This window comes from Phoxinus phoxinus (assembly GCF_949152265.1).
Source record: "Phoxinus phoxinus genome assembly, chromosome: 18".
Lineage (NCBI taxonomy): Eukaryota > Metazoa > Chordata > Actinopteri > Cypriniformes > Leuciscidae > Phoxinus > Phoxinus phoxinus.
Genome location: NC_136893.1, coordinates 17,276,571 through 17,564,928, shown reverse-complemented (window position 1 = coordinate 17,564,928; position 288,358 = coordinate 17,276,571). Strand labels below are relative to the sequence as shown.

General features: G+C 37.8%; 18 protein-coding genes across 39 annotated transcripts in view; 12 read left to right on the top strand and 6 right to left on the bottom strand.

Moving 5' to 3' along the window:
- The window catches only part of gid8b (GID complex subunit 8 homolog b), a 7,656-nt gene extending 2,789 nt beyond the window's left edge, over positions 1-4,867 (top strand). The window contains exon 5 of one of the 2 annotated variants that reach the window (XM_079587776.1): positions 3,334-4,867. In XM_079587776.1, coding sequence (XP_079443902.1) covers positions 3,334-3,507 — 174 coding nt within the window. In that variant the 3' untranslated portion in view covers positions 3,508-4,867. The remainder of the gene's footprint in view (positions 1-3,333) is intronic. The other variant, XM_079587775.1, reaches the window with a different exon arrangement.
- Positions 4,868-5,105: 238 nt separating this feature from the next.
- On the top strand, positions 5,106-17,810 carry slc17a9b (solute carrier family 17 member 9b). Its single transcript, XM_079587774.1, has 13 exons — positions 5,106-5,828; positions 6,870-7,067; positions 8,802-8,941; positions 10,176-10,275; positions 10,356-10,486; positions 11,340-11,436; positions 12,879-12,975; positions 13,270-13,357; positions 13,652-13,686; positions 14,028-14,143; positions 14,318-14,373; positions 15,614-15,643; positions 15,768-17,810. Exons 1-13 carry the CDS (start codon positions 5,698-5,700, stop codon positions 15,944-15,946), a joined length of 1,398 nt encoding a protein of 465 aa, XP_079443900.1. The 5' UTR covers positions 5,106-5,697; the 3' UTR covers positions 15,947-17,810.
- Positions 17,811-62,491: 44,681 nt separating this feature from the next.
- Positions 62,492-145,308, bottom strand: bhlhe23 (basic helix-loop-helix family, member e23). Of its 2 annotated transcripts, none has more exons than XM_079587961.1 (5): positions 144,980-145,303; positions 144,280-144,419; positions 96,366-96,541; positions 74,751-74,949; positions 62,492-66,447 (listed from the first exon to the last, which is right to left on the bottom strand). In XM_079587961.1, exon 5 carries the CDS (start codon positions 65,055-65,057, stop codon positions 64,374-64,376), a length of 684 nt encoding a protein of 227 aa, XP_079444087.1. In that variant the 5' UTR covers positions 65,058-66,447; positions 74,751-74,949; positions 96,366-96,541; positions 144,280-144,419; positions 144,980-145,303; the 3' UTR covers positions 62,492-64,373. The 2 variants fall into 2 exon arrangements, 1 of the variants encoding a protein (XP_079444087.1); XR_013794824.1 differs by lacking the exon at positions 62,492-66,447 and adding an exon at positions 73,231-73,747 and having other exon boundaries at positions 144,980-145,308.
- On the top strand, positions 127,870-137,340 carry rnd1a (Rho family GTPase 1a). Its single transcript, XM_079588486.1, has 6 exons — positions 127,870-128,219; positions 128,571-128,658; positions 133,139-133,248; positions 133,612-133,746; positions 133,830-135,504; positions 135,961-137,340. Exons 1-5 carry the CDS (start codon positions 128,100-128,102, stop codon positions 134,073-134,075), a joined length of 699 nt encoding a protein of 232 aa, XP_079444612.1. The 5' UTR covers positions 127,870-128,099; the 3' UTR covers positions 134,076-135,504; positions 135,961-137,340.
- prim1 (DNA primase subunit 1) lies at positions 145,306-149,584 on the top strand. 2 transcript variants are annotated; one of them, XM_079587960.1, is made up of 13 exons: positions 145,306-145,578; positions 145,810-145,967; positions 146,441-146,547; positions 146,658-146,731; positions 146,837-146,973; positions 147,116-147,174; positions 147,260-147,369; positions 147,469-147,560; positions 147,669-147,804; positions 148,358-148,427; positions 148,511-148,617; positions 148,705-148,803; positions 149,165-149,584. In XM_079587960.1, the coding sequence occupies exons 1-13, from the start codon at positions 145,470-145,472 to the stop codon at positions 149,182-149,184; spliced, it is 1,278 nt and encodes a 425-aa protein (XP_079444086.1). In that variant the 5' UTR covers positions 145,306-145,469; the 3' UTR covers positions 149,185-149,584. The 2 variants fall into 2 exon arrangements, with proteins under 2 accessions (XP_079444086.1, XP_079444085.1); XM_079587959.1 differs by having other exon boundaries at positions 145,381-145,578; positions 147,260-147,374; positions 147,474-147,560; positions 149,165-149,373.
- Positions 149,585-150,153: 569 nt separating this feature from the next.
- tfip11 (tuftelin interacting protein 11) lies at positions 150,154-158,830 on the bottom strand. 3 transcript variants are annotated; one of them, XM_079587956.1, is made up of 14 exons: positions 158,449-158,830; positions 157,580-157,789; positions 157,289-157,454; positions 156,678-156,831; positions 156,409-156,536; positions 155,224-155,379; positions 154,943-155,134; positions 153,545-153,859; positions 152,500-152,606; positions 152,257-152,425; positions 151,907-152,150; positions 151,682-151,824; positions 150,751-150,916; positions 150,154-150,639 (listed from the first exon to the last, which is right to left on the bottom strand). In XM_079587956.1, exons 2-14 carry the CDS (start codon positions 157,783-157,785, stop codon positions 150,278-150,280), a joined length of 2,508 nt encoding a protein of 835 aa, XP_079444082.1. In that variant the 5' UTR covers positions 157,786-157,789; positions 158,449-158,830; the 3' UTR covers positions 150,154-150,277. The 3 variants fall into 3 exon arrangements, with proteins under 3 accessions (XP_079444082.1, XP_079444084.1, XP_079444083.1); XM_079587958.1 differs by having other exon boundaries at positions 158,028-158,501; XM_079587957.1 differs by having other exon boundaries at positions 158,032-158,488.
- naca (nascent polypeptide associated complex subunit alpha) lies at positions 158,467-167,139 on the top strand. Of its 4 annotated transcripts, none has more exons than XM_079587949.1 (9): positions 158,515-158,592; positions 159,473-159,548; positions 161,967-164,318; positions 164,688-164,773; positions 165,818-165,895; positions 165,994-166,140; positions 166,417-166,545; positions 166,677-166,799; positions 167,019-167,139. In XM_079587949.1, the coding sequence occupies exons 2-9, from the start codon at positions 159,479-159,481 to the stop codon at positions 167,031-167,033; spliced, it is 3,000 nt and encodes a 999-aa protein (XP_079444075.1). In that variant the 5' UTR covers positions 158,515-158,592; positions 159,473-159,478; the 3' UTR covers positions 167,034-167,139. The 4 variants fall into 4 exon arrangements, with proteins under 4 accessions (XP_079444077.1, XP_079444075.1, XP_079444076.1 ...); XM_079587950.1 differs by having other exon boundaries at positions 158,587-158,698; XM_079587951.1 differs by lacking the exon at positions 161,967-164,318 and having other exon boundaries at positions 158,467-158,592.
- Positions 167,140-168,482: 1,343 nt separating this feature from the next.
- LOC306985414 (uncharacterized protein) lies at positions 168,483-170,254 on the top strand. The gene is made up of 3 exons (XM_079587650.1): positions 168,483-168,953; positions 169,146-169,331; positions 169,521-170,254. Exons 1-3 carry the CDS (start codon positions 168,831-168,833, stop codon positions 169,710-169,712), a joined length of 501 nt encoding a protein of 166 aa, XP_079443776.1. The 5' UTR covers positions 168,483-168,830; the 3' UTR covers positions 169,713-170,254.
- On the top strand, positions 170,120-178,213 carry LOC306985413 (calcium-independent phospholipase A2-gamma-like). Its single transcript, XM_079587649.1, has 10 exons — positions 170,120-170,254; positions 172,905-174,353; positions 175,095-175,244; positions 175,345-175,502; positions 175,726-175,820; positions 176,179-176,350; positions 176,431-176,488; positions 176,577-176,771; positions 176,849-177,044; positions 177,605-178,213. Exons 2-10 carry the CDS (start codon positions 173,058-173,060, stop codon positions 177,865-177,867), a joined length of 2,583 nt encoding a protein of 860 aa, XP_079443775.1. The 5' UTR covers positions 170,120-170,254; positions 172,905-173,057; the 3' UTR covers positions 177,868-178,213.
- Positions 178,214-178,559: 346 nt separating this feature from the next.
- On the top strand, positions 178,560-194,241 carry nfascb (neurofascin homolog (chicken) b). 5 transcript variants are annotated; one of them, XM_079587644.1, is made up of 28 exons: positions 181,023-181,144; positions 181,241-181,292; positions 181,999-182,108; positions 182,238-182,343; positions 182,531-182,721; positions 182,800-182,922; positions 184,016-184,186; positions 184,462-184,573; positions 184,691-184,875; positions 185,931-186,062; positions 186,144-186,287; positions 186,376-186,487; positions 186,681-186,844; positions 187,063-187,210; positions 187,302-187,426; positions 187,506-187,607; positions 187,692-187,904; positions 188,688-188,764; positions 188,877-189,102; positions 189,197-189,312; positions 189,388-189,598; positions 189,685-189,807; positions 190,563-190,736; positions 190,828-190,959; positions 191,058-191,124; positions 191,446-191,457; positions 193,252-193,287; positions 193,377-194,235. In XM_079587644.1, the coding sequence occupies exons 3-28, from the start codon at positions 182,003-182,005 to the stop codon at positions 193,606-193,608; spliced, it is 3,540 nt and encodes a 1,179-aa protein (XP_079443770.1). In that variant the 5' UTR covers positions 181,023-181,144; positions 181,241-181,292; positions 181,999-182,002; the 3' UTR covers positions 193,609-194,235. The 5 variants fall into 5 exon arrangements, with proteins under 5 accessions (XP_079443772.1, XP_079443771.1, XP_079443770.1 ...); XM_079587646.1 differs by lacking the exons at positions 181,023-181,144; positions 191,446-191,457 and adding an exon at positions 178,560-178,818 and having other exon boundaries at positions 191,058-191,130; positions 193,377-194,241; XM_079587645.1 differs by lacking the exon at positions 191,446-191,457 and having other exon boundaries at positions 180,922-181,144; positions 191,058-191,130; positions 193,377-194,241.
- A 301-nt stretch (positions 194,242-194,542) lies between these two features.
- LOC306986253 (acidic mammalian chitinase-like) lies at positions 194,543-202,114 on the top strand. 2 transcript variants are annotated; one of them, XM_079589302.1, is made up of 11 exons: positions 194,543-194,652; positions 197,644-197,670; positions 197,868-198,072; positions 198,197-198,253; positions 198,337-198,502; positions 199,295-199,419; positions 199,554-199,677; positions 200,210-200,389; positions 200,490-200,606; positions 200,690-200,822; positions 201,643-202,114. In XM_079589302.1, the coding sequence occupies exons 5-11, from the start codon at positions 198,347-198,349 to the stop codon at positions 201,918-201,920; spliced, it is 1,113 nt and encodes a 370-aa protein (XP_079445428.1). In that variant the 5' UTR covers positions 194,543-194,652; positions 197,644-197,670; positions 197,868-198,072; positions 198,197-198,253; positions 198,337-198,346; the 3' UTR covers positions 201,921-202,114. The 2 variants fall into 2 exon arrangements, with proteins under 2 accessions (XP_079445428.1, XP_079445427.1); XM_079589301.1 differs by lacking the exon at positions 194,543-194,652 and adding an exon at positions 197,422-197,552.
- An 800-nt stretch (positions 202,115-202,914) lies between these two features.
- Positions 202,915-207,967, bottom strand: pm20d1.2 (peptidase M20 domain containing 1, tandem duplicate 2). Its single transcript, XM_079589296.1, has 13 exons — positions 207,631-207,967; positions 207,357-207,443; positions 206,612-206,847; positions 206,430-206,516; positions 206,228-206,361; positions 206,020-206,139; positions 205,751-205,826; positions 205,596-205,657; positions 205,041-205,119; positions 204,886-204,957; positions 204,439-204,604; positions 204,269-204,368; positions 202,915-204,193 (listed from the first exon to the last, which is right to left on the bottom strand). The coding sequence occupies exons 1-13, from the start codon at positions 207,848-207,850 to the stop codon at positions 204,064-204,066; spliced, it is 1,569 nt and encodes a 522-aa protein (XP_079445422.1). The 5' UTR covers positions 207,851-207,967; the 3' UTR covers positions 202,915-204,063.
- Positions 207,968-209,763: 1,796 nt separating this feature from the next.
- pm20d1.1 (peptidase M20 domain containing 1, tandem duplicate 1) lies at positions 209,764-215,825 on the bottom strand. Its single transcript, XM_079589297.1, has 13 exons — positions 215,561-215,825; positions 214,883-214,969; positions 213,201-213,436; positions 213,021-213,107; positions 212,801-212,934; positions 212,599-212,718; positions 211,780-211,855; positions 211,634-211,695; positions 211,480-211,558; positions 211,309-211,380; positions 210,273-210,438; positions 210,081-210,180; positions 209,764-210,003 (listed from the first exon to the last, which is right to left on the bottom strand). The coding sequence occupies exons 1-13, from the start codon at positions 215,811-215,813 to the stop codon at positions 209,889-209,891; spliced, it is 1,587 nt and encodes a 528-aa protein (XP_079445423.1). The 5' UTR covers positions 215,814-215,825; the 3' UTR covers positions 209,764-209,888.
- Positions 215,826-216,549: 724 nt separating this feature from the next.
- Positions 216,550-224,470, bottom strand: lemd1 (LEM domain containing 1). 2 transcript variants are annotated; one of them, XM_079589298.1, is made up of 10 exons: positions 224,132-224,470; positions 222,032-222,137; positions 221,803-221,940; positions 220,888-220,949; positions 219,519-219,587; positions 219,134-219,233; positions 218,906-219,003; positions 218,748-218,831; positions 217,478-217,542; positions 216,550-217,350 (listed from the first exon to the last, which is right to left on the bottom strand). In XM_079589298.1, exons 1-10 carry the CDS (start codon positions 224,324-224,326, stop codon positions 217,068-217,070), a joined length of 1,200 nt encoding a protein of 399 aa, XP_079445424.1. In that variant the 5' UTR covers positions 224,327-224,470; the 3' UTR covers positions 216,550-217,067. The 2 variants fall into 2 exon arrangements, with proteins under 2 accessions (XP_079445424.1, XP_079445425.1); XM_079589299.1 differs by lacking the exon at positions 219,519-219,587.
- Positions 224,471-229,028: 4,558 nt separating this feature from the next.
- On the top strand, positions 229,029-252,385 carry mfsd4ab (major facilitator superfamily domain containing 4Ab). Of its 6 annotated transcripts, XM_079589294.1 has the most exons (13): positions 229,113-229,250; positions 233,263-233,320; positions 233,502-233,576; positions 245,904-246,053; positions 246,997-247,195; positions 247,918-248,151; positions 248,224-248,377; positions 248,877-249,007; positions 249,102-249,275; positions 249,492-249,639; positions 251,284-251,354; positions 251,432-251,549; positions 251,654-252,385. In XM_079589294.1, exons 5-13 carry the CDS (start codon positions 247,100-247,102, stop codon positions 251,779-251,781), a joined length of 1,254 nt encoding a protein of 417 aa, XP_079445420.1. In that variant the 5' UTR covers positions 229,113-229,250; positions 233,263-233,320; positions 233,502-233,576; positions 245,904-246,053; positions 246,997-247,099; the 3' UTR covers positions 251,782-252,385. The 6 variants fall into 6 exon arrangements, with proteins under 6 accessions (XP_079445419.1, XP_079445420.1, XP_079445417.1 ...); XM_079589295.1 differs by lacking the exon at positions 233,502-233,576 and having other exon boundaries at positions 229,121-229,250; XM_079589293.1 differs by lacking the exons at positions 233,263-233,320; positions 233,502-233,576 and having other exon boundaries at positions 229,029-229,250.
- On the bottom strand, positions 252,372-260,748 carry nucks1b (nuclear casein kinase and cyclin-dependent kinase substrate 1b). The gene is made up of 8 exons (XM_079589300.1): positions 260,261-260,748; positions 258,439-258,488; positions 258,122-258,176; positions 257,809-257,837; positions 257,542-257,679; positions 255,327-255,494; positions 255,078-255,218; positions 252,372-254,919 (listed from the first exon to the last, which is right to left on the bottom strand). The coding sequence occupies exons 1-8, from the start codon at positions 260,275-260,277 to the stop codon at positions 254,600-254,602; spliced, it is 918 nt and encodes a 305-aa protein (XP_079445426.1). The 5' UTR covers positions 260,278-260,748; the 3' UTR covers positions 252,372-254,599.
- Positions 260,749-267,304: 6,556 nt separating this feature from the next.
- Positions 267,305-268,218, top strand: LOC306986025 (protein FAM13A-like; the record flags this gene model as incomplete). Its single annotated transcript, XM_079588857.1, has 4 exons — positions 267,305-267,315; positions 267,361-267,560; positions 267,664-267,841; positions 268,074-268,218. 4 exons carry the CDS (start codon positions 267,305-267,307, stop codon positions 268,216-268,218), a joined length of 534 nt encoding a protein of 177 aa, XP_079444983.1.
- Positions 268,219-270,857: 2,639 nt separating this feature from the next.
- Positions 270,858-280,169, top strand: LOC306985407 (chemokine-like protein TAFA-4). Of its 3 annotated transcripts, none has more exons than XM_079587636.1 (6): positions 270,858-271,097; positions 271,914-272,065; positions 272,381-272,537; positions 274,008-274,163; positions 277,505-277,629; positions 277,850-280,169. In XM_079587636.1, the coding sequence occupies exons 3-6, from the start codon at positions 272,393-272,395 to the stop codon at positions 277,859-277,861; spliced, it is 438 nt and encodes a 145-aa protein (XP_079443762.1). In that variant the 5' UTR covers positions 270,858-271,097; positions 271,914-272,065; positions 272,381-272,392; the 3' UTR covers positions 277,862-280,169. The 3 variants fall into 3 exon arrangements, with proteins under 3 accessions (XP_079443762.1, XP_079443761.1, XP_079443760.1); XM_079587635.1 differs by having other exon boundaries at positions 271,914-271,955; positions 279,599-280,062; XM_079587634.1 differs by having other exon boundaries at positions 271,914-271,955; positions 277,850-279,141.
- Positions 280,170-288,358: the final 8,189 nt, after the last annotated feature.

Genomic DNA, 288,358 nt, shown 5'->3' with positions numbered 1-288,358 from the left:
AGACTTGATTGCTTTAAATAATGAACAGATTTAATTTAGGCTTTTATTCACATATCAACTTTGACCTGTAAACATAAACAGAAGCTTTTCCGAATTTGCTTGACACACAAGAACATACCTCTTGCTGAAGCTCAAACGTGCTGCGTAACATGAGAATGAACCTCATTGGTTCTTGAAAAGCTTAAACGTGCTGCGTAACATGAGAATGAACCTCATTGGTTCTTGAAAAGCTCAAAAGTGCTGCGTAACACGAGAATGAACCTCATTGGTTCTTGCAGAAGCTCAAAAGTGCTGCGTAACATGAGAATGAAACTCATTGGTTCTTGAGAAGCTCAAACGTGCTGCGTAACACGAGAATGAACCTCATTGGTTCTTGCAGAAGCTCAAAAGTGCTGCGTAACATGAGAATGAACCTCATTGGTTCTTGAGAAGCTCAAACGTGCTGCGTAACACGAGAATTAATCTCATTGGTTCTTGAGAAGCTCAAACGTGCTGCGTAACACGAGAATTAATCTCATTGGTTCTTGAGAAGCTCAAACGTGCTGCGTAACACGAGAATGAACCTCATTGGTTCTTGAGAAGCTCAAACGTGCTGCGTAACACGAGAATTAACCTCATTGGTTCTTGAGAAGCTCAATCGTGCTGCGTAACACGAGAATTAATCTCATTGGTTCTTGAGAAGCTCAAACGTGCTGCGTAACACGAGAATGAACCTCATTGGTTCTTGAGAAGCTCAAACGTGCTGCGTAACACGAGAATGAACCTCATTGGTTCTTGAGAAGCTCAAACGTGCTGCGTAACACGAGAATGAACCTCATTGGTTCTTGAGAAGCACAAACGTGCTGCGTAACACGAGAATAAACCTCATTGGTTCTTGAGAAGCTCAAACGTGCTGTGTAACACGAGAATGAACCTCATTGGTTCTTGCAGAAGCTCAAACGTGCTGCGTAACACGAGAATTAATCTCATTGGTTCTTGAGAAGCTCAAACGTGCTGCGTAACACGAGAATTAATCTCATTGGTTCTTGCAGAAGCTCAAACGTGCTGCGTAACACGAGAATGAACCTCATTGGTTCTTGAGAAGCTCAAACGTGCTGCGTAACACGAGAATGAACCTCATTGGTTCTTGAGAAGCTCAAACGTGCTGCGTAACACGAGAATGAACCTCATTGGTTCTTGCAGAAGCTCAAACGCACTTCAAGCGAACATGCTTGAGCTTCTGTTTACCACAACTGATGTGCGAGTTGGTGAATAAAAATCAATCTGTTCACCATAAAAAGTGATCGTGTCTCTTCAGAAAATTTGGACTAAACCGCTCTATTCATATGCATTCGTTTTACAATCTCTTTATGAACTTTTTGAAGGAGGGACAGAAATCTCTCAGATTTCATCAGAAAGATGAACGAAATTCAGATTTCGTTCCGAAAATGAATGAAAGTCTTTCGGGTTTGGAACGCCATGAGGACGAGTAATTAATGAGAGAATTTTGTATTTTTTGGTGAACTATCCCTTTAAGTATGGCATAAAATAAACATCTGTCACCAACAAGTTGCGGGTACCTTTTACACATTGGCAGATAAAGATAGTTTATATATTTGAATTGAAAAATTAAACCAATAATATTGTAACATATTATTACAAATTAAATTAACTATTTTCTATTTCAATATAATTTATTCCTGCACGTCTCGCTTAATATTTTTGTGGAAACCGTAATGCATTTTTGCAGGATTCTTTTGAGGAATAAAAAGTTCCAAAGAAAAGCATTTATTTGAAATCTATGTATATATATATATATATATATATATATATATATATATATTTATTTATTTAACAATGTTAAAGTCTTTGTTGTCATATTTGATTAATTATATTCATGTTCGATACAATTTCTTGCTGGTATTAATTTATAAAATATATATATATATATTTTAAATCTTACTGCCCCCACACTTTTGAAAGGTGGTGTACTTTGGCCAGTAGGCAAAAAGGTCAGTTATTATGTCAATATGAAACTTATCCTATGTACTTAACGTACATTCCCAGTTTTACTGTAAATTATATGTCAGCGCTTCTTATTAAAAAATATATATATATATAGTTTGTCTTTTGTAATCTGTGTCAAAATGTAATAACTCTGAAATGACTTTCCTTTTCTGCTGATGTCTCTTGATGTGATATTTGTAGACCATAATGAAAGGCATCATTTATTTAAAGCCTAGTTCACACTACAGGATTTTAAGCCCGATTTAAGCCCGATTTGCAAATCGTTGAGCTCGCCGACAGGTCGGGTTGTTATCGCGTGCAAATCGCGGGGGATTAGCGGCCGATGAACGCTCGCCAATCTGTTAGTATGAAAGAGCCAACAACGCATCAAAGACGCTCGTAGACGCCTCGCGGACGCGTCGCCGAGCCCAGAAAAATATCTAGCATGCTAGATATCTGGAGCTGTCGCACGACTCAACCACATGTGATGCCATGAGCTACAGCCAATCAGAGCAAGGCATGGGTTGAGGTCACTGGGAAAATACCGTTTATACTGTCTATGGGAATTTTATTATTTTTTTTCCAGAGCAAATCATCGCGCAAACAGTTTGCAGCACTAATTTCTGTCTGACGTCCATATTCAAACAAAGACTCGCGTGTTGTGTACTTGTGTTCTTCTTCGCTGGGTAGTGGCGCGCGTGCTGTATTGCGTCATTTCCGGTTCGTTTTATCGCGTGATTTCTTCGTGATAAAACGTGGTTTGTAGACAAGATAGAATCGTTGGCTGACAGAGTTGTTGTCACCTCGTGTAGTGAGTTACCTCCTGTTGCGGATCAATCACGTTGTGTCGTGTGGTGTGAACAGCTCAACAACTTGAACACTCCTGATTTCACAGAGAGCAAGTCATGTAGTGTGAACTGCACAGTTCAGCCCGACGTTTTAAAATCCTGTAGTGTGCACTTGCCTTAAAGGGGCTCAATGTAGAATTCAGAAAACTTGTTATTAGCGACATTGGTGGCCGGTATGTGAATTGCAGCCAGTAACTTACTGCTTGTCCACACATAACATACTAGATACTGAATGTGATTCAATGCCTGATATACTCACAGCGAAGTTCTTTTTGGTGAGAAAACAGCAATTAAGAAAGCATCTGATCATATGCTATGGATATGCAATTATGCATTATGTTGACAGATGAGGTCATTAAAATTACACTGTTATGGTAGTTTGATTATAAAGTATATTTGAGATTACAATTGCAATAAAAAGCGATTAATGCATGAAAATTCTTACATTTAGCCCCTTTTAATCTGCCAGTGATTGACAGCATGTGGTCCTCTATAACAGGTGTGGAGCGAGGTAAACCAGGCAGTGCTGGACTATGAAAACAGGGAGTCGACACCGAAACTTGCCAAACTCCTCAAACTGCTGCTGTGGGCTCAGAACGAGTTGGACCAGAAGAAAGTCAAGTACCCCAAAATGACAGATCTTAGCAAAGGCACCATCGAGGACCCCAAGTGAAAACCAACCGGCATCTCTATGCTTGCGTTCTGCGGGGGGAAAAAACGGACGCTTTCCCTCTCTTTAACTATTTATACTCAGTGACTGACACTCAAACATCCTTTTATCAACCTTTTGTTTTGTTTACTCGTCGCTTATCAGAGACTTTGCATTAAATGGGCCGTGGAAATGAGATTAAGATTTAAGGATGACCTCTAGCCAAAATGGAAACACTTTTCATCGCAGATGGATGTCTGTGATTTTTGTTACCACAATGTTTGACTTGCTGAGCTGAATTGATAGCATTTTAGCCATTTTGTTTTTGCAGAGGATTATTATCTTTCTATTTTGTCAGTGAATGTTCAGAAAGTCTACAAATACAGTTGAGGACTGAACCACACTATTTAGATTTACCTTCTTGTTTGACTGTGTCCTCTGATGTGAGGTACCTAAGGCACAATAGTGGTGTCATCAAGGACAGTGAATTGATTGTACCAATACGATGAACGAGTTCTGTGTGCTTTCACAACTTTTATTTGCAGTGCACGGGTATACATTTTGTATTCGTGTAAAAGGGCCCTGTCAAAGAAAATCTGCCCTTTTGAGTACTAATGTTATTGCATTATAATGTTATAAAGTCATGTGACATTGTTTTCTACTGTACATTGTCATAGTATTCCTGCTTACATTGACATTCAATTGTGATTTATAGATATTGCAGAGATCAATTTTTAAGCTTCTGAAATCAGATGCTTTACATAGGTATTAAATATTCTTTTTTTAATCCCCAAACTCTATTTGAATATCAAAATTGCTGCTGTTGATGAATGTTATGGCCAAATACTTATGCTGTGATGCCTAATTAAAGGTTGCAGAAGGGTGTTTTTATAACGAATTAATATGTGGTGAATGAAAGCCACCCACATCGGCTGTCTCATGACTGATTATGATAATTGCTTGCTGGTGGATGGTAAAGACGCAACCTCAGGAATTACTCTTCACATGAGTCAGACGAACAAGATTACTATGACAACTTGGATTCTGACTTGTAAAAGTTTATTTCTTTAGCAATGTAATCTTGTCCAGGTAATGGACAAGATTATTACCATAGGGCCGACGATTCTTTCTTTATATAGCGATTTCCGATTTTTTTTGGAGTCGGATCTTTTTAACGAATCAGATGAACTGGTTCACAAAGCGAGTCCAAAGGAGTCGTTAATTTAATGGACTGATTCGGTCCTCAGCTGTAATTGACTGTACTGAACCTACAATAATAATCTATCACACGATGTCGAATTCATAATAAAGCGATGCATAATAAATATTTCACTGATAGGCTGAAAAGTAAGTTACTTTAATATAATAATCGTAGAAATGTTACGAAAAAAAACATGATTTTATTTATAACGTTTATCAACATTTATATGGAACGATAAACAGTCTTTAAAGAAGAGTGAAAACTTTTTTCAATGAGGAGATAAGTGTTTAATGTAAAAGCTAATTATGTGAAAAACTTTTTATGAGCTGAACTATGACTGCAACAAACCAAACTGGGATGCTTGAATTTACATTAAGCACCCTAAAAACCGCATTAAACCTTATTTGAACATAACACATACAGGAATGGCGTAAAAGAATAGGCGATTCATTTTTTGAGTCGTTTTGTTAATGTATCGATTCGCACACATGAGTCGGACCTGGTGTATAATGAATGACTGAGTCATGTTACGTCTACGGTCTACTAAACCTGTCCGCTTGCAGTTTGCATGAAAAAAAGCCGTCTTTAAGGTTTTCAATTTCATATTCAGGTAACGTTATGTTGCCTAGGACAGAGACGAAATCATGACTGAATGTGGAAGGGGCTGAGTCACGTTACTTCCTGGTTTGAGGCGCCAGTGGTTGGAGGAACTGCGTGGCTGAAAAAAGAAACTGACACGTGGATCATCATCGTCAACACTTCAGGAATCAGGAAAAAGCTGAAATTCGTCCCGCTGCGTTATAGCAGCTGTGAAAGTCGAGAGTCCGCTGGTTTCTGCTGGTCGCTGGAGCGAAGTTGCGGCAGGGATGTTATAAGGAGATGCTTCCGCGAAGAAACTGGGATAGGAACATATTGTTTTCATTGCTTTTTGCTCGTTTGTCTATCACGTTTGCAAAGACTGACCCGAGAGGACATCAGAGCAGATAGTCACAAACGAATATATTTGTCGTTGAATGGCAATTTTACAAAAACATGGAAAGAACTCTTGTCCAGATTTGGCCAGTATTAAGGAGAATCCCGCAGAAAAAATCGCACAAGCTGGATCACAGAAGAAGTGGGCAGAGTCGAGTCAGACCTGGACAAGGTGAGACCACCACCTCACCAAACTTTCCTCTGAATAATGCTTATTAGTCTGATGCAAACAAATAATTAATATAAGTTAATATAATAATTAATATATCTATGATAATAAAGTATAGTAGCATAAATAAAGTATGAATACATTATAGCAAAAGTATATTAATGCTATGTCCACTTTATTCTAAGACACCAATTACCATTTTAGATTTAAATTTATTTAAGCAACAAATTATGAGTAGTTAAAAGTATTATTTTAATGTCAGTTTTTCAAACATTTCAAAAGTTTCAATCAGAATGGGAAAATGCATTATAAACAAGCACTAGTGATAAATTACATTTAAAGTGAATAAAAATACAGCTTTTAATTTCTAGTTTATGTTAGCTCAGGTCAATTAAAGAATATTACCTGATACAACTTTTCATTTTAATTATGTATGAATAACAATAATGAAATTAATCGATTTGACATCCCTAGTCTAAAGCATTTATCACATCTAACATTAAAAGTTTTTCTTTACATAATATATGCGTGTGTGTGTGTATATATATATATATATATATATATATATATATATATATATATACTATAGTATGTGTGTGTGTGTGTATACACGTATTCTATGCACAAATAAACATTATATAAACAAACTTTTGTTAGAAGTGATTAATCACAATTAATCGATTTGACACGACTTTTGACGTATTCATTCATGCATTGTTAGTTCATGTTAACTAATATAGTTAACAAATGCAAACTTATTGTTACCATAATAATAGTAATAATTATTATTATTATGAAGTGCTTAGTCTTAGTCACAGTTCTTTTCTAAATCAGAGGATTAAAATAACCTTTGTTAAACTTGGGATTTAGGTCATCTTTTGAGTAAAAAGGTTGATGAACTAAGTTTTGCTGCGTTAGTGCATCTGAAGCAAATCAACCTAGATGGGCACTTGCCAGTTTGTGTGCTTTGGCCTGTAACAACTTTTCATATGAATCTTTTTTGATGTAAACTTTAAAGATACGGTTTTATCTCCCTGTATCTAGGCCAGTAGCGAGGATATGGACGGTGGTGCTGTTGCTGGGCACATGTTTGCTGTACTGTGCCCGTGTGGCCATGCCTATCTGTGCAGTGAGCATGGCAGAGCGCTTCAGCTGGTCCAAGAGAGAGACGGGCATGGTGTTGGGCAGCTTCTTCTGGGGCTACTGCTTCACTCAGGTCCTTGGAGGCTACGTCAGTGACAGGTCCTCTGACTCCATTGTTTCTGTTGCTGAAACCTGAAAATAAATGTCTTTATTTGTGTACTTTACATACATATTTATTTAAGTTAGTAATATTGGATCTACCATTTAAAGTGACCCTTACATTTATAAGTTAATAAAATGTAAATATTTGTAACTTTAATTGGGCAACAGTCAGTAGGTCACATAAGTTGAATAAATGAATGAATCACTATCCCGTTATTAAAAGTAACGCAGCATTTAAAGGGCAAGTGCACAGTGAATTCATTGTAAGAAATGACGTGAATGTGATGGCAGTCTCTGGTTTAAGGGTGTAGCTCTATTTTATAACGACATCCTTTGCCATCAGTTGAAACTGCTTTTAATATTTGTTAAACAGGTTGTGGCTAGTATGCAAACAGTACTGAGGGCTCATTTCCATGCCGTCTGCTTAATCGCACCGGTTTAGTCCAGCAGTAATTTCCATTCCCTTACATTCATAATATTAAAGGGGTCATGACATGTTTTTTTTTTATTTTATTATTATGTTCCCTTAGGTGCAATTATAGTATTACTATAGTTTTTTTTACAAAAAACTTTTAAAATGTAGTGATTTATGACCTTTTCCCACCCTGTTTCTCATCCTCTGATTCAAACAGTCTGTTTTGGGGGTGTTTCCCCTTTAAGAGTTCAGTGTTAACGCCCACTGTTATGATTGGCTAACGTCAGTGCCTATGCATCAATTATTAACGCCCCCAGCCAGAACCTGTGCGGATTCAGCGTATTTAAAAAGTAGTTTAAAGTTTTAAATACATTACTTACAGTTTGCGTCGTCGTTGTTGAGCCCAGAATAGTCGGCACGGACTTATCTTTGAGCAACAGTTTTCTGGCAAAACCAGCATCATTTTGGGATTTGTTCTCAATACAGTCATCCTTCAAATGGACTGGGACGTCGGCAAACAAATAAAGTGCATCCATTTTCCCCTGACGACTGGATCTTTCGCAGCGTATTCAAAGATGTTGTTTGTCCACAGCCAGGAACAGCACATCTGCGTGGCATCGTAATTTCCCTGTACACAGACCCACTCGGCTCGCTGTCCGTCGACTGAACACTTGTGAGGCGCGCGGGCGCGGTCGTGACAATGATACGAAATGAGCGTAGTTGTCTTGCGCTTTAAGCGTAGTTGTCTTGTGCCGGAGGCGGTCTATATGTAAACGCGGGTACGTCACTTCGTACCGTGACGTCACTTCTTATCATGGATCCAGAACGAGCTGTATTTCGAGCTTGATTAAATAAATGATTCGTTTATAATGGGGAGGACGGCTTAAGCTATGAAACTTGCAGGACGTTTTAATGGTACAAAGACCTCTTATATACCAAAAGATCAAGGCAAATTTGGTTTCTCATGTCATGACCCCTTTAAAGAAATTAATAACATAGTACACTTTTAACTGTGAGTTAAAATGCAGTCATTTTACAAGTCTATTGGCCACCAGAGAGCCACAACCTGCTCAGAAATAGGACTGAACACAACAAAGTATGTGATTCAAATGAAGCTTGCCATGAATCGCTGGTCTACATTGGTCCCATGATGCAGATCTAAAGACTGAAACAGCACTACAACGTTTTTAAAATGTGGAATGGAATGTCTGTTTTGCTGGAGAAATACTAAAGATATTTAAATGCAAGAACTCCTATTTGATGTCATGTTCATAAATGCGTGTGTATGTGTTTTTGTTGGTTTGTTTGGTGTTTAGGGTGGGAGGAGAGAAAGTGATGCTGTTGTCAGCGGCAGCATGGGGAGCAATGACCGCCTTCACACCAATCTTAGCCCATTTCTGCTCCCAGCCCATCGTCTCCATGACGGTCTCCCGCTTCCTCATGGGCCTGCTGCAGGGTGAGAGACCGTCCCGCAGCGCACACAACTTCCCATAACTGAGCTTATGTGCTTTCATGCTGTGCGGATTGTGTACTTTCGAGGATCTAAGGATATTGATGTACAATAATAGTTTAAGCTTTGAGGAAGTTGCAAAACGATATCCAGCTGTTTTCAGTGTTGTTCTAAGTGGGGCTGTAGTTCGCTGTTATTAGGGGAAAATTTGCTTGCTTAGTAAATCATTGCTAATTGCTAAATGTTCCCTCCTGCTTTTGACCCCTTTTTATAAGCAGAGGACATTTGCTGTGGAGCATAATTGTGCTTTGGTTGTGAGTTATTTATGCTGTATGTCATTGTACTGCTGTTGTATTCTACTAGTGAACTAGTGAACGGGGTCTGTAAAACAGTCACTGGACTGCTATAAAATATGCCACTTTGATTCCTTTGTCAGCATAGAGGGAGCTGCAGTTTTGCTTTTTGTTGCAAAAATGTTAACGTTTGCTCAAATTTATTAATGGCATCATCTTGTCCAGGCTTCTGTTACAAATCACGATGTCATCTCGTAATTACAACATGGCGTGAATGCAGCAAAACAGCTGTAACGAGGTTTATTGTTATGGGAAGGAGGAGGCGGGAACCGGCGAATATTTTAATTAATAAATAAACCAATACAAAAATGAAAGTATAAGCCAGCAGCCCCTCGCGGACGACTGCTGGCCACACAAAACAGAAACAAAACACAACATAAGATCAGGCCGGTTCCTCTCTCGATCTCCACTGTCGTCGCTCCTCTTATGCTTCCGCTCCTCCGTGCGAGATACGAGACCGGTGCAGGTGTCGCTCATCATCAGTAATCACGCCACCGGTCTCGCGCCGTCCCTCGACCTCGTCCTGCTCTTCACAACAGCTTTACATTATTATTCAGAATTATGAGATGGGTACAAAACATATTACGATACAATACTACTTGCACATTACAACACAGAATCTACAATACAGGATCAAATACAAAGTGAATATTTTTAAAGTGAGGATGCCCAATATAATATTTATCAGTAAACAATAAATCAATCAATCATGAAAAAATTATATTTGTTTTATAATTAATTATTTATTTATTAGTACCATAGTGTGTTTGTTTTTAGTATAAGGTGGGCATAAGGTGGTATATTTGTTGGTTTGTTGTTAGTCATAAACAATAATAATTCATTTATGGCTGTCCAAAAATGAGTGTGTGTGTTTTGTTGGCGCTCAGGTGTTCACTACCCGTCTCTGGCCAGTCTGTGCTCTCAGAAGGTGCTGGAGAGTGAGAGGGGTTTCCTCATGAGCACAGTAGGAAGCGGCTCATACCTGGGGTTAGTGTCTGATCGCTGTCGGTGGAAATGTAACCGATGTCTTTCAGATTGAATTTGTGTAACTGTGTGTGTGTGTGTAGGACTCTGGTGATTGGAGGACTCGGCTCTCTCATGCTGGACTTATACGGATGGGAGAGTGTGTTCTACGTCTCTGGGCTTCTGTCTGTGCTGTGGGCGTACTGCATGTGGAAGTATCTGCTCAAAGGAGAGGGTATGTACAGAAACATGCACTAGTCGGGGAATCTCTAGGTTCCTCACAAATTGATTTTGATTGGGGTCAGTATGATTTTAATGTTTTTGAAAGAAGTGTATGGTATAGGCTGTGAAATGTTTTTGTAGTTTCAAACATCTGTTTTCTATTTGATTATATTTTTTAAATGTAATTTATTCCTTTGATGTCAAAAATTATTATTTTTAAAATTATTTTTTAGCATAATTACTACATTCTTCAGTGCCACGTGATCCTTTAGAAATCATTCTAATATTGCTGCTCAAGAAACATTACTGTGTAAACTATATATAAGAATCCTGAAAAAGAAAAAATATGTATTAAAAAAATAGTTTTCAGAATTCTTTGATGAATAGAAAGTTCAAAAGAACAGCATTTATTTGAAATAGAAATCTTTTGTAACATTATTAAATGTCTTTACTTTCACTCATGATTAATTTGCTGTGTCCTTTCTGAATAAAAATGTAATTTATTTCCACAAAAAAAAAAACTTTGATGTTAATGTACTTTGTAACGATTCCATATTTGCCATTGCAGTACAAAAATATCTTAAATATTCCACTGCCATTATTGGCCAATCAGAATCAATAATTCTAGAGAACTGTGTAGCAAGGAAATGTGGTAATTGATGTGTTTCCTATTATGCTGTGTAAGCCATTTTTGGTAGTTTGGCTGATACATAGGTAAATATAATAATAAAAAATTCAGTGTTAATTAACAAGTACTTTAAGTGTCTCTATTTATACACTCCATTCAGATCAGACACTGTAGCCGTGCTGTTATTCTTTTCCTTAACAACTGTTAACAACTGTTTGTTTGTGCTTGTGTTTGTCAGGTCCCATCATCACACTGGAGTCTCTGGGCAGCGCTGGAACCCAGTCCAAACTGTCCAAGAGAAACTGGCTGCGTCTCTTCAGACAGCCAGCTGTGTGGTGAGATTAGCACCTGAATACTGTGCGTGTGTGTGTGGGTGCTGAACAAAGGGTCTTTACTAAGCTCCCATAAAGGCCTGATTCACATCCACTCCATGTCTGTCTATATATAGAGCACTCAGAAACACAGTAACACAGTACTCTGTCCCGTCAGCCAAACATGGCTGAGTGTTTCTGACTGCACACATGACGTGGATGTTTTTTGTGATATTTTAAAAATTATATTAATGCATAAGGAAAAGTAGATGGTAATTATAAAAGAATTAAAAAATGCTGCTGTCACTGCCCAACTGTACTTTACCGTGTTGACTGAGAGTGAGTTAGTTGTTATTGTTGTAGCAATAGAGGACTGCAGTGATGACGTGTGTTTGTAGGCCAGCCTCACCACTCAGTTTGCATCACCACGGTTTCCTTGACAAAAAAACTGGATATTTTTTCATTGGCTTTTGTATTATTGCAGAAAATAAGCTGTGACCTACAAAAGTTTATGATTCTTACACGTTTTGAAGCCTGAGAAAAAAAAGCTAAAGTGAACTTCAACATCAAGCTAAAGCCAAACGTCACCACCACTAATCTTCCGACAACTTTTTCAGAAAAAAAAAAAGTTGAAAGTTTATTAAATAGCTTGCAAGAGCACAAATATAAACGCAATGAGTCTGTGAAAGTGGACTAGTGAGGAGAGGATTTTACCTGTTCAGCTGTAACTCATGTAGTCCCATTTAATCACTTGTTAGAAATCGATTTTTTAAAGACATGTAAAAGCTTTTTTTTAAAAATCACTAGAAGGCTAATGTCTTTTATGCCATAGGGTAAAATGTGAAAATGTCTGAATTTTGTGTTAACCACAGACCTTTTTTCAGGCATTTAACCAAAAACCACTCAAAAAACCCATTGACTTCAGGACAATGGAACCGGAAGTGCTAAAATGCGCATTTCCGGGTTTTGGCCTATAAAAAGATGTCCTCCCTGCAGCACTCGATTAACACTTAAGTTTTCTTGCATTTTTAAATGACCCACATTAATTAAAAATATTATAATATAAGATTAAAGGTGCTCTCAATAAATGTTTAATTCTCTGTAACCTTTGTTAATATTGCGTTATCATAAACCTATTGATGTGGATGCAGTATCACGCAAATACTGATCACTAATGCCATTGTAGAAATGCACTATTTGCGGTTAGCCATGATTCATTTATTCCATGAGTGAAAGTCTCCAGATATAAGGGTTTACCAAGGTAAATGTTAGTATTCGGCTGTTCATGTGATCGCAACTTAGTGGTATGTCTTAATAATCTTGTGTATATAGTTCTAAACATATTTGTCGAAACTTATTTATCTTTCAAAACCTTTTTTTAATGAGGAAAAAAAATGACTGGGTGCACCTTCGGTGTCTTTTGTCTGCCAGCTGCGTTGGTGTCATTCATTCGGTCTGTTTTTCAGTGCCGTCATTATTACACACTTGTGCACCGCCAGCACCTTCTTCACACTGCTGTCATGGCTGCCAACGTATTTCAAGGACACCTTCCCTGATGCCAAGGTAAACTGAACTGCGCTCTTTCAGACAGCGTGTGAGAACACGATCTGTGTCAAAGCAAATAATATCAGTTTGCATACTGAGATTTCTCTCCTTCTATGCGAGACATGAATTACTGGAGATTGTTTATGATGTTAGTATGATGCTGTTCTGGTTGAACTCCAGCAGGGGGCTCCACATAACAACAGCACATCAGAGTACCGGTATGCAGAACTGTATATCCACATGCGTTGTGCTGACCTATTGTGTGTTCCTGTTCGTGTTTGATTTTATGTCTGCATGTGTGTGTTTCTTCAGGGTTGGGTGTTTAACGTGATCCCATGGTTTGTGGCCATCCCCTCTTCCCTGTTTAGTGGATGCCTTTCAGACCATCTAATCAGTCAGGGTACGAAACCACACGTACTACACATAAGCTCACATTTGTTCCTCATATCAATGTCTTATTGTTTGACAATAGAAAGGCAATTAAATAGTCCCTGTTCCTTTCTTTATTGTCAACGGCTCTGTAATCATTGTTGTGTCGTGACTTTGCTCTTCCCTGCCAATGTTACCCGTCTGTTTGAGTTTTACGGTGTTGTAAATGTCAAGTCTACACGACTGTAATTGTCTTATAAAATCTGTTAAATGTTCCTCAGCTGGCACACTCATACTCTCGCCCCTTTCTCTCTGACTCTTAAAGGTTTTGATACTGCGTCAGTGAGGAAACTCATGCAGGTACTATTGAAGTATACACTCTCTCACGAGGATGCATTAACAGCAAAATACTATTACAAATAAAATAAATGTTGTCTATTTTAATGTATTAATATATTTAGTGATGACAAAGAATCATTACCACAGTCCTCAGTGTCACATGATCCTTCAGAAACAATATGCTGATTTGCTGCTCAAGAAATATTTCTTATTATTATCAACAAACAGTTATGCTCCTTAAAATATGAAAATATTTTTGATGAAAAGAAAGTTCATTCATTTATTTGAAATCTAAATCTTTTGTAAAATAAATGTTTTATTGTCACCTTTGAACGGTAAGTGTTGATCTGTGTGTTTTTCAGTTCTTCTCTATGGGTGTGTCCAGTGTGTTTACTCTGTTACTGTGCGGGACCAACACGTTCCCCACAGCTGTGGCTTTCGTGTCTGCTACGATGGGCCTCACCACATTCAGCCACAGGTAATGCCACACACTGCTTACACATGCATTGAAACAAACAAACAGTAGAGCTCGGCAACCGCTAGGTCATGGGTTTGATTCCCGGGTAATGCAAGCACTGATCAAATATATGTAAAAGAATCTGCCAAATGCATGAATGTGAATGTAAACGTATTATTCTCTCTGTCTTTGTAGTGGGGTTTCAGTGAATGTTCAAGATCTCGCTCCATCCTGTGCTGGGGCTCTGTTTGGTAAGTGTCATTCTCTCTGCTCTAACCAAAACTATGATTGCACACTTAAGGCTCATTCACACTAAGAATGATAACTTTAATGATAACCATAATGCTATATGTATTGGCATATACACTGATGGACAATACCTTTGTTTGTTCTAAGCGCACGCTTCCGTTATGCTCTGTGTTTTTTTCTTCAGTGTATGCTTTAATGTAGGAAGGATTTTGATTGGCTGTCAATCTTGTTGTTAGTTCATCAGCTGATTATTGCACATATTATTTTGGTATCATTAATACTTATAGTTTTTATTAATATTTTGAATTTATTTTTATTTTTAGATTATTCATTTTCATTTCAAGATTAGTTAGTGTTAGTCATTTTTTGTCTTTTTGTTGTCTATATAATTTTTTATTAATGTTTTAGTTACTGACGGCGTGCTGTGCATGGAGATGCATTCCCTGTCAAACATCATTCATCCTTATTTTTGTCAAATCTTTTTTCTTGATTACACATCGTTTTTTGATTTCTTATATATTATTTTACAAGTTAACATTGCAATAAAAAAATTTTAACACTGCAATTAAAATTCATTTTGTTCTGCAGAAGAAAAAAAGACGAAACTGTAAAAATTCTGAATAAGCAGCGACTTCTCTCATTTTTAAAATAATATGAAGTATTATTTTGTTTCGATCTGCAGTTTAATAAAAGTTAATATTGTCTAACAAAAAAAAATCATATTTAGGCTACACTTTAATCCTATCTAATTGAGAAAATATGATGAGGAAATAGTGTCTTGATATCTCTGTCATGCTTTCTGTGTTTCCAATGTTGACAGTCCAGGTAAATAGAAAATTGTGAGCGGTGTACATTTACTGTAGACTGATCAATTGGAAATTAAAATATACTGTACAAATAACATTTTAAATGACTTCTGTTTCAAAATAAATAAAGCAGTATTTTATTTTGTTCTAACCGGTAACTTTTTTGCTCAGAACGAACTCATTTGTTTTTAATTCCTGATTTGAGAATAACAAATAGCCTACATTATTGCTTGATTATAGGTAATAAAAAAACACCACTAGAAATGTTGTAATTAATTAAATTAATCTGGAAAGACGTAATGAAATAATAAAAAAGAAATTGAGCAGCAGGATTACCTGCCATTTTAAACAAAGTACAGTGAATATTATAAGTCAGTCTCATTATTTCCTTTGTCTTTTCTGTATCTGTAATGTGTGTTTTTTCAATGTCTTATAGGGGTGATGAATACCTGTGGAGCTTTTACAGGTAAGGACATGAATTTTTACATTTAAAATGTAATGTTAATCACTTCAATTCAAATTATATAGTAGGGACAGATTTTTTTTACAGGTAGATTGTTAGTATTAATGCTGTTGTGTGTCCTTGTTAGGGGTCATCATGGTGTATCTCTCAGGGTATCTGATCGAGGCCAGTGGTTCCTGGGCGTCAGTTTTCGGCCTCATCACAGTAGTGAATCTGCTGGGTTTAGCCACGTTCTTAAGCTTCGCAGAAGCTCGCAGAGTGGACATAGATCTAGCGAAGGGCCGTCACCACAACATCCACATCTGAGAGCACAGAGCAACACCATCAGGATGTGGAGCTTATGGATCAGATGAGTTTTGTGTATGATGGGTGGGGAAGGACACAGAGAAATGACTGGCTCTGAGAAGAAGGGGGACGTCCTCAACAGTCACTGGTTTCTTCACTATGGAAACTATTTTGCTCTCTTTGGCTGAAGAGAGTATTGGAAAAGCTGTAGGACATACTTAATAGATTACTATGAGCCGCAGGATGAAGAGTGTTACTGAGTGTTTTGTTAAGGTCCATACGTTCATTCATTTCTATTGTATCCTGTAGCACTTGTGCTAGTGTGACCAATTCAGAAACCTGCATGCAGTACACCGTCCGTTTAATCAGATGAAGACCAAAAGCTAGAGTTTGACAGTCTGTTTATTAAACTATTAATACCCTGTTATTTGAATATACCTCATCTCAGATGACCCTTTTTTTCACAGGGCTTCCACAGCTATTGATAGAGATTAATGTTTTTTTTGTTTGTTTTTTAACTGCAAAATTTGAGTTTGTCCCAGTTAGTTAAACATGTGCTCTTTTGCATCTTTTCGCTGTCTGATTCCTCAAAGCATTCCTCCACTGTCTGCTGTTGAATATAGTTTCTGATCTTTAAAGGAAGTTTCTGTTTCAGCCTTTGAGACAAACTGCTAGTTTCCTTTTGTCTTTGTGTTTTTTTTTTTCTGTGGGTCATTTGTTTGGACCAAGAAGTTGCACAATGAAATGAATGTATTATGGTGATGAGCTTTATTATGTAGAGACAAGATCCTGAACGTTATGGGAATGATTTGACCAAAACCTATTTTGAATATGTAGCCTGTAAGTGCATATTTTTAAGTTCAATAATGCTGAAAGGGTCACAAAAAGTATATTATCTCATAAATTGTGCTGTAGATCTCCCATTCCCCAGTTACTGCTTTGAGAAGTAATGTAAATGTTACTGTTAGTTACATAAAGAATTGAAGGAAAACGAGTTGCTAGGAAGGCTTAGCTTTGCTTTAATGGGTCTTATTTCAATGTGCATTTAAACATGAAATACATTTCTGCTGTTATTGCAGGCCTACTGCTAGGGAAGATCATGGCAGGTTTGCAAAGAAACAGGGGGAAAAAAACTTGAACTATTATATAACTCTCTTTTGAGCAAGGGACTCAAATAAAAAATTTTTCCAGTACATAAAATCATAAGAAATATGTTCACAAAGATTATTTGTGATTAAAATCTTATTTTATACATAGATTAGATACCACTGTGTGTAATATATACAGTAGACAATATTTCAGAAAACATTTATATTTATTGATTTATATTTGATTTAGAGAATAGATTGAAAATGCTTATATGATTATTGTCTACCATATATATATATTGTATGTTTTCTCTGGTTTCTGTCATGTGTTCTTGTTCTGGCTGATGCAGCTTTATAGAAATGCCATCTTGCATAATATATATATATATATATATATATATATATATATGTTCCATTTCATTTGTGTTATTGTTCTACAATAGACTGCTCTGCATAACTGGATAATGATTGTGGGGCTTGTTTCACCATCACAGCTGACAATTACTTGCATTTGAGTAGCGATGAAGAAACTGCATATTTATTACGCTTGCGTCATTCCTTATGAAACTTGTCTCACTCAACACGAGGAAATACAATAGATGAGCTGTGAATTAATGCAATGTCATACTGTCCTGAGTTGTGGATGAAAGATAGGTTTAGCAGAAAACTGAATTAATCAATATTGCATTCTTTTAGAGACACATATCACATGAAAAAAGATGTAAACCCATGTAAATGCAGTATTCTGTATTTGTAAGCATATTTTGCTGAAATATAAAACTATATTTTATCAAGGGAAATATGTTGTGTGTATTCATTTACTCTAAACACTGATCCAAGACGTATTAGAGTTGTGTTTGGAACCACACCACCAGGAGGCAGCAGAGTCCAGAAAATAGCGTCGTGTAGCGGCCTTGCCTTGCTTACAGGTTTACAGTCAGCTAACTGTCTGGCACAAACATTTAAATGCTGAAAAAGAGGCCTTTATGCGTGCAACTGAAAGTGCGAGGGCGGGTATGTGTGTGTTTAACGGGAGTGTCATGGCTAACACCTCCTGACTGTTTGTAGCATCATTACACCTCAAATTCCAGTCAAACTTCGCCAACTGCGTCCAACCAACTTCCACGCAGGCTCTTTGGTAGGCTAGTATACTTCAGTTCAGTAGTCAGACACTCGTGGAGCTCAACATTCTGAGTAGCCTAAATATATGCCTGCAAGAAGTCTAGTTACTGGAAATGCTAGCGTGCTAATTACTCGTATAGAGCCTGAGCCATACAATAGTTGTTCACACTGTTGTCGTAATTCCAGAGCTGTATCAGCATGGATGGACATGCAGGTCTTCCTCTGCTTCTGTCGCTAGATATATGGGGTGGCACCATATGGCAGGTCGCTGCGTGCCATGCTGGTGAGTTGGCAATGTGTGCGTGTGCCAGGCATCCGTCACCCCTCTCACGGGACTCTCTCAGGTTACCATAGAGACAGATGGCGATTGCGGTGGGAAGGGGGGTGAGATCAGGCCTGGGGCAAAGTGGGCGACACTGTGTCACACCTGAAGATGAGAGGTGCTTCATGTACTGAAGGAGGTTCAAGAGACCAGATATATGTTGGGCTCGTTTTGTTTGGTAATAGTTTATCTAAAATATCTAATAGTTTTCAGTACAAAATACTGTGTTCGTGGAATGTGTGATTCAGTCATTCAGATCGCCTGACTGTTTATTAGTATCTGAAAGGATATTTAGTCACACCTATGTTCACTTGGCCTTTACTGATTTTGATATTTGTAAAATTTGTGAAAGACTAAAGATTATTGATGATTTCACTTTAAAAAGTAAGTTACCTGGTTGCCTTAATTTTGAGTTCATTGAAATTAAAAATGTTAGTTAATTCAACGGAGATTGGTATAATACATAGACACTCAAAATATTATTTTTTCTGAACCACATTAGTTGATTTGACCAAAGTTGTGATAACAATTCATGAAAATAATGTTTTACAGTGTGAGGACTATGGAGAATATGCTAACATCCCCAGGCTCTCAGAGTCTGATCCGGTTTATGTCCAGACCGTTCGAGTGACAGGTGACAATATCCAGATCTGTGCTGATGTGCGAATGCATTGTCTGTGTGTGTACATGTAGACAACCGTACTCTTGGTATTTTAGATGCAGTTTTATTGTTTTACCATGGTACCAAACTGGGACGATGTTTTTAAATATAAATATCTACAGTAAAAATGATCAATTAAGTTTTTTTTTTTTTAAATAGAATAATTAAAACAAAGCATGATTGAAATAAATTGCAATAGGCCTATTTGTCTTAAATTGCTTTTAGGTAGCCTAAATTTGTTACATAAATTATGTTATCTAATTGTGCCATCATTTAAAAATTATTGACTAAGAAAATTGTATCACAAGATAAGCTTGTTTACCAACAGTTTCAGTGAAGAACTTGAGATGAAATCTGAGACGGATGTATGAAAAATTAAAGCAAAATCAAGATAAATATATGGAAGATTTTTCCGCCACATAAGACCAAAATCATGCATTATTATGACATTAAAAAGCTAAATTATGTGACACTAGTCATAATTAGGCTATGAGATAAAAAGTCAAAATTGACATACTAAGAGATAAAAAGTTTAAATTATGATATAGGCCTAAGTTATAATTATGAGAAAAGGTCAAAATTGTGACAAAAACAACTCAAAACATTGAAATATGAGATCAAATGAAGACTCTTTAGTTCATAATTATGACTTTTCATCTCAATTATAATTTACCAAAGCACAAGTTTTTTTTTCTTATGTGGCATACATAGGCAGACTATGTTTATTGTGCATCATTGCCATTCCAGCTACATTTGTATCAAATTGTGAAAAAAAGTCTGAAAATATTATTTAATTGTGTGTATTTCACATACATAAAATACTAGAAATCAGCTAACTGAAAACAGGATTCAGACATTTTGATCCAAAAATTTTCTTTACATAATTTCCGCCACAGAATGCTTGAGATGTGTCGGAAGTGATCATGAGGTTCAGAAAAAAATGAAACAATTCTCCAGTGCACTGGCTGTTCTGGTTTATTTTGCACGTGTTTATGTGAGCTTTCAATCCATGCCACAACAGTCCATTCTACTAACTGATACCATTACCAATACTAATAATACGTATGAATAAACAAGCTTTGTTATGATGGTGTTACATTTAACACAGACCTTTAAAAGTAATTGATTTAAAATCTATTGTCAATCTAATCTTAAACCCCTAAATAGCCTTCAATCTTGATTTGTTCCATTACTAATCTTTTTAATTAAACAACATCAAAACTGAGGTAGGGCACTGTATGTTTTCTGGATATTATTGAATTTAACACAGCTGGTTGTGACATGCCATAATATCACAGCTTTTAACATATCTTAAGGATCGTGGCAAAGCTCTTAATTAACTCACACGGGAAGTGACAGAGGAACAGCCCATCGCGCATTATTGGTTTTCGTCGCAATGGAGGAGTAAAGAGCCTGTCAGAGGACCGAGAAATGCGCCTGAGTGAAATAGTGCCGTTAATTACTAATTAACTTCAAGCTAATGACAATGTCACTGTGTCGTCGTCTCAACGAATGCCCTCTCCTTATAAAGCCCCCACTTAGACCTGATCTGCATGCTAATTACTCCAACTACTACAATACTCCTAGACTCCACAATAAAACAATATATTTATTATACACTTCAAATCCATAAGAATACATTTTACTGCATCTTCAAATGGGACTACTTTAAATAATTTAATGGAGTATTTGGTGAACACATTTTTTTTTTTTTTGAGGCTGCTTGGAAATGAATGAATAAATAAACAAAAACAAAGATATTCAATGACCACAAGAAAGCTCCAAGCTTCCTCTCTGTCTTTCTCGTCTGTTAAAAGCTGAGCCCTGTGGCTATAAACTCTCCCTCTACTAACTAAATTACCCCTCACTTTGTTTAGCGTTCCCTGTGGAGCGACTCTAGTATTGCTGATCGCCAATCATTTCCGCCGGCTCACATCTCACACAAACACACGCGCGTGTCCAGATATGTTGATTTCTGTCAATTAACTCAGTCAGCTGTTGGCTTCCTGGTAAGCATATGGCCAGCGTTACACACACTGTCCTGTAGTTCTGAGCAGCGAGGGACAGTGTTTTAATGGAGCCCTCCGGGACAGGACCTCACACCTGCGCTCATGCCACGCTGAGGAAGTGTCCGCGAAGCACCCATATAAAATGATATATCAAGAGGCGGTTGCAAGAACTTCTCTGTCATCTCACTGAAATCAATGAGGATTGTCCAAGACACTGTCATTTCATGAATGTCGTCTCTGATACGCTATAGTGTTGTTTGGTGACACAATGAAATTAGGCAATGAAACACTTATTTTCATGCTTAAAACAGCTGAAGAAGCAGAAAACTTTTAAGATTTAAGCTAATTCTGAGTTGTGACGCCCAGGTTGTTTCTTTTTTCTTTATTTTGGAAACGTAAGGGAATCGTGTTGACCACTCTCTAAAACTCACTAGCCTATAAGTGTAACTTTACATAAAACTCAAAAGACAATCATACTGAACCTTGTCGATAGAGGGTATTTGTATTTGAAGTATACACTCCTGGGCAAAAAAAAAAAGAAAAAAGGAAGAGACCAAAATGGCTAAACACTGAGCTTTTAATTGTATTATTTGGCAGGATTCAGAAAATCTGCTAAATGTAAGGAAATGTACTTAAAAAGAAATTGCTGTCACAGAAAAACATCAAGGACAGAATTAAGTTTTTGGGAAGTTGCGTGTGGAGTGGTGAATCACAATGAAACACGAGTTGCATGGTGATGCTCTAGTGTCTTTAAAAATCTGCTGAGAAATATAATAATATACAAATCTCTACCACAGTGAAGCATGGAGTCTTTTAGCTGCTGTATTGGTGAACTACTTCACGGTGAAAAGTCATTTAATGCTTTGGAGTACAGGAGAATTTTGCAGAATGGCTTGCTTCCCACAAATGAAAAGTTGTTATCTAAAGAAGAATGATCAGATGTTATTTTTCAATAAGACAATGCTCCTGTCCAGATTACAAAGACAACCAAGAAGTAGCTTGAGAACAAGTCCATCCGGCTCATGTTTGGCCTGGTCAGTCCAGATTTAAACCCTACAGTGATATTTGGTCTTATATTAAAATCAAACGAACTAGGAGACATTTTTCTACTACTACTCATGAACTGTTTGAAGCCATTAACATCGAGTGGAACAACACTGACACTGTAAAACAGCTGTCTGCAAGTCGGGGAAGGCTATTCTGTGCTAAGTTACTTTATCTACCGTATTTTTGCAATTCGTGCTAATTTCCTGACCAGTGATTTGTGATTAAAGTGGTTAAGACCATTAAAGGACCACTAAATAATTGGCCATTGCCTTTCTTTTCTTTTTTTGCCCAGGAGTGTACAAAGAATAGACATGCTCTATGCTAGCTAAATAACTACTAAACGTACTTTAAAATTGGATGCAACCACACCATTTAAAACTAGTCCATATACAGCTCAATATAAGTCATATAATAGCTTTCAGTGAGAAATAGACCAAAATTAAAATCACTGTTTGCTGATCATTTTCTCCTGCAGTGAGCTATTATGACCAAATTACTGGATCAATGAGATTAAATTAATCAGTTAAATTTGTGAACAAATCATTCTGACCACTGTGATTCATTAAATTGATCCAACCCAGAAAAAAATATTTGTTCACTTTGACGTAGCAACTTCTCTCATGAACGTATCAAAGTGTAATTAAACTAACTACTAAACTACTTAAATTTCAGTCTGTTCCTCAAATAAAAGCTATAATGACTTTAGATGAAATATAGTGCACAAGTCATACAGACCAACTTTTATGGAATAGCGTTATGCTGCTTTATTTGCTTCTTCAAGAATCTTCAAAACATCCTTTTTTTTTCACCACAAGAAATTTAGTCATGAACTTGTAACAAAATAATGGTGAGAAAATAGACAAAATTTCATTTTCAGTTGAACTGTCGCTTTAAATGTATTCAATCAAGTTGATGTTGTTGAGGACAGCTGCTGTTAATTCGGATTGTCTTACTTTTTCTTACTTTTGAATGTCCTGATATCATTGACATAAACAAACAGAAAAACACAGAAATATGCTTCCCGTTCATCTTTCTGCTTCTGACAGTTAGTTCTATATCCTGCTTTCTTAAACCGACACACAGACAGCAACAAATGCCAAATGTATGTTTACAGAACAATATGATGCATTGCTCTGGCAGGGAGTCGTCGTATGCTGGCCGCTTCAGAAATAACTCCAACCCCCTCCATCTTTTTCTCCCTGACAGAAGGTCTCAAATGATCAGACACAACAATGTGCTTAATACTCACTTAGTTTTCGCTGTGCTCATCGATGAGTGCGTTTTATAATTGCAGGAGTGATAGCGCTATATGTCCTTAAGAATTGGACAAGAAGGCTTCTTCCTAACAAAGGATCTTTATTAGCTCAGAGCTTTGGTGGACCACTTCAATCCTCTGGCATCCTCCTCTTTGTTGATTATCAGCTCATCACGCAAGGAAATTTCATTCTCTTGTTTCAAACTGAGCAGCCTCTGTAAGTCATTAGCTCAAAACGTGCCATTGCTTATCAGTGAAGCTTAGCAGCGCTTCACTGTAAAAAAAAAAAAAAGAAAAAAAAAAAAAAACCTGCACTCTTCTGGTAAAGTTGAACTGGATTTTTCAGACAAAAATTAAACTGGTCATCATATACTCACCCTCATGTTGTTCCAAACCCATTTTATTTGGTGGAAAACAAAAGGAGATATTTTGTAAGAATGTCCAAGTGGCTGCTTTGCCATTAAATAAAATGATCAAGTAACCTGACTTATGTGCTGCATTTCATGTTTTATTAAGTTAACACGAGACAGTTTTAATGCAAACTCTAAAAAAAATTTTGCTCATCAATAACAACAACAACAACAACAAAAACAACGCAAGAGTTTGCATTCATTTCACAAAAGTTGAAAAATTCTATGAAATTATGTTCAAACAACAATCTACATTGAGGCAGAAGAACTAACTTGTAGAGTGAACACACATTTTTATGATGATTACTCAAAAGAATTAAGTTGTTCCAACAAATGTCAACATTGTGGCGGTCCTGGAACCAATCAAACGTATCTATTTCAGCTGTTACAGCTACAGCATTTCACATGCTAAATGGATTGAATTTAACATGTAAAGATATTAATATTTGTATCAGCACAATTGTAGCTCATACAATCATTGTAACCTAATATATAACATATGTTGGTCACCCACTGCCTAACCATGAACACTCATTAGCTCAAACTTCAATAACAGGAACTCTTTCAAATGTCAAACATAACAACATTAAACACCAACAGCTCTTTACTAAAAAAATTACTATCAAATTTTCACTTTAAAGAGCATGGATGTAAAGGGTTCTTCATGGAACCATACCAGTAAAAAAACTTTATTTTTTAGTGAATCGTGAGGTCAGGGGTAGTCTCGTGTAGCCAGACCTTCAGACTGACGGCAGAAAGTCTGGACTCTATCTTTCATTAGCCAAGGACCGCCCAGAGTAACGCAACCAATCACCGTTCGTTTTGTGCAGCGTCATGTTTAGGGGTGTGGAAATGTCCCTACAATAACAGACCGGCATGCATCTGTACATTTTTCATTTCATTCGTTGTGTAAATTTACTGCAACAATGGAGCCGGGAACTTCACATACTTTTGAAAATTCAGCGTTTAGTTGATCCTAAGCACTCATTGTCACAGTTGTAAACATGACATTGTTCTTCTTCCGCGAAGGGGTTTGGCGTCATGGAATTTGTTTCCAGACGGACCGTTAAAGAACACAACACAAATCTCCCGGACATCCTGTAGAATTCAACCAATCAGATCGTGACTTTGAAACTCCTGAAGTGAGTTGAAGTGTGCCATATGAATAAAAATGATGTGTGAGCATTAAGCTGATGTCCTTTTGTGTTCAAAAGAATAATTAATGTCATATAGGACAAGATGAGGATGAGTAAATAGGCCTTATGAACTGTTATATTTCGTTCTCGTTAGTTAAACAGTGTTGCGGTAACATGTTGTCCAGGTACCAGTTTGTTTTGCATTCAAAACAGCGCCTTGCTTTACGCTTCATATCTTGTGTCCCAAACACAAGCGCACCACTAAATCTGTCTCTCTCTGCTTCTGTCCATGCCCTGTGTCTCTTCCCCCCTCCACCAGCTCTCTCTGTCTGTCACTAAAGTTCGGCTGTCAATCAGATCTACCCTCCGGCTATGTGCACTGATTAAAAACCCCCAGAGATAAGGAGACCTAAATTAGATTTCAATAAGGCCACTGAATATTCATAACAGGAAAACATCTAAAGGTAAATGCTTTTTGATCTCGGCTTACAAATACCACTTGTGTGCATTCCCAGGTCTTTTTACTCTGGCTCCAAGTGTTGCTGTGCCGAGGCGAGCCGGTCCGGCTCACGCTCCTCCGGGGGATGCGGATGAATACTGATGACAGCCTCCATAAAAGAGGCCGGGCATTAATTATGTTTATACTAAAGGGACTCAAAAGAAAGGGCACCCACACTAAGCATTCATTAATTAGTACAGCGGGAGAAGTTGACTGGGTGAAAAAGAGGGAAAAGAAACTGACTGACTCACACACATACGGAGGACACCATTAAAGCTGCGATATACTGTTATTATTGAAGAAGTTTAGAGGGTGAGCACGAGCTCCAGCCGGACCATAAACCATTCTCCAGACAGCTTATTTATGTCGTTTTCTACAACTTCTGGTTTTACGTCTTTAATGAAAATGCCAGCAGAGTGTGTGGTGTGAGTAGCTAATATCCATGTTTCTAATGATGTCGTAGCCATAAACCTAAAGGCTAATTAGACTTCTTTATTTGTAATATGTGCTTTTTGTATCTCGTCGTTTTTAATTAATTTACTTTTAATCAATGTACTAGGTGAAACTACGGTCAAGGACAGATTTGTGCATTCTTCAATCATTTGACTGCAGCAGTGACTTATATACTCAGTATTATTCTGTATTAGTAAGCTATACAAATCCCTACATTTACTTCTGCTGAAAGTCTGAAATGTGCATAAGAAACAAGTGACGTGGTCTGAAAAAACAAACCCAAAATAAGCAACCCGGTCAGAAAAAAAAAAAAATATATATATATATATATATATATATATTTAAGTACAATCAACTTGGATGTTTAAGTCATTTTAACTTAAATCACATTTAACTGAAAAAAATTAGTTGAAGGCATTTTGTTTAAGTTTTCTATTAAAGTTTTCTATTTTTCTATTACTGTTCTACCAAAAATGCTGTTCGCTATCTTTCCTTGAAACATTTCCCTTTCAAAAAAAAATTCACAGCACATTATTGACCATCTCATCATGGCATAACCATTAATAAATTATGATTTTTATTGTCCCCAAAACTCATAAGACATGTAAACTCTATCTAATTTAAATATTTTAAAATTTAATATCAGTGCCTTGATGGCTATAAACTTTATTATTTAAGAATTTTCTTACTGTTGTAATGGTATAAAGATGCTGAAGTCAACCTGTGTCAGTTTGTGGTTTCAGTAATATATCTTCAAACACATGCAGCACTGGGACGAATAACAGACCGTTTCGGTGGAAGAGAAGAGAGCGCTTCTTGCCTCTGACCTTGACTCATAGCGCTCATTCAAACCGACAGAAATAGGCCCAAAAAAACGCAACCTGTGACTGCCAAATCTATAAGCGACTTATTGGAAAAACAAGCCCAAGTCGCTTATAATAAGCAGACTTGACAACACTGGGTGGATGTAGTATGTCCAGATTAGTTTGGGGTCAGAAATATATTTTTTTAAAGAAATTAATAATTGTATTCAGTAAGGATGCATTTAATTGATCGAAGGTGACAGTAAAGGCTTTTACATTGTTACAAAAAAAAACCTGATTTCAAATAAATCCCATTCTTTTGAACTTTTCCACAAGCATTCCACAAAAATATTAAGCAACACAACTGTTTTCAATAACTTCTTGAGCAGCAAATCAGCATATTAGAAGTGATTTCTGAAGGATCATGTGACAATAAAGACTGGAGTAATGATGCTGAAAATTCAGCTTTTCATCCAATAAAGTAAATGCTCTAACCGTATGTGATTTTGGACACAGTTATATCTGGGACACCTGAATTAGCAACATGGTTATATTCAGAATGCAACATTAGCCTATAATGCATACTGTAGTGTTGTATACAGCCTACTATATTTTAACATGAAGTACAGTAGTAACAGTGGTGATCTCATAATGTTGCATATTTGTTGTGCATTTTAATCAAATATTGAGTTCGACACCGTTTTCAACTAAACAATGGAAAAGTTTTATGCATTTTGGCCGTTCATTTACACAACAACAGTGTTTTGGGGGCCTGAAAACACAAACTTGAAAACGGGTTTTGAAGAGCAAGTTTTTGAAAACAATACCATTATTGTTGTGTTAACTATTTTTGAAAACGATGACATCATGCACGTCCATATTACCCGTTCAGTCTATAGGTTTCTTTACAAAGTGACATCGCCAACTACTGGCCAGCCATGAATAATCCAGCGTTTTGCATTGCTTTGACAACGTTGTCGACTCTTCCGTTTTTTTGTACATTGTTTTCATGTAAATGTGCCCTAAAATGGTTGTAAAATAATGAGCGACGAAAGAACTTCTAAAAATCATTGGTTGATATTACTTCCAGGAAGTAACTGGAATGAAAGTTCAAATTGAGGGCGCTGCTTTGTGGGATACAGTGTGCTTCATTTTATACTAAAATATTAAAAATAAAATATAGATTAAGAATACGAAACATAATTTGGCACAGTCTAGGTTGATGTCCCCCTCCTCCAGCGTGTTTCGAGCGAGTGTGAGCTGTGTGTGAAGAGTGGGGACTGGTGTAGTTTGTGCCTGAGGCTGTGCTGTGACAGTCAGCCCAGAACGTTTGGCTAAAAGTCTCAACCAGACATCAGGAAACCAAAATGTCATTCACTGATGGGGCCAGTGGGAATCTCTGTAATAATACCCCCTCGTTAAATGAAGATTTGACCCTTGACACTGCTCGTACAGTGTCCTGTTCACACAGAGGAGAAGTTTTCAGCTTCAGCATCGTTATCATTGCTAAGGGTTCTGATACATGTAATTACGATTAACACAACTGACTCTCAAATGTAAAACGCACATTTGAAGATAATTAATTCAGTCAAAATGATCATTTGGTATTGGCATAGTGGAAACTATAACTGCCACCATATTTTCTCTTTTTTATGTTCAATCCCTTTCTTTTTCTCTCTCACTCTTTTTCTTGCACCAGATGATGGTCATTCTGTTGCCAGGCAATCTGGTCTGTCAGATTCACACTTGCTTTTACCCCCAGATTTCTCTTTCTTTACTCGCTCTTTCTCCAACTATCTCTCTCTCTCTCTCTTTATTTTTGTCTTTTTTAAGTCAGGACCATAATCTCTCATATAAAATAAAAACAAACAAACAAACAAAAAACACCTTGTTATCTATAGATGTGTGTGTGTGTGTGTCAGGTTTTACAAACATCAAATGTATCACTGTAAAAAATATTTTCATTATTTGTTATCACAACTTTTTATCTTTTGTCAAATCAACTTCGATAACTAATGTGTGAATATAACTATTTTGAGTGTCTGTTTATTACACCATTCTTCTTCATTGTATTAACTCAAATTTTTAATTACAACAAACTGAAAATTTGAAGGCAACAAGGTAACTTGCTTTTTTAAGTTAAACCAACATTTTTTTTACAGTGTAGTGAAACTGAAATCACCTACATTTTGAGGACCAGATGATAGTCAAGAGAAAAAAACATACGAAATAAGATCTAAAACTGCAAAAAGGTTTATTTGGGTGTTCAATTTAGGTGAAGAAGATTGAGAAATCTCTGTATAAAAAAAAACGAATGAAACCATGCGAAAGACAAATATGTGTGTGTGTTTCCATGTATCTGTGTTGCACCTGAAGGAATGAGTGAACTCAGTGAGGGTCACTGGGACCGTACAGGGTCATAGCCTGGCCTGCAGCGTGCAACGAGGCCCTTAGGCACTGATCATGTATATAATCGTACAGAAATCATACAAATATTCATATTTGTGTATGCATGTAGACTAACGTGAGCATAGGAAGGTAATGCGGGTATGCCAGTTGAAGTTTATAAAAAGAAAAACGCAGGAAGAGAGACAATCTTGTGTTTTTGTGTGCAGACGAGTACATGGAGGCAGGTGGTGGTCTGGAGGGCTGGAGCAGCGGTGTGTGTGTGTGTGTGTGTGTGTGTTTATCTTTCCAGTCCTCAGGCCCTGTTCAGAGATGTGAGGTGTCATGCTAGCTGGGCTCCTGCAGTCTGAGAGGCAGCTGTGAAAGAGACAGGTACGTCTGCCACACACACACACACACACACAGAGAGAGAGATAGGGGATGTTTTTTGCTTACCTTCCGTCTCACATTAGAGCCAGAGGTGAATTTTTTCTACATTTGTTAGGGAAAAACAAAGAGAGGGTGTAGATTGATAAGATGTATATAATATATACAATTAATTGAACACACCTTCTATTGATGAATATGTTTTTAGTTTCTAAATTAAAAATCATTTTAATATATATTTTGGGGATAAAGTAAAAAATTTGCAAAAAAATGAAGAAAAAAGGCTAAAAGAGTGACAATATGGAATTGGTTTGTTTTCTTCATTTAACATTTTTATATATAATTAAATATTTTAAACACTTCACTGCAAAAATAAATGTTGTGATGCAACTGAATTGAAAGACATTGAACTGATTTGAGCTTAATGGTGACACTTGTCTTCTGTAGAGCTGCTTATAGCTGAATTGAACTTGATAATTAAAGAACTTTGTAACATTGACACAGTTATTGACCATAATATAATTTACTGAATATTTGTATATTATTTTGTGGAGCTGTCTGAAACTTTTTGTATAATGTGATATAAGATAAAACAGGAAATTATATAATAGAGAGGGAGAGACCTCAATACTGTGGGTTAAAATCAATAAGTCTTTTAAAATATTTGATAATCTGAACTTTTAATGACACCGCAAAGTCATGTCATGTGGTGTGAGATCCAAACCTAAAAAGTAAAATTTACCTCAGATTTCTTCAAAGGATGCGACATTAAGATGAATACACTGACTAATGTATTTTAAAACCATATGAAATGAACATGAATGCAAAAAGTACATTTCTAATAACTTTAGAACACAAAAAAAGGTTTAATGGTGTGTTATATACCTACATTTTTGACTCAAGAACCCTTTATGCCAAAAACATTTTATATAAGGAGAAATGTCTTAACATAATATTTCCATGTTTAACAGGTTATTTAATTGTTTCCCGTAAGATAAAGTGTGTTTACAAGCTGTTTAATTCATAAAATGTAATAAAAAATACCCATGATGGCAACCCCTAAAAGATTATATAGCGCCTAACAGAACTCTTTTCTTTTAAGAGTGTAGATTTCCCCTTTCCTTTATAGTGAACATCATATATATCATTGGCCTAGATATTAGTAGACTCCGCTGAATACTCGCATATCTGATTAGACAAACCATCTATCAAATATCCACTCAGACATCAGTCGGCTCCAGTTAACCGGCTGGTTTATCAGTTCATCAGTTAGCGGGTGTTGTAACATGGAAATGTGAAGTTTTCACGCACCATCGGTTGGATGTTTTAATTGAGCCAGTAATTGAATAAGGAGTGTCCTGTGCGCATGCCCGTGTGATGGTGCGCTCGCTCGCCGCCGGGGTGCCAGGTGTCTCCAGGTGTCTGGCTGCTCTCTGCTTCATTTGTCACATCAGAAAGCAATCATTCAAACCCGACAGCCCCCAGCATCACTCATTTCCTTTGAAAACGCAAAAGAAAGCGGCAGGGAAAGAAGAAGTGGTGGAGAAACGAGAGAGAGAGAGCGTCTCGGCAACATGTTTACCTCCAAGGCAAACGTAAGCCTCCCAGGCCCGAATCTCCACAGAGGCGGCAGAGTGAAGTAAGAGGGTTAGAGAGCTTTTATTCAGAAGCTCCAATACAATCCCACACAGTCCTTTACTCATCTCTCCGAGTCTTTCCATATCCCATACCCATCTCCAAATGTTTCAGGCCAGCCAGATCCTCTCTCCCACACTCGCTCGCCTGTCTTGCTCTCCCTCTGGTTTGGTGGTGGGGCCAGATGTCCAGGTTGACACAGCGCTTACGGCGTTTGACTTGATAAAAAACCAGGCTGGCTGTGGGTAAAGGGGGATTAAAACAGGGCCTGAGGCGCTGGTGTTAGATTGAAAACATCCTGGGCTGCTTTGTATGGAGATTTGCATACATCCAACCCGTGCGGGGCCTGTCCATCTGCTAGAGTGCATTGTCCCCGCACAACAAAGTGTGTTTAAATATTTCACATCTCCATTTACCACAAGGGAGAGAGAGGGTGAGGGTGAGAGGCACAGACACGGGCGCACAAAGCGACGGAGGGGGAACGAAGAAGAAAGAGAGAATGATTTGGCATGTCTTTGAATTTGAACAGATCCCAAATGTGCTCCCATCACTGAGTAAACAGCTCTGGCCGGGTTTTGGCAGAGCGTGGGCCATTCAAATATCTCATTTTGAATTCCACTGTGACACCAGGTGAGAGCAAAGCTGGAAACAGGTAGCAAAAAAAAAAGAGAGTCCTTCATAAAAAAACACTCGAAAACAAACCTGATTGGGGAGAGACAACAAACTTAATTGAACCCCCTGTGCCTAAACTCATGATTTTTGGTTAGTCAAGTCACATCTATTGCTATAGCACATTTTAAAAACAACAAATGGTGACCAAAGAGCAGCACAATTAGATGAATTAAATAAAGAGATTTAAAGGGATCATACACCCCCCCCCCTTTTTTTTGTTTTGTCATATAACATAAAAAGTTATTTAAAAGAATGTAGTAAAAAAAAACTCACATTTTCAATAATAAAATAAAAATGAACTAACTAAATACAAAATAAGTTCATTAATTTAACAAATGTTAATTTACACCACAAGCACATTTTAGGTTACCTAACAAAACATTTTGTTTTTAGGTTCTCAATTAAAATTACATGTTTTTTTTGGTGATACAACTGTCCCATTATAATGAAGGAAAAAATAATGACATTTTGAAGAAAAAATATTTCATATTTGAATATAATATTTTCATTCAATATTTTAAAGACTTAAACACTGCATATTAATATTAAAAACATTCCGTCTGACAGTCCCTGACTGAATGAACCCTGAACTAATTTGAGCTGAATAATGACAGTATTGTCTTCTGTAGAGCAGCTTATAGCTGAATTGAACTTGAACTGAGCATCTACAGTGGGAGAGAATCTAAAGTGAAGTCAAAACTATGCCAAAGCCACGTGACCACAAACGAGAACGATCACCCTTAAACTTTAAACGAGACGTGGGAACAGACAGATGTAGGCCATTTAATACCTTTGAGTCTGATACTGAGAGAAATGTAATGTGATGTCAAGCCATGTTGGCCCTTAAAAACAACGAATAAACCTTAAACTGAATCCTAAAGTGAACTGTGAACGGGAAGCTATAGAGAAACATCATAACTAGCCAAATACTCTCTTCCTGGTTACACAACGGAACAAGAACCCGAGGACCTTATTACGTGTTATCACCTCATAAATGAGTGTTTAATGCTAATGCATGTATATAGATGTTCCAGAAGTGGACATTTAAAATGGCCCAAACACATGAGTCATAATTAAATAAATAACTGAACTGCGGGCAGCTGACAATTCTGGGTTTGTGATTCATCCTCACAGCTCCACTTGTCTGTTACTTATATCTGGATTGTTAAAATACTGCTTTAAAGTCTCATTCATTTACAAATGAATACATTTAACCATCTGATCCAAAGTTTAATCATTTATATATATTTTGTATATATGTTTCTATAAACACACACACGTCTGGTTTGCTATCTTTGTGGGGACTCTCCGTAATGGTTTTTATACTGTATAAACGGTATATTTTCTGTCCCCTTACAATAACGCTAACCCTAAACACATCACATAAAACTGTCTGCATTAATACATTTTCAACAAAAACAAAAACTCATTCTGTATGATTTCTAAGCTTGTTTCCTCACAGTGACACGAGTCCCCATGAGTCTGTGTGAATTCAAGTTTACGTCCCCACTGGGATAAAAAAACACACACACACACACACACACACACACACGCACACACACACGCACGCGCACAAAGGTTAAATATGTAGAAACAGGCACAAAATAAATGTAGATTGGCTTCACTGAAATTTTTATTTTATTAAGCCATCCTTGTGCCTCAACCCTCTTTGTAATATTAAGTCCATAACTCTGACTACATTGGACATTTAAAGTTGGCTATAAAGTTAGATAATTATAGCAATATATCTGTAATAATCTGCAATCTGAGAGCTGGAAAGAGTGTGTGTGTGAGAGAGAGAAAGAGAGACTGAGAGAGAGAAGTAAACATTCACTAAGTGTGGTTTGAAATATCCTGTATGCATGTAATCCATTTAAGGTAACAGAGGAGTGTGACAGTGTACCTACAGTATCACATTGCTCTATACAACTTTAATTAATTTATTTTTATTTATTTATAGATATTTATATTTTGGGAAGAAAATGTGAATGTTTGAAATGCAAACAAAAACTCACTACCATGATGCTTGGATGTTGTGCGCGGTTGCCCGGGTGTTGCTATGAAGTTGCTAAAGTGTTTTAAGTGTTTTTTTTAGCACAGTATAAGGTGTTTGCTACTAGACCAAGTCATAAGAGCCTCCTTAGAGGGATAGTCCAACCAAAAATCTTAGCCTTGTGTTTTTCCAAACCTTAAATTTCTTTCTTCTGCTGAACACAAAAGAATATACTTTGAAGAATGTTCAATTGACGGTAGCCACTGACTTCCAAATAGGAAACAAAAAAATACTATGGAAGTCAATAGGGCCCATCAACTGTTTGGTTTTCGAAATTCTTCAAAATATCTTCTTTTGTGTTCAGCAGAAGAAAGAAACTCATACAGGTAAGTAAATGATGACAGAATTTCCATTTTTGGGTGACCTATCCCTTTAAGTCTCTATGGCATCTTGGTCTCTAAATTTGTGACCATTTCAATGTATAGATTGAGCACGTTTTATGTTCCACCAGGTGAAAAGTCTGTTTCGCACAAATAGTTCGGGATGAGTTACACACCAGAGTAATACTTAGTGTCACAGTGTCTGGTTGTGTTTCCCTGGGTTATCACTAGAGGTCCTCGTTCTCACGGTGTCTTTCACATTAGACTACAATTCCCAGCATTCTGTTCTGTCACTTATCTGATTATTGCACTCAGCTGTTTCCCGTCACCTTGTTAGTTCTGTGTGTATATATGCCCTGTCTGTGTTAGTGTTTGTTACGGAGTCCTTGTTTATAGTCACCACACTTCGGTTGTTCTCGTTCTGTCTACCTTGTGTTTTGTTTCTTGTTTTGGACTGCTTGCCTGGATTTTGACCTCTGCCTGAACTAGTTTGTGAGTACGGATAACCCTTAAATAAAGTCATTGCATTTGGATCTCTCTCTCCAGTGTGTGTTCCGTGACAGAAGGACTCCGTCACCTAAGAGATCCAGCATGATGGGGTTCCGTATCCTCCCTCCTACCACGGAGAAAGAGAGGATGGGGCTTGTCCAAAATTTGATGAGCTTTCGTCAGCAGGGCCTGCCGGTGGGTTGCATAGCTCAGTCATTTTGGACGCTCTCGAGGGGAATGGGATACAATGAGGCAGCATTAAAATTAATTTGATGACCCATTGCCGGGGTGGGAAATGAAGGGTCTGGAAGTCTTGGACTTTTGGGGTTTTACCAGATACCTTGAGCATCGGAGTCAGTGGGATACAGCAGTCACGTCTGGGTCTCCTGAGAAGATGACCGACACACCTGAGCCGGTGAGTGGAACTTCACCTGAGGCGGTGGGCTCGATGCTACCGCCTTGCCATCGTAGGCGGAGAAGGAGGAAGAAGGTCACGTCTGCCGATCCAGAGACTGTTCACGTCACGTCTGCCGATCCAGAGACTGTTCACGTCACGTCTGCCGATCCAGAGACTGTTCACGTCACGTCTGCCGATCCAGAGACTGTTCACGTCACGTCTGCCGATCCAGAGACTGTTCACGTCACGTCTGCCGATCCAGAGACTGTTCACGTCACGTCTGCCGATCCAGAGACTGTTCACGTCACGTCTGCCGATCCAGAGACCGTTCACGTCACGTCTGCCGATCCAGAGACCGTTCACGTCACGTCTGCCGATCCAGAGACCGTTCACGTCACGTCTGCCGATCCAGAGACCGTTCACGTCACGTCTGCCGATCCAGAGATCGTTCACGTCCCGTCTGCCGATCCAGAGACTGTTGCTTGTCCCTAAGCAACCTGATCTGCCAGCCCCGCCCGAGCTGCTCGCCCTGCCGGCCCCGCCCAAGCTTCTCGCCCTGGTTCCTGAGCCGGAGCCAGTGTCTGTGCTTGAGCCAGAGCCTGTGCCGGAGCCGGAACCAGTTCCTGTTTCTGAGTCTGTTCCAGTGTCCCTAGACAAGATGGCCGCCGCTGGGTCGGTGTCTGTTTCTGTGCCTGAGTCGGTGTCTGTTCCTGTTCCTGAGCTGGTGTATGTTCCTGAGCCAGCAGGATCAGTGTCTGTGCCTGTTCCGGTTCCGGACTCGGTTCCGGTTCCTGAGCCAGGGTCTGTTCCCGTTCCGCCTTGGTTTTCACCGCCATGGCCGCCCGAAGGGTCGTCACCGCCGTGGTCACCCGAGGAGTCCTCTCCACCATGGCCACTTGAACTATCTGGTCCGCCCTGGCCGCCCGATGGATTGTCGTCTCCACCCTGGCCGCCCGATGGATTGTCGTCTCCGCCCTGGCCGCCCGAGGGGTCGTCGTCTCCGCCCTGGCCGCCAGCTAAGCCATCACCCCCTGTCCCTGTTCCCCTGCATGGTCCTGGCCCTCCCATCTCTCCCTCGGATTTTCCACGTTCCACCTTCCTCTTGGACTCTTCTGTTGTCTTGTTTTCTGTCATGGAGCGTCTGGTAGCCGCTCCTTAGAGGGGAGGTTCTGTCACAGTGTCTGGTTGTGTTTCCCTGGGTTATCACTAGAGGTCCTCGTTCTCACGGTGTCTTTCACATTAGACTACAATTCCCAGCATTCTGTTCTGTCACTTATCTGATTATTGCACTCAGCTGTTTCCCGTCACCTTGTTAGTTCTGTGTGTATATATGCCCTGTCTGTGTTAGTGTTTGTTACGGAGTCCTTGTTTATAGTCACCACACTTCGGTTGTTCTCGTTCTGTCTACCTTGTGTTTTGTTTCTTGTTTTGGACTGCTTGCCTGGATTTTGACCTCTGCCTGAACTAATTACCCTTAAATAAAGTCATTGCATTTGGATCTCTCTCTCCAGTGTGTGTTCCGTGACACTTAGGGTTTTGTTTTGTTCAAATCAAAGTATCAAAACATGAGCAACAGTAGTAGTGACGATTGCCTTAAAAAGAAGAAGAAAATATCTGATAAAATCAGCCTAAGCTCATTAGGAAAACATGCAAAAGACGTTGCTTCTTGCACCTTTCACGGCACTTTCAAAGTGAGTTGCACTAAAAGTGTTCAGTTATCTGAATCCAACGAACGTGAATGTGGCAATTATAATTTGTGTTAATAAGTTGTTGGTGTTTTATTGCCACTAGTATTCAGTATACCAGGAAACTACAGTGAATTTTATGTAGCCTATACAGTAGGACAGTGCATTTCTGGTTGAGTGGGACAGCTGAGTGGGCTTCCATTGTAAGGTTCTCAGACCTTATTGAAGTACCTATAAGAGAGAGGGGAAAGAAGAGGATGATGGTTAGGCCACCCAGCTACCACCTAACAAGCCAGGAACACTTCAACTTTGTCCAGGCCAAAGCAGACAAAAAGAAACCAAAAACAACCAAAGTGCGTAAGCCTGCTGGTGTCCGCCCCCAAAAAGCTGCCGTTCCTCGCCTGCAAACAGTTCAGGGAACTGGTTGCAAGGGGGTCTATGGGGATGCAAGTGACCCAAAGGCCAATGAGGAATGGGTGGCTTGCTGCCACTGCCGACGGTGGTATCATGAGTCCTGTGGAGAGCTCAACGGACTAATGGATGACGATGACTTCATCTGTCTTGGATGTGTTCACTGAAGTTGATAAAAGGTGGTAAAAGGATGTAGGCTTAATGAAAGTTCCATTCATTGAATGTAGTGAAGTTTAGAATGTTACAATTTTTGCATTAGTTCCAGAAATGCATTTTTAAAAAATCCTTCCACGTATTAATTAATTGAAGGTCTCCGTTGTTGTATTGCGCTTCATAACGCGTCAAACATTTTCAATTCATGTATTCTGTTTTTATTTACCTTTTACACAACATCCCAACTTCATTGGAATTGGGTTTGTATTTCTCATGTTCATTTTAACCATAAAATAGTGTCCCACTTTCCCTAATGGCGCTTTTCCACTGCATGGTACGGCTCGGTTCGACTCGGCGCGGAGCGGTTCGGCTCGCTTTAGCTCGGTTGCTTTTCCACTGCAGTTAGTACCGCTTCAAAGTGGGTGGGACTGATCGTTAATCGTTGTAGGTCCGGTGGTGGCTGTGTGCGGCTAAGAGCTGTGCTACTTCCGCTCCTCGGCAACCAACGAGAGGAATGTCTGCACCTCGTCCACTGACCACGATTCAGCCATTTCTTGTTTGATTTTTTGTTTACTTTTTTTGTCAAGTAAATACTCTAAAAACAGGTGCTACCGCGTTGGCTGTTGTCTGGCTATTTAAATCTAGCGGGTTTAGTGTCTCGTCTCGCAAATACAATGACGCTGAAGTGACGATTCTGTCTGACCAATCAGTGATCTGCAGTGTTTTCACGTCACATTTAGTATCGGTACGGTACGCTTGGAACCTCAACAGAGGTGGTACCATTTAAAGCGAGCCGAAGCGAGCCGTACCGTACCATGCAGTGGAAATGCGCCATAAGTGAGCCGTACCGAACCGAGCCGTACCGTACCATGCAGTGGAAAAGCGCCAAAGCGTGCCGTGCCGTACCGTACCGTACCATGCAGTGGAAAAGCGCCATAACAAAGTGTCCCACTCAACATGATTGCTTCCAGTTTGCTGAAGAGGGTGTCAGATGTTTAAAGATGAACAGTTTGTTAATAAATACATAAATTGGGAAAATGTCACCATAGTGGCCTTCATTACAATCTATTTAAACAAAACACATACAATTTGAATACATTCTAACTGATTTAGGTTGTTTAAAATGGAATTTACCAAAAAGTGTCCCACTTTACCTGACTTCACCCTATTAGAATCTGCCTGGAAGAGAACGTGTGTCTATATTGCCTTAATGGACTGAGGATGAAAGTTTGAGTGGCCAAAGAGTCTTCAAGGATCACAGATGGAGAATTGCAGAGGTTAGTTGAGTCTTGGGGTCAGAAAGCTTATTTAAAAAAAAAATCAAACAACCCCTACATCACATGTTGTTTGGGAGGGTTTCAAGAAAAATCCTCCTCGCTCATCCAAAAACAAACTCCAGCAAATTCAGTTGTCGGGCACGACTGGAACTTCAAACGGCACAGGGATCTGTGGTCAGATGAAACTAAAAAAAGAGCTTTTTGGCAGCAAACACGCTAGATGGGTTTGGTGCACACAAGGATAAAAAGTACCCCATGTGTACAAGTTAATATGCCGTTGGATCTTTAATGTTGTGGGCATATTTTCTACTGGAGGTTCTGGACTTCTTGTTCAGGTGCATGGCATTGTGGATTCTATCAAATATCAACAGGTAAAAAATCTAAACCTGACGCCTTCTGCTAGAAATCGTATAATGGGCCGTGGTTGGATCTTCCATCAGGACAACGATCCAAAACAAACATCAAAATCAACACAAAAATTTGTTACGGAGCACAAAATGAAGCTTCTGCCATGACCGTCCCAGTTCCCTGACCTGACGAGTGGAGTGAACTTAAGAGAAGAAGCACCAACATGGATCTGGGAATCTGAAGGATCTGGAGAGATTCTGTATGTATAGAGGTCTCTGATCTCTGGTCAGTTGTTCTCCAAACTCATGAGGCATTACAGGAGAATACTCAGAGCTGTTATCTTGTCAAAAGGAGATTGCAAAAAGTATTTAATAAAAGGGTGCCAATAATTGTGGCCAACGTGTTTTGGAGAAAAACATTTATTTCATAATGTGATTTCCCCCCCCCCCCACTCTCAATTCTTTTACTTAAATGAAAGGTTAGAATTTTGCCAATTTTTTGAATGAAAGATCAAATAATAAGGATAAACAAGGCAGATTTTGTTTTTTTTTACAGCCAGTTTTGATCATATTTACCAGGGGTGCCATTAATTCTGACCATGACTGTATGTGTGCACAAACTGTCCATGAAAGTCAGTTGGGTCCAATGTTGTTTTCACCCCATTGATTATTATTGTATGGACAGAAACATTCTTCAAAATATTTCTTCTTGTGTTCAGAAGAAGAAAGTAAGTCATACAGGTTTGGAGTGACATGAGAGTGAGTTAATGATGAAAGAAATGCCATTTTTTTTAAGTGAAGTTTTGAATAACAGACTGGATCAGAGAGACAGTATTTAAGGTAAAAGTCAATGGCCAACAAGTGGGCCGAGCCACCTGGCAGCACATCCACGCCGATCTCACACCTCTAACACCACCACGCCAAACACACACACACATCAGAGATGGACGTGAGGGAAGTGTGGACTGCACGGGGGAGGATTTTGGAACACGGTGCCTGGTCAAGCTGTCTTCTCACTCACATGTCCAAGAACACTGTAAAATACATTCCATCAAATATTCAACGAGATGTCCAGGCCTGCAATTAGGTGTGTGTCCTGTCACTGACGTCCCAACAACACACACAAAAGTTTAATTAATGAATATCAGTGCAGGTTGGGAGAACAGCTGTATCGCAGTTACTATGGGATTTGGATCATAAATGAAATTTGTGCCAAAAAGTCAGTAGACAGATTCATTCTTAACCACATAACGGAGACAGCGTATCCTCCGTTAATCTGGATTAACTGCAACAATGAACCATTATTTAAAAGCCATTACACCCCGTCTCTCCTGAGAGAGAGAGAGAGAGAGCGAGAGGTGCACGGCTCGTAGCAGAGTACAAGACAACATAATCAGACTAATGGTTCGCATTAGTTATGTGCCAAACGCTTGGCTTTTTACTTTAGATCCTACTAAATAAATACGGCGCACAGATCACAGTAATTAAAGCAATCCCTTTAAATCACTGCAGATTCTCTATTAGGCGCCGTCCTCAGTGGTAAACGTCGCTTAACAGATTAAGTCATCTGGGGCAGTGGGCAGCTCACAGTGTGGGTGAAAAGCGCTCGTAATTTCCTTGGGACAAGGACGCCTCTTGAAAGTTTTCTGACCGGCAGGAATCCATGGGTTATGCTCGAACGCTAATAGATGCAGAATTCTGCACGAGTGTACACACACAAACACACGGACCACTGCGGCGCTGTCAGCAGGAGGCCGGAGCTGATGGACATTCTGGTTACGCAACTCAGCAGATCACAGCCATTAGAGACAGGTGGCCCACCACGCTGTGTGTAGGTGTGTGTGTGTGTGAGAGAGAGGGAGAGTGGGGGGTGATAGAGACGTGGATGGATGGATGGATGGATGGAGTACAGTATGACCATACGAACACTATGACAACATAACATTTCAAATCATACAGTGGCCGTCAAATATCTCCATTTCACTCAAAGATGACTTCCAGGTCATAAGTAAATGGCAAACAAATACATTTGACATTGTTCTGGTGTTGAACTGCCAATATCTTTCTGTGAATTATGTGCTCTGAAACATCTGGTACAGAGTTACCACGCATGTCTTTTGCGACAGTCTTTTGCTTTCTATTGAGAAATAAGAGATTTCAACAGGTTTTTTTTTTTTTACCTTGACAGTGGTCTATCAATTATTATTGGATATCAAACTGATAGTTGTGGATTTAAAAAAAGAATAATAATAATTCAACTTCACAGCTGTTCACAGCTTCATTGTTCCTCCCACATTAAAATGTCACAATTAAATGTAATGTACAAGTATTGCATATGACTTGTTCCATCAACAATGATTCATTGAATGGATTACAATGTGAGCATTTAATATTGTAGTGTATGCATGTTTTATAGAGCAGGCTTAATATGCAAAACACAGTCCCTACTTCATCTCTCCATTCTCTCTATAAAGTTTGACATCCCTTGCTTTAGACATCTCAAGATTCTCATCAAATTCTTCCAAGACCAAATGGTATAGGTGTATCCATATTAATTGTATACCTCTATATCTACAATTGTCAGCAGTTGTCTCTTATATTTTTCCTAAGGAATTTTACTGAGCAATGAAAGAGCAAACTCTTGAGAAATAAACTGTTTCTCTGGATATTCATTATTTTGTCAATTTATGGAATATTCTACATCCTCTTAAAACAGAAAAGAGAGGCTTAGAGAAACAACATCATATTAGGCGCGTCAAATCACTCCAAAGTTACTCTAAATTAAAGGATATATAGGCCTATATATATATATATATATATATATAGGCTATATATATATAAAGGTGATATTGAGCTCAATACACTCTGCTCAATGCATGAGCAAAAGCGTGGTCAGCCAAAATACACTCTGTCTTCTTAATCGGGCTTTTGCCAGATGGTGTCCTATCGCACAGATGATTCATACAAAAATCAGACCCAGCACTGATCTGGTCTAGCGCCTTGGGAGACCTAGAGATGAAATAAAGACCATTTAATGCCCATGCACCATGCATATACAGTCAATGTCTGTATAAATAGTTTTTGGTTAACTTACAACTAACTGAATCACAGTGCAAATGCAGTTAGCGTGGTATTAGCAGAAGTTTCTTCCATAAGTGTCTTGTTTTCCCTCTTTCAGCCTTTATTATGTGATCATCAACACCTACACAATGGCATGCCAGTGCCTTTAAGCTTTGACCTCGCTGAGTAATCTTGAGTAATGCATAAGCTAAATCATTCATAGCTGCATATTTATGTCTTGACCATAAGCTCAATTTGTCCAAAAAAGCTCTGTGCATTGCAAATGTGAAAAAAAAACTTTATACAACATGCACTCCATTACATACACATATAGTTTATATATATTCTTCTCTCTCATACATATGACTGATTGTATACATGGCATGTGAAGGACAGTATGAAATATAAGTGGTAAACATTTTGTATGGACAGATGTGGATTAGTGTTCATCTTTGCCTCATGAAGGAGATTAGAGCTTATTCACTGCTAACAGGGTTTATCTTTCTCTGTAATTCTGATTACAGCGAGAGAGAGAGAGAGAGAGAGAGAGAGAGAGAGAGAGAGAGAGAGAGAGAGAGAGAGAGAGAGAGAGAGAGAGAGGCAAAAGAGATGAGATGATGTTAAAAGACGTGCATTCTGCACATAAGAGGAGCAATTGACTTGTTGAATTTAATTAATGTGCCAATTTAAACTATAAGGAGATTTTGTCAAGACAAGAGTGGTGCAGGAATGACATCAAAACTCAGAAGACTAATTCGTCACTGGTTCCCTCAAGATTTTCCTATGGTTTCAATTTATGAGTAAAATAAGGCCTGTGGTAAACATAACTTGATGATACTTGAACATTTTGCTCTACAACGTAAATTACACACACATACCGAAAACGTGAATTTTAAAGCTGTTATTTTTGACTTTTTTTTAAAGGTATGTTTCTAATAAGTAAGACAGTTTGGGGTGTAAATGTGTGCAGTTTACGTTGTAGAACAAAACCTATCGTCAAGTTATGTTTACCACAGGCTTATTTTACTCATAAATTGAAAAACCCGAAACACTGACAAAGTGAACAGTTGACTTAACTTAAAAAAGTGAGGAAACCTGTTGCCTTAAAATTATTAAGTAAATAAACTTATGTGGAATTGAAAAAAATAAGTTACATGTATGTAAACTTGACAATTCCAATTTCAAGTTGACCAAGTAAACAAGTAAAAGTTTAAACAAAATAAATGTTTTGTGATAACTTTTAATTTGAAGTTGGATTAACTTAATCTTATTAAATTGCAATTACTCAAAAACTTAAAACGAACAAGTTTTTCTGAGTTCTGTCTACTTAAATTAAGGAAACCCTTTGCCTTGAAAAAAGTAAAGTAACCACAACTTATTGTATATGCATAATTCACTTCTGACTGATTTGATGTATTCTTTTATTAATTTATTTTAAAGTCTTCACAAAAATTGTAGGCTACTAATAAAAATTCAAAAAAAAAATTGTTCAAAACATTTTATTCCTCCATAAACTTAAAAAAAAAAAAAAAAAAATTATCTGAGAATAGGAATGTCTTGAGGGAACCAGTGGCCAATTAGTCTTCTGGATTTTATCGCCACACCTGCAGCCCTCGACATATTAATTTGACAAAGTCTTGCCTGGAACTTGGTAAAAGTTGAAAAAGCCTTTATGTGTTTTTAAGCTAACGCATTTGGTAGCTTAAAAAATTCGAGGTGTTTTTTATTAGAAATTTTTAGTAGAAGTTTTCAGGATTTTGGGGATCTTTGATCATCCAATATGGGAAAACTAAGATTGGAGGAAGACTGAGATTGGAGAACTGGAGGACCATGACAAGCTTGGTGGATACAGCTTGAAAGCTCTGATTTATAGACACAAATAGATTTTTTAAAATAAATAAATGAGTTACTAAATAAATAAATACTTCAGATAAATAAATATCATTAAAAAAGGTTTAAAGTTTATAAAAGCACGCAAAATGCTTCTACAGTAATGAAGTCAATAGGATGATCCTGAGTTAAATATAGAAATGTGAAGCTTGTTTTTGTTAAAGCACTTACTAAAATTATTCAGTAAAAATAGTTAATTATCTGATGTGCAGTTCTTATTTTACTGATGTAATTCCTGTAAGTGGAGTTGCTACATTTAAAACTGTTGCTTTATATCAGAATATCCAACACGATCTCATGCAATGTATCTAGCACGAATTGTATTTATCGTGCAATTTATACACAAAAAAGAGTTTTTACGTGCATATGATACGCAGTTTTCGCGTACATACGCACTTTATGGCCTGTAATACACACCTACTCCACTAATCCTACCCAAGGGGTTTACATCATATGCGTATATACGTATCATATGCACGTAAAAACTTTTTCTTGTGTATAAATTGCACGATAAAAAAAATCATGCTATAGATACGATTGGACATGATACTCATAGACAGAGCTTTACTTTTACTTATCCCCACTTCAAACATTTTTTACAACAAACAAGTATTACTCAGCATGCAACATGGAGATTAACACTGCGTTTCTGGACAGTACGCAATTTGTCTGTCCACAAAGTGACAATTCTCCAGCACAATGACAGACAATCCGATATAATGATAATCAAAAGATTGTGACCAGTAAGGTTTGGAAAAATTAAAAGCTTTTACTCTGCAAGGATCCAATAAAATTATCAAAAGTGGCAGTAAATACATTTATAATGTTTCAAAAGATTTCTATTTAAAAAAAACTGCTGTTCCTTTTAACTTTCTATTCGAGGAATCCTGAAAAAATGCATCACGGTTTCCACAAAAATGTTACGCAGCACAACAGTTTTCAACATTGATAATGAAAAATGAGAATTATTTATTGAGCAGCAAATCAGCATAGTATGATTTCTGAAGGATCACGTGACACTGAAGACTAGAGTGATGCTGCTGAAAACACAGCTTTGCATTCACAGGCATAAATTACATTGTAAAATATATTAAAAAAGAAAACAGTTATTTCAATTTGTAATAATATTTCACAATATTACTTGGTTTACTGTATTTTTTTTAACAAGTAAATGCAGTTTTGTTGTATAATAATATTTTATATGATAGAAAAAGTACCAAGAGATAATGGATCTACAAGCAACTTGTTCTATGACAAGACAAAGAGAGAGAATGTGTGTGTGTGTGTGTGTGTGTGTGTGTGTGGAGGGGGTAAGTTTATGGTGGTTGAGGGGGTGCTGGTGGTGGAAGAAGAGCTTGGCTGCATTTGTGGTCGATAACGAACGTTTAATGCAAGTCTGGAAAACTGAATACGGTCACCATCTGCTCTATACACGACTGTGTTCTGAGAACGAATCAACAGCCAAGCACACTTACTGAAGACAGACAGAGATGGAAAGACAGTGTGTGTGTGTGTGTGTGTGTGTGTGTGTGTGTGTGTGTGTGTGTGTGTGTGTGTGTGAACGAGATATAGAGAGCAAGCCAGGAGCACACACATACAGAGAGAGAGAGAGAGAGAGAGAGAGAGAGAGAGAGAGAGAGAGAGAGAGAGAGAGAGAGAGAGAGAGAGAGAGAGAGAGAGAGAGAGAGAGAGAGAGAGAGAGAGAGAGAGAGAGAGAGAGAGAGAGAGAGAGAGAGAGAGAGAGAGAGAGAGATTTGCTCAGAGGCGAGTGATCCATCACGTGTGTTTAGGGAAAGAACAGACACAGATGAAGGTGAGCACAAGTAGGACGGTCAGACATGAGTCTCACACTCAGAGGTGTCACAGCAAAGCACACACACACACACACGCACACGCACACACACAGCCCTGGGGTAGAAAACACAACACATGTGACTCACAGATGTAAAGTAAAGTTACCGCTCAGATCAAGAGAAAGTGTGTGAATTCTTGCAAGAAAATACCTTTTAAAAAAAAAATGTTCATTAAGAATGTGCTGTAAAACTACATGGTGAATAACAGCATCTGAGGTTGCCAGAACTTTACTGTAAAAATATACAGTAAAAAAAACATACATTTCATTAACTGATAATGTTAATATACCACCATAAAAACACAGGTGGTAATGAGAAAGCCACATGTAGAGTCAAAGCTCACCAAAAAGCCTTTCCACAACTTGAGGTAATTATAATATATTGAAGGTGCACGAAACAATACAAAATGGTGACAAACACAACACTAAAATAATGCAATAAACATTTAACCATCAAATATAAAGGAATTATGGGAATATCAATTTACAATTTTTCACAGTAAATTATAAGGCAGCGTGGCGTGTTCTTTTTCATGTCCAAGAACAGTAAATTTAACAATATTTTACTGTAAACTTACGCCTTAGATTCATTACACTTATTCACTGTATAAAGCAATGAAATGTTCTGTTGCTATAATCCCATTTTTTACAGTGTACATTAACAGTAAATAAATACAGTAATCCTGGTTCACAATGCTGGTACATTACACACACTCACTTCACCACCAGCAGGTTGTGATTAAATTCACCACTGCTCATGATCCCTGGCTAAATCTTTGCAATTTTCATTTTAGAGAGATTTAATATGGATCATCGTTTGGTTGAGCACAAAACCCCCATTCACCGCCACACCCCCTCCTAATCTAGAACAATCTCTAGGACAGGAGAGTGAGTGATTTTAACCAGAGACAGAGAGAGACTCCAGTAAGAGACTAAACAGCTGGTCGCCATTACAGTTATTGGTGTTAATCTGAGCCTCTGTGACCTGATATCAGTTATAATCACTTACAAACACACATTAAATATGAACACACAAATCAGCAGCTATGATACTTCGCAGGGGAGGGAAGAGGCCCACCCATGACCCAGAGAGGAGATCTCTTTCTTGGGGAGGAGAGACAGAGGCAGATGGGGGTCTGTCTCTCCTGTCTGGAAGAGATCGTCTGATCCAAATGGCACATGTGGCACATGATGATAACAGATGTACTTTGAGAGCTGATGCACCTTAATGTGTGTAGTTATGATATTAACAGAATGTTACTGGTATTAACATCAATGACTGGAGAACCTGTTAATATGCATTGCTGATTTATGATCTAGGATCATTTTGTTATAACAGTTTGTTATAACTGGATAATGTTTCACTAACAAAACTATCAAAATAATACCATGGTATTAGCCTACTGTGGTGTTCTTTGAAGCACCATTCTAATACCAGGAAACATAATAATGGCAATCATTTGGTGTGCTGGAGAGTTACACACTATATAATAGAACTATTTAAAAATGATTTAAAAACATTATACATGTAATTCTATTAAAGGGTAACTAAACACTAAACCAACTTTTTTTAGTTAATGATCTGTAAGAATGGAGCTTCATAAATGCTGTTCATTGATTCGAGTACTTTTTTTAACATTTGAGTATAAAGTGTTTTAATTTTCAAATATATGGTGTAAAAACGTCTGAGTGCTGCCTTCTTCAGGATTAACGGAATCTCTTGAGGTAGGGGTACTCTGTGACGTAGGGTACTCTGTGACGTAGGGTACTCTGTGACGTAGGGGTACTCTGTGACGTAGGGGTACTCTGTATCGCTACTCTGTCACGCCCCTCGCAGCCCCTGGTATAAAAGCATCTGCTTCCGTCAAAACCACTGTAGCGAGTCAGGAGTTGGAAATTGGAATTACGAGTATTGAAAACGATCAGGATAGCGTATTTTAGCATCTAGTTAGCATAGCATTTATATAGTTATTTAGATTATTTTGTGTAGCCTAGCTAGTTATTTAGCATAGTTGTTAGTGTTGTTAGACTCATAGTTAGTTAGTAGCATAGTATTGCATCAGTTAGAATAGTGTAGATTTTTAGCATTAGCTTTATCTGTATTTAGTACAGTGTTTAGGATGGTACGTAGGTGTAGTGTTGCCGGTTGCAACAGCACTGCTGGACTGCATAACTTTCCACCAGACTTGGAAATTAGGCGCCAGTGTTTACATGCACTTGTGTGTCAAACGCTGCTCTTCCTGCATGGACTCCACAACCGCCGGCGCGTTTTGCTGGATATTTTTTTCACATGCGGAAAAATATGTTTAACGTAGGTCAATAGTAATAATAAGACTAGTGGTGCTTTATTTTAAAATTCTCAAAACATTATACCGGTTGTTAGGTTTAAATTAGATTTTTTTTTTTATTCCCAATGGGGCCTCAGTCTTTTGGATCCCACTATAAATACAAAGGTTGGGAAGAGCTACATGAGATGAAGGAAACAGAATGTTTCTGTATTGGTGTGTGAGGGTTGTGAGGGAGATTGTTCCTCAGTCTGAGACAGGCTCGAGCTCTCAGCTGGATTACAGCAGAGCATTAGAGCAGAGACCACAGAAAACCCTTCAGCTCTAATGTAAATAATGACTGATAGCACAGATCCATACACAAATACACACTAACACTTCACAATAAACATCCAGTCATATAGATTATACACAAGTAATCACTGGATCTGGCACTGTCAGATGGTCACTTCTGAATTAAGACGGTAACTGACAGTAAATGTACATGCACACACAGACACGATGCACAAACAGAAATGTTGTCATTGTAAACCAGACTCAAACAGTCTGCCGGTCTACAGAAATAAAGCAACGCCATTCAGACATGCTAAAATGTCATGCATTTGTGTATGTGTGTGTGTGTGTGTGTGAGCAGACTCTTTCTCCTGCTACTGAGGGGATTAATAGACGGGGTGAGTATATCTCCCCCTAATCCCCACACACTCCATGCTGCCCTGTGTGTGTGTGTGTGTGTGTGTGTGTGTGTGTGTGTGTGTGTGTGTGTGTGTGTGTGTGTGTGTGTGTGTGTGTGTGTGTGTGTGTGTCGCACTGCCTTTCACTCTCTCATCTAGACTGAAACTCTCACTGATGGAGATAGAAAGAATAAATATAACTGCAAGAAAATATTTAATATTCTTATTCTTATCTTAATATTTAATATTATACTCCCACATGTAAACCACAACAAATATATGCTGGTAAATATATAAGCAATTAAACCAATTGATCTGCACAAGGTGTGTGTGCCCTGGGCAATGCTGCTTGAATGTGCATGCGGTTAAAATGAAGAGCCACATAATTTAGTGTAATTTTTAAGGGCCACTTCTGGTGGAAAAAGTTCCTTAAGGTAATAACTGCACATATTCATGTTTGCAGTGTAGGGGAGTTTTAGCTTCAAATATCCGTCTGAAACATATAAACCGGCGATCAAACCATTGAGAATTAAACAAAACCCTTCACTGCCTCAAACTACTGCCATGTTCTGTTTTAACCCCCTCCACGCATGTAAGTGCTGCTTTACCTCTGCAAACATGATTAAATCAGACAATCTACTGTGTTAAATCCTCTTACAACTCCATATTACATATCTGCCCAACAAAAGAGACTCAATCAGAACAATCAAAACCCACTCTCTGGCCTGGATTATCTGATCCCATTGTCATGATTAAAATGAAAAGAGAGCCAAGAACATGATGGAAAATCCCATGTTCTGAATATAAGAGAGGAACGCAAATTTATCTGTCGTAAGTCTCTGATACGGATCAGCCATTGTTTGCTGTTATGTGATAACAATACACGGGCCAGAGATGATTGGTTGACAGGGACAGAGTGTCAACCATTGGCCCAAAAAGCTTCAGGTGGAGAATGTAAAGGTTTTTGGCTGTTCATATGAAAAGGGCAGTGAAACAATTTAAGACTGTTTTCCTATGTGTATTTTTGTCTTGGTTTACAATAATGAAATCTAAACATCCTTATAACAAGATACATTTGCAGATAAATAATGTATCTTAAATTAAGTTCCAAATATTTGTTATTTTTTTTAGTTTAAACCTCAGTAAATAATTGTTTTATACTTAAAACCCAAATATTTCATATTGTAACAAATAGATTTAACGTAGTAGGGATTTCCGTAAATATGAAAGTTGTAATAAAAGATTATTGGAGTAAGAAAATGCTATTTCTGCTTCATTCTTCAAAATTTCACATTTGATTCAACGTGTTACTTGCAATTTCCTTGTAATTATTAATGAAATTTACTAGCAATTTTCTAGCAATTGTTTTGGAGTAAATCCTTTTTTTTTCCAGTGTAAGCTTGCTGTGAAGAGAGCAAAATGCTTAATTTTCCAATAATGGCTCAAAAACATCCTATAGAGTTGATTTACAGCTTGAAGTGGTTTGTGCAGATCGTAAGCGTTTGTGTGTGTGTGTGTGTTTCTGCCAGTTTTCCTGTAGTCTCTGCAGGGTGTGGGGATTATCTGAGGAAGTGCAGGGGAGTGGCAGTAATGAAGAGACCTCCTCGAAAGCTTACGAACACACACACACACACACACACACACACACACACACACACACACACACACGCTATGCACTTATGCACTCTATAACACTCTATGGCTGTTTAAGAAGCTTTTGAGGGCCATATATGTTTCTTCATACTGAATGTGAGAGTGATTCCAGTATCAGTTTTGCTGTTGTGTTCTGTCTTGATCCTCCTCAAAGTCATCTGGGCCATTATCCTTCCAGAGTAATTAAGAGGGAGAATATTACCTCAGATACACCCCCTCACCCTCTCATGGATCGGCCCCTCTCAGCATGATGGATGGAGGGCTGTCACATCAACCTGAGCAGCAGAGGGGTGCAGGACCGGCCATAACACACCTCTAATCACATAAAACCAAACACTTGTCATTACACACTCTAATTGTCAAAATGCAGATGGCAGGGCTGAGTAATAACAGCGTCTTGAATGAGGTTTACTTAGATTTGCAAAGCCATGACATCTAGGCATAATTCATGCATTTCATCTTATAGCATGCTCATTTCAATCGCGTTTTCCTCATTTGAAACATATTTCTGATTCAATTTGATTCTGCTTTATAAACTAAGCTCTCAACTCATTTAGATTTCCACTGAGATTCAATTCCAATTCAGTTTCATATGAATTCATTACGAAATTTTCTCTCAGTTTAGTTTATACAGGGAAGTTTCTAACTTTTTAAAAGAAATTGATACTTTTATTAAGACAATATCCATTAAATTGATCAAAAGTGACAGCAAAGATGTTTATAATGTTACAAATGATTTCTATTTCAAATAAAAGTTGCTCTTTTTAACTTTCTATTCATCAAAGAATCCTGAAAAATGTATCAGTTTCTACAAAAATGCTATGCACAACCATTTTTCAATATTGATAATAATTAGAAATGTCCTGCATTAGAAATAAATCTGTATAAGGATCATATGCCACTGAAGACTGGAGTAATGATGCTAAAAATTCAGATTTGTATCACAGGAATAAATTACATAATTGGATTTAAAATATTTGAAAATAGAAAAAGAGTATAAGAGAGAGATTGACCCTAAACTTTTGAACGGTGGGGTAAATAAATGTTTGAGTGTTTTATTCCACCAGTGAAATTATAATAACATGTTGTTTCAGTATTCACTCGGATGCATTCAGTGAGTCTTTTTGAATGATTAATTTAAGGATTTGTTGATAAATTGAATCTTGTGTGCAGCCTGTGAAGACGGCTCAATAGAAAGGCGTGTTTTCTTGCAATTATTTTGTGGCCTTTTGTCTTTTTTAATTTAATTTGAACTGGAAACTGGAAAAAATATGGCTTCTTTTGGCAAAGATCAATCAATCAATATCGAGATCATTCAAACCACTGTTTACGCAAACTGGAAAATGTTACGACTCTTTAGAGAAACAGTATCTGCTAAACGAATAAACGCAAATGTAATTTGGCTTTATAGTGGATTGAGGTGATAAATTGTCCCTCTACAGTAAACATGATAAAGCCATGAGCCTGCAGATTCAAAACAAGTGAGCAGTTGTGCTACAAAGGAACAAAACAAACATGAAACAATGAAGATAAATATATATATAAAAAAACACTATACATCATTGACTTTCAGTGGTATTGCGTGTGCGATAACAAGTTATTTGTGAAAGGGCTTATCTTGAATATTAGTATTAGTTGAGGAGGCTTTAGGGAACATCTCTTCTCTCACTATCCTACTCTAAAGCTTCCATCTCAGGGGCAGAAGAACTGAAAAACAATTGGATCCCTTTAATGTCAAAGCATGTTAAGAAGCCCTTCTGCCACCCCCCATATCCTGGAGAAAACTAAGTCAGAAAGAAATTACATAAATCAAATCCATTTTCATTATTACAATATTTCAGAGGCATTATCCCTCAGACAAAACGCCATAAAACCCCATTTATTCTTTTTAATCCTTCAAAGAGTGGCTGATATTACCTGATACTGATTGGGTTTGCATGGGGTAAGAGTGTGAATGACATCAACAAGTCTAAAAGCCTGGAATCATGTCTGTGGATCCCATTGAGATGATTAAAATGAGCCGTTGTGTGTGCGTGTATGTGTGTGTGTGTGTGTGTGTGTGTGTGTGCTCCTGCTCACTGCATGGGCGTGCCTCTATCCACTCTGCAGAATTAGAAACCATTATAACCCATTCAAATCGGTTGTAATGTTTTGGTAGAAATTAAAATTGGAGAGAAAGTAAACAACAAAAACAAAAAAGAGAGAAGCAAGCAGTGTCTGAAAGAAAGAAAGAAAGAAAGAAAGAAAGAAAGAAAGAAAGAAAGAAAGAAAGAAAGAAAGAAAGAAAGAAAGAAAGAAAGAAAGTAAGAAAGAAAGAAAGAATGAATGAATATGTATAGAAAGATGTATAGATGTGTTTAGTCAGAGACGATGGCCTCGTGGGCAGCCCTCTTAAATGTGTTTCGGGCGACCGAGTTCGAGTACTGGTTTGTGGCGATCCTGTCTCCCACTCTCCCCCACTTTGATTCCTGTCATCTCTACAACTGTATTATCAGAATAAAGGAAAAAAACACCAAAAATAAATCTGTATATGTTTATAGATTGAGTGTATATATATATATAGCTATATATATATATATATATATATATATATCACTCTAAAAAAGTGATCAGTTGACCTAACTTAAAAAAAGTGTGGAAACCCGATGCCTTAAAATGATTAAGTAATAAACTTCATGCGTAATTGAAAAAAATTTGTTATGAGAACTTGACAATTCCTCATATCTTAATGTTTTCAATTATGCATAAGGGAACGGGTTTCCTCACTTTTTTAAGTTAAGGCAACTGATCGCTTTTAACATTGATTACGTTTATACATGTTAAAGACCCCCTGTAGTCATTTTATCCCTTAGAACTCATCTTTGATCACCAAACTGACATATTTAAAGTTTTTTCCTTGAAAATAATTTATTCATGCCTTAAAATAGCTTGAATGTAACTCTACACTCTTGACTCATTTAGTATACGTGGTTCTATAAATGTGTAAATGAGCCCCGCCTCCACCCACTCGCACCAGCTCAGAGATCCACTCGTTGACGATCGCACGTTGACGTGATTCGTTACAAGGTTTGTGACGTCACAAACCTTGTGATTTCAAACCGCGTTTTTGAGACGGTCTTTGGTTCACTGCAGTTTTAAGGAGAAAAATACTCAGCAATGGTGTTGACTTATGAATTCACACATGGTTTGTCTTAAAGCATATTAAAAACTAGCCTGGCTCCGCCCTCTTACGTACTTGCGCTCAATTTTAATTTTCCTTCAGTATGTCGTCTGAGTTTACGGTATATTTGTGACTTTCATTAAAAAAATTTACCGGTCCAATCAGCGAACAGAGGGAGTGGCTAAGAACGATGACGTTGAGGTCGTGCGCTAGTTTGAGATGAAGTTTCGTCATGACCAAACGTTAGCGATTGGTTATGGCAGATCCAGAGTGGCTCTTGGCCGATCCAATAGTTTTAAACTTCAACAGAGTCGCCTTCAAGGAAGTTAACGCTTGTCAATGGAGAGTGGACAGACTCTCTGTACAAATGAAATGTACGAGAGTCTGGTAGGACCAGTTTAATTAAAAACACCACATAGACATTAAAAGCTTGGTTTTCACCACAGGGGGACTTTAATATTAACTATTCTGTGTGTTAGTATAAATGTGTTTATAAACGGTGTACATATTAACCATATTGTGTTTGCATGCGTTTATAGATTCTGAATATCATAGATGTTTATATACTGCATTTGTATACAGGTTAATATTATGTATCAATCAATCAATCAATCTATAAAAAGCGATCATAAATCAAAGTTCAGACTTCTTCAAAAGTGAGGTGTAATTAGCAGAACATAAAAGCAGTTTAAAAAGAGAAAAGTGGTACAGGCACACGAGTGTTAGTGATTGACTGGGCTTTAAGTGGGAATCCCTGGAGTGAAGCACTTTCCCGTGATAAAGATCTTGAACTGTAGAATCATCCATAAGCAGATTAGTACAATGGGATGAGGAGGCTTTGAGAGTCTTTAGCCCAATTCACTGCAGAAGAGATCGACTGCGACTGGTCTAGATAAATCTCAACGCCCCCCTCCTTCCCTGCCTGCCTGCACTCAGCCCTTCAGGCCAAACATCCCTCTCGAACCCCGCATGCCTCATCTGGACCTGATGCAGCGTGGGCCATGTCCAGAAACCAATGACTCGCTGAGAACGAGTACATGACTTACCAGCGCTCACGCTGAGTTCGCCTGCTCCCCTAACAACACTAATCTTGTGCTACAAATGCTTTGTCCCGTTGTCCTATCACCCGTTGATGTAGATAACAAGGGTGTGTGGTGAATTGTAAACTCTGAATGGGACATTAAAGGGGGGCGGGGGGGTCATTAGGGCCTGTTAGTATGTCTGACTCTACACAGCTCTTCTCTCATGTCAAGACTTGTCGAGTGACAGTACATCACCTCCCAGTCTGCACTGTACAGCGCAAGCGCCAGGAATTCAAATGACACAAAGAGTTATTCAGTTCGTAATGAAGCCGCTTAATGAAACCATTGCCCTTGAAAGTTCTTCATCAATTTCAACCCTCCCTTCCTCTCTCTCTCCCTGTCTTGTCAGCACAGCCACGTGGCAGCTCTATATTAATTAAAGCCACCGTTTCCTGAAGTACTTAAGTGAGGTGTCCTCATTGATAATGAGCAGGTTCAAAAGAGTGCCATCCCTCCAAAATGACTTTTTAAACCAGCCTTATTAAGCAGAAAATTATGCCCAAATCAGCCTACAAGCTCCTCATTAAAAGCCACTGATCCTTGGCCGTGCGCTTGTTCGTCCGATTTTAATTAGGAACGCACGAGTCTCACCGCCGTGCTAAACGCCATTAATCTTTCCTTTCATTCCATCTCAGACGCCCAGGAAAGCGGAGAGCCAGCCCTGCTCGCGCTCACAGCCTCCGCCTCCTGTCTGCCAGCCAGCCTGAGGGAATGTGTGCGCCGGCTTGAGCTGGGGGCGGCGGACGAGTATGTCCAAGTTAGGAGGAGTTTATTTCATCAGTGTGAAAACCGAAAGGCATTTCACAACACTTAATGAATTCAATATTCAAGTGAAAGCATGTCAAACTGTATAGAAAAAAAGAAACGATCCATTCACATGAGGATACCATAGGAATCAGTGAAAAACATGTGCCATTGTTGGATTAAAGGTTTAATCCAAGGAATATACTAATTAATAGTTTTGTTGACATTGCATTTGTGGCATAATGTTGACTACAATACAATTAATTTAAAGTAATTCCTTGGGGGTGACTGTAAAAATCAAGGCTATGGATCACTTTCTATGGTCATTTCTGAGTTAGCATTGAGCAAATTGTTGGAAAAGTTAATTCCAGTTACAGTAACATTGGATATTGGATAATACACAGAAAAGGTAAGCAATTCAGTTGTTGTTTTTTACACTAAAAAATGATGTCCGCACAATATTGTTTACATCTTCTGGCTATACTTTTGAAAAAGTGAATATTTTAACACATTTTCATTTGTAGTGCCTCATTCAGATTTTTGTTGAAAGTTGAACTGAAGCCAACATGTTCTTTTATAAAAGGTAAAAACTAAGATTTTCCTCCTGAAAAACACATGCACACACACACTTGCGTGATGCGTTACGATTTAATCTTCTGCGTGTGTTTATCAGTCTCTGCAGTGGAGCACACCTCTGCCTGCCTGTCAGAATTCTGCGTGCATGGAAGATTATGGATGGCCAATTACATAGTTTCTGGCATTAATTAATGATGTTAACCATCTCCCCCTGCTCCTTACAAAACAGTTTCTACTAAGCTGCCTGAAGGAGGCCAGACCGGGTGAATGTGTGTGTGTAGGCGTATTGTCTGTAGGGTGGCATCTAAATAAATTAATGTACAACACAATGTCCATATGTTAGTTAATGTACTACAATTGCACATTACATATTTAAAAATCAATTTATGTTTTTTTTTTTTTCAACGAGACTTTGTTAGCGTGCATGTCGTGTGCTACCACAAAACGTAAAGGCCTTGACAGTGGAGAGGGAATGTGGTTGAACTGGTGCGTGTCTCTTTTTTCAGTGTTTCTATTCTCCTGCGTCTCCCCAAATTTCCCCCCACCAGTTTGGCGTCTGAGGGCCATTACAGAGATTAAGCTGAGGAAGTGGACTGGCTGCCCTGTGTGTCAGCTCACATACACTGACAAACTGGGAGACAACCACTTAATCTCTCATCCTCCCTCTCTTGTTCTTTTACACAGCTTTTAAAGACTTGGCTAGCCCACCTGCCTCAAGGCCTAAAGCAAAACTTTCTCTGTATTTTTATTTTGCGTCAATATGAGTCAGGCTAAATTTTAAACATTTGTGGCATAATATTAATGGTAGCCCTTTACAATAAGGTTCCATTTGTTAAAATGTGTTAATCTGAGCTAACAATGAAAAACACTTCTAAAGCAATTATTAAGCGTAGGTTAATCATCCATTTGTATCTGTTAATATTGCTTAATGGACCTGAGCTCATATGAACTACATGAACAGTTATCAATGTTAACAAAGATTAATATACTGTAACAAATGTATTGCTCATGTTAGTTAATTAACTAACATTAACTAATAGACCTTATTGTAAATTGTTACCATATAGAATAACTTAATTGAAACTGGATTGTTCCTTTATCTGTGCAATTAAAAAGACAGAAAATAAAGATGCTGATTCTGAATATTGCAGCTTCTGCTAGACTACACTAATATATCTTTATAAAATATCTGAATGGACCTTGGTATTCCTCCTTAGGATCATTAACCTTCTTTTCTTCTTCTCTCTGCCCCTCGGCCTCATCCAGCAGTAATTCTATAGTTTAAATGCATGGTGTCAGGTGCCTTGTGGCGATGGGTGAGGGTTCTGGCCTGCGTGCCATGTTAAGAGAGTTAGCGGGCATATAGACGGGCAGCGCCGCCCTCCCGCATCCATGTCTGATTAGAGTAACGAACAGAGGGCTGGTCCGTCATGCCGCATTGTCCCTCACGTCGGCCTGAATCACATGGCTCCTCGGAACCAAATGACTTAGTCGGTCATCGTATACGACAAACTGGGCCGCAAGCAGGGGGGCTGCGATGATGTCACAGACCCACCGAAGGGGATCCCCAGCACCTGAATACATGGACAGTATATGGAGAAACGAGCAAAAACAGCACTAAAGGGACATAAAAATAAGCTAATTATCTCGTACGGACCATCTGTACCCTCTAAATCAGCATTTCAACCCGCGCTCACGCACACGCAGGTCTATTGAGGGTCATCACATACAGATATACACTTTTGTATTTCCTTCCAAACTACCTCTTCTGATTCCAGGGGCCTCTGACACTAAGCCTGAGTGCCTTCCAGTGTCTGTTGTGCATAAACAAGCATAAACCTGAGTGAGGTTTCCAGCAGTCCGCCCCCATCTCCCCTTTGTTGCTCTCGGCCTGTTTGCATCGCCGAAACTCACAGTCCCAAACATGTGTGTGCAGCTATATGCGAATGTACATGAGCGAGGCCAGAGCTGTGATGTGCTTCCTCAAGAGCTTAATGTCTCTCAGCAGTGCTGTCAGAAACACTCGGCAGAGTCCGGCACTTAAGGGCATATGTTTTTCCCTCTCCTCAGCCGCCTGCAAAGAGCGACAAACACACACAAACAGAAGCTCCCAGCTACGGTAATGAAATCATTCTGCAGTGAACCCACGGAAAAAAAGGGCAAATACTGTAAGACGTGAGAAATAACTGTAACCCTATTATAAACAACTTGTGTTAGGAGGCTGATACAGAAGGTGCACTTATCAGCAACGATATATGCCATAAAACATCAATTAATGGGTTTGCATGTTGTTAGTCTGATTACATGTGTGAATTAAAGAAAGTGCACATTATATTTTCTCGTCAGAATACAGTTTTGCAATACATAACATAAATGCTCAGATTACAAATAATAAGAGCTTTTCATATAGTGCCTATCTTTTTCTATTCCGCTCACAAACAAATAAGCCTTTAAATAGTTCAGCTGATCAGGTGCAGGAAAATGAATGAAACATTTAGGTTTCAGCTAATTATTTAATTAGTTGACAAATTAGATTCACTCAATAAAAATGGTTGTTTAGAAGTGCTTCAGCTCTCATTGAGTGCATTGCTAATGAATCCTAAAGTAGGCCTATACATCACAGTTCCTGTTTCATTTCGATTCAGACCGAAAAATGTATTGCAGTTCAGTGAGGGAGTCAGATGTAAACGACTCTGAACGATTTACAGAGTCAAGTCAAGTCAAGTCAAGAATATTTGTATAGCGCGCGGCTTTTCACAATACAGATTGTATCAAAGCAGCTTCACAGTATTAAATTAAAATAATAATAAAACGTCCATGTTTGGTAATGCTAATCAATAGTATTATTGATTGATTCATTAAATTGAACATCCCCAACTGAGCAAGCCAAAGGCAACAGTGGCAAGGAAACGAAAAGGGAGTGAGGGAGTGAGTCTTAATCAAATTGCCATTTATGCCAGATACACACTGCTCAATTTTAGCCCTGAATTTCACTTGCCAACAGTTCCCAAAAAGGAAGCAAATTGGTGCTTGTTCACGTGAGTGACAATCGCTTTGTGTGTATTATCAAAGACGCAAAGCGATTGTCACTCATGTGAACAAGCACCGAACTGTCTCTTATTTGGGGGATTTTGTGACTATTTTTTGGAAAGATTTTTTGCAGATGCCCATGAGATATTTAGCATACTAAATATCTGGACCTGTCTGCAACTCAGTCATGCAGCGTGATATGTGTTTTGACTGGAAATTACATCGGCGATGACCTACAGCCAATAAGAGAGCAAGATACAGGGCAAGGGAAAGTTTAGGGGAAGGGGTCATTGCCTGTGTCCCAATTCAGAGGCTGCATCCTTCGAAGGCCACGAAGGTTGGACTGAGCATTGTTAAATGGGACAATAAACTCTATATTAAACTGTCTAAAAACAAAACAGGGTTCACAAACTGTCTAAATATGTTCACCATGGTCCATTTCTGTATATCAGAATATATAATCCAATCTTAGTAAAATATGTCAACATTTGAACCGCTTTAAAGTTTTTCTTTTTACATTTGTATCAATTGAGTAAGCTGAAACCCAATAGTTATGTTTAAAAGTGTAATTTGTCAATTTCTCTCAAAAAAATCCTGTTGTCACTGGTGCGCAATAAATTCTTAGGCAGGCAAGGCCACGAAGGATCTATCTGTTGTATCCTTCATTTCAAGGGAAACGATGGCCACATTTGAAGACCGCATTTGAAGGAGCCTTTGAATTGGGACAGCCTTCTTCGTGCTTCAGTGACGCCGCAATCGGCCTTCGAAGTGATGCAGCCTCTGAATTGGGACGCTGCAAAAGTCTAGTGTGACTGTGGCTTCATACGCAAAGGTTTGGTTGTGAAACGTAGAGTCAGTGATTCTTCCTATTGAAATGTTGTGTAATGTGTGACCCCCTATCACCGATTCGTCGTGTAACGTTACACCAGTCATGTAGTGTGAGAAGAACAGCGATTTGACGACTTTGTGTAGTGTTCCCCGGCAAATCATGTAGTGTGTTCCTGTCATTACATGGAAATTCAAGGCTGTTTCGTGATTCTTTTGACAGACTCATTAAAAAGAACCAGTGCATTAGTGTCATTTGTTCGCATATCAGACATCTGACTGCAGGAAAGACTGAAGTGCATCTAATGGCATATTCTGACAAATATGTTTGAAGAATAGGCGGTATAGTTTTACATAACTTACAGATCGTCTTGTCAGCAAGTGTTGTTTCCATACTTCAAATAAAAGTCAGTGTTGTCTGGCAGTATCAGTGTTAGACACAGCATTCTCAATATCTGTGTTCTGCAGCCATTTTCTATTGTGCCCGATAAAGCACAGGTTTGGTTGACTAGTTTGTTGTGGCCACCAGTGTTGGGTAAAGTTACTTTTAAAAGTAATGGGTTTCAATATTGTGTTAAAAAGTAACTGATTACATTACTTAGTAACATTTTATGGAAAGTATGCGTTACACAATGCACTAGACACTTTTACAATTGCTGCTATCTCTTATGCATCGTTGCATGGCTTAGTTTTTTCGGTGTGTACTTTAGTCATAAAAAACTTTAACACAAATGTTATGTTTAACTACTTTTTTTTCTTATTTGCATGTTGAGATGAATCATCAATGGTCAACAGCAAAGAAATTGGTTAATAAAGTGAGATTAAATACATAAAGTACCGGTACATTTGTATTATTTCATATATTTAATTATTGCAGATTTGCGAAAATATTCTGAGTTTGCATTTCACTGTTTTTATTCATTTTGAGGAATCCCGAATATGTTTTTGTGAAAGTAAGATAAATAAAGGCTCACATTAGTCTAGTACTATAATATCCATCATGTTTACTGCACTTACTCCTGATTTTCCTCAACATGGGGACAGGAGAGGTGTCAGACAATAAATGAGAAAACAGTAACTTGCATTACTTATTTGAAAAAGTAACTCAGATATTTTGTTGTAAATTACTGTAAAAAGTGATCAGACTTGGCTTAAAAAAAATCGAGAAAACCCGTTGCCTTAAAATGATTAAGTAAATAAACTTTATGCTTAATCTAAAAAATTAAGTAATGTGGAATTGTCAAGTATATAATTGTCAAAAAAATGTAAGGCAACGGGTTTACGATTTTTTTTTTTAAGTAAGTGAACAACACTTTTTTACAGTGTTTGTTAATTTACTACAGGGTAGGCTAATATATTGATATGTATTGTTATAGCCTATATTTATTTTACTTTCCCCTACATATCGCCTCACATATAACGTTCTGTATTATTTAATTTAATATTTTAATTTTTAAATGCCATAGATAGGGTAGGCTATATAGCCTATGTTTTGTAGCCTAACGTATGTCCGAAAATAATCGACTCTGTGAATCTCGCGATTCTCGCCAGTAGGTGGCGATAAACGAGCGTCTTTTAATGAGCTATTTGCGAGTCATCATTATATCTTTGAACTGATTCGTTAAAAACATCGATCGTTTACAAAACAATGGACCAGAACGAAACGGTTCACTTATAGCCTACAAATCATTCGCAATGGTAAAATAATAAATTTTCTAGAAAGCTGATGTCTAAAGTCTTGCGAGTATGCTAGGCTCTATACTTTTTTGTGCAAAACCTTTTTTTATACGCTAGCTATTGTAATTTATACGCGAAAATGAGTTTACGTGCATAGGATACGCATGGGTTGGTTAGGTTTGGTAGTGGTGTGTGTGTGTGTGTGGGGGGGGGGGGGGGGGGCGTGTGTATTATACGTTTAGAATTAGTGGTGTGGGGTGCGTGTGTATTATGTGCAATGATGTGCGTATCAAATGCAAGCGAAAACTGCGTATCATATGCACGTAAAAACTCATTTTCGCGTATAAATTGCACGATAAACACACTGCGTGCTATAGAGACGCATTTACGTGAGAACAGGCTGATTTATAAGTTCTTTAAAACCAGCAGTCAAGTAAGAATCCTCAACAATTATCAGAAACAGATCTTTAAAAAAACTTAAAAGAGCAATAAATAAATAATCTCCATACAGCGGTCAAATGTTTAGATCTCATCCACACCAATTAGATTAAATCAAGAGTGATTAGGAAAACTGAAACAGCAGCTCGCTTGTCACTCTAAATCGCCGCTTTCTTCCTTGTCAGAAGTGTTCAGTGGTAAGTCTTGTGTCAGGACAGCGCCGGTTCGACATGCCAGGGGTGTACGCTGGTGACGCCCCACTGGGAGTGATGATGACTGTTCATTTAACGCAGCGCGAGCTCAAGATCACTTTCTCCCGAGTGCACGCTTAGTGGACAGGTAGCCTACAAAGACTGAAGCTCGTTATAAGTGATGGGCCTGGCATAATGCGACGGGAATCCTATCTTTAAATAACACTTTTCATTGTAATAACCATAAAACACAAACTTTGAGAACTGTAGGCTAGTAAATAGGCCTACACGTTAAACTAACTAAATATCTTCGTGCATATTTTCCTGATGTTACGAAATATTAGGTAGCTCATTGCACGAAATGGGAGCGTTTTCCACTGATTTTGCGTTTTTTTATTTTTTTTTATCCTATTTTAAACATTCCCTCAGACAAATAATATGCAAATAAGTTCATTAAATTTCATTATGCAATTTAAGAAGTGTGAATAACTTGTATTGTGCCATATCGAGCTAGCCTACGTAAACATTTGAATGCATTTAAAAGGTAGGCTAACGGGATTGAGGATTTGAACCGTTATAGCCAGTTCATTAGCCATTGCCTTGGGCCACGGTGTTTTTCTACAAAATGTGAACATTTGCAAATAGAGAAGGTGGAAAGACAGCGGAAAGACAGCGTGGAGATAGACCAAAAAAATTAAAAAATCATAAAGAAAAGATCAAATAAATGTAAGTTGGGCTACTAGATTGTTTAGTCATAAATAATGCCTATATACCAAAGCCCATAAGTAAAAGTTGGTGTCATATTGTCTTTGTTAGCGGCACTGTTCCTATGTTTATTGGGGAAATAAAAGGCACATTTTTCGTGCCATGACCCAGGAGTGTATTATAATTTTTTCTATTACATAAATTCTTATTGAAAATCAGAAGTCGAAAAAACAGTAGGCTGCTACATTAAATTAACAAGTACAAATATATTATCCTTTAAATGTATTAAGAATATAATTTAATTCTTACAATTATTTGAACGCGTAATGCTTTTGCCTCCTCTCTGGTATAGGCTGTGCAAAACGATTAAAAACGATATTCTCTGAGGCTAAACAAACATCAAGAAGAACCGTCCAAAACGAGGTGATATATCGATTCAACGTTAGATCAGTGACAAAGGTCTGGTTTGGTTAAAGAGCAGTATGTGTGAAACTGTCTTTGCTGCGCTCATGCATTATCAGGCTGTGGACGACAGGCGCTGAAATCGTGTTAATAAGTAGAAGGGCTATAGGTTACAGAACACTGCCGATTCACGATCACACAAATACTCAAGGACAGGACCCTTCGGCCCCGGGGCGCTTCCGCCAGCAGGCCCCGTCTTACCAGTGAAGACCAGAGACCGGTCTCATTTATTACAACTTCAATACACATTAGAATCGTGACACAAACCTTCAATAGGCCTACATAAATTGAACTTAAGTGTGGCAGACTTTTGTGTTGGCACGTACACGTGCTAGGCCCTGTTTACTAACAGCAGTAACAATCACTGAAGCTTTCATTTAGGACCATCATAGGTGACTTTTTAAACCATTTATTGGTTATGAAAAGAAACAAAAGCAGTATCAAAAAAATAATAAGTGTGTTTGGGAGAAAAAAAACAGAGATGGTCATAGATATATGTTTTAATTATAAAGACATATAAACAATAGGCTATACAGTATGAAACTCATGTCGCAACGAGACCAGATGCTTTGTAGGCTTGATCAAGTAGTTCTTCACAGTTGTACAATACAATCAAGTGAATTGTGCAATAACAAAAACAAAATCTTTTTAGGCCAAACATTTGAGAATGTTACACCGTTTTAATACACTGATGGATGTGAGACTTCATCTTCCGTTTATTAATATTCTGACAAGCAGGTTAAGAAATTATTGTAGTGTGGGCAATTGCAGTAAATTGCATAGTTCACCAACAACGGAAGAGAAAAGGTTTGAATTAAGAATTAAATCCTCCGCAAGCTGCGAGCAAGTAACACAGAATTTCTTTATGTTTGTTTGTTTTTCACACAAATAATAATTTTTAATCCTTGGGGGAAAGCAGAAAGGCTTTAGAAATTGAGGGGTTTAAAAGCTTATTCCAGTAATGTGCCACAGTTAGTTAACATTTTTTGTATTATCTAATAAATCAGGATGACACATCGTAGTTATTTAGACACGTAGGGCTTTTGAATCAGACCTAAGCTCATTCCCAACAAAACCATTCCAATTCAGACCAACATAAGGATGAAGCAGGAAGAGTTCAGCCCGTGGAAGTCAAGGCTTGTCGTTGCAGTGTTTGAACAGATTGGACGGGGTCCCGGAGAACGAGCTGCATTTCTCCGCGCAGGTGGCCAGTGCCGTGCTCGAAAACGGATAAACGGCCGCCTGTCCGAAAGGCGCGAGCGAGGTGGGAATCGGCGAAGTTATAGTCTGTCCTTGGTTTAGATAAGCCACCAACCGGCGCATTTCCTCCAGCGCCTGCGCCTGCATTAGGATGTAGTTTTTTGCAAGAAGCAAAGTTGCGATTTTAGAGAGTTTTCTCACGGACGGACTGTGCGCGTAGGGAATCACAGACCTCAGGCCGTCCAGCGCGTCATTGAGGTCGTGCATGCGTCTGCGCTCGCGCGCGTTGATGCTCAGCCGGAGAGATCTCTGCTCCTTCGGCTTCTTGGCGAGAGAGCCTGGGTGCTTATCGTCGTCGAAGCCCGCGCCTCTCTTTCGAGACTCGAGGTGGTCGAAGCCGTCGTCTTCGTCGCTTGTCTGCTCTCCGCCACTTTCGTTTGACTTTCCCGTTTGACCGGAGAGGAAATCCGCGGCAGGTGTGAGGGAGAAGCGAGCAGGACTCCCAGCACCGTGGCCAGCGCCGAAGCCGAAGGCGGACTGTCCGTAGCGCTGCGTCAGGTCCAGCAGGGTGTCGTTGCTGATCGATTTCAGCAAGTTTTCTTCGCCGGCATTCATTTTGGAGAAAATAAATAAAACGAAAACAAAAAACGGACCGGATGAAAAACTTCCGAGCGCGCTCTTGAAAGCTTCCTCGCGCTGTCTTCTTTCTTTTCTTTCGTGGGTGTCCTCCAAAGGGCTGTTGTTGAAAATGAAGTCACTTTTTGATAGAGATCTTTCTTCCCCTATCACGTCGAGCACTCGCGTAACGCTCTTCCGCGCAGACAGTGATGTTGTGTGCACTTTAGACGCCTCGTCTGAACTTGCGCGCGTTCTTGCAGTGCGTCTTGCCCTCGCCCTGGGCAGATTGAGACTGGCGCGCAGTTCTACACGCCAGTGAGTAAGAGCGCGAGGCCTCGTGGGATTATCACTCTGTCCAATCAGGAGGGCGTTTTAATTAAGAAGATTAGAAACTGGCATGCTCCTAAATTCAACTATAGCAATGATAACTGCTGAACAAATGATGGTATAATGTAATACAGGGCAGGCGCATTGTAGTGAACATCCATTGTATTATTCTGTAATCTACTGTATCAGTTATACACCAAATTAACGCAGTATTGCCATAACGAAATATCTTAACTAAGGATCAAAACAACTTGTTTTATAGTGTAAAACATTTTTCTGCCACGTTCAACCTTTTTGGTGACCCTAATTGCGTGACAAATTTAGGCTATCTTTTAAAGAATGGGCCTATTATATCACTGAATATTTTTATTGTACCGTGGATACAAAACGTTTTCCAATACAAATTTTAGAGAGGTTCAGTTAGAAGTCAACTGTCTGGAACAACATTAGCCTTTTTCCAGCATTTGGGTTTCCTCAGAAATGTTCTGTTTTACAAAAAAAAAAAAGTTTTGGTCTTCATAGTAAAAATAAAATAAAATAAAATATATGTGGTTAACATTGCTAGAAGAGACACATTTACACACAGTAAAAACCTCAAGCACGAATTGTAAAGAAACTAACAAGTCGCAACATAAAGACTACAACTCTATAAGGACCTGCTTGAGATTTCAAGGTTTACTGTAGTATTTAACTGTACTATTGAACAGATCTTTAAGTCTCTTTAAGTAATTTTAACCACATACTTTATTTTACTCATATACAGCCAAAACCCATAACAAATACCTGAGGGAACCAATAGAAGTTCAGCCAAAAATGGACGCGATGTTAATTTGAATATATGGCAACAAATTTTAAGCAATGCAAATGGAAACGTTTTCTCTAGCTCAAAAATCTTCACAACAATAGTTTTCTTTTTACCGGGCAGGCTAAATTATGTTCATAATAATAATTAATTAATTCATTGCATCTGACCTGACTCTTGTTGAACACGGAGCTAGTGAATGAGAGAGAACACGTGCTGTGAGGGATTCATCTCATCGCCAAAATTCAGCTTCAGCACCTATAGCCAAAATCAAAGGATGGGTTACTTACAACAAATGTGAAGATGGCAAAAAATCTTTGCAGGTTGGTAAAATCTCAACTTTGATTCTTTAACGATGAGGTGGCCTTTCTGGTCGTTTATAACACAGTTCTTGGGATTCAGTGCCACAGAAACAAAAATAGAGCCTAATTATTATTCAACCGTTGTTTTAATTTAAACTCTCTCTAGGGGAAAAAAAACATTCAAAGAGCCAATCAAAGGAAGAAATTTATCTCTTTATTAAACAGTCTTAATGCAAAGATGATGCACCGCCATCTTGTGTTCATTTCAGAGAAGTACAATTCCAAAACAAGAAAACATCAATGAGTTAATAGAGTAATTAATACACAATTAAAATCAATAAAACACTAATGTTGATAATCCATTCAAATGTTATTAAAGACCCCTTGGTGAAAATCAAGGTTTTAATGTTGTTTGTATTTCTATGTGGTGTTTTTAATATGCTTAAAGACAAACCATATGCAAATTCATCAGTCAACACTATTCTCCTTAAAACTGCAGTTTACCAAAGACGGTCTCAAAAACGCAGTTTGAAATCGCCCCTGTTCTCCAAGTCACAAACATGTTGTAACCAATCCTGTCAACTTGCGGGCGGCCTTTAACCTATCATTATACTAATACACTGCCCGGTTACTAGGTTACCAATACCACCATCATCCGCTGAACAACTTGAAGGAATCGCACCTCATTCGCATTTGTTTTTTTGCAAACTTTGAAAAGATTTGCTTCATGTTTGGATGTAAACCCAGCCATTGTCATTCTGGAATATGGCCATGATATGTCTTCCTACACATCTATCAATTAGGGTTAGAAGAACTGTTGTCAAACATACAGTATAACATAACATGCTTAAAACATAATAATCACTGCAATAATGATCCAATCATAGACTTTTATTAAGCATTTGTCCATTTAAATGCAAAACGGCGACTTTTTTTGGTTGGGCAGTGTATAACATTAACTATGCATGCAGGGTGTCTCAAGAGAAGCCAGGTTATCCAGGTATATTTTTATGTTGATATAAAAAAATTAGTTAGATTTAGCAATATAGCAGGTGAATGTATATGATGTATATTACGATGTTATGATGAACTACGCCTTTCTCCACTGACATTCTGAGTTGTTCAAATGTTTCCGATGACTGAAGGCTGTCTGACTCCGGAACATGGTTTGTGTAACATTAGCAACACATTATTAGCCGTTTGATAATATAGTCAAGAAAAAGGCTGATCATATTATTTACCATTATGTGTCTGACGTTGTAGAGCGATACATAAAATACGTTACCATTCTGATACATGGACGATTGTAGACGAGCCTGTATAATTCACTCTTCCACTTCTTCTGAATCGGTTTCTGGTTCAAACATGCACTATATTGCCAAAAGTATTAGGACACCCCTCCAAATCATTGAATTCAGGTGTTCCAATCACTTCCATGGCCACAGTTGTATAAAATGAAGCACCTAGGCATGCAGAGTCTTCTACAAACATCTGTGAAAGAATGGGTCGCTCTCAGGAGCTCAGAGAATTCAAGCATGGTACCGTGCGTGATAGGTTGCCAGACTTGCCACCTGTGTAATAAGTCAATTCGTGAAATTTCCTCACTAAATATTTCACGGTCAACTGTTAGTGGTATTATAACAAAGTGGAAGCAATTGGGAACAACAGCAACTCATCCAGTAAGTAAAAGTAAAATCACAGAGCGGGGTCAGCGTATGCTCAGTGCGCAGAACTTTCTGCAGAGTCAATAGCTACAGACCTCCAAACTTCGTGTGGCCTTCAGATTAGCTCAAGAACAGTGCATAGAGAGCTTCATGGAATGGGTTTCCATGGCCGAGCAGCTGCATCCAAACCTTACATCAACAAATGCGATGCAATGCGTCGGATGCAGTAAAGCACGCCGCCACTAGACTCAGTGGAGACGTGTCCTCTGGAGTGCCAAGTGTAAAGTTTGGTGGAGGGGGGATTATGGTGTGGGGTTGTTTTTCAGGCTTGGCCCCTTAGTTCCAGTGAAAGGAACTCTTGATGCTTCAGCATACCAAGAAATGTTGGACAATTTCATGATCCCAACTTTGCGGGAACAGTTTGGGGACGGCCCCTTCCTGTTCCAACATGACTGCGCACCAGTGCACAAAGCAAGATCCATAAAGACATGGATGAGCGAGTTTGGTGTGGAGGAACTTGACTGGCCTGCACAGAGTCCTGACCTCAACCCGATAGAACACCTTCGGGATGAATTAGAGCGGAGACTGTGAGCCAGGCCTTCTCGTCCAACATCAGTGCCTGACCTCACAAATGCGCTTCTAGAAGAATGGAAACAAATTCCCATAAACACACTCCTAAACCTTGTGGAAAGCATTCCCAGAGTTGAAGCTGTTATAGCTGCAAAGGGTGGGCCAACTCCATATTAAACCCTAAGGATTAAGAATGGGATGTCATTAAGGTTCATGTGGTTGTAAAGGGAGATGCCCCCAAAACATTTGGCAATATAGTGTATATGGCTGAATTAAACCATTATTTACACTTGTCATTGTGCAGTTAAAGTCCGCGTGAACCGGAAGTTGCAACCGACTTTATCTCAGTGTTGTGACGTATTTCCAAGAGAAACGGAATACTAAATGAGGAAAAATAGTGGGCGTGGTTTTTTTTCCAACTAGCACCTGATTGGATCTAGAAAAGTAAGCGTTTCATTACGCCCGTCTATGATTACGCCTGTCTACTGTCAGTTGAAGGGGCGTGGTTACGGATGTTAAGCAGACACCAAAACCGTCAAACCTACGTCATCAGGGAAGGTCCTCCAATGCAGAGTGGAGGGGCATTTTCAGATTTTGATAAAGATTACGAAGCCAAAAAATTTTTTTGTGTGGATTGACTTGCATGGATGAATTGTTCACCACAAAACGATCAATTTAGGCAAACAAAGTAAATATGGTCAATTTAGATATCATGTGGACTTAGATATCGTGTTGACAGAGTGGATCAGGTATTCTGAGCTGATGTGAGTGAGTCGAGGCGGGGCTGATTTGCATATTCATGGGCCCTTGTATACTAAATTAATCAAGGGTGTTACAGTCAAGCTATTTTAAGGCATTAAGAAATCTTTTTCACAGCTTAAATATGTTATTTTGGTGATCAAAGATGATTTTAAGGGATACAATTATTGACAACAGGGGGACTATAAAGCTTCAAACCTTAAATTCTGAGAATAATTTAACAGAATCCGTCTGGAAACTTTGCTGCCGTTTTTTTTACGGGATTTTTTATTTTTTTTACAGTTATAGATTCTATTATAATATAGATAGTTATATTAAATATATTATATATATATATATATATATATATATATATATATATATATAATTTAGATTTTATTATAATGTTATATTACTATATATTTTTTTAAAGATTACTATATAGTTTAATTTTTATTTCAGTTTTAGTTATTTAGTACATCAGGTGAAACATCGAACAACAATATATCCATAGAGAGGACAATCTGTGCTTTCTCATATAATACACAAGGGGGCGCTGCTGTAAAACAATTCTGGATTGTGTTGTGAAAACACTAGAGCTATTCAAAATGCATCCTCACACTACAAAGAGCTCAATCATTAAAATATAATAATATTAATTGCAACAAAACCACTATGCACAGACAGTCTACATCTGCACTGGGGATGCGGAATATCCAAAAATACAAAACTATACCTACCTGGGGGGTAAATGTGTAAATAAATATGATTTTATATAAAAAAAATAAGATTGTTTGATGTTTCTTCATAGCACACACAGCAGTTGTGCTTAGTGCTTTGAAAAGACAGATAAACAGATGGATGGATGTGTGGACAAACAAAGAGACTGACCTCTTTTATCTCTCTTGTTCCAGGCTATTCCCTTTGCCGAGGCGGCAGCAGCGTGTGATCAGCAGGAGATTTTTTTTTGGAGCAGAGGCGAGCATTTCTCTGAGAGTTATCATTCGGCGTGTGATATCAGGCCCCGGGGCCCTCCAGCCAAACACCCGCCAGAGACGTCTCCTGCCTCTGCCCTAACACGCCGTGAAATTATAGGGCTCCCTGGCTATTGTGAAAGAGGTGGCACATTTCAGAGCATTCCCATTTTTGCCTGTGTCTTCAAACCATTTTCCACATCAGAAAGTAGTCATCATGTGTAGTCATTTCGGGTATGATGTTATATCTAAGTGTGTGCATGATTCCAACGGAGCGAAAGAGATAGGCTAACAAAAGCTGCACAAACCCACTGGCTTTGAACATCACAACCACAGAGCATGGGAAAAAATAGGCCTGAGAGTAAAAAGCAAATGGAATATAATCTCTCGGCCATATAATAGACCTTCCGTCCACATTTCCATAATGATGGCAAACACAGGTTCATGAGCGTGAGGGGATGTCTCGGCTCAGTAATGCAAGAAACCACGAACGGCACAAGCAACAGAATGCTCGCGCTTTTATTTGGTTGTTGCTAGGTGACTACTGGTGCACGGACCAAGAAGTCTGACAAAAGGATCTTATAAGCATTAATTCATCGTTCATACATGACAAATGCCAGCATAAACAACAAAAGCAAGAAAGCAAAAACACTCGGTTAAGAAGTAGCATTAGGATGATGATTTAGAAGACAACATAATTCATCTAAATGGACATTCTCAAAGTGTAGGTCACATGATCACAGTTAGTGGAGAATGGTAAACAACATTTTCTGCTCTTCCACCACGAACACAGAGATAAATAAGACAGTTGGTCTTGAAAATGAGTGGTTGAAGGCTTGAAGCTAAAGTACACTCTAAAAAAAGGTTATTTAAAGGTTATTTTCACGTAGGCCTAGGCCTAGTAACAGTTCTATTTAGAACCATATCATCCTGAAGAACCCTTTATCTTTGTGTTGGAGTTTAGGGTTCTTAACTCCCGCCTTTTTGTTTTTCAAACAAAACTGTCAAAGCCACCTCATTACTGATTTTCTGGAGCTCAGCTACAACTGCACAGACAGTCGACACACTCTGAACGGGTAAATGATTTCTTTCTTAAAATGTCTATATATTTTAACTTAACAAAATTACTGATTTTACTTTAACTGGTTTCCTACCAATCATGTATTTTATTTTTTTTTAGTTAAAAAAAAAGGCAACAAGATATAAGATCAGGCAGATAGAGGACAAAAAAAAACAATATTAATAAAATAATATTAATAATATGAAGATACTAATATAATATTAATGAAAATACATATTTTTGAAAAGGTTATTTATAACACCATTAAGGTCCTATATAGCACTTTCAAGGCATGGTTTCTTATAGAACCTTTGGAAAAGGGTTCTACTTAGCACCAAAAAGGGTTCTGCTATTGTTACAAGCCGAAGAACCCTAATTTGGAACTATTTAGAACCATTTTTTTCTAAAAACGATTTTCATGGAGCTTGTAAAGACAACGTTAACAATACGACCTCCGTAGAGGAAAATATATTTATCAGTACAAAACAAAGCATGACTCGGTTGTGTACTGGCACGCTCGCGGTGCAATTGATCCGCTGCTCCCTGTTGCCACAGCAACCGCAGGCTAGACTCCTCCAAGGTGACATGCCACTCGAGGAGGACTGTGAATCCCACTGAAGATCCCTCAGTGCTGTCCAGGGACCTCAAGGGGGCAGCAGCTGCCAAGAGCTGCATTAACTCCCAGAAAATGAGTGTCAAATGATCTTTGTGACACTGTACTGAGACTGTTTAATCGTTTTCGGTGTGAATTATCAAGTTTTTAGTGTGTTTAGGCAGGTGTAGACTGAAGGAAGCGAGAGATGCGTAAGAATTAAAGTGAGGGAATGCTTCATCAAATTCACTTGAGGTTGTCACTCATCTCTCTTTGAACCTCTTGGCAAGCTTCCATTAGCAGCACAATCTCCCTCATGTGAATTCTCATTGGAATTTGAATTTTGGTCATTAGAGCAAAGCTTCTAACTGCGGTTTGCTATTTCACAAACACAAAAATACAATAAGCTGCATAAATGTGATTGTTTCTCTAATGTGGGACTGCGAGGGTCAGAAATGAACCCGGGCTCAGGGACAAAAACACCCTAAATATTAAAAAGAGAGGGTGCAAATATGCCATCGTAGTGAATTCCTCGGTTGTTTTTATGTTAACTAACATATAGTTTTTCATGATATTCTATTCTATTCAGTGACCTGTAGATGTCAAATATCTGTCTCAGAGGCAAGCAGAATGCTTTTGAATGTGTTGCTTATATGAAGTGAATCCCTGCAACATCAGAATCTGACACGGTCGGTAGATCGTAGGCTACATGGAGATCAACCATTTATTCGAAATATATTCTAACTAAGCATCTGTCTTGTGCGTTATATACAGCTTTTCTTTTTCATAACAGTCCTCATTTCAGATTCAGATATTTTTCAGTTGATTGAATATTTTGAGTTTATTTTGTTTTATTTTAGCGTCCTGTGCATTAATGAAAAATTCATCAGTTACATTAAAAAAAGCTGCGTTAAAAATAGTTTTTTTTAAAAAGGGGGGGGGGGGGGCTGGGCCCACTAGAGGGCCTCAGGATGACATCAAATTATTAATCTAATATAATAAATATTATTAATATATCAAAAGTACCTAAAATTAAATGTTTTTCTCAAACCCTATTGTTTTATTGAAGAACATTAGGTTAAACTATTTTTATGTGTTATGGTTAAAGTGTAATATTTAAGTACTGCTCTTGACACTTCTGGAACAACAAAACGAAAGTGATTTATTAATACATTTATAAATGTGGTTAATAAATTTACCTATATCAACATTCCCAGTTTCTCTTAATAATATATACTATATGTGTAATATATACGCAACCTTCAAAGGCCCACTATATAATAGAATAAATAGTAGAGGACAAGTTTCTCTTTACTGAAGGAGGTACAAAATAATTAAATGGCTGGAATCATAACAAAAAGAAACCAAGTAATTAATGAATTCCAGAGAATAAAATCTGTGCAAGAATGAACATGAACACACACACACACATACACGTGATCAAAAAGAAACTCTCTCACCTCTCAGAAACACACTCATGAGATTTCACTCATTTCCATACCAGCACACCATCCCATCTCATCCCTTCTCTCTGGCTCTCACGTACTCACACATACACACAGGAGAGGGAGGAGGAAGTTCAAAGCCTTCCTCTCGATGAGGATGGCGAGGGCTGCTTTGATCTCTCTCTGACTAATTTGAAGATGTTCAGTTTAAACCTACAGGGAGCAGAGAGACAGACTCACATATGCTGCAGTGCTGTACCATTCACTCCGGCACTAATCACATGCTTAGCCGCTGTTGAACGCACAGCCCCGCGCCGACTGAGCATGCTCGACGCCGTCCACCTGAACGTGGCAGAAACAAGGTACACAATTGGCCGAGGGGCACGTCATTTGGGTTATATCTCAAAGCTGTGGCCAGTGTGGACAGAACACACTATTACAGTCTCAGCATCAAAACAGTGGATGGTAAAAACAACAACTGCTAGCACAGAAGGCGGGATGTGGGCAAGATGGTAAATCGCAGGATGAGTGCAGACGTTTACTGCAAAAGAAACAGTTTGTTACACCAACATTTCATCAGATCCGCCTGTGACAAAACAAAAGAGTCATCTCTCCAGCTTCTCAACTCCAGCACTGCAGCACCATGCAGATTTTAAAGAGGAGTCGAGGAGGTATAGAAAAAGAGGGAGGGCTGCATGAATAATTGTTGAAGATATTTTTACTGTGACCCACTTTAAAGTCAAATTCAAACCTCTTAAAGGAGCAGCGCCCCGCTCCTCTCCCAACCGGAGACTGCGGAAAACCGCATCAGGTCAGGATAAGCTGGGAGATTCCTGGTGAAATTCACAATTTGTTCGAAAACTGTGACCTTCTCTTGAAACGCTCCCTTTTTATTTCCCTTTTTTTTGTAGATAATAAACAAAGCAGAAGTCAAATGGTTTTCTGACTGATGTCAGAGCTGTAATTTAAATGTTTATAAAATTTGAGGGTTTCATTCAAAGCAGGCTGCTGTGCAATTTCTGCCCATTTAAATTGTAGGTGTGCAGTTTGCCATCTACTGCTAAACCATAATCAGAGAGCCTCCATGGCATTTGTGATTGAAATACACAAATAATCTGAATATGGAATATGGAACTAAAACCATAATAATTTGTCTTGCATTGAGCCCTTGAACACTATTACGACCGTGTCAACTCCTATTCCTGAACGTACGTACCATTGATCGGAGGAGCCATTTCTCCTGACGCACGAACATCTGGCTGTAGGCCCTGGTGAGTGCGCTGCCAGGGACAGATGAGCTGTCACTGCGTCTGATTGATGAGGTGCTCGCTACAGGACGGTCACCATGGTGACAACAGGTCAAAGAGGCCAGAGAGGTCACACTGAATTCATCCCAAAATCAACCAGTACTGGAGCTATAAAAAAAATAAAACACAAATTCGGAGAGTGAACAAGCACTTCAGGTAATAGTGAGGAAATGGTAAACAAAATTGTTTTACAACTGTGTAGTCAAGCATTTTTTCATCGCATATCTGAGATATAAAATATTATGGATATTAAAATAAATGTACTATTGGTTTTAAATAAACAATGATAAGACACGGTAGAGCCAACAGGTTTTAAACTAGCAACATTTGATCAGATTATCATTAATGTGCTTAACATGGATGTATCTTTTCATTAATTTTTTCTTTGTTTTACCAAAATTATCACTCACAACAAAACCAACATAATACTTTTTGTAGATAAAATGTATTAATAAAAAAAATGATATGAGACACAAACATCAATATCTTTAAATAAATATTACTTCCATGTCAGGATATTCCTTAATATTACTTTGTGTGTTCTGATGTTTTGTTAACACCATCTCATATTTATAAAAACATGCAAAATCAAAGTCTTCATCCTGACCTTTCCAAATTTCCCCTATGAAACCTAATACATGTCAATATCCAAAATATGGTAGCTGTGACAAGATTTGTCAGGAATTGTGGTGGCAACTCAATACAATAAATAATAATGAACATTAAATAAAAATATAAAATAAAAGAGTTTGAAACCATCCTATAGTCTCAATTCATTCATCGATAGACTACTAGTCAATAGGCTATATATGTTGATGTTACTCATTTTCTGTAAATTTAACATATACTGTATTATACTATAGAAAGATACTTTCTAGAACTATACTAAAACTCATTCAAACAGTTTCAAAGTACTTAGACTGATTTTAAACAGGCTAGCTTCATTATTTTACATTTATATAGTGCTTTTCTCCACAGTCCACCCAAAAATAAAATTTCTGTCATTAATTACTCATTCTCATGTCGTTCCAAACCTGTAAGACCTTCGTTCATCTTCAGAATACAAATCAAGTGTAATACAGTCTACTCCCCATTGACTGCAATGTAATTGCCACTTTCAAAACACGATAAATAATACTTTGTGTGTGCAAAAAACACATAAATAATGACTTTATCAACAATTTCTTCTTCTCGGTGTTATTCTCCGACATGGTTCACATTGTAAATTGGCCGGTACTCAGTATTGGCCGGCTCCTGCGTCAGCATCACACACACGCGTCATGGTGCACACGTGAACAAAAAGTATTCTCGTCACTTCATAAAATTAAGGCTGCACCTAATGGACTCATTGAAACTGGTAATAACGTTGCAATCTATCGGGGGTCAGAAAGCTTTCGGATTTCATCAAAAATAAAAGCGCTGAATATATTGAAGGGGGGAATCTCTTCAACCCCCGCCAATGTGCAGGATCAACCTGAATGATGCAACGGCAGCCATATTGCGCCAGAACTCCCACCGCACACCAGCTTACAGGTGGAGAGGAGATCAGCACATCAGTAGGCCTATCAGTATATATTGGCATGAGGTCATGATGATGCATAGAGGCGCATGGGCAAATAATAAAAACAATAATAATAATAAAAGTCTTAATATTATATTATTATTATTGTTGCAGTATTAATAGTAATAGCTTTAGTAAAAAGTAAATATCTGCCGTACAGACACCTGCACTACCCCACATGTGCCTCATCGTATGACACGCATACGAAGAGAATGATTGACTGTGAGTGTGTCTTCATATGATGACTGACTTTCATCCTGACTACCATTTGTCTGTTTCTAACTCTGGTTCACTCTATACTTTCTTTTACTTTCCTTATCTCTCTCTCTCTCTCTCTCTCTCTCTGTCTTCTAGTCATCGTGAGGCATCACAGTGTTCCTGCAGAGAGTTTTTAGACAGGAGGTCAATATTTAATGAAGTGACCCTCTTGTTAAAAAGCGTAAAGTGCTCCTGTTCGGCACTAGAGGTTGGTTATGGCTTTTATTTATTCATTTAGGACCCCCACTCTCTTTCTCTCACTCTTTTCATATTCTCTAGCCCGTTCTCTCAGGTCTGAAAGAAAAGCCTTGTTGTTTCCCCCAAGGAACGCCGCTGCATCATTTCATCAAACACACTCTCTCTCCTTTGGAAACACACACATCAAAAGACACCTGAACACACACTTCTTGCTTTATATGATTTGGTGTATTATTAAATAGTTTCACTATTATGAACATGCCAGCACACACTAATCGACATCTCAACCTGGAAAACAGTGGGATGACAAATGTTGTGTGTTGGAAGTTGCCATGATTAATATTCTACAACAGACGGGTTGTGTATGTGCGCACACGAGTCTGTGCGGGAGATCGGACAGCATATTTAAAGAAGTCATGCTCATCAGCAAAGTCTCTATAACACCCAGCACATCAATATTATCAGAAACTAAAAAGCTAAGAGCCAACTCTAGGAGACGTTCAAAAAGCTCTGTTTTGCCAATAACTATTAATTAAACATCATCACTTACATCTTAAGGGTTTTCATCAAACATTAATGCTGGGAATGTTGAAACATGCAGAAAAGTATGTGTTAAATATGCCATAAACCCATGAGAAACCGGCTTGTGAGCACACACACACACATATATGCGAGTTAACATAAGAGTGTAATTTGAAAGGACAGTTTCTCTCCTGCGTGTGCATGTGTGTCTATGCCTGTGTGTGTATCTGATCTGAATATGTAGGTCAAACAACCATATATGGAAAGCCTGAAAATTGCCAACTAGTACGCTTGAGTAGACACACTCACACACAGCAGCGCTAAACCCATTCAACTAACAGATCAGATCTTTAAGTGTGGAAGTGTGTACCATTTTTGTCCTGCATTAAAACTTTGGCTGTTAGACTCCACAATGTTTTTGCACTTGAAGAAAGCTTTGAAACAATCTTCAAATCTTCAAGACAGTAAGAAGCAGGGCTGATGTTGTCAACTGCTTCTTCACTTTAAAAAAAATCTTCCCCCGTGTTTCTCTCCCTCAGTTATCACTGAAATATTTAAATGAAATTCCTTTTTTTGCTGCTGGTTTTTGGAACATCAAATGAAGTTTTAATTGGATTTTTTTTCCCGCCATGGTTCGTGTTTAGAGATTTTATTCATCAGTTTTTTCATTTGTTAAATCTCAACCTCTGCTGATGAACCGCACACATTTGTCCTCACAAGTCAGCCTTATCAGACAGAGGAAGAGAGGGAGGGATATGGAGACGGAGAAAAAGGAACAGATTGAGCCAAAACAGAACATGTCAAATAGAACATCTTGGAATAGTGTATCGAAGACTAAATTGTTTGAGCTGTTTGACACACACATAAACACTTGAGACGAGTCCTGCATGCTCAAATCTAACTGTAAATGATGGGGGGGGGGGGGGATGCTCATTAGCATAGAGACAGGTTTAATCAAATCAGTTGTGGGTACAAATTAGTCAGTGAGAGCATAATGAGTTAGGAATTAATTAGAAACATAATGAGAATACGAAAAATATGGGAATCCTGGCATCTGCACATTATCTTCTGGTCACTAGATTCCCAAAAGACCCTCTGCCTCAACCCTTTCTTTCTTTCTTTCTCCAGTGAGAACAGGAGTTGGATCAGCGTATTGGAGCAGAATGAAGTGAATGAAACGGTTGGAATGTGAATATGACTCACAATATTTTAGTAAAAGATCCTCAAATGTTCCTATTAATCCCTTACTAATGTTATAATTAAGTCTCCAAAAAAAAAAAAAAAGTAATTAACATGGCATAATATCCATTATATAGTGTAAGGTCATGACACAGGTTTTGCATTTTACACTGTGACAGAACATTCTTGCCAGAAACTTCAGCATGTGTCGACACCTCTTTCTCTCACCCATCACAAAACGCCTCATTTGAGGTGTAACCATGCAGGCGCTTACTTCTACCGAAAATAATAATGTAGCTATAGTCTTATGTCTCCTCATCACAATCGCATTAATCCTGACATTTTTTCACAGTACTCATCACATCATCACAGTGCTCATCACATGATTACATTACTCCTCACATCTGATCAAAATCTCTTTACATCTCATCACAACTTTCCTTACAACTCGTCACATTACTCCCTTTTTTCATAATACTCATCACATCAATATTTTACTCCTTATATATTATTACAGTACTCATCACATTCCTTCTCACATACCTCAGTACTTATGTACTGGAAGAACTGACTCATCACATCCTATCACAATACACATCATATCACAATGCTCTTTACATCTCATCACTATTTTCTTCATGTTACGATACTCTTCTGATCACTGTATTTCACATAACCACAATGTTATTTATATTCGTTCCACAATACTCTTGACAGTTCATCTTGCTCCTCGCATCACATTACTTCGTACATCTCCTCATATAGTAGGGATAAAACCAGACACCAAACGAGATCAATTAATTAAATCTCAATTGTAAATGCAAAATGAGCCGTGCTGAATAATAGGCCGTGATTGTTACCGAGCTGGTCCCTCAAACAGGAGCGGGTGATCAGGCAGGTGGCTCAGCTGTGGCACTAACGAGCCACTAACGCCTTAACGAGGCTGCTGCCCTCATTTGTTTATGCTAATGAGTTAAAATAATATTTGTTCTTTTCTCAGCGATAGTGAACCAATGTGCCAGTTTCCCTCCTTCCCCTTGTGTTTGGAATCATGGCACAACAAAAGAACCAGGGGTTCAGAGGGGATGCTTTTGTTTTCTAATTGAGCCAATTAGTTTAATAAGGTCAACTGGTTTGATATCAAGTTGTAGAGGAATCTGTAGCCTTTTGATATATTTAGATTAGCCGCGATTGTTCTTGGATCGGTGCAGTGTTCTAAAAGAAAAACCTCTGGCTGTGTGAATTGGCCAACTAAGATGAGGCACCTTCACAATGAGAAGAGCGTTTTAGAAATCCTTTAAATTGGAATTCCTACCGGTTATAAGAAATAATCACCCTTCTGTGTTTAAGGCAGCACGTGTGTGTGTGTGTGTGTGTGTGTGTGTGTGTGTGTGTGTGTGTGTGTGTGTGTGTGTGTGTGTGAGACTTCACCCTCATACAGGAGGTTATTTCTTTATTCAGACAGAGTGGTCCTGGCTATGGTGTATGTTCACCATTGAGTGAGCATTCAGCGATGTGAAACCAGCTTGCGCCTGCTCCGCGCTGATAACTTCACAGCAAAGAGATGGCAGCCGACTCAGACTTCTTCTTTTCACCACTGCTATTATTAATAAAGGAGGGGGGGGGGGGGGGGAGACGCACTTTAATTGGACGCACTGTCCCTCAAAGAAAAATCCGTAAGAATAATTTCCTGCAATATTCCACAGCAGGCAGAATTAATAATAATACAATTATACAGAGAGACACAAGCCAGATTGGCATACACACAAACACACGCAGCACTCAGTGATGGGCTACACTGGACACTAAACACTGAGTAAAGCAGCTTAATATGCCTCCTTTTTGAAATAGAGAGAATGCGTCTCATAGGCTTTGGAGAGAGCTTCAGGAGAGTTTAGGTGGACTGAGTAAAAACTACTTATCTAAAAGGAACAAAATGAAGGCCCGCATATGCTGCACTGTAAAATAAATGAAATTTAAAAAATTGAAACTCAAATGTAATTTAATAAAATCAGACAAGTCAAAGTGGTGCCAAAGTGCCAGAGGAGCAACTTGTACTGAAAAGAAATTTGAGTTCTCATAACATAGCAGAAAAATCACAGAAATGATTATATGTAAAGTGGATGTAAATAATGGAAATTGATGAAACCTTTTTACAGTGTGTATTTTTACTTACTCCAGTAATGCAACATTACCTCATAGTTCTTATGTTATTTTTTTAACCATATTTTCTTTTCTACAAAACTAGAAAGGTCCATGATTGTCCCATGACGTTTTCTAAATAAAAACCTTACATATAAAAATAAATTAATTACAATGAGAAGATAATACTGGCTAATGATTGGCTGATCATCTATTTACCATGTTCACAACATGTCACAAACATTACATCAAACCAACAAAAATGATTCAAACTACTGGAAATGTACAGACTATTTACAAATTGGGGGTAACACTTTTTTATATATATATATCCCTGTTACAGTGTTATTACATTTGGGTAATATTGACTAACTACATGTACTATAGGGTTAGGGTTTGGTTTAGTTGCATGTAATTATGGATAAATTATAGTTATTACTACATGTAACTTGTAATAAGGACACAATGTAAAGTGTTACCCAAACTTGTTTTTCATTCTTAGTCTCACCTAAATCATAAAAAAAAACTTGACTGAATGGTCACTGGATTTTAGTGACCATTCAGCTTTTTTATTAAGGCATACCTCCGTTCCTGACACCATATTTAACTTTACTGTGTTTACAGTTTTCCTATCAGTAAAAATAGGATCCATTGTACTGTTAATATGCTGAAATTTTCCGTATTGATTTTTCACAGGTGTTTTCCACATATTTTGAATATGTATTGTGTTGAATTTTAGGATGAAAGGAAAATGTCCAGGCAGAAAAATTACCAGTTCCCTTTTTTGTTTTTCCTACAGATTTTTTTTCTTACAGCAGTGTGAGCATTTGATATTTTGTTTCACAAATAGGGTGACAATTAAAAAGCAGTTGAACAGTAGATACACCGTTATTGCAGTTAAATTAAAGCAATGTTAAAAAATGTGAGATTTTGATGCAACTTGGTTTTAATAATGATAATATAAAAAATATGTATTAATATATATATATATACATGAATTTTGTCTTAGCCTTCTCTTTTAACTGTCATGCAGAGCCTGAAGAGACAAAGCACATCTCCAGCACAGAGTACATCACCTACATGCATGATAGCTCTGTCTCTTACAGTCATCAGTGCTGACGAGCTGTATTTGACAGCAGTCCCACCTCTCTCTTCTGGGCCGTGTAGATTTAATGTGTGCCTGAGCTAGTGTGTGATGTTTGGGTGAGAATGTTAATATATGTATGTGTGTGAGTGGTGGGTAATCTGCAGGGTGGGGTGGCGGGGGGTTGTTGTCACACTTGTCCTGCGTGAAGAGGCGCTGTAGCGTGCAGTACTGCAGCGATAGGCCGAGCTCATTAAAATACAGACAGAAACAAAAGCATGGATACACTCACTGTGGCGTGTTCCTGTGTGATAAACGGCATAGTTCCTCATCTGAATTAGCCAGCCTTTGTAGTCTCTCTCTCACACACACACACACACACACACACACATTTAAACAAGCAAAATTATATAAAATGCTACCACCCTTTTTTACACTAGGCCTATATATAAAACAGGGCAAAATATGTTATAGAAAAAAATCATAGTGTGAGCATTCAATGAGTTCAATAACATCACTTACTAAGAATATAAAAAAATATATATACATTTTTTAAAATATTTTTATTTTTTACATATTTTAAGCCTAAACCTCACCTACTGTATATATTGTTAGATTTAAAGGGGTCATGACATGAGAAACCAAATTTGCCTTGATCTTTTGGTATATAAGAGGTCTTTGTACCATTAAAACGTCCTGCAAGTTTCATAGCTTAAGACATCCTCCCCATTATAAACGAATCATTTATTTAATCAAGCTCTAAATACAGCTCGTTCTGGACAGAGCCATAGAGAGAAAGAGTTGCGACACTCTTTGATGTCGCCGCTATGGCTGTCACGTGGTTCATGTAAGCCCCAATAGTTCCAAAACATACGTTGGCTGTCATGTTATTCTATGGGACAGACAGCAGCGATTGCATTATTGAACGGAAAATATAAAATAAAACACACACCCAAGTACTTTTTCAGCTGTTATTGCATTTTGTTAATGTCAGTTTTGCATTTGGAGAGGCAACGAGGTAGCCTACTGTATATTACTTATATTAAGTTTTAGGCGGAAAAAGCTTAGGCCGGTGACACACTGGATGCGTGGCGTGAGCGTCTCAGCTGCGTGGCGTGTCCGTTTTTATTTCGGCTCCCATGTTAACAGGTTAGAGCTTGCAGACTGCCTGCGTGAGACGCGCGTCTCAGGCGCGGCATGAGCCGCGCGGAAAACGCGTGCATGCTAGAAATAGAACCGACGCCTATTTTTCACGCGACACGCAAGCGTGTTGGAAGCGTTTCCAGGCAAAATTGAATAGGAAAACATGTTTATATGTCATTTTGTACACAATTACATATTAATTAATGACATTTTAATGTTTGAAAGTCTATAGGTTGACATAAATTCAGATATAAATGTAATAAAAAAAAATAAAAAATAAAAATCGATTTTCAAATATTGCACCTGTCAAACATAGTCTATTTTTGAAAATCTGATTTTGGAAGGTGAAGGTGTGTGAAAAAAGTTGAAACTGTTGTCGTGAAGACAAGAGCCTGTCGGCGGCCTCCCTCTGTCACCTACAGCAGCAGCAGCGCGCCAGCGCCGCGTCAGGCACGTTTCTGGTGTGTAAAGACACAGAAAACGCGACGCATCCGCCACGCAGCTGACACGCAACAGAAACGCCACGCTCACGCCACGCATCCAGTGTGTCACCGGCCTTGTGTTCATGTTCGCATGGGTAGTAGCACTGGCTTTAGCGGCTCTAACTTAACTTTTCCATATAATTTATCTGATGATGATGGACGTCTTATATTTATTTTAGCACAACTGGGCTGTATTAGGCTATTGATTCCCGTGATTTTGCTTATAAATTCCGATTCAGCCATTAGCCTAACGTTACCTTCGTGATCACGCAGAGGTCTGCCGTGGCGGTCCGTTCAGTATTCGCTTAGAAGCTAGCTCACTTCTTCTGATGAAAGTGTCCAACCCCAGGACCACAACGTGAAACATGATCATGTTAAGACTATATAATTTTAAGATTAAGCCATACACATTATCAAAACAGATTAAAAACGAATTCCACTGATACAAATGAAGGTTTTCAAATAAACTATTTTTTATTAAACAATGACAGACAACAAAAATGTGTGCTTGTGTTAATGTGTGTGTGAACAAGAAAACCAAAAACCAGGGACAGGTGATCCATGAAACAGACAGGACTGGTGATGGCCATAACAATCCTAGAGGTCCAGCATTGTTCTCACAAGCCGCTTCACTCAAGACAACAAATGAAAAGTTAGTAGGCTATATCCCAAAAATTCAATTAAATAAAAGTTGCTATAAAGATTCATTACCGAACTAATTAGATGCTACCTTCACAGCTGGAGAAGTCGCGCTAGCAAGCAGCCAGGCAATGCTAGAAAATCGGTTGATACAACCAAGATAAAATATAAATAATTACGCTGTGCATGTACAAATGAAGACCAGTATAAGCATCGCAAAGGGCCTCTAAAACAATATAGACAGTTGACAATTCAAAAGAGGTTGATATTTCATCAAGTTACCTCTGGAACAACTCGACGCGCTGCAATGTAAGTGAATGGGGTTCAACGCCCAAATGACAGTGTTTGGAACTAATCCGATCTCCACATGCCGGAAGTAGGCGGTTAAAAGCGCCGCCATTTTTTACAACGGAGGTCTATGGGAGTGTCGCAACTCTTTCTCTCTATGGCTCTGGTTCTGGATCCATGGTAAGAAGTGACGTCACGGTACGAAGTGACGTACCAGCGTTTGCATAATGACCGCCTCCAGCAGAAGACAGTTACGCTTAAAGCGCAAGACAACTACGCTCATTTCGTATATCGTTGTCGCGCCCGCGCGCCGCGCGCCTCACAAGTGTTCAGTGGACGGACAGCGAGTGGGTCTGTGTACAGGGAGATTACGACGCCGCAGATGTGCTGTTCCTGGCTGTGGACAAACAACATCTTTGAATACGCTGCGAAAGATCCAGTCGTCAGGGAAAAATGGATGCACTTTATTTTTTGCGGACGTGTCAGTCACGGCAGTGTTAGTTTAAGCGTTTGTTCTGAAGGATGACTGTTTTGAGCTTTGCCAGAAAACTGTTGCTCAAAGATAAGTCCGTGCCGTCTATTCTGGGCTCAACAACGACGACGCAAACTGTAAGTAATGTATTTAAAACTTTAAACTACTTTTTAAATACGCTGAAAGATCCAGTCGTCAGGGAAAAATGGATGCACTTTATTTTTTGCGGACGTCCCAGTCACGGCAGTGTTAGTTTAAGCGTTTGTTCTATACATTTAAGGATGACTGTTTTGAGGAAAAAATCCCAATATGATGCTTGGCTTTGCCAGAAAACGGTTGCTCAAAGATAAGTCCGTGCCGACTATGGGCTCAATAACGACGACGCAAACTTACTTTTTACCATGGCTAATATAAACACATTTGTATAAGAGAATCTTGCAAATATGTCGCCTTTCTAGTAGGCCTACATGTGATAGAAAATTAAAAATGTTGCCTTTATCAATGCTGCATCTTCTAAGATGGCCTGTCTGTGCATGCATTTTTGTCCGTGGTACACCCTATCATTTCATTGGAATTAGTTAAATAATGTTAAACTGTTAGCAAATGAAGCTATTGGATAATTATGCAACAATAATCCGTTTTCAAGTGTCTCGGGTTAATTTTTTTTTATTAATTCAAAATAGTTTCACTTTCCATGTGGACACGGGCTGATCCAGTCTTCGTTGTTGTGGTGATCGTTCATTTTCCTCTGATTCTGGCTCAAACATAATAAGGTTTTATCATTGCCAGAGCCATCGCTTCGCATGCATCACCCGCTATTAAACAGTTACGCCGAATCCGCAAACGTTCTGGCTGGGGGCGTTAATATTGATGCATAGGCACTGACGTTAGCCAATCATAACAGTGGGCGTTAACACTGAACTCTTAAAGGGGAAACACCCCCAAAACAGACTGTTTGAATCAGAGGATGAGAAACAGGGTGGGAAAAGGTCATAAATCACTAAATTTTAAAAGTTTTTGGTAAAAAAAACTATAGTAATACTATAATTGCACCTAAGGGAACATAATAATAAAATAAAAAAAACCATGTCATGACCCCTTTAAAACATAGTCTTAAATTCTAATAAAACTCATCTTCTCCAATAAAATTATATATTGTATAAATTAATATTGAAAATAGTTCATATAACTAGTAAATATACAATATAAATACATTCATTACTGAAAATCTTTTAATAAGTGTAAATGTATAAAATAAATATTTTTACTGTAAAAAGTATATTTTTAGTTCTGGCCATCCCAATCATATAAAACCTTTCAACACTAGCTTTCTAGTGTGTTTTTATGCTGTAATTGACCTTAAATGGGTGTCAAGAGCAACTAAGCAGACAAACATTTGGAATATAAAGAAATATAATTTGAGGAAAAAATAACGTCAGCTAAATAAATGAATGATATGAACATACAAAGCTTCTGGAGCTTGCAACTGACTCAAGCTTTCTCACTTGCACCCACATATGGCAAACTCAAGCTCCACCACAGTCTGTATATGTGCCATGTATTATTAGACAACAGAATAAAGCAAGCACCTTTGCCTCTTCTCATTAATGTGCCAGCAAAATATGGCCAGGGTACATTTCTTCCAGTCTTTTACTAGCAGGTTAACACAGAAACCAATACAATCCTTAATGAATGCACAACAGCTTTACAGCACAGTGACAAAAAGCCTTTCCTGTCCTCTGTTCATACTGTGTGGCCAGTATATCTTATATGAGAGAGAGAAAGAGAGAAAGAGAGAGAGAGCACAATAAATATAGGAGGGTGAGGGGGTGGGGGGAACCTGAGCCCCCACCCCCCACCGGCCCCCTACCCAAGGCTGGCCCCCCAAGGACACCGCTGTGTGATTGGCCACCATTGGGACAGGAAATCGAAGAAGAGCGGAGAGAAAGAAAAGGTGTGATTTCACTAGCTAAATTACCCACGGGACTGATGAGAGAAACAAATCAGCGAGTGAGAGTCCAGCATCAAGAAGCCAATATCACAGCACATCTCTTAGACTGAAATACGAGGCTACCCTGGAACAAAATACAGCGTTTCTGTACATTGTCATAACTTACACGGCCAAAAAATAAAGCATCATTGAGCAGGCATAAAATAACTATCTGGAAGGGCTTTTTTCCACCCTGTCGCTTTGAGCAAATCACGAGTGCTCAGGCTATCAGAGATAAACACTGGTGCGCCCTGAAACATGCCCCAATGTCAAACAACCAACCGGGATTTGAAGCAAGGTCACTCCAGCTCTCCTTTCACCTCCCTCTCTCGCTCTCTCTCTCTCGTTCACACCCTCCTTCACTGTGTCACTTAAATGCTTTGCAGTAATTTCACTGTATCAGAGCATCTCTCTGTAAACAGATAAATGATAACCTATCTGGCTCTGTTCAGAGAGATAAGACTGTCATCTGTCTCCTCTCTCTTCAACTCTAACCTAAACCTTGCCTTTTTTGTGTGTGTGGACAGATTCAGATGTTAAAGGAATGGTTTCCTCAAAACTGAAATTTCTGTCATCTCATCGTTGTCTAGTCTCCTAACAATGTCCACATGCATCAATTGAGTATTATTTGACTTTACTGAAAGTCATGAAAATTCCCACTGCAGATTCATTTCCACCACATCTCAAATTATGATATTCTGTGGTGGAAATGGCAGTGATTTTTTAAAAACATTTTTGGAAAGAAATGGCATACTGTCTTGCTGAGGCTACTTTCATACTATTGGTGTACCTTAAATATTCACAATTAAATAATATTTGCACACTTATCAGCTCGACTGAAAAAGATTAACAAAAACATTCTGTTTAAATGGTATCACCTTGATATTCCTTTATAATATTCACACTTCACAACTCATTTCATCTCAAGCTCTTACTTACACGGTTGTTTCATTGGTAAACTAATTTTGAAGAAAAAAATATATTATGTGGTGAAAATTATGGCATAACTGACACCCATAATAAAATAATTATAGAAATTATTTTAACAATAGATATTAAAGTTTTTTTATTTCACTATTTGTTTAGATCAGTTCATGTAAAATATCTACATGATTTAAGACATTTGCATGTTCACGGTTCTCTGATGTTTGTTTATTGGTCACATGACATGTAGATGAACAATCAAAATATTTCAGCTTTTTTTAGTATAGGCTAAGCGTTTTAATTTGATTTGATTTATATTAATATTCATTTAATTTTTTTTATGGTTTAATGATTAGCTTTTCACAAACCCTTTGAAGTTCCCGCACAAATCTTGGAAAACCCTGGTTAGATAATTATTATTTTCATATTTTAAAATTCGAAGCCTGGGATAAGAGGAAAACAATACAATCTATACAACAATGGAATTTGAAATGAGCAAATATAAATAATGAAAGCATGAGAGAAATCAACCATTGGGACATTAAAGTCTCCAAGAGATTAAGCAGCACCCTTAGAGGGGTCTGAAACGACACAAGTGTGAGAGAATCATCCCAGAATTTCTATTTGAGTGTACTATCCCTTTAAGAGTGGCTTTTCAAAAAAATATGAAGGCAATCGCGCTCTCCACAAAGCTGCTTTTCTTAGAAAAGCAGCTTTGCAGGGTTGTCAATAGAAGCAGTGCGCATCTGCAGTGCAACCCAGTTAAAATCTGATGCTTCAAACCAGCAAAGGTCTCAATATAGTTTGCAACGATGAGACAATACAGCACGATTTTCACTCAACATCCCACTGTTCTTCTCTATTGTTCTTAACGAATGCTCTCCAACTTGATATCGGTTTCTCTATGTTCACCCCACTCTCTTTTCCCTTCTCCCTATCACAGACACACACAATCACACACATGCTTTTCATATGTAAATCTCCTCGTGAAGCATCCAGTCTGAGCGCTGGTGCTAGCGTGCTAAATCATTAGCTCCACAGTGACAGAGAGTGCCTCGTATCATTACATCTAATTAGAGCCTTTCTGTTTCCTATCAATTAACAGAGCAATTAAAACCACTGTGGCGTGATTACCAACTAACTGCTGACTCAGGGGCAGATATGCAAAACAATAGAATCTGTGGATACACGTGCAAAACAAACAAACAAACACACACAGTGTTGATGTTAGCATGATAAACAACTTAGCGTACCTACTCAAATGCAGCAGCACATTAAGGAAGCCATTTGTATTATTAATAAACTCTGATTCCACAGTGTGAGTGGATAATGTGCAGGGTGACCGTTTGCGAGCTCAGTCTGAAGTAAAGATGGAAAAGTGGAGTTAACACATTTGGAGAGAATCCTCTTCGCTTGTTCACATCAATAACGAGAACGATATATTTTTACTCTAATAACATTATAAAGTTATTATTCTAAAAACGGCCTTATATAAAATGGTGTACAAATCAGTTGTTAATACTGAGAGGCCTCTCTCATAGTCTCATATATCAAAGTGAATCCATATTCAAATCAAAATGATGATTGTAATTTTACAATTGATGATCATAAAATATAAGTACAAAAAGACCAATTCTTATATCGATAGTAATTAAGATTACATTTGAATTATGAAAAATATATAGTAATTTATATAAATGCATGTAAATATAACTAAAAATGTGCTTTATCATTTTAATGATATGTGTGTGTGTGTGTGTGTGTGTGTGTGTGTGTGTGTGTGTGTGTGTGTGTGTGTGTGTGTGTGTGTGTGTGTGTGTGTGTGTGTGTGTGTGTGTGTGTGTGTGTGTGTGTGTGTGTGTGTGATTAAAAAATGTATCTTGACAAATATTAATTACAAATAAAAATGTTCTCTATATTAAACAATGTATATTGACAAATATTAATTATAAATAAAAATGTCCTATATAAAAATATATATTAAAATATAATTACAATTGTGTTCATGTGTGTGTATTGCAATATTTTATAGATGTGTAAATATATACTATTGTATTTAATTGTGTATTTTAATATGAATATTATACATTTCAAACACCAATATTGCGTAATAAGAATGTCAATTTTTATGATTGACAGGGATATATAGTATTATCAAGTATTAAAAAGACATTTTCCATGAGGAACCAAACCTACATATCTAGTTTCCATGACTACTGGCTATACTGCTTGTGGACCATGATACTGTGCAACACCATATTGACAGGAGTGTGCTGATTTTCTTTCCTCATTTATTTATTTTCAAAGAGAGTTTCTGTAAATCCAGGCCATATTTATACAATTCAAACAGTCCAAAACCTCCTAATATGAACTGCACTGAACTGTCTACATTGGACACTACAACATACAAACATTACAGAATTGTTAAAACACTGTTAAATGTACAGAGCTGTGAATGTGTGAGTGTCTTAGTATAGTTTCACAGCATACCCAGTTATTAACACTGAGTGTGTGTGCTCATGCGAATGTGTGTGTGTCAGTGTTGTGTGTAAATTCGATGTGGCCTCGGGGTAGGGGGGGTATGATTCAGCACCAGACACTTGGCACGTGCCTTTCTCCCTCACACACACGCACACACTAGTGCGCGCACAATAAATCCTCTTCCCCCTGAGGAGTCGTCCGAGGGAGTGATGTGGAGGAGGGTTGAGTCAGGTGGGGATGAACATCCCTCCCCCACCTCTCCCCTCCATCACCACATGACCCACAAAATGAGACAAATAGAGCCGCTTCCCTCGCTCACTCTCTCTAATTATGTTGGGGAGGTCAGAGTTCACGTGTGGGGGGTTGAATCTGAATTTTCGGGTGTCTGGGGTGAGATTTGGGGTGGTATTGCATTTGGTATGCAGATCAACATAAGCGTGGCAGTTCTGTGTGCATCTGCGTGTGCTTTCTGCAGGGGTCACCGGCTGTAACGTCTACGTGCGCCAGCCGGCCTGGGCAGGGACTAAAGGTTAAAAAGGTCAAGCTCCTCATGGGACTAAGACTGCACCTCATTATGCAAACATATATATATATATATATATATACAAACTAATACAGACGAATGCGTCTCTGCTATTGACCTTCGCCCTTAACCAACCTTGAACCCAACAGAAGGAAGGCAATCATCCGAGTTTTCAGGGTGGACGGTTGGACTCCATTTGGTCCGTTCTGATCTGTGCATTAGGAGGTGGTTTCGATCTCGTCATGGACGCCGGGCTCTACGCTGGAGTACACTGTCACCAGCAATAACACACTCAGTGGTGCTGCGGTAGAGCTTCACAGGTTCATCTGCTCGTGACACACTTCCACAGAAGCACCGCAGAGAGGAGGCGCTGCCGAGCCTCTTTCAGGACAGACCCAGAGTCAGATCGTCTCAAATCTGCAGTGTGTGTGTGTGTGTGTGGGGTATATAGATGTTAGGACTTCCTACTGTTAATCACATGAACCTGATCGGGCTGTGAACATGTTTTTGTGTAGGTCCATTAAGAATTCTTTATCCATTAGAATAATCTTATGGATGTGGCAGATCAGTTGATGCACATCTCAAATCAAAATGATTTTTTTTTTCATTGTAACATAAGCTGGTTAGAGTGCTGCCACAATGCTAGGGTATTTAAGGGAGCTGCCAGGGTGTCACTAAGTGGTTTTAGTGGGTTGCTATGTGGTTGTTTAACGCAAAAGTCAAAAGAGATCACCTCCAAGTCCTAGATATTGCTTCAATTGCCCAATGAATATACACGTATGGGATTTTTTCCCACTTGTTTCGTTAAGTCATTTTACAACATGTGTTATTATACACTCTAAAAAATGCTGGGTTGTTTCAATCCAATTTTGGGTCAAATATGGACAAACCCAAACGTTGGGTTAAAAATGTAATTTAAAAATGTAACCCAACAGCTGGGTATGTCCATATTTGACCCAAAATTGGGTTGAAACAACCCAGCATTTTTTAGAATGTGTATATATATATATATATATATATATATATATATATATATATGTACTCATTGTACTGTATATAAAACACACGCAATGTTCTGTATGTCAATAACAAATTGGCATCAGATTTTGAAACACTTATGAGAGATATCACAACCTTCACCTCACAGCAATAGGCTGCCGCATCACATTTGTCACTTTTCATTTCCATAAAGTTCAGCATTTTCATCAACTTTCACCACGTACTCCGCACTGTTGTCTATCCCCCAATCCATTGCACAAGCTAGTCACCCAGATCCCACAGACCATGAAAAGAAAATGTCCAACTCCACTCACCCCACGCCAGTGGACACACACGGTTGGGTTAGGGGTTTGATCTAATCCTTAATTTAGAGTATGAGTAATAGTACTGATGCTTAACATATTAAGGAATACTAATTAAAGTAAAACCAATCAGTGGAGAACTAAATTAAACTCAGGTCACGGAATTGGCATGCCTGTGCTAATTTAAAGTAATCAAGAGATTTGTGCTGCTCAAGCTGGAGCGAGTCCAGGGAGTCAGCAAGAATATAACTGATGACATACATCTCTCTACAGCAAGCTGAGAATATCCTTGATTTGGTGTTTAAGGGAGTGTAGTATACACAGAGTGAGAGAAGATGAGAGTGTGACAGATGGCCACAGCTTTTGGCAGTACAGCGAAGCGAGTGTGCGAGTACGTACCAGCACAGCAACCACCAAAAGTATCTTTATGCTGAAATTCCCCTTATCTGCTCATAATCAAATTATACGCATCAATGCTTGCTCCTCTGTAAAATAAATATAGCCTACAGTTCCGTTCCATTCCTCTGATTTGATTGGTGGCGAATTACACAGTATAACAGCACTGGGATGTTTAACTGTTTTTAATACACAGTTTCGGTTTATTATACATCTAAAAACCTGTTTCGCCCCATACTGTTGTGACTTTGACTTGGAAAAAATCCGGTCTGCACTATACCAGCAACATGTGAGAAGTGCAAGAAAAAGTGAAGGAACGCTAAAAAATGTAAATGCATACCGGCCCACTTTGAGCACTGATAACATATATATTAACTTTGTCTGTTTCTAAATCTGCACTAGATTAGATTAAGAGAAAGAAACATTGTGAATACACAAAACATTTGAAATTCATGAGCTTTCTCTTAAAAACCACACAGATCATTTACATCATAAAAAGAGAAAAAATAGGAATCCATCCCACTCCCGGTCTCCTGGATTGACACATTGACATACAATTGTAGAATACACTGGCACAATTACAACAGGACTAAAAACCAAAGAAACCCCCGAAGACTGGTGCATACCACAGCTGCTAGAGAACAGCCAGAGGATTTCCCTACAGTGTCAATAGAAGAACACATTTCTGTGCATTTCCAACTATAGTTGCAATTCCTCAGCAGCATTTCTGGGATATTTCTCAAAACCTGCATGGAGTCTCTTTAGATTGTGTTGAACCTATAGTATTTTGAAGGGTCAGCTCATCACAGGTTCCTTGAGATTCTATTTAGTAACATTAGTGATTTATAGACACAAAATTGCTACATCAGTCACTTGAAGCAGTGCCACTAAAATCAGCAGTAGCTTATAAAACATGCAGCCTTGAACTGTGCTGACAGAAAGAAGGGCAGAAGACTTTCACATCACTCGCGAGTTAAATTATTAGTGCTGACAGAAATACAGGTTGATCTCTCATCTTGACCTGCTCCTCTGTTTATTTACTTTCAAACCATCCACCATTTTTTCCTCTCACCCTCTCTCATTGTATTAATGAGTGTGTTGTGGGTGCATGTGAGATGCAGATATAGTCTACCAGACAGTGTAGTTGTCAGCTAAGAGTAAGACACACTGGGGGACATTGACTTTTTTTTCAACATTGGGAAATACACAAGTCTTTTCCTTTTTCCTGAAAATAAAATCAGCAAGGATGCATTCAATTGATCAAAGTGACAGTAAAAACACGTTATTAAGGATTTCTGTTTAAAACTTGATACGTCACACGTTTTTTGACACAAATGTTAAGCAGCACAACAGTTTTCAACATTGATAATATAAAAAAAATGATTATCAAGCCCCAAATCTGCATATAAGAATGATTTCTGAAGGATCATGTGACACTTAAGATTGGAGTAATGATGCTGAAAATTCAGCTATGCATCACAGAAATAAAGTACATTTTAAAATAGATTCAAATAGAAAACAGTTATTTTAAACTGTAATAATATTTCAGAATATTACTGTTTATACTGTATTTTTGATCAAATAAATGCATGTCAGCTCCCATTGACTGTTAGTATAGGGAAAAAAGTTTCAATTTAAAGTCACTTTCAACAGCAGAAGAAAAAAAAGCACAAGAAAACTAAATCAATAAAAAGAAAATAAATGAAAGAAAACAGTACATTTTAAAATATAAATAAAACACAGATCAGCAGATTGACTGCCTCCGGTTTCCTCCACGCTCTCGCCTTAAAGAGGCCAGCTCACTCACATCTATCAATGAACATTAACATATGCACACATTATGCTTCTCTGCTTCTGTCCATCAGGTAAACCTGAACAAATCAGTAGTAACTGAGAAAATGCCCTTCTGCATGTGATCTATTAGGAGGTGTACTGTAGATCTCCAAGCGAACGTTAAAGCAAATTGGAAGCGTTTCAGGGCTCTCTGGCAGTCGTATATTAAGGGGGGAACAGGGGGCGGGGTGTGCGGCCCTGGGTTCTCCCTAACAACATTACAATGAAAAGAACAGGCGGCGAGGAACGACATTGTCATTAACCTCTGCCGCGAATGTAAATCAACGCCCGTTCACGCAAATTACCCCAATTCCACACAACCCTTCTCCAAAGACCCAGCCAGAAATCTCCCGGATAAATGACAAGGGGCCGTGGAGGGAGAGAACGTGCTGGCCTGAAAATGTCTCCATTGCTAATACGCGTTTATTATTCTCTTGTTTCTTTTTAGATTTGTCCTCCAGCACTGTTTTACGCTTGAAATTACGCTTGAAATGCATCACTATGCAGTGCGCCTTATCAAAATCGAGGCTGAAACAATCGCATAAGGCAATTTTATATCATTACCTTCATCATCATCACCCAGAACACAAACATTATATCATCAGATTCATTATGCTCAGAGTGTCTCAAGCCACATTAGCGGCGAGAGAAGCGTTTATTCCGCATTGACAGTCGTGATGGATGGACAGCTGCTGTCTCTGCGCGCGCTCGGTCGGGACGTCGACATATTGCACGTCATACGGAAAGGTAACAAATTCGCCAGGACGGCTTGAACCATCTGTCTGTGTGTCCTCGCCTGAACAAAGGGGGTCACCATGAGTCAGGACGCTCTGCACCCTCCTATTGTCCTAAATACAGCTGAAAACAATATTAAAGCTACATTTTTACAACAGTTGTACATTAGTTCTGACAATACGCAAATTCAAAAGCAGAAAGTTTGCAAACGCTGTATGAAAAATTGGTCATTTGGGGATGTAGACAGAACACAAGCACACTTTGAAACACTGTGAGCTATATAATTGGACAACACGCGTAGAAAATGGAGGCAGTTGTGTGGGCCCGTGCGCACAAAAGCAAATCAAAATTTTCCAGCGAGCACGATAATCCCTGCACTGTCCTGAGGGAAAATGTCTCTCTCTCTCCTTCTCTGTCTTTTGAATTCATGTGAGACTCATAACCATCTGGCTGCCGAACAGATTAATTTTTGTTTGAATTAAATATGATCGTTTTTGAATCATTTTGTAGCACGAAGAAGGCTATACCTCCTGAGAACGAAAGCGTACAGAGCCAAAATGATGACAGGATTTAATTCTGTATTCTCTTTTAGTGGATAAATGTCACTGAATTGGAGCACTGGACATTTACAGTAAGTCCTCAGTGGGGAGGACATACATTGAACTGGTTTATTTAAATATAGGACACAAAATATCCAATGCTTTTAAAAATGTCAGTCCAATAATTTGAATATGAAGCTTGATAAAGGAACACACACAAATATAGGCCTAGTGTAAAATACATGAAAAACCACCTTTGTTATTGGCAATATTTTGGAGGCACGCCTTCAAGTCTAAAATACTGGAGCCATGGGTCGATATTCAATTATGGTTTCCGATAATAAAGATAAACCAGCAGTCAAAGCTCGGCTTAAAGCAGCCAAACTCGCTCTCCCACCACCCCACTGTTCCCAAAATACAGCCTTAAAACAGCTCTCCTGTAGTTAAGCTTTCTATCTCTCTATTCATTTCTTTTGCAGTGAAAACCAAAAAAAAGAAAGAAGAGGAAGGTCAAATACCTGACAGAGAGGAATAGAGAGGAATAGAGAGAGAGAGAGAGAGAGAGAGAGAGAGAGAGAGAGAGAGAGAGAGAGAGAGAGAGAGAGAGAGAGAGTCGATCAATAGTGAATTTGGTGATGTTTTTCTTCCTGTAATAGCAGCTAACGGTCGGCTGCAAGAACGCTGTTATTCTTATACTATACAGTACGTTGTGTGAGGGTTAATTTGTGTAGGATAAATCACAGGTGTGTGTGTGTGTACTTATGTGTGTTGATGGTATTTTCCATACTTAGATTGTGGGATATGAGTGTTTGGAATGGATGTATGTGTACTCACTTCTCTTTTTTTTTCTCTCGGTCTCTTGGTTTTTCCACCATTTTAGAGCCGAGCGCTGCTCTCTGCATACAGTATCACTGCTTCCTTATTCAGGACCAATCAGAGTGTGTGTCAGATTAGGATGTTTAATCCTGGTGTAATCCCTCGTCTGGTCCACCGGGTGCAGATAGCAGTGACTGTACAGACACACAGATGATCACAAAATGTGAAGAAAAAAAATTACTAAATCATTCAGTCCAGTCAAATAAATGTTAGTGCATTTTAACTTGCACTTAAAACAACATACAACTGTGTCATGCCACATTAAACTAAATGTTGTATTTTATAGGGTTAGAGGATGGGGTTAAGGGTTAGCAGCATAAGCAGCACAAATTTTCAACATTGATAATAAGAAAATGTTTTTTGAGCAGCGAATCAGCATATTAGATTGATTTCTAAAGGATCATGTGACACTGAAGACTGTGTGAAATTTGACATTTAAAAAAATATTACCAACATAAATAAAAGTAGTAAAATACAAATACAATATCATTATATTTATAAATAAATATATAAACATGAACATAAATAAAGGTGCAGTGAGCATGGAAAATCAAAAATTTGATAAAAAAAAATAGAAAACAATGTGCCTTAGCTGGCATATTGAGCCTTGGTGGAACTCATAAACGCTTATAAAAAGTGTTGAAAATGCTAAAAGAAAAAAACCTTCCAGTCCTCTTCATACCATAATATTGTCTTTTTTTTTTTTTTTTTTTTTTTTTTTTGAAGAAAATGTTATTGCTTTAATTCCCTGCTCTTTTAAAGACTCAGGGTCACAATAAATATATGGCTTTTTACAAATTTATCATTGCAAACAAAGAGACTTAATGACCGCCTGCACCACAGAATAGACCCTCTGCAGGGGGGGCAGGTGTCTCTTCACTGGGGTGAAATGTGACATTTGGAAACTTAAGGGGGGAGGCGAGAACAGGGAAACGCAGATGGCAGTTGTGCCCTGACCTCTGACCTCTATGTCCAGCCGAGGCTTCGACAAACGCATGTGCGTGTGTGTGTGTGTGAGTGGATAATTAAGTCTGAGTTTTCCGATCAGCAAGATTACGTCTCGCGCTGAGGAGGCATTGAGGGACACAGGAGATCATGGCACCTCAGCATTTATATGGTGAAGGACGTCACTAGCGTTTATACTGAGTGACACGCACATATGCTACTTCTATAAAACAGGAAGAGTCTTTTTGTTCATAAAGAAATTGCCTTTTTGTGTCTCTGGGTGTGTTTCAGGGACACTTAATGTGTTTTATTCACAGCTCATATGCTAGTGTATAAATACACATGAACCAATCAATGAGTAACTGTTCTGTGACCTGCTTACTCACACAGACATCATGAGTGGAGTTTGGAGAACAGAAAAAAACATGAATTGAGAGAGACAGACATCAATAAGATTTAAAATTACAACCGTGTGAAGGCATATAGATGAACAGCAGAGTAAAGATGAGAAAAATGAGCAGGCGCACACAATCACCGCATATAGCAACAGCATATCCTGCATTTATCACTTACTTTTACATTTAACTGTTCACTAAACTGGAGTTCACTGGAGATCTGCTTAGTGGTGTTTGGCAAAGCAAGGAACACTTTAGCTCTTGCCTATACTTAGGATTAGGGATTTTAACAAATAAGTAATGACCTAGCTACACCCTAGTAACCGTCCAGTGCATTTCTTTGAACACAGCAACCACATAAGAACATACTTTCAACTACTCCGAATACATTAGCTAGCACAAAACAACTCGCTAACCACCCAGAACACATTACCAACCCATCAGAACACCTAGCAATGCCATGGCAAGCACCCAAAACAGTAGCGAGTTTTAGACAGGCCAGCAGCACTTGTACAAATTTAAAAGAGTTGACTATTTTGGGCAGCCATGTTCTGGACTCTGGAGGGACATCTGACTCACTCACTCCCCCACAGGTGGATGTATTTATAACACACCGGTGCAGAGAGCACAATAAAGCTGCAGAAAGCAAACAGACAGAACTGACGCCCCACTTTGAACGGCCGAGGCCAAACCCTGTACTCTAATCTTCCCAAGACGGCTTGAAACCAGTCAGGAGTATGTGTTTTACCTGGCTTTAATATGGCGGATGGGGCCGGAGCAAGAGAAGACGAGAGGGGGAATGAGATTGAGCCGGTGGAAGGAGAAACACACACCTCTCTTCAGCGCTCTCAGAACAGATCCTATTATAGAAGGCCAGGAGGATTTCCCCCCTTCTGCAGAGAGAAGTGAGGATGAGCTCAGGAGATTACCCTAACATTGACCTAAACAGACACACAGACACACACACACACGCGCGCGCTATTAAACACACACACACATTTACACTAGAGCAGCAGGTTTCAAACTTTTTGTATGTCGTTACGGTGACTATGGCAGAATCATTTCATCACAACCTCTCCACACAATTCAGAGAGAAAGTGAAGTGAGAGAGAGGAGTCATCTATTATGTCAGCGTGGCAATAAAATAAGCACAGAGTTTTCCAGTGAGACTGACCTCTACGCTTAAAGAGAGACACATACTGAACAGGTAAGTAGGTAGTCATTTCCATATGAATGTGTTTCTAAAGTAAAGAAGGAAAAAACACAGGAAAACTGGCCCGTTCAGCTAAATCAAACAGGAGTGCTCTTAAAGACATGAATATACATGAGCTCTTCAGCCCAACAGAGAGAGCCGAAAGCACATCGCACCTTAAAGTGAAAAGCTGCCAGTTATTAGGACTTAATGTGGCAAAGTGAGTGGCCATTTCAGACACTGCATTGAAACACACACACACACACACACACACACACACGAAAACTAATAACTGCTGCTATAATCAAAATAATAATAATAAAAACAACAACAAATTCTAAATGAAAAAAATACAATAAAATTATTTTAAATATAATTACATTATTATTACTATTAATGCATGCCATTGTTAATTAATTTTTTGTTATTATTGTAAACTGAAATGAAATGAAATGAAATAAAATATGAAAAAACATTTAATTAGAAGTTGAAGCACTAAAATTATTAACTGGAAATATATAAAAATTTTAAACTAAAATAAAATGAATTCAACCTAAAAAGCAATATTAAAAAAAACTAATAAAATTACAAAAGCACAAAGAAATTACTTTTTAAACTAAAATGAACATGAAAACAACAAAATATAAACTAGTTCAAAATATTACTAAAACTACAGTAAAAGTACAATAAAAACAAAAAATAGCATGCGCACACACACACATATACAGTTGTAACAATTCAGTTATTTTGAGACTGCAGAAGTCATTCAGTCATTTCCAGTTGATTTTGGGGAAACCACTTGAAACATTTTTTGTGTTGAGCTACTTCAATTACTTTTGTTTGATTTTTTCATTGCAAACAGCTTAAAGTCTGTATACAGGCTTACTTGTGAGTTTTGTCAGTTTCTTTTGTCAGGTATATCCTTACATACATCTGCCTTACTACTTCATAATGACTACTAGGCCAGGCATCTAAACACCAAACAGGCATTGCTTCATATAAATATGATGATGTATTCATCTCATCTGTCTATGTTTTTACAGCTTTTGCACATACAGTATATTCTCTACTTGTACTGGGGAAGGAATTATGAAAGTTAGAGTAAGTGTGAATTACAACTGTATATACACACACACACACACACACACTTATTCTTAATGTTTATTATTATTAATATTATTATTAATAAATGCAAATAACAATATTATTCATAATGAATTAACTAATAATGATAAATATTATTATTGCCGAGCAACAGTATTAGCAGAATGCAATATTGGATTTGTTTCTTTCAGTCTGGTGATTTCATTATGAAATCACCAGACTGAAAGAAACCAATCCAATATTTTTATCATCATCATCATCAATAATGATACTATGATAATCATAGTATCATTATTAATGATGATGATGATAACAATAGTATTATCTGGGTTTATTAAAGGGGTGGTATAATGCCCTTTTCCCAAGATGCAAAATAAATCCCTGATGTCCCCAGAGTGTGTAAAAAGTTTTAGCTCAAAATACCCCACAGATATTTTTAGATAGCATGTTAAATTTGTCCCTTTTGGGGGGTGAGCAAAAACGCACCGTTTTTGTGTCTGTAAAATGCACTGCAACATGCACTGAAAATATCAAAAATTTTAGCATTATATGTTCAAACCGCAGTCGGAAAGATGGAGACTCAAGAAGAAGTGACAACATTTCTGAATGGTTAGTTGATGAATTTGTATAGCTTATGTGTAGTTATCTTCTAGTTATTGATTAGCGTATTCTGTCTCGATAATCTATAAATCGTGTTCCGGGGGCGGGGTTTATGTAAATTTTAGGGTTGGTTGGGATGTCACTAACCAGGGAAGAAGCTTGTGTAGTCCCTACCAGCCATTTGTTGTAGTCCTTAAAAAGCAATTTCTTTAAAAGAAAATATCTCTCTTTGCTTTGAACTTTGAGCGTCGTAACTTTGCAGGTGTTGTTTATGCTCAAACAGCAACATTACACACTAAATAAAGTTAGAAAAGTGAAATCATAGTCAACCACCCCATGAAGTATTGAGTGGCACTTGGCAGCTTCTGGAAAGAGTATCCTCAGATTATACACACACAACATCGAAACAAATGTGCTAAAAATATCAGAGCTAACTTTCAGCACCTCAGAGATGTTCTTATGCACCTGTCAGGAATGGACTGGGATCAGGTGAGCGAGGTGAGACTCAGGTGAGATCTGAGGGAAAGACCATTAGCACTAAGCAGCGCGTAAGCCGCTCCACTTTAACATGTTAGATAATACACAGCTCAAGAGGATCCTCAGCTCAGAATAGCACTAAAACAGAGAGAGATCAGTGTAACACGAGCACTACATGGATGCCACTGGAAAGTTGTCACTATGCCACAATATTTGTGTGGTACATTTGCTTTGCAGTTATTATATGATAATGATATACTCTGATTGCAGCAAAATGCAATGTTATAATTTTTTCCTTTCAGATCGGTGGTTTAATGGCATCATCTTGCCCATGAAGAAGAACTTTAAATAGCTTAAGATCTCAAAATACATACACAAAAACCCAAGATGTCCCACTTTACCTATTGTCCTTTTTTTTGGACAATGAAACATCATGATCCAGATATAAATACAGTAGCCTCACCACGAATACTGTTAAAACAATATATATACACGCAAATATATCAAAATAAATCCAAAGGAATTTTCACATCCCCCTCCCTCCCTCCCCTCTTTCTCTCTCTCCCTCTCTCTGCCTGTGGAGAGCTCGAGAGATGGGTATGGTTGCTAGGTGACCGGTTGTGGTTGCCATGGCAACTTTAAGTGGAACAGCTGGTCCAATCAGCATAAATTGCGGGCAAGCAAAGGGAGAGAGAGAGAGAGAGAGAGAGAGAGAGAGAGAGAGAGAGAGAGAGAGAGAGAGAGAGAGAGAGAGAGAGAGAGAGAGAGAGAGAGAGAGAGAGAGAGAGAGAGACTGCTGAAGCATGCAGGATAGAGCGAAAGAGAGAAGAGAAATAGAGAAATAAGGATGAGTGAGAGGGATGAGAGAGGAGAAGAGTAGAAAAGGAGAGGCGGGAAGAGGATGTGAGATAGAGAAAAGAAGCTGAAGATGAATAAAAAGCCAGCTTGAAGAAATGGATAAGCGAGAGAAGAGGACAGAATATGAGGAGACCAGCGTGAAATTCAGGAAAGGATAGAGAAGGAAGTCAAACTTCAAGCAACCATCTTCATACCAAAGAATATTAATCTAACAAAAGAAAAGTTTCAATAACCTAATTTTACTTGCCATTCTTAAAGAGACAGTCCACTCCAAAATGAAAATTCTGTCATTATTTACTCACCCTCATGTGGCTCCAAACCTGTATGAGTTTTCTTCTGAAAATGTTTCAACTGTTTTCATCCGTACATTGAAAGTCAGTGGGGTCTAGAACAACATCAGACTCCATTGACTTTTTCAGAAAAGACCTGTGCCTTTAAGATTATGAAGAAGAGATCTCAGATACTAAATCACACAAGAGTTTTATCAAACAAGCTCCATCCAAAATCATTCCATGTCCACTTCACACTATTCACACACGACACACCTATTTTTGCGAGTGTGTGTTCATACACCATGAAGAGTCACTGGAGTGTGTCCTCTCCCTCTCTCGGCCAACTTGTGATTCTGAGGATTGACATATGATTCATATTTTAGGAAACAAGAATATATAAACATACCTTCATGACAGAAGATGATGTTTTCAGATTTTGAATGCAACCGTGAACCATATGTACCCACATAACTGTGTTAAAAACACTTTTATAGAAAATTATATTATAACTATAATCTAGTCATTAGAATTGAGCAAGTCAGACTGAAAGATATTACTCCTGATCTGACCGTATCAGTACATCTTGGGCAATCAAGGTTTCCACGGAGACAAACGAGCAGCTCTCCATGACAACAGAGTTGGGTAATGGGTTCAGCCATTAGAGTGACGGGGAAGTGGAGGCTATATGAACTGTTTTAAGTTTACATTACTCTCTAGCCAGGACTTTAATAGGCCTGAAGTGGGAGAATGGACCATTTAAACACTACAACTAGGATTTGCTCCAAAACTAACAAAGCTGACGGATTCGTAGAGACCCCGGTGCCAGAGGGCCACAGCCAAAACCTGCCCCTAACATCTTCCACTAATTCTTTTCCTCTTCGCACCCCCCGCCAACCCCCTGACCGGGTTCCTGCCAGTAAGACCGCCTGTATTGGAGCTCATTGTGTTTGGTTACTCAAGCACACGCGGTAGCAGTTCATAGCACAATAAAACGGCACAACAGCACTCACAAGCTTTAATTGGATATAATAGCCGTAAATAATTCTGATCATTTCACACCTTCTCCCAGATACAGTGGAAATGATCTATCAGCCTGTTTTGCCAACTATCACTATTCCCGTCCACACGCTCATGAACACGTGCACATTATATCTCGCTGTCGACGGAGCTCTTGTCTTATTCTGTTCCTTGCGTGAGTAGTGAACGAGCGAGAGTGAGAATAGAGGTGACTGAGAGCGGTGTTTTACAGAAGCACGCGTGGCCCGCTGTCACCACTACAACATTTCATGCGGTGCGGACCAAAGAGCTCCATCAAACACAGAATTTAATGCCAGGTCAGCTGACACAAGACTGATTTATTTTCTGAGAGGCATGTAAGGCGAGCGACTCGCCTCTTCATATTTTATTCATTGTACAACAAAAAACCAGGACAGACTCTTCGAGATGGGAGAAACACTACTATTCAAAAGTTTGGAGTTGGTAAGATTTTATCAAATGTTTTTGAAAGTCGTCTCTTATGCTCACCAAGGCTGCATGTATTTACAGTAACATTGTGAAATATTATTTCAATTTACTGTTACGATAACATTTTTCTATTTAAAATACTTTAAAATATCATGTATTCCTTTGATGGCAAAGCTGAATTTAGTTCTAATATGATCTGTTGCTCAAGAAACATTTCTTATTGTTATTAATGTTGAAAACAGGTGTGCTGCTTAATATTTTTGTGGAAATCGTTTTTTCAGGAATAGAACGTTCAAAATAACAGGTAATATTTTGTAACATTATCCTTTTGATCGGTTTAATGCATTTAATGCAAAAAAATAATCTAACTGATACAATGAAATTTAAGTACAGCTCTACATAAATTACACATTTTGACATTTAAGAGGAAATGTCAGGTTTTTGTACATATAAAAAATAGACCAAATGAATATAATAAATGTAATAGACCAGATCAGCGCCATGGCAGGTGAAAGCGAGGCTGAGGGATAGACTTGCAGTGTTTTCAATGGAATCCGCTGTAAAAAGCTGCATAAAGCTCCTAGATCACTTATTTTCCACAGCTCATGTTGTCTGGAGTTTTTTGTCTACTGAAATTTCTTGAAGAGATATTATTTTTGTAGTGTTTCATAAGCAGAACAATCCAAAAACACCAACAGTACAGCCCACTGAAGAGATGCATTAAAAATCAAAGATGGCGCTGCTGTAAATAAGGTCTACAAGCCAGTATACTCGTGGCAAAGTTCTTTTTCATTCTTCGTATTAGATGCTTAGATGAATGTAAATATGTGCTGCATGCTTTCCTCTCAATAAAAAAACAAACAAACACACACAAACAATGGTTAAGAAAGCATCTGATCATAGTGACGTGGATATGTTTGCACCAGCTCTGCAATTCAGCTCTCCAGTCAAGTCACATCACTTTATTTAAATAACACTTTATACAATATTGCTAAAAAGCAATCAAGCAGATTTACAGTATTAAACATGAAAAACAAATGTCTCTTTCAAGTAGAATCACAACCTCTATTTCTACTATAAAGCAGCTCTCTAGTGCGTTCATGTTTGATCTTGACGGACTGAACAAAAGAAATAAACCAGAGATGATTTCCACGTTAAAGAAAGAAAGCGGAGCCACAGACCAAAGGTAGGAGTGAACTTTTACAGAAAAAATGCTTTGTCAAGCCGTTTAGAACTCCCGAAACGAACGTTTTGGTCTGATTTTGTTCGAAATGATGCCACGCCAGTTCTTTGATTTCTCTTGAATTATATCGGGGCGTAATATTTGGATCTCGCCGGGTGCATGAGGTGAATTTTAGTTTAACGTATGTCTGGGGCCAATCAGGTTCAGATTACCTATACTAAAAACGATTAAGTTCTTTCTGATAAGACCATGTTGGAATTAAAGGGATAGTTCAAACAAAAATATAAATGATCATAAATTACTCACCCTCATGTTGTCCCAAACTTGTACAACTTTTTCTTCTGTGAATGAAACATTCCGTGAAAAAAAAACAATTCCATCAAAGTCAATTGTAATGAAAACGGTTTGGTTATTAAAGTCATACAGGTTTTGGAATGACATGAGTGTGAGTGAACAACAACAGATTTTTTTTCATTATTTGGTGAACTATCCCTTCAAGAGTGAAAAGATAAACGTTGTATTGAATGACATGCCTTTGCAAATGTAAAACGATAGATTAGAAAAGACTTAAGTCTTAATTCCTCTGTAAATAACAGCAGCAGGGGGATGTGGAAGCAGGTTATACATCGTGTTGTCAGGTGACCTGTTAAAGAGGCATTCAGAAGTCATTCATATACATCACAAAGAGGATGCTGTATTTACATATATAAATGTTCATTGTCTGATGGGAGCTCCATGTTTAACAATAACTGTGCTCTGAATGGGAAGAAGAAAATCATTCTCTTTATCTCATCCTTCCTTCTTCCTCTCCCAGGTGAAAGGAAGCAGATATTCTACTCGCTGTACATAATTGCCCTTTTATTGTCACATCAGATTCATATCGGCCCTCCGTTACACCGTGTAGAGTGCATGGAGAGGGCCCATAAATACTGGAGAGACAGTCAGTGAAACCAATAAAATCACTAAGACCAATCACATCCAATAAAGACAGCCACTCTTAATGTGCTCAGAGTGTCCAACTGGGCCCGCAGACCCCCTCCCCAGGCCTGTGCTGTAACAGTGGCCAACAGGCCAGTAATGTGGGGTGACGTCCAAGGCACTGCTGAGATAGACTTTGACGTGTTAAAAACCAAAACCAAATTATATGATCCTATGCTTTTACTATTACGAATCATTTAACTAATGATTATATACTTTTGATTTAAATCCAAGTAAATAATTTTTGTGGTCAGAGATGAGAATATAATTTTTTTGTTTGGTGTGTGATTTAATTCGCCATTGTTTTATATAAGTGATGATTTAGTCTTATTTAATCTATACATTTATTTGAGCATGGAAATCAAGGCATTAATTAATCACACAATTAAAGCTAAATTCTATATCACAATAATATGCTGATTTGGTGCTCAAGAAACATTTCTTAGGATTACCAAAAGATGAGAGCAGTTGTGGTGCGCAATATATATATAATACATTTTTCATTTTATTTGTGTGTATGTATATGGAATATATATTTCCAGGATTGTTTTAATGAATAGAAAATTCAAAAGAACAGCATTTATTTGAAATATAAATCTGTCCCTGCATCCTTTAATGTGTCCTTGCAGAATAAAATTATTTTTTTATTTCATAAAAACTACACAGGGTGTATATAGCATAATTAAGGCAATGATATACCAAGTAATGTAAACAAAAAATAAGACATTTTTCTTTTTAAAATAATGTATATTTAAAACAATTAAAAAAAAAAAGTTTGGATAAACTGAGATTTTGATTGATTTGATTCAGATGATTATACATCATCTGAAAGCTGAATAAATAAGCTTTGCATTGATGTATGGTTTATTAGGATAGGACAATATTTGGCCGAGATACAACTACGGTATTTGAGAATCTGGAATCTGAGGGTGCAAAAAAATCAAAACATTGAAAAATCGGCTTTAAAGTTGTCCATTTATGCTCGCAATTATGCTGCATTCACTCACAAAAAAATAAATGTTTAACACATTTACGGTAGGAAATTTACTAAATATCTTCATGGAACATGATCTTTACTTAATATCCTAATGATTTTTGGCATAAAAGAAAAATCGATAATTTTAACCCATACAATTTATTTTTGGCTATTGCCACAAATATACCTGTGCTACTTGTGACTGGTTTTGTGATCCCGGGTCACGCATATATGGATAGTACTAGTAGATGCTAATGCAAATACATCAAAGTACAATGCACATCAATTTTTTTAAGAATTGCATTGTGTTGCTGTGACAACAGAGACACAGAGATGCAATGACATGCATTTAATATATTATGATGTACATCAGCAATTTTACAGTAAATTTTAAAGGCCGATGACAGATATTTTTTCCGATATCAGTCATTTCTGTGATGGGTATCTGCTTGAATATGTCTGTCACACAGGGCAGGACTAAAGGAGCTGACCTGGAAAAAAGATCACGGCAAAACCTGACCTTTCGGAAGATGTCTGTTTTCATCACCTCATCGCCCCCACCCCCACCCCCACCCCCACCCTGAGACCTTGGGAATAAAACAGACAGAGAGAGAGATGACAACACTGCTATTTGAAAGCCTGCAACATTTTAGCTTCAGATGGATGGGGAGCTTACGCTGGGATTTCTACCTGTCAGATAATGAGTGTGAGGAGAAAGGTTAGGAATTTAAAAAATGAGATAATCCTTCGGATCTTCGATTTCCTTATGGGACAACCGGGAAAGATTAAGACGGTGAGCATGATATGATATAATTGGGTGAGTGAACTAGATGGCAAAATGTATGTGTTTGTAATAGACATGGTACATGAGCACTCCTCCTCTCCCTGCCTTACTTTATCATATTCATAATTTATCACTCCACAAACAGAAAGGTGACCTTTCTTAACCGATTCACAGAAGTGTAACACTCTTCAATGTTTGGAACCGCACATGATAAAACTATAACAAGCACTACACGTCTGAAATGCAGGTGACCGGCCGGCAAACAGTGTGTCCTTAATGAGCCCGTAGGGCGGATGTGGGATGGATGGCGTGCAGCGTGATTCAAGACGACAGACCTTAAAGCGGAGAGGAGAGGAGAGGCGAAGCTCAAACAGCTGTATGCTAAACCCTCTCACACACACACGGCAAAGACTAGCAGCGACGGGGGTCGCGGAAAATGTATCTGTTTTGTGAGCATCTGCTGGCTCATTTCACTTCATATGAGTTATGAATTGAGAAAATGGCTAATAAAAACAATACTTTACAAATCAGCACATAATTGTCACATTTAATAATAACCATTGCAACAAATACAGATTTCTTAAAATGTTATAATTTAGCACAAAAAAAAAATGCCCTTAACCTTAATAAATCCATTACAGTATTTAAAGAGGCTGTTTTTGAACAAATTAATAATGGTATAAAATGTAAAAAAAAAAAAATTTAAATCAAAATTATAATAATAAAAAAAGCTATAAAATAAATGTTTCAAAATATACACAATATTTTAAAACACTTGTTGTTTCGCTTTTTATTATTATTTCCTTAGCCTCTTATTGTTATAGACTAGATCTCTTTATACAGTATAGCCTATATATATATATATATATATATATATATATATATATATATAGGCTATACTGTATAAAGAGATATAGCCTATATATATAGCCTCATCTCTTTAATTTTATACCATTACATTTATATAGAAGATATGTTGAAGATATATATGAAGGTGTATACATCATACACAAATATATATTTCTTACACTAAATATTATTAATATAATAGTATAAGTGATAAATGAAAAACATCAAGCAAAATACAAATAAATAGGCTACAAATACATAACACAAACAAACACACACACACACACACACACACACACACACACACACACACACACACACACACACACACACACATACAAATACGTAAGCTTGCTTTTAACTTTTATGGAAAAAAAAGTCAGTTATTTCAGTCTGTACCACAACATGGTTTCTTATAAGGTTTCCAAATCCAGGCCTGTGGTGGTGTTGACTTTCCCTCTACTGCTGGTTTTGTGGATGGACTCAATGAGAACATGAAAGAAGAGTCAAGAACGCTGGCGAATTATTCCAGTCATCTCTGGACACTATAACCGAATGGCTGTAGTTGGGAATGGATCAGTAAATCTAGAATTATTGTGCATCTTCATCTTGTTGAAGATGCACAAAGACTTTAATACGAGACCTGACATTATTCAGACTGATTTTCCCAATAAATCACATACAGCTTCCTGATGGGAGGGCTTTTAAAATGTGTGTAGTTGGTATACCAATTCATTGTGGCCTGGCAGGGTTACATGTGCAGAATTTATAATAAATAAACAGTGGGCTCTGGCAACATTATTAGAACAGAATTGTCCATGTAAACATAAGAATGATCAGACCATTCGATTATAGCGCATCCTCAGCCTCAACACCGACACATGCTATTAAAATATCCTGCAAGACAGCATAGGTGCCGTGAATACCAGATTAGACCGCAAAGACTTCCATACCATCCCAACTGTGGTGCAAACGGATCAATGCTGCTGATGTTGACATTTATTAGACTATACTGAAGTTCCTGCATTGATATCGACACTCAGATGCATCACCCAAGTACCTCAAGAGGCAAGGTGTCAATAATTCTGAAGAGCATCATGACTGAATGCATGCAGCACACTGGATCACACGTCTCATGTCGGTTTTTTTTCGGTTTATTTTCTTTGCACACTTACTAACTCACTGGGATTCTGTTTCATCACGAAACGCATGCAGAGTTTAAATCATCCAGCTTTTGATTCCAGACGGTATCGGTTGTTATAAAAGGCCTTTAACACTTTCCTTTGAGACATGGTTATGGTCCCTTTCTCGTGTCATATTCTATGTCATGGAGTCGGCTCTGGTCAGAGGCATGTTATAACAAAAGAGCCAGAGGGGAAGCAGGGAAGGGAAGTGCCTGTAATATGTTTTGTGTTTTTATGGAGATGATAAAACGGCTGTTGAACAATGTTTAGGCTGAAAGGTCAGCCAAATATTTGTACTAAAATGCTTATAATGCTCAAACTGAGGATGTTTCTTTGGATTGTCTAGTTCTGAACCTGTGTGGGATTTAATGGCCAGTAGTGGTTAATTAATATAGATGTTTGTGTGCATAACACTCCTCTGTAAAGGGACAATAAGCAACAATGTCTGGTTATGCATTAAAGAAAATAGGTCAACATAAGATTTTATATAAAATCGAATAAACAATACATGAACAGGCTAATGCATCAAAAATAAATTCCTGTTTAAAAAGATAATCTAAATGGACTCTAAATTGTTTATAGCTATTAAAATATATTTTTTTAAATGTACAACTGTTGAGACTCACTCTATCAATATGCATATTTGGAATATTATTGCAATGTTTTTGCTGTTTTATTTATTCGCTGCTGTGACGTTACCTGACCTAATTCTTGGCAGCAAGCGGCAACTAAACTCATTTGAGACAAATTCGTCGAAACTCTATCAGGAATAAATTTGTGCAAACTATTTTTTTTTTTTTTTTTTTACATTTATCTCACAAAATCCGTTTTGTTTTTGATGGTTGTGTGTTTGTGCCAACATCGCTAGTACAGCGCACTCTCTTTCTCCTTAACCTGTGAATTTACCGCATTGCCACTCAGGACAGTTTTAAGGTGAGTAAATATAGCCAATGCTCCAGAAGCAATAGCCTACATTTCTCTTTTGACTTTTTAAACTCGACTTTTTCGAGTTCCATATACTGACATTATCTGAAATTGCCAACAACGCAGCGGACACTTCGCGGGTGAGCGTTTGGCCGAATGGTTATCCTCTCGGCGAATATCATTCGGTAGATACGAAAGTGCAGGCCCCTCTCGCATTCAAATCATTGCCCACCATCTTGATTGTGGAGGACAGCTTATGAGGCCCCGCAGATTGTTCGGGCTTGACAATGGATTCTTTTGTGAGGGTGTTTCTCTTTATTTCTTCAGACAATGCTTGAGGGTCCTTCTGGTTCTGCTCTCAGGAACTGTTTGCAAAGTTACACCTTACTATACCTCTCTAAACAAGTAGGCAGAATTAAACTTCTTTTCCACTCGCAAGTGGCCACTAAATGGGAGCATTTTTATATGACTTTACCGTAATGGTAGAAGCGCACTGGATATTTAGTTAGTTGTAGACAATGTCTTCATAGCTATATGACATTCAAGTGTAGTCTATAACCATCACTGAGAAAAATCGCACAAAATGACACCAGATGTGCATAAGGGTATTTCTCTTTAAATCACTCATAAGCGTGCGCATCAGAACAGCGCAAATGAGTATGTGTGTGTGTGTGTGTGTGTGTGTGTGTGTGTGTGTGTGTGTGTGTGTGTGTAGGTTAGAATTGAGCGGCCATACAGGCGCCATGTTTAGCGGGTTCCCAGGCGCACCGGGCCGTAGAGATGACCTTTCCGTCCTCTGCTTGAATGGCCGCATAAGTAAAGCGCCCAGCTGGGCCTGTCTAAGCCTTCAACGTCATTTCGAAAATCGGTATGATTTCCCTGGGAAAAATCTCAAAAAATCTTGAAATGTTCACGAGTGTTTGTGCTATGGTCTACAAAAGAAGGACACTAATAATGCAACAGAGTATGCAATAATAATAATAATAATAATAACTAAATGTATTATTATTATTATATTGACAATATTAATAAAACAAATATAGGCCCTACCTTAATTTTATTATTGCATTATATATAAATAAGAAGTATGCCAGTCCTAACATTTTATTATTTTACTACGAGAGAAAATAGTCATTTTTTTAGATAAAACATTGCGTCACCCATCAGTTCAGCGTCAACTATTTTGAACACATTTTTTGCTGTCTTTTATGTTGCATTAAAAGCTAGCAAACACACAAAACAAAAAAATATATAAACTGCAATAATAAATAATGCACGGGTGGTAATTTTTCTTACGCTTACAAAAATAGAAAATGAATTCGATTTATAGTTGTCAACCATGCCAACGTGGTTAAAACTGTCAAGAAAAGTCACAAAGAGATTCATGTTCAGTTATTGTGATTTTAATAAGCATGTATAGCTAGTATAACCTATAAGTATAACTTACCAAGCAACCAGTATAGTACTTTTGGTAAGTAAGTATGGTACTTTGGCGGAAACCAAATAATATTTCTTTCCTGATTTATTGAAAGGCGTCTTTATGGTTTATTATTAAATTAGATGTACTCTGAGCTGCATTCGGTTTCAGGGAAAGTGAAATGCATTCAGCTCGAACCTGGCCTTGACCCCTCAAGAGTCTTATGAGTTTGTGGTGACACGTCTATTCGCGCGCATTATTATGCTCCAAGGCACATGCGCCATCACCACAATACCATCACGAACAACGAGTCCAACTCAGCCATATCCCCTGTGTCTGTAAAACCCCACTGTAAACTGGTGGATGCTTTAATCCCATCCATACAGTCAATATGTCACATACAAACATGTGTAGAAGCACAACGCGTAACTATAACCAAAGGCTGTCCGTCCAATAGCTGTTCACCTTTAATGCCCTTTATAAAATTAACGCGTGAGACGTCTCTTTTTTTCACCAAACCGTTTGAGAACGGACCCTCCTAAATAACAAAACACTTTAACACGTTGCTCGCAACACCAACACTGAAGAGCATTTTTCTCACTGGAGCGCAGAGTTCAGCGCCCGGGCTGCGCAGCGCTGAGGCCCACTCCCCTGGCTCTTTGTTGGGTCTATTGTAGTGAGTGTGTGTTGGGATTGGGGGCGTAATGAGAGGGCTGCGACCCCCCGATGGGGTGGATTTGCTATCCAAAGACCGTTAGACAGCGCCTGAATGAATTGGGACTGAATGTCATTGTAATGCAACTGAACAGCTCCTCCTTCACGCAGTTTAAGACGAGGAGGCCGCTCAACTGAGTCGGGAGGAATTGCCAACTGACGGCGTTCAGCGCTCTATTTCGGTCCTTTTCTCTGCCCTCCGGTTCTCATCTTCTCCAGCTATGGACAAGAGGCCGTCGTTATCCTTCGGATTCAGGAAGGTGTTTCCCCCACTGATAAAATCCTCTAAGGGCCTTCCCTTCAGTCAGAGCCGGGATTTGCGTGGCAAGAGATCTAACCCCACTGAACAAGAAACGAGGCGAATATGCGTTCAAAATTATCCCAAGTACTTCGACTGAAGAAAGCAGGTCTTGCTTTTTGAAGCAGTGATCATTCTGACCGGACCGCATTTCTGTTCTGGAATCTCAGTTTTCGTTTCGATTAGGCCTATGCATAGGCGCGTTATACAAACTGAAATTTAGCAATAAGATAGCATTGCTTAAACGTGGACGACAACAAGAGAAAACGAGGTAGGGTAATATATAAATAAAAAAAACTATTGTCTTAAAGTAAAACGCATCTTTGGGAATGAAAAAAAAAATCGGATATACCTGGAAAATTTGGGACTGTTATCGATACCCTTTGTTCCATCCACACATCCACAGGGGAGGTGTGGGGAAGATCCAGATGCCAACTATGCTCATGATACAACACAACCGTGATATAGGCCATCAACAAATATTTAAGAGAAATATAATTTATGCAATCTGAAAAATGACATAATAATTTAGCGTCAATGTCACCGAGGTCAAAGAGAGCATCATTAAAGGAGTCATTAATCGTGCGTTGTTTAGGAAACATTATTTACGGGGGAAATACACATTTTAGTAATTAATCTCATACATCTCGATACGAAAACCATTCATTGAGCTACAAAATTGTGCTAATGTTTAACCCATGCTCCACATAACATGGACGAAACAAAGTTACGCGTCATCGGTTAATGCAGTGTTCAATGCATTGATGAGAAGAGTAGAAAATGAATAGAATTGTAATCAAAAGCCACACACACACACGTGACAATAATAAACACGACCGGTGTCTATGCAGTAATGCAATATAATAAGTTTCTAACATCGTGTAATTCAATTTGTCCACCTTCATTTTGGAACTGTAACCTTTCTACTATAATAAGCTTAAAGACGAAAATATAAAACCATAAAAAACTCGAATTAAAATAATATAAACGGAATCATGAATAGGCTATAGTACGAAATGAATGAAAGAAAGAAAGAAAGAATATAGTTGTAGCCTACTTATAAACTCATGACAAATAAAAAATATTAATGTCAATTATTACTTATTTTTTTCAAATGTATAAACAAAAAATATCTGCATCAGTGAACCACGTTTGCTACAATGGCGGAGCAGTGATGTCCATGGTGCAATCTAAACATGATTTCTCAGGAGACATTGGTTCAAATAAACTCTAAAATCCCCAATTCTGTTGGTCAAAAACAAACATTTTCGAAAGTAATGCTACAGCATTGAACACCTTAGCATTAAACACCTTCTTGACAAATTGAAACAAACGAATACATTCTCATCCAATGGTATTCTCAGAATAGTGTATCCAAATGAAAAAAAAAATGTTCCCCTGAGAGATTAGTATGATTTGTTCTGTTTCCCATTGCATAACAGTTAGACTTTGCATGCAAAAATTTGGAGGATTTGATTCTCTGATGATAATTACGATTTTCTACCGCTTTTAAAACGAAGAAAACTAATCATTGACATATAAATATGATTTCGCATTTTTCATGCTAAGAAACCTTTGTGCATGTGTGCTTGACCACTTTATACAGTTTAGGACATTCCATCAAGGGGACTGTATGCCTAAAAAAAATTAAGTCGATTATATACATGGATGCAAAAAAAACTTTGCACGAGTCAAGCAATATAACTATTTCTGTCCATAATGCACGTCGGGATGGCCGCTTCTCTTTGCAGAATGTCAGGCGCGCGCTATTTCAAGGGCATCTCGCTGATGAGGCTTTGGCTAATGGGGGAGAACTTGGGCCCGGGCCATGACGTCATTATGTCCCAATGTAATCCGCTTGCGTTGAGCCCAATCAGCAGAAGGCTGCGCGTGTCTGGGACGGGAAGAGAGGACCTCTAATCCGCGAGACTGGATCAGAGAGGCTGAAAAAACACTCAGGGCAGGACCAAAAAACCGCTGCCCGAGGACAATCGAGATTTAAAGGGATAGATCGGGAAGGACTGGCCCCAGTGCCTGCTCGTCTTAGGATGCATTTACCGAAGGATGCTGCGGAGATTGTTGTAAATGGAGGGAAAAAGCAAGTCATCCTCAAGAACGGACTTCGAGCGCCATAGCTTCCGCAAAGTCATTGGACAGAAACGAAAACTAAAAGAGCGCTCGAGAATAGGGATATCGTTGAATTATACGTTTCGTTCCGATGCCTTCCCTCGCTGTGTTAACGTGTCTTCGCGATCCAGAAGAGGAACGCTATTGTGCATCGGTGTTAAGCCGCGAAGGAGGGCGTATTTGCATAGACAAGAGGAGTCGCAGCATCTGAGCTGTGGAAACATTCCTGTTCTCACACCAGGATAGTCCATTTTTTAAGTACAGCCGTACTGCGAGGGTTTTGTCCTTTTTTCGATATGTGACCAGTAGCATTTATGATGCTTCCATTGCTCATTTCTTCAAATACATCAAGGACAAAGGAACCAGAGCCCCGGTTTAAAGATTGAATGAAGAAACCAGGGGACGCAAACCAAGATATTTTGCTGCTTTCATTTAATTTTTACCCCGAAGGAAAACGGTATTGAGCGCAAGAGTAAAAGCGCTGTATATCGATTGACTTATTTTTCCATTGTGTAAGCTTAGACATGGTGCATGTTTTTAAACTTCAATAACAACCGTGTCAGATATTTGCAAACCACTGAAGACTAAATTGGTGGATGGAAATGTGTTTAGGTAGCCTCGTAGCGCAGATTTGTTTAGCTCGCGTGCACAAGTCTACTGATACCGATTAATTTGCTAAAACAGTGTTGTAGTAAAAGTGTTCAATGTTATAGCCTACCACTCTCGCAGAAGCTCATGGTTAGTGTTACATGTGCAAGTCAAGGCGCGGAATTTGAGTGTGAAATGAGGCTGGAGGGGCTGCTGTGCGTTCTTCTCAGAGTTCTCGCTCTGCGTGTTCACAGCGGACCTTGATTTAATGTCCATACAATTAAGGCACGCGGTGAATGCCAAGAGAAGAATCTCTCCAGCAACGAGCTTTCTTAAGTAGCCTACAGTTACCAACTGTTCAGCGCAGAAATCAAGGCATTGAAGAGGGAAATGTGCAGTATGGCTACCGCAAGCATTCGCGTTCAAGCAATGTAGGCTATTGCGTTTTACTAATGGTGGATTCAGAATAAGCACCTACTGTACAACGTTTAGAAAAGTGGCTGCTTGGTTAACCAGCTTTTTTGTGTTTCTGAAATGACAATGGAATTTCCGACTAAATAAAGTAATAGAGATTCAAGGCCTCGTCGCGACTGCGTAGATTAATTGGAAAATGGATCCTAATGCTGAGGTTTTAAAAGGGGCGGAAAAAGCTCTAATGAAAAGAAATGTTGCATCGTTCTTTACTTTCAGAGCAGTTTATTTGATTAACTCTTTCTGCGTAATCACTGTCACTTTGTGTGGACAGTTTAACCCTGCTGACGATAATGTTGGACGCTGAAAGAAAACGCACATGGTTTCACAACCGTAGATAATCTGAACCATTTATGCTCTCATCCAAACGGACCTGCTTCAGATGCAAAGTGACGCGAATTTAGCTAGATGTTACTGGACAAGGGCGCCATCTATTGGGAACATTATCGATGTCTTGCCAATCGTCACAAGTGAGGAATAATATGCTGTGCTGATAAATCAAATCACAGTTTCCACAGTGTATTTTGTTTCTTTACTTAAAATAATAGATTGTACCGTTCTTATTCATAAGAAGAATACACCGGTGAAACTAAACTGTAGAAATAGGCTGTGTAAATGCTATACCGTAGGCTATGGTATTGTATAAAATATATCTTTGGATGCTTTGGAGATGGTTTATTTGCTTCAACACAATTTTAACTCAATTTTCAATTTATACTCCACAGCTCAAAAACTATTGTCTAACGTATAAGGTGGTAAAAATATATGAACAAAAATGGCGCTGCATTCACCTTCAAGAAAACCTTTGCGTGGAAACGTACACCTGTCAACGCAACATCTGGTATGATCAGCTACTAAACAGTTAAATTCAAAATCTGAAGATAGTCAATATAAGTCTATCAAAGTAAAATGTCAAAAAAAAGATTAGGCTATCTGTTGTTTTACAGTAGGCTATCTTACATATCCTAACGATCAAACGTCATCACCTCATTTTATATTTAGGAACGATGAAATGCAGAACCATCTATTATTCTTATTATCCAAGCATCACCACCGAATTTCACATCAATACTTCACAAAATAATTTTCGAAATTACATTCATTTTACGACTGGACTGATAATGGATAAAAAAATGCAAAACACCCTAAATGGCAATTCCTAACAATTGTACATTTTGGCGAATTAGTAGCCTATTCATACGATCTTATTAGGTTTTCACCATTGAGAGTTAGGTTTAGGATTAGACCATTTTTTCGTTTTTTCTTCTTCTAAAAATCGTAGGAATTCATACGAAATCACCATCTCGTAAAATAGTCACTTTTCCTCATGAGATCTGGGTAAAATGTGTTCGTAGGATTAATTAACACAGTTTCCAATGATTTCACACAGCCGCAGGGTTAGGCCTACAAAGCATTTGAGGACAAGTAAAATGACATAATTTTGTCTTGTAGATATGCAACTAACCAACTAACTAGACATTTTGCACAGACCTCTACATCGTCAGAAATATGACTATTGTACATGTACAGAAGATACCTGAATTTCTACACACGTAAGTAACAGCTTTCAGATAAAATAGATCATTTGTTGATGTTCTTGGCTCATTAATTGTGTTGCAACTTCTATAAATAAATATGCATAATCACGTTTTGTTCGTTTGTCTGCTTCTTATCTTCTCAAACTGCATTCATGTGGTTACGTCAGGTCTGGGGCATAAATGCCTAAATAAACAGATCCATTAATACAAAGTGATTTGATAATTATTATTATTATTAGTTTTTAATATAAATAGCTCATTAAATCTGATGGTTAAAAACGGAGGGGAAACACTGCAGCAAAAAGGCTATAAAACACAAACTCCGACACAGGAAGAGCTTAACGACCTGATAAAAGAAGTTATGGCCATGCAGCATTAAATAGGCTAAAGGTATTTTATGCTCATATGTCCTTTTTTTATTGGTCTAATTTTACTGATGTGATTCTTAAAATTTGAAGTGTATCAAAGGTGAAGTGCGCCACTAACTTCACAAAACGGAATTGCCAAAATATTGACCGTTTCAAACAGGTGTTTTTTAACACTGCGATATGACATCAGTAGCCCCGCCCCAAACTCACACCATTAGTTGAGATTTGTCTGATATGGGCCGTGTTTCAATGTACAAACTATCGAAGCATCTTATGGGCCGAGTATTTGACTAAAGTGTGTATAGGCCTATAAAGTGTAATGGTATACTTAGCCTACTGTAAAAAAATTTAGCTGCATACATTTTTAAGTACAATCACCTTGGCTGTTTAAGCCATTTCACCTTAAATCGCATTAAACTGGCTTAAAAACTCTTGTATAAAAAAGAAATTGCTTAACTTATTTTGAGAAGTTAAAGCAATGTAAAATATGTTTTATGTTGTCAAAGTAACTTATTGATCATATAATTCTTACAGTGCTGTTATTTAAATTGTATTTAATTTCATTCAATAATATAAAAATGTAAAAATCATAAAATAAATTATGCATGATCCAATAAATAAATAAACGAAACATTATTCAATGTTCTTTCTCTATATTACTCAATTTTCTTTTTATTGGCAAAATAAAAGGCCTCGGTGGCCTTAGGTCTTAAGTATTGAGTTAAAAAATCAGGCTGAATAATTAAGAACATACATAAAACAATCCCCAAAGTAAGCATTACAACGTAATAAAAAAAAGTATTTACAATGTTAGGCAAAGAGATAATGTTAAAGATAAGTTAAAGAGCAAAGAGATCATGTTAAAGATAAGTTACAGAGAGAACCGCGCGGCACATGGCTTAAAAAAAATATATTTTAAACTTTCGAAGAGAAACCGGTTAAGCTTTTATAGAAACTATTTTTAAACAAAAATACACGCATCACCTTTAAGAAAATGTGACAAGCTGCCAAATATATGCGGCGATATTTGGGGCATAAAATCAGGACCATGGAGAGCTCCGGGTGTGCGCGCTCGCTCGCGCTCGAACAACCCCTTCAAATGACAGCCAATGACGAAATCCATGCATGCATTCATGTTGACGTTTTATTATAGTTACATACCGTCACAAATTCATGCCATGGAGAAAGAAACAAAGGCGCATTTTAGTGCAAAAAAGGCTTAGGCTTCATGTAACATTGCCGCCTAGCGGGGTAGAGCTATAGGCTATTATTGGGGCGAAATACGATCCTGCTGCTCAAAGGAGACACTCCACCGATTGACCACAGAGGTGTGAAATCCTCTCAAACACCAGTTACAAGTTAACAGCCCGTGAGCTTTACAGCTGACACGTATAAACTAAGCACTTTCTAAATAGCTTACATATCAGTTCAACTAATCGCCTTTGGATAAAAACGCTCTGCTTAAGAACACGTTGACAAGTGTTTGACGCAATCTGAGGATGTTCTCTTTCTGAAACTGCACTGTGCATCTCGCTGCACACAAACCCTTGCATTTTCATCTCTCGTTTCCTGTTAAATGAAATTTTCAATTTTTCTATCCACAAACTAACTTTCTTGATATGGCCTATGAAAAATACAGACAGGGAAACTATTTGTACATGCATAATAGCCTAACAAAAACGTGAATTTTCTTTCTTTAACATTGTTTTTGGCAGAGGCTTCATTTTTAAAATCAAAAGGTTCTGACCAGTAAAATATTTTCATATTTTTAGGGATGTTTTTTCTTACTGAATAAATATAGTAACAGACCGGCAAAAAAAATCCATAAAACTTATACACCAAAAACTGAAAAGGTTTGTAAAGGGAAAACGCTTTGGTGCGTGAGCTCAAACAAAGATTGGCCTGAATAAAATATAAATTAGTAGGCTATTTAACATTCTATGCCTTTGTTTAATGCTATGGAAATTAATTGAGATGTGTGCAATTTACGGTGTCCCTCACATGTGGTATTAATTTATTTATCGTTTATTTGTGTGCGGTCCTGGTAAACCCACGTTGTGGGGACAAACTTTCCTTACAAAGATGGTAAAGAAAGATTTGACCTTTGGAGACATTTTTAAAAAAATTTAGTCCCCATGAGGAAAACAGCATATGAATCATAGTATCATACAGAATTCTGTTTTTTGAAAATATAAAAATGCAGAAAGTTTTCTGTGATGGGTAGGTTTAGGGGTGGTTAGGGGGTATATGTTTGAACTGCATAAAATTATTATGCCTATGGAAAGTCCCAATACAACATGGAAACCCAATGTGCGTGCGTGCGTGTGTGTTGTCCCGTGCTGTTTTTTTTTATTATTATAGTTACCAGCATCAGCCACCTGAGGTCAGCATTACCCTGGAAACTCATGCTATTACTCCTGACTGGAAAAAACTCCAGTGCGACAGATGACAAATATATTTAACCCTCCTAATGCATTAAAACTGTTTTTGCATTAGGAGCAACAGCTTTTGCATGCCACAGTCTGTTTGGACCTGTGGATCACAAGCTTCAGTCATATCTTAATATTATAAGTCATACTAAAACCATATCAGTAATTTCTCATTAATGTGAAATGCACAAAAGTTTTGAATGTCGCCATGTTTTTACCATGTCACTACTTCATTTACCACTTTTTTAATCAATTAAAACAAATGCTGTATGGTATTTGGTAAACGTATAAACTCCAATTCTTTTAAAACATAACTTATGACTGCTCATAAAGTCTAAATGTATGAAACTTTCAAACAAAACACAAAAGCGACGTCAATATTACTCTGAAATGTTTTCAAACTAAATAAATTCATAAACTTTTACTTTCATATGAAAAAATGATGATAAACTTAAAGGGATAGTTCACTTTAAAATTAAAATTCTGTCATCATTTACTCACCCTCAAGTTGTTTCAAACCTGTATTAATTTATTTCTTCTGCTGAACACAAAGAAAGATATTTTGAAGAATGTCAGTAACCAAACAGTAGTCTGTACCCATTGACTTCCATAGTATTTTTTTTTCCTACTATGGAAGTCAATGGGTACAGACTACTGTTTGGTTACTGACATTCTTCAAAATATCTTTCTTTGTGTTCAGCAGAAGAAATAAATTAATACAGGTTTGAAACAACTTGAGGGTGAGTAAATGATGACAGAATTTTAATTTCAAAGTGAACTATCCCTTTAAATCTCCTTTTCATGCTGCAATGTTTCGTCAATAGGTGGCAGCAAAGTGCAATGTGGACTTTTTCTTTTGCAAAACCTCTTTCCTTCTTCAAATTTCAACTCTTTGGTCTATGAACTTTTGCTCTAAAAATACATTTGTTTGTTTTTGTCATTTTATTTTGGGAAGGAAAAAATATGTGCATGAATGTAGGAAAGAGGCTAAATGTATTTTAGAGAAGTAATTTTAAACAAATCTAACTAATAGATAAAAAAAGAAAAAAACAGCACAATTTCATGTGTAAATAACGAAGCATAATATTGTGTAAAGCCACAGTTCACTTTCGGGTCAAAACGGATCCGACCACAAAAGGTATAGGCCTACAAATTTAGTTTAAGTAATTATATCTCTTAATTTGTTTTGTTTAAAAAAATCTGAAAAAAATAAATGTATAAAAATAGTGTATTTCATCTTCGTACTAAAAACTATGGATACAAAAAGAAAAGAAAGATTTACCTGTTCTGGGTCAAAATGGACCCGAATGAATAGGAGGGTTCACTCCAAATATTAGGCTACCGTTTTCACCAGCACAGTTGGGGTTGAAATAATTCATAAATGTCTATTTTTATATCTGTGGTCTTATTTACATTTGCTTTATGAATAATTAAAGGTGTTTTCAACTTTTTAAAACAGATACTGTAACAATGGCAATTAGAACTTTAATGAAAATATAGCAATTATAAAAATATGGTTGAAAAAAAATTATGGTGCTACTGAAATTGGTGGTGGGACAAGAAAGAAAAAAAATCTAAACTGGTCCACCTTTGCCAGTAGAAGAAGAAAATATACTTTGTTCAGATCTGAAATATACGAGTGAGTAAAAAAAAAAAAAAAAGTATATATATATATATATACACACAGTGGGGGAAATAATTATTTGATCCTTTGCTGATATTGTAAGTTCACCCACTTACAAAGAAACGAAGGGGGTCTATAATTTTTATGCTAGGTTTATTTTAACGGATAGAGATAGAATATCAACCAAAAAATCTAGAAAAACACATTATATAAAGGTTGTAAATTGATTAGCATTTGATCGAGTGAAATAAGTATTTGATCCCCTACCAAACAGCAAGAATTCTGCCTCCCACAGATTGGTTGTGTGCCCATGTGGAACACAGATTAGTCCTGTAACTTTAAGAAAGTATTCCTAATGTCAGCTCGTAATGTGTATAAAAGAATCTGTATCTTCCATTCCAACCTCTCCACCACTATGGGCAAGACCAACGAGCTTTTAAAGGATATCAGGGACCAGATTGTAGACCTGCACAAGTCTGGAATGGGCTACAAGACCATCAGCAAGAAGCTTGGTGAGGAGGAGACAACTGTTGGTGCCATTATTCGGAAATGGAAGAAAATCTGTCCTCATGAGGTAAGGATGATCATTAGAAATGTGAGGGATCAGAGTCACTAAGCAAACCGTTGGTAACACACAATGCCACAATGGATTGAAACCCTGCTGCAGCACCCGCAAGGTCCCCCTGCTCAAGAAGGCACATGTTCAAGCCCGTCTGAAGTTTGCCAATAAACATCTAATGATTCAGAGAAGGCTTGGGAGGAAGTGCTGTGGTCAGATGAGACAAAAATTGAGCTCTTTGGCATCAACTCAACTCTTCGTGTTTGGAGGAAGAGAAATGCTGAGAACACCATCCCTACAGTCAAGCACGGAGGGGGAAACATTATGCTCTGGGGCTGTTTCTCTGCTAAGGGTACAGGACGCCTTCACCGTATTGAGGGGCTGATGGAAGAGGCCACGTGCCGTACAATCTTGGACGAGAACCTCCTTCCCTCAGCCAGAACACTGAAGATTGGTCGCGGCTGGGTCTTCCAGCATGCCAATGACCCAAAACACACAGCCAATGCAACAAAGGAGTGGCTCAAGAAGAAGCACATTAAGGTCTTGGAGAGGCCTACTCAGTCTCCAGACCGTAATACTATAGAAAATCTGTGGAGGGAGTTGAAACTTCAAGTTACAAAGCGACAGCCAAGAAACCTTAAAGGGATACTTCACCGATTAGCATTAAGCTTTGTATCAGTAGAAACCAGGTAGTATTTTCGAATTACCATATTCCTCTTTTTTCCGGACATGACCGGCCGGGACTGCCCTGGCTCTTCCTCCTGACGACCTGACCGCCAAGCAAGTCTCGCTCCTCCGCTGCAGCAGCTGCTCCGGGCGCCTACCGCTCCCCCCACCATCCGCAACTGCTTCCCGCTGCACTGGGGTCCGCACAGGCAGCCACGAGCATCGGACCCGCGCACCAGACCTCGAGATCGCCCAAAATGTCCGGGACTCGGCTCCTGCTTTCCACAGTCGCCATTCACTACGCCTACATTATTACATTATTTGACCCTGACATGATCGTGCCAGCTTTGCAGGTCATGCATTCTGCTTCACTCGGATCCCGACCGAGACGAAAACAAAGGAATTTTCTTAGCAATGCTAAAACGCACATCAACCGATCACTTTAGCATTCATGTAAACACTACATTCAGATTCACCATTCGGAATGAATTCAATCCGACTGAAACAAAAGGCGTGCATGTAAACATAATGAATGGCGACGCAGAAACCAAAAGCCAAATCCCAGACATCCCAAAATCCGGCGCGCAAATCCGACGCTCGTGGCCAGCCGCACGAGCCGCAACACAGCGAGGAACAGCCGCGGACGATGGAGGAACCAGAGGCGGCCGGAGCAGCCGCTGCAGCAGAGGAGCGAGACCCGCCCGGCGGTCAGGAGGAAGAGCCCGGGCAGACTAACTCTCGTCACAGAGATTTACGATAAAACTGCGTTTTTTCAGTTTCGAGTCAAATAGTAACCTATTTATACCAATTCTTCCAATACTGGCCTCAGTAACCAGCAGGTGTGGCCTCGTAGGGCAGCGAAGCAAGTGCATTCTGGGAGTTGTTGTCTTTCATCCACATGAGCCAAAAATCAAGCGTAGTGTTAGTTCTGGCAGGTTACATTAGTCAAGCTGACTCTCAACTGATTCACATCTACCTATAGGAATACGACGCCTATCACCGTATACATATATAAGCTCCTGCGGTATTATCAGCAGCTATCGCGTTTCTCAGGAGCTCATTACCCTCCTCCATCCCCAGCTCCTCCTCGCCCAGTCAGGATTTGGCATTATGATTCCCCTGAATCAGAATAAATTCTCGAATTATTTTGTACTTTAAAATCTTGAATTAAATATATTTGAATACATTCATGTTGGTTCGGTTCTGTTTACCCTAAGGGGGGTTATTGTTGCTCTCCCTGCTCTTATCCATGCTAGGCTGCATGGATGCGTAGGGAATTCTCGCCCAGAACGGAACCATACCGCCAATCCAAACTGTATGCTAATTGTCAATCATATTTGACGATAGTGGTCCTGCCAGAAATACATTTTCTGGCTTTTCTTAGTCTTGAAGGCACCAACTTCTAAAATAATTTCAAATTTCTACTACATACTTGACCCAATTTAAATACACATTCATCTTTCCAGCGGTGAAGTATCCCTTTAAGTATTTTGAGAGTAAATCTGTAAAGAGGAATGGACCATAATCCCTCCTGAGACCCCTCATTTCTTTATAAGTGGGCGAACTTACAAAATCAAATAATTATTTCCCCCACTGTAAGAGTAAAAGTAATCTGTCTGGATTCAGAATATTGCATGATTACAGATCTCTATTTTTAATATCACTTTAAAGAGGCTATATGCGTTTTTCTGACATTTAAACTCGCGACTGACACCTGTGGCCAAAAAACAGAACTGCTCTTCCTTTCTGCTCGCTCTCGCAGCGCGCGTTCGTACGTGCACACTTCACAAGTCATCTGCTCCAAGGAGATCAACATTATGTTTACAGAGGTAAGAACAGTCAAATACATATATTGTTTGAGATAAGTGTTCTGAGTGATCTGAAACGTTTAACATGAACGCGCTTGACGTCACATCCGCAGACAGCGCGGGAAAAATCCGACCCGACAGAAAATAGGAAAAATAGGATACAGGCTTATAGGTGCACCCACTGTGAGCAGACAAGGTGTCAGTATGCTCATCAGGAGATGTTTGAGTCATAAATGGTAAAATAAAAAGGCTATTGTTACGTTTATTTTCTGGAAAAAGTTCCATATAGCCCCTTTAATATGACAATATTAATAATTAAAATGATTCTTGAAATATTCAACATTAAAAATGTATTCACCGTACGACATCTTGTTTGTCCCTTCACAGCTCTTTCAGAGATGTATACACATCATTGTATGAGTACATACAGTATACTTTACTCCTACACAAACATAGTAATTTCAAATGCAGTGCATCAGAAGCAGAGCAGTGGGTCAGTGAAGCAGGTGATGATGATATCATGGCCTTTGTTATCTAACCAAAGTATCCTTTTACTAGACTGATGCTACTACAAAATTTCAATAATCAATCTGAGCACAAAACTCTTGTATCACACGCTTGTCAAAAAACGTATTCTACTTTCTCTCCTCACCCAATTTTTTTCTTAATAGCCCTGGTGGTTCGGTGAGCTAGAAATACAATTTTCAGTATGAAACGACAGCATTTTCTTCTGTGACAATGTACCTCTCCCAGGGCGAGAGAATTTGCCCACATTTAAAGCCCTGGGAATATTATGCAACACATTACAATTCAAACTGACTGCCAAAGAGAGTAAGAGATGGGGAGAGAAACAGAGAGAAAAAGAAAAAAAATGTGCACAGGCATTACGTTAGAAGAGTGACAATAAAGTGAAACCGGAACTTGAATTACTGACTACGGCCTTTTAATGACCTTATTTACAGACTTGTCTGTAAATTTGAGACGGTCTAATAACAGTCATTTTCCTCCAGCTTACAGGAAATGCTCGATGCTTCTCCCCAGCTGAGATGTCATTGCTGTGTTTCCTGTCTCAGTTTGGGGAAGACCAGACCATCTGTCTCTGTCTGGCCCGGGCCACCACACTCTCCTGTAAACATACACACGCTGCCATACTGTGCTTTTGCAGAGTGGAACACATTCAGAAATCACATTAATAGAAAAATCATGATGGGAAAATAAAGTGCAAGTCTGTACTTTTACACTAGAACACTATACTATTTCCGAAAGGTCAATGTCAAAACATAACTCCCCTTGGCCTAGGTTTGTTTCCTGTATTAGCTTTTATGACTGTACCCTTGTCTGTTAGTCTAAATATATGATTTGTTTTATAAGCAGAGACAGACCAAGAGAGCGAGAGAGTTTAGCTAACAAAGGAACCATAGATAGTTACATAATCATTTCAGTCCTAGGGGCTTTAGCACAAAGGGTATCAAAATAAATGGAACAATCTGTTTGAACATTTTCTCTGAAACGCTGCCCTGAGTGAACCAAATATAGCATTATAGCGGGTTACAATCTCCGCATCATGTAATTAGCATCTATGTGCAGGGGGCAGGCTTTAATTACAGTCAGACGCATCCACAACACACAGACAATGCGATCGGTTTATAGATTTATTGCGTGAGCGGACTTGCACTCGTTCGATTACGCTCTCATTTGTCAGAACCAAACAAACAAATGAGGAAATACCAGGAAAGAGTCAAATGGTTACTCAACACAGTCAATAATGCCTCAGAGGTTATCGGACATTTACACAACTCGGGGTCAATAAACTTGACAGAAGAGTGGTAGTTTATCCACCTGTTTCTGTCATTGAGTTGAATATGGGCCCTTCACAGTTCACACTAAGGAGTGTGGGGTCAGTTGTAACATTGCCATGGTGATCCAATCAGCAACAAGCTACAGTGATGTCACTCACTTTGAATTCTTTCTCTGCGAAACAGCTGTGCAATTTGAATTATCGTAAATACGAGTTTCCTAGTAGGAAATTGGACATGAACGCCCTCTCAAGTCGTATTTACTACTGGGAATCTCTGAGATCATTTTGATACCCGTGTTTCAGCGTTGGGCGGGCCATAAACTTTAAACATGACAGAGAATAGAACATTTGCTACTGTCACTGCTATTCTTTATTATCTTTATTTAACATTGCCTTGATGTTAAAGTTGTGCACATATAGCCTACATATATGAATAACCACTTGAAGCATATTGTATGTTTTATAGACAGCTAAAATAGTCTGTATTTGACAAACTCCCGAATTGTCAGCAAGCTGACTAACTAGACGAACTGAAAAAAATGGGATTTTTATGACATAAAATGGTGATTTAGCTTTTTTTGTTCATGAGATTTACTACATAAGGTGAAACAAGTTACTAACTGACCCAATCCCCTAACCCAAAAGTGCAACATCCAAAGGCTTAAGGCTAAAATGTACTTGTGTTGCCTATGCTGCATGTACAACACGTAAAGAGTTTGAGATTATTTTACCACTATCTTTTAGAGATATTTTAGAGAATTTCTCAACTTTTATTTTTATCTCACGTCTATTATGTCGTTTCCCCGTAAACTTTCTTAAAACCCTCCCTTTCCATATGTTGTTACCTTACCGTTGCTAGAAGTAAGTATCTCGGCTAAATCAATGTGCAGACCCCAGCTGGGTGGGCGCCTTTCGGGGGCAGTGGAACTCGAGCGCGAGCAGGAGAGCGCGTCGCTGATTGGATAACAGAGCTGTATAAATTGCCGCAGTGCCGTATTTCTCTCTTTCGTGGTGATTTAGTCTAAACCCCAATGCGGTCTGAACAAACTGCCCAGGGCCGTCATACGAGAGAGCCAACGCGCACAGGACCGTTTTATTTACAATGAAGGAGAGAAGAATCAGTCAGCCTTTGGTAATGCGTTGTAAACTGGTTTTAGTAGGAGACGTGCAGTGCGGGAAAACTGCAATGTTGCAAGTCTTGGCCAAAGACTGTTATCCTGAGGTATGTCCTAACGTTACTCTTTCTCATGTATTCCTTTAGCGGATAATGATAGGCTATTTTCTATAGTAATGCAATTGGATGCTTGCTTATGACATTATGCAACAATATACTTCGAAATATATTACACTTATCCTGGATGTTCATTCATCAAGGTGATAACGTTACTCCATCTTTCTCATGTGAGTTGTGTGTGCCGTGCACGTGTTGACGCTGGGGGGGGAATCAACACATTTGCAAAAAAACATAACCTAGGATATATGGCGTTTTATGCGACATGAACGAATTGTTTTTAAACAAACGTTAAATTATTAAGCCGTTATGTAACGTTTTATTTCGTTCCCAACCACACAGACTTACGTCCCAACAGTGTTTGAGAACTACACAGCTGGACTGGATTTAGACGAGCAGCGCGTGGAGCTCAGTTTATGGGACACGTCAGGTGAGAGAGAAAGACCGACTATAGCAACTGTACAGCGGTGATGCTGGTGTGCATAACAGAGCATTTAAGCTGATGAACACATTTGCACTCAATCATTTTAGCTAATTAATAAAGTTTTACAAATGAGACAGTACTTTTGAGAAATATCATTAAATGGACCCTAAATCGAAAACTTGTAAGAAACCTTCTGTGGAATGTTATTCTGAATAATGGATACAAGAAATACAAGAAAAAAAAATGTCAGTGTTGTTTTGGATCCCATTTACGTTCACTGCCTGGACAAGATTAAAATGAATAAAACAATCATAAACCGCTTCACTGCGAAATGGAAGAAAATAGTGTAACCCGAGTCCCTGATTGACTACATTTACATTTATTCATTTAGTAGACGCTTTTATCCAAAGCGACTTACAAATGAGAACTATAAATGAGACTATAAATTGAACTTGTTTTGTTCAGAGATATATTAATTCAAGGCATCATATGTTGCATTATTAACTTCTTTATCCTGTTAATGACTTTCAGTTAGACAAAATGCTTGTTTATATTTTAAAGTAGATTTAGAATAGATTTGATTTTACTGTTTTGCTGGATAGCATTACAATAACAAACTTTCACTTTACAAAATTACTTTCAGTAAATCATCCACATGTGTTTGTTTGTGTGCATTCTCGGCTGTTGTGTTGACTGTTATTGGGCTAGTAGGTCAGTCAGACGTTACAGGAAAGACACCATCAGCACCTGAGCCCTGAGTCAGGGAATGTAAGCAGAGTAGCTGTAGCAGACATATGTGAAGCTGCAGTAAGTGCGCGCGAGGATCTGGCATCCGCAACACCTGAGACCTGTCCTCAGGCGTCAGACGCTGCAGTGTGATGTCTTCACCTTCTGTCTGCCTCTGGATCAGACAACATCTCTGATTGGATATTAAAATAATCAGGGCTGTGTATAGGACTGCACAGGGTTTTGTCATGTTTTGGAATGTCTCACTGTGACATGCGAAGCCTTTTTGATGACGTAGGTGGCTTTTTAGAGTTACGGGCTCTCTGAAGTGGATTACAGAGATCAGCTACTGTTTCAGTGCCTGTGATTCAATATAGTATCAAGGTATTTGGTTAGGGAATGTTTAGTCTGTGTGTTTGCCTGTGTATCTGATTAAGTGTAATCTGTGCCTGTGAGTGTGTATCTTATTAAGATTAGGCTAGTAGTAGAAAACTGTGGTTCAATGACTGATAACTATAGCTATTATCTAGGAAAAAGACATGGAATGCTCTTCTAAGTCTAATTTCTTTAGTTTATGTTTGGATTCACAGAGCTTTCAGTGACAAAAGACCTCTCTTAAAGAGATAGTTCCCCTTAAAAAAGAAAACTGTCATCATTTACTCACCGTCATATTGTTTCAAACCTGTATGACGTACTTTCTTCTGCAGAAAATAAATAAATAATAATAATAATATATATTTATTTATTCTGAAGAACCTATAAACTAAAACAGTTGAAACAATGAAAGTCAATGGGGTACAAAACAACATTGAATTAGTTGAATTAGGGCATGAATTAGTTCACTAGTACCCCCCCAAAAAACACTCTCTCTTTAAATAGGATTTAGGTTTCTTCCCTCAAAATTAATATTACTGTTATTATACCAATTATGTACCCAACTGTCTATCTGGCTCTAAAGTTCTCTTTTAGTCCCATCTTTACTTCATATATCATTATCTTTCTATTCTAGTATCTGCTCGAGTATTACTGGATATTATTTTGGATGGGTGTGTCATCCTCCCCAAATGTCCTTATTTTATAACTGATATTTCAACTGAGATTAATCTTTACAAGTGTATAGGTTTAATATTTTTAAATCCCATGCTGTCAAGCCGAGTGAAAAGCCGAGTTCTTTAGGGTCATGTTGAGTGGCACGTTGTGTAACGTATCAGTCAGTGATGCCTGATGGATCTGAATCTGTTAATTGTCATGCTTGACTGCTTGACTGAGTGCCTACTTTTAGGATGAGTGGATGGGATATTGCTTTTCTATAATAGGTGCCTGATTAGGGAGATTATTTGTTGTTGTTTTTCTCCCTAATTTTGTTGTTTGCTATACAGAACCTCGCAATGTGAGAGAACTAAGTTTTTTTTTCATTGGTACGAATTGTTTAATTTGTTCACATTAGAAATAGACGGACTAAAATACAAATTATGAGAGAGAGAGAGAGAGAGCGAGAGAGAGAGAGAGAGAGAGAGATCCTGTCTCAAGGTATTTCCTGCTATACATTTCGTCTCATTATGGAATGTTAAAAACACTCAGATGGAATTTCCCAGTCATATTGACCTGGAACTGTAAAACAATAGTGGAAAAACTGTTGATATATAAAAATATATATTTTTTGCTGCTTGTTCAAATTACTTCATTAAAATGAGCTAAAGCAACACAGTTGCTATACATTTTGTCTTCACTTAATTTCATTGTGGTCAATCTAGTACTTACATTTCTTTTCTACTACAAAAAAATATGCTTTTGTTGGGATTACATGAATGATTTTTGTTGCATTTACTCAAAATGGGTAGAGAATTTTTAGTTCCCAGCATGCTTTGCATATGGCTGGATCAGGAGTGTAAATGTTGAAATTAAGTGTTATTTTATGCGTTTTCTCAAAAAGGGAAAGGTATGTGAGTGTTTAATGTTTAGTTATGTTTCACATTTAAAAGAGGTTTTATGGTTACCATTGTGCTGAAGAGTAGAGCCTCTGGTTAGGTTGTGGATGGCTGCTTGTACAAAGACTATGATGGATGATGCGATGTCCAATTAATAATTAACAAGCAGTAACAATTATCTTTCTACTTGTGCTGTGCTAGTTACAGACAGTCTTTCAATTGTACAATATAACTGAATGTCAAATACAAACAAGTATTTACCATTTACTCAATCGCAGACTGAATATATTGGAAACTACTCAATATAATATATATATATATATATATATATATATATATACATAACTGAAATAACTAAAAAACATTGATTTAAGTTCAACTAAAAATGTTTAAAATTAAGAAATTAATTTGGTGTAAAAAAGCCATTTTTGAATCTGAATCCAGATCAGAAGAAAAAAGAGTAACTGTGGAGGAACATACATTTTATCATGCACAACAACTGACTCAGAATCTTGCATATAAGATCAGAGCTTGAGAAGACAATCAAACAGCCCCCATCTATTCCCTCATTACGGCAGTTAGGCTTTGTTAATTGTGCACAGCCTCGTTAGGTGGCGACACACAGGAGGAACATTGGCAGAGCGGTAGATGCTCGTGCACCCACACGCAAACACTCATCAGCATACATGCACAAACACACTCTAATCACGACTAATTACAGAAGCTTTAATTGAATTTGCTCATCTGGCTCTCGTTGCTTCGGGCATCTCTTCACACACACTCCAGATCAAAGAGGTGACGGGCATGAGAGGCTGTTCTCTGGTCTGGTGTGGGCCACTTCTGTAGCTCTTATCATTGGAAATTTGATTCAAGAGGAATATACAGTGTTTTAATTTGTTTTTTAAACAGTCAGAGCAATTGCCTCCTAGAACGGATACAGGAAGATGCCCTACCATTGAGGTTTATGTCTGAATAGATCCATGACCCCTCATAGAGAAGATCTGCAACCCAAATAAACTATTTTTTTGTCAGAATAAAATATATTTATACATTTTTTTTTAAAGTATTTACAAAAAGATATGTATATATTTAAAACCAATTATATGCGTTATACGTGATACTTCAGATGAAACAAACCTCATCTCTGTTTGCAAACTAATTCAATTGACCATGGTGACATTTAAAGCAGTTAAACTGGAATTAATTCGCTACAACGACCTTACTGTTAAGAGCTGTATAGTCTAGTTGAGTGCATAGATCGTGATATCAGGATTGCATGTGGATTCATTGTTTTGTCTAGTCATATATCTCTTATCTTTCTGCTGGTAAGCCATATACTTTGTCTAAATCTAGTAGGCTGAGTCACTGTCGTCTACATAATACAGCAATAGTACGTGACCCAGAGAGGCTCACACTACACCCAACATCTGAGCTGAGAGTCCATTCTCTAACAAGCACAAATACATACATATTGGGTGAAATGTGTATTTAATGGACCTGCTTTATTTGCTATCGATAGAGCTATGGCAGTGTTTTGTGTGCATCCTTCAATTCCGTTGCCGTAGTTACGAAACGAGATGAGGTTTGCTGTGTGTGGGGGACAAGACCTCCTCGGCAACTCATTCTGTCAATAAAGGAATCTCCGAGATTCGCCCACACACACCTATTACAAGACCTCCCATATGATTGCTATTTACATTATTATGACCGCCAGATCCCCTCCATAGCATTTGATGTTCCATATTTAGTCGCATTTGCTTCTTTCTCACCAGTATAATGTTATTTAAAGCTAAGTTTCCATTAGTGACGTTTGTGTGTGGTTGCTCCTGCAGGTTCACCATATTATGATAATGTCAGGCCTCTCTGCTACAGTGAGGCAGATGCGGTTCTGCTCTGCTTCGATATAAGTCGCCCTGACACCGTCGAAAGCTCTCTGAAAAAGGTGAAGTACATTTTATGACTTCTTAAATTCAAAATGTTCTATTTTGTTACTTTTTTTAGTTAAAATGTCAAAAAATCCTTAAAATAAGATTTGTTTATTTAAGAAGAAACATTGCATAAAATATTAAGACTTTTCAGAATATTTGTGTATTTTGTCTCATTGCACTGGCAGATTCACCTTTTTAAGTATAAACATGTTTAACAAAAGGTGAAGAAAATCCGTAAAACAAAATGCTCTTATTTTAAAGATCAAATCGATCAAAACACAATTTAATGGGACCGCTCAAATGAGATTTTTGGGTGAACTACTTTGTACAGTGTTGCTAAAAAAAATTGCAGTATATTAACAGTTCTCTCCCTCCAGTGGAAAGCCGAAATCATGGATTTCTGCCCCAGTACTCGAATAATCCTAGTCGGCTGCAAGACAGACCTGCGTACAGATGTTTGCACACTGATGGAGCTGTCCAATCAGAGACTGACACCCATCTCCCATGAGCAGGTCAGTCAATTGAACCCGCCCTGTGTAAACTAGACTCCTCGCCTCTCTTTTTCCATCTCTGACTGCATTCTGTCTGTATGTAGGGCACCCTGTTGGCGAAGCAGGTAGGAGCGGAGGTGTACCTGGAGTGCTCTGCGTTCACATCGGAGAAGAGCATCCACAGCGTGTTCCGCTCAGCGGCGCTCACGTGCCTCAACAAACTGCAGCCCCCCATAAAGCAAAGCCCCACCCGCCGGCTCTCCAAACGCCTCCTTCACCTGCCCAGCAAGGCAGAGCTCCTGACCTCCTCCTTCAGCAAGGAGAGAACCAAGAGCTGTTCCATCATGTGAGCCCCACGCGCACCACCCCAGCTCCAGAAAAAGAAACGCATTTTTGCTCTTCGCGAGGGTTGATTGGGGGGGTTTGAGAGAAGGGGAGGTCATGACCTTTCATGACCCCTCCCTCTCTCTACACTTATGTTGTTCTTCTTCTATTCTGACACCCCACCTGCAAACACACTCATCCCTACGACAAAGAGCTGCTGCCATTGTTCAAGGTTTTTGCCTGTTACACACCCAAATGCTAAAGTATCGATTGATTTCCCTTTACATGAACTGCATTTTGTAATAATGATCGATCAATCAATCAGACGAAGAAGGAAATGCAAAGTATATTGCACACTGTTAAATATTTTTGTGGGTAGTCTTATTTGTTAGTGTGCATACATGTATGGGAATGAAGGTTGAGCTGTGAACGTAATTTAATATTTAAGGGAAGAGGATGAGTTTCTCTTACACAGTACGCACTTTAGTGAATATGGATGTGATTGTTGATTGGAAAGTGAGAGTATGATTTAATACAGGTTGGCATTAGTTGCTGTTTCAAAACAGAATTATGCATGGCTTGTACTTGCTGAAGTCTCTGGCACTGATCTACAAAGAATCAAAATATCAAGCTATCCTGTTAAAAGTCACGCAAACGTGGGAGGAGCCAAACAAGATTTGATGTCCTCCTGAAAAAGGAGGACAGTGTTATAAATCTGCTAGATGAAGCATCCAATCCAGATGTAGTGGACATGCATTCCTACTGTAGTCCTTCATGCTCTTTCTGCCCCTAGAGAATGGGTCATAAATCTCAGTCAATGAGGAGAAACCCAGCATTGCCCAGGCCATTTCTATGTATAGAGCAGGAGTTATTTCCACAAAGATCCCTTCCAGATGTTCCAGGCATTCTTTTCTAGAAAACAAAATCTTTCGCTGAAGTAATTTTTAGAGATGGACTGCCAGGAAAGGTCATGGGGGATTAACTAAGGGACTTTGCTGTCCATCAAAACTAATCAATGTTGCATAATCAAGAAGACAACTTGAATGCGCCAGTTAACTTTTCTTCTGAAGTAATCTTAAAATTGCCCCAACACCTAATTCTCAATAACAGGCCTGTAAAGAGTTATGTGGTGAAGCTACTGGTTATTCTCTGGGTTGGGCATTAGATTACATTGTAATTTCAGCGATTCTAATGTATTCGGTTAGATCAGTCACAGAGGACTCTCCTCTCATCGTAAACCTCATTCTGGTAATCTCTGACTTAAATCCCACAACCCCTGGTTGTGTAATGCTTAATCGTAAAACAACTAAATCCTCACTTTGGGCTTATAAATGGCCAAATAGTAATGAACTGAGAGGTCAGAAAAGACAGTATTACAAAAAATCTGACCTCAGAATCAGTGGTCCTACTGAAGTAGTTCATCAAATTTAAAATGATCAAAGAAATGGTTTAAAGGTAGGGTAGGTAGGATTTATATAAAAACTTTTTACCAAATTTGATTAAACTTTCTATATATATCAATGCATAATTAAAATGTAAGTACTCTGATAAAAAGAGTATAAAAATCGAGTGACTCTAGACCGTTTAATCTTCATTAAACACAGCTCATTATTTCCATTCGGGACGAATCACAGGATTGGCTTGCGCGACTGTCACTCGACGTCGCCATGACTACCGCCGTTATTACTGGCTCTGCCCACGTGCGCGCAGTCGCGCACCCGTTTTTAGGTGGGAGTGAATGGAATTAATGAGCTGTGTTTAATGAAGATTAAACGGTCTAGAGTCACTCGATTTTTATACTCTTTTTATCAGAGTACTTACATTTTAATTATGCATTGGTATATAAAGACAGTTTAAACAAATTTGAATAAAAGTTTTTTTTAGACAATTCTGACCTACCCTACCTTTAAGGGAATAACATACACTACCGTTTAAAAATTTGGGCTCAGTAAAGGCCAAATATGTCACTATGTAACACTTATCGACAAAACCTGACTGTCAGCATCAGTGTGAATTGACCTTGAGAGTTTTTATTTTTTAAGAAATCAATATTTTTATTCAGCAAGGATGTATTGAATTGATCAAAAATGACAGTGAAGACAGTAAAGTTACAAAAGATTTCTATTTCAAATAAACGCTGTTTATAATCATCAAAGAATCCTGGAAAACCGTATCATAGTTTCAGCATTGATAATAACAATAAATGTTTCTAAAGCATCAAATCAGCATATTAGGATCATGTGACGCTGAAGACTGGATTTTTAATTGTAATAATATTTTTGATCAAATAAATGCAGCCTTGGTGAGCATAAGAGACCAAAATTTGACAGAACCCAAACTTGTGTATGTTTGGTGACTTAGTTTTCCTCATTCATTGAACTCAGCTGATTTCCTTGGTGGTTTGTCTAGTTATTATCAGTTGATATTGCCTGAAACATTTCGTGATCTCGATGAAAGCTCTCGCTGGCCATGAAAATCGAAACATCACATCAAAATCACACGTCACATTGTTGACCTATTAGACCCGTAAAGCAAAATGCTCATTAAGCAGAAATTTGGTCTCAAAAATGACGTTTTATTTTATTAATGTCAACCCAAAATGTTGTGAAAACTCAGTCACTAGCCTATCTGAAGAATGAGTGAAAATACTGTACATAAAAAAATGGTCTTGCCTTAACTGCACCTCAGAACTACATTAATATCATTCTCATCTGAAGGGAACTTTAGGAGTCAAACATTGACCTGCATCACTTCATGCTACATACCGATCGCCGTTGCTTAGGAACAGGCAAGTCCGATAAGATGGACTACATGTCCAGAGAAAGCGGGTGTAAACAAAGTGAAAATAAGGGCAAGTTTTCTCATTGTAGCATAACAAATGGCTTTTTCATGGCTATAGTTTACGAGTCAGTCAATATACAGACCATCATCTTGATATGAATTTATTACTGTTGTCTGGTTTAGTAGCACTCTTATATGTTATATGTTTGAAGTGGTGAAACTCCACAATCTTCCTTTTGTTACTTAAGTCTCTGGACGTACATATGTTGTGCATAATCAGTTTTGTACAGCCCTTTAAATGATGTCTGTTAAGCGAACTATTTCAAAACAGACATGATTGTTTGTGCTATGTAATGTGTAATTTATTAATGGTTGATTATTGCTGGTTCTGTTTCATTCTTTAGTTTCAGACAATCTATTTTATATTGAATATGTTTGTTGGTTATTTTCCCTTGTCTTTGGTGTCATGTGTCACTCTTAAATTAATTAAAACCTGGATTTGGTCAGTAAGTTGCACGCATGTTCCCTTCTTTTCAACATTCATTATTAAGAAAAATCCTTCTAAAGATATTTTGCATCTTCCTGACCTTTTTACATAGGTTAAGACTTGCAGATCCAGTGGCATTACAAAATTTGAGAGGTATAACATGTATTTAGCATGCAAATAAAAATGTTTGGCATGCAGCAGCAGTCTCTTATTAAATTAATTTAGCAAAACTGGAAGTCATGGCAACTCATTCAAAAAAGCGTGGAAACCCTATGTTCTTAATATTAGGAGAGATTTCAAAACAGACAACCATCCTTATATGACAGACTCTTAAATTAGCTATTTATTCACACAACACTCAAAACTAGGCCAACAGGTCTAAGAAAAACCAGGAACAACTTCTGCAGGAATAGCAATGAAACGGCGTAACACTAAATAATGAAGAGGCAGAAACAATAAAAAGATTTCCTGTGTGCATCTTCACATCTAACAGAACTTCAGTGAATGCTGCACAATCAACAAGCAGACAAGGCTCTGTCTGGAATTTATGCTGATATAGTGAGGTAAAAATAGCTTTAGCTAAGTAAACCATATTCCTCAGTCAGTGACATACACTAACATTTAATGTTTTTGAGAGTCTCGTGCTCACCAAGGCTGCATTTATTTGATCAAAATTTCAGTAAAAACAGTAATATTGTGAAATAATTTAGGAAACGGTTTTCTATTTTTCATATATTTTAAACAGTGACATGCAGTGGTGTTCTGACATTTTCCAGGTTAAATAATACATAAATAAACATTACTTTAATAAATAAATAAAAACCTACCCTCAAACCCACAGCTCGAATTAGGGGGTCTATTGACGTCATCATATTTCGTAAATATTCGGTTTATTTTTGTGCTAAAGATTTTTTTTATACAATTTTCTGAGGAGACACTACCTCCTGGAAGGAAACATTTTAAAATGTAATTTATTCGATGACAAAGCTGAACTATTGATGGACAAACTGAGTGCTAGTATAACACACCATGTTCAGCTCTATAATTTAATACATTAGATCCAGACAACCTTGACCAGCCACAGTTTAAAGGCATGACTTTCAAAGGCAATTTCATTCATCATATAGAATATATAACCTGAATAAAACAGCAGAGTCTGATAAGCATGATTTTAGAAAGAAAGCTATAAAAGGAAAAATACAGCATCGGGGAGGGAATGCTTATGGAAAGAGCTGTCGCTTCCAGCTGCTTGAAGTCTTCTACACCCCAGAGCTTTAGAGAGAAGAGAGAAGGGAGAGACTGGGGCTGTTTGGGTGGAAAGTAAGGGAATGACAGAATGCCGGCTCATTACCAATGACTCACATCTATCAGGCAGAGACCTAGCGAGAGGAACTGGGGAGAAATCAGTAAAGGAGGGAATGAAATGATGGGGGGAGACTTATTTTCTCCAATTACTGATGAGCCGCAGTCTACCACATAGAGACATGCACACACACACACACAAACACACACACACACACACACACACACACACACACACACACACACACACACACACGCGCGCGCGCGCGCGCGCGCGCGCAGCCATCAAACCAGCCACCGTGACTCCAGCGCTAACAATGCCATATATTGTCTAGAACCACTGCAACAATGTGGGATCATAATGACAGGAGAATATGTTCGGTATGCATCTAGACCTTCAAATGTGCCGTCGTTGTGTTATTTGCCTTCTCAGTCATATTATCAGAGGAACATTGTTTTAAGGTTCATAAGGGACTTTTAGAGCTGTTTAAATGCAACAAGCTCAGTCAACCCTTGTTGAATCAGTCAGGGTGACTGTCTGTTCACTGGAGCAGAAAGCATGTCTCAGACAGACACACACACACACAACTGCAGGCCTTGTGGTCTCAGGACTCAGGAGAAATGAATGTACATAATCAGCATATTAAATTTATTCAGATATTAGCATAAACAATGTGAATCCTCTCAACTCACATCATCATAGATTTCTGATTTATATTACTAGCATGCCCTTTTAGAGATGCATTATATATGGGGAGCATATTGGTCATTGGACAATATTGGATATCTATTTATATATTGAATAATTAATGGTACATGCTCATTTTTACGTTTGGATTACCACTACCATCACCTAATGCTCAAAGCAGCAATTCATACTTTTTTGTAAGTCAAACACATTTGATGTAAAATACTTAAAATATAAGAACTCTGGCAATGGTTAATGGTCACATCACATGCAGGCAAACATTCATCTTTTTAGTGACTTTTTTTTATTTATTTTTTAAACTTTTATTTAATGTTTCATCAACTCACAAACCCCCCTTATAAACCTCAGTTTGGAAAACCCTGCTTAAACTTATATTTTAAAAAAAGACCTGTTTTTGATACCATTGCACGTTTTTCAAAATATCTTTCTTTGTGTTCCACCAAAGGAAATAAGTCATACAGATTTGCAACAACATGAGTGTGAGTAAATTAGAGATTTTAATACTGTAGTGTTGCAAGTCTCTTGCACAGCTGATTTCTGCTGTGTTGGCAACAGAACAAAATAACAGCACACACACACACACACACACACACGTTCCCTCATACAACCATCCCTCTTGCACTGCCATAGGCCTTTTCTTCCCAAGGGAGTCCCCAAGGCTGCCCTAAAACCCACGAGGTATGCCCAACCCCCACTATCACTCACTCTTACACATATGTACAGTTTGTCACGGTGAACCCCTAAGGTATGTTGATAATGGATGAGCATGTTTGGCTGTTTAATTAGCCAGCCGTGCTTTTATGGCATCTGGGTCTCGGGTCCATAGAGAAGGAAGAAGGTGTGTGTTGTGTTTGGACAGGCCAGGATGGCCATGCGTGTCTGGTTTAAAACAGCACAGGATTTTTGCTGGTCACAGCTAACAATATAGGCAGAAATACATGTTTTAGTGTAAAAAAAATCTGACCTATTTTAAGGGCTACAAACTGCCCATATGTCCTAGGCTCAGGTGCTTGATTTCGATTGACCTGTGCCTCTGCAAACAAACAATATACATTTACAAGTTAACTGATATGATATGGTATTATAAAGCTGTTTTATGAACATAACGTTGCATGTACTGTACGTTTTAGTCTAGATATGGTACTAAAAAATAGATTTATGTTTATTAAGGAAAAACTTGAACATACGGAGTCCAGTTATGCGTGAAACTGTAAATAACTAATTAGGTCAGGGTGCATTACACATGCAGTAGTGCCCACAATCACAGCAGAGTGGGGCAACTTCCCCAAATGCCTGAATATGCTGCATTATCATGAAAATATTGGTAACTTTTTTTTCTTACATAAAGAAAAAAGAAAAAGCGTCTTTATTTGTACTTCCATGAATGATACAATATTTTTCTTGTAATAACAGGAAACAAACAATCATATACAACAATGAAGCCTGATTGCTACTACATGTGTATAAATTTAGTAATCAAGTATCACAGCAACACACAACATGCCAGACAATGAACCGATGAATGAAGATACAGTATATTTTAAGAAAACTGCTTTTATAGCTTATCATTATCAGCATGATCACTAAAGACTTCAAAGTTAAAGATTATAGAGAACTGAGTTGCTTCAGACTAAAGCAGGGGTCTACAACAGGGGGTCCGAGGTGGTACTGTAGGGGGTCTGCCAATTACTGTTTGCAAAACTCATTCTATCAAAATAAAATGCAAAAAACAAAAATGTTTAACATATTTACTATAATATTATAGGCCAAATTAATTCATTTAATAATTGCTGTTAAAATTATTTAAATTATTATTACAAATTATTTTAATATTTTATTTTAATATAATATATTAAAATAAAACACTATTTTAATATATTTAATGAGACATTAAGAAACGAATTGAAATCAGCATAAATATACACTTAATTTAAATATGTATATATATTTTTTTTTCAAAGCCAAGTTAATTGTCTCTCCCACATTTAAATGTATTTAGCAAAAATAAATAAAATAAAAATAACATCAAGTATAAGACTGTACAAAAACAAACAAAATGTAATAGCTTTGCAACCTTAGCATCATAAAGTATGTACATACATTAACATGGCATTTCTATCTACTAAGATATCCAAAAGGTTGAAGACCCATGGAATAAAGTAAATTCAAATAAATATATTTACAATTCATCAAGATATTCAAAGCATTACTGCTAGTTATGTGTAGAGTAGACTGTTCACACCACACACACACACATCCAGAAAGATCGGTATTGTGGGGCGCTCTTTAAGAGTCTTGAGACTCTCAAGGTCACACAAAGCCGTAACCAAAATTACCCACAACCTTGAGAGGAGCAAGTATGTGAGAGAAAGAAAAGACCGGAGTAGATATGAAAACATGAGTATTCTCTTTGACTTTACAGTGTCAGACAACACATTTCCCGCAGAAAGAATGTAGTCATAGCAACAGCAGTGAAGTCTTAGTGCATGAGTGTCTGTGTGTAGGTGCGTATGTGTGCACACACAGATTTACTTTCCAACGGGCTGAAAGAGAAAAAACGCACAAAATGAAAAATTTAACAGATTCAGGTCTCTTTTGAGCACGCGTATATTCTGTGTGAAGATGAAAGCGCAAACAGGTGCTTATCAGGCCGACTAAAACGCTAAATTTTAATTAACACCTGTGCCCTGCGTTTATCAGTAATCGAAAGCGTATCCACCCAACCCTTTTCGTGCGATGACCACGTTGGTAATTCATTTGAATTGAATAAAGACAAACAATGATCAAGACTGTGTATTATAATACTCCTAGATAGCTTTAGCTGGGTGATGTACCATTAGTAATTGATGTTACGTGTAACTAAAAACTCAAACGGCAGGCATCCTCCTTAGATCATAAGTGTGTCAGAGCACCATCAACAGTCTGCACCTGTTTTGAAGGAAGTTCTCTTTCTTCCTCAGAAGCAAGGGCTCATAAAGGGAAGCCCAGCTTTGAGATTTTCCACTGAGGGAAAAGTCTTTCCACCCACACACGGAGAACACCACTGCAGGAGGAGGAGGAGGAGGATGTGAACTGAACAATAGAGACTCGCATGTCCGTAGTTGAAGCCCTTCACCCTGTCGCCCAGATAACCCTCTCTCTCCCCTCGCATGCTTCACCACCAGCCCCTCATCCTGCCCCGCTGCAACAGCTATTGTTGTAGGACAAACATTACAGTCTATTTCTGTCAAAGCTGATCAAGTAAACAAGGTGGTGCCAACCTCATTCTCTTTATCTCTGTGCCAAACAAACACTGAAAAGAGTTGGGGCTAGTTGTCTCAAGGACTATGTGTCAGTAACTATGAGGTTTTGAGTCAAAATCCCAATGCTCAAATGTGTGTTTTCTCTAGTAGAATTTGATGTGGTTGTGTTTCAAGCACTGTGCTCCATACTTTCTTAAATTAAAATTATTTTGTGAATTATGTGCTCCAAACTTCAAAAATCACTATATCTGTGTTATAGATAAACCTGTGAGCATTATAAAACCACATTAGCATATAATGAGGTGAGAGTCAACCATAAAATGAAGGGAGATTTTAACTGAAATCTTGAACTCTCGGTACAAGCATTTATATATATATATTATTTTATATATATATATATATAAATTTAATGTCAGGGCAAGTTGTTACATTTTATAAATTATTATACAAGTTATTAATTACATGGTTAATTTTTACACTACTGTTCAAAAATGTGGGTCAGTATAATTTTGTTAATTTTTGAAAGTCTCTTATGCTCACCAAAGCTGCTTTTATTTTATAAAAAAAAAAACTGTAATATTGTAAAATATTATTACAATTTAAAAGAACTGTTTTCTATCTGAATATATTTTAAAATGTAATTTATTCCTATGATGCAAAGTAAACCAGCAGCTGAATTTTCAGCATCATTACTCCAGTCTTCAGTTCAGTGTCACATGATCCTTCAGAAATCATTCTAATATGCTGATTTGCTGCTCAAGAAACATGTATTATTGTTATCAATGTTGAAAACAGTTGTGCTGCTTATTATTGATATATATTTTCAGGATTCTCTGATGAATGGAACGTTAAAAAGAACAGCATTGATTTGAAATTAAAATCTTTAGTCACTTTTTGATCAATTTAATGTGTCCTTGCTTAAAAGTATTAATTTCTTTCAAATAATAATAATCTTACTGACCCAAACTTTTGAATAGTAGTGTATATTCTACTATTTATGTTGTTTCATAAATTGCTTTACTGTTTTAATTTTGTGACAGCTTAACGCATTCAGTATGACAACCTGCTCTGCTATTAGGAGATTCTTCAAGAAACGGAAGACATTTTTTCAAAGTGCTGAAAATAGATCCGCGAAGGACTACGGGAAAGGCATTTGTTCAGAGAAGAGTATTATGCCTAAAATAGCTTTGACCAGTTGCTACATGAGGATGTCTCTGTTGAGCCACTCGGGAAGCTGTTAGTAATTAATATAGAGACTTGCTGACGGAAGTCAAATCCTCTAACACGCATAAGGAACACATAGGCCTTGCTCTACGTGAATGTACTCAATTCAACACTGAATAAAAAGACGGGCAGTGAGAGGTGGAAATGAGACTGGTACACTCAGACACAAGTGCTCTCAGTCAGACACTCTCCCTGTGAGAGCTCTTACTTGTACATGAGTTCCTGTGAGCCGCACTCCATTAGGATTTACCTTCAGTTAGTCACATGATAAAATACAACATTTCTTTAGAGGTTTTTGAGAGATTAACAAGACACCCCATCCTCCAACCTATATCAATACATGAGGCCTGAGACAGTGTTTTTTTCTTTCCGTCACAGAACGCCTTAATTTACTGGCACCAGAAAAGGGCCTGGGATAATATTCCTGGTGACGGCACAGTGAAGAATCATACCCACATATGTACACATTTATATTTACACTTCACCTGTTTACTGCGATGACTGTGGACTCAGCAGATCGGATCAAGCTCTAGCTGCAGAATTATCAATATGCATGCAGTCACATGACTGTGTGTCGCAGTCTGTCCAGCACTCAGGGAATTTCTGTCCTTGAAAGATAGAGATTCTGAAATGAAAAGTTGGGGGAAAGCATTTTAGTGTTTCATGCCGAATGGAGATATAAAAAAGGTAGACTGATTTTTTTTTTTTTTTTTTTTAACTGAGCCATTGTATTACAATACATAATAAATAATATAAATAGCTGTTTCTTCTTACGTTTATTTAAACACAACAATTCACACTCTTACTATTGTATTTATTTTGTCTGCTAACAATGTCCAGCAGTACACATGGATTACGTGAAAATTCTGCCATATATATACACATATAATAAATAATAATTATATATTATTCATTTCGACCACATTCAATAGCATTCTGTGGCAAAAATGACACTTTACTCTTTTTTTGGGGCGGGCGGTAACGTTAACGTTAGTTAACTCTACTGTTTAGCTAAGGCTAATAATTTCACATATAGCATTTCATTACCCTTAATACACACAATGAAATAAAATATTCACCCTACTTCCATAATGTAAGTTAATCAATAATAAGGACTTGAAATTAATGTCTGGAAATGTAGCACAATAAAAAGTAGCCTATGTTCTGTTAATCCCTGATATTTACCTTGTTTTTTCTCTGTGTTCTCCACAAATCACACGTCTCATTTTTATCAAGCTCTTCGTTGTCAGTTTGCTCCCTGGTAACTAGTTAACTAACTTTTTTCCACAAAAAACTTTACTCTCAAAACTGTTAAGCTCGAGTCTTCGTTTGATTTGAATCCTACATACATTCATCCACACGTGTATCCTACTGGAGTTTATCCCAGCCTAAAGGCAAGACACACCGTAGGCTACAGGTGGCCTCTACAAGCCAGTGCCAGACTGCCAGTCCATCAGTGATTTGAACCATGATTGAACAACATATAATCATAATAAAACACTGTTATCCGAGCCTTGAGGTGGCAGCAAAGCAAGTAGAAAACAGTAGCTGTGCGCGAGACCAACGAATAAGGACACAGTGCGTCATTTCCTATTTACGTTAATTTTCCCGCGCTGGTTGGTTGTAGGATCAACTCAGCTGTCATTGAGAATAAACAACACTGTTCAATTTAAACATGGCAAACGAAGATTATAATCCAGCTTGTTTGCCTGACTTGTTACCGCTGTATTATCGCAGACTCTTCCCGTTTCCACAGTACTATCGCTGGTTAAGTTATGGCGGTGGTAAGTAAATATGCGAGGCACTAACTCAATCTCTTATCACACAACGATCCATTCACTGTTTTGTTTTTGTTTTCAATTTTCAATGCTTTTTTTTGTGTGTGTGTGTACAACATCGATCAATAAATATTTCAGTTCAAACAATATGGCTCCTGCATGGGTGCATTTATATTAAATAATATTATTTCTCTTCATGCTTTAAATTCATATTGTACTTAATTTGGCCTCTTGCAGTGTCTAAAAACTACTTCCAGAACCGTGAATTTTGCTTCACGTTAAAAGATGACATTTATGTCAGATATCAGTCCTTCAGCACTCAGAATGAGCTGGAGAAAGAGATGCAGAAAATGGTTCCCTACAAGATTGATATTGGAGCAGTCTACAGCCACAGGGTAATATATAACTCATCATGTTTCTATATTATATACTGTATTGTATTGTATGGAAAGTTGGCATGTCACAGCATTTTGCTAATTATTTTATCCTGTTATTTATGCAAAGCTTTTATGGATATTATTTGAAAGACATAATGGGATATTCATACTTCTAAAAAAATTTTTATCACGTCACTGGATTTGGAATAAAATACAGTGGTTCAAATAAAATTTTGATATATAATAGTACTATAGCTATATAGAGAATATGATTGTACTATTATATAGTGATATAATAGTCATTACATTCGTATGAATAATTTCATATTTGAATTAATAGATTGAATGAATATTGAGTCTTGGATTATTTGCTGTGTGATTACATTTTATAAATTCTCACGTTTTTGACTCTTTAAACTGCTTCATATTTCTTGTGGAAAATGAAATCCCTTATCAAAGAGATCCTAATTCTCTGTTTCTGTGATTGACAGCCCAGTCAACACAACACTGTGAAGTCTGGAACCTTCCAGGCCCTGGAGAAGGAGCTGGTGTTTGACATTGACATGACAGACTATGATGATGTCAGGCGTTGCTGCAGGTATACAGATGCCTTCTCACCTTTCATCCTAATATGCGTGACGATGCTTATAGAGTAGTGTTTTAAATGCAGTTATGTTGTGCATTTTTTGTCATATTTTTGTTCTTCAGTGCTGCTGATATCTGCTCAAAGTGCTGGACTCTAATGACAATCGCTATCCATATTCTGGACCGGGCACTTCGGGGTAAAGGGGGACCTCTCATCAACAGAACATTTACAATTTAAGTAACGACAACAGATATATAGATAGAACAAAGTTAACCTGCATTGTGCTGTATGTGTGGTTCAGAGGACTTTGGATTCCACCATCTGCTGTGGGTGTATTCGGGCAGGAGAGGTGTGCATTGCTGGGTTTGTGATGATGCTGCTAGGAAGCTCTCAGTGGCGGCGCGCTCTGCCGTGGCAGAGTATCTCAGTTTAGTCAAGGTATTCAAATATCAGATAGTTCATCATTCTAGAAGTTGTATCCTTGGTTTGTTTACCATGTACACATACCGTATCTAGTCCAAAAGCTTGACTTTTTACCCTGTGTTTTAAATAATTGTGTGTCCTGCGCATGTTTCTTTAGGGTGGTGAGGACACCGTGAGAAAAGTTGTGCTGTCAGATCCAATCCATCCGTTCATCAAGTAAGGGGAAAAAATGGCCCACCTTCTTAAGTATATATTGTGTCAAAGTATTGGTGTGACTGTAGTGTCTCTCTCTTTCTTTGAGGTGTTCTCTGTCTGTGGTGGAGCGCTATTTCCCACAGTACGCCATTGTGGAACAGGACATTTTAGGCAGTAAGGAGAGTGTAGACAAAGTGCTCGCTCCGCTACCTGAAGATATCCTTTCATCCTCAGTAGTGTTGCTTGTCACCTTAACAAAATTTCAGTAGTCTGTACCAATACCAGTACTGTTTATTTCTTTAAGTCCGACTGCACATATCAAAAAGGACCTGACAACCTTTTTTCAGAAGGTGAAAAACCCAATGGAGCGATGGGAAGAACTCTGCACTCTGGTTGAACATAAAAAGGTAAACGCAAATTGGCCGGAAAGCAACACTGAGAGCACCTAATCTCAGGCAAATAAATCTTTCAGCATAAAATCCGTAGTCTCATTATTGTTATTTGTTTGTGTTAAGTCGAGTAGTAAGAAGGGTGGTCAGTACTTCGATAAGGAGATCATGTTGCAGTACTGTTACCCTCGCCTGGATGTCAACGTCAGTAAAGGAGTCAACCACTTACTGAAGAGCCCCTTCAGCGTACACCCCAAGACAGGTGACATCAAACTTTACCCTTGTAACTTCATTCATACAGTACCATTCAAAAGTTCTCGGGTCAGTAATTATTATCCAGCAAGAATGTCTTAAATTGATCAAAACTCAGAGTAAAGACATTTATGTTGCAATAAAATTAATAATAGAATTATTTCTGACGGATCATGTGACACTGAAGACTGGAGGAATGATGCTGAAAATTCAGCTTTGACATCACAGGAATGAATTACATTTAAATATATATAAAATATTAAATGTATATTTAAATAGAAAAGTTTTAAATTGTATAAATATTTCACAATTACAGTTTTTTTTGCATATGACGGATATCATATATTTGCTCAAATGTATGGTGAGCATAAGAGGCTTCTTTCAAAAACATTATAAAATCTTACCGACCTAAAACTTTAGAATGGTAGTGTATATGTTCCTAGTCTTATTTTGCATGAATCATTTTTGTATGTTTTACATTCAAATTAAAATGGGTTGCAAATGTCGTTACGTGTTGATTTTAAACATCTTAATTATTTTTTTTCTTCAATTTTTTTTTTTAGGTCGAATCTCAGTGCCAATAGATTTGAAAGAACTGGACACGTTTGATCCCTTTGAGGTTCCTACGATCAGGTAAATGCTGAATATATCAGTGTCCATATAAAGTTGTGGGACGTGACAACTGCTTTCATATCTCCACTCGTCTGTCTCTGTAGTCAGATCTGTGAGGAGCTGGAGAAACCCAGAACAGATGAGGTGGAGGACGAGGACATGAAAGACAAGGAGAATGAACAAGATGCTGGAGAACGACGCAGAATCAGAGGTGAGCAGACATGTATGACTCCGCAATATAACTGTTCAAGATTCATCCTCAGTTCTGTGGGCTAAACGTGTTTTTGGTTATGTGTAGACTATAAGCGCACCAGCCTGGCCAAGTATGTAAAGGTCTTTGACAATTTTTTGGAGGCAATGACTCGATCTCGGAAAGGAGAGATGCTGAAGAAGAGTGGTGAGTTACAAACAAGCTTCTGTTACACACAAGCTTCTGTTATACACACACACTTGATTGGATCCCTAATCCATTTGTAATGTAGCGACTGCATGACGCATCGGTTATCAGTCAATTGGATATGTAATTCTGCATGCTCATTTCCTGTTTTTTCATTTCAATTTACTTTTGAGTGTAAATGACAAGTTTGTCTTTAAAAACACTTCCACTTAAATGCAATCTTCAGCAAATATCAAAATGATTATTCAGTTTTCATTCTGCTGATTATAATGCAAGTTAATTTGTAGCATTCAGAATTATTGATTTTAGGTTTTGGTGTTAGTGACTGCAGATTACTTCAATGTGATTTATTATTTTGCAGATCTTCAGAAAGACTTCTAAGACCGATGTGCTGGGACATAGCAGCTAATCAGCAGTTTTTCGCAACGCATTTACATGTTTGTCTGCCAACCATCTGTTTGTGAAGATACAGACACTTTGACTTACAAAGAACAAGTCATATATGAATTCATATCAGTTATGTGATACTGTTCCTTTACTTTTCTAATAAAATGTTTTCACCTGTTTTGTACTTTTCTCAGGATTGTTTAATTTTTCTACAATCTTATTAAAATAACTTTTATAAGTATACAGGTGAAACTCGAAAAATTAGAATATCGTGAAAAAGTTAATTTATTTCACTAATTCAACTTAAAGGGTGAAACTAATATATTATATAGATTCATTACATGGTAAGTGAGATATTTCAAGCCTTTATTTGTTTTAATTGGATGATCATGGTTTACAGCTTATGAAAACCCCAAATTCAAAATCTCAGAAAATTTGAATATTACATGAAATCAATAAAAAAGGGATTTTAAATACAGAAATGTTAGCCCTCCGAAAAGTATAATCATACATATGTACTCAGTACTTGGTTTGGGCCCCTTTTGCATGAATTACTGCCTCAATGCAGCGTGGCATGGATGCTATCAGCCTGTGGCACTGCTGAGGTGTTATGGAAGACCAGGATGCTTTAATAGTGGCCTTCAGCTCTTCTTTGGGGAATAAGCTGTAAGCCATAATCATCAAAAAAAAAAAAATATTGAAAATATCTCACTTTGCATGTAATGAGTCTATATAATATATTAGTTTCACCTTTTAAGTTGAATTACTGAAATAAATTAACTTATTCACAATATTCAAATTTTTCGAGTTTCACCTGTATTATGTTGCTGTCTGGTTTGGGGGGGGGGAAATCAATTACAAATGAAAGTGATTGTTCTTCTGATTTTTGAATTTAGAGAAAATAAAAAGTGCTGGGTAGCTTGAGTAAGACACAATCAAGTATGATGTTAATTTAAGCACAAATATATTCAAAAGCATTTATTCTGTGTTATAAAACAACATTGATAGACAAGATACAGTTTTAAAAGCTGTGGAAGCAGACTAGACAGCAAAATGCAAACGACTTGTCTTTGACCAACCATCAGTCTCATTTGGCCATGTCAATTAGACTCTGTAGTGATGTTGGAACCCAGGTTTTCTCGCCTTGGACGAAGACCACTCCACGCTCAATGTAGATGATTATTCTGCCAAATGTGAACAACTGTTTTCCCATATGCCGTTTGGCTACCAGTGGCATGAAGACGATGCCGTTCTCCTCAGCCTTGGCCTGGACTAGATCTTTAAAGTTGGTAGGTACAGCTGTTGGTACCGCTGCGGTGCCTGGTGGGCGTGTGGCAGAATTGTCCACTTCACGGCGCTCAGGCAGAGGCTCGCACTGGAAATCTTTCCTTCTCTCCGTCTGAATCAGATATGCAATGTTCTCTCTTGCTCCAGGCTGCATATACCCACCTGCAACAGAAGACATACCGGTAGGTGAAGTCGAAGTTAGAATGAGACGCCTTTACAAAGCTATAAATATGTTTAGTGGACTTCATGTTATTTTTCTAGAGAGTGACTGACCTAGTCCCGAGGCAACGGCACGATTCATAATATCAAGGGCCTCGTTCAGTTTTTCTTTGACCAATGGGTGACTGAGCAGGTTCTCTGAGAATAAGCTCTTCCAGCCAAGATACCATTTGGTGATCTCCTCATAGTTCGGGTTGTTGCTGAGCCAGGAACACAACACCTGCAACAGGACACAAAATAAACTGTTAGTACTTCATTTAGATGTATGAGTGCCACTATTTTTTTTATCAAAAAATAAAAAGTACATAAGTAAACTTGTAATATATAATAAATATTTAACAGAATGCATGTGTATGAATTAATGTAGTTCAACGTAACAGTAAAATAATAAATAAAAATATCACATTTTAAACTTTAAATATTTAAAATATAAAATATTTAATTCATGTTTAAAATGGACAGAGACCCTAAAGGAACATAGTGCTGAAAACAATTTTATTTCAATGCTTTTACGTTCTATTGCAAAAGATTTCCATTTCCACAAGAAACTTTGCGTTCACTCACAAAACCTTGATGTTCCCCCAAGAAACTTGTGTTCTTTGCGAGTGAACGCAAAGTTTTTAAGGGGAACGCAAAAGCATATTTGACATAATTTTTCCTCCAATCTCAAATTTTTTTCATTTACCATGTCCCTTTTGTTAAATGTAAAAAAAAAATCCCATTTTTAAAATGCAATTAAATTTTGAATTTTTTAAAGCACTGGCCAATTGCTTTTCTTAAAATAAGTTGATAAAAATAAAACAAAAGGTGCACCGCAATTCAAGTAATTATGCACTATTGTATGCCATTTTGTAGTATAAATAGTGAGTAGTCTGTTCACACTTAAAATTCCAAAAAGCAAAAGTGTATTTTTTATTTTATTTTTATTGCCAGGTGACACACTTTTGTATTCTTTTGACTGATTCTAAAAGACTGTTGAACTGACCTGTAGCCATTTGGGGAAGAAATTCTTATCCAGCAATCCAACCATGGAGGAGACAGAGAGCATCCCCTCCCAGTCCATCACCCAGTTGAACGGCTCCAGCTGTTGCTGATGAGGATTCACCACCAGCTCTCCTAAACATAGAGCTGCAACGCAATAGCAAAACCTTCAGAGACTCCCTCAGACTCCAAAAGTCTGACACTGAAAATCTGGCAGATAAGTTCATACCCAGTTTGGGGACGATATTTTTGACCATGAATGCCTCCCAGGCCCCAGGTGTGAAGACCTCTCTCCAGGGTTGCAGAATGAGTCTGGCAGAGGAGTCGCTGGGGTGCCAGCGTTGCAAAGCATGGGCTAGTTTGCTGCGGATGGGGGCGTACAGCGGCTCAAGGCGGGTCTGCATCAGGGGTAGCCAGGGATGAATCCATGAATGGATTGGCACTGTGTCGGTCAGTGGGTTCCAGTTATCCACCTATCAAAAAACAGACAAAAAAGTCACATCTTCCATGGATACCCATACTTGCGTTTACCAAAAAAAAATTACAGTACACATTGGTCATATAGTCAGCAGCACAAACCTCTCTCTGTAGTCGTGGGAAAATAAGTTGATCCAAAACATTGTCCAGAATCCACAGCGGTAATACAGGAGCCCAGCATTCCACACAGTCCACCATGGGCCCCACATTTCTGGGCTGCCACTGCGACACACAGGTCCTCATGACTGGAACCCACACTTCCCATATCAACCTGCACAATAAACTCCAGCTCAAGTCATCTGCTTCAAGAGACACACCACATACACACTCTCGGATATAGTTTACCTGTGATAGGGGTCCATGTTAGAAGTGTCTGGTCCACCGTGAAGAGATTGTGAGCTTTCAAGAATGGCCCTCCATTGACCGACTTCCTCTAAACCATCTGAACAGTCCTATAGATAAACAGAGAATGGGTCTCATTTATCAATCTGACGTAAAACGAGCACAGATCCGAGCACAGAAATCATCTTACGACAGGGTTCACGTGTAATTTATGAAACATTCATAATATGCTGTCAATCCCATCGTACGAACAATAATAAGTTGATAAATGTGGCAGCTGAAAACAATCGTCATTTGAATAGCATGCCCATAAAAATTCAATAAAACGAAAATAAAACAAAACATTAACAAACATAAAAACTAGGCTATTTTCCCCTCACTCAACAACAAATTCTTCAAATTTAACAGTATTCAGAACAGAACAAGAATGAAAAATAAGTAGCTAGAAATTATATATTAAACTATATAAAATAAAAACAAATTAAGCTATATAGGCTAATGGGCTCACCTGTTGCCATATTTGCCATGTAACATTTGGTTGCTAAACTATATATTAATGATTTGATCGTAGCCACCGCTAACGTCCATATTGATAAATGCCAAATTTTACGTAGAAATGGCCGTACGCCCAGTTTTCTGTTGTACATTTGTTTCACAAATGAGGCCCAGAGAGTGTAAATGAGTTCAGAGCTTACACACAAGGTGAACACAATAATAAGATCATGACTAAAAAAAAAGATCTAAGCAGGCATTTCATGTACCGGTATACACTTCATATACAAAACAGTTTGGGCTCAGAACTATTATTTCAGAAAAAGTCCCTTATGCTCACCAAGGCTGCATCTATTTAATCAAAAATAGAGTTAAAACAGCAATATTATGAAATATTATTACAATTTAAAATAACTTTTCTATTTGAATATATTTTTAAATGTAATTTATTCCTGTGATGGCAAAGTTAAATTGTCAGCTTCATTACTCCAATCTTAAGTGTCACATGATCTTTCAGAAATATTCTAATATGCTGCTTAATAAAACATGTTTTTACCTTCAGTGGATCCCAGCTGCGAAGCTTCTCTTTCAATAGAGGATGCACAACAGACACAGCTAGATCTCCCAAACCCAAAGTCTTATACTCCTGATAGAACTCCGTCTGCAGCTGCTGGAAGACCTTCGCACACTCCTGAAGGCTGAGCGCCGAGCTTCCCTCCGCATCGCCTGCTTCAAAGCTCTCCACCAGGTTCATCACCTGCTCTAGCCGACCAAGAGACTCATCCTCCTCTGCCAGCCGGACCTGCAGGGCGTCGCTCTCATGGGTCAGGGTCACCACAGTGTCCTTCTCATGCTGCAGACGTCGTGCACTCTACACACAAAACACAAACCCACAGACCATTCAGGTGAAGTAAGCGGACAGGGGTTTTTTTTCAATAAAAAACTGGCTCCATGTATCCGTCATTGACCAAAACAAGAATGTATTATTAAAGGTGCTGAAAGCAATTTCTGAGAAAAGCTGTTGAAAGTGGATCGGACCAAGCAGCACATCACATCTGTAGCCAATCAGAGGTAGGGGGCGTTTACACTCATGATGGGGGAAGGAGGGAGTGTGAGCAAGAGGGAGATAAGATTTGAAGTCTGTAGAAGGAGAGATGGCTGAGAGGCATTACAAAAGAGAAAAGGTCAGAGGAATATCACTGGAAAAAAGAAGGTTATGATCAGACAAGAGCTTTAAGACCTGCGTTAATTTGAGAAAAAATTCCAGCGCTGGAGAGACCTAAGCAGAATAGCCTGAAAATGGATGCAGAGGTTGCGTTGTTTCACAGAACTAAGAGATGCTGTTGTTGTAATGTTAGCTATAGTAACAGGACAGTTGTGAGTGTCATTGTTTGTCTGGAGCTGGTGTGCCGCTGGCGACTCACAACCAAACCTTGCTTGTATATACACTTGTGTACTGTTCATTGTAAATGTTTTTATCTTTCTTGTCGTTTGTTCGTCATCTTCGCTTTATTTTTCTCAAAGCATTATTTTACTTCAGCTATGATAAAGAGACATCCACTGCGTGTTCGTGAGTTTTGTGGAGGGATGTGTTTGTTTGGGTTGATTTCAAATAGCAACAGTGTTTCTTAGAAATGGCTTACTGCACCTTTAAGTGAATTACATGATTAAACATCACAGTAAATTGTGAAGGGTTAGACTGAATGTCCTACTATGAGAAAAAAATATAGAAAATTATTAATATTTTTTCTCCTACACACAGCTCTCAAATTCTGGCACAAATGAGCACCCAAACCACATGAAATGGACATTTACAAATACTAAAAACATTCAAAATATTAAATATTGATATTGCATACGATTTTTATGATTAACATTATATAATATTAATTTACATAAATGTTACTTTTTGCTAATTTACTGTCGGTTTAGTGCAGTTGTATGAATGCTTTACCTGTAGGATGTCTTGCTCTGTGAGCTCAATGAGCAGTTTGAGGTTGTGTTCCAGCTCCGGCAGAGCGAAGCCAGTGCTCTTCGGCTCTCGTGTGCTTACGCTCAAAGGGGCCTCCTCAGGAACACTGTGCTTCTGACTCATGTGACTGTAGCTATGATACACCTTCTGCTCTCTGCCCGTCATATCGATCACCTGGAACACATGAGGGATGCGTTCATGGTTTACTCTGGGATACATTTAAATGGTTATTATGCATTATTCTAATAGTTTTGGGCTCTCACCTTGACCTGAGCAAGTTCTCCAGCAGGTCTGCTCATGCTCTTGTTGGCCAGTTTGCCATGAGCTTTCAGCTCTTCCACAGACTTGTACGAATATCTGGGCTTTTTCTTTGTCGTTGCCGGGTCTTTACGCCATTGCCCCAACTCTCTCTGAAATTCCTGCAAAGATGGAATGAAGAATAAAAGGAAAATTGAAGCAGTGCTAGTAAAAACAGTTTGAGGTTTGTGGACCTACTAATGAACTGTTTAGTCCGAAGCTTTTGTTTACTGACCAAAAGAAAAAACTATGGAGTTTTCTCCATGCTGTGTTTAGTATAGCAAGTATGGCTTTAGGTCCTTGAAATTGCTTATCTGGATATGTGAATCTTTTAAACAACAGTAATGGAGAATTTTAATTTGATTTGTCCACTGTGATCAAGAATTTGATAGCAATCAAAACATAGGCATGTCATAAAGCCAATAAATTATACTATTAAAAATGTTTTGGAGGTTTTTGCAGTCTTGTTTAAATAGTGCAGTTTATGATTTTTAAAAAAGTTATATAAATAATAGTATTTTTAACTGTTGTATTTAAAGAATAAAATGCCTGATCCAGGGTGGTGCAGTCACTATCATTAAAATTAAGAGCATTCTTCTAAAATAATACTGCGTCTCAATTTTTTTTATTACACTCACTGTCAGGTTAGGCACTGGTTACTTCGTTATTGCTTATGATTGCCGAATTGATCGAATTATCAGCAATTCGGGGAGCAGCAATTGCTTGAATGGTGGGTTCATTATTATTCTTAATGAAAAACAACAACAAAATATTGCCAAATAGGTGCTTTGAAACCAAACCTTCCGCCATTGTCTTGTCAATCAGCTCGCCTAACACTCGTCACGTGATAAATGAAATTTGCCTCTTGCTGCTGATCTGTGCTGCGACTCTCGTTCGACTCAAGCTAAATTGAGCAGACGCATTCAGTTTTTAATTTTAGTGTCTTTTCTCAAAATAAACTAAATTACTTTTATTACAATAAAAAAATCTAAATGACAGTGGGGGGCTGTGCTGTAATATGGGCAAGTGATGTAATCGTAGTCCGGCTGAACACAGTGTAACACCGTCGGTAACATGGACTAATCATAGCAAGCCTACTATATATTGGCCAGACAGCACCAAAACCCACTCGTGTTGTAGTGTAGACTTACTTGCTCCTCCTCTTCCTCAGAGTCTACAACAGGGAAATCTTGCAGGGACTGCTGGGTCCTCTCATTGCCATATGCACCAACTGCTCCCTTCCCCTTCCGCAGCTTAGCTTCAATAGGATTCACAATACCTGCAGACAAAGATATTCACATTATGCTACCGGAAATGTATTTCCGGGTAAGCATACAATGCATAACATAATTCACAATAAGCTAAATACACTAAAAGCAGTATACTGTGCGGTATGAAATAAAGGACTGAAATGTTTTACCCTGAGCATTTTTGCCCAATCCTTTTCCTGGAACGTATCCCATCTTCTGTAGAAGTTTTTGACCAATGCCTCGTGTGTGTTTCTCCCAGGATCCCAGGTCCTGCCCTGTTCTAATACCACCTGCAAACCTCTGGGATGTCTTAAAGCTTCCACCCTAAAAATAATTCAAAGACATTTACTATACAGTTCAAATGTTTGGTGTCAGTAAGACTTTTTTGAAATATATTATAAGTACTTCAGCAAGGACATATTAAATTGATCAAAAGTGACAGTAAAGACATTTATAATGTTACAAATAATATACATTTCAAATAAATGCTAAATAAGAAATGTTTCTTGAGCACCAAATCAGATTTCTGTAGGAACATGAGACACTGGAGTAATGGTTGATGAAAATTCAGCTGTGCTGAATTAAATTAAAAAATATATCAAAAAATAATAATATTTAACAATATTACTGTATTTTAGAACAAATAAATGCAGGCTTGATGAGCATAAAAGACTTCTTTCAAACACTTTTGAATGGTAGTGTATCATGAAGACATATTTGGACCCAATATTCAAGACAAAGATGCTGTTGTTGTGTAACATTTGTAGGCATCTCAACGTACCGTTTGGAGCTTTTTGGGAACCGCAGTGCGAGGTGGAGGTGGAGGAGGAGGTGCATCTCCACTGTCATTGGAGTCATCTGAACCCTCCTTCTCCGCTTTCTCCTCAGCTGCAGTCTTTCGTATGCCACCACTCACAAAGTTCACAGGAGCTGAATAGTCTTTTGCTCTGTGTGGATACAAAACATCAATACTGAATGCTGTACTGTAAAATTATATTCATTCACTACTTAGTAAACAAGGTCTCTAGCAATTTAACAGCTGAAACGTTTATTATCAACAACAACAACATACCTTTTCCCCCCAAAGCTGGGCCGCTCTTCATCAGAGTCATGCTCTGCCCAAATCCCATAAGTCGCTTCTTCTTTAGTCTGTCTGTGCCTGCGTCTGTCTGGGTTGAACTCATTGGCCAAGTCCCACTCAGTCACCTCAAACTTTTCAATTTCCACACCATCCTCCTCCTCCTCACCTCTACGCCCATACAAATGGGACATAGACATATCTCTGTTGGGATGAAATAAGAATGTTTAAGGCCAGGGGGTTAACAAACTAGGGTCTGAGGAGGAGGAATAACATTAAATAGAGAGTACTAGGAGAGACATGAATAAGTTTAGAAAAAAAAACAGTGTAACAAATGACAAAATTAATAAATAAATAAAATATTTAAATAAATACATAACACAACTAGCAGTATTATAGAGAGTAACGTTAGACAAATTTAATATAGTAACTATATACTCACATACTTGTTATAATGTAATATTTAGCCGCTGTGTAAATTCTTTATACATGAAAATGTCGAGCTGCCTTTTAAAATTTTAGGATGTGTGTCCCTTGCAAGAGTAAGTTAACGTTAAGATTTGGGGGTTCGTGGAGTTTAAACGATTGAAGGCAAAACAGTAGTTTACATAAAGGTGAATCCGCTCATTGTATTTTTTTAAAGCATACCCACATGATAAAAGGGAATGTTTTGACCCTAATACTAGAAGAACGCCACGCAATCGTTTTAAAAAATATATTCAAGTTAGTTAGCTTAGCAATGCTATTTATAATGTAAACAAAAACACCTGCCTTCCTTCAAAGCATTTGTGACTTTTGTCAAATAAGAAATAAACACATTTGTATTGAATAACAGACATAACACATAAAAATATATATTTAACCCGAAAATGCGGTTCCTCAAGCACAGCAAGAGTGTATCCAAAAGCAACTTCCTGTTGAAGCCGGAAGCAGAGCTGTGACATCAGAGCGACGCAGAGGTCAGAAACCCTCTCTTACAGCCATCTTGGATCCTGTGTCCTGATCTAGTGAGTACTTCTGTGTTACATCTACTGTCATCCAACGTTGCATTAGTGCTTTTGGCCTCTCATTTACTACTTGTATTGATGCTTTGGTGTTCCTCTGTACTAAACGGTAAAGATTTCTTAGTTTGACTCATTTATTGAGGACATATCTTGAATATAACCGGCAGACTGTTTAAAATGGGGGAGCGAGACGCACCGCAGCTCGCTTTATGCGAGGACTTCAACCGAGTGCTTTGTATCTAACGAAACGGTTAAATCGTGCGAAATATATTATTATAAACGGATACAGGAATGTTTGTAAGCCGTCTGTAATGTAATAGCTAAAATAATTTGCATTGTGTGGGACAGTAATCGCTGATTTGAAGGTTGATCTCGCGTATTAAATCGTTTAAAAACAGATAACTACGCGTGCTATGGTAACATTACATTATGAATGCTCCACTCGATTTGTCCACGTTGTTTTGTTTTCGTTTGGTTATAAGTTAACGTTATTCATTCACAGCAGCAGCGTGACAGTGCGGCTCTGTTACACACGTGAAATGTGCATCATCACATGCACCTATGAACGACTTGTAAAACAAAGTTTGTATGTCGTTATGATTCTAAATAGGCCATACTATGTATGTGTGTTGATGTAACGGTGAAGTTCGCCGTTTCTGTACAGTGGACTTGTGAAATGTTTTATCATGTAAGCTCGATGCTTGTGAAATGTGAACAGTAGTGGGTTAATTCAGCTGATAGCAGAGGCCTACAGGAAGAGGCCTGGTGCGCTTCTCAGAATAGTTAAAGCCACATGAACACAAAGACGCAGACTAAAACTTCTTACTGACTTTCCTTTTGCAAAGCTTATAATGTGCTGTATTATTTCTCATTTCTGTTGTAGTCCAGAATGCCAGGCGAAGCCACAGAAACTGTCCCTGTTACAGAGCAGGAGATGCACCAGCCCCAGGCTGAGACGGGTTAGTAACTATCTTTAAATATGCATGTCTGACACTAAACAAAAGTTGTGTGAGGGGTCCTGGAGCTATATTGTTTTTCACTTTTTAAAATGTAAGGTTGATCCGTCTGTTTAGGGTATTTTTGCACCTGTTTCAGATTTCCTTCATGTTTCTTTTATGGTACTCTACCAGCTGTTGTAGAGACTTCACAAAGCCAGTTTCTCTAGTTGGAGGGGTGTCATGTTGTTTTGTTGGGTGGGGATGTAGTTTGAGTCAGTTGCTCTCCACCTAGAGGTTTGTAAGTTAATTTGCTTGAGCCCCTCCCTGTATTGCAAACTACACTAGTTTTATAAAAGGGAGAGTTCAGACAATTTTCATGTTGGTCCAAACCTGTATGACTTTATTCTGTGGAACACAAAAGAAGATATTTGTCCCTACGCTTAGTTAATGCAGTTTAAAACAACACTGGAACCATTGGCTTCCGTTGTACAGACAAATAAAAAAAACTTTTTTCTAATAACCCCTTTTAAGCTGCAACAAATACCTGCGGCGTGTGATTTAAGTATATAGTGATTGATTATGAAGTATTGACACGTTTGTTTTTGAAAAATAAGAGTGATCCAGGACTCCCTTGCCCAACAGTGTTAGCCTGTATTGTTTAATTTGGTACTTTAGTTTGTTTGACATTGAAAGCACATGCATCCTTAAATGTTTTAATGGAATGTGGGCAATGCAACACTGCATGAACGTTTTCCTAACATTTCATTGAATTTGCGTGATCTCAACCTGAATATTTATATGAAATTTGTAACTGATTTTTTTTTGTGTGTTAGAATAGAAAGTGTTTTGTTTGTTTTTTTCTGGAGGGATTTATTGTGTTCAGGAATGTATTAACTTCATGAGAAGCATTAATTCAATATGTTTACAATGTAAGAAGTCTTGTAATGATCCTGATCTTGAGGAACACTTGTCTTTTCTGTTCATATCTTGAGTACAAGGTTTTTAATTTAACAATGGAAATTTTAATTATTTAATTTCTGTAGCAAAATTAAGTTTTGTGAAGTACATTTTGACTAGGCACACACATCTCGGTCAAATATTTGACAAAGTTTAGCCAGTTCAATCACAGGTATGGAACACTGATGGTACTCTGCAGTTATGACAGCATGGGGAAGAAATATGATTGCTTGGAATAACAGGCATCTTTGTCAAGGGGGAGACAAGATGGGTTGAACTAAATATCTTTCTTTGTTTTTCACTAGGCAGAATGTGATAGCCTTGGTTTTTGAGATGCATGTTATTTCTCCTCAGATTACTAATTCAGAAGCCAAGTATTTCATACATTATTTGACTAAAGTTCACATATTTCCTGATATCCTGACTGGGGTTGTGCCGACAGATGATTAATGCTGTTGTTATTATTATTATTATCAGACTAGTATTATCAAATTAATATTAGGACTTACAATTAATTTGCCTTTCCTAATTTCGTAACATCACCACACTTGTAACACTGACATGAGGATTGATGATTCAATGATAATGTTTTTAAAACAGACTACAAAATTGAATTGGAAGGTGATCGATTTACAAATTGTCTGGAGTGCTTTTTATAAAAGACCCGTCGTTATTATACAGTTTTTTAAGGCAAAGGGAAAATGGCAGTTGTCAGTTTCATTTCCATTGCACTTTAACAAAACATTTAAAGGACACTAAAAATACAACTACAAATTATTTATAATAAGAATATTACTAAAATAATATAGGCCTAATAACAGTCTTCTTAAAAAAAAAAAAAAGCTTGGTCAGTTTTTTGCTTTCACTTTCAGGGAATGATGAATTAGTTTTAGACACTTTCACTGGCATAACTCTTGTGCAAAGTTTGCAAATTTTATGCGTGATATGCGACATGGCATTTTCCTTCATCACCAACTCGATCTTTGCTTGCGACGTGATTCTAATTTCCCATGATGATAAAACAAAGTAAACAATTAAATTAGCAAATATAATGGTTTATTTACTATAGTGTATTTTTGTAATAATGTATCGGCTTTCTTACAGGCTGACTATGACGTGGAGTAGGGAATATTATACTTGCTTTTAACTGGTGATTGTCCTTTCAGATTTTTAATAATTTGTCTTTATGTAAGAAACATCATGGTAAATAATGTGCCAGAGAACAATGTTAATTTAATAAAAATGTTTTTAGATGTTGTTCATTGCCAGTGCCTGATGGTTCACGCATGTCCAGTTGTGGTGTTTGTACAGAGTCTTAACAATTCTTAACCAGATTTCATGGTGTGTTTGACTTGCTTTGCTAGCCATTGCTTTTGTGGAACAATTGAAAGCATCCCTCATAACCAGCATGGATGTGACGGTTTTACATCATGCTACTTTTTAATTGCCAAAAAAGTCACTCTAGCATTTTATTTCCATTAGCCACACCTGCTGCTGCGGCCCCTACTCCCTCTCAGGCAAAACCTAAAGAGGGCAAAACTAACCCCAAGCTGTCCTCTTCTCACGCCACCACTCCTAAGCCAGTTCCTGCTGGACGCAGGAAGCGCTCCTCTCTATCTGCCTCCTCAAGCTCCCCTACCTCTCCTAAATCTGCCTCTGGCCCACGTGCTACCCCTCCATGTTCCCCTTTGGCCTTCCCTCCAGCTGACTCTCCTGTAGCTTTGAAAGCTGAGCAATCTGCTCCCAAGGTGGTAAAGGCTGGCAAACAAGGGAAGCAACAGAAAACGAAGAATTTTAAACCTGCCGAACATGAGCAGGTGCCTCCCTCTCCCTCCAAGCCTGCTCAAGAGCCTGCACCAGTGGCAGCTCTGCCATCTCTTGCTGTACCAATTCCAGAGGTAGCAAAGCCAGCAGCTGATGCTGATGCTTCCCCTGTCTCTCCCAAAGTTGCTGTGGCTCCTGTGGCCTTTAAAGTGACTTCAAAAGCTGCTGTCCCAGCACCCAAGTCATTTTCAGAAGCCGTGGCCAGCTGTCCACCCAAAGTGGCTGAAACCCCCAAGTTTGCCTCTGAAGCTCCAAAAGTAGCAACCCCTGCTGCTTCTGAAGCCAAGACTTCTTCACCTTCAAAAGCAGCCGCAAAGACTGGTCCTGCCCAAGTGCCAAATGTTAACCCAGCCGCTGCTCCATCAAAACCTGCTCCTCGGGTTGTGCCTGCAGAGTTTGAGGATGATGATCTCCCACCTCTCTTACCACCTGAGAATCCTTTTACAATGCCTGCTTTCCCCCCCATGCCACCTAGTGCAATTTCTGTAGTTACCCCAACAGCTCCTAAAGCTGAACCTGTCGCCTCCAGTAAAGTTGAATCTGGCCCTTCCCCTAAAGCAAAGGTTGCTCCTAAAGCTAAGCCAGCTCCTAAAGTTGAACCTGTCCTTACCCCTAAAGGAGTGACTACTGTACAGAAAGCAGCTCCTGCACCTAAAGTTGAGCCTGTCTACACCCCTAAAGATGAGTCTACTCCTCCCCCTACAGTTGCAGTCACTCTTGCCCCTAAAGCTGAGGCTGCCCCTAAGATAGAGGCTTCTCCTGCACCTAAAGCTAAGTCTACCCCTAGCCATAAAGCTGAACCTGTTCCTGCCCTTAAAGTTAAACCTGTTGCCTCTCCTAAAGCTGAGGTGGTGGCCCCTAAAGTTGAGCCTGCTGCTAAAGTTAAACCCGTTGCTGCTCCTAAAGCTGAGGTGGTGGCCCCTAAAGCAGAGTCTGCTCCTACTTCTCAGGTGGAGCCTGCCGCTAAAGTTGAGGCTTCTGCCCCTGTCGTTAAAGTTAAGCCTGCCCCTAAAACTAAGTCTGATCCTACCTCTAAGGTTGAGCCAGCTTCTCCTCCTAAAGTAGAGGCTGCTGCCCCTAAAGTTAAACCTGCCCCTGCCCCCAAAGTTGAGCCTGCTGCCCCTAAAGTCGAACCTGCTGCGCCTGCCCCGAAAGTTGAGGCTGCTGCCACCAAAGTTAAACCTGCACCTGCCCCCAAAGTAGAGGCTGCTGCGCCTGCCCCTAAAGTAGAGGCTGCTGCCACCAAAATTAAACCTGCGCCTGCCCCTAAAGTAGAGGCTGCTGCCACCAAAATTAAACCTGCGCCTGCCCCCAAAGTAGAGGCTGCTGAGCCTAAAGTTAAACCTGTGCCTTCCCCCAAAGTAGAGGCTGCTGCCACCAAAGTGAAACCTGCGCCTGCCCCCAAAGTAGAGGTTGCTGCGCCTGCCCCCAAAGTAGAGGTTGCTGCGCCTGCCCCTAAAGTAGAGGCTGCTGCCACCAAAGTTAAACCTGCGCCTGCCCCCAAAGTAGAGGCTGCTGCGCCTGCCCCTAAAGTAGAGGCTGCTGCCACCAAAGTTAAACCTGCGCCTGCCCCCAAAGTAGAGGCTGCTGCGCCTGCCCCTAAAGTAGAGGCTGCTGCCACCAAAGTTAAACCTGTGCCTTGCCCCAAAGTTGAGGCTGTAGCGTCTGCCCCTAAAGTAGAGGCTGCTGCCTCCCAAGTTAAACCTGTGCCTGCCCCCAAAGTAGAGGCTGCTGCCACCAAAGTTAAACCTGTGCCTTCCCCCAAAGTAGAGGCTGCTGCGCCTGCCCCTAAAGTAGAGGCTGCTGCCACCAAAGTTAAACCTGTGCCTTCCCCCAAAGTTGAGGCTGCAGCGTCTGCCCCTAAAGTAGAGGCTGCTGCCACCAAAGTTAAACCTGTGCCTGCCCCCAAAGTAGAGGCTGCTGCGCCTGCCCCTAAAGTTGAGCCAGCACCTGTTCCCAAACCACTTAAAGCCCCATCCATACTGGAACCAGTCATCAAGAACGACAAGGGTATCTTTTTCTGTCTGTCTTTGCTTTCTGCGTTTGTTGTTGTTGCTAAATAATGTTGTCCCCCCCATAATGCTTTAGGGTCACATTATCAGTGAAAGTAAGCCTGATATCTCCAGGATCTGAAAATCATCTATCCTTAGTCTTTGAGTGATGTTGAAGTTTCAGAAAGTAGGAGCATAGGCCAGTAGCTGAATGTTTGAGTTTATCAATATGGATATTGTTCAGCATTTCAAGTGTAATTGGAATATATTTTAAATACTTTTAAACACACTGCAAGATAGGATGTAAAGACAGTATTTATTTTGATCATTTTAACAGTATTCTGGTGAAAAAGTGTCTAATGGCAAATCAATGTAATGTATGTTTTAGGGTCTGGCACTGAATCTGACAGTGACGAATCTGTTCCTGATCTGGAGGAGCAGGACTCTGCACAGACACAGACACAGCAGGCACAGGTAATATTATTTTAAACGGCATCCACCTGTAGGGCTGGTCTGAATACCATTTTTTGAGATTCGAGGCTTTGGTAGTAATCAACACAGAATATTTTAAGCTTCAGAGGGGCGGGTGGGGGAGGGCTGGCTGAACATATTCTCTCTAATATAGGCAAGAATCTCTGTCTGTTTGCATTTTCATCCAATCGACTTCACGTGGCGGGTGTGTTGCTACGTACCCAAGGGAGTGCAATATGGACACTTAACGCGTTAAGGAAAAATAAACTACAGAACAAAGCGAGCCAGAAGCGGTGCGCCTCACGTGGGCAGGGCGTATGTGCTAGGTGACACTGACACTGCACTAGTGATACAAAACACACAGGTCTGTTAAGAGCAATACTTTTAATAAGGTAACTCAACATTTTTCTGATAAACAAATCGCTCCCAATCAGAAATTAGTTGCACAGTAATTACTGACACAGTAAAGGTAGGCTATTTAAATCAATTAACTGTAATAAAGAACACTGTAGCATACTTTTCAATAACAGCATCACACATTTCAATTAACGAACAGTTTAAATAAAATTAAATGAATTCCCCTAAATGGAATAAAACAAACTGCAATATACTAAATAGAACATGGTAACATCTGGCTGGCTAGCGTTCACTCATGGGCGATTTTACTGGGCCATATGACGTGCCAGTAAAATTTCACGTTTGAGTTTTAACAAGCTCCTATATTTCGCAGTAGATTAATTTAGATTGATAACGAGTAAAAAGGCTAATACATTTTGTTTCTATGCTATTTTGCATCTGTATTTCGCCTGAATTTAGTGTAAACATATATAAGCGCAAATGAGAACAGTTTCGAGGGGAATGCCAGGTGTGCGGGGTAAAAAACGAATATTTGAATCCCAAAAATTTTAATCGAATACTAACCCACCGAACGAATATTCGGGTCCAGCCCTATCTATCAGTAGCATTATTTGACCTCCCCTTTTTCTCACACCAGTTCTTTTTAAATTTTACATTGATATGAACTGAAATTGCATTACCTTTCTGTAGCTTGCAGCTGCAGCTGAAATCGATGAGGAACCTGTCAGCAAAGCAAAACAAAGCAGAAGTGAGAAGAAAGCCAGGAAGGTAGGTCATCCTCAAATCAAATTAATCTGATTATAACACCAAATTCAATTAGAATGCATGCACTTTTGTTTAACTGTACCATTGCTTCCCTTTGCCAGGCCATGTCCAAATTGGGGTTGAGACAAGTTGCTGGTGTTACCAGGGTAACCATTCGCAAGTCCAAGAACATTCTCTTTGTCATCACCAAACCAGATGTCTACAAAAGTCCAGCTTCAGATACTTACATTGTCTTTGGTGAGGCCAAGGTAAAGATTAGAAAAAATATCCGTTTCTTGTTTAAGTTTGGTGTGCACTCCTATGTCAGCCATGTTTTGGTTGAAAACTAATTCTACTAGGCCTTTCACTGGTTATCTCGGCCTAAGTGACCTCTCAATGATGATTTAAACAGTTTGACTTTCGTTCTTCTGAGTCTGATGAAGCCAAACTTTCTGTCCTGAAAGGGGAAACTTTCACAATGGTGTGAGGAACACAATGAAGCTTACAAAACAAACTAAAATCCGTATTGTTTCTGCTGTTTTCAGATTGAAGACCTGTCACAGCAAGCTCAGTTGGCAGCTGCAGAGAAGTTCAAGGTTCAAGGAGAAGCCGTTTCAAACATCCAGGAAAACACACAGACGCCCACAGTACAGGAGGAGAGCGAAGAGGAAGAGGTGTGCATCAACACTGTTATTCTAACACAGAATAATACTGCTTTCATGAAAGGTCTTATGCTGATGTATTCAACAAATGTGAAAAGGAAATATGTCCTCATTCATTGAGTGATTTGATTTACCATTTACAGGTTGATGAGACCGGTGTGGAGGTCAAGGACATTGAGCTGGTCATGTCACAGGCCAATGTATCGAGGGCAAAGGCTGTGCGTGCATTAAAGAATAATAATAACGACATTGTCAATGCTATTATGGTGAGTTAAACTAAAGTCTCGCTTTATGTCGTTAAATTAATTTTACAATTTTTATATATTACAATTTCAAAACTCTTCTGTGATGAATTAACATATGACTTTCGTTCTTCTGAATTTGTCCTGAAGCCATTCCATCTGTCCTGAGAAGAGCTCAGGCTTTAAATGCAGTGTCATAATATGAAGCAGTCTTACTCAATTTCTTTTTGCCTGTCTTCACAGGAATTGACGATGTAGATGGAGATCAGGGACTGGGTCACAATAAGATGTTGCTGATTTGATCTACACTATTGTTTGTACAATTTATACCCAATAGAAATAAAGGAGTGGATTGAAGAAATGATTTGTTGTATTTTGTTTATTTTGTACTATTGATGGAAATTTTCATTGTGTGGTGAATTTGTCCAGAGAAGCACAAATCATTAATTGCATTGAGTAAAGGTATGAACCAGCTCCTATCTCTATCTGAGGATGAATCTTTGCTGTGATACACGAGTTCACACTTACGAATGATCAGAGAGTAAATGGTTATGCGTATTTGGCGTGCTGTCCGGGGGGAGGGCTCCGAGCTCGGAAATTGGGCCCGAACCCAGAGTACTCTCCCCCCCCCCGTCTCTGGTTAGGAAGATAGCCATGCAAGTGTGAGGAGATGGGGTGGTGGAGGGATGCTGAAAACTGTCGAGGAATAAGGGTGAGTTGGCTGTGAATATTTATAGGTTTTACTCATGCTGATTGAGTGGATCTGTTGATTACTGATTGATGACAGCTGGTTGGAGTGACTTGATTGCTTGATCATTAGAACGTGTTCCTCCCGAACCTTGTTAATAAAACATAATTTAAAGACACGCATGGATTACTTGGACTATGTAGGTGAAGATCAATATTTTTACATATACATAGTGTGTGTGCTTTGAAACGCATTAATCTGAAGTTAAACCTGCTTCCTGGTAGCTCTAAGTCTTCCTCCAGGAAATCATGGTCATCTGGTATATTCTCCAAAGGTTGCTGGCTCTCAATTATACATTCGAGTAATTCATCCAACTGGCCACTACCTTTTATTTGCAGGACCACTCTCTTCGGTTGTCAGCTGATTTATTTATTTTTTTAAGGTTTATTTTTATATTCTTCATTCTAACACTATTGTAATGTCCACCACATATTTATCAAAACAGCTAGGTAATAAAGCTGATGATTCAGTCTTGCCTGAAATTGTTGTATTATTCTTGCATTGACTTAATTACAAATAGATTTCCAGGCATTTTTTTTCTTTGATTCATCAGCTGTGCTTTTTTTTTTCCTTCTCTCCTTCCATTGTTTTCCTTAGCTTCTCAATTCCATACGATTTTAAGATTTTCTTGTTTCATTCCATGTTCATAGGCTACCTAATTATTAGCACAGTTAGTTTTAAATTAATCTTGTTTAATGTAGTTCAGGGCTCCATGTGTTACTAATGTGTAGTTAATCTATTTTGGAAAGCCAGTAATAAGACATAAACAACTATTCTAGATAATGCCTCCTCTCTTTATTTAAACCCTCTCTGGGAAACCGCCCCTAAATGTTTAAAATATTTTTTTATTAAGTGTTAGATCATAGGTTAATTTTAATCTTGGTGTATAAATGTCTGAAATTTCGTTTTTCTTTTTTTTTTTTGTACAGTGTGAGGGACTTTTAGTTTGAAAAAGCTACAAGGAGCAGTCGATGTTTGTGATGATCTCACGTGTGCATGGGTGTTTGTTGGATATAGAAGATCAAATTTCCATAACTACCCTTACACCGCTATGAATGTTAAATTCTCTCCAGCAAATATGCTTACAAATACAAGATAAAAAAAAAAATCCTGTTAAAATCGTAATATCGCGTTACTTAACTGTGTTGTGTAAGTTTTTAGCGAATCAGCTAACAGGCATCGTATCCGGACAGGTCAAATCATAAAGTGCATGATGGGATTTTAAAGGGTGCGTTCTGTCCTCTTACTGTCTATGGTTCTGTCTTATATACTGTTCATGGTTCTGTCACTCAAATCCATTGACTGAAATGGCTGTCAGGATAGCTTTGGTTGGAGCTTTACGCAATGTGGGCTCCAGGACGAGTGTCTTTAGCTCACAGCGACTGCTCTGCTCTGTCGAGAGAGGACGAGGATCGTCTGGCAGTGTAAGGGTGAGAAGACTCGCTTCTCTCATCAGATCATTAATCTTACTATAGTTTAGCAATGACCTTAGTTCACTGCATGTCATGCTCGCATATTTCTTGTCACTGCGTGTACTAGTCAATATACCAAAACCTAGAGATCTGCCCATCCAGACATAAGCAAGCATGTATTAGGCTAATCATGTTCATTTTGTGTCATAGGTACTGTATGATGGAGAATGCCCAATATGTGTTAAAGAAATTAGCTTTCTTCAGTTTCTTCAGAGAAACAGAGCAGAAAAGGTAGATTTTGTGGACATTTCACTGCCAGAATATGACGGGACAAAATATGGAGTCAGCTATGAGATTGCAATGGAGGAAATGACAGTGATTGATACGAATAACAAGGTGAGTGATCAGTTTTACACTTTTATCTTGTGAAAAATCACAATAGCATTGTGTTTCAAAAAAAATTGTATGCAATTATTTTGAAGTATTTCAGATATTTGTATTGTGTTTAATTGCAATACATTTCACAATACCTGATCAAATATGTGTTTTATTATCCCTCAATGCTACGTTTTCTTCTGAGGCCAGATTCATCGTGGTGTGCCAGCTTTCACAGTCATGTACGGTGCGGTGGGTTTGGGTTGGCTTGGACGGTTCATCTCTCTCCCACTGATCAGGCCTGTAATGGATCGTGCCTACATGGTGTTTGCAAGAAACAGACTGAAGTGGACCGGCAGAGAGGGCTGCATCACTGGACGCTGTGTTAAAAAGGAGACATAAGGGTCTGAGCACTTTAAAATGGACTCCATGCTATAATATCATGTCAATGGATGTATCGTTAACAGTTGTTGTTACTGTAAAGCTTACCTTTTTGCATCTAATATTTAAAAGAGTCTGAATGTAACTAATATCCATGTATACTTAACAAATTATATTTTATTAAGATCTTTTAACTAAACTTTAAAAAACAATGTGATATCTGTATATACAATAAATTACTCATACTGAGAGTGTAGTCTTGAGTGTTGACACTTTGAACAACTTTAAGGGTACGTTTTCTAAATTTAGACACCTCCTGACTGGTCATCAACTGTTGGGATGCGGTAGGACAGATTGTGCTTTAATGAGGAATGTCCAGGGGTTTGGTCAGCACTCCTTTAAAGCGACCAATAGGGTTTGAGTAGGGCGGGATTAAAAACCACAACAGAAACAAGTGTAAACACCACAGGAAGTAATCCAAGCAATATATGTGTTTTGGAAGGAAAGTGAGCACTTATTATTCTCCTTGAAGTCAAGTTCAGCAGAAGAGGAGAAAGCGAAAGGTAAGACGAAAGACAAAATATATTGAGTTTATTTAGGGCTTTCAAGACCTACAAGTCACCCTCAAGGTTGAGTCTGGTTTGTTTAATTGAAATGGACTTGATCTTTTGTCTAGGTGAATATAAGATGCTTTTTTTTTTACAAAAGTCAGTTCATGTTCATGTTCCTGTTGGTTCACAATGCATCTTAAATGTTTTATTAAATGTTAAAATGAACATTAACTCAAATTAAATTAAATGCTGAAAAAGTATTGTTCATTGTTTGTGTAGTTAACTAATGTTAACAAATTAAGCCTTTTAAAGTGTTACCCATTCAAATATGTATTGCTTCTTAATATTATCTATTATGAAAATGTTCCTCATTTCATTACTAGTGCAGTTATAATTTATGAATATAGGTCCGGGAATAGATGCAAAATTTTGTGTTGCATTTAAATTCTCAGTTATTTATAGTATTCATAAAGGTCAGCCTTGTCACAAAACATTAACAAACTCTTAATGTTTTACGCAGTGAAACAAATTACAAAAGAGAATGCAGTCGTTCGGTCTATTGGAAACTTTAAATAGGGGACTTGTTGAATCCGTGTGACCAAGTCTAAGCACGTGGAAATTGACATGTGGAACTGAATGTACACATCGTGACGCAAAGGCCCGTGCCAGTCCTCAGATCACAACGTAGACAAGTGGCAGTTCTCTTCTGTCTGTCACGTGAGATTATATGTACTGGAGGTTCATGGAAGTACTAAACGGGATATGTCTCTCACCTATACAGTTGACACTTTGGTGTCTTATTTCACAGTTCTGAGCGTAGTTGGCTTGTTCTTATTCACAGAATGGCTTGTATATAACATCCACTCTGCAAAAAACCCTTAAAGGAACACTTCACCTCTGGAAAGATGAATGTGTATTTAAAATGGGTCATTTATGTAGAAGAAATGTGAAATTATTTTTGAATTTGGAGCCTTCTAGACTGAGAAAAGCCAGAAAATGTATTTTTGGCTAATGGGGATGAAAGACAACAACTACCAGAATGCACTTGCTTCGCTGCCCTAGGAGGCCACGCCTACCGGTAAGAGATCGCAGTAAACAACAAGGCTAGGCTACTAGTGAGTCTCCGTGAGTCTGCCCAGTATTTTGATGTCGCCCAAAATGTCCAATATTCGGCTTTTGCGTTCTACAGTCGCCATTCCTCATGTTTACTGTGACGAGCAGGAACGAGACTGACGGCCGCGGAGAACGATGCGAGGCCGGTGGCGTGATTACTGATGAGCGGCGCCGGCGCCTGTGAGACGCACCGGTCTCGTATCTCTCACGGAGGAGTGGGAATTTTCCTAGCAATGTTAAAACGCACATCAACGATCACTTGTTTAGCGTTCATGTAAACACTACATTCAGATTCACCAATCGGAATGAATTCAGTTAGATTGAAACTAAAGGTGTGCATGTAAACTATGAATGCGACTGCAGAAAGCAAAAGCCGAATCCTGGACATTTTGGACGATCTCGACGGCCGGACATGTCCGGGGAAAAGAGGATGGTCACCGCTACTACTCAGCTTTCTCCACAGAATAAGAAACTTTTAGCTTAGCTTCCAAATAAAGAATGGCTGACACTATATGTACATTCTGTGAGTGAGATCCCTCTATGGGCGGGTTGAAAACATGCGGAACAGCGCCTTCTACTGGATAAATGATGAGCTAGTGTTTGTAGTCTTACCCTTATTCAAAGAAATTTGACTTCCTGCTTTTTATGACGCAAATTGACGATTTTTGCGTCATAAAAAGCAGGAAGTGGAACACTTAAATCCTTATTTCTCCCATCTCAGGGGAAAATAAGGGAATAAACCATGACCATTCGAAAATGTGACTGGGTTTCTAAAGATACAAAGTCTAATGCAAATGGGTGAAGTGTTCCTTTAAGAGGTTGTTGTATTAAAGGCTTAAAGGGATAGTTCACCCAAAAAGGAAAATTAGCCCATGATTTACTCACCCTCAAGTCATCCTAGGTGTATATGACATTCTTATTTTAGACAAATACAGTCGGGAGTTATATATATAAAAAAAAAAAAATGCTTTATAATGGCAGTGAATTGACATTTCTGTTTTGAAGTCCATAAAATTGCATCCATCCATCATAAAACTGCTCCACACTGGGGTGAACTATCCCTTTAATTAGAATTTAGCTAATTTAAAAAGAAAAGTCGAATTGGCTCAGACATTTTTTTGTCATTATTTTGTGCATGATGTATATTAGAAGATTTGCTTATGAATCATTATTACATTAGAAACATAAGTACACATTTCAAAGAAACTGAATATGGAGTATTTGCATAGTAAGTGCCATAATAATAAAACTTTCATTAAAAGTGTCAATAAATGCATATTGGGCATGGATGCATTTCATAATTTGTTTTTGACACAGTTCTTGATTTCTTTTTTTCTACATATTTGACCTCCATAATTGACCAGGAGGGGGCGTCCTAACATAAATCAACACTATAGATTAAATTATTAAAAATTATTTTGATCTTTATAGATTTTCCTGTTTGTAGGAATGAGTTCAAGAACTGACTTTGTTCTTAAATATACATCACAAGAACAGATCATATGATTAAATGTTTTTTATATGTTTCCTTGATAATATTTAACTCCAGACATCCCATGATTCTGATTCTGCTGCCAAAGCTCATCCGGTCCTCGTTCAGATCATCTGCTTGGACTCTGTAGGCACTTCATTGATGGGTTGGTATCTTGACAAAACGCAGGTAACTTACCTGGGGTCAAGGCAGCTCTGGTAACTGTGCAAGATGAAGTATCTCCTCACAAACATCAGTAATGTGTCTCACCTTGTCAGGAGTATCGGCTCCTCACCTCAGTCAGCAAGGAGAATTCCTCTCAAATCACATAGATCAATAAAAACTAAGAGACTTTTTGGAGCAGTTAGCCGTAATATGAAATATGAGAATGGATTGGGGCTTCAGATGTACCATTTATACTCGACCTCCAGTAGAGAGACATTCAAAGCAACAGCACCCATTGGAGTTTACCAGAACAGCAGGACTACTTTTCGGCTGCACTTACTTGGACTGAGGTTAGGAGAGTCTTTTAATCGTCTCTCCAAACACATTAACTTGTACTTTAAGCAGAAACGGGTCTCTGTCATGGATTATGGGCAGATTGAGTTGATATCTTCAGTGCAGGAACCATTTGCCAGAACTCAGAGACGAGTTCAGAGAGAGAGGCGCTCTGGAGAGTCCAGAGCATTTATAGGGACGCCTTCTATTGAGCAGATCCATCAAACATCCTCAGATCAACCCTTGACCTCGGCCTATCCTGGACTACAGCTGTTCCACATCAGCTCCTTGGCAAACAGATTTGGGGAGACTTACAGCTATGTGGCCAATCACATTAACTCTGTATTCTCTCGAAATCCAGCAGAGCAAATCCATGTGGAGGTATCGCCAGATGATGGCTTCAGAAGGTCTAGAAGCAGAAAGCGAACAGTTATGGGTAGCAAAAGTGCTCTTTGTTGGGAAAATGAGCAAACACAGCAAAACATTAGTTTGGGTACAAGACCAGAGATTGATAAGAATGTATCTAGTTCCTGGGAAGAAGGATACCTTCACTTTGCCAGTCACATCAATCGATACTTTGGGGCAAAAGTAGCAGATAATGTTGAGGAATCGCCACGTGTTGATCATCAGTTATCAAAGACTTCAGTCTCACTGGACCCTCTAAACGAAACTAAAGACCCTACTTCACTACTTCAGCCTAAATCCCCGGGCTTGTTCCACATGAGCAGCCTCGCCACACGCTTTGGGGAGAATTACACTTACATGGCCAACCACATTAATCTGTACTTCAACGGATCTACGGCTTCAGAGAATGAGGAGGTGGGTAGAGAGCAGTACACAGAAGAACGTGACAGAGGTTCATCTGAGGACATGATGAGCCAGGACAAACCAGTGCCCTTCTTTGAGTGCCTGTTGAAACCCTCAACTTTACCTGGATTTGTTGGCAGCTACCTGGGAATGGGCTCTAGCAGGAGGAGTAGTGACCATACAACTGTAACAAGGACCCCAGAGGAAATGCTGGATAAAATGGTGAGTCTTGCATGACCAGAAATCATAATTTAATCAAACACCTGAACTCAAGCATTTGGGACTCGTATGGGTTTCATATGTTCTTTAGCTTTGTGTGAAGACATATATGACTTCTGTTGTAGTTTTTTTCAGTAGTCTATATGCAATGGATGCAGGATACATACCATATCGGTTATCTGCTGATATTAGAGATTTTTAAACTATTGGTCAATATTAGAAATGTATATTTCTTCTATTTAAAAAACAAACAAAAAAAGAGTAACTAAGTCTAATTTAAAGTTAATCTTTACATTAATAACACTGTTAAATGTAATTGTAGCTAATCTCAAAAAATGGCATGAATCGTTTAAAAAAAAACTAACTTTATTTAGTGATGTATTCTTAACTCATTTAGACAAAATAGTATCGAATTTTATAATCGGGTATCAGCGATGACATGAAATCATTTTCAGCCTATCAAATCATGTATCAATGTTTTTTTTCAAAGTTGTAAATAAAAAAAGACATAATACAAGTATGTTTTACAAGAAAATACTATTTCAGTCTTTCAAAATTTCACGTTTACTTCAATGTGTTACTTGCTGTTTCTTTGTAACAATTTCTGAAATTGACTTTTAATTTCGGAGTGATTTTTTTTAAAAGTAAACATTTATTTAGTGTATCCTGTGTGAAAGCTTTTGTTTTCTACACTGTATCTATTCAAGGAAATGGATTGAATATAGCAGGAAAGCTGTTTTCTAGGTTTTTAGGAGGAGGAAAGCAGATGAAATGACAAGAGTTCTACTGAACCGGCTGGAAGAGGCTAGCGTACCGTCATCCATCACTTCTTGTGTGGAGGAACTGAACACTCACCTCATTCAGCACCCAGCATGCAAGGCTGTGGTGTGGCAGGTATACAATACAAGACTCAAATCCATTAAAACCAAATATAGAACACTATGTAAGTCTAGAAATTCTGATTTTTTCAATTCATTTCTTTGATGAAATCCAGGAAAAAGCAGCACTGCATCTCCTTAGACGACGCCGGATCTTTTGGATGGATGAAAAACTTCAAGATGCCATTAGGGAGACTCTTGCTCTGATTGGCTATGTGGATCCAGTCAAAGGTTGTGGGGTCAGAGTGCTTTCCATTGATGGAGGTGGAACCAAGTAGGAAACCACATTTAGTCAACATGCTCTATAGTTTTTGCCTGTAAAACGGGATAAAAATGATCCAATATGTCTTCCAAAAAAGCTTTTTAGAGATACTAAACATCTGTTTGCAATTTTATGGAATATAACAATTATTAATGACAATTATATTTGTCACTCGTATAGAGAAATGTGTTTATGCCAAGATGGCTTTTACTTACAACTGTTTCTTGCATTACAGAGGGTTAGTTCCACTACAAGTGCTAAAACAGCTGGAGGCTCAAACAGGAAAGCGAGTGTATCAACTTTTTGACTATATATGTGGAGTCAGCACAGGTAAAAATGCACGACAAAGCCTTTATTATCAAAAGTAATTCAAAACATATATACACTATCAATCAAAAGTTGTTTTTTTAATAATACTTTTATTCAGCAAGGACAAGGACTTTTATTCAGCCATCAAAAGTGGCTTTTTTTTTACATTGATAATAATCAGAAATGTTTCTAGAGCATCAAATCATCATGTTAGAATGATTTCTGAAGGATCATGTGACACTGAAGACTGGAGTAATGACGCTGAAAATTCAGCTTTGATATCACAGGAATAAATTACATTATAAAATATATTCAAATAAAAAGTGGTTATTAAATTGTTATTTTCATATCTTTTTTTATCTCTGTGTTTGATGTACAGGAGCAGTTTTGGCTTTCATGTTGGGTCTAGCTCACATCTCTTTAGATGAATGTGAAGAGATGTATCATCGTTTTGGGACAGACGTTTTTCGACAAAACCCCCTGGTTGGTACAGTGAAGATGGGCTGGACACACTCCTACTACAACACAGAAACATGGGAGATGATCTTAAGGTTGGATTTCAACACTTTGTTGAAGTAGAAAACTATACTATATTAATCCCTTCTTAACTATTCCCATATGTTCATCATAGGGAGAAGATGGGGGAGGAGATTTTAATTAAAACAGCAAGAGATGAGCTGAGCCCAAAGGTGAATCAAAAATACCATGTCTTTTTTAAACTTACCTTTAAAATCCAGATGTTCATGATCTCCTGACTGCAGTTCTCTTCTTGCACAGGTGTCTGCTGTAAGTGCCGTGGTGAACTGGGGGGAAAGTCCGAAAGCATTTATCTTCCGCAACTATAACCATGCTCCAGGAAGATTGAGCCGCTATTCCGGAGGATCAGGGTACCGGTTGTGGCAGGCTGTCCGCGCCTCATCTGCTGCTCCGGGATATTTCCAGGAGTTCCCTCTCCACGGTGACATACACCAAGTCAGAACAGTCCATTTTAGTCAATTTCAGGACACAAATATTCTTGTATCCAGACCTTTTCTCTTTATTTTCTCCAGGATGGTGGTCTTATCCTCAATAACCCCTGTGCTCTGGCCGTCCATGAAAGCCGATTGCTGTGGCCCCATCAGCACTTCCAGTGTGTGCTGTCACTGGGAACGGGACGCTATGACAACGCTAAAAGAGGGCCTGCAACCTCCACTAGTCTGAGAGCCAAAATCAGCAACCTGATCTGCAGTGCCACCGATACTGAGGGTTAGTCTGGTACCACTATGATTGAATAATTATACAGTTATACAATTATTATTTGTGCTAAATACACAATTTACGATTATTTAATCATTTTAAAAGTTCTCTTTTGTGTGGAGAACCATGAGGATATTTTTCACAGTTACTAAAGAGAATAAATGTGCAATTATTAGTTGTGCATAATACACAATTTACAATTATTTAGTCATTTTAAAATGCTCTTTTTTTATATTAGTCTTGTACCACTCTGAAGATAATTGTAATATTATATTACAGTGAATAATTGTACAATTATTAATTATAATTGTGTGTGTGACTCTCATGGTAAAATAAATACTTTGGATAAAAGCATCTGTTAACTGAATAAATGTACATTTAAATCCTGAAATAATTATTTGTATAATTATAAAAGTAAAGCTAAAAATATATACAGTATATTTTTGATTACTTATATTTAGCCACTCAACATGATGCTCTTTTACACTCACTTTCATATGCCCTTCACTTTAAAAAAAATTAATTTGGATATTTTGAGGTGCTGATCTTGTTCATATTGCCATGTTTAGGAGTTCACACTCTGTTGGATGACCTCTTATCACCGAACGTGTATTTTCGCTTTAACCCGATGCTGAGATCAAACGTGACACTGGATGAAAGCAGGCCTGAAGTGCTTCAGCAGCTGCAGAAAGACACACAGCTGTACTTGGACCGGAACCGACCCAAACTGGAACGTCTGTGTAATGTGCTGATGGTGGAGCGCACAGCAATATGGAAAACACGGGACTGGATCGGTGGGAAAGCGTGGGAGCTGCAGCAGCGCTTGGCTTGAGTGGACTTTACACAGTCCTGACCAGAAATCAGTTGAATCTATTAAAACTAATTACATGTGCATCACAACATTTATTTTGACAAGTTACAAATCATTGTTAGAGGAGTTACAAATCAAATCAGTATTTCATGTCCAAATATGCAGCTGTGTACACAGCCAGTTAGAATGAATGAACTGAGCACTTCTGCCATGAAAGCAGATTACATATGTAAATGTAAATTCTGTATGAATGTCAATATTTACTGATGTATTTATTTATTTATTTATTTCTGTTTTACATTTTTCAGAGGTTTATGTAATTAAATAAAAAAATCACTTTTCTTTGATTAAACTAAGGGCACACTTCTATTCATTAGTTTATTTTATATTTCAATAAGATGACAACACATAACAAATAATGTAAAGTATAATTGATAATTCAGGTGCTGTTAATGCTTTACCCATACATAAAGTTTAGACTATAGAAATAATGGGACATTTTAAATGTCATGGGATTGATTTCAAAACAAAACTTTGGATATTCTCCACTAGTCCCATTATAAAGGTAATAGAAACAACAGCCATAACCAAATAGAGACAGATTATTTGAGTGTGGCCATTTAGAGTGTAAAGTCACTAATCATCCTGATTTTAGTGATGTTTTCAATGTTTAAATGACCTGAAGAAGCCACATAGTCATCAGTCATGTGACCAGTGGTGACTGGGACATCAGTCAAGAGCGCTGTTTGTTATTTTGGACAGTTGTGTAAAATCTTCACTCAGAGAAGTTATTTTACTTCAGCCTCTGCTTTGAACAAACTAGTGGACTCCTTTTCTATCATAATAGGGTTTTTACAGTCATGGCTTAGGAGACGAAACATGGACAAAGAGCACAATGATGATGCTTTTGTAAATTGAAAATAGACTGCAAAGGATCCTCTATTTGTACTGAACACTGAAACATCAATTCAGGTAAGAAAAGACAATTCCATTATTTAAAATAGACATTAATATTTTTTTTTACATGTATGATTTTAGCATATTTCTTACCAAACCAAAATAAAATACACATTTATTTAGTTATTTGTTGAATATTTTTATACTTAAAAAAAATTTATATTAAAATGTTTTGTATGTATATAATCTGGCTTTACTATTTGGGACTGCATTCCACCGTGACTGGTTGTAATGTCACTGTCAGATAAACAATGTATGTTTCACTGTAATGTCATCATCCTCTTGAGCTGGCAGTTGTGAGTCAGCGGCTTCATCTGAATTTCACTTGTCATCCTAGACAGTGTCAACAATGCAGACAGACATAAACTGAATTATGAGTCTTATTGAAGAGACTGTTGGTAGTTATGAACATAAATATCAAGAATTGTGCATTATAAAAAAAAGAAAAAAAGAAGCCAAACTGTTAAATGAATTACCTTTTTTGAATTTGCTTTGTGGTAACAATTAGCATGTACTAAAACAACTCATTAATAATCAAATATCAATATCCTAGGGCTGTAAACGATTAATCGCGATTGATCGAATCCAAAATAAAAGTTTGTGTTTACATAATATATGTGTGTGTATTGTTTATAATTATTTTGTATATCTAAATACACACACACACACACATGCATGTATATATTTAAGAAAAATGTGTTATTAGTTAATAGTTTTATTTATATATAATATAAATCATATAAAAATATATATGCAGTATATAAATGCAAATATTTCTCAAATATAGGTGAACACTACATGCATGTGTCTGTATTTATATACAAAATAATTGTACACAATACACACACATATATTATGTAAACACAAACTTTTATTTTGGATTCTGATTTGGTTTACAGCCCTATAAGGGTCTAATGTAAATAAGATAATAATTCGTTTTAAAAACCAGATAATAAAATAAAGGCTCTTTCATTCATTTCTGTTTCATTTTTGCAGTTATGCAATTATGTTTAAGATTCAGTATATCTCAAAGTTAACCAGCAGCATCTGTTCTTCCAAACAAGCTGTAGTGCCACTTTAAGGCTGATAAAAAAAACTGATAAAAACCCTCAGAGCTATTCTGTATGAATAGAGCCAGCTTACTGCGTCCATTGGGACAGAGGTTTCATTGTCCCGTCCATGGAGGAAGCGGTTCATTCAGGCTCAGGTTGTGTGCTGTACAGTTTGGTGCTTGGCACTGCAGCGCTGCTGATGTCATATGCACCGCTCAGGATACTGAAGCACTGGGGCAACATGACCACAATTAGATCATACTTGAGTCTCTGTTCACTTACTGAGCTGACTCAAGAACTTTTTTGTTCTTTCGTGACCCTCAATATCGTATTAGCTCATCTGTGGAGTGTACAGTAAGACCGTAGGCCTACTGGCGTATCAGGCGTCCCTGGATGCCTGAGCTGATGTGGGATGGGAATGTATATCTTGGATGCTGTTTCCACCTACTTCATCTCTTCTGAATCAAGATTTGCCTTCTGGGATTTTGCGAGTTCATTCAGATTCGGTTTCTGTAGCCTATTTGACCATGCAACTCACATTAACGAAGCTTTATAGTTAAAGTAAAACATACAAGAGAATCAAAAAAGCAGTTTATCACAAGCAGATTTAAATCTCTTTTAGGCGCAGTCACGAGTCGCGTGACCGCATTTTAATTTTCACTCATAAACAAACATTTCATTCATTGAGTTAGCTTAGTTTTTCAGGACCAAACAATGAGGCCCACACATTGATGTCATAATCAAAAAGAATGCAAAATATCTTTCAGTTGAGTTTGGCTATTTATGGACTATGGGCTTTTAATCATGTAAATATGACAAGATAACAATTATAAGAACAGTTAAAAAATAAAGACTTTTATATACATGTATATTTTATATGTATATAACTATTACAATAAAGCCTTTGCCACTGTAACCACCAGCACATATGTTTGCAAATATAGCCTAATATTGAGAGAGAGAGAGAGAGAGAGAGAGAGAGAGAGAGAGAGAGAGAGAGAGAGAGAGAGAGAGAGAGAGAGAGAGAGAGAGAGAGAGAGAGAGAGAGAGACGTCATTCATGGTTCATGGGTAGAGTGGGCAAATGGATGAAGACAATGAAGAGGGATGTTAGTTGGAGAGGTGTACATTTCAGAAAACATCTGCTTGGTTTGACATTGCTTTGGACCTTTTTGAACGCAACAACAACAACAACAAAACATTTATTGGAATTACATATTTTGGAATATGGTTCAATGATGACAGATTAACTTTACCATAGTGAGGATCTGAGGAAACATTATATAAAAGGTAACAATCTCCAGATGTACTACTACTTAACTTGACAAATGTGCACATTTGTGTAATAGCATGTAGCCTAATTGTTAAACCTTGTTTGTATTTTAGGATTGTGAAATGACCTGCTGAAACAGATAAAGAAGATTTTGTGAATTTGTTGGTAGGTTATACTTTGCATAATTATGTTGCTAGATAAATATTACGGTGACCTTTACAAATGACCTGTAGCTTGGATCATAGCTTTACAACTTAACTTGAAGCCTAAAGTAGAATGTAGTCAGTAAACAAGGCTATTTTACAAGCAGATGTAATTTTTGCATATGGTAGCCTACTGAATTATTCATGCAAAGGAGTAGTCTAGAACATTTTCTTGTTTGGGGTCTTTTTGTTTTAGCTATTTATATAGCCTAGCTATACCTAATAGGGCTATATAAAATATATAATAGCCTACTATACTAATATAAAATTAGTTATACGATAAAAATACGACAATACATTTGTTTGTTGTCCCCTTGATGTAATACGAACTATGACGCAGTAGAATTACGCAGAGGATATGCAGGTGCGTGAATGCCAACGAATCACAGTTGCGGAAAGCGGAAGGGGGCGGAGACTTAAAATAATACCAGTGGTTCATTTGCATATGAAAAAGTTTGGTTTGCCTGCTTAATTTCTTTATAAATGCTACTACAGCAGTCAGCAACGAGCACTTTCAGGGTTTAGCATTAACCCCTGCACAACACACACATTATGTGTGTAACAAAAAGCATGAGTTATGAAATAACTTCAAACAATATGTTTCAAGACAAGCATATGTAAGTATGCTTTTGATGCTCGTATTTTCCCTGTTGTATTATCATCACAAGGCGGATGCTGTACACCGCAGAGATGAGAGCTCTGACGTGTTGGAGGATTCCTGCCATATTTACGATCCTACAGCAAGCATGGATTTTAGCAATGGAAATTCCTCCCGAGGGTGAGGAACTGCAATTTTACCTCAGTTTTTTTTAACTTTGGTCCTTGTGACCAAATTATACAAGGCATTATACTTCATTGTCCTTTTAATTTGTTAAAACATAATATTTGTATATGTATATCCCCACAGTCAGACAACCTCCAATGATCATTAAAGAGAGTGTTCAAGACCACATAGTAGATCCAGTTGACCCCATTATAGTGGAGTGTGAGGCAACTGGGAATCCACCTCCAGTGTAAGTACCAAACTTCAAAGTACATGTCATTTATTAGACTGACTTGATTACTTACCTTATAATGATTAGCATTTGTTTGTTTGTGTAAAAGATGCTAAAATATTGATTCCAATGTAAAATGTATGCAGTTTTTTGGACAGCTTTGTTGGAGGATGTGTGGTTGACCGATAACATGTACTGTACATAGCTTCACATGGACACGTGATGGGGTTTACCTGAATGTGGCACGCGATCCTCAGGTCAGCATGAGGAGGCGTTCTGGCACATTAGAGATTTTCTTCTATGGTCGCCCTAATGACTATGAGGGAGTCTATCAGTGCACAGCGACTAATGAGTTTGGCTCTGCTCTGTCCAGTCACATCCATCTGCGTGTCTCCAGTAAGCCTTTAAATACCATGCAATTGTTTATGTAAAACAATTAGTCTATAGATTTTTAAACGCGAATGCTTGTTTTAGAGGCCCGTACGTGGTTGAAGGAGTACCTGGAGCCAGTATCAGTGGTGGTTGGACTTCCTCTCATCCTTCCATGCAATCCCCCAGTAGGCCCTCCAAATCCTGACACCTACTGGCTGAACAGCAGTAAGTATCTGCCTCAGATGTTTTTGATTTGAAAGATATAGGCCCGGTTTCACAGATGGCTAAGATTAAGCCAGGATTTGGCCTTAGTTTAATTAGCGTATTTAAGTAGCTTTTATAAACGTACCTTAGAAAATAAAATTACTGGTGTGTATCTGAGACAAAACAATGGCACTGATGTATTGATGTAACAGTTAAAACAGCTCAAACATGCATTTTAGGCCCAATCCCAATTCTACCCCTTTCCCCTTCGTCTACCCCTAACCCTTCGCCTTCCCCTTCCCCTTGACCCTTGAAACAGAGTGGCAAGGCGTAGGGGTGAAAATATTCCCCTAAGAAATGGGACCCCACTACTACACCGTTACACGTCATTATACATCGTCGCCTACGTCACAGGAGATGCGCCGATGTTTATCACAAACTTCCAAGATGCACAGGACTTGTTTTCTGTGGTGTTGTATTAACACGTTGGAGGTAGTACCCATGTTTGTCCTATTTTGACCTATTTATTTATTTACTGTGTGAAACTGTGTGAAATACCACATTGTGTGGCGTTCATGTGCGTTCAGCTCATAAATACGATCTTTACGAGATGACTTGAACGTACTAATGGCTTGTGTGCTTTGTTCGGGGGAGAAGAGATTTTTTTTACAAACGTTTCTTTGAAGGAACTGACCGTAAATATGAACACAAGATTGAATGTAACATAAAGCAAATCATTATTTGTCGTTAAAATACTTATTAAAGTCAACAATTCTTACATTTATGGTCTAATTTTTTGCTTGGGCAGCCATTTTGCGTCTGTAGCCGGTGTATGCAGTGACACTTCTCATACCCCTTCGTTTGAAGTGTGGTCCCGAAAAATCTTCGTTTGAAGGGCTATCTGGCCCTTCCCCCTAGCCCTTCCCCTCCAACCAAAAGAGAATCGAGACAGCCCTACCCCTCCACGTGCACGAGCAAAACAGAGGGGAAGGGGTAAGTGAAGGGGTAAGGGGTAGAATTGGGATTGGCCCTTTGTCTGGGACTAGGATTAAGCCTGTCCAGCCATTAAATATACAACCAGTATTTTGTATCCAAGTTCATCTCTATTCCATAGCTATGACACCAATCCGACAGGATCGTCGAGTATCAAAGGCAGAGAATGGAGATCTGTACTTCTCCAGTATCGTAGCAGAAGACGCTCTCACGAACTATGTCTGTGTCGCCCGCTTCCCCTTCACGAACACCATCCAGCAGAAACCGCCCCTCATCCTGCAGGTGCTCACAGGTCTGTCTGAGGAGGAACTATTTTTATTCTGCTTTAGAATTCAACTTTGAGCAAATTTGTTTTAATATTTCTACCTGTGCCTTTTTCTGTGTGTTCAGTTGAGGAAGAACCATGATTAAAACCATCTAACAGTCTAACACATGGTGAGTTAGGACTCTTTCTTATGCTTCTCTTTAGTGCAAACATGCAACAGGACTTTACTGATCCACTAACTAGTCAACAATGCTCTGGCCAGATTTGTAAAGGGTGAAGATTTCTATCAAATGTTTGTGTAGCTCGCATGGCAGCCCATACGCCACCCAAGTTTCTGAAGCCCAAGGGAACTGTCAGCACAAGAATTGGCATGCTAGGGGAAGAACTTATTTTGGAGTGTTTTGCTGCTGGAGTGTGAGTTTTTAAAGTATTTTGATGATATCTCCGTTTTCTGAGAGCAATTGAATGCAGTTGATTTTTTGGATTGCCTCTTGAAATGTGTGCATTTCTGATTCTCTCTTAATGTTGTAGTCCGACTCCCTCCATCAAATGGACTAAAGATTGGGAGGAGATGTCTATGACAGGAAAGAAGTTGGAGAATTTCAATAAGACGCTTCGAATAAAGAAGATCTCCATGGATGATGGAGGAGAATACATCTGCACCGCTTCAAACAGGATGGGCAGCCTGTACCACGTCATCACTGTCTGGGTCAAATGTAGAATACTTCATTACTTTATTTATAATGTTCATGTCTGTCACTCACCCAAAAATGTAAATTCTGTCATTATCTAATCTGTTTTATGATGTTTCAAATCCATATGCTGCCATTTTTTTTCTATGGAACACAAATTTGAAGAATGTTCACACATTGACAGTTCATAGTGACTACCACATCTGTCATTGAATAAAAATACATTATTAAAACGCCACAATAATAGTCCAAACAACTTGTGCTATATATTTAAAAATTTTGTGAAGAGATTTGTTATTAACGTGTAAGGTACAGACCAAAAAAAAACATGCATCACATCTTATTGGACATTTAAAACATCATCAAACTTAAATAATTTTTCACATAATGCTATATTTACAGTACCACTTAAACGTTTGGAGTCGGTAAGATATGTTGTTAATGTTTTTGAAAGAAGTCTCTTATTGCAAGGCTGCATTTATTTGATCATAAACGGTAATAAAGTGAAATATTATTACATTTAAAATAACTATTCTGAATCCTTCAGAAATTATTTAAAATATAATTTTAAATAACTGTTCAGAATCCTTTAGGAAGGCTTGTTTGATGCTTAAGAAACATTGTTATCAATGTTGAAAACAGTTGTGCTGCTTAATATTTTTGAGGAAACCATGATACGTTTTTATCAGGATTCATCAAGGAATAGAAAGTTCAAAAGAACAGCATTTATTTGAAATAGAAATCAGCAACAACTGCAACATTAAATTTTTTAAATAATATTATTAGCACTTTTGATCAGTTTAGTGAATCCTTAATAAATAAAGTTATTCATTTCTTCAGGGGGAAAAAAACCCAAACGGGAGTATAATTTGAGAATTTCAGCAGAATGGATTATTTTTAGTCAATAACAACTAGTGTATTTATCACACAAATCTATACCATAACAAACATTTAATGTTCCACAAACAGCATACAGGTTTGAAAAATGAAGATGCATAAATAATGACTGCATTTTATTTTCAGTATTCTTTTAAGAACGACAAAATCAAGATAAACATCTATTCTCAACTCTTTTGCAGCGGTTCCGTTCTGGGTGGAGAAGCCCGAGAGTCTGGTCCTGTCTCGTGATGACAGCGGTAGTATAGTGTGTAGAGCTGATGGTATTCCTCGACCCCAGATACAGTGGCTGGTCAACGGAGAGCCAATCGGTGGTGAGAAAAACAGCAGCTTCATTAAGCAAGCAGGTGCACTGCAAAGCATTTTAATGCTCACTCTTTCTGTCTTGTCTTCAGATGCTCCTAAGAGTCCAGGCAGGCAGGTTTCAGAAGACACGTTGATGTTCAGCGCCGTGGTTCCAGACAGCGCTGCGGTGTTCCAGTGCAATGCTTCAAACCAGTATGGCTATATCATGGCAAACGCTTTCTTGGCCATAATGGGTAAGAGCTAGAAGAGGCTTGATTGAAAAACACTTCATTTACATGCACCATTAGCTTTTAGCTTGCAACTGTGCACTGTTGTCTGCAGATATGAAGCCTCGTCTGCTTGGTCTCAGAGATGAACTGGTTAAAACAACAGAGGGCAATAATACTCATTTAGACTGCCCGTATTTTGGATCTCCTAAACCTGACCTGCGGTGGTAAATAAATGGTCTTACTATCATTTATCTTCAGTATTTCTGTTTTTACCTTTGAATTGTCATAAATGCAAGGATGAATACAAAACATATGTCTATTGTGATGATGTGAATGAACAAAATGCGGAGTGTGGACTTTATAAATGATTTCAAAATTTAAGTGCACATCAAAAATTAAAGTGTGTATACACTGTAGGGCAAAAGGAGGACTAGGCACCTTAGAGGGAAATCGTCACAGGATTCTTCCAAATGGTACATTGGAAATCAGCGACACAAAGCTACAAGATCAGGGGACATATGTGTGTGTTGCAAGCAATGTCATTGGACGAGACGAGAAGGAGGTCCAGCTAGAGGTCAAAGGTCAGTCTCTGGAACTGGAACAGATGCTGCATTGAAATTTCTGATAAAAATACTTATATTTTAAATGCACTGATGTCCATTTACAGTTTTTTTTAAATACAATAAGCAGATGATTTATAGATGTTTGATTCTGCATTTTACTTTTATATATTTTATATATTGTGTGTGTGTCAAGATGATCTGCATGTTAAAAGATTACATTTATTTGAATTTTATAGAGCCCATTAAAATTGTTCGCGCCCCACACAATACTATGGTCACAAGAGGGAGTCTGGCTCGCTTTGATTGTAAGATTAAATTAGACCCGACTCTGGATGTTACCGTTACTTGGCTTAAGGACAAGAAGTTCTTGATCTTAGGAAGAAGGTAAACACAATTGAATCTGACCACAAGCATGTGGGAAGTGTTATTACTTATTCTATTGGTTTACTGTTCCTGACTGCTTTGTGTTCTGCAGGATGACAAAGGATGAGGATTCTCTGAGCATTGCTGATGTGTACAGAAGAGATGAAGGCATCTACACCTGCAGGATTAAAAGTGAACTGGAGGAGGTCACTGCCTCGGCCAAACTCACTGTGACAGGTACCAGCACACATACTCTCTCTATACATGCCACCAGTGTAATCATGAGCGTTTCATTCATGTATACTTTTGCTTTTAGACCGGCCAGACCCGCCCAGTGATTTAGAGATATCAGACCCATCAGAGAGGAGCGTTAGACTCACCTGGATTCCAGGACTGAGCAACCACAATCCTATTAAAGGTACATCCACTCAAACAGACTCAAGCAAAAATTAAAAACAATCTAGCCTCACAATGACATGATTTTAAATGAATTCTCTTTCAGAGTACCAGGTTCAATATACTGAAGATCTCCTTGCCGACTATTGGCTGCTGCCGAGCGGCTGGAAGAACCTGACTAGTTACCCAGGCAACCTGAACTCTGTCGTTTTACAGCTAACTCCATTCGTAGAGTACCGATTCCGGGTCATTGCTGTAAATGGCATTGGACCCAGTAAACCCAGCTGGCCATCTGCATACTACCAGACTGGAGGAGCTGGTAGGTCCTACTTTTTCCATTATATTATATTATATTATATTATATTATATTATATTATATTATATTATATTATATTATATTATATTATTGTTTTTAACATTTTGTGGGTGTTAGATTTTTTTATGTTTTTGAAAGAAGTCTCTTATGCTCACCAATGCTGCATTTAAAAATACTCAAAAATACAGTAAAAAATTATAATATTGTGAAATATTATGTAATTAGTGCCCGAGCCCCGAAAGGGCACACCCTTTTATATGGTTGTATTTGAGGGGCTCTGTAGCACTCCGTTTTTTTAATTTGATTCACACCAAACATTTTTTAACATGATGCCAAGACATTGAAGATGCTACATTGCGAATGGATGTTGGATATCACGAACAGTGTTGCCATGGCAAGGGATTAAAGTCCTGTCAAAAAAGCAGGAATATTCTCATATTGCCTAAACAAGTAATTGTACACCATTTATTTCTTTATAAAATAATAAAAAATATTAGAAATAAACACTTTTTATCCCTTTTTTTACTCAATTAATCGCATCTAACATAAAAGTTTGTCTTTAAATATTCTGTGTGTAGTATAGTAGCCTATATATACAGAATATTTCATTATAATCATACAGTATATGCTATATACACATCTGTGTGTGTGTGTGTGTGTGTGTGTGTACAGTATATATACACACACAGATATATATATATATATATATATATATATTAGATGTGATTACCAGTAATATATTAATCGCGATTAATCGATTTGACAGCACTAGTTTTGTGTCATTAGTGCCTGATGCCATCCCAAGACACATCCAAGGATTAGGAAGTGGAGTGTTCAGAAATAACATGGAAATCAGCTGGGAGGTGACGCACTGATGATTGATGGATGTCCATCATTTGAATCAAAGTTGTTAACTGTGATGTAATCACATGCACGTGATTTATATTAACTGTGATGTTTTTGTTGTGTCTGAAGCCACTGGAGTACAGAGAATGGAATGGGCCGAAACTGGGATACATGGTTTGGTGGAGACGGAGGGATTCGAGGGAGGAGTGGAAGAACTACACAACATACTGGTGGTGTAGCTGCATCATCTATGACACTGACACCTTCACACCCTATGAAATTAAAGTTCAGGCCATCAACTTCTTCGGCTATGGCCCAGAATCCCCTATTGTGCTTGGTTACTCTGGGGAGGACCGTAAGTTCACATGTATTTAAGTAACGGCTCAATTTATCATGCATAAAAAAGAGCTTGTGGTTAGTGTTTCACTCATATTGGGTTTCTCTAACAGGTCCTGTCGCCGCTCCATCTGATCTGAGGGTGTCAGACATCGAAAGCACGGAGCTGACAGTCCATTGGGAACCAGTGGCACGAGCCGACATCATGGGTGAAATAAAGGAGTACAAAGTATGGCTTCTTCGTTGCACAGGTCCATACAGTAAATGATATGAGCCGCTGATGGAGCTGTGTTTGGTTTCTCAGGTTTATTACTGGAGAGAGAGCAGTCGACTGTCCTGGCACACTGTGAGCAGGAGGATTAAGACCAAGAGTTTTAAAGCTAATGGACCGCGTCTGTCTGGGACCCTATCTGGTCTTGTCCCGTATAGTAACTACAGGATTTATATTGTAGTGGCCAATAACCGCTTTGAGGGTCCGCCCAGCCACACCATTGAGTTTCAGACACCTGAAGGAGGTATTAAACTCTTCACACAGTTAACATTATGGCAAATCAAACACATACAGGCATGACTTTATACATGCGTCTCGCTTCCACTCTAGTGCCCACCATTCCCAGGTCGTTCAGGATCATGCACCGGCACTATGACACCATTTACCTGGACTGGGAGGAACCTGCAGAACCCAATGGCATTCTGACTGGGTACATTCTCAAATATCAGACGTGTAAGTGCACTTACATCACTTTGGTGTCTCATGACATTTTTTTAAGTATTAGAGACACAAATCTTATTTTTTCATGACACCCAAGTTTGGGGTGGGTGCAATTTTTAAAAATGTTTTTTTAAGGAAAGCCTCTAATGCTCACAAAGGCTGCATTCTTGTGTTGTAAAGCTGAATATTTAGCATCATTAGTCCAGTCTTCAGTGTGTAACGATTCGTCAGAAATCATTTTAATATGCTGATCTGCTCCTCAAGAAACATTTCTTATTATTATTAGCAATTTTGAAGTTGAGCTACTTAATTTTTTTTTCAGGAAAAATACGATTTATTTGAAATGGAAATCATTTGTAGCACTTTCGACCAATTAAATGCACCCTTGCTGAAAATTAAAATATTAATTTATTTAAAAAAATCTTACTGGCGTCAAACTTTTAAACTGTACATACAATATATGTAAATTATATAAACTTTTATCATGCCATGTCATAATTTTGACATAATCTGTTGAATTAATATTAATTTCAATTTAGTAACAAACTTTAATTATTAATTGATTTGAATGATCAAAAACATATTACATAATAATTGTGTCCCATATTTTGCACTCAAACCCTTTGTTCCCTAATGTCTATCCCCAAAATTCCAGCATTCCTTAAAATTTCCTTTTTTTTGTAATTAATTTGATGTTTGTTTATCACTATAAAGTGACAAAACATCCTTTATTTAGCCCTATAAGACTGATGATATTTTTTCTGTAGTGAACATCACTCTGGGGGACAGAATCCAAGTGGAATACATTCCTCCTAACATCACCTACTTCTCTCTGCACCGTTTGGACCGATACACTCGATACAAGTTCTCACTGGCAGCACAAACTGAAGTTGGAGTCGGGGAGGCGTTCACAGAGGAATCACCCAAATTTACTACTGAGGGTAACTTTTCATCTACGTTCATAAGATCATTGTTCTGTAAACATGCAAAGATTCCTAACATGTCTGCATGATTGCCTGTGTGCATGAACAGAATATACCCGGGAGCAAGTGGACATTGTGACGCAGGGTTGGTTCATTGGCTTAATGTGTGCGGTTGCTCTTCTCGTTCTCATCATGCTCATAGTCTTCTTCATCAAGAGAAGCCGAGGAGGAAAGTACCCAGGTGCAATAAAAATGACATGAGACAAGTTTCATATATTTATAATTACGCATTATATATGTGGAAAAACATATTCTATTGTTTGTTTGTTTGTTTGTAAGTGCGGGACATGAAGGACTTTGCACTGGAGCCGATGGATGATCGAGAGAATGGAACGTTTGATTACAGGTGACTGTGTTTGAGGAGAAGCTCTATGTAAATTTTGATTTTAAAAGTGTTCAAAGTTTTCTTAAGTTTATTTATTACAGGCGGCACAGTTTATTTTTTTAGTGATGCACTGACATGAAAACGGCATGTTAGATACACTAAAGGGTGAAAAATTTATAAGTCCTATAATTTACATCATAACATAATCACATTAGCAAAGGTTGATTTGGAATATGTACTGTATACAACAATAATTGTTTACAATTCATCAATACATTTCTCACTTTCTTCATTCCTCCTTTGTTTGTTTTTTTTATGTCTTTTGCGGTTGGACCACTGAAGGTCTCTTGAGAGGTATGATACATGTTATACAGGACAAGTGTTGTGTGAACCCTTTTAAAAATTGTCTTATTTGACACATATTTTAGACTGTGAACATATTCTAAACATGTGATAATATGTGATTATAAACATATTCTAAAACTATTAAGCAATTTATTTTAAAAAAAATTCACACTACCATTCGAAATTTTGTTAAAGGGCACCTATTATGACATTTAAAATGTTCCTAATGTTGTTGTGGGAGTCCCCAACAACAGTTTTACATGCATGCAATGACAAAAAACACTTTTGTTTTCGTATAATATGCATTTATTTTTACCTGATTTGCTCACCGACTCCCAAATGATTCGTTCAACGACTCGTTTTTCAAACCCCTCCTTTGCGCGACGCTAATTTGCGTTGATTGGTCAGATGACCCAGCAGTGTTTACAGAGATAATACTTATTTTTAACACGGAGTGCAATGATGCTTTTATCAATTAAATTGTATTATAATAATGATTATAGTCCACTGCTTTATAGTTTGTAGTAAAAAACGAAAAATAAGATAAAGAATTTAATGTTATGTTAGCGAGCATAGCCCAGAGTTCATATTGTAAAAGCACAATCAGTCTTTGTTTGCGTTAGCCCGATGCATAAACATAACGTTTTTACAAAAAAAAAATGCAGTTACGTTACTACGAGGTATTACTCTATTCTTTAGACAACTCCGAAAACAACGACAAACACTTCACATATCTCAATACAATTGTCATTGAAGACCTAGAAGCTAAACGGTGCTTACACAATAAACAAAATAATTATTAAGCATGCTACATAAAATATAAAAGCAAAAATTATTAATAACACTTACAGGTTGTGATACGGAGGAGGAAGCTGATGCAAATACACTTGGAACTGAACCTTCCTTCAATATCAGCCGGCTCGCGAATCCAAGTTTGATTGCATTTAAAAAGCAATCGTCTTCAAAATGACGCGAACAAAGCACAAGGCTCGGACTATACTTCTGTGGTATAGTGAATTGTATCCACTTAGTCTTCAAATGCTCCTCCTTGGGCAGATGAAAAAAGTTTGCTTTTGAGCCGGACTTCAGAACACAGCATCTCGTCGCCATGATGTTTTCCCTGGCCTTGGAGCGCAATAAGTGGGCGTATCGTATTCAAATAACTTGACAAGTTGACGTCATCTAGTCAGAGAAAAAGCTTCGGTCTTCTAACGATTCATAAAAATGACTCCGAGTCGACTCTCACTTTTGAAAGACAATAACTTTATATATGGTGCACTTTCATATTTCAAACTTTGCAGGATGTTTTTGTTCACTTAGATCTATGTTACACACTACATGAAAGGTAAATTTCAAAATTCCATAATAGGTGCCCTTTAATTGATACCTTTATTCAGCAAGGATGCTTTAATTTGATCAAAAGTATCAATAAAAAACATTTATAGTGTTAGATTTATGTTTTAAATAAATGCTGTTCTTTTGACATTTCAAATAAATGATAAATTAAAAAAATATTCAAATTCAAATATTTTAATTGTTATATATATTTGTGTGTGTGTGTGTGTGTGTGTGTGTGTGTGTGTGTGTGTGTGTGTGTGTGTGTGTGTGTGTGTATAACTGTTTTTACTGTATTTTTGATCAAATAAATGCAGCATTGTTGAGCATCAGAGACTTCTTTCAAAAACATGAAAAAATCTTACCTGATCCCAAAGTTTAGAACAGTAGTGTTTAACAATAGTATTTGTGTTTGGCTTTGTTTCCATTATATGAATTGTGACTTTTTGTCTTCTATATCCACTGCAGGATAACACGAGTGTCCACCATGCCCTATAGCAGACGGTAAGCATCTCTTCAACCTTTGTTTCAAACATGTTTGGATGGACATCTCCTTACTTTTAAAACTCTCAAATGAATCTCTTCCCCTTTAGTGAGGAGGAAAGTCGACAGGGACGCAGTCAAGGTGTGATCGAGCACATTGACAGGAGAACGAACAGTGACGACAGCCTCATGGAGTATGGTGAGGGGGAAGAGATCGAGTTTAATGAGGACGGCTCCTTCATCGGAGAGTACACTGGTGTTAGTAAGAGGAACATCGACAGGAGCCCGTACCTTGACAGCTCTGAGCCCACGTCTCCTGTGGCCATCTACTCTTTTGCTTAGAGCCCACGGTGTCTGATTAAACCACCTTTTACACAGACGGACTAAGACTCGTTTAATCTGTTAGACAGGCTGGAAATGATGTATGTATATAGATGTGTTTTAAAAGGAGTGTTTCTGGGGACAACTTTTACAGAAAAAGTGCCAATCAGGTTTTTCAAATCCACAAATCATGTGAGAGGAAGCCAAGCAAAGATGTCTTGATGTGTTTATCATGTTGATAAGAAGACAGAAAAGAAATGGCTGGTGAAAGCTCGCTTCGTTAAACAAACTCATGTTCAGTTTATAAAATAACATTCAGGATCAATTCACACATTTACATTGAAGAGATGTTGAGCATCAAGAACTTCCACAATGCTTTGTTATTTAACCAGTGTTTGATATCACTGATAGTTGCCACTAATTCTTCTTATGTTTTATTTTCCATAGCACCTTTTTCTCTGTATTTATTTGTTTGCTGTACTGTAGGTCACATTAATGGACTGCAAACCATTTATTCTCACAGAAAATACAATCTAACCCTCAGCTGCTTGTTGTATGTAGGCCCCTATGTGATGTTTATTGTATATTTTTTGAGTCTGGTAAGAGTACTATCATCCGTGTTGTAGTGCTTAAGTTATTAAAATGCATGATGTGAATTAATGAGTTTGTCATAATTACAAATATCACAAGAGCAGTTAACAGGACTATCAAGCTCAAAAAGAAGGAGGGGAGGGGGGATATGCTACACAATAAACTTACCATTAAAAGTAGTCTACTTACTTCTGATCAAGTCATATGATAGATTTGACAAACCAAAATCTATAACCTTGCCCTCCAAAGCTCACATATATCCCACACATGAGTTGGAAACTACATCAGAGTGAGTAAACAATGAATTAATTTTCATATTTTGGGTAAACTGCTCCTTTAAGCGCCCAATGGGAGGCTGTTATGCCCATATTCTCCACTAGAGGACAGATTGAACTGAGCACGAGCTCGGCTCTACCACAAACATTGATGGACACGCACACAAACATATTTCAACTTTGAGAATCCACAGTCTATGTAAGTTCTGTATTGTGTTTCATTATTATACCGTTGTCTAAAAATAACAGCGCTACAAGTAGCCTATTTCATCTCATTCAGTCACATTGTTTTTTTGGTGAACAAAGAACATTGTGTTATTTCCGTTTTAAAATGGATCAAAACACTGCAGTAACAGAAGGGAGTTCACAATGTGTGTAATATTACCACATACTGTTTCATGACTCTATTTCTCATTTGTTTTGTAACGGTTTTAAATAGCCTTTGATTAGTTCCCCTTTCCCCTCAAAAATAGAGAAACACTTAAAAATATATTAGGCTACACAATCCTTACTTCGTTTGACCTCTGGAGACGAATTCTAACTGTGTCAGAGGCACACAGGATAAATAATGGGTAATACATAATTTCTTGGGTAAAGTAGCCTACATACTACATTCAAATTAAAGGTAACAAAATTCAAACATATAACATTGCCATTTGGAGGTTTCAACTCTGGGTCAAATGTGATAATCCTGTCAGTTTATTGGCCCATAAGATAAACATAGACATACAGAGCAGCTCTACAAGACTAACTGATCTTCTATCACCCTATAATTCATCACGCTTTTTAATATCACAAAACTCTGGACTTTTGATGTTACCTAGCTAGGATATCTTTGTTCAGTAAAGGAGGTAGAGCGTTTCAATATTTGGGTCCTTAACTCTGTAATAGCCTTCCTGATCATGTTTGGGGCAAAACAGGAAATTAAAATCATTATCTTGTTTGCACACAACTTGTAGGTCTTTAAAATAATCTTTTGTAAGCTGATAAAACATATAACTGATGATAAGGTAAAAGTTTGGCATGTACTACAAAGTAAATGTACAAGGTTACTTCCCATCCATTGTTGTACTGTTGAGCCGGGTCACACTTTTACACAACCTCTGATGTGAACCACAATGCTGAAGTCAAAGACAGTAAAGTTAAATGCATGGGAGCTAAACCATTTAGGGCCTTATAAGTCAGTCAACTTGGATAAATAAGAGATTTCATCTCGTCATGATGAAATATATAGCTGAGTATCATCAGCATAACAGTGGAAACTAATGTTTCCTTATAATGTTACGAAAGGGCAGCTTGTATATTGAAAATAGCAGAGGGCCTAAAACAGACCCTTGCAGCACTCCATAATTTACTGACATTAACTTGGATAATTCCCTGTTTTAAAAAACAAAACTGTAACAGTCTGATAGGTAAGATCTAAACCACCTCAATGCCTGAGCCTGATTACCAATGTAATTTTGTAATCGATCTAAGAGTATGTCATGATCTATAGTGTAAAGCATACAGTTGAAACCAGATATTTACATACACTTCAGAAAAAAACACAAACACTTTTATTTCTTTACTGTCATTCATTAAATCAGAGTAAACTTTTTCTATTTTAGATCAATAAATATTAACATATTTTTTGCATTTGTTAAATGTCAGAATCGAGCGAGGGAGAATATTAATGTATTTTTTGATAACTTGTATGTAAAAAAAAAAAAAACATAAAAATTCTCCCTCGCTCGATTCTGACATTTAACAAATGCAAAAAATATGTTAATATTTATTGATCTAAAACAATGTATGACAGTAAAGAAATAAAAGTTTTTGTGTTTTTTTCTGAAGTGTATGTAAATATCTGGTTTCAACTGTAGCACTAAGATCAAGTCAAACTAATTTTGAGATGCAACCTTGGTCAGAAGTTAGAAGTCATTTTTATGAGCGCAGTTTACGATGGGGCCTGAATCCTGACTGAAATTTTTCACACTGTAAAAAGGAAATCTGTAAAAATAGAAAAGGTACTGGTAATTTTCTGGCAGTATCTTATCCGTTATTTTTACTGACATTTCCTTTAACCCTAAAACACAACACAATTCAATGCGTACAAATGCATTGGAATGCAATGCAAGATACGGCTGAAAAAAATCAATAAAGAAAATTATTTCATATATTAGCACAGGACATCATGCCCTTTTTTTACGTGTACAATGAATCATGCAAATACTGTATATCATGTATTTTTTTTATTACATCTACTTTAAGAGAAGTCATCATGATTTTTCTCGGTAAGTATCACAGCACATGTTGATTAATTATTTATTCTGAATAAATAAATAAATACATTTCACATAAATTAATCTAATCTCAAGCTACTTTCAAATTAGGCCTTAGTTCAGTTATGACATTTAAGTAGCTTTTATAAAAATGGCTTAGAAAAAAAACCCATTACTGATGTGTATTTTAAGACAAAACAATAGCACTGACATATTTTATTTACATTTATGAAAGTATATATTTAAATGTACATTTAGCAGATGCTTTTATGCAAAGTGATTTACAGATTATAATGTTGTATCTGTTACTATACATTATATTAAATGTATGTGCAAACAAATACTGTAGTGTCTATCATCTGCTTCCTGGAAGTTCAGTTTTTACCGTGTTACACTGATCAGGGAATACAAATATAATTTAAAATAATGTTTTTTAATCTCTAAAAATGTGTAGGCTGGGTTTAAAGTGTGGTGAACTTTTATTATCCATTGGCCATGCAAATGATCTTGTGACATACAAATGGAATGATGAAAAACAGATCAGATGTGCAATCCAAAAATGCAAAAAACCTAAAGACTGGTATAGTAGAAATGGTCGATTTCTTAACCATGTGATGTCTGGCAACATCCAGGACAGATGACAGTGAGCAAGCCTCTATGGGGAAATTCAGATTTGTGTGTTTTGGTTAATCATTGTTTTCATGCAGAAGTTCTGTGTTTTGGGGGGTAAAAGGAAGTAACATAAATTATAAAGTCTGCATTTCAGCAATAGCAGACAAAGTTGCTTGACTGACTTTAAGCCTTCACTTTATGATGACCAAATTTATTTTTCTAGCTGGTAAGTGATTGTTGCTCTTAGAGAATGCTTTTTAAGAGTTTGAATGTTTGAGTGTTTTATATGTTAACATTTCATTTGTATCTCTTTTCAGGCTTTTCTCTGGCATTGTGCCACTTTGGTAAGTTTTATTTATTTGTTTCATTGTTTAAATATTATATTCAAAAGCCACAAATAATACTAATAATAACAATACAAATGTATCCATTATCCAAACAGCTTGTCCTTTGTGAAAATAATAATACAAATAATTAATATGATTAGTTCTGTTTTATATTATTATTAATATTTGTGTAGTAATTTTTCTTTTCTTTTCAGGATTGGCCTTCCAACTGCTATGCTACTTCACAAACTGGTCTCAGTACAGACCTGGCGTTGGCAAGTACCTGCCATCTAATGTGGACCCAAATCTGTGCACTCATTTAATTTATGCTTTTTCCATTATTAATCAGGAAAATAAATTGACAACCTATGAATGGAATGATGACACTCTCTACAAATCTTTCAATGGACTAAAGAAAAAGTATGTGCTATCTTCTGATGTTTTGTTTGTGAATATTCTTGTTTACAGAATAGAATGCATTATGTAATGTAGTTTTGAATAATTTTTGTACAGCGAATAATGATACAAAGATTTGTCTCGACAGAAACCCCAGCTTGAAAACTCTCTTGGCTGTCGGAGGATGGAACTTCGGCTCAGCTCGGTAAGAGTCGCTGAATATTGAAGGACGTGTGTAGAACAGAACTGTTTATTTCATCTTCATGGGATTTCCCTCCATTACTTTAGGTTTAGTAGCATGGTGTCCACATCAGAAAACAGGAAGACGTTTATTCAGTCCTCCATCGCATTTCTGAGGACCCATGACTTTGATGGTCTGGATCTGGACTGGGAGTATCCCGGTTCTCGTGGAAGTCCTCCAGAAGACAAGCAGAGATTCACTCTGCTGTGTAAGGTACTTCATTATTTACAGATTAGTATTCTCTCACACAAATCAATGCTCTTTACAACAAGTTGATAACATGGTTGAATGTTGGAGTAAAAATCAATGAAGATGATAAATAATCAGAGAAAGAATGAGTATGCATGTCCAAAAGTCATTATTCATTACAGTCAAAATTAGTTAACTACATTAGTTAACTAACTACATTAGTTAACATGAACTAAGAATGTTAATTTCAACATTAACTATCAATTTTTTAAATCAAAAGTTCTATATGTTTATATTAGTTAATGCTCGGAAAGTGTTACCTAAAAATGTTAATACAAAAATAAATATGAGCATAACAAAAACTTGAGAGGAAAATTAAATCCAATTTTTTTAGGAAGTATTTGGTTTGTTCCTCTTTTGTAACTAATCTAACAATTCTCTTTTGTAACTAATCTAACAGTTCTCTTTTGTAACTAATCTAACAGTTCTCTTTTGTAACTAATCTAACAATTCTCTTTTGTAACTAATCTAACTAATCTAACAGCAGCACTTGAGCTTCATGAGTTTGTGTAAAACCTGATGATCATGTTCTCCAGCATGATTGAGATGATCCAGAGGAACATCTGACCGTCTGTACAAAGTCACATGATCAATGTCACAAACTTATTTGATTAGTGACCAAGAAATAGTGCAGAATCAGAAATATTTATTTTTGTTTAACATCATGCATATTTTGTAGATTTAGATTTTTGAATGGCATTTTTTCAACGTGTATTATAATTACATTGAGTTAAAAAATGCATGTGACTATAACAGGAACTCCAGGAAGCTTACCAGGCCGAGAGTGCTGCCACTGGACGCCCCATACTCATGCTCAGCGCTGCAGTGGCTGCTGGGAAAGGAACCATTGATGCTGCTTATGAAATTGCAGAAATTGCCAAGTATGTCTCTTGTTCACTTTTTTGTACACTTTGAATCATGAAATATGATTATGCTTTGGATAGAATCTCTTAAAATGCCAACCAAATGTATAAATGGGTGATAACTGATGTGCTATTTCCCTCTTGTAATGCAGATATTTGGACTTCATTAATGTCATGACCTATGACTTCCATGGCTCATGGGAGACGGTAACTGGCCACAACAGTCCTCTGTACCGTGGCTCTGGAGACACAGGAGACCATATCTACTTCAATACTGTACAAAAGCCTTATATCATATTGTAACATTTCTGAAATACACTACCCGGTCAAAAAAAAAGAAAAAAAGAGTCAAATACCTATTGATGGAAATAACATCACAACATTTATTTCCATCAAGAGGTGCATCAATTGTTGGTCTTGTATTGACAATGCAAGAGTCAAGCACTCTGCAAAGTCTCCTCCAGCACACCCCCAAAGACTTTCAATGAATTTAAGGTCTGGGGCCAATTCATGTGTGAAAATCATTCTTCATGCTCCCTGCCAACTATTCTTTCACAATTTTAGCCTGATTAATTATTATCTGACCTGGAATATGGAAACTTGAAACATAATAATCACTGCAATAATGATCCAATCATAGACTTTTATTAAGGATTTGTCTATTTAAATCCAAACAGCGACTTTTTTTTGGCCGGGAAAGGTATAAAAATCATGCCTAACATACAAATGGTTTATGAATGAGGCATTGCAAATAACAAGCAGCTGGAAACATGCAACAGAAAATAACTGATTCTTCATGACAATGCAGGATTTTGCAATGAAATACTGGAGAGATCAGGGTGCTCCTGTGGAGAAGCTGAGGATGGGCTTTGCGACATATGGAAGAACGTTCCTGGCGTCTGCAGGCAGTGGAGTTGGAGCTCCAGCTAGTGGACCTGCCTCAGCGGGACCTTTCACCAGAGAGAACGGATTCTGGTCCTATTATGAGGTCTTATCTTCAATCTCAACTCATGCACTTGCATCATAGCACAATATTTAATTGTGAAAAATTAAATCAGAAGAGTTATGGACTGATCATCTCCCATCAGATCTGCACTTTCCTTCAAGGAACCACCGTGCAATGGATTGATGATCAGAAAGTTCCTTATGCAACCAAGGGACAGATCTGGGTGGGATTTGACACCAAGGAAAGCTTTACGACTAAGGTGAACATGTCATAATTGTTGGAAATTACATACAATTTAACGCAGTTCTCCTGCTTTCAATAATTAAATCCGGTCTGCTACAGGTGAACTACCTGAAGGAGAACAAGTTCGGTGGGGCTTTCGTCTGGGCTCTGGATCTCGATGACTTTGCAGGACAGTTCTGTGGGCAGGGCAACTACCCTCTTATTGGGCAACTCCGTACACTTCTTAATATTGGTACAGTACATCTTATATTTATAGAAGCCTATTCCCGCCACATAAGAAAAAAAATGCTTTGGGAAATCATAATTATCACGTGAAAAGTCAAAATGATGAGATACTAATTTAGAATTATGAGATAACCAGTCGGAATTATGACATAAATGGGAAAAAAGTAGGAAATTGATTTTATCTCCAAATGTCAAGTGATAATCTCATTTTGAATTTTTATCTCATAATTATGTGCAAAATTTCATGTCAACTTTTTGTGATTTCAATTTGAGTTAAATTTTGACTTTTGATCTAATAATTATGCCATAATTTCAACTTTGTCAGACTTAAATTTAGACTTTTTCATACATCAATTAGTCAATTTTAAATTTGTCATTACTTTTTCATAATTTCAACTGTCATAATTTTTACATTTTATCTCATTATGACATAGTATCTCATAATTTTTACTTTTATGTCGTAATTATTGCTTTGTATCTAATGATTATATTAAGAATAATGTACAGTCTGTTCTGCATCACCCGGATGGACTTTATTTTGCGATAATAACCGATTGACTGCATCATCCTTTAATGCACGGCTACTCCCCATATAAAGAAATAATAAATATGTGGGCGTGAAATATTGATTTGAGTTGAAAATGGTTCATAATATTACCCGTACGCTTAAGCGTAGCCATGGATGACGCAAAATATTAGGAAATATCAGACCACTGGATGTCATGATTAACCAGTCAGAATCCAGTATTCCAGGGAGCCGTGTAATAAACCAGATTAATAATGGGAAAACTTAAGATAAAACATCAAATTCCAATTTCCTCCTCCAGAGTTTCCATCTCTCCCTCCAAATACAACCGATGATGTGCTCTTTGGGACCTCAACAACAGCATCCACCACCGCTCTATCTACTAGACCTCATGTTGTGCCGACAGATCCCTCGGGAAAAGGATTCTGTGTAGACAAACCGACGGGGGGAATATATGCAAACCCAGCTGACCCGAAGTCCTTCATTCAATGTGCTAATGGCATAACCTATGTACAGAGATGCGGTGAAGGGACCGTCTTCAATCCCAACTGCGTGTGCTGTGACTGGCCTAAGAATTAACCTCACGTTATAACGGTTTCACTATTCAGGGCCACTAGTGACGCAATCATTTCACATTTTATCTTTAAGTATTGTGTTAATGTCTTCAAATTTAACATAGACAGTCAATGATATAATACTACTTTCGTAAAATATTTTGTTGGGTCTATAAAAGATGGCACAGTCTAACTTGTCTGATTAAAACTAACCTGATTAAAAAAAACACCACTTGTCCACTTATTTTACATTTAGAGTCTCATGCGAGCCGGGTCTCCCCCTCGGGTGAAATCATGTTCCGGGAGGAACCGCAATACGACCGAAAGGGCACTTTACTGTTAGAGGTTAAAGGGGCAGGGGCTCAAGCCCTCCACCCCCCTGTGCACGCCACTGTCCCGTGACCCAATAAAAACATTCTCGATCTCACCAGAGACCTTGTGAGAGGCACACTTTAACATAATTCTCAATCCTTCTCATATTATAAGTGACTGTTGTGAAATTGAGACCATTTTAGCAACCCCACTGAGACATTTAAAATGAATGATACCACACATGAAAGGAAATAGGCAATAGATGCACACGATACATTATATGGTATATAGACATTCTTAGTGAAGAATGTGGGTGAAAGGAAATGGAGTGGGGTTTTTGGATGTGTGAGCAGAGAAGATTAGGCAAATGGGTTTCTGTCCTTGCTTCATGATCTTTTCTTCAGATTAGTAATTTTATTGTTTTGTTGCACTGTCAGTTCTTTTTTTTTTTTTTGCACTGTCAGTTTTTTAGAATTTCGGTCTAACAGTAACTAATGTAATGTGGTTCATTTTTAAATATGTTTTTTTTAGATAAGATGTTTTTAGATACAATGTTAGAATATTTATCAGAAATTTCAGTCTTACAGTAACCGTTGTGACGTGGTTAATTTTTAAACGTTTTTAGATAAGATATTTTTAGTTACAATGTCAGAAAAAAATATTTATCAGAAAAAAATACAGAATAAGAAAAAAACACATCTATGTTTGTATTGACAAAAATATTTATTAATTTAACCTTAGCGTTCATGAAATTAAATCAATTTCATAAAAATAATCAATGCAAAACATTCACAGTAATGTTCAGACCATTTCAGTGCAAACAATAATTAAGAATTCAAATGAACATTCTAACTAACAATAACTTGGTGTTGAGCTACAGCTTTGTGATTCACGTGATATCCGAAACAAATGTTTATGGAGACAGACATTATCAATCATAGTCGAACACAATATCTAATGACAATCTATTGGCCCATATACCGGTACTGCAATTTTTGAAACTGTACTAATGTACTAACTTTCAATAAAATCAATCAATAACTTTCAATAAAAAGTTAAGAAGAGTAGAATAACTATATAGAGAGCTGTATTTCTCAGAAAGTTGGTTCAAAACACCAAAGCAGCATGTCTGACCATGTAAAGTCAGAAATATAAACTGTGTGTTTTCGGAACCAGAGAGATGTTGCAAGCTCTATCATGTCCCCCGAAACCAGTAACACTTTCAAACACAAAAAGTAACACTCAAAATTGTGGAAAATTCTATTAATCTTGAATACTAATCATCACTTATTAATGATCCATTCGTCATCATAATGCCCATTTTGTCTGATTCATTCGCATAGCTAGCTTATTCTTTTTCAGTGAAGGAGCTCAGTTGAAGTGTAATTGTGCTTAGCAATGCTTTTGTTTTTGGTCAGAGTTGCTCATGTTTGCATTTGGTCAACAAACTTATAATTAGTTGGTCAGAGGTTACTCATGACAAATGCAATGACAAAATCAGTACTTAGGGTAATAACTAACAAAGTTCAAATAGAAATACATACAGTATGTATGTAGTATGACTCTTTATAGTATTCATACTGTATACTGTAAGCCTTCTTTGGGTAAAAGCATATGCCAAATGCCTGAATGTAATGTAAACCTAAGTGCAGGGTTCATTATTATTAAAATTACACCCATGCCCTGCTGTCAACACCTGACAAAAAGCAAAACGTTTTTTAAATTGTTCAGTAACTTTAATGCAAGAATTATTGCAAGGTATTCATTTTATTCAGATTTTTAATCTGAGCTCCTTGAGCTTTGTTTAAATTTAAATCAGTGCTTCTGTTATATTAGTGTAAGTAACATCCCACCATTTACAGCTCATGCTGGCTACTGTGAGGAGGCGGCAACTTCCTGATGTCATTATTCTGGATGAGCTGGAAGTAGAACAGCACGATCTCTTCATAGTTCTTAATGGAGATTCTCTCGTTCACGCCATGGAATCTAAAAGAGGAAAATCTACCGTCATGCTGGATTCTCCACTACATTAATACAAAGAGCCATTCTCCTGTGTCTTACCTCTGAGGATCACCTGGTTTGAACCACGATGGTGCAAAGCGATATATGTCTCGGGTGATATCCTTGTAGTGACGGCTGTCAGTGTTGCCAACACAGACACCTGTGAAAGGAAACCGTAGAGCAGTCTCTTCATAAGGGGAACTTAAGTAGAAATACATCACGTCACTTACCAGGAGCCACTGTGAGCTGAGGAAACATGATCTGCACTGTTTTCTTTATGATCTGGAACCCAAAAGCCTGCTCATCATAGGAGCTGATGGGCAGCGGGTCGAATCCATTGACCATTTCTATCTTCACACGCTCATCTGATATGGTGGACTTGATCAAATCCAAAACCTAAAAGAAGACCCCAAAAATTAAACTTCTATCTTTTACTCACCCTCACATCATTCCTAACACACACACGAAGATATTTTGAAAAACAATGGGGTACAAACAGCACTGGACCCCCCCTGGACTATCCTTCTACAGTTTTTTATTCAGAGTAACTCATGTGAAACGGTTTGAGAAGGTGTGAAGAGCAAAAGTTAATAGTTCAGCTAACTCTAGCCGGCTAACTGAATAACTTCAAGGTTAACTGAATGAGTCATAGCTGTGGCTTCAGTGTGACCTCTCACCTCCTGCAATGTTTGGGCTGAGTGGATGCGGAAATTGACAAAAGCTTCAGCATATGACGGGATTATGTTAATCTGTAAGAGAAAGAGAAAATATTCAGAACTCCATTCATGCTACAACTTAGTGAACTTACAAAAAAAAAGAAAGATTGCCCCACCTTTACACCAGCGTTAAACATTGTGACGGCAGTTGTGGTCCTAACAAAGGCATTTGTGTCAGGTTTGCTCTCCAACACCCTGCATATGAAAAGGACACAGATATTATTATTATATTACTATGACAAGTATTTAAAAGCTTATGTTGTTTTTTTACAAAGTTAGTGTTGGTTGCACTTGCAATTAATTATTAATATGGTAAATCATGTGTTAAATATTTTACATGATAAATATGTTATGGCAAAGTGGAATTTTCAGCAGTCTCCAGTCCTCTGAAGACTACAGTCGAGGAGTTTCAGGGAGTTCAGAAACAGTGCTTACTTATATAGAGAATTACTCCCTTTGGAGTGGACTTTGTAACTTTGCAGATCTTTTTCATGTGCAAACAGCAGCATTGCACACTAAAGAAAGTTGAAATGTAAAAAAGCATAATAGGTCCACTTAAATTGACTTCGGTGGTCGAAACCATTTTCAGTGCAGGAAAGATCCTGTATAAAATATACTTTGATATGACATTAGAGACTGTAGTGAGCATCAAGACAATCAAAATGAACTACCTGCTGAGTAGCGGAGAGAAGAGCCACAAATTAGACATGATGAATCTGAGAGGCAAGCCAAACTGCAAAATTAAATAAGAGAAATGGTTTGTTGAAAAGCAAGTCCGTATTTCATAAAATGTAGCCTGTAAAATCCTCTGCTTAAACACTTTTACCTTATGTGCCAGGTGTTCAAATGTGCCACGCTCAGGACCATAACCAAACAGTCTGGGCATCGGATTTTCCTCCAACCTGGGAAAAGATATTACCGAAAACATAATTCTTTAGCTCAATTTAATACTGTTGCCATGCAGCTGTTTTGAGAATAATTGAATAGCAATAAATAAATCACTAAACAAAACATCTAATAACAAGAAAAAGGATCCATCTTGAAGTATTTCCAACTGTTTTACAATAATGAAGCGTTTTAGGGGTTTCCGCTTGCCTTCTGACAGCAGAAGCCAAGATGCCAATGCTGCTCTCCCTGGGAGGCATGGACGAATGTCCTGGAGCGCTGCTGACACTCAGCTTTACCGTGGCCTGACCCTTCTCACTGATGCCTATCCTACAAAACACACACAGGGCAAATATTACAAACTAATTCAATAATTAAATGACTCTGCTAGTAGAGTTGCTCAAAATAACAGTCTCACAGGGCAGCAGGTCCATCCAGACCACTTATGACACCGTCCAGCACTGCCAGGCCTTCATCTAAAACATACTGGAGCTTCACCCCTCGACTCTTCAGGAGCTTCACGATATTGACTGCGCCATGTAAGCCATTCACCTGACATATAACCATATAAATAAGTGCATCAAAACAAGTGACTACTAGTCAATATACTTGAGACTGACCTCCTCATCGTGACCCAAACCAATGTAGAAGCTTCTGCGAGGGGTGTAACCTTGTTCCAGCAGGTATTCCAGCGCCTGAAGGATCCCCTTCAAGAGCAAACATTGTTACAGTTAGCTTTAGGTTGGAAAAACAGATGTGCAATTGTTTGAATTAAGAGCAAAGCAGCGTTGTTTCACTGTACCATCACAGATTGTTTGTTGTCGATGGTTCCTCGTCCATAAATGAAGCCATTGAGCTCTTGAGCAGAGAAAGGAGGAACGTCCCACCCATCCGCCTCATCGGCCGGGACTACATCAATGTGAGCCAGCAGCATGTACGGCACCAGATCAGGCTCTCTCCCAGGAACCGTGAACAAGTGGCTGTAGTTTCCCACCAACTCATGTTTGACCAGGCTGGATGAGAAGACCTTTGGGAAGACTAAGACAGAAAAACAAGAGTGTCTTAAAAAACACTCCTTTAGTTTCACTCAATATAAAACCTTATAATACTAAAGGAACATTAGTTACTTTCCATAAATACAGTAAAAAAATAGTGATTACAATATGATGAATGAAAGTGTCAGTGAAATTAAGTGTTTAACCTTCAGAAAATGCTTATTTGCAGTATTTTTATTTATTTTTTATGGGGTTTGGAATTGTTGTTATCCTGTTACACAATGTAGGACATGTCTAAATCTTAAAGGCCAAGTTGTGTGATTACAATTGTTTTTAAATTAAAATAAGTAAAACATATTTTGTCTTGAATATTTGGTAAAGATATTTGATGTGTTTATTTTCTGCCACATAATAGTTTGTAAAGCATAGTTCTCTCACCAAAGTTTTGGTGTTTTAATCGCTTAAAAAGATAATAGGGCACAATTATCGTCTGGTTTCAGTAATCTTGGGCTGACAGCTCTGTTTGATGTTGTGTAACGCATGGTGCCTCACCCCTCCTCAGCAGTCCGTCAAACTCCTGCAGCGCGCTCGTGTTCACATTCGTCTCAGTAAATGACACGGTGGGAATCTGTATGGCCGCTATGAAAGAGATGAAAACAAGACATTTGAAACAATAACATCATAATTACATGTATCATATCTACAGGCAGCAGCACCCATGTTGACAGCGCATCCCTTATCTGTATCTATATGGCTACCTGGTCTATTTACATCACGTGGCGAGTTGAATCTTCGACTCAGTATTTCTACGTTGTTTGTTTGTTACCTTTGAAGTTTGCCAGCTGATTCGTCCTCTGTTGTGGACTTAAATGAAGAGAAATGGTTGTTGTATCTTCCCATTTTCCCAGCTGAAGCTCCGCGCCTACATCAAATGTAAAAGTCCTAACTGTGGCAACAAGGAACAAAACTGTAATCAAAAATATGACACTAAACAGAAGCACTTTAAGAAACTTCAATAATTTCCAACGAGTGTTAAGGCCTGTCATGTTTCAGGAAGTACGAAAGAGTCATTTCATATCCAGGGTTCATTCATAATACCTCACCGATATGATTAGAGGGCACGATCGCCCTCTGCTGCTGTGGGTTAGAGTCACAGGTTAAAGAGCCACAGAGATTTTAATGGTAATGTTTGTGGTAACACTTTACAAAAAGGTTCATTAGTTAACATTAGTTAACTACCTTAGTTAACATGAACTAAAAAAAAAAAAAAAATACTTCTACAGCATTTATTAATTATTAGTTAATATTAATTTCAACATTTAGCCTACTAATACATTATTAAAATCAAAGGTTGTATTTGTTAACATTAGTTAATGCACTGTGAACTAACATGAACAAACAATGAACATCTGTATTTAACATGTAGCTCTAACATTAACAAAGATTAATTTAGTAACACATACATTGCTCATTGTTAGTTAATGTTAGTTAATATTTCAAATTTTCATTTATATTATTCATAGCATTTAGATTATTCATTATTTACTCATGTAATTATAGTATAATATGAAGCAGTTGCACTGCATACTACTTTAAACCACAATCTGTTTATTCTGCAGTAACATTGAAGTGAAAATATTTCATTTATAATCTTATCATTTCTTTTTAGATGTGTACTTTCTTTCAAGGTTACTTTCAAAGCAACCAGGGCAAATATTGACTAGATTTTGGCACAAATGAGAGCAATGAAACAAAGGTAAAATACAGAGGTTATAAAGACTGTGTCAAAAGGTCTTTATCTTGATGACTTTGCAGGAGTCTACAGTATATTCTCTCAGCCAGATCCATAAACATCTGAGTACTGGACCTTTTGATGTAATGTTTAAGTATTAATCATTGACAGTGTGACAGAGCAAAGTCAAAAATATAAACTCTGACATACAGAAGACTACTTGTGAAGTTGTGAAATATTACATAAAAATGTAATAACCTGAAACCCAAGATATTCTGTTCAGTGAATAGGAGCAGAATATGCGTAGGCAAGCCAGAGGTTGTGTGTGCAAACTGCAAACCCAGCTGATCCCATGTCCTTCGTTCACAGAGATACTCTGTGTGTGCAGAATTAACCTTGAGTTACCCAGCAAGCACTAACACAACAGCGAGTGAACAACATTTCCATTTTTATAGGTTTTTCAATAACAAGTAAATCTTGAGAAAACAGAAATATTGGAAGGCGTATTTTAAATGGACAAGATGCACATAACTTTTAAAACTAATGCATAACTTTTAAATCTAAAATAACTATTAAAAAAATATTTGTAAACACTGTGTTTTGCATGAAGACACCACCTCTATATATTTTATTTTTATTAAGATATTTTATATATTTACACTGGTAGCATGAGTAACCTGATTTGTATTTAAAATGTTAACTCATCCAGGGAAAACTACCTGAATATACTATAGAAAGGAATTTCAAGAAAATAATTTTTATTATCAATTTTACATGCATCATTTCAAGCAAATTGAGGAAATATAGTTACAGTAATATTTCAAAGTTTTGGAGTCGGTAAGATTTTTTTATGCTTTTAAGTATTTTATGCTCACCAAGGCTGCATTTATTTGATAAAATATATATATAAAAAAAACCCTGCAAAATGGTTAAATTTTATTCAAATTTAAAAAAAACGATTTCTATTAGAATTACATTTAAAAATGTAATTCATTTCTGTCATGGTAAAGCTGAATTTTCAGCATCATTACCCTAGTCTTCAGTGTCACATGATCCTTCAAAAATCATTCTAAATATGCTGATTTAGTGATATTTAGTCATATAGTGATATTTATATATATATATATATATATGCACTCAAAGTGCATATATATGCACTCAAAGTCAGATTAATGCATCCCTGCAGAATTCAAGTTTTTTTTTCAACCAAAAAAAAAAAAAATCTGACTGACCCCAAACTTTTGAATGGTACTGTACATAAACATGTTTCGTACAGCTTTTATATTCAAGTTCATTCCGACAGAACAAAGCATATAAATTCCACAGATTCCAAAACATGGCATCTGTGTATTTTAGGTGCGAGGTGGCGACAAGTTCCTAACGTCACTGTTCTGCATGAGCTGGAAGTAGAACAGCACAATCTCTTCATAGTTTTGGATGGAGATTCTCTCATTCACACCATGGAATCTAAAGGGAAGTGTAACCAGTTTAATATTTAGTTCCTTTTACAGCTTCAGCAGGAGTACCATTTCTGTGTGTCCTACCTCGCAGAATCACCGGGTTTGTACCATGATGGGGCAAAGCGGTAAATGTCCGGAGACAGTTCAGTGTAGTGGCGGCTGTCAGTGTTACCCACACAGATACCTGTGAGTGAGAGAAGCTCTTCATGAGTCAATGATGTCTGTAAGCGGCACTTAAACCCCTTATGTCAATGATGACAATGCTGAAAGCCTTACCAGGAGTTACAGCGACCTGAGGGAAAATGTCCTGCACCGTTTTGTTTATGATCTGGTACCCGAACGTATCATCATCATAGGAGCTGATGGGCAGAGGGTCAAATCCACTCACCAACTCGACCTTCACACGCTCATCGGATATGGTGGATTCAATCAGCTTTAGAACCTAGAAAGTGAATGGGGCATTAATTCACTTTTGGTTTTAGTCAACTTTAAGAAATATATTATAGTTTGAAAATCTGCCACAGACTGTTCAGTATTCAAAATGTAACCAACAGCAATTGCGTCATCATAATAATGTTTTCTTTTTCCATTTATTTATTTATTTATCTATCTATCAGTAAACCAACATTATATAATTGAAACATTTACAAAAATGATACAAAAAGATGGGTATAAAACTACAAAAAACATAATACACAAAGAAAAAGAAAAACATTTTTTTTTATATAATAAATAAAACAAAAAAATTATAAAACCAAGTATATACAAACATTTGAAATTAGCTACTTTATAAAGCTCGCATTTGTTTCAGTTTAAGAGTTCTTAAATAAGTCTTAATGGTTTGTTTATTTAGAGAGTAGTGCGATTTTTTTACTTTATAACTTTATGATACAGCAGTTTCGAGAGTGACAGTAAAATGAATAAACAGACGTAAAGACCATTCTAAAATCTTTTCTGTCTTTATGTCTGTTTATCATATATTACTATCAATGTCTGCAGTGTTAGCGTAATACATTACAAGTAACGAGTAATGTAATCAATTACTTTTTTCAAGTCACTATGAAAGTAATTACGCATTACTTTTAAATTTACATCAAAATATCTGCGTTAGTTTTTTCAAATAACTAATGCAAGTTACTGTTTTCCAATTTATTGACTGACAGCTCTTCTGTCCCCATGTTGAGGGAAATCAGGAGTAAGTGCAGAGGCGGTGTGTGTAAACATGATGCAAAGGTATTTCCATCAGGAAATGCAAATAAAAGTATGAGCTAAAACCGTGTGTGAATTCAGTGGCTACACCGTGACCTCTTACCTCCTGTACTTTCTGAGCTGTGTGGATGCGGAAATTTACAAATGCCTCAGCATATGCCGGCATTACATTAATCTGTCAGAGAGAGTGAAAAATAGTCTGATTTATATTCATGCTAAGTGTATTTTTATGTACATTTGTGTATAAACAGAATGAATGTGAATGACAACCCACCTTCACACCTGAGTTAAACATTGTGACGGCAGTTGTTGTCCTCACAAAAGCATTTGTGTCAGGCTGTCCTTCCAAAATACTGCAAATGTGATTAGAAAGATCAGATCAGAGCATACACTCATTAATTACTGTACTGAGCAATAATGTGGCCTACCCGCTGAGCAGTGAAGAGAAGAGCCACAGATTAGACATGATCATTTTGTGTGGCCAGCCGAACTAGAAGGCAAAAGAATAAAGAATAAAGCAATTCAGTATTTGTAGGAGTGTCATAAGCATTTTACATCATCTTTGATTTATCACCTTATGTGCCAGGTACTCAAAAGTAGCACGCTCAGGACCCTGACCAAAAAGATTGGGCATCCGGTTCTTCTCCAGACTGGGAAATTATATAACAAAATATGAATAAATTAATGAATATCTATCTATCTATCTATCTATCTATCTATCTATCTATCTATCTATCTATCTATCTATCTATCTATCTATCTATCTATCTATCTATCTATCTATCTATCTCTCTATCTATCTATCTATCTATCTATCTATCTATCTGTCTGTCTGTCTGTCTGTCTGTCTATCTTACAATCTAAAAAATGTAGCAAAAAGTGTAAAACTAGTTAAAAAAATATTTAATAGGAGCATAAACTCCTTATAATTTATGAATATGTAATTTGGACATAATTATACGAATATTAATATTAATATTGATTAAATGTTTTCATATCTTCACTGAAAATCGGCACTTTACACAGCAACTGAATGAGTAAATTGGAAAACAAACATTCACACTTATTGACTTTGACTTTGACTTTGACTCTCACTTATGGATCTGAACGTGTGCGTGCGTGTGTGTGTGGAATAAGGTGTTCCGGCCAGATGGAGCATCGGAGCATACATAAGTTTTTAATAGAGTGAAATTGTATCATTTACGTAAATGTGCCCGACAGATGTTAATAACAGCTTTTGCATTGGGTTTGTTCCCAACTGTTGCTTTTTAAAATGAAATATAAAGTTCCTTGTGAACAGCCAGACGGCAGGTGCAAAGAAAATATTTAAATTACTGTTAGATCATGTTAACAGAGTCTTCATATTACAGTAAATTTGAACATATTTTCCTGCCTTCTGACAGCTGAAGCCAAGATGCCAATGCTGCTCTCTCTGGGAGGCATGGATGAATGTCCTGGAGCGCTGCTGACACTCAGCTTTACCGTGGCCTGACCCTTCTCACTTACACCAATTCTAAGAAATTACACAAGGCATAAATTACACAGTAGCTCAATCTCAAAACAATTATAATAATGCAGTAAAACTATGGTCTCACAGTGCAGCAGGTCCGTTTAGTCCATCTACCATACCATCCATAATCGTGAGACCTTCATCTAAAACATACAGAAGCTTCACCCCTCGACTTTTCAACAGTTTCACAATATTCACAGCACCTTTCGGGCCGCTAATCTAAGAAAATCAAATAAACAGCTGAATTAAGACAAGCTTTGATTTCAGCAGATGAACTATGGTTAACATGTGACCTTGAGACTGACCTCCTCATCGTGACCCAAACCAATGTAGAAGCTTCTGCGAGGAGTGTAACCTTGTTCCAGCAGGTATTCCAGCGCCTGAAGGATCCCCTTCAAGAGCAAACATTGTTACAGTTAGCTTTAGGTTGGAGTGAACAGATGTGCAATTGTTTGAATGAAGAACAATGCGTTGATTCACTGTACCATCACACATTGTTTGTTGTCGATGGTTCCTCGTCCATAAATGAAGCCATTGAGCTCTTGAGCAGAGAAAGGAGGAACGTCCCACCCATCCGCCTCATCGGCCGGCACTACATCAATGTGAGCCAGCAGCATGTACGGCTCCAGATCAGGCTCTCTCCCAGGAACCGTGAACAAGTGGCTGTAGTTTCCCACCAACTCATGTTTGACCAGGCTGGATGAGAAGACGTTTGGGAAGACTGAGACAGCACAATTCATCTTTAATGAAACAATCTTTCATTCTTCCCAGCTAACAAAAATGTATTTTAGCTACCATTGAATATGTTATTTCTGAATGTTCTCTGAAACATCCGGTTTATCAAATGTTTTAATAAAAAAAATTCTTGGTTATACAAACATTAAAGGGATGTTCGCCCAAAAATTAAAATTACCCCTTGATTTACTCTCCCTCAAGCCATCCTAGGTGTATATGACATTCTTCTTTCAGACAAATACAGTCGGAGTTATATTAAAAAATGTCCTGGTTCTTCCAAGCTTTATAATGGCAGTGAATGGCCGTTTCAGTTTCAAAGTGCATAAAAGTGCATCCATCCATCATAAAACTGCTCCACACTGCTCTGGGGGGTTAATAAAGCCCTTCTATAAAATTAAATATCCATATTTAAAACTTTATCGACTAAAATAACTAGGAGATGGCCGTACACATAGATTTACTGCGAAAGAATAACACTTGAACTTGACGCATAACGTAAAGACGAACGCGGAAGCGCAGAAGATGGAGCAAAACAAAACACTAGTCACGAATTAGAAGTTTAAAACGACAATTTTTAAAGAGAAATGTCAGAGCAGTTTGAGTTTGTTGCCCAGCCCTGTTTGTTTGAACCGCGAGAAGTGTCTAAACTTATGCTACTCCTACATCTACGTCATACATAGTCAAGTGTTACTCTTTTGGCGTAAGTCGACTTACTTAGGCCGTCTGCCGGAAGATAGTTATTTTAGTCGATAAAGTTTTAAATATGGATATTTTCTCACACAAACCCTTCGCTTCGCTTTAGAAGGCCTTTATTAACCCCCCAGAGCAGTGTGGAGCACTTTTATCACGGATGAATGCACTTTGATGGACTTATAAAAATATACAGCCATTCAGTGCCATTCAAAAGCTTGGAAGAGCCAAGACATTTTTTTATATAGGCTAACTCCGATTGTATTCGTCTGAAAGAAGAATGTCATATACACCTAGGATGGCTTAAGGGTGAATAAATCATGGGGTAATTAATTTTTTTGTGTGTGTTAGGGGGAGTGTGTGGGGGGGGGGGGGGGGACTATCCCTTTAATAAGGGAACATTCCATTTGATCATTTTGCGAACATTAAGGGAACGTTACTTTCGAATGTTCACTGAACATTCTGAAACAAGTAAAACGTTGAATGAACGTCCAACTAAAGCGTTTCAGTAAAAAAGTTAGATGAACGATGTATAAATAATGTTTTTGGGCTAATGGTTTGAGAACATTATTAAAGACCAAATAACTTCGAACACACATTCTATTAACGTAGCCTACTGAAATAACATTTGTTCAAGAGAACCTTGTAAGTTCTGAGAACGCTTCCTGTTAGCTGGGTTTACACGTAAACATACAAAAAGAATCCATAAGTTCCCATGCTTTGGGTATCATCAGTTTCTCACCCCTCCTTAGTAGCAGGTCAAACTCTTGCAGGGCGCTTGTGTTCTGATTCGACTCTGAAAATGACACTGTGGGAATCTGAATTGCCACTATAGAAAAAAACGAAAAAAAAACATGATAATCCGACCATGTTTATATGCACATTCACATTTAGTCTTTATTCTGAAAAGAGGTTAGCATTGGGTTTTAGGCCCTGAACTCACTAATTCTCATTTATATGATATCATTAACAGACAAGAACACAACGCCAAAACTTTAACCCTATAAATCTTCCCGCTAGTATGAGCTCCATATTCTCTGCTTTATGAGTCATAAAATACCAATCTATCAGTATCAAATATAATAAAAAACAACAAATAAGCAAACCTTTTCATTGCTATCATGTCAGGCTTTACATGATTAAAACAGGCATGTCAGCTGTTTTAATGTAATCTGAATATTTGCTCAATTAAGTTATGCCAATTACTGTAATGTATTTAAGTGGATATTTTATCTTTCCATAATTTGTAAATGACCAAATTCTAATTCAGAATATTCTGCATGTCTGCAAGTTTTGTATAAAATAATAACACACGTCAAAAACTCTTTCATTTATTTATAGCTATTACTACTCATCAGCTTTATGAAGGATTTATATATTTAAGCAGTTAGACTTTTGATTAAACTTAAGCTTTTCTTACCTTTAAAATTTTGAAGCAGATTCTTTCTCTGTTCTGGACTTAAATCAGGAAAAATGGAGGTTGTATTTTCCCATTGTTCAAGTTCTGTATTTATTTTGAAAGTAAATGCCCTACCGATCACAACAGAAAACAAAATTAAAACAGAAAGTAGGAGGATTCCCAGCAGTATTCCAGAAAATTTCAAAACGGTCTTCTTGTTGATTTTGATCTTCATCTTTCTGAAGTTCAAGAGGAATGAATGACAGTCATCCATATGATCAGAGTTCACAGTTTTTATTGCCTCTGGTGATGGAACATAAGGGGCCCCTGCTGGTGTGATATAGAGCCAATCACAAATGTGAAGAGCAAATGAGATGAATATGAGACCGCCTGTTGCGTTTTGAGTGATCAACAACAGAGATATCGAAAGCTTTAAAACAAATGAACAATTTGCAGAATATTGAGCTGCAGTACTCCAAGTAACTGCCTTCATTAATAATTGAATTATCCTTTACACCACATTACATATTTGTAAGGTCATATAGGGGGGGGGGGGGGGGGGGGGGGGGGGAGCAGCTGTATTCTGAAATTAAACTCAATCATCCTTATCTGATATTGATCATTTTCGGGGTTCGCAAAGTGCAGCTATTAATACTTAAAACTCTTATAAAGCTTCCTTTTTTAATGTCACTGGTCCTTTATTCACAAAACGTGGCATCTAGAGATCCTCCTATCATCAATATAAAAGATTTTCTTTATAAGCTCACAAAGAACAATATCAAAGTCCCCCTGTAGTCTATCATTTTATCCCTTAAATCTCATCTTTGATCACCAAAATGAAATGTTATTCTCAAAAAAATTATTCATGCCTTAAAATAGCTTGAATGTAACCCTACACCCTTCCATCATTTAGTATACACGGTTATATGAAATATTAGCCCCGTCTCTACTCACTCACACCAGGTCTGAGATCCACTCGTCGACAAAACCGCAATTTTGAGACAGTCTTTGGTTCACTGCAGTTTTAATGAGAAAACACTCAGCAATGGTGTTGACTTATGAATTTGCACATGGTTTGTCTTATTAAAAACACCACAGACATCAAAAACTTGATTTTCAAGTCAAGGGGACTTTAAGAGAACATATTTATTTATTTACTCACAGATAAAACAAAGTACATGTTTAAAAACTGAAAGAGATCATACATGACTATTACAGCAGTGCAAGATGTAAGAGAAGTTGAGTTGGGGTTGCTGAATCAGGATGAACGCTGACAACAGCACAAACAGCCCGCACACATGTCAAAAGGTATAAAATACACATCTATGGTAAGAGATAAATCAGAGGAAACAATGAATGCACATGACTTTTCAAATAATAAAATCCAATGAGGTCTTTGAAGGCAGGTATGGTGGAAATATGATGTACAGTATTTTCATTGAGTTTCATTCAGTCCAATCACAGATACATTCCTCTGACACCACTTTATAAAAGATAATCCTCTGAAGGACATCTTGCCGACTAGGTGTTAAGCTGTAGCGTCAGTGGCGGATGGGTCCTGTGAGGTGGATATGAGAGCAGCATCATGCAGAGCAGTGAACGGATTGGAGAGCTGCTCTTCCATGGATGAGTAGATGAGGTACAGCAGGCAGGCCACCAGGAGAAAGACCACGATCTGAACCCACAGAGGCACCAGACGTTGCTGAATCTCCTGCCTCTCCAGTGTAGCTGGACTCAGTGGTGGCATTTCAGTGTATTTAAATTGCACTGGGCGTCCTGCAGCTCCCTTTATAGGCCGTCTCTTTGTAGCACTGCAGGTGGAAAAAAGACATTAGAACTGATTTACACTGTCAAAATTAAAGCAGAGGCATGCTAATCAATAGTTTGCGAACAATGGTAGTACTTAAGTATGAGAAAGGCATCACAGATGATACTCACTAGATTCCAGTGGGGGTTTTGGCAGTGTCAGGGAACATCTCTGAAAGGACATCTATCACAGGCTCCTATTGGCCAGAGAAAAAAATAAAAACAAAACCGTCTGAATAAGATAAACTACATGTAAAGGTGTAGTCTACAATAGAAATGAAAGTGAAGCAGGATATCATAAAAATATGGGAGGATAGAGTGAAGAGGAAGAGAAATACCAGCCCAGACCCAAGAAAGTAATGGAATAAAAAAGGCATCTAATTATAATAATATATTTTAAAATGATGAAAAATGTGATGTCAAAGATTATGTTTTTTGCATCATTACTCCCGTCTTCAGCGTCACATGATTCTTCAGAAATCATTCTAATATGATGATTTGATGCTCAAGAAACATTATTACTACTATTATTCAATGTATTATTATATATCATTATCAATGTTGAAAACAGTTGTGCTGCTTCATATTTTTGTGGTGATACACAATGCATTTTTTCCAGTATTCTTTAATGAATATAACATTCAAAAGAACAGCATTTATTTGAAATAGAAATCTTCTGTAAAAATGTCTTTACAGTCACATTTGATCAATTTAATGCATCCTTGCTGAATAAAAATGTAATTTGTTACTTAAATCGAATCTTACTGACGGAATAGTGTAAAACTTTTTATAATAAATATCTATATATTTTTTTAAATAATTTTCATGATAATTCTCAGAAGCCAACTATAAAGAGGAAAAAACATATCCCCATGCTTATCACAATGATTGGTACATGAGTAAATAGGGTTGAAATAGGTGATGAAGAGTGTAACAGTGCGGCTCAGCCATACAGGGTTTAAGAATCATGTGAGATGCATTCATGCGCATTAAGATCAAAGACGCATGGGTCAAAAACAAGAAAGCCAGGCCTTTGATAGAACTCGAGCGCTTTCCTCTCTCTGACCTACCTACCTACCAAACACCAATGTGTTTGACTTCACAGTATATTAAAACAGGAGAAGGAAAGCAGTACTAAAAATATACTAAAACTTTTCCTTAGTATATTTCACAGAGGTTAAAGCTCTCAGATCTGTAAAGCCAGTGCAATAAAGTGAGGAAAAGGAAGAAACAAAAAGAAAACTCAGAGGGATTTCCCAAAGGACAGAGGGAGTGTGAAAGCCCATTAGATGTCTGGCAATGCAATATGTCTGCTGAATTAAACATCCACCGAACGAGTGAGGACAAACGAAGAGGCAGACCCTGAGGAAAGAAGAGCAAGGCAGAGGGGGAAAGCAGTTACTGTGATAGTTTGATGGTGGGCTGATGGAGATGTTAAACAAAGAGATCTGCCTGTCATGGTGTCTTTATCCAGCCTCATGTAGCCCTAATGAGAAACAAGAGCTTTTGTCAGACTTGAGCGCTGCTGTTAAAGCAAACATATTATCTCTAGCCACAAACCCGCAGGGCCCTGCTGTCCACCGTCTGCTCGGTTCTCGGACCAAATCTCCTCTCAATCTCGGTTTGCTTTGACTGAGGACTGAATCTGTTCTCAATCTGCAGACAAAACAAATACAATCACACAGCAATAACAAACCCCTAAGACTTAAAACTACAACTAATTAAAACAAAAATCACTGCCAGACAATCATCCCATAATTATTGAGATATCTCAGTTCAGACTCCCCTCTTCCACCATCTCAGTGATGCTGAAGGTTGTGTACTGGGACCCACTCTGACTCAAAGACCCATTCTGGGAGGAGTCTAAAGACTTGTGCTGAATCTTTCCCTGCAAGAGAACCAAACTGAATAAAGCACAAGTGAAATCGGCATCCGGAACAGTCAATCAGATGTAACACCGACAGCCCACAATCCTTGGAATCAAACAATCCTAAACACCAAAAAGTGCAAGACGGCAAAACATAAAATACAGTGTCTAAATCTCTTGAATCTTTCACAACACAAAATCTGTGTAAGAAACAAATGATAGTGTCATTGAGCCCTTTATCCCCTGCAGAAAAGGATCAGGTAGGACGCTTTCAAATTGTGCCCATAAGAACGGTTCATACTGTACATTTACGAATCCAGCTGAGGGCATAAAGCAGCGGGGGTAAAAATCTCTGCTCTGACTGAACATGGCCACCTGTGGATGTGAAAAATGCAATACAACACACATCACAATTGAATGCCATACTAACTTTAACCACAGAGTGGTACCATTGTTCATGTTCACACTACTGAAAACCACATTGAGACATTAAAGCTGCAGTGCATCATTTTTTTTATATTAAAATACTTTATTCTGTCCAGCTTAATATGCAGAAACAACTATTAGTAGCTTCTGTAGGTTGAATTGACAAATCTCTGCAGAGCTAAACATTGTTCTGTGTGGTGCTTGCCTCTCTTTGGTATGTGGGTGAAACTTGGTTAGATGCAAGCTCTAGAAATTGAATAAAGCCCATATAAAAGCCCATATTTTCTTGTTTGCAAATAATGACAAAAAAGTATCTGCAGGGCTTAAAAAAAAAATCTAATTTAAGACTTCAAAACCTTTTCAAGAATTTTTTTAAATCATAATACCATATTTCCATTCAGAACAAATCGATACTATCTCAAAATTAATCATGCAACGCAGAATCTTTTGCTCAATTAAACAGGCTACGATACACCATAAACTGGGAATTGAATACTGCTTATCAGCAAAACAGGGTAACTATGTTCTAATATACATAGTCACCAATATGACCACACAATAAGATCTATAACATGCATTTAGAAAATAGGATGAACAAAGTTGTTGTTTTTTCACAGAAAAAAAAACAATTTAAATGTGTCAAGTCAAGAATATGTGTATAGCGCTTTTCACAATACAGATTGTATCAAAGCAGCTTCACAGTATTAAATTAAAATAATAAAACGTCCATGTTTGGTAATGCTAATCAATAGTATTATTGATTGATGTGTCATTTTGGTGATCAAAGAGTAGTTTAAGGGATAAAATAGTTGACTACAGGGGGACTTTAGAACCCTAAAGTGTCCTAAGCTGCCCAACATAGCAACATTGCTTCTTTAGGGCAGGATGATCTGTGTTTGCCATTATTTATGACCCTTTTATGATGCTGGTAGCATTGAAATTATATACTTCAGCTTTAAAATCCATCATACCACCGAGTGAGCTTGAGTTACCATCAAGGGCCTCTTTGCTACATCAAAAGTGTCAATCTCACATACATAATTTATGGCCTTACACAACAAAACTGATGGACAGCTGGTTTGCCTTGCCTCTTTACACAGAAAGACCCAAGCAACAACTGTCGTCCATGTTAATGATCAAAACACACTCATAGCAGAATATGGAGAGTCAGTTGAGATAATGGATGAATCGTGTTTCAGTCTCAGGGAAGTAACAAAGGATGGATTCAGGTGCATGTAAAGCCACTTACTTTGCTTGCTGTTTTGCTGGTCTCTGTACGGGACACAGTTTTAGACCGAAGCTGCTCTGACTCTAGAATACATGCAAAATGAAAATGTATTACTAGCAAAAACAATAACAGACAAAGTATTTAAGAGAAACACATTTTTTTTTGTTTTACTATAAATTATTGATGGGACACAATGGTTGAAAAAAAAAAAATGTTGGTCTTCCATCCACACTGAGACAATGTATGTATTCCTGCGAAAATTGAGCTTTTTGAAGACGCTCTCCCAAGTGGGTAAAATTTAAAAATTGAAAACACAGTTTTCATGTTGTAGTGTGGACAGTGAAAACAGAGGCATGTGAAAATGAAGACGCATGTTTAGTCAAGTGATACATATTCTGACAATAGAAATCTGTTTTAATGGTATGTGCCTGCCTACTATGTGCTATTTACTTTCACAGTGTTGCTAAAGATAAAGGTTACTTTGTGCAATCTTCATATTACATTCCTGAAAAAAAATAAAAAAAAATAAAACACTAGTAATTGGTAAGATATTTTACTAATAAAACGATCATGCCAGAAGAATAGCACAACTGTATTATGTCTGGTTTCTCTGTATCATTTCAGTGAGCTTTTATTACATATTTAAGCATACGCAGTAAGATGATTTTTAGCATTATCTGATGTTTCAGTGTGAAACTTTTGAAAAATGTGTGGACAGACCACGTTTTACAACAAAAATGCAATTTTCAAATGTATAAGCATTAATGTAGACAGCCTTATTTAGCATGCAAACGGGTCTCAAGAGTTTTAGCGTCCTCTAATTGGGGTCAGTTGAACCCAAAGAAGCCTATTTATTCAAGGATTTGTTAAAACCGATTAATTGTCTAATCATTCAGGCAACCCATTGAGTATTCGAGAGTCAATGCTGCTCCCTACCGGAGTCCTTATCCTCGTCTTCCTCCCTCTCTGTCTCTTCCTCACTGTCCGAATAGAGGCCTGCGTCCCCTGTGCCGTTGACCCTGCGCTGTGATGTCAGCCTTTTCAGCTTCTTTTCATATAAAGCTCTAGTGGAAGCTTGTTAGAACACAAACGCACCATAAGAACATGTTGAATTTATAGCATAATCTGTTTTGAAAGGAAAAGACAGTGACTCAAACAGACTGACCTACAATGGGTCCGGCTTTAACCCCATTCTGGAGCAGTTTGGCTTTCAGCTGATCATCAGTCAGTGAGCCCAGGTCTAACATGTCTGCCGCCTCTTCTTTCTCGGCCTGTACAGGGAAATACACACACAACAAACTATTTAATCAAATCCTCTGGAGGCAGTGAAATTATAGCGATTCATCATGGTGGAGTGAGGAATCAGCACATTTTAGCATAATCTAATAAACATATGCTGACACTAGCTTGCCAAAGGGTGAACCTCGGCTCACGCAATCCTCAATAGACTCTTGTTTTGAGGCTTTCTCGCCTTTGCATCTCGCACTGACACGTTCTGAAAAGGGGTCACATCCAATATTAGCTGCTGTAGCAGTTTCCCAACCCATACCAACCTCAGGCTGAAGAAACTTCTTCACATTTTAGCAGAACTGAGCAAAAAAACGCTTTCCACGATCAAGCACAAAATAAGGTGTACAGAAAAAAGCCAGATAAAGCGAGTCTGGATGGAAAGCGAACATTTGTGACGAATTCCGGAAATATTAAAGTATAGAAAAACTTGGCATGGTTATGTAAAACCATAAGAAATGCACAGCAGTGCTAATGGATCAGAACATATGGCATTTATCTGAGCAGTTTCAATGCAGCATTTAGTCAGAAAACCCTCTAGCAATTTGTTTCTCAAACATTTAGGCGGCGGACCACTTCAACAATAAAACAAAAATTGCAGACCAGACCACTAATAGTCTCATTTGCTAGTCTTCACCGATCCTGCCTTGAGCCACCAATAATATCCATACTCTTTCCTAGCAAAAATACTAGCCAGCAGTTTTGTGCTTATTTGACTGGAATTTATTAGATGGCTACTTTCGGTTAATGACCCTAAATGAGCCGTCTGTTTTCTAGCAAAGAAGTTAGACCAAAACGCTTGCGTTATTCAAGTGAGACAATAGAAACACTTAAAAACAGTTATTGTGCATGTATAGTATCTATTTAATAATAAAGCTTTCAATTAGCTTTTATTTTTCAGTTTTTATTTTAAGTAAATTTATACCATATAATCGTATTTTTATTCAGCTTTAATTTTTTTTATTTCAGTTTTAGTAATTTTCATTATTTTTAAACTTATTTTATTTCAGTTAATTGCCAATGGAACATTTCCAATTTTCAAGTTTTTTTATTTAATGTTTATACTAACTTTATTTCAATTACCAAAAATATTTTTTAATAGTTTTAGTTAACAATTCTAAATATAGTCACAAACAGCTTGGTTTTCATTACCTCGGTCAGTCTACACAATCATACGCAATATGCATGTTGCAATTGAACACAATGAGTGACGGTTTGTATCCTGTTGCTCATTATTGAAAAAGTTCTTAACATTTTCTTATAATGAACTAAAATTGCACCAGTAATAGATTCAAAAGGGTTTGCTAATTCAAAAAGTTTGTTATTGTAAAATATAAAACAAGAAATTGCCAAAGGCATGCTACTTTCCAGGGCAACACCACTTTGGTCATCACAAAGTGCACACTTCTAGTCATAAACGGAGAATTCGACACCCGAGTCTAAGATGGCTCTGACCCAGATTCCCTAGCCCCCTTTGAGGGCCCCCGACCCACACACACACCTGCAGTGGTCTTGCACACTGCCAGAGTTTGTGTGTGTATGTGTGTGTGTGTGACAGCTGGAGCCTTATTCAACAACTGAGGAATCATGTTTCAGTCTCACTCAGGAAAAAAAAAATCCTCATTTTGACAGAACAGTCTTTGATGTTTTGAGATGCATGCATGCTTTAACTGTATTTCACTGCAGTTGGGAGCTGACAGGCAATGACCTACAAACTCCTCAACAGCTTGAAAGCAAAGAACATATGGGTATGAATATTCACAGCACAAATCACATCCATTTCAATCACGCCACCTTGCGTCAAACTGCTGAATAGACAAGTGTGGATATAGAAACAGTTTGGGGAATCCTACGAAACCTGTCTGCAAGATGGGAGACATCTTGTGAATCAAAACACTGTCAAGAGCAGAAAGACAAATCTTCAGAAACGAAGATTAATAACGTGACCTCTACAGCTGCTATCTGCGTTTTAACTCACGCTGGCACTAAGATGATGATCCTCCTCTTCATCACTAGAGAAATCTGTGCTGTTTGTCCTCACATGTTTCAGATAAAGCTCCACATAAGCGTGTTTCTTGCTCTCGGGTGGAGGTAGATCCACATCATGCGCTATGAGCGCCGACTTCAGCCTCTCTTTGGAGAAGTGAGCTGGGTCTTCCACAAACACCGGCATGTGTCAGCTGTGGAAAACTAATACATCTGAAAATCCAAGCCCTGAGGAAATGATTTCCGATGCTCGGTGAATGAAACGTCGGCCTTGTTTTCCAAAAGAAGGGTCTAAGTTGGAAGCAGTGAGTTTTGAGAGTGCTAACAGCCACCAACAGCTGCTCACTAGGCTCTCCTTATATGCGCGCTCAGAAACGCCTAACGTTATTGATTCATTCATGCGGCCTGGTTATGAAAAATAAAAACACGACTGTACAAGTTTAAATCAACACAGAATTCACAGGAGACCAGAAACGCAAGGATATTAATTCGCATTTATGGTCAATAATGGCATAATAAATCATGGCAATCTAACGTAGCCTAGTCTGTTTGGTCATTTTTTGCGCGTGGCCTGTTTAACGTGGGAAAATATGAAACCACCGATTATGTTTGCAAACTCACCTTGTTAGAAACTGTAGTGCTTTTCACCGCGGACAAAGTGCAAATGGTGATTTTAACAAGCCTTAAAAGCAACTTTACCTGGATGGTATTTTAATATCCGCGCGCTGACATGACGTCCTCTGATGATTAATGACAACGTCACAAGTTGGATGTTTTCCCGCCATTTCTTCAAAGATATGTCAACTGCAAAAGATAATTTTATCGTTAGCGTTTATGTATTTTAAACATAAAAAAATACATAATATCAAACCTGATATGGAAGGGATAGTGTGCCAGATGGCCATTTTCGTGATAATGTGATAATGACGAAATTAATAAATAGGACTACAGGAACTTGAAAAATCACTACTTTTATTACTTCTTTACTTGTAATGAAATCAAAATAGAAAATTCTTATTTTGTATGGAATATATATAGCCTATTCATTATAAAGGATTTAGCCTATCCGTACACATCATTTATTTATTTATTTTAAGTTCATGTGCTATCAAAATATATAATCAAAATAACTTCCCCCTCCCTCTTTCAGTAACAGCTCTTCTTGCAAGAGGGAGAGGGAGATAGAAGAGATGTGATTGACAACCTGTCAATCACACGACATCACAACAAAAGCTAACCAAAATCTCATCAATACCTGATGGACAAGATCAAATCCTGCCCTATACGTTTTGCATGTTTGATAATCCGTTTCACTTGGATATATATACAATAAAGCGCTGCAGTGATGATGTAGCCTATTTTTGTAGGCCAACCCAGAGCGTCTGCGTCACACTGGTTCCCTCAACAAAAACCCAAAAGGACTTTTCCATCAGCTTTTAAATTATTGCAAAAAAAATTGCTCTATGATAAACAAAAGTTTATAATACTTTTTGTCCACTATGATTTTTTTTCTCCATCAAGATCATTTTCTCAAATGAACACAACTTTTATGAATTTTGAAGCCTAAATATAATCGCCAGAAATAAAAAGCTAACTGGCTATAAATCCACTGATTTTCCAAAACTCATATATAAACATTTTTCCTGAAAGTTTGAGTTAGAATAGTTTGCAAGAGTGCGATTATAAACACCACAAAGCTGTGAAAGCATAGATGACGTTCAGCCTGATGACCCCTATAACATAGTCCCATTTAGCAACTGCATTTTTCAAGAGTGTCATGTAAAAGCTTTAAAACAATCACAAGTGGGGTATTACTGGTGTGTTTTATGTCATAGAATAAAACGTGAAAATAGCCTGTTTTTTAGAAAATAGCTTGTTTTCCCCACTTTATTTCAGGCTTTTAACCAAAATCCTTTGGGACGATGGAACCGGAGTGCTAAACTCGTTTTCAGGTTTTTCCCTACAAAAATATGTCATCCCTGCAGCACTTTATAGGGAAGAAAAGATGATCCCACCTCTTGTTACGTGCTGACTTCATGAAAAGAGAGAGGTCGCAGAATCATACGGCCATTGTGAAATTTCCAGTTTAGCGGTCATGCAAAATGATTTGACCATTCAGTGTTGTGACTGACTAATATTAATCAAGTATCCCAGAGATCAATATAATAATGAAGTTTAGTAACAATAAAGATGAATGTAATGACACCTGCTGCACAATTACCAGTTTTCCCAAGAGCTGCTCTTAATGGCGGCAGCATTTCAATGATATAATCTGTACGCATAAAAGGCTAATGCCTGCTCCATAATGCCTCTCAACAAACTGCAGATAATTTTCTTATTCTTCACAGACTGTAGATTTTCAATTTATTGGCAATAGACTGTATTTTGGTTATTCACCAGGCTTATCTTCCTGATACATTACTCCATAGGGCTCCTACAGCAAAAGGATTATCGTGTACTACAAGCCACTTTAATAAGCTTCAAGAGTCCAGAAGGATCTGCCAACAGTAAACGTGCCGTGCATCACAACTGCGCTCTGTCTCCCTCATGTCAGTGGCGGGCGCAGGCACAGATTCTGTGTGTTTCGCCACTAAGGTGCATCCCTAGTGGATGAACTCTGATTCACTCTCCTTCTCTATTCTGGCAATGCTATGCTTTGCCTGGTGCCAAGATTAGCGTGGCATTCATTCACTCATCAACATGCATAACCCACCTCCTCTCCCCACCCCTGTCTTTCTGCGTTTTTCTTCTCATCTTTTTTGTTTAATTTTTTTCCTCCTTTCATTCTCAAATGAATGCATCTCTTCTCCCAGGAGACCATGATGCAAGGGAGGGCAAATGTGAATATACCATCACCCCAACGCTTACCCAGCCCGAGACTGGCACTGCAAATTGCATGTTTAACATTCAAAACTGACACTCGGTTAAACAATAACACTGCTATCTATTTAGGCATTATTATGTTGCTGCGAATTTCTTGTAAATGAAATGTCTCCCTGTATGTGTCTCAGATCTCGTCATGTTTTAGAGCCCATTTTAGTCCATTTTTCTCGAACTACAACAAATGGGTCGAGGCAAAAGCTATAATGGAGATATATTAGATTGATTATATCTGCTGATAAGCCACTCTGTACCTAATGGCTTTGAACCCTACATGATACACCATATCAAAATCACATAGGAATAGAAAGCCATAAAGCGCAGTAGTGTTGAGCTCCGAGGTGAAACCACCATGAGACCTGCTGTGTTTCCGTCCTTTTATTCGCTGCTAAACCGATTCTATTTAAACCACTTGAGCCAAGTTGCAGTCTGCACGAAAGATTAAAGAGAGAAAAAACTTCACATCACCATGAATAATTAAACAAAAGAGAGACTATTATTCAGTTTTTCTGGCCTGGGAGGATTAAAGTGTTTGTATCTCATTGTTCTTTTTAAAGTTACTCCTTGGGGGAAATTCTGGGATTTTCTCTTGATTTATGTATGGGTTACTTTTTCCATTTCTTTCATTTCTTCTATATGAGTTCCTCATCCCAGTTCTGTAGTGAGATGTGTTTTATAATCCATCTGTCTCTCAGAACATTCCAAACAGTCTTTGATGAGAGTCTGTAACGCTGCCAAGAAATAAAAAGGTACAGCACTAATCAAAAGGCTTTTGTGATTTCCACAGTGGCCCTGGTGAATGCTGAGAGGATTATGTAAACATTCAATTTACAATTAGACTCCAGAAGTCTAGCTGACTTTCTGCCTCTGACAAAAGACTTCTTTTTTTACACACAGCTCAAGGGAGTTTAGCAGATCTGATTAATGAACACAATCTACACGTAAACAGCTAAGCAAACTTGCCATTCAGACAATAATGAAATGCCTGATGAAAATGGCACATTATAATCTGATTTTTGTTTTGAGGTCTGTGCTTGGTGTGGTGATTTATTCACGTAACTATACATTTGTGTTGTTTAGAATCCCAGAAGAATTACCTATAGTAGGCAACAACAAAAAAACAGTATGTAACAAAATAGGTAGGCCTATGTCCTAATTCACAATCCTCATAATCAAAAACTAACCGGATAACCGACTACTTCCGGTGAGATTCTGAAGTGGGCATACGATGGACACTTTGGCTGCATCCAAAAGCACATTATGTAGGCGAAAAACAGTAGCGTGAATAAAGAAGTATTTCCAAATTCACAGATTCATAAAAGAGTAGGCAAAAAGTACCTGGATGACCTACTTCTTTCAGCGAGATTCTGACTTGGAAGTGAGGCAACGTAACTAACGCCGGTCACATAAGGGCAACATGGCGAATGTAGGCCTATGTCCAGATAACATTCATCCTACACACATTAATAAGCCTATAGAACATATTTTTTTAGTGGCAGTTGAAGTAATTACTTATTTAAAATAAGTACCTACTCAAGAGAGTAGGCTATGCAATTTTATGGTGCAACCAATACAATCCCACGAGGCCATGGGAGAGGGTTTGTGAATGGCATGAAGCGACGCAACTGATGCTAGGTCACGTGATAATGACAACATGGTGAATGTAATACGTCCATATTACATTTATACTACACACATTCACACTATATAGAACATTCCTACTTTCTACCGCTCGCAAAGTTTACTTATTCAAAATAAGGCTCAAGAGAGTCTGTGATTTTGGACGCATCCTCTGATTCATTCAGAAATAAAACTGATTCTTTATGAGTGAGTCAGTATATCACTCAATTAATTGATTATTGATTAAAACACTTATTTATTCAGGAATGAAATAAGTCACACTTTCTGAGTGAGTCTTTAAATAATTTACTCAACTGATTCATTCAAAACGGAATAGGCCTAATTGGGACTCTTTAAGTCTTTAAATAATTCACTAAACTCAACTGATTCCTTCAAAACACTGATTCATTCAGGACAAGTGACTCTTTATCAGTGAGTCACTTTATTCATCAAAAAACACGACTGATTCATTCATTCATTCATTCGTTTATTCAGCAAGGTCACTCCTGCGTGATGTCGATGAGCGCGTGACTTTACTGCTGTGGATTTGTTTGGAATTTTCGTCGGCGGAGCAAAACCCAGATGGACTGACCTGCTATTGTGTCTGAAATGTAAGTTATTACATATTTTCTTGTTTACTGCTGTAGAAAATCAATTCGCTGTGAAAATCAGCACGGCTGTCAATATCTGCGATAAACTCTCACAAACACTAAAGACGCAGATAAGAACGACGCAAGGCTTTGGCAAGCCAAATATATGAATGCTAGAATCATATTTTCACAGTATTTATTCACAAGCAAAATAGCATAGGCCTACACAGTTGTTTTGTGTGAGTCACATAGTAGACGTCTCTCTCTCTCTCTCTCTCTCTCTCTCTCTCTCTCTCTCTCTCTCTCTCTCTCTCTCCCTCTCTCTCTCTCTCTGGCAATAAAAATATTGGTCGTCTCTGACCATTCATCCTCATAAATATCTGGCAAAGAGCTGATTAGAGAGAAAGACACACACACACACACACACACACACACACACACACACACACACACACACACACACACACACGTCAATTCGGCTCTTTATCAGATCTGATTAATATTTGATTAATATTTATATATTCTGGCAACATTTCCAGAATGGGAAAGAGACATTACATGTGCTTGTGTCGTGACAACACATCACAAAAAATATTGACATTCTTCTGCTATTGCAAATCTTCCTACCTCATTATTTGAGCGTGTTCAGTTCAGACATTAACACTTCACATAGAAATCCCTCTCTGGAAGGCAAGAATATATTGATAATTGGAAGAATATAGCACAGGATTTGAGCAAAAGTGATGCCTGCTTGTTAGTTTATTAATGGTTTCTGTAAAAACAGAGAGAATTTTTGCTGCAAAGGATTTTTTCCTTATATTATGAGCAGCGTGTTATATGGAGCATATGAGCTATATGCTTTTGCAGAACAATAAGGTTTAATGACACTGGGTGAAGTGGGAAGGAATGTGTAAACCTAGCCATGCATATTACCATCATTCACCTGTGGGAGTTTGTATGGTTTACACATTCCCAACTTAAACTATTAAAATAGCTCAAAATACCATGTAAGATGAAAAGCATAAAGTCGCCATGCAATGCAAGTTGTGATAGTCTTCCCTACTGTGATGTAGGCCAATAGTGAAAGGCTTCTCGATAAAGAAAAAAAGTAGAGTGGGACTTGATTTTGTCCATGGGGAATTGATTGGATGGTTGTGGTTTGCTATCGCTGTGATGTCATGTGATTGACAGGTTGCCCCGCCCTCACGCCAGTAAACGCATCATCAGAGAAGAGATGAGATAATGCTGCAAGAGGGAGGGGAAGTTATTTTGATTTCTGATTACAAGGGCATGAAAAAAATATGATGTGGCTGGATAAATCATTTATAATAAATACTGCAATATTTAAAAAAAGTCTGATTTTAAAAAATGTAAATTAAAATTAGGAATGTGTATGTGACCTTGACTAATGACTAAAACAATTAGACAATGACTAAAATAAGTTAAGTTTATGAATAAAATAAAATAAAATCCCCTAAACAAAAACTTAAATAAAATAAATTAAAACTGAAAAAAAGGACAAATAACAAAAACTGACACTGGAACTGGAAATATTGAAATAAAAGCTAATTCAACGAATAAAAAATTTGCTATTATATTATGAAGCTAAATAATATAAATAACTCTGTTCTGTTATGAAAATAACCATATTCATATTTTCAATACAAGTAGAAATATGGCTATTAAAGCCTAATGAAAACCTGAGAAGTTGTAATTTTTGGTCATTAGGATACTCCACACCTGCACTGGTGTGTGTGTGTGTGTGTGTGTGTGTGTGTGTGTGTGTGTGTGTGTGTGTGTGTGTGTGTGTGTGTGTGTGTGTGTGTGTGTGTGTGTGTGTGTGTGGATCATGTAGTCTCTGGAAGTCAAGGCAGAGGAAGTTACTGATGCTTATTCAGGGACCCTAATTCACATACTACCAACAGTAACAACTGCAATACATCACAGTACCATAACTCTGTTACCATTTTTATATCTTTTAGGTGACAGCTTTAATCAAGCAGCAAACAGAGCCAATTAAAATGTTGTCAAGAATAACATGTGACAGAAATATAAATATAAAATCCGCCTAATGTAATCTGACAGGCTGGTTTCACACATGCATTATAATTCAGCCTCAGGAAAGGGATAAGGAAAGATTTGTGTCTTGCTCAAGCCAATGAGACAACACAGAGTTAAATGAAGTGATTCAGGTTTATGCATTAGACATAACTCTAATTACTCACATTAACACAGACGCATGCACTAATGATCATTATGCCAAGCCAGTGCAACACAGCAAAACAGTCCGTTTAGACTAGAGGCTCCTACGATCGTTCTGATTGGCTGTTAACTCTGATTCACTGCCAAATCACTATAGAAGTCACATCCCATGAAAGCTAATTAGACAAAAACATTACAGTGCTTGGTCAAATGGAAGTTGTTAATGTAACATAAAGCACACTCATTGTTTGTGTATATATTAAAAAGACATAATGAGGGATGCTCAAGATATTAAACGGGAAGAAATGAGTAGCTCACCAGACTGAGGATGTGGGAACGGGCAACCAACTGCGTATGAAGTGAGAAAAAAAGAGACCAAGAAAGTCTGAAAAAAAAACAAATTGGTTTCAATCCGGTCATTATAAGCTATGTTTCTTTTCTGTAAACCAAGAAGTGACATGAAAAAAAATAAAATAAAAAATAAATTCACTCAATAATATATGAAACAAGGGTGAGGACGGGCCCCATCTTTGACCAAGCCTCTTTCTTACTTTCTTCAATGAGCCCTTGTGCTTCAGTTTTGGCACTGCAGCCGTTGCCTCTTAGAGGAGGGGGAAGCTATTGTATGTGTCCCCCTCTTCTCAACACTACAACTGCTATTTGAGTTACACTGCACTCTTCATACTCCAGCGGTTTGATCTGCTCCAGAAAGGAGCATCAGAATCCCCTCACAGGTGAATTCTCTCATCTGAACACACATGCGTTTATCAACATTCAGCAGAGGGTTCCCACTGGAGCCATTCAGGGTTAAGTGCCTGTTCAAGGGCACAACATCTATGTCTAGGGCTGGGATGTTAAAAAGCAAGATTGATCAGGTGGCATTTCATGTGAGGGGCATTTTCTAGTTCATTCTCCCAACTGTTGAGAACAAGCCATTGCGATCTCCCCACACATTTGGATGACATCACCATTTTACTTGCATCAAAACTATACTGGAAATCATTTATTGAATGGGATTCAATAAATCTTTATCATACATATTTATTACAAATAATATTTATAGTAAATAAATAAAAAATATACTAAATAATATATTAGTTAAATATAATATACATAAAAAATACATTAATACATAATATAAAAAAATTAATGCATTATACAATATATAATAAATCTTCTTTTATTGTGAAATGTATTAAAAATGAGTTGGTTCTACCAACTGTTGAGAACAAGACATTTGTAATGTTTATTACAACAACATTTTAGTTATGACAAAACTGTACTGGAAATGTAGATTAGAAAAAAAAACATTTAGAATTTTTTTTTTTTGAAAAAATTATGTATTATAAATATTATAAAAATAAAATAAACAATACATATGATATTCAATAGTTTATTGCAATAAATGTAAATTAGATTTAAATTAAATATATATAGATATATTTATATAATATATACATATACATTATATATATATATATATATATATATATATATAAATGCATTAAGCAATTAAACAATAAATATACATTGTATAAAAATATAATAAATGTTATACAATATATATATAGTCAATCTTTTTATTGAGAAAGTTATAAATACATTTATATCAATTTATATATAACAATATCAATTTACATTTATATCAATACAAATATATATTAATCATATTCAGTAAACATATAACAATAAATATACATTATATTAAATATATATATATATATATATACACTATATATAGTAAAAACATGTATAGAGAAATTGATAAAACATTTCTTACCTATTTTAATGTTGCTTTCCATGTATCTTTTCCTTTCTGGTGCCCCTTTAGGTGGATAGAGGAACACAGAACAGCGAGGGTCTCCGTGCAGGTGCTCTGCCTCTCTGAGGTGAATTCACTCTCTTTTTGTCTTTTTTCTTCTCTGAAATATCTCTTTTTACAGAAAAACACATCCAGCATATTTTCGCTGAGAAACTAGTGGAAAGGAGACTAAATAAATAAATACAATTCACAAAGAATTCAGTAGTATATCTTCACAACTCTTCTCCTCTCAATGCTTCTTTTCGCAGAAGCCCGGCATACCCCTGTCAAGAAACTGAAGGGAAAGAGGACAAAAAACAAAAACGAGATTACATAAGAATTCGGTAGTACATCTTCAGAACTCCTTTCCCTCTGACAGGGAAAAGCAGAAGTGAGAGGGGAGGAGTGTGGAGGAATGGGAAGGCTGTCTCCATTCTCCTCTGCATCCCTCTGCTATATTCTCACAGCTCTCCTTGTAACACACACACACACATGCTGCACAGCCCCCACCTCTTTCCCCCATTCTTCTGCTCTGTCAAATAGACACACAAGCTTAGTTCATTACTATTCACCGGGTCTTCCTAAGACATGCAATGCTACCCTACTAAGAGAGGAAGAGAGCGAGGGGAAAAAAAACAGGCTTGTTGCATATATTCTGAAATGGATTGTCTAAAAGCTTCGTCCATTCTGAAACATCAAAAACATCCTTCCACCTCCCCTCGTCCAAAAACCTGTGACGCAATAAGCAGCAATTTAATATATTCCTTTGTCTGTCGTTTTTGTTGCTCATGATACAGTTATGTGCTGAATTTGTCTCGAATCTTATCTCAAAGTTCCTCTCCCACCATCTTAAAACGCCGTCTTATCCCATCCACCGAATCCCACTTGTGTTACCCCCGATCTTTGTGTCTCGACCATTTTCCCTCTACTAGCGTTTGCTGGGGAGTGATCTGTCTCGCTTGGCTAGAGAGCTGGCAGCGGGGCTGAGGTGAGGAGAGAGAGCGAGTACACTGAGGTTAGCCATGTGAGTCCTCCAGCACACTCAACTTCACCAGCCGCTTCCCCTGAGGAGCCGCGTGCTTTGGGCTCTGCTCTCACTTTCATCAAGTTAAAGAACTTTTTGGCAGCCAAAAAAAATAAGGTTTTTGATGGAATTTGAAAGATAGCGTACTGCATGGGGGACACGACTTCATAGAGTGTCATTAGATGCTTTTTCTGTCAGATTGCGGTTCCTGTATCGATGCATTTGTGTTTGCAAATTCTTGGAGGCATTTCTTTGTTCGTGCGTGCCAAATTCCTGGCAAAGACGGCACTCTTTGCGAATTACCTTTCCTGCAGTTTTTCCTCCTTTCCCGCCCGCCCTGCCTTGTGTTGTTGACTGAGGAGTGAAATGAGAGAGAAAATCCCTTTACACATGATCTGGTCCGTTAGGCTTGGTTAGTGGCGGCTTTCTGCTGTATATTTGTACTTGGTTACTTGTCATTTTCGGTTTATGATAAGCTTTTTACAGTAAACTAATTGTAAGATCTCTGGACAGACTTGCTTGCTTGAGGGTTGAATGGCTTTTTAAACTTGGATCTGTTGGTATGAGTGGCCTAATTCCAAAAGTCTGAAGAAAATGGAAATTTACCTTATCTATTTTCTTAATGTGTCGTAATAATCTTATAATGATCCATCAGCCATGATTATGTAAAAGAAATTGACCTTTTTTTAATCAAAATATACTTCCCAAAACATCAGACCTCTCTTTGGTGATGTATGCTGGACTTCTCCAATCATTTAGTCCACTTAAATCCTGTCCCTTTCTTACAATCAACCGCAAGCTCTCATTCAGATCTGCCTCCATCCGATCAACAAATGATGCGGACCAAATACCCGCCCTACATTTTTTCCTTTTTCGATAATCTGAGCAGTCACAATACAGAAAAGCATCTTCCTAGCATCTCTACTTCCATTACATTGCAACTTTAATGTGAATAAATGTCATTATTTACTCGCTCTCATGTCGGTCCAAACTTATTTCCTTCTGTGGAACCCAAAAAGTGAAAATGTCATGACCACTCTTTTTAATACAATACAAGCAAATAAGACAAAAAAAGCACCATAAAAGTGGTTTATTTCAACTCATATAAAATAGTTGTGTGAGAAAAAGATAGACATTTTAGTCATTATTCACTGAAAATCTTGACATCTGCCCTGGCTCTGCTTGGCGAGTTTATGAGTGTAGTAGCGATGTCGGATCAAATAATTATGTTCTACTCAAAAGACAAAAGAAAGTCATAAGGGTTTGGAACAAATGAAGGTGAGTAAGTCATGAAATTTATCGCAATGACATTAATATTCATCTTTGGTGGTAATGTAATAAAAAACTGATGACAGTTGAGTGTTTTCATCAGTATAATATTCCTTTAAAATTTCCATAACATCCCTTTAACATCTAATTTAAAGTTCTAATAACTTAATAATTAAAACAAGAAATATGCATTTCATCAGTTGTATAAAAAGCTATAAATGTTGACGAGCACTGCTTTCTGTGTTGAAGTCTATCTGCCCATATCAATGGGATCATCCCATTTTTAAAGTCAATAGTCTTTACTTCACTTCACAGTCATGGCACGAGCTGCATCTGCAATCACACACTGTAGTACATTTAGTTTGAAATGATCTTTGCGACCATTCATAAAAATAAAAAAAAGGCACCAAGAGGCAACAGAAGACCATGGTGAAAGTTACCGGGTTGGAGCAAGAGCGCTTTCACGTAAAGACAATATCACAGAGCAGTCAAGGAGCCTGGACGCGATGGGACGTAACTGTGAATAGGCGCATCACCTGGACAGACATCTGGAGGACGCCACAATCCAGGCTCAGCTTCATGTTAAGGGCAACCTATGACAACCCTCCCTTGCCTCCATAACCTCACCCAGTGGTTTGGAGATGAGGTAGGCTGTCCCCTGTGTGGTAACAGCAAAGTAAGCCTCCAGCATATCTTATCAGGGTGCAAAGTGGCGCTGGCCCAGGGATGCTTCAGGTGGCGCCATGATCAAGTCCTGGCCAAGCTGGCGGAGGTCCTGGAGAGCTGTAGGGTAGCAGCAAATCGCACAACAGCAACTTTCCAGGCAGGGTTTGTCAAGTCTGGTAGCATGCTCCAACTTTCTGCTCAGAAGAGGAACACCATGCTCACACCCGGCAAAGAGTGGCAGATGTTGGCAGATCTAGGAAGCAGTTGGTTTTTCCAAGAGAGATTATGACAACTGCCCTCCGGCCAGACATTATTATGTGGTCCACAGTGGAGAAAATGGTCCTCCTCATTGAACTTACCATTCCCTGGGAACAGGGCATGACAGCAGCCCACGAAAGGAAGCATCTCAAGTACTCCGAGCTGGCAGGCGGGCTGGAGAGCCTGGGTCTACCCAGTGGAGGTCGGGTGCCGGGGCTTTGTGGGCAGAACAGTAGTCCAACTGCTCCATGGCGCAGGAGTGGCGGGGTCAACCCTGCGGAAAGCTATAAAGGAGCTGGGAGAGCAGGCTGAGAAAGCGAGCTACTGGCTGTGGCTCCAGAGAAAACACAACGGTTGGGGGCCAAAACCCCGGTAAAGGCAGCTGCGGGGGGTGGCGGGGAGATGTCCTCTATATGCTACTTTAATCTTCCTACTGAGAGTCAAACTATGTGTGAATGTTTACATAATCTTAGTTATCGTGACCAGGTAATTTGGGGAACTATTATCTTCACAGTCAGGGGTAATTGCCTGTGTTGTCTTTAGATGCTTTTGTTTTAGTGGTCAATTTTAAGGCTGAGTGTAAGGTCAACACATATAAAATATGCACAGTTCCCTTAGTCAGACTTGATGACTGCAGCACCCATCACATTCTAATAAAGAATCCTGCTTAAGATATAACCAAGTCTCCTGGTCTCTGAGATTTCCAACACTATTCTATTGCTGGTCAGAAGCAGGTGGTATTGGGGGCGGGACATATTAATTCTGGAGCACATTGGATTGGACGAAGATTTGGCCACGCCCATGAGTGTGAGATATTTTTGGTCTGTTTGTCGAGAAAAAAAACGATTTTGTAAGTGAATTTTATCAACAGTTTTCAGGAGTACACGAGCCTATATATATGACATTAAAGCCACATGACTTCAACTCTTTACAGATCTTTAAGTATTGGATGTGTAGTGATTTGTCCACTTATCAAGTGGGAGTTTTGTTTCTCTTCTCTCCCTCTCTTCTCCTGCTCCCTCTCTTCCTCAGCTGTCAGTCTGGTCAGGTCCAGTCTGTTTGTAGCTCTATTTTAAGCGAGGACACAGCCGGGGGAGGGGAAGGATGAAGGCTCCAGGGGCGAGAGTGTGTCGTAATGAAAGACTTATCAGCAGGCCAGAACACCCGTCCAGACAGTCTATGAGATCAAGCAGCATGTAGATTTTCATATCCGTCCATTGATACTCACCTCACATATCAAAACAGTCAATAATTAAGCAGGCCTGAAGCTATAATTATTCATTATCCAGCAGAGGTGCTGGTAATCTGGTCATGGCTTTATGATAGACTCGCTGCTCAAGGTTATTTGAAAATGATGATCATTAAAGTGACCCTGCTTGCATATAAAAAGTGTTATGCCGCATAATGGAAGTACATTTCTGATTGCTTTTACAAATGGCTTGATAGATTATGAGCATATCTGGTTTTGTGGGGCATTTGGCAGCTACAGTGAGGCTGTGTTTTTCATGTGGTCCTAAAAGGCAAGGCTCAAAACAAATTTTGGCTGTTGTGGATGGTCAAAAACAAGAGCTGTCTCATCAGAATTATAGCCATCTTATCTTCTCTCAGCCAGACGGCTGTGTGTGTGAGGACAGTCTAAACCTCTCAGAAACCTTCATCGAATCTTCCTCTTAATCTGCATATTCAGATGGTATTCAGCGTTGTGATCATCACACAGGCCTGCTCTTGTGGGCATGCAGGAAAGCCTGGTTTTGTCTCAGATCTCCACAGATGTTTTCCATCAGTCTGAACAACTGCTGAATAGCAAAGATGATTTGCCTTTATTTTTTTCCCCTAGAATGTCTTTCATTTGTCTTCAAATATCAAATACCAACGGACTATACTCTCATGCAATCTGTCTCTTCATTACTAAAACAAAATTATTTTACCAAAGTGAGACCTCAACTTATGCTCTTCGACTACATCAATCTGCTAAATCAATGGAAATAAAGCATAGGATGAATACTAAAGCGTAACACAGTAAGTAATAGTGCATACTAGTGCATGTTACAGCAATTGAATATTAAAATGTAATGTAGTGTTTTTTTTTTATACAAAAGCACATTAGTGCTTGTATAACGATATAATGCTAGTAGCCTAAAGCATGATACAATGCTAATAGCTTATATACTAATATATATATATATATAACACAGTAAGTAATAGTGCATACTAGAGCATGTTACAGCAATTGAATATTAAAATGTAATGTAGTGGGTTTTTTTTATACAAAAGCACATTAGTGCTTGTATAACGCATGATATAATGCTATAGCCTAAAGCATGATACAATGCTAATAGCTTATATACTAATATATATATATATATAACACAGTAAGTAATAGTGCATACTAGAGCATATTAAAGCAATTGAATATTAAAATGTAATGTAGTGTTTTTTTTAAATACAAAAGCACATTAGTGCTTGTATAACGCATGATATAATGCTAATAGCTTATATACTAATATATATATAACATATATATATATATATATATAATATATTGCAAATAGTTTGTATACTAAATCATATAACATAGTGCTATAGTTTGTAAAAGTAAGCAATATATAGTGCCAAGATTTTGTATACTTAAGCATGATACTGGATGCATTCTAAAATATAATGTAATGCTTGTATACTAAAGCATGATGCAATGCTAATGGTAGTTTGTATAATGAAGTTTGGGATGCAATGCCAATAGTTTTTATACTAAATCATGATATAGTGCTATTTGGCTTGTAAACTAAAGCATTATTGTGCTAATTATTTGTATACTAAAGGATGATGTAGTGCTAATAGTTTGTATACTAAAGCATGTTACTGGATGCATATGAAAGTATTCTGCAATGCTAAGAGTTTTTACTAAAGCATGATATAGTGATAATTTGTATTATAAAGCATGACATATAATGGTTTACAAACTAAACTAAAGCATATAGTGCTAATAGTTTGTATAATAACTAAAGCATACAGTGTTAATAGTTTGTAAAGATATACTATACTGGAGCATATTTCATGAAGCATGATATTTTTCTATACTAAAGCATGTTAGTGCTAATGGTTTGTCAAAGCATGATAAAGGGTAGGCCCATATACGAATAGTTTGAAGTATGATACAGTGCTAATAGTTCTCTTAAAACATGATAAAGGGTGCATACTAAATCTTGATATTGTGCTGATAATGTGTAAAGTATATGCAGTGCTTACAGTTTGTACAATGAAGTGTGATTCAGGATGTATACGCCACGGAACTATGTATAATACACACAGTGACAGTGCTAATAGTTTGTATACTAAAGCATGATGCATACTGAGGCAAAAGGGTGCATAAAACATGATAGAGCAATAATAGGACACATATAAAAGATGCATCAGAAAGGGTGCGTTCCGTTCCAGGACTCATTCAATCTCAGTCAGATGCACAGAGCACTGCATAAGTCTATAGAGCTCTAATTATGACAGAACAGTCTGCCTGTAACCAACCTGCAAACAGCCCAATCTCATGCCTCTCATTTATCTTGTTTGGAGGAGGGGAATTGGGTTTCAGATAAAGCATAGGATATGGTCCTGCTCCTGCCTCAAGGCGGTGGGATAGATAGTCTACCTTGGTGTGTCAAGGTGGAATAGATTGATTTGTTGTGGTTGAGGTCTTTGCAATGGATGTTGGAAAATCTCGTTTCGATTTTATTGCCTTTAAAACCTTGGGAAGGCTTTTTTGTGGCTTGTATTGTACACGGGAGAGCATTTGGTTAAGATAACTTCAGTGCAGTGCTACTTTTCACCAATAGGCATTCATTCTAGTGCAGTTTTCCTGATGGTTTCTTCTTTCATTATCTATTCGAATGACTCAAAACAATGCTGTTGCTCATGTGATATTGTTTAAATTGCACCTCAGATTTGGATGTTTCATTCTATATTTTGGTCTTTGGTTGGAGTAGAGCAGAGATAATATCACGGCCGTGCCAACAGCATTGCATACATGAGGTACCCTGGTTAATAGCGTCAGCCTGTCCTTTGGGAAATCCCCCAGACCGGGATAATGTCAAGTCCACGCTTCTCCTGCTGTAACTGTGCAGCTTTAATTACAAACCTGCAGTGTGTGTGTGTGTGTGTGTGTGTGTGTGTGTGTGTGTGTGTGTGTGTGTGTGTGTGTGTGTGTGTGTGTGTGTGTGTGTGTGTGTGTGTGAGAGAAGATATTTAAAGATTTACTGTGTGAGATAATTAAAAATTCACTGTGGAAGAGTCAAACAATTATTCTGTATACAGATTTCTAATTATCCCCAGTTTATGTGTGTGTGTACACAGTGCATTTGTTGGGAGTGAAAGTGTTGTTAAATGTCAGGCAGGGGAGGAGGGTCATGCCAGCTGCACGACACTGACGCGCCACCCATACCAAATATCAGCAGACGACAAGTGTGTGTGTGTGTGTGTGTGTGTATAAATAGCAATGTAATATCAATTTATTGAAATGTATGGCATTTAAATATTATGAATATAATATACATTTCTTGTATTTTTTTTCCACATATTTCAATATCATTTTTAAATTATCCTAACGGTTTACATTTTTTTACGTTTACATTTAACATAAATGTAATATGAAAATAACTATAAATATATATGAAACTATATGAATTAAATATTTACAATATAGTATAATGTAATATTTGTAATCATTAACATGGAAAATAGTATTAAATATAAATAGTATTTGACTGCATGATGACTGCTGAAGGCTTTTTTTTTCAGAACCTCCCCAAAATATTGCTAAAAAATAATGTGGTTAATCTGTTATATAACTTTGATATACTATTAATTGAAATATACATTTTTGCATGCGATACATGTAATATAATATTAATCTGAATTATTTGTCTCTGTCTCTATCTATCTATCTATCTATCTATCTATCTATCTGTCTGTCTGTCTGTCTGTCTGTCTGTCTGTCTGTCTGTCTGTCTGTCTGTCTGTCTGTCTATCTGTCTGTCTATCTATCTATCTATCTGTCTGTCTGTCTGTCTATCTGTCTATCTGTCTATCTGTCTGTCTGTCTGTCTGTCTGTCTGTCTGTCTGTCTGTCTGTCTGTCTAATATATAGCCTAAAATCATTGGCATTATATTACATATAAATAGCAGATAGTATAAATAAGTATATAGTTTAAAATTTCACAAATAACAAAAGTGAAACGGCTGTGGAAGGTTCGGTTATATAAAATAAATTCTGTTCCCTTAATTGTTTCACACAACTTCTTTGAGACGCCACTATATTATGACATCTAGTGGAGACTGTAAGAAATAACAATTATTTTTACCAATAATTATTTGTGATTCAGGACACCACACCATTTAACTAAAATTAAGCTGAAACAAGGACAAAGTACACTTTTGTGTGTCACATGTAATAAGTCTCCCTTTCTCATCTCAATTTGCAAAATTTCAACATTCTATGACCATGTGCATTTCACAAATCAATCAACAAATCAACCTTAAATCAACATTAACATGCAACAATGGTTAACCAGTGCTCACCAGTGCTTTTGCATTTTCATAACATATTCAGGCCATATGTGACCAAAAAAACATTAACCTGAACTTTGCAGTGTTGCATTGACAAAATAAGTGAAACAAGTGTGTCAGTTATAACATATTTTGCCTAAGAGTTATTGAAACATTAATTACGCCATAATCTGTTGATCTGAATACAACTAAAAAGCTTTCAAACTATTTTCCACCACTAAATGTGTATAGATGAATTACCCCTTTGTGTGTGTTAGTACAGCAGTTTATGCCAAAATTGCAAGGCAAATGCAGAATGCGGTATCTGATTACAACAGGGAGATGCATTAATAATAATTATGGATTTGACAAATTGCAGCCTCTGTTAGACAATCATTTTGCAATCAATTTTATTTGGTCTCTGAATGCTTTAGAAGGCGTCAGATATCATGCTGATGAGATGAACGAGGCCTTACTTCTGCAACTGAGGCTGAATACTGAGAGACACCTCAGATCTCCATAATCACAAAGAACATCCTGCAAGTGTTGAAAATTAACATGTCTTCATTCAGAATGTCAGACGTGTTTGAGGCCTTAGTCTACAATTACCTTCCAATAAGTCACTTTTTTGGTTAGGTTTACTTGAAAAAGGAAGTGAGAAAACGCTTAAATGTGTTAATCAATGTCCATTATAAAAACACACACCTGCCATCAGCTTCCTGTCCTCTCTAAGACAGACATTTCGTGTGCTCCCCCAATCACTTCTCTCTCTGTTTGGTCACATAGGATTACTCTATTGTTATCTAATCAATCAAATTTGATAAAGAAGAAATCATCATGTATATGTGTGAACATGATTTGTGATGACTTGAATGTTTTAAAATAGTTGCATCTGGATCGGATGTTGAGTAGCCTCTGAAAGGTTTTGTTGCGGAAAATGTTCCTGAAAACTCCTAAATGGGTGTCCAAAAGGACCGGATATGCAGATTTGAGAGCCCTTAGTTGCTTGATATGGTGCAGACTCAGAGCACATTTTTTTGATGTAGTTATGAAGCATGTTTGCTTTGCAACAATTTATATGCTTAATATGCTCTTATTCTCACTGTAAAATTCACAATGTAAACTTTACAGTTTTCCACAATCGCGTTGGCTCAATTCTTAAATGATAACTGTTTAGCTCAAAACAAGTTCAGATCTCTGATCAGTTACAGTAGTTTTTTGTTCACATCAGATTGGAATTTCTCATTGATTTAAGGAAATCGTGTGTGTTTTGGCACATGTGTGTAACAATCGTCTACAATTTACACAACAACTAAATGCACATGGCTTATCAAAAAATTGTTGCGTTGATTCTTAGTGAAATTGTCAAACTCTTTGGAACTTCTAAACATTCTTTCATCATGTGAGCCTTCACGTGCAAAATGATCCATTCACACACACAAAAAAGCTCAGTGATATACAAGAGCATTTAGCTAGACAAAATTGACATAGCATAGAAAGCAGTAGAAAACAAACAAACATGACATTTTTAAATATTTCCTCAAGTGAAAAATCATCTAAACTTTTTGATCAGTGTGACTCACGATGACAAAAACACTATTTTGGTGGCTTTGGCCAATTTACTGACACAAAAACTAGCATTTGAAGCATGAATGACATGTTTTGGGCGAGTAACTACATTTTGCAGACATGCCATACAGTTCGGATGTTCAAGCAAACAGTTGGGACAGTTGAACTTACGATTTAGAGAGTGTGAAGACTGTTTTGAAAAATGTGCCAAAGCAATTAAGAAAAACTGTAATAGCTCAACAATATACATCCCAACAGTTTCAATAAGAGATATGGTGCGAAGCATTATGCACATAAATAAAATTCTCTGTTAATAATACAATAAGTTAAACTGAAAGTCTTGGCTTGTAGGTCCACCGTCCACATAACCTTGGGAGTCCTTGAATGTACTTCAATGTCTGTAATATCTATAATATGTTAAATATGTACAGTAAATTGCATAGTCTTTAAAACTATAAAAAATATTTATAATATGATTTCAAAATATATTTATACTATACATTAATATTTTTAATTGGGGTTAATCTGTTATGACTTTATATTCAAGTATAAAACGTTATATATATATATATATTTAAAACAAAATATGAAAAAAAGTTTCATATACATAATTAATCCAACAGACAAAATGTATATTTGTTGTTTCATTTCTAACTAAATGTGGTATATCTATAACATTTACATTTAGTCATTTAGTATAACATAACTTTATATTAGTTAAAGTTTTAAAACTTTAATATAAAGTAAAATATCTTCTTATGTGCTCTGCAGAAGAAAGAAGGCCATAAAGGTTTGAAACGATACGAGGGAGAGTAAATGATGACAGAATTTTCATTATTCATTCATTTATTGACTTAAAGGAACATATAAGGCCATCACCAGGATCTGTAAGCATGCGGTTTTGACATTTCACACAAAGTCTTAGGATGAGTTCATAGGTCATTGTTTAACAAGTAGGCTACTATATAAGTAACACTTTGTGAATGTACAAAGCTAATAATTGTCCCATTGGCTTTTTGGATTATTTTGTTGAATAAAAGCGAATCAATGACGTAGCCTTAGCATTGCATTGACTCTAAGTTGAAGAGCCAACAATAAAGCATTTAAAACCAACCTTTAGAAATGTTCTTTTAGGAGTTCTTTGCTGGTGAATGTTTAGATCATGCTGATTTAATATATGAGTGGTCCACTCCAGTTATGTGAACATTCTAGCCTACTACGGGGCAGTTGAATGCTCGAATCTGATTGGTTTACGAGAAACGCACGGCTAAAATAGTTCCAGCTGGTCTTGACCGCATTACAGTTCCATATCACTTCGCCTCGCCAAATTATTTTATTTCAAAGGTCTTTACAGCCGACAAAAGCAAAAAAAAAGAAAGATGTTTTTTGTAAACAAGTATTTCCATGTTTTTGTGGCACAAAATTACACTCAAATGCACACATACAGTACAGTGTAGACAGAGTAAACACACACTCACACTGAAACGTCAGCGCTGCTCTGACGAAAAAAGCTAGACTGCTTGACATTTCTCTCTAACTGCGTCGGCCACGGCAGTTCTTCTAGAGCAGATAAACGTGGTATCACTAGACGCTGAACACTGTTGAGACTCTGACTCAGGTAATTCATACACACGCTCTCTCTCTCTCCCAGTGTCTGCTATCAGTGGCTTAAACCTCCGTTACTAACATTAGCTCTAAAATTATGTTTTGGAATTAGCAATGGATCTTGGATTAGCAGATGCATCATACAAACAAGAGTGTTTTAAGAAAGAAAAAATCCTGACAGGTGTCTTGAAATACATAGTCTGAACAATATTTTCAGGTGTGGTAACCGTAGTGGAATAATTGACGGTGGGCCGTTGAATTATGAAATAGCCTATTATTATTATTCGAAAAATAAGGCACACCCGCAGAGTGAGTGACCGTTACGCCTCCTCGGATGTGCTTTTCCCTCCCTAATTATTCAATGCTAGTCTTACGTAGGCCTATCACATTCTTATCCACGACTCTCATTGAGGATCAAAATCATTGACAGATTAACTGAAAATCATTGACAGTTTCGAAGAGATCAGTTGAAAGGTGATTTTTAGGCATTAACTTCAGAAGCATCGCACAAAGGTTCATGAAATGGGAGGAGTGAACGAATATAAATTGGGGAATTATCTTCTATTCTGACATCTGTCACCTAAGCAAATGTTTTGAAACCCACCGACAGGAACATCCAGACACCAGTACAGCTGTCAGTGGAATAGATTGGTGATTTTCACGCTATGTTAGTTGAGGAGCGTATATTAACCCTTTTCCGTAGGAACTGTCAACATACACTGACATACTGGAGTGTGTTCTTTAGCTTTGGACTGAGCATCGCCTTCCTGGGGCCTACGATCATAGATCTGAAATGCCAGACAGGCTCCACGTTACAGGAGATCACCTGGGTGTTCTTCTCCCAGCAGCTCTGCCTGCTCATCGGCAGCTCGGCTGGAGGACTTTTCACAAAAACGTGAGTAGAGAAGCGTGTGTCTCTGCTGGTAAACTGTGCGGGGACGGGTCTGCTTTCAGTCTGAAACTTATTGACATCCTCAACAGATGTGATTTGAACACAGTGCAATAAAAACATGCTCTCTGTCATGTCTCTCACACAAACAGCAAATTGTGAAGCTAACACATATTTGTATAAATATATTTATTTTAACCACATTTAGAAATATATATTTTGAAATCATATTAAAATATATAATAATCCCGAAAAATATATATTTTTATAGTTTTAAAGACAAATGTATACATTTAACAGATTTCAAAATAAATTAATATTATATATATTTTTAAACATGGTTAATCTGTTATCTTATATTTTAATGTGGCTATAAAATAACAATAATTATTACTAAATAAAAATATACAAATGACTAAAATATTATTATTTCAATAATATAAGAAAATATATTATTTTATTAATTAAAATGTATGGATGCCTTATATAATTTTCAAATATTAAACCATAAAACTTTATTTTGATGAAAAAGCAGGGAGCCCTTAAAGCTTCTCTTTTGTTCATAAGTGCTTCTCATTACAAGTTTGGGGAAATGGTTGGCACATGTTATAAGCGACCCAAACTCAGTGCAGATCCAGAGATGGAGTTCGAGCCGCTATTTATTTATTAATAAATAATAATAAAAAAGAGAGTGCCGTGCTTCACTCTGAAACTTGTAGAGCATATATTTATTTATTTCCGTGATCGTGCAGCCTTACTACTGGCTGTCTGGCTAACTGTCAGACACATGAAAGCACATAAAACATACAATTTATGACATGCTTTGGAAGATCAATTTGTGAGGTCACTTGATAGCTATTACAGATCTTAACCATTAGCATTTGTAAGATGTAAAGTGGGAAAATGTACAAATAATCAAGCAACCAAGCTGTTTTCCTTGCCTTCTCAGGTTGTTCGGTGCTCTCATCGCTCTCTTCTTCTCCTCCCTCATCATCTCTGTGGTTTTTGCTATCATCCCACTTTGCTATAATGTGCTGTTGCTGGCGGTTGCTATGGCAGTGTCAGGCCTGGCTATGGGCGTCATCGACACTATTGCAAACTTCAGACTGGTGTCTATGTATAAGAAAGACTCTGCTATCTTTCTCCAGGTGAGTGAAGACATTTCTCTTCATATATAACACAGGGAGGTGTTGATCTACTCTACACATACATTAATGTACAGTAGTGTTTATTTCAAATGATCATATTAGTGTTTTATTTTAATCAGTTGTTGGTCAGTGATGGAAAAGAATGCAAGTCAATGGGAACTTCATCAACTTAAAGGGATAGTTCACTTTAAAATTAAAATTCTGTCATCATTTACTCACCCTCAAGTTGTTTCAAACCTGTATTAATTTATTTCTTCTGCTGAACACAAAGAAAGATATTTTGAAGAATGTCAGTAACCAAACAGTAGTCTGTACCCATTGACTTCCATAGTATTTTTTTCCCTACTATGGAAGTCAATGGGTACAGACTACTGTTTGGTTACTGACATTCTTCAAAATATCTTTCTTTGTGTTCAGCAGAAGAAATAAATTAATACAGGTTTGAAACAACTTGAGGGTGAGTAAATGATGACAGAATTTTATTTTTAAAGTGAACTATCCCTTTAAAAGAACAACATTTGATTTTCTTATTTTTGTTTGTTTTTTGTGGGGAATCTGACCTGGACATTTTGTGAGATTCACTCTGTGCTGGCTGCTTTAGCTAAGTGTGGTTTGGATAGGGACATAATAAAATGCATGATTTATTTATGTTATAATCAGTTGTATTATAGGTTGACAGCTCTATATAGTGTTTCCCATCAGTGTTTTCACTCTCTTTCCAGGCACTGCACTTCTTCATTGGGCTCGGTGCTCTGGTGAGCCCCCTGATTGCAGAGCCTTTCATATCAGAGCACTGCCTGGGCAGTAATAGCACAGAAAATGCCACAGAGATACTTCACCACTTCAGATCCAGCAACAGGTCGCATGTAATCCTCGCTGAGAATTCCCCGCACTCTGAGCTGGTCGAGGAGAAGGCCAGTGTGTCGTACGCCTTCTGGATCATGGCTGTCATAAATGTAAGCTGATGTACAGCTCTGTGTGCAGGAGAGCCTGGATCTCTGTGACATCTCAGTCTTTTTCTCTCCTAGTTGCCTGTGCCGATTGCAGTTTTTGTGTTGATGTACCAAGAGAAGCTGCTTCGCTGTTGTATGAACAGCCCTCCACGACTGCTGGACAAAGATGAGTTGGCCATGGAGACTAAAGCACCAGAAATCACTGAAATACCCGAACCATATGATGCAGGTACAAGTGATCTTTGAACTACACTAACATTCAGAACTTTAGGGACGGTAGGATTTTATTATAAGAACTATCTTATGCTCATTAAGGCTGCATTTATTTTAAAAAAAACATATTGCAATTGAAAATATTAAATTTATATTAAATGTAATTTATTCCTGTGATCAAAGTTGCTTTCTCAGCATCATTACTCCAATCTTCAGTCACATGATCCTTCAGAAATCATTCTGATGTGCTGATTTGGTTCTCAAGAAACATTTATTATTATTATCAATGTTGAAAACAGTTGTGCTGCTTCAGATTTTAGTGGCAACCTCAAAACATTTTCCTTAAGATTATTTGATTAATAGAAAGTTCAAAAGAACAGCATTTATGTTAAATATGTGTATTTGTTTCATTATAAATGTCTTTACTGTCTTTTTTTTATCAATTGATTGAACTTCTGACTCAATAACTCTCCCCAACTTTGTTTCACTATTTTTTTCTTATTCTGGTCCCTTAGATTTTCATCTTTCAGGACATGGAAACATTTTCAGCTGCTGTATGAATGGTAACCTGCGTGGGTTACCGGTCACTTTTTTTGTAATCCATATCTTGGGTGGTATGGTGCTGTTTATGACAGAGGGCATTATGGTGAGAAAGCTCAATGAGGCTCATTCTTTTTATGAATATTTTTTAAGGAATTGCAAGTTAAAATTCATACTTGACCCTTAAACCTCACCTTTAGGGGGTCTATGCCGGCTTTGTTTACACGTATGCAGTTTCCGCTCCCATTTCTCTGCACGCTAAAATGGCAGGATACCTGAACAGTATCTTCTGGGCAGCCGTCACTGCTGGACGACTGGTGTCCGTCCCGCTATCGTACCGCTTCAGGCCGGTGCATCTGCTCATCGTGAACCTGGTAATCTATAATTAAATACTGTAATTAACATACATAGAGCTGATTTTCACTGTTTACAGAGTATACACTCACCCAAACTACCTACAAGTTGTTTCCTTCATGCTCCATTCAAGCTGTTGCTATCAGTTGTTAGAAAAATTGAGTATGAGATGAATGATAGATTTACGATTGTTGAATTTGGATCCTCTCTCGTCTCTCCCTCTCTCTCTTGTTAAGGCTGGTGTGAATGTAACATTGCTGCTGTTACTGATCCTCTACACAAACAGAGTGTTTCTGTTTGTTGGGACGACCTTGCTCGGGCTTTTCATCAGCAGTGTTTTCCCCTGCATAGTGGCCTACACTGAGGACATCCTAAACTACCGCGGTAAACTTGCAGATTTGCTAGTGTTTTTGGGATCATTGTCCTGTTGCATGACCCAATTTTTTTCAAGCTTTAGCTATCGGAAAGATGGCCTCACATTTGTCTCTAGAATAATTTGGTTTACATGGCTAAAGGCCATTGCACACTGAGTCCGAAATTTTCATATGCGTTTTTTCGTATTCGTGATTCGGTGGCTCTGAATTGTCAAAGCACCATTCAAACACCATTCAAACTGCTTTTTACGGATGCGAAAAACGCAGAAATTCAAACCCGTTTAAAAAAAAATTATGACGGACGAAAGTTTCGGAGGCAGTGTGCAAGGGTGATTGACATAACTTGAGGTCGTATTTATTTTTTAACGTGCGAAAAAAACTACGCAAGCATCATCACTGCTAGAGATGCACCGATTGATCGGTTGGTGTCCGAAATTGGCCGGTTTTCACGTGAACGGCCATGACCGGTGGAGGCGGCTGATTTTCCAGTCAAATTCACTCAGGCGCCGCATGATTAACATCGCGCAATATCAGCATCACACGTGCACAGGGAACGCACATGTAGGAAACCTTGTGAATTACGGCCATTTCACACTGCAAGCGTGAGCAGCGCGTATTTTTTCGGGCATGCATGTTAATCAATGAGTGCGTTCACACCACGAGCAGGAGCAGCGTGTGAGCGTCAAACAGGAGCGTCGCGTGAGCAGCAATGAAGCGGGGGTTTCGGCACCGAGTCTATTTTTGCTGCGCTGCTCACGCTCAATTAAAGTGAAAGCACACTTTTGATTGACAAAATAAATATGATTTCACACAAAAAGTGGCCAAAATGCACAGAATTTGCATGTCTAGTGTGTTTTAACAACAACTGGAGTAGGCTATGTCAGAAAAGAACAAAGAACGGTGCTTAGCCTACTAACATTGTGCGCCGCCCATTGTGCGTTATAGATCAACTAACATGAATGATCATTATAAAGGTTTAAATGACAAACCACATTCACTTATGTATTTAAGAATTTAAATATCAGCCAAAAACTGACTGGCATTTAACGCAGCCAAGAATACAGACTTTGCCGTTATTAGTACTGTAGTGTTTTTTTAGTGTTAATTTATTGTACCGGTAGTTGGGTTAGGTGGCTTAGGTTTTATTGTGAATTTATCATGTAAATTAGTTGTCTTGTATTTAGACTACTTATATATACTTTAAAACATTTAATATTCAATTTTAAGAATTTTTTCAATATCATTCATCGTTTTGAAGCTCTTTTAAAAAAAAGTATCGGTTCAGGTACCGTTTAGGCACCGGTACCATTTTAAAAGTATCGATTTGGCACCGGTATCGAAAAAACCCCAAACAATACCCAACCCTAGTTAATTGAGGCCTGTAGAGTCTGAGGTGTAGATCTTGGGTGTTTGGCAATATCTCTGAGAATTGCGTGGTCTGACCATGGGGTGAATTTACCTGGACGTCCACTCCTGGGAAGGTTGGCAACTGTCTTAAATTTTTTCCACTTAATAATAATCTTCCCCACTGTAAATTAATGGACTTCAAATTGTTTGGAAATGGCAACCAAATTAATGACTAGTACAGGGGGACTTTAAGAATATTTTCAGATATCCCTAAAGTAATGGACAATTACAATTTTTTTTTCTTCAGGATGTGCAACAACAGTTTTAGTGACAACTTCTGGAATGGGTGAGATGACCTTGCAAGTGTTGGTTGGATCAGTAAGTTCTTGCAAATGTTTTAAAACTTGGGAAGGATTTTCTAAAAAAGTAAATAACCCTGAACAAATTTCTTCCAGCTTATTCAGAAAAAAGGCAGCTACAGTTTTTTGGTGTGTGGTATGGTCACCGGATGCCTTGGTTTCATCTTCCTCTTTAGCGTGATCCTGTGCAACCGCATCCACAGAAATCTCACAGGTAAAAACAACATACATGGTGATAAACAGTATTTATGTCAGCAGTTAAGTATGTAACTTAAGTAAACTGGGCAACATTAATGACTCAATGTCTTCACCATCCAGGAGCATCTAAAAAAGCAGCCATGGTGGAAGCCCCCCCAGCACCCGCTCAACCTGCATCAGAGAAAGCTGCTCCAGAACAGAAAGTTGCTGTAATACAGCCTGAATCGATTAAATGTGACTCTGGATGAAACCATTGACAGGTCACACAACCTGCTGGAAATACTTGACAACTAAACTGTAAACAGTGAATGTGCTTTTATCATATTTGTGTAAAAAACAACAGAAAACTCTACAGTGATGCAATATGTTTTTATGTCTAAGTTTGGTATTATATATGTTTTTTTTTGTTTATTTGTTTAGTTTCTTGCAAATAATCTTGACTGTTAATTATGAATATTACAGGAAGAGAAGACAAATGTGAGAAATGTTTGATTACAGTTGGGGAATCAAGTCATTTATGGCATAAAATGGATACATAAAGAGTTTTGTGCTTTACCCAAGACTGAAAATTATTAACACCAAATTAAATTAATAATTCACCAATCTAAGAATTCCTACCACTTCCCTATTCCTTCAAAACGTATCTTGTTAAAACTGGTCTTAGGCTGGAAGGTCATGGCCAGAATATTGTACTGTGTTCATTTGAAAACAGCTTCTGGAAAACTCACGACTAACGCAAAAAGTTATTTGAAGTAATATTGCAATCAATTATTGTTTGCCGTGTCAAGAGACATAATGTTGTGCAAACTTTGTGTTCTGCCAAAATAAATGTGCAGAAGATATTTGAATGTCTTTATTTTGTTGTGTTATTTAGTTAAAATATTCTTTAAAATTAAATTAATACCCTTTATGTTCCGCAGAAGAAATTAATACAGTTTTGGAATGACATGAGGCAAGGGTGAGTAAATGATGACTGAACTATCACTTTTGGGTGAACTATCCTAAAACTGTTGTCATCATAAAGTCACATTAGTGAAATTTCAGAGAAAGTTGGGCAAAATATCACTGGTGAAAAGGTCAGTTTTTTTATTGTCAATAGTGCAGTGATGTATGAAGCACAGCTCACACTGAAGTCAACGCAGAGAATCTGCATGACCAACTTGAACACGTGGAAATCTTGCAGACTAGCAAGCTAAATTCATGTTAGCTTGTTTCCTATTTAAATGACTCTATTTTGCCCATGGAAATTCGTTGAACATTAAATATAATCGCACTTCAAAACCTTGGAAATTCTTGAGTGAATTCCTATGGAAATTAATGGATTTTGTAGTCTTGTTGACACCAGACCCTTCTAAGTTGTAAATTGACATTCGCAGTGAAGTATTCGTAAATTGTTCATTCACAGCCCATTTCCAAAGCGGTGTCACCAACAGGCGTCGCTCAAATGCCTCTGGGCGCAATTGGATAGATCTAAAACCAATCAGAGCGATCGTCATCGTGTAAAGCCCGCCTCAACGTTTGTGATTGGTGCCTCGATTTGGAAAAATTGGAAATGGGCTCTTGGCCAGACGGACTTGCAGAGCAAATCTCAAATTTGCCGGATGTTCGTCAGGGTTTTCCCAGGCTATGGATTTTGTCCACTCTAAATGTTTCTCTCAAGCTATTGCTTTGATTGCAAGTGTGATCTTAACTATATTCCGCTATTCTGGAAAGTAGCTACAGTATTTGTTATAAAAGACATCATGGAGTATCAACATAACTGTACCAACATAAAACACAGTGAGAGATTAATCTTCAAACTGTACGATCTCAGGTGGGTCTTAAATCTGAAAGGGGCTAAGTAAACTAGTGTATGATGTCATTTCCTTTACAGTCTAACAAAACAAGATGGCGCTGTAAAAAGTGAAGTGAAAAACAGGTCACCAACTACTCGATTTCTTTAAAGATACATTTTATTTTTCCTTGTAAAACAAATTTTTACAAAAATCAGAATAGCGTAATTAAAACAAACATTTATTTTGGATAAATTATGATATAGACTGAAAGGCTACAGATTAGGATGAAGATACACGCGATAAAAATAGTCGTATGAAGCTGAGAAAGCTATGAATGGTGTGCACTGAATTCAGCTCGTTTTTACCATTCTAATGGCTCAACGGACTGCATTTAAAAAGGCATCTATAAGCATCAAAATATTCTTAAAAAATGCACACATGAAGCGTCACAGAGGTCAATAATAATGTTTTCACTAGCTCACTTCTGACATCACTCATCCTGAGCCCGAGACTCCGCCCAACCGATGTACTTCGCACCACGTACATGAAAGCATGCCAACCATGAAAGAGGTTCAATACAACCATAGAAAAAGTCATCTTAGTTCAAATGCTCAGACGGGAAAAAGCTGGTTTACTAGACTGAATCAAGAAACAACTGCACGGAAAGTGGGAGAAAGTAGCGTACTAGAGCTATGTAACGTACAGTTGATGTAGCAAGGAAAATCACGTGACTGAACTGCAGCCACAACAATCCAGTGCAGTTCATGACGATAAGCGTTTGTGTTCATTATAAGCCTGTTTTCAACGGTCAATGCAGCTGGGACGAGATCATGTACATTAAAAGTCACAAACATTTGTTTGTTTGGGAGTAAACGAGCAGTTACGTTCTTATTCAAATGCATTTTTAAACAAAAAAATAAGGTGCCCATAAAGTGAAGTAGAGCCTACTACAGTATAATCTGTATTTTTTTGGGCACGTCATTTTCATCCTTTGTTATACGTTAAAAGTCAACTATAACAAAACGGTTTCGGCAAAAAACGTTGCAAAGCTATAATTGAAACATTAATTAGTGATTACTATGAAAGACCGCATTTTGGGAGAAGGCCAAACCGAACAGTTTTAGAATAGGTCTGATGATACTTTACAGATTTCGTCCGGAGATATGGTATTTACAAGCTGAGGGACATAACAAACATCCAAAACACTCTTTGAGCATTGTGGGAAATAAATTCTACTGCTCCTCGTTGAGAAAACCAGATAACAGACACGTTCACCAGCAGGCGGAAGAGCTCAGTCTTCACCTGATGGAGCTTCCTCCTCAGAAACATCGTCTTTTTCCTCTTTCTCCTTCTCCTTATCATTCTCTTTCTCCTCCTCTTCCTCCTTTTCTCCGTTGTCGTTGTTTTCCTCCCCTTCTGCGCCACTTTCGTCATCCTGTGTCTTCTTCGGGGCGGGCGACTCTTTCTTGTCTTCCTTTTTCGCCTCCTCCTCTTCCTCCTCCTCCTTATTACTCTCGATATCTTCATCTTTGGCTTTAGGCGAGGCCTTTTTCACAACTCTCTTAACCTTCGTCTGACGTTTTCCTCTCCTCTTCTTGGGCCCTCGGGTCACTAGGAGAAGATAATTCACTTAATTACTGTAACTGTGACAGTATCTAGAGGAAGTTTGCAATTAATTATCAAGTGATTAGTGATTAATTATCAAGGTATTACAGTAGACCTTTTTTTTTGCAGACATAATCTGATAATAGGATTATGGGTGGCATTACCTGAAGCCCTTAGCTTGGGTTTAGGGGATTTCTTGTCTTTGCTTCTCCGGCTCACTTTTGAGATCTTCCGTTTGGGTCGGCCATAATCACTGTCGTCATCATCGTCCTCAACCATAAAGTCTTCGTCACTGCCCGAGTCCTCTATGAGCAGATGAGGGAAGTATAAAAAATCAGGTATCTCACGGTTAGCTAACGTGCGAATGTCAATGTTCTTGAAATAGTTTGACTCTGACATAATACTGTTTGTACCGCCAGTGTAAACGTCACTGTCTTCTTCCTCCTCTTCCTCTCCTTCCTCATCCTCACTTCCTCCGTCCCCAAGAAGGATCTCCCTCTGTTTGGACGCGGCTTTAGTGGCAGCCTGACGCACCTGCCGGCCCTTCTTCTTCACAACTTTTACCTCATCGTCACTGTCATCTGTGTGTCACAAGAGCAGATATGTGGTTAATTAACGCAAGCTGAAGGTTTGTTAAAAATATGCTAAATGCATAAACACTAAATCACAATACAGGCATGAAAAACATTGACTGCGGTTTTGCTTAAGTGAATAAGAGCAAGTTAATTAGCAGATGAGAGCAGATTCACATTGTAAAAAAAAATTTAATTCCATTTTAATAGCATAAAAGAAAATGAAGCATGAAACTGAAACACAATTATATTATATACAATACATGTTATATGTTGTTAATTATATATATTAGAAATTAAACTGGAATCGCGATTTGAGTTAGTGCGATTTTGAATTTGAATTTATTATGAAAATACCCGAGGTGGCTTGAAGAACTCAAATACACCATGTATTGCGGCAGTCGTGTGTTTATTGTCTTTGTGTTTAATAAGTAGAAGTGTTTCTATCTACTTTTTATTCAGCTACAATAGCTTGATGCATTTGTCCACATTAGGGATTTCATGGAACATTATAAGTTATATTATTTATGTGAGGCATATTTGGAGTTTCTGTGTGAGGGCGCCCTCCAGCTTCCAGTATGAGTTAGCGCTCAGTAATACGTTTACTTGTAATGCGCAGTCATTTTGGGTAAAAAATAGGAAAAATAATACTTCTCTCTAAATAATTTTATATGTTAATCTATATGTTTTTCTACTTGGGTTATATTTCATATGAAAGATATGGACTTTGATTTTGCATACCTCCTGAAAAAAATCAAGAAATTAGAGTTACAGATTTTTATCATAATAATATAACATTTTATAATAAATCCTTACGGTCCCTACACACCGGACGCGAATAGCGCGTCAGGCGCGAGTGATTTCAATGTTAAGTCAATGCAAAGACGCGTTACACACGTTTTACGCGCGTAACGCGTCTTTGCATTGACTTAACATTGAAATCACTCGCGCCTGACGCGCTATTCGCGTCCGGTGTGAACGCACCATTAGACCTTTCTATTGATTTATAATTATAGGCTGCCTGTCTGCGATTTTTCTTTAAATTATACTATTATTTTCATTGTTATGATTTATTCCTAAATACTTGCGTTATTTTAATAACGAAAGTGTTATTACAATAGTAATATTTCTTATTTTGTTTAATATTTTTCTTTAGCAATAATAATAATAATAATCATAATAATTATTAGTCATATTAATATCTAAGAACAAAATGTTGGGCCAAATTGTGCAGCCCTACAAACAAGCACAACAAACCGGGTGTTATATTGATTTTTACAACTATATATATATATATATATATATATATATATATATATATATATATATATATATATATATATAATTATTTTTATTTATTTATTTGCATTTTTAATTGCAAATGGCAATTATAACCAGAAGGAAAAAAACGCATTTAGACCCTCCCCCCCCCCCTCTTGTGCAGCCCTATTGTGTCATTTACTTATTTTCCTGTCATTTCAAACCCATATGACTTTCATTCATTTTCAGAACACAAATGAAGATATTTTTAATGAAATCCCTCAGAGATTTCTGTGCCTCCACTGAAAGGCTGAAGTCCTCCCAAAACTCTGATGCTTCAAAACGTTCATAAAGAGATTGTACAATACATCCATATGAATCGAGCGGTTTAATCAAAGTCTTCTGAAGAGACACGATTGCTTTATATTATGAACATTCATTTTACGCTTTTTCCCACATATAAACATTGATCAGTGAACATACTATGGAGCACACAAATATGATGCCATGAGGGTGAGTAATGTGTGAACTAAACCTTTAACATTATACACTACCAGTAAAATGTTTGACCACACTTGACTGAATATATATATCCCATGATTATGGATGTCAAAATATTTAATAATTTTTCATTATAAATTGCCACTTGAAGAACACATGCCATTGTTATTATACATATTGTGCATATATATATTTTTAAAGAAGCTAAAATATAAGAAAATGGTAAAATGCCAAATGTGCACAGAAAGTAGTTGTCAGGGGAAACTGTGTAATGAAGTGCTTATACTGGTAATACCTGCCGCCCTTTTCCGTTTAGCTGTTGCTTGTCTCCCCTTGCTGGCCTCTTTAGCGTCAAAATCACTGTCACCACCATCATCCTCCTCTTCCTCATCCTCCCCATAGTCATTGTCATTGTCATCATCACTTAAATCCTCTGGAATATTGGGATAGAAAAACAATTTCTCAGAATGTTTAATAACTGAATAAAAAAATCTGTATAAAATAATTATAAATAAAAAAGTTAAATATAAGCAAAAAATAAGTCAAATAAAATTTGACTTACTCTTGTGGTCCTTGACTCGAGAATCATCACTACATAGGAAGAAATGCAGCATTTATGTTTTAGTGAAATTTAAAATAATTTAGACAAAATACAGCCCTCATGAATTTAAACAAAACGAATATGTATGCAGCTCATAAATAATTTTAGAAATGGAGGAAGCAAAAATAAATGCATGCAAACTTGACAGTAGTGCTTAAAGGGTTAAACTAAAATATTACTTTTATAAACAGAATTGTATTAATTTAGCTATCATTACTTTCTTAGTTACTACATATGTACTAAAAAAATATTATAACTTATCAGCGAGACTGACCTGCGTTTTACAGAAGTTTTCTCAGGTCGTTCCGTTTCTTTTGCATATTCCTCATCTGTGTCAAATCAATCAGGTTATAAAACAGACTTCACAGCACATACAACACGGCATCTACTAAAATATTAATGCAGAACAGTGACATTATTTAACACTAGATATCTCTTTCAATTATTATTATTATTTGTAATAACTTTTTCAAGCCTGGGAGAAAACACTTTCACTTTTCCCGCCTTATATTTCCTGACTGTGGGAAAACCCTGTTGAGTGTGACACAATAGTGAGGTGTGCAACAGGACATTTGCATTAGAGGAACTTACCTGCATCGTCAGACTCTTGGAATTGTGCATAGTCAACAACCCTTTTATTCCTGTGCACAAAGAACAGGAAAGGAAATATAAATGACCCACAAGAGGACAAACATGTATGCAATATGTTCATACACAATTTATTATTAGTCACAATTAAATAAAAATGGACTATTCTTATTTTGTATTGCACTATTTATAAATTATAAATCAATTAGCTGCCTGTGCACATAATCTTTTTAGAATTCATGTGCTCTTTAATTGATATAACTTCCCCTCCCTCGTCTTTGATGAGGAGGGCAGGATCAACCTGTCACTCACATGACATCAGCGATAGCAAACCACAACCATCCAACCAACTCCAGATGGACAAAAATCAAGCCCTGCCCTCATTTTTTTCTTGTGCTTCACAATCATAGACCGTAAGGTCACAATAGAAAAGGAAAGACTAGCGCAACTTTTGATTAATGCAGACTTTAAATCGTATTAGTCCTATTAATCCTATTAATATCTTATTGCACCATCTTAATGAATTTACATGCTTTGATGCTTAAATTTCAACAAAAATAATCGAAAAATAATCAATAATGTAGAGACAACCTGCACCATTTTGTTTACTTTTTAATGTGGGAGGAAAAACAAAACATTTATCAACTTTATAAAATAAAAATAAATAAAAAGGAAACCTGACCTGACCTGAATGCGGCAGAACTTCTCTTAAGGCTAACAAAAACGAAATCATATAAATCTAAAAATAAATAAATGGTTGCAGATTTTCTGATTCATTCTCCATATGGCAACAGAGCTGTCACTGCTCTTATTTAAAGCAGTGAAGGGGCAGAGGAGCCAGGGGTGCCATGTTGGAGCAGGTTAATTGCCATGCCAACAGCAGCAGTGTGGAGGGAGGGACTCTGTTTGTTCAGATAGGGGCATTGAACCACAGGCCCTGCAGGTCAGACAGTATTCACTGACCACAGGACCGTCTCAGTCCATAAATGACACCGACGAGACCTACATTCACTCCCTGCTCCGAGAGGGTTGCATATTAAATAAAAGAAACCGGTTTACTGTTTGACAGATGATAAGCAACACGTTGCCAATGTTCACGTCACTTGACTTGAGCCCGTGGATTCATATCAGCGCTAAGAAATCAACAAGGGCGCATTTAAATACATTTATCGCGAAACGCAAACACATTTGTTGACTTCCCACTTAGGAGCCTTCATTTCTGACTGAAACCAGATCCAAACCCAAGGTGCATTAACTACAAACACAAGTTTGAAGGATAAATGGTTCAAGTAGTGTGTGTGAAATAATGGCGCGCGTTCACGCTCAAACACACGCTGCCGCTAAACTAACACCAATGCTCGCGGGGCTAACTGAGGAAAATACGCAAAACTTCCACAGAAATACGCTATTAGTGTATCACGTTTACCCTGAATTACGAAATAACCAGGAAGCTATTTATTTTCATTTTTTGTGATAATGCCTAGCTGCCTGGTTTTGAACAACATGAATTCCCCAGCAGTGATAACTACTATCCCGCTTTTTTATTTTATGCTGGCCGCATGAGGTTAACATGGGTAACGTTACGTTTGGGGATGTATCCACCGAGACTGCCATGTTTTAAATTAAATTATATTCGTAAAAATATAAAGAGATGAAAATCTACGTGTTTAGGTGTGATTTGTGCTGTTTTGTGAAGCTATGTAAACACGCGCAGAAAATGCTGGTTAGCCAGTTAGCATTTAGCAGCATGGACTCGAGACCCACACACCGATCACACATCATGTGCGAACCTCTGAAACAACTGAGACTAATAAAACGCACTTACCTTGAAGGTCGAGCCATTCTGCAGACAGATTGAGAGACTTTTGTTTTTCCAAACTACAATTTTATTTGTAAACCCAGGTGCTGTCTTGCAGTGCTGCCTTTTTGCAGCTGAAATCCAGGTGTCCCTCCTGCTGCTGGAAAGCGCTTTCTGTAGCACGGAGCTGTAAGAAACTACCTAGATGCAATGCAAACTGCACTAAAAACGCGCAAATGTGTGCGATCTAGAGCATCTGCTCGCACGCCGCGTTGGTCTGTGTGTGGGTAGAAAATGGAGAAATGTTGAAGTTGATCCACAGGCCGGATTGACCTGGTTAAGCCTGCTGTCGAATGGTAGCTAACTAATTAGCCACTGCCTGGCCTACCAGCCAGGAATCTTTTATGAGTAGTAAAAGTGGGATGGGAGTCTGAAGAACGCAAGATGCCCGCAAACCAGGATTGGACGACCCCACTCAGCAACAGTCCTTTACTACCCACTCTCCATGGTTAATCAGTTGATTAGATTATTTTATTTTAACTATTTCCAAATCTAGTTTAGTCAGATAATGTTATTACCATGAGATAACGAAGCTATAATCAGTGTAATAAACACAGGCCTACTTAAGTTTCCAACATCACCCGAGTAAATTTAGACATTTATACTCTTTCTGATTTATAAGGGGTTAAACAAACCGAGATGGCTGAGAAGTATTTTGTGTTGCAATTGAAGGCTACAGGTGTGTAATGCGGTTTTATTTCAAAGGCTGCCTTTCTTCTCATTAACCAGGGTTATTAAAACACACACACAGTTATCTGTAGGTTTTTTTTCTTCCAGGTTTTCATGTTTATTTGCACAGTGCTGGTAATGGGTTAAGTGCAAGAATATGCTTTCAGAGGGGTACAAAAAAGCATATAAAGCCCTAGCCTACAGTAGGCTATATCATGGGCAATGCGAGCTAACGTTAGCTGGCTAGTTAATTAACATAGCCTAGGTAGCATGTATTTTAACAAAGTTCATGTAACTTAAGGGTGTGCGATATCACAATTTTTGCTCGTGGACGATTAAAATGTCTCCACAATCTGCTTTTAAAGAAATATCGTAGTATTGTGCTACAGTGCATCCCGTCCCAATATGGACAACTCATTGTGTAATACAACTCATTGTGTACATTCACATCACACGTAACGCAGTGGTAGAGTTACACTCACGAGACATTGCGTTAATATTGTTAAATACACACAAGGTTTACATAAACACAGTTGGTTATGTCTAAAGTGAAAGTAATTAGTTGCATGTCTTTATGATAGATGCGTGCAGGTCTTAAAGTGACAGCAGCCTAATTGTAAAAATGCTGCCCCTTGTTATTTCACCCACAAATGAAAATGTTGTAATTATTTACTCACTCGCATGTTGTTCCAAACCTGTATTCATTAATTTCTTGTGCTCAACACAAAAGAAGATATTTTGAAGATGTGGGATTTGCTGGTTCCCATTGACTTTCATAGTAGGAAAAATATAGGCCTACTATGGAAGTCAATGGGGTAATAACTGTTTGGTTACCCACATTCTTCAAAATAACTTTTGTTCAACGGAAGAAAGAAACTCATTCAAGTTTAAAACAATTTGAGAGTGAGTAAATGATGACAGAATTTTTATTTTGGGTGAACTATCCCTTTAATGTTAATTCATGTATTATGTTATCTTGTTACAGGTCCATCTGATCTGTTCATTTATGTCATTATTTAATTTAATGTTGTCCGTTCTGTACATCTACATTTATTTTTTATATAATAAGATACCGTTTATCTAAAATAATTTTATTTGTAGCTGATTTTTCTGAATTTTTGCACGTTGCTAATTTTAACCAAAAGCCATTAAAGTGGTTAACTTTTTTTTTCTTTTTTTTTCTCAGTAAATGCATTGTCTGCTGGTTTATTTAGCTAATTGTCAGGACACCACATTAAGTATGCAGTACTGTAAGACTTTGAATATTACAGTGCAAATTAACACCCGACCACTCCTGTGGGTTTGCTGTTGTTACAATTAAAAACCATAGAAGGGTAAAAACATGGCAGGCAGTCATTGATATGATGTAAGCAACACAGCTACCACAACTAATACAATTCATAATGGGTGTGTTAGATTTATTGTGTGCGAATAATCAATCATTGACTATAGTCAATCGTATTGGCTGCACCGAGGTACCCCCAACTAAAATTCAGCTTAGGGTCCCATAAAGGCTTGGGCCGGCCCTGCATACAGCAAGTAAGCAAATATAGCACCTTTACAAGCAAAAACATTCTTAAAACCAACATTAGTATTAGCCAACAAGCAGCTATGCAAAAGCTAAAGAATAAAAATAAGTTTTATAATATGATTTTAAGGTGACAGTTCATGAAGCTGACCTCACTTGGAATTGGAGACTATAGATTTGGACCTATATGGAAAAACACCAGGATAATATGGTAGTATTAATTTGTGCTGTAAACATTGTATTCTTACTTTTACCCGTTATCTTCTTCGGATGACCAGTAGTAGGCCTACATGTAATGGCGATCTGTATATAGCTACTACTGTTCTTAACTGTTCTTATAAGGGAAAAAAAAATCTATCAAATTAAATGGCGTTTAAAGTGGTTTATGGGCCTCCAAGTTGTGATAGTATAGTTATAGTCATAATCATGGAAAAGGTGAGCATTTCAACTTTAACTCTGACAGATGCACCGCTGCAAAGCAGGCTGGGTAGAAATAGACTGAAAGTATGGCGGATGAAAAGAGCCGTAAGTGCTGAATAAACAATGAGCACAGATGGACTTATTACAACATTATTACACGGATATGTGATTGTATGCAAGCTTGTTTGAACCCTCTCTTATTCCCTCTTTTTAGGGGGAAGAAAAGAAAAAGAATAATGGCAATGGCTGAGAAGTTAGTGATGAAATAAGAGCTGGCTGCAGGTTTGAGGATTGCTCAGCATAGGGACTGTCAAAATTCACCCTGTATCTGACTAATAAACGAAGCGAAGAAAGTTTATTCCAGCAAAAGTGTTTTTACGTTGTTTGTCATGGAGTCGTGTGCTGGAGTCGTGTGCAGAGTTTCTGGAGAGATCTGGCCCTTTCACACACCCAGACTTTGAGCCTAGTGACGAGGTGAGGGAAAAAAAACATTCTGCTTATTTTTTAATACTTTATATTCTTTATTTAGTAAGAATTCTTTAAAAAAAATATTTAGATGTAAAAAAAGAAAGAAAAAAAGACACTCCAGACATGCAAAATCCTGGTAATGGAGCTGGGGGTCTTGGCTGCGAACTACTGAAGAACCTGGTAAGGTTTCTATCTATATTTTTAATCCAGCCCCTCATTTGTTTTGTTTTCGAGTAATAACTTGTTGATCATATTACTCTTTTTTTTTTTTTTTTTTTTTTTTTTTAAGGCTCTGTCAGGCTTTTTTTATATTCATGTTGTGATATGGATTATGGATATCATCGATGTCTCCAGCCTCAATTGACAGTTTCTCTTTAGGTACGACTGTGTGCATTTTGAAACAGATATTTGAGTTTGTTGGGAGCCACATTTTTTATTTTGTTAATGAAGATTTCTGAAATGGAAACATTAGTTTAGTGGTCAAAATGGCATTGAATTCTCACCTTTTTTTTATCTATAAAAAAAAAAAAAAAGAGTAATTATTATTATACTATTATTATAATTAATAATTATAGTATGATGCCTGTATTCTATCCTACAGTTCACCAATTTTTTTTTGCAATATATAAGTAAATTAGCAAATAGCACACAGATAAAAGCACTATTATATTGTAACAAAATGATGACTTTACACATTAAAAACATTACAAAAATAAAACAAAATGAATTAACATGTATTTAACATAATTTCCATTAATTTCCATCCCATTTCCATTTCAAAACGTTTTTAACTTATCAAATATTATTTTATGTTTGTGCTTTTGAAAATTGAACTCTAATTAGGCTTATTATTTAGCAGTTTAGGCTCATTTTGAGCAGAAATATGGGCTTTGTATGTGTAATTGGTTAGTTTTTTTTCCACACTTTCATCCACATGCTATTAAGATGTGTGTGCGGGAATTATGCGACTACCTTGAACACGATAATGGAGTCTTTTTTGATAATTGGTGATAATAGTGCTTTCGTTTGGTTAAGTTCTTTATGTGATCAGTGTAGTTGCAGTGCCCCTTTGCTTGCCTTTTTTATTTCTGTGGTCAGCTCTAGTTGGGGACAAGACAAGGACGTCTGGTCACCCTACCATATACTTTGTGCCTTTAGAAAGTCTTTAGAAAGAGCAGCTGAGTTTAATATCACCGGTGTCAAATACAGACTCACTTAAGGTACAGAGTGGACTGATGTATCAGAGAAACCACAAGAGCACTTTCTGATAGACTGTTATTTTAAGATGTTACTGCTTTTCTTTCAGGTGTGGTTAAATAAATAATCCCTGCTGTTGCATCCAAACAGTCATTATGGATTTTACCTGAGAGGAATTTTACTCCCTTAATTCAAATCGTTGAATTTTAATTCCCCCACATTTTTTAGCTGCTTGTGCCACATAAGTTTTTTAAATTGCTACAAGGTGAATCATCTACACATTTTGTCTCCATCATTGTCATTATTTTGACATTTGAAGTTGTTATTTGTAAATCTGTCTGCTGTGGCCTCAAGACTTCACAGAGAGACCTAAATATTTAGTGACTGTCACTATAAGCTTTGGTGTTTGCATTAAATATGCAGTGGAAAGATGGTTTAACAGTTCGTTTGTCATGTCTAAAATGTGCGGTTATATTTAAAATACCGTTTAAATATTATTTTATAATACCGCTTTTACTAGTCACCTAATCTAGTGCTTGTTTTTTCAGTGCATATATCCCATTGTATAACTATCTGTTTTTTAATTATGTGGATGGATTGTATATATATTTTAAGCAGAGGGAAAGGTAATAACATGACTGCATGAATCTACCCCAGGCAGGGTAAGTTATGCTTTCACAGATCACAAATATATATTGGACCAATCAGCTGAGATCAGTGATGTCACTCGCCCAGTATCTCTCACTCCAAATTAAAGCACGCTTTAATTTATTTATAACCATCATATTGTTCTTTATGATCTCTTGTGCTGTGTGTTTAAATTCTTAATGTTTTTCATAATTATCAATGATCAAACCAATCCTGTAATGAGTTTCTTTAAGTTGTTTTGTGGTACAGGGCTCTGGTACATCTGTCAGTGGGAGTTTAGTTGGTAACTTTAGTTGGACTTTGCAAAAAATTCACATTAGTTAATATGATCAACTAATCAATGGGCTATAGCTTTTGTTACAGTATTTCATCATTGTTGTTAACGTTAGTTAATAAAAATGCAACTTTTTGGTGTTAGTTCATGGCAGGTCCATTAAATAATACAGACCACTTTTGATTTTGATAAAGTTTTATAATGTATTAGTAATTCCTGAAATTAAGATTAATAAATGCTTTAGACGTAATTTTGTATTGTTAACTGTAGTAACTTACAAATGGAGCCTAATTGGAAAGTATCTTTTTTTTTTTTTTTATGTAAAAATATGTGTGTTCATCAGAGGGTCCAAGACCCTGGTACTTTTGTACTAGGAAAAAAAAATGGATTCGAGGAGTTTGTGGTTGAAATTTAAAAAGTAACAAATCCTGCCCTCGCGGGTCAATTTGACCTCCTTAGGAATGAATGGAATGTGAGGAATGCTTCAATACACTTAGAAAAACCTATAAATGCTCGAAATTCAAACTATTAATACTAAAACTTTACAAAAATATATTTTATAATGTCTACATATCTGAATACATACTGAAAGAACTGACTTTAGGACCCAGCGGAACAGCTCATTTGCTCCAAATAGAGCTACAAGGACATCTAGTGGCAAGAGTGTGAGGAATGTGCTTAAATGACTATTTATTCATTATTTATTTATAAAATCTGGTAATTTAAAGGTAAATAAAAGAAAAAGAAAAAAATTGAAAAAAATATTATCAAAATAAAAATAAGCTTTCTGGAAAAAAAAAAAAAAAACTAAAACAAATTAAGTTTAGTAAAAACCTGATTGTTTGTGTTTAAATATTGTAAAATATTCTTTAAGTTGTTTTAATTATTATCATTTCTGTCATTCATTTAAATGTTAATGTATGCACTGATGGTTTGTTGATGCCTGGTAACCTAACACAACTAGACTGCTCAGCGCAATTATGACGTGAGCGCTGCAGCAGGTCATAATGAACTTTCTTTATCAGAAATCTCTGTTGGGTGTTTTTGGCGATATATGCGGTTTTTGTTGCGGTTGGCGAGTTTCTACAGTTATTGAATTGATTTGGTTATTGATTTTCGGTTTTTGACTATCGGCTTTGGATTCGCGACACATTTTGACACTGGGTTTTTGACTCCGTTCTGTTTTTGACGCTTGATTTGTGACTGTTTTGGATTCCCGTTTTTGACCCTTTTCTGGGTTCGACTATCGGCTTCGGACTCTCGGATTGGTTGACAGCTCCTCCTTTCATTGAAATGGGGGTGATCGGAGTTTTATCAGTGTGTGTAAGTATGCGATATGCACACAGCAGACTACTAACAATTTGACAAAGATTGACTTCCAGTAAAGAACTTCATAAATTTGTGTTAAAATTCAGCTTTCTTATTTTTTTCAGTCTTGTTTTAAATGTCAAGTATTGAAATTAACAAATGACATCCCGTAAATTGTTGTAAGTGTAGCCCACATGAAATGCTATTGTAAATGTGATATTTCCTGATTATCCTTTATAGGAATCTGTCTAACATTTTAAAGTTATTTTCTTATGCAGTGTGTCCTGTACAGTAGCTTACATTTCCCTGTAAACCGTCTTGATTTTTTTTGAACTTTTTGTGCAGGTGGAAACACAGAAGGCTGTGTTTGGTGTGCCTCTGATGGGCCTGAGGAAGAGTGGACAGATGAGGCAGGGTCTTCCTCTAGCGCTCATACACATAGTGGAGTTTGTGGAGAAGCATGGTGAGTGTGTCTGCCAGTGTTTCTCAGTGTCCACATATGCTGAGATTGTGTGTATCTGTAAAATAAAATGCGTGTTTGTGTTTAGGTCTCAGTGAGAGTGGCCTGTTCAGGGTTAGCGGGAAAGTGAAACTCTGCCAGGAATTAAGGAAAGGTTTTGATCAAGGAAGCTTTCCGGAGTTTGACAGTGGGGATATTCCTACTCTTGCCTCCTTGTTGAAACTTTTCCTCAGGGAGTTGCCTGGTGGACTTATTCCAGAGTCACACAGGACACAACTGCTGAAGGTGTTCAATGGTAGGTGAAGCTGAGGCGGTGAGGAGTGAACATTTTGGGTACTTGCTGCACAACAAAATTGACTCATCAAATCTGATTGAATCTTCTTCATTGTATCTTGCAGATTCAAAAGAGGAAGAACTGAATCAGGCTGTGAGGATGATCCTGAACAGTCTTCCTGAGGAACATTTTAACGTCCTCTGCTACTTGTTGTACTTCCTGTCCCGTGTGGCAGCTGAGAGTCATCTGAATCTTATGACATCCAAGAACTTGTCAATAGTTTTTGGACCCACCATCTTTCAGTAAGTGTGTGTGTGTGTGTGTGTGTGTGTGTGTGTCTGTGTGTTCAGTTGATATAGTCTGTAACCCAAAGCACATTACAATGTAACTCAAGGACTGATGTTTCTAGAATTACATGCACAGGTTTTCAGGATCTTATGAGACAGAGACCAGTCTGATGGAGCTGTCAAACATAAAAGGAAGATGGGTGTCTGGTGTATAGTGATGTGACACGTTTGTTATCTGTGTGTGCAGCGTTCCTCTCGGCCCCAGCATGATTGAGGAACAGGGGCTGTGTAACGCTTTGACAGAGCACCTGCTGAACAACCTGGAACATTTGCTGCCGAACATGTACCCTCATCCATCCACCAGCAACACAGCAGTGAGTTTTTTCAAATGATGGTGGCATCTGTATGTGACTGGGTTTATGAATGGAATCTGTCATTATATAAATAATTAAATTAAATTCTTAGGCATTGCTAGTGAAAATGATAAAAGATAGGCTAATTCTTTAGTTTTGTATATGTATGAGAGATTGAAAATGCTTAGAAATGTGTTTGTGTGTTTGAGGAGGCAGGGGACTGGACTGACGAAGAGTGCACTCAGCTGCCACTCACAGAAATGAGGTACATATGCTGAACACACACTCACACGCTCATGCAGACCTGTGTTGTTGGCAAACAGTTGTTGATCAAATGCACGCACAGATCACATACACCCACAAACATGCACACATACAGTAAGATTCTGGTCATTATGGGTTTATTTAGAACCATTTATTGTAGAGTGCTTGCTTGTCAGTCTTCATGCTTGTTCTGTGTGTTTTCCAGATCAAAGCTACCTAAAATTGGACGACTTGGGCGACTGAGAAAAAGATTAAGCAGTTTTGGGAGAAAGTTTTTCTCATGCTTTGGCAGGTATGCAGCAGGATCTTTTTATCTTTATCTTAAGACTGATCTGGTTGTTGCCCTGCATGTGCCCATATAAAGTTTAGAAATGAAGTTTTACTGTGTTAGATTTTCTTACCTTTACATTTCTGTTTTCTTACCTTTTCATTACTTCCCCACACAGTAACAAAATTGAGAGCGAAGAGGCCTATGCAGAAATGGAGACCTAGACATATGTGAGTAGAAGACAATGGGGCCAGTGACCCCGACTGCAAGATACTGAGCTCGGTGAGGGTCACTGGAAGACAAAGAGGCCAGTGAGGATCACCAGAAGACAACGGGGCTGGTGACCCTCAATGCAAGATACTTGGGCCGGCACTAAGGCTGGTGAGCTTCACCCTCAGACACTAGGGCTGGTGTGGGTCACCGTAAAACATTGGGGCCAATGAGGATCACCAGAAGACACTGGGGTCGGTGAGGGTCATCACACAGCACTGGGGCCGGTGTGGGTCACCTCAAGACACCAGGGCTGGTGAGGGTCCCCGGAAGACACTGGGGTCGGTGAGGGTCATCACACAGCACTGGGGCCGGTGTGGGTCATTGAAAGACATTGATGGCGGTGAGGGTCACCTCAAGACACTAGGGCTGGTGAGGGTCACTGGAAGACACTGGGGTCGGTGAGGGTCATCACACAACACTGGGGCCGGTGAAGGTAACCGCAAGACACCAGGGCTGGTGAGGGTCCCCGGAAGACACTGGGGTCGGTGAGGGTCACTGGAAGACATTGAAGGCGGTGCGGGTCACCTCAAGACACTAGGGCTGGTGAGGGTCACCGGAAGACACTGGGGTCGGTGAGGGTCATCACACAACACTGGGGCCGGTGAAGGTTACCGCAAGACACCAGGGCTGGTGGTGAGGGTCACTGGAAGACATTGAAGGCAGTGAGGATCACCTCAAGGCACTAGGGCTGATTAAGGGTCACCGGAAGACACTGGGGTCGGTGAGGGTCATCACAGAGCACTGGGGTCTGTGTGGGTCAGTGGAAGACATTGAGGGTGGTGAGGGTCACCTCAAGACACTAGGGCTGGTGATGGTCACGGGAAGACACTGGGGTCGGTGAGGGTCATCACACAACACTGGGGCCGATGAAGGTAACCGCAAGACACCAGGGCTGGTGAGGGTCACCGGAAGACATTTGAAGGGCGGTGAGGGTCACTGCACAGCACTGAGGCCTCTGCTGTGCAGTGTCCCTTACCGCACCCAATGTCTTTCGGTGACCCTCACCAGCCTTATGTCTGGCGGTTACCTTCACCGGCCCCATGGGACTGTGCAGTGACCCTCACCGGCCCCATGGGACTGTGCAGTGACCCTCACCGGCCCCTATGTCTTCCGGTGACCGGAAGACATTGGGACAGGGTCACTACACTACACAGCACAGCACAGCACAGCACTGGAGCCAGTGAAGTTTACCGCAAGACACTATTGCTGGTGAGGTTCACTTAAAAAAGACATTGGGGGCAGTAAGGGTCACAGCACTGGGGGCAGTGAAGGTTACCGCAAGATACTAGGGCTGGTGAGGTCCGGTCACCGAAAGACATTGTGTGTGGTTTGGGTCACTGCACAGCACTGGGGCCAGTAAAGGTAACTGCAAGACACTAAGGCTGGTGAGGGTCACCGGAAGACACTGGGGTCGGTGAGGGTCATCACACAACACTGGAGCCGGTGAAGGTAACCGCAAGACACCAGGGCTGGTGAGGGTCACTGGAAGGCACTGAAGATGGTGATGGACGACAGGTGTGATTTATGAAGATACAGACAAGACAGATGCTGATGTTGACTGAAGCTGATTCAATTAAAGATTGTCATTTTCATTCAATTAGTAGCGACTCTCTTTTTTCTTTATTAGGTCTGTACACAGTCTTTTGTTTGTAGTTGATCATGCAAGTTGAATTTACAAAATGTCACATTTAGAAAAAGCCATTTTTACACAATTTTTACATTTATTTACACCAAAATAAAACAATTAACACCTCATTTTTAAAACATCTCTTTTATTGGCTTTTTTATTGAAAGTTTAATTATTTTTATTGGTGTTGTTAGCAATGAACATTAATATGTAAATGATCAAATGAAAAAAGTATATAATCAAATATCTTCCAGAAACTGTCATGAGCTCAAGGCGAGCTATTAAATAAAGACCCTTGCCCCCCGCGTTACTAACACGAGTAATCGCCTTTAGAGTAGTAATAGAAAAGATCTGAATGTGAACAGATGGTCTCTTGATTAAGTTTGATACTGATGCAGGGAGCGTCTTCCTGAGGACTTTAATAAACCAGCACTGAACGAGTAGCTACATGAATCGGGGTGACACTGTTTTCCAGAGGAAATGCAGGTAAGGCAACTAATTTTTCCATTCGTTTACAAAATGATAAACAATGTAATTTGTATGTGTCCGTGAAAATTATGAGTAACGTAAACGTCGCGTGGTTTCGTTTTGTAAGTCTAGATACAATGATGAAAAAAGTTATCGATGTAGCCTACTTAATAGCCTATATTAGCTAAATGCACGCACGAATCGCATTTGCTTTTTTATTTTTTCTCCATGTAGGCTACCAGCCATAACAGATAGAACAGAAATACAACATAGCACACTAGGCTACACAAATCAGCCAATCTGTTGTCTAATTTATCACATGTCTGTTTAAGTCAGAATGTGTCTAAATTAACATAGGCTACCAGTTATTTTAGTAATAGCATTGTGTGTACATAATTTTTTTTAGTTCTGGTTTTAATTCGTTTATAATGGTCTTTCTCGCTTAACCTGTGTATTGTTTTGTTTTATCTTTAACTTTGGATCATTTTTTTAACTTTAACTTTAACAAATAGATTGTAAGTCAGTTAATTTTTATCCCTTTTTTTAATAAAACCCCTCTCCCTGAATTTAAAACCGAAAAACAAAAGAGTAGTCATGTCTATTCTTCCATCTCTGCTTCATGCCAACTTGTTTTGGTCTAATAGACGAGAGAGTATTTTCTTATTTTGTTCACATATTCATTTCACATCCTGTCAGTTGCATATGATGAGCTCGTAAGTGGATCTAGACAGATTTGCAGTTTATTGTGGAGTTGCTACTGAACTTTAAAAATGTGTGAAAATCCTGAATATTATGAATGTTATCCTGACTACATTTTTGTGGTTCTATTCCCAGGGAGACATAGAAAAGCACCAGGGAGCAGTTTTCCATAGTCAGGTACTATGAGCACTTGTGTTAAAAGACACTTTGGCAGAGTTGCAGATCGGGAGATGGAAGATCAGATTAACCCAGGGACTTGACAGTAATATCGACACTGATCGCTAACAGTAAATTATTCCCCTTACAATTTGTTTCCTTCTAGGCGTTGCTGAAGATGACAGTGATGATACTTAACCTCAGAACATTAAGTGAAGTGTTGTAGTCGTATATCATCTTTCTTTCTTAAGATTTAACTATTTGACTTAGAGCATTGAAAATGGTTATAAGAAGTATAATTATATTCCTTGTTATTTTACCTGTGTTTTTGCTTTAAACTTTGGTCAGATCATGTTGTTTTTAAATGTGCTATAGAAATGCATGTGCAGAAATACATATTTATTGAAATAATGATCAAGACAAAATATACTCCTTTTTTATCATAGGAAAATGCAAGCATGTCCTGCAAAACAGAAATCTGCGTGAAGCGCATCTACAGGAATAAAGTAAGGCAGAAACCATGGGCTCTTCTGCTTGTGTGTGTGTGGCTCCTGTGCTCACAGTCAGTGTCCAGCAGCAACCAAAGCTCTCGAGGCCAAACCGGTAAGCTAAGCCAACTCTCTCGCTCTCCCTTTCTCTCTCACCCCCCCCCCCCCCCATTTTTTTTTGTCCCCCTTAGGTCTCATTACACACACTGGACACACACTTATATAGCCCCACTGGGAGCACAGCCAGACCACTGCTAATAACTGCTAAACAACCATTTGCCACCTAGTTATAACTCATTCAGTCATGAACATAGTGAATCTAAAAGGTCATGAGGCGGCTGGTATAGCTTTAAGTAGATATTTGCATCCATATAAAGTCAAATAATATATGACCCTGGATCACAAAACCAGTCACAAGTCGCACGGGTATATTTGTGGCAATAGCCAACAATACATTGTAGATCAAAATTACATATAAAAAAAATAATTAGGATTTTAGGTAAAGATCATGTTCCATGAAGATATTTTGTACATTTCCTACCGTGAAATATATAAAACATTTATTTTTGTGAGTGAATGCAGCATCATCAAGAACATAAAAACTTTAAAGGAGATTTTCTCACCCTCAGATTCCAGATTTTCAAATAGTTGTATCTTGGACAAATATTGTCCTACATAACAAACCATACATCAATGGAAAGCTTATTTATTCAGCTTTCATGTGATAAATCTCAATTAAGAATCACCCTTGTGACTGGTTTTGTGGTCCAGGGTCACATGATAAAATATAATATAAATAATATAATGTTTGTTTATTTTAGTTTACTTTATATATATTTATAATTTTATTAAAAATTTTAAACAAGCTTTTGTCAGTTTTTTTATTGATTTTATTTTGATGAACTGATTTAGTTACAAACTGATCTATTTTGGTTGAATTAATTTTTATTGAAGTTTTAGTTAGCTCTAATTTTTTATTTATTTCCAGTTAATAAGTTTAGTGCTTCAACTTAAATTTGTTTCAGTTTTATTGCTAAGGGAACATTTCTAATTTTCATTACAAAAAAATTAAACTAACATTTATATTTGATTTTCAGCTTTATTTTAATTAACAGAAATGTTTTTAATAGTTTTAGTTTAAGTTAATGATATATATGCCCTGTGTCAAGATGCCACAAGAAACACACAACAACACACACACACACACACACACACACACACACACACACACACACACACACGCACACACACACGTGTGTATCGATAGATAGATAGATATAGATAGATAGACGTGATGGTGTACTTATTTTTTTTAACATCTGTATTTACAGAAAACATATTCTTTATATATGTTTATATGTTATGTTTTAATAATTATTTCTGTGCTGATTTTAATAAAGTCACTGGATCAGAGCTCAGAGCAACTGTAGTGTTGTTTATGTCCATGTGAGGGCGCCAGGACATTAGAAATAATGTTATCTGTGCCTCTGTTTTCACAACATTTTAAGATGTGTGTACGCACATGACAAATATTCTGCATGTAATAAAGTCCTCCCGTCTTTAACGGTCTTTCTGTCAATTTAAGGTCGGTCAGAAGTAAAGCCGGGTACCTGTGAAGTGGTGGCGGCTCATCGGTGCTGTAATAAGAATAAAATAGAGGAGAGGTCTCAGACGGTCAAGTGCTCCTGTCTCCCTGGACAGGTGGCTGGAACTACACACACCCAACCTTCATGTGTAGATGGTATGTCTGTATCTCATTAACCTCAAATGACTGTAGGTTTAAGGAAAAAATGAATCATGGCTAAGTGCATCAGTGACTATTATTATGTGTGATGCTGCATCTACAGCGATAGGTGTCAGTACAGTCCATGATCACTGTCATATTGGTCAAAACAAACAAAAAATGACTTGGTACTTATTATGACAGCATAAGACGCAGTGATAGTTTGCAAACTCCTGTTGGATTTAGTTTCAGGAACAGGTTGGACTTCAGGGCTGCTTTTGATTTAAAACTCCAGCAACATTGGCTTTCTCAAGCTGTCACTCTCCTTAGATTTAGGCTTCGAGCTGTGAATCTAATCCTGCTTTGCCAGTTTGTTGACTCTTCAATCAGCAGATATTTTGGAGGGATTTACTGCCGCACACAGTTTCTTGCTGTAGGTATCTCTGTTTTAAGTTTTCTGCTGGAAAACTTAAAAAAAAATGTTAGGCATGCACCAATATTACAATTCTGGCTTATACAATAAACTAATAATTAATAAACTAATCAATAAATGGCTGATATTACATTTCTATAGTGTTTTGTCTAAATAAATGGAAAAAAAAATAGTGCCCCTATGGTCTTCGGATATTACCTTTTAATGTAGTGTGTAATATCGCGGTTATAGCTATATCAGCTGTGTTGTAGTTTTATAGAATTATTATCTCCTAAAAGAAAAAAAATGTCTGTAACTCTAGTCTTCCTGGCTGCACGCACCTATACGAACAAATTTGCATCTTCATTGGCTGCTGTGTTTTTGGGCCTTGGATGCATGTAAAACGATTGTAGGAGACCTCCAAAATAAGATCAGGAGACTTTAAAAAAAAGTATAAATGCTTCTTTAAATTCTTCAAGTGAATTTAGGCATCAACATTATAATGTAAACTGGTTGTAACGAAAATGGATATGCATTTTAAGATTTGCTACAGCTTATGTTTAACAGTGTTATTTAAGATGAACTTTAAGTGGGTATTAGATGATGAGCATGTACAATTAAAGGGATAGTCCACTCAAAAATGCTTTTCTCACCCTCATGTCATTCCAAACCTGTAATGACTTTCTTTCTTCTGTGAAACACAAAAGAAGGTATTTTAAAGGGTAACTCTCGCCTAAATTGATCCTAGGCTATTTTTGTGACAAAATTTTGTCAACTCCGTGGACACAAACAATGTAGTCAATGCTCGAGTTCATGTGTAGGGCCCCTGGTGATTTTTCAAGCACAGTTTCATGTTGTGTCGAGCCTCCTTAGTGTTTTAAAAATAGCGATTTTGATGCTCTCATTGTCGTGCCCCTAGCACTCATTCAAAGGGCATTTTGACCGAAAACGAAAATAAGGTCAAAATGAAAAGTGATTAATTCCATTCTAATTATGCTTTTACACGAATGTTTGACTCAGGTAGATTAACAAAAATAGCCTTGGATCAATTTTGGCGACAGTTACCCTTTAAAGAATTTAGATTTTTTTCGTTCACTTTGACTTCCATTGTATTTTTTTTGTGTTCAATGGAAGTCAATGGGAACCAAAACTGTTTAGTTACCAACATTATTCAAAATATCTTCTTTTGTGTTCCACAGAAGAAAGAAAGTCATACAGGTTTAGAGTAAATTACAATTTCGTAAAATTTTTGGGTGGACTATCCCTTTAAATATCCTTATATGTTGGCAGAAAACTGTTATGGTTATGATGTGTTGTCCATCCCTATTGTTTTATTAATCATTTCAATGAATATGAGTAATATTCCTCAATAATATATCCTATATAACGGCTTTTGTTTTAACACATATAGGCCACTTGAGCTTGTTCTCCAGAAAAACTCCTCTAGTCTAAATGATAATGCAGAATCATGCAGAATTTGATTCAGAGTCAACATAATTCATTCTTTGATAGAATGTCAAGAAAATAGTTTTGAAAGGAAAATCCCGATGTAATACCACATTCACTTTCATACATTTTCTCATACAATAGCATTACTATATCCTGGTGCCTCGGGTGCACATGTATTGTGTTACGCAGGATATTACAATTTTAATTCTTCAAAAGAAGCTGTTGAGTACGTATGGATCTCTCCCTGAATATCCTGCAGAAAAGACTAGCATGAATATTCAGACAAGCATTGTCTTTCTGATGAAGCTGGTTGACCAACGCAAGTCTCGCAGGTCAAGATTGTTAATAAGCCAGCACATCAGCGACCCATGCCCGTGACCCTGTCCAAAACACATTTTTTTCCCTCAGCAGGGCAGTTTTGTCAGCATGGAGCATTAATCAGCCATAGCTTGTGTCTTTCTGTGTACTTTCAGCATGCAGGTTTGTCTCTGTGTGGGTTTGAGTGGGTTTATGTGCATCTGAGAGGTGGGCAGTGAGCTTATGTGGGTGTGTTATCATCATGGTCATTCTTGTATGCCTCTGGGAAGATTTAACAGACCTCAACATTTCACAATTTCATGTCAATTCATTTCAGTTGTGATTTGATACATTCTTACTACACTGATCTCTGAAATACTTGATTCTGTCTGTTGTGGAAAACATTTTGACCATTGACCGCTGTCTCTGGCTAAAAAACACTCGCTCTTATCACTCTGCAGTCTCTTTCTTCTCACATAATGATAATTTCAACTCAAATTCGTATTTTGTGTCCTTGTTATAGTTATTTACTTGGAAAGTAGCCATTTAATAAGCAGGATAATGAAGTCAGCTAGTTATTTTCACAAAATAAACCCCCTCTGAATGAAACAAAACCACTCAGTGTGTGAATTTTGATCGCCCTGCCAGGGTTTATTTTGTGATAATGAAAATCCAGTACTTACACTACTGCTGATAAATCTTTAGTCTGATGGGTTCAGTAAGCTTTTTTTCTTCTTCTTTCTGCTGTAAATTGTTAAATTGTTCTGCATTAAATTAATCAAAGAATCCTGAAAAAGAATTAAGAAAGAAGAACAAAATAAGCAGCACATTTGTTTCCAATACTGATAATTCGGTAATCAGAAATGTTTCTTGAGTATCAAATCATCATATTAGAATGATTTCTGAAGGATCGTAAGACACTTAAGACTGGATTAATGTTGAAAAATCAGCTTTACCATCACAGGAATTTAATAGTTATTTTAAATTGTAATCATTTTTCACAATATTGCTTTTTACAGAATTTTAAATCAAATAAAAGCAGCCTTAGTGAGCATAAGAGACTTCTTTACAAAAAAAACCCCGTACAGATCTTAAACTTTTTAACTGTACTGTATATATTTTTTTTTTAAATCATCAACTTCTTGGTGGTACTGGATGTTGCTCCTGCATTTCACCCACTTTTCTTTTAATTCCCTCTCAGCATCAATCGTGCGGATGAAGTGGTGGTGTCAAATGGAGCCATGCTTAAATGGTGAAGAGTGTAAAGTATTGCCTGACCTCACCGGCTGGTCCTGCAGCTCCGGGAACAAAATCAAAACTACCAAGGTGAGTTGTAAGGCCTGGTCTTTGGAGGGAGTCCACTGTTACCTATATAGTCAACAGTTTGACTACCACCACACACACGTCAGAGCTTCATCACCAGATGTTTTGGGCTGAATTTCCCAGCTTGTTTGGACTGTACATGCATCAGTTTTCTAGTTATTCATGGGTAAATCTATCATGAAATATCTTCTAAAGTTCTTCTTGGCCCTTCTTCCCTGTTTAGGTCACACGGTAAAGCAACACTTCTGTGGACATGTGATGACAACTCATAATTTCACAAGAGTGTATTTTAAAATCAGATCTGCAAATGTCAACAGAAACGCTTGAGCAGAAACATGTGAACTGTGAACCATGCCTGCGAGAAGAGTTCAGATTCAAAACAATTATCTTTTGAACTTTCTATTCATCAAAGATTCATGAAAAAATGATCCCAGTTTCCACAAAAATATTGATCAGTTATGTTTCTTGAGCAGCAAATCATATTAGAATGATTTCTGAAGGATCATGTGACACTGAAGACTGGAGTAATGATGCTAAAAATTCAGCTTTGCCATCACAGGAATAATTACATTTTGAAATATAGCTGCGAGCAGCAATTATCAGGGTTCAAGCGTTTTAAGGCCTTTAAGCACATGCGTAAAAAGATATTATGTTTTATCTACAAAGCATGTAACCACTTAAATCATAGAAGGAAAAGACCATTTACAAGCAATACAGGCAATTTACCTTAGGAAACATATGTTTTTAAAAAAAAAAAGCTTTTTAACAGTTATAGTGCCACATATGGTCTGATCCCCATAAAAGTCTGCATGCTTTTTTAGAATCACATGTTGAATGTTTTCACCTAATTTCGTGAAGTTTTGAGTTTTCGGCTAGGATTTATTGACTTTTGAGTATATTTTGCCACGCCAATTTTCTAAATTACCCTGTTATAGCTACTCAAAAGGTAACATCATTTTTTTAAATAATTATTAACAATGTCTGAATCCGAAATCACCCCCTAAACTCTCATTCACTATTTCCTACGTTATAGTCCACTAATAGTGTTCACTTGAAGGAGTGAAAGAACACGAGTGGGTGAATTTGGACACCCGTTGAACGTACATTGGTTGTCCACTTGTTATTGCAATGCAACGTGGGATTGAATGAGTGCACTCAATAACGTCCACTTTGGTTTCAGACACCACTAAAAATGGCTGTCCCCTCAAGTAACGCCCTATTTGAGGGTATAAAGGATGATTTCAGATTCAGCCCTAGAGTAGATGTGTGAAACACCACGTGATTTCTTTCAAAATTCTTACAGACCTCTAGGACCATGATTCGAACATGCCCACCGAGTTTCATTCCGATCAGCCTCCATTAACCTTGTCTAATAAGTGCTCAAACTTCATTGGCCGATGGCAGCCATAGTTTTTGAGATACACCAATGTCTTCATAGACGATTATAGCACAAAAACACAGCAAGCCAATTTTCAAGTCAATCGGACTAACAGTTAAGTGGTTATAGCCATTTTCATGTTTAGCACCACCAAGTGGCTAGTCGTCATCGTGTGCTTTTTCACACAACCACAGAATGTGCTCTTGGGTGTGCCGAGATTGGTGAAAATATCAATTTCTTTCAAGAGTTATAGCCATTTTTGTAAAAGTGGCTCCTCCCACTTCAAATGTTTTGGCGGACCTTAGAGACCGTGAATCGAAATTTAAACTTTGTTTGATCATAATTGACAATAAGAGCTACGAGCGATTTTGCACTTTTCACCATGTAGCGGTGTTATTCACAAAAAAAAAAGTAATACAGGTGTGGATGAGGGTGATACATTGTTGACAAAATTATACTTTTTCGCTGTACTATCCCTTTAAATGTTTTTTTGGAAGTCACAGGTACATATGTTTTGTTTTTTCTCTCTCCATCTTGATTAATCCATGTTCTCCGAGTTGTATCCAAGTTAACTCTGATGTTGTTTTTGCACAGCAAAACTTCTGAATATTAAGATAAAGCCCCTACCTGCGCACATGTACACAAACACACTGCTCGTCTCTTCATTTTCATCTGACTGACTTGACACACCACCTGCAAGTTGAGGCAAGTAAACATGGAAGTTTGGAGCAAAACAAGCCCTGTTTGATATGGAAATAGAACAGAGGAGTGTGAGAGTGTGTGTGTTTATCTGGATGTGTGAGAAAGACAGATGGAGAACCAAACTATGCTGGAGCCCATGTGCTCCCGAGTTGTAGGTTATTATCATATTAAGAGTTTATTAAAATTTGGGGTTGGGGAAGTAGGGTGGTTAGCTTCTAATTATGACTGTAACAACAGTGAAATATGTATTAGTTTCCGTACACAAACACATGTAGGGGTTCACTGCAGGTTCCAGTCTGTTATTAATTCACACCAGGGTCACCTTGACTGTTTTGAATGATTTATCATAAGGCTCATTAAGACTGATGACAATTCACTGAATTAATTTGGTGTTTCCAAATGTAAAACTCAAAGTTTTTTTTAAACCTTTTTTTTAATGTTAATGAATAAATATTCATTATTGAGGTGCCTCTCTGTATCGTTATTTAACCATGAAGAATGTTGGTATTTTTTCCCCTTTTTGCTCTGCAGTAACCATAAAATTATACCTGACAGTTTAAGTGGCAAGAGGCAAGATGAATTTGAATGTATTTACAATAAACACATTTCAGTTTTAATGACACAGAACTCTCCTGGAAAGAGTAATTGTTCTGTGTGGAGATTCAGAAAGCAGGGTATTGCTTATGCATGCCGTGCCTGGCATCAGTCCCCTGGGGAGGGCCAGTGCTCCTGTAGTGCTTTAGACTAGAGGAACCGAGGACAGTGGATGTAAGTATACCTGCTTGAATTTAAATGATGTTGGCATCCATAATGAACTTAATGACAGGGTGCTTGAGTTTCACATTCTCACTCTTCTGCTTTGCATCGCATTGTTGTTAATAAGAGTGCCGGCGAATAACTCGATATGCCATTGTTCGCATACTTTAAAGGAAATGAGGAACCCATGCCAACACGGTATGCCATCATCTTATTACATCCAGCAGTGAGCGGAGGAAGACAGAGAAAATTGTTGGGCTCTGTGGGAAATAAAAAATTCAAATTATGAACTATTTTAGACCAGCAAATTACCAGGCTCAGGCGGATCCATCTTTTTAGATGGGAAAATAAGCAGGAATTGTTGTGGGGTCAACCCTCTTAGATTCAGTATCTTATCCAAAATGTGTTCATTGGTCAGATAATTACCCAAACCCCCCTTCGTCATCACAGTGGGGCAGAGAAAAGGAGGCCAGAGGAGCACGTCATGTGATATCTGTGTGCTATTAAAGGGACAGTTCACCTAAAAATTAAGGGGGCTTTTACACAACACTGGTTTCAACTAAAAACGGGAGAAATTTTACACTGTCTTTTTCCCAAATCACTGAAGTGACCTCGACGTCCGGGAAACTGTTTCTATTTTTCTGCGACGTCACGCTGGAACAACAAACACAAAGTGTGGGAATGATAATCTCAGGTAGTGTTTATGTGCTTTATTTAATGTTAAAAGCGTGTAATGTGACTTTGAATATCATTTAATGCTCCCAGCTTGCTGTAAAAGCAACAATGGATCATTCACCTCAGATCTTGAAATTAAACAAATGAAAACAAGAACGTTCAAACTGTGAAGAAACAAGTTTATTATTTGACAAATATTGTTTTAGTACTTCAGTAGCCTATGTATTTGAACAATGTTTAAATGGTTGTGAATTTGATTATGTAGCTACTCATCCATTTTCTTGCGATTGCCGTCAAGATAAAGGCTCTGGTGGTGAGCACTTGACGTGAGACCCCGCCCACACGCTGTTCTGATTGGCTGTGGTTTTTGATTGATTTGTACGCATCTCGCAGTCGCGTCGCATCTAGTGTGGACAGACAAATTATTTCTCGCTGCATTTATTTTTATTTTTATCTTTGTTTCAGTTAGTTATGCATTGCTAACTTCTTCCTTTATTCTGTATGGTCACAGAAACTGTAGGCCTACATATTGTTGTTATATTTTGTACAGACATTTTTGTAATTTGTTGCAAAATTGTATACCACAATTGTCATCTCTGTTATGTTTGCAAGCATAAAAAAAAAAATATATATATATTTCTTGCTGGATCTTATCGTATCGCGTCTGGTTAGGACACAGTGTTAGCCATCAGGCAAGTGTTATTTAAATAAACTCCTGATGTTCTTACATACTTTCCAATGCCTCTTTTTATGAGTACAGAACCTATTTGTACTACTATGGAAGTTTACTACCATTCCGGCAATTATTAGTGGGGTAATTTACGAGATACAACCTTGTATCCGTTAGCGCCTGCACTAAGCCATTCAGCTGATATCTTTAAATAAGCTAAAAGGACCTTATGGTTGAAATTACTCCGAACCATCCCTTTAAGTACATCTGTAAGTTCATAATTACTTTAATTCTCTTTGCAATATGGTAGGCTAGTGTTGAATGTACTGATATTCATTTATGGGGAACTGAAATATACTTTGATGTTATTTCCATTGAAACTTGTATGTATTTAAATATATTTACACTTGTAAAGATGACGTAATTTTGTATATTTAAAATGTATATAAACCATGTAATATCAAATGACACACAGTTTAAATTATAATGAAGTACTTTACATGTGCTAGTATGTGTATGTGTTACACATGTAACACATACACATACTATGCATGTGTTAGTATGTTATGTGAATACATCAAATAAGTGTATACTTTTTTAAAGCACAAAAATATCAATAAAACAGTGATTTCAAAATGTACTAAAGTGAAACTTTTCATTTGATGCTATTTTTAAAAGTGTTTAAGTGTGTATAAAACATAGGCTACTACTTAATCTAAGCATACTATATACTTTTAAGATTTGAAGTACACTATAAGAGCACATTCAATACAATAAAGTGCACTTCTTTTTCAAAAGTGTTTATTTGGTTTAGAGACATGCTAACAGAGTTCTAGGTTGAAAACTGTGCAATCAGTGAATGACAGTGTTATGGTACTTGGCATCAGTACTATAAGTGAGCAATGATGTGCACCATTTGTTTTGGGATTTGTCTGTCTGGATGTGAATTAGAAAGATGTATGAACTTCCGTACCTGCAGGGATCAAATCGATGCCCAGAAATGCATACTATGTAGTAGGCCTATATTTTTGCTTGCACATGAATCTTGCATATGGTATATAGAGCAACACACTGACTGTGGATTGTTATCATCAAACTGTCTTTTGTATAATTGGGAAACCTTCTCATCTGCTGGGAAGTTGTTGTACAGTATGTGTCTTACTCTTGACTAATCTGAGCCTTGAAAAAGACTCGAGAATGCCTCTAAATGTGCCACATTTATTGATAAACCTAATTAATGATTAATGATTATTTTTATTGACTAAATATGGTTACAATTGGTTACCAAATAAAAACAACAACTACACATCACGCAAGAAATTATAATTTAAATATACTTAATTACCGTTAAGGAGACTTGTGACTTATAATTGTGAAAGGTTTGGGGGTGTATAGTCATCATATTGTTCATGATTTAACTAGTCTCATGAAAACTACTCATGAATAATAAGCTGTCAAGGATGCATTTGGATGATTTCCCTTTCCCTTTTTTTTTGTCATGATCAAGTGTTATGGTGTGTGTATGTTAGTTGAGAAACCTGTCTTGTGTATCGGGGTGTGAGAGGAGGCTGTGAATTAAGTGACTCGAGAAGGTGAAAATGAAAGGTGAAAGCAAGTCTTGAGTTTGTAGTCTATCACCACAGCCTGTGCTTTTCTGATTTTCAGGTACACTAGTTAAAAAAGGAATAACTGTGTGGCTGGCATTTTCTTTTAAACAGAGCTGTGAGATTTGAACGGGTTGGTTTAGCTTTGTTTCTTGCATGTCTTGTTCCTTAAACGTGTTTCAGATTTGGAAACAGTGCTTACCTCTGCTTTTCTTTGAATTATTCAGTGCTGTTACTAGCTAATACGACTAAGAGGTAGTGGTACTGGAGATGTTTTAGTGCTTTATTGCATGCACATTGCCAAACAGCACACATGTTGACAGCTCCCTGACTCTGTGCTGGTCATTAATATTTGTGATTGAGAGCAGGGTTGTGTAAGAAGCTCCTTAGTCAGGTTAAATGTCAGGTTAAATTAGAGTCAAAAAGAAGTGCTTCACCGAGAAAACAACAAGGGAGCTCATGTTGTGATCAGTGCTCATGCTGAAGTTAAACGGACCAAGAGAGCAGCCATTGTTATTTAGTTGACTTTGTTAATTTTTTTTTTATTATCTAAGATCGAAATTTAATTTTTATACATCCATATTTCTTTTTAATCTGTCTGAGAGAAGAAAAACAGCAAGTTGTTTTCAAAGGGATCCAATTTGCAATCTCATTCGCCGTCCTTTTAAAGTGTTGAATAAATGACTTTTTGTAATGACATTGGGAGACTTTCAGAGCAGACAGAGAGCCTCACAGGAGCATTTTCAGACTTCCCAGACCTCGAATTGTCTCTCAGAGCAAATATCAGCGCAGTCAACGCCGTTTCAGTGATGAGGACATCGCTGCTTTTATCCTTCAAAGCTCCAGCGGCTTCATTGTATCAGAAACTGCTTTGAATCATTAATAGCCTCATTTACTGAACCTCAAAGAGCGTAACAAGCAACCATCAGCATGTGTGATATGTTTTTACAACACTTTTGCTGAAGAATTAACTTTGCATTTGAATACCTTTGCCCTTCCAAATAACACTGGAGGTCGGAAGCGGTAAAAGAACATGATGGAAAACTTATGGATGGAAAAAATATGTGTATTAGTTGACATGGAACACTACGGGAAAGTTGATGTCCTGTGGTGTGACATGCTACACTCTCCAACTGTTTTTATCAGCTTGTTTTTATTCTGTTATAATTATTATGCATGCTGTTTTTGTGAGCTCATATTATTTGAGAGGCTACAGAATATTTCAAAAATGTATTTCACCATTTTATTTAAAAGTAATGGAAGCAAAAAGGTGGTTAAAAATTGTATATCTGGTGTTTATCTGGGTGGTTAAAACCCAGATACACACCTTCCCTGCCTATTGATTCAAAATGTCCATGGACACGAGGGGTTATTATGTGACAAAATGTAATTTAGATGTGATATAAATCTGTATAATTTTTTATAATAAAAAATATATTTAATTTTTTCAGTTAATATTAATATTAAATATTACAAATATTGGTTTTATAATAACCAATTGCCTATGTCACGGGCAGAAGTGCTGCAACATCCATATGAGGCCACAGTTGGAGATATTGCTTTTATACAGTTGAGTAAACAAGAAAAATGTATGAATAAGTTGCTTTTTAGACACAAGTTACTTTGTCTGCTTTACTCAGTCAAATCAGAATAATTTTGTCTTTTGACAATGGTGTACATGAAAGTGTTATTGAACGAATCAATTGAGTAAATTATTAATTGACTCAGTATGTGAAAAGAGTAAAACAAAACTAGTTGACCTATTACTTCAAGATTCTGAGTTGAGCATTCAATGGACACTTTAATTATGCTATGATGCCACGGGAGAGGAGTAGTGGTCACAGTAGGTCACATGACAACATGACATATGTAATACATCCTGATTACATTCGTGCAACACACATTTATACCATAGAACAAACCGTACTATGAGAGTATTTGGTTTCAGACACAGCCACATTTCTGAATGAATCTGTGTTTTTGAATCAAATGGTCAAGTAAAATGATTCAATCACTCTCAAATAAAGGCAGGAACTTTTTTAGTTTCTAAATTAATCAGTATTTTGAATGAATTTGATAACCATCCAATCATTCACTCATAAAAACAGACACTTGTTTTGTCCCCGAATTAATCAGTTTTTTTGAACAATTTAATGAATCATTCAATGACTCACCCATCTCTAGCAAAGATGTACACTGCGGAAAGAAACACTGTAAAAAACTCACCACTAATCTAGCCTGGCTCCGCCCTCCTACGTACTTCCACTCAATTTTAATTTTCCTTCAGTACGTCGTCTGGGTTTGCGGTGTATTCTTGGGTTTTGATGACGGTGAGGTCGTGCGCTAGTTTGAGTTGAAGTTTCGTCACGACCAAACGTTAGCGATAGTTTAAAATAGTTTTAAATTTCAACAGTCGCCTTCAAGGAAGTTAACGCTTGTCAATGGAGAGTGGCCAAACTCTCTGTACAAATGAAATGTACGAGAGTCTGGTAGGACCAGGCTAGCACTAATGCACAGTGACAGTTTTTCCAGAGCGCACAAACACAAGTGGCTCGATACAAACATGTGGCCACTTATACACTGCATAAATTCTGTTCTCAGTTAATCTTTTAGTGCTTGATCCGTTCAGTAGGCTACACACACAATTCAGTAATTTATGGTAGTACTAGTGACAACCACATTCTACAACCGAATTAACTCCCGAAAAATGCAGGCAGTGACCATAGATATGTATGCCACATCAGACACGTCATCGCGCCCGCCAGGCATCTTGGAACTGCCAAGAATCATTGCATTTCTGGTTGTTAAACAGCAGAGATTTTAATTCCATAATAATGTGATAACCTTTCACAGGTGAGAATGTGTTGGTTTGTGTTTTTGTATTAACTCATTATTACAGGTTTTTATATACTGTATGGTAATTGGTAACATTGTAATGTCATGACAGCTGATGCATTTACATTTACATTTACATTTAGTCATTTAGCAGACGCCTTTATCCAAAGCGACTTACAACTGAGGACTAGAGCAAGCGAGTCATCGTGAAGAGGCAAAAATAACGCAAGAATGCCAAGATGGCGGCGCCCTGTTTGGCGGCGGCTGCACAGGCTCACGACAGTTTCGAATTTTCCGACCAAATTACTCTGCCTGTGATGGCGGAAACAGTCGCCACTTATCATGAGGTAGTATATGATCGCCAGTATCTACTGGAATTACGACCATACAGTGACTTCGGGTTCGTAGACATAAGTGTCCAGGAGTGTCTAAGTAGCCTTGGAGTGCTATGCCGGCAAGTTCCAGCGGCCGATAGATCAGCGGGCCCGCCCACCAATACAAGCCGACAGAGAAGGAAGCGGAGGCGGTGCGACCGAAGGCGGAAGCGCGGCTGTCGGGGAGGACTAACAGCTAGGCTAAAAGCTAACCCCCACAGAACGCCGCTTCCATCCATCTTTCTCTCAAATGTCCGCTCTCTGGACGGAAAAATGGATCACCTGCAGCTGGAATTAACCTCAAAACAAGAACTTAGAAACTGCTGTGCTTTAATCCTGACAGAGACATGGCTTAACACATCAATTCCGGATAACGTTGTTAGCATTGAAGGACTTGCTACATTTCGAGCCGACAGGAGCCGTGAACTCAGTGGTAAATCCAGGGGGGGTGGTTTGTGTATTTACACAAATAACAACTGGTGTAAAAATGCTAGGACAGTCTCAATTCATTGTTCATCGGACATAGAGTTTTTGACTGTAATTTGCAGGCCTGTCTACTTACCCAGGGAGTTTAGCTGTGTTATCATCACTGCTGTGTACGTGCCTCCCAGTGCTAACACGAAGGTGGCTATGTCTGTTCTCTACCAGTCCATCAGTGAGTTGCAATCCACTTATACTGAGGGCATCTTCATTGTTGCTGGGGACTTTAACCAGGCCAACATGAAAACAGTTCTCCCACACTTCCACCAGCATGTGGATTTTGCAACTAGGGGACAGAACATATTGGACAAGGCCTATACAAACATCAAAGGTGCTTTCAGAGCAGCCCCCCGCCCCCAACTTGGCTCGTCAGACCATCTATCTGTTATGCTAATTCCCGCATACAAGCCCCTGCTCATCAGTGGGAAACCTACAGTGAGGCAGGTGAGATTATGGTCAGAGGGGGCAATGGAGGCACTCCAGGACTGTTTTGATTGCTCTGACTGGGACATGTTCAGGACTGCTGCCACTTACGACGGTCATACGAACATTGATGAGTACGCCATGTCGGTGTCAGCTTACATTAGCAAATGTACAGAGGACGTTAGCGTCATGAAGACCATCATTACCCGAGCCAATCAGAAACCCTGGGTTACTGCAGAAGTACGCAAGATGCTAAAAGCACGGAACACTGCCTTCAAGTCTGGCGACGTGGAGGCTTTGAGAACAGCAAGAGCCAATCTGAACCGTGCCATCAGGCTGGCAAAGCGTTCTCACAGTAAAAAAATCCAGGAATTGTTCCATGACTCAACCAACATCAGCAACATGTGGAAAGGCATAAGGGCTATCACTAACCATAAGGTAACACCTCCATCAGGGGGTGAGACTGACACTGACCTCCTCAATGAACTAAATATTTTCTTTGCGAGGTTTGAGGCACTAAACCGCACTCGTGCGGAAAAAGCAGTTCCTCATCAGCAAGAAAAGGCACTCTGCCTGGACATAGCTGATGTGCGGAAGTCTCTGAGGAGGGTAAACACCCGGAAAGCCCCAGGCCCTGATAACATACAGGGGCGAGTGCTCAAGGACTGTGCAGACCAGCTGGCTTGTGTTCTGACGGATATTTTTAACACCTCGCTAGACCAAGCCACAGTGCCATCGTGCTTAAAGACTGCCACCATCATCCCAGTGCCAAAAAAATCTCGGATCACTTCACTAAACGACTACCGGCCCATCGCACTGACTTCCATTATAATGA

Coding starts and splice junctions, on each gene's coding strand:
- slc17a9b (XM_079587774.1), top strand. CDS start 5,698: ATGGCAATTTTACAAAAACATGGAAAGAACTCTTGTCCAGATTTGGCC. Junction 5,829..6,869: donor TCGAGTCAGACCTGGACAAG/GTGAGACCACCA, acceptor CCCTGTATCTAG/GCCAGTAGCGAGGATATGGA. Junction 13,687..14,027: donor CAGTGAGGAAACTCATGCAG/GTACTATTGAAG, acceptor TGTGTTTTTCAG/TTCTTCTCTATGGGTGTGTC.
- bhlhe23 (XM_079587961.1), bottom strand. CDS start 65,057: ATGAATGCCGGCGAAGAAAACTTGCTGAAATCGATCAGCAACGACACC.
- rnd1a (XM_079588486.1), top strand. CDS start 128,100: ATGAAGGAGAGAAGAATCAGTCAGCCTTTGGTAATGCGTTGTAAACTG. Junction 128,659..133,138: donor CAGTTTATGGGACACGTCAG/GTGAGAGAGAAA, acceptor TTGCTCCTGCAG/GTTCACCATATTATGATAAT. Junction 133,747..133,829: donor CACCCATCTCCCATGAGCAG/GTCAGTCAATTG, acceptor GTCTGTATGTAG/GGCACCCTGTTGGCGAAGCA.
- prim1 (XM_079587960.1), top strand. CDS start 145,470: ATGGCAAACGAAGATTATAATCCAGCTTGTTTGCCTGACTTGTTACCG. Junction 148,428..148,510: donor TTTGAGGTTCCTACGATCAG/GTAAATGCTGAA, acceptor CTGTCTCTGTAG/TCAGATCTGTGAGGAGCTGG. Junction 148,804..149,164: donor AGAGATGCTGAAGAAGAGTG/GTGAGTTACAAA, acceptor ATTATTTTGCAG/ATCTTCAGAAAGACTTCTAA.
- tfip11 (XM_079587956.1), bottom strand. CDS start 157,785: ATGTCTATGTCCCATTTGTATGGGCGTAGAGGTGAGGAGGAGGAGGAT. Junction 152,426..152,499: donor AACATGGACCCCTATCACAG/GTAAACTATATC, acceptor TTTATTGTGCAG/GTTGATATGGGAAGTGTGGG. Junction 150,640..150,750: donor TGCCGTTGCCTCGGGACTAG/GTCAGTCACTCT, acceptor CTTCTGTTGCAG/GTGGGTATATGCAGCCTGGA.
- naca (XM_079587949.1), top strand. CDS start 159,479: ATGCCAGGCGAAGCCACAGAAACTGTCCCTGTTACAGAGCAGGAGATG. Junction 159,549..161,966: donor CCAGCCCCAGGCTGAGACGG/GTTAGTAACTAT, acceptor TATTTCCATTAG/CCACACCTGCTGCTGCGGCC. Junction 166,546..166,676: donor AGGAGAGCGAAGAGGAAGAG/GTGTGCATCAAC, acceptor TACCATTTACAG/GTTGATGAGACCGGTGTGGA.
- LOC306985414 (XM_079587650.1), top strand. CDS start 168,831: ATGGCTGTCAGGATAGCTTTGGTTGGAGCTTTACGCAATGTGGGCTCC. Junction 168,954..169,145: donor GATCGTCTGGCAGTGTAAGG/GTGAGAAGACTC, acceptor TTTGTGTCATAG/GTACTGTATGATGGAGAATG. Junction 169,332..169,520: donor TGATTGATACGAATAACAAG/GTGAGTGATCAG, acceptor TTCTGAGGCCAG/ATTCATCGTGGTGTGCCAGC.
- LOC306985413 (XM_079587649.1), top strand. CDS start 173,058: ATGAAGTATCTCCTCACAAACATCAGTAATGTGTCTCACCTTGTCAGG. Junction 175,503..175,725: donor ATTGATGGAGGTGGAACCAA/GTAGGAAACCAC, acceptor CTTGCATTACAG/AGGGTTAGTTCCACTACAAG. Junction 175,821..176,178: donor TATATGTGGAGTCAGCACAG/GTAAAAATGCAC, acceptor TTTGATGTACAG/GAGCAGTTTTGGCTTTCATG.
- nfascb (XM_079587644.1), top strand. CDS start 182,003: ATGCTGTACACCGCAGAGATGAGAGCTCTGACGTGTTGGAGGATTCCT. Junction 184,876..185,930: donor CATCACTGTCTGGGTCAAAT/GTAGAATACTTC, acceptor ACTCTTTTGCAG/CGGTTCCGTTCTGGGTGGAG. Junction 189,808..190,562: donor CATTCTCAAATATCAGACGT/GTAAGTGCACTT, acceptor TTTTTTCTGTAG/TGAACATCACTCTGGGGGAC.
- LOC306986253 (XM_079589301.1), top strand. CDS start 197,525: ATGATGACCAAATTTATTTTTCTAGCTG. Junction 199,420..199,553: donor GAAATTGCAGAAATTGCCAA/GTATGTCTCTTG, acceptor CTTGTAATGCAG/ATATTTGGACTTCATTAATG. Junction 199,678..200,209: donor ACCATATCTACTTCAATACT/GTACAAAAGCCT, acceptor ATGACAATGCAG/GATTTTGCAATGAAATACTG.
- pm20d1.2 (XM_079589296.1), bottom strand. CDS start 207,850: ATGACAGGCCTTAACACTCGTTGGAAATTATTGAAGTTTCTTAAAGTG. Junction 206,848..207,356: donor TGACGGACTGCTGAGGAGGG/GTGAGGCACCAT, acceptor TTTCTGTCTTAG/TCTTCCCAAAGGTCTTCTCA. Junction 206,362..206,429: donor GTTTGGGTCACGATGAGGAG/GTCAGTCTCAAG, acceptor GTTATATGTCAG/GTGAATGGCTTACATGGCGC.
- pm20d1.1 (XM_079589297.1), bottom strand. CDS start 215,813: ATGGATGACTGTCATTCATTCCTCTTGAACTTCAGAAAGATGAAGATC. Junction 212,719..212,800: donor CTAAACGGACCTGCTGCACT/GTGAGACCATAG, acceptor GTAATTTCTTAG/AATTGGTGTAAGTGAGAAGG. Junction 211,696..211,779: donor TTGAGTACCTGGCACATAAG/GTGATAAATCAA, acceptor TTTGCCTTCTAG/TTCGGCTGGCCACACAAAAT.
- lemd1 (XM_079589298.1), bottom strand. CDS start 224,326: ATGCCGGTGTTTGTGGAAGACCCAGCTCACTTCTCCAAAGAGAGGCTG. Junction 220,950..221,802: donor AGACGAGGATAAGGACTCCG/GTAGGGAGCAGC, acceptor CATGTATTCTAG/AGTCAGAGCAGCTTCGGTCT. Junction 217,351..217,477: donor AAAACCCCCACTGGAATCTA/GTGAGTATCATC, acceptor TTCCACCTGCAG/TGCTACAAAGAGACGGCCTA.
- mfsd4ab (XM_079589290.1), top strand. CDS start 245,824: ATGTTAGTTGAGGAGCGTATATTAACCCTTTTCCGTAGGAACTGTCAA. Junction 246,054..246,996: donor GGAGGACTTTTCACAAAAAC/GTGAGTAGAGAA, acceptor TTGCCTTCTCAG/GTTGTTCGGTGCTCTCATCG. Junction 249,008..249,101: donor TTATGACAGAGGGCATTATG/GTGAGAAAGCTC, acceptor CCTCACCTTTAG/GGGGTCTATGCCGGCTTTGT.
- nucks1b (XM_079589300.1), bottom strand. Junction 258,177..258,438: donor CCAAGAGTCTGACGATGCAG/GTAAGTTCCTCT, acceptor GATTTGACACAG/ATGAGGAATATGCAAAAGAA. Junction 257,838..258,121: donor AAAACTTCTGTAAAACGCAG/GTCAGTCTCGCT, acceptor CTTCCTATGTAG/TGATGATTCTCGAGTCAAGG.
- LOC306985407 (XM_079587635.1), top strand. Junction 271,956..272,380: donor GAGCAGTTTTCCATAGTCAG/GTACTATGAGCA, acceptor TTTTTATCATAG/GAAAATGCAAGCATGTCCTG. Junction 272,538..274,007: donor AAGCTCTCGAGGCCAAACCG/GTAAGCTAAGCC, acceptor TGTCAATTTAAG/GTCGGTCAGAAGTAAAGCCG.